This window comes from Phyllobates terribilis, unplaced genomic scaffold (genome assembly GCF_046119375.1).
Source record: "Phyllobates terribilis strain yellow unplaced genomic scaffold, ASM4611937v1 Scaffold_2__4_contigs__length_985480577, whole genome shotgun sequence".
NCBI lineage: Eukaryota > Metazoa > Chordata > Amphibia > Anura > Dendrobatidae > Phyllobates > Phyllobates terribilis.
Genome location: NW_027362762.1, coordinates 483,494,183 through 483,782,540, shown reverse-complemented (window position 1 = coordinate 483,782,540; position 288,358 = coordinate 483,494,183). Strand labels below are relative to the sequence as shown.

Below are 288,358 nucleotides of genomic sequence, written 5' to 3'. Positions count from 1 at the left end.
TCCTATCCTGTGTGATACTGCCTAAAGAGTTGTGTATCTAATCCTATCCTGTGTGATACTGCCTAACAAGCAGTGCAGGGGCAGTAAAGCCCACTCCAAAATCGGCTTTCACACCCTCCTGCTTATTGATGTTATCAGCTGAAGTTGTGTAGGGGCAGGAAAGCCGTCTGAAGTAGGCTTTCATTGCCGCCTACTTATTGATGTTATCAGCTGAAGTTGTGTAGGGGCAGGAAAGCCGTCTGAAGTCGGGTTTAATAGCCGCCTGCTCATTGATGTTATCAGCTGAAGTTGTGTGAGGGCAGGAAAGCTGGCTGAAGTCGGCTTTCATTGCAGCCTACTTATTGATGTTATCAGCTGAAGTTGTGTGGGGGCAGGAAAGCCGTCTGAAGTCGGCTTTAATAGCCGCCTGCAAATTGATGTTATCAGCTGAAGTTGTATGGGGGCAGGAAAGCCGTCTGAAGTCGGCTTTCATTGCCGCCTACTTATTGATATTATCAGCTGAAGTTGTGTGGGGGCAAGAAAGCCGTCTGAAGTCGGCTTTCACAGATGCCAGCTAATTCAAGAAGAAGAGAGAAGAGGAAAGAATAGGAACATAGTATGAAAACTATAAGGAAGACCTAACATGTTGATCCAGAGGAAGGCAAAAAAAAAACCATGCTCCGTTTTGGGGAAAAAAATTCCTTCCTGACTCCGCATACGGCAATCAGACTAGTTCCCTGGATCAACGCCCTATCAAGAATCTAGTATATACAACCTATAATCTGAGTCAGACTCATGGTGCATGGTATGGCAGATCATTGCCATACCGTGCACCATGACTATGACCCCAAAGACTAAAAGAAGGGAAGTAGGAAGAGGAGGGGAAGAAGACCAGCTGTGAAGAAGACCAGAGGACACAGGGAGAAGACAGAAGACAGGTGATAAAGCCTGGAGCCGGAGGAGAAGGGGAAGGGGAGGAGGTGATCACCAGCGGAGAGCAGGGATGGGAATAGACGGTAGAGAATGGAGGGGAGGGAACGGAGATTGGGAAGGAATCGGAGGGCAGGGGTGAGGGGTCCCACCCTCGGGAAGAGGTAAAGCAGAAAATAAGGCAACAAAAAAACATTTTAATTTCAATCAGGGTGAGATCAGAGGGCAGGGGTAAAGTTAAAAAAGAGGACAATAAACCTTTTTTTATAAACAAACAAAAATGTGAACAATTTTAACAATTTAAATAAGTATTAAATTAACAATATTTACAAAATGATAAAAAAAAATTGAAATGAAACATCACTACAGTTCTTCATATCGATTACCTGTATTTGTGTATCCGTGCCTGGGGGAAACAAAAGAATCAGAACACATGGGATACTGGGGGGGTGGGGGGGGGGGGGGCAAGGCTTTGTGGATGCCGGATCCTCTGCACTGGTGTGCTGCGAAGTGGGTCCGGCATATGGGTCCAAGAATGTTGTTGAAAATGGCCAGGGTCAATCAGAGTATGTACAGTAGACGTTTCATTAAGTTCACCGGCTGCCGCTTTATTTAAAGTCTCAAACATGACCCTTTCTGCATGCGCCCTCTGTCAGTCATCCAGCCTCTGTAGTCTCTCGCCAGCATATGTTGCAAAGCTGTCCCGCTTGGCCTGGGTCTGCAGAAGTAGAATCTTGTTCGCCAGAGATACTAGATCTGGCGATGGCGGCAAGCTGGCCTTTCTTTTCCTTGATTTTCTTTGTCACCGAGGCACAAGGTCTTCACTTGTAGAGGCCATAGGGTCTTCATTCACCGATGCCATAGGTTCCTCATTCCTTGACATAACACTCGCCTCCTCCATACCACGTTCCGTAGCCGAGATGTCGTCATCTTGCCGATGGTGCTGTGGGAACACAAAATTAAAGTTAAGATTTGGTTACAACATCCAGCAGGTATGTTATGACCAGCATGGGTACACGTGCACTAAAAAAAAAAAATTAGAGGGGCGGCTAAACTATGGCATGTACATTGAAAGTATAAATGCTATTTACAGGGAAGCAAAGAAGGTACTTACATCTTCAACAGGGGAGTCAGTCCGTATGTCGGGGTCTTCTTCCGGGGTCGGCCGCATCGTACACGCCATTCGCCGAGGTAGCTCCTGGTCACGGGTGAAGGCAAGCAAGTCATAATACCATAATGTCGGCACATAAACCTCATCTGTGCCGGTACCTGACTTCTTTGATTTCTCCACCCGGTTGAGTTCTTTCTTATATACGGTGCGTAGACCCTGGATCTTTCTCTTCACCAGCTCTTCATCCACCTTCTCGTTGGGGCCATGCCTTTTAAAGAGGGAAATCAATTGCTGGTAGGCCTCCCTCTTTTTCTCTCTATTGCAGTAGTCTGTTGATTTTATTTGCCAAAGGCACGGCAGGGAGCGGTAGAGGTCAATCATTTCCCTCACAAACTCTTCACTTTTGAAAGCCATCTGAAAAGGATAGCAATACAGTGAGCATACATGAAACATTTTAAAACAAAGTAAAAAGTACTACACACCATTTGCTGACTAAAAATGGCCTCCAATGTATAAGCAAATGTATACTTGTTTGGTGTGACAAAAATCCACTAAAATAACTTACCGTGGAAACAAAGCGATACAGTGCCTGAAGAACCCAAAAGTCAATGTTCAGTCACAGCTGAAGAAAATCCACAAATAAATGGAATCACAGCAGTAGAGCGCAACTAGGATCCAAAAATCAGGACGCTGACAAGGCTTCAACAAATCCCAGATGGACGAAACTTGCCCGGAGAACACTGCTACGATCCGAAAGCAGAGCGCAGATAGGAACAAGGGAGCGGAATTGCCCCAACGTCGCCTTTTTTAAACCCGGCCGCCAATCAGAACGCAGTAGCGTCCACCAATCGGAGATGAGTGGGCGCGGAAAGGTAATTTTATGCACGTCTTTCTGTCACAGTACAGTCCCTCAAAGTGTGTATCGTTGAGTGTGGATCGTTGAAATAGCTGCTGTGTGACAGCGTCCCAGCGACCAACGAGATCGTTAGTTAGATCGCTGGGGCGGCAGAAATCGTTGGCAAGTTATACATGTTTGACGGCTCCCGAACGATCTCTCCAGCGATCTCAAAACTGTGACGTAGTAACGATCTCGCTAGCGATCTCGTTATGTGTGACAGGGCCTTTAGCTGTTTTGTCCTCCTTCAAGCCCATTGTGGATCTAATGGCTTTTATTAGCTTGGCTGTATTCTCTACTGGGAAGCACGGTCTGCCCCCCTCTGTCACTGTCCAATGAGGATGTGGACTCTCTATGATTTTGCCCTTCAGATAATGGAGAGAAGTCGGGGTCAGAAGAAATTTAATTTAAGATCCTCTTTCTTTTCTTTAATAGTGTTTTCAGGGAGCTCTCCACTTCAGATCTGATGACAGACCTGAGGCTTGCTGCAAAGTCAGGGGTACCCTCACTAATACAACCCCTGGCAAAAATTATGGCATCACCAGGCTCGGAGGATGTTCATTCAGTTTAATGTTGTTGAAAAAAATCATTTCACAGACATGGCGCAAAACTAAATTCATTTCAAATTGCAACTTTAGGGCTATAAGAAACACTAAAAGAAATAAAGATTAAAAATGTGGTACTCAGTAAGGGTAATTTTTTTCAGACCAAGCAGAGGGAAACAATTATGGAATCATCCTGTAAATTTTCATTTCCAAAACTAACACCTGCATCAAATTAGATCTGCTCATTAGTCTGCATCTAAAAAGGAGTGAAGGTGAGCTGTTACACCAAGTGAACTGACATGACTCATGGCTCCAACACAAGAGATGTCAATTGAAACAAAGGAGAGGATTATCAAACTCTTAAAAGAAGGTAAATCATCACGCAATGTTGCAAAAGATGTTGGTTGTTCACAGTCAGCTGAGTCTAAAATCTAGACCAAATACAAACAACATGGGAAAGTTGTTAAAGGCAAACATACTGATAGACCAAGGAAGACATCAAAGCGTCAAGACCGGAAACTTAAAGCAATATGCCTCCAAAACAGGAAATGCACAAAACAAATGTGGAACGAATGGGAGGAAACTGGAGTCAATGTCTGTGACCGAACTGTAAGAAACCGCCTACAGGAAATGGGATTTACATACAGAAAAGTTAAACATAAGCCATCATTAACACCTAAACAGAAAAAAACAAGGTTACAGTGGGCTAAGGAAAAGCAATCGTGGACTGTGGATGACTGGATGAAAGTCATATTCAGTGATGAATCGCGAATCTGCATTGGGCAAGGTGATGATGCTGGAACTTTTGTTTGTTGCCGTTCCAATGAGATTTATAAAGATGACTGCATGAAGAGAACATGCAAATTTCCACAGTCATTTATGATATGGGGCTGCATGTCAGGTAAAGGCACTGAGGAGATGGCTGTCATTACATCTTCAATAAATGCCCAAGTTTACATTTATATTTTGGACAGTTTTCTTATCCCATCAATTGAAAGGATGTTTGGCGATGATGACATCATTTTTCAGGATGATAATGCATCCTGCCATAGAGCAAAAACTGTGAAAACAATCCTTGAAAGAAGACACAAGGTCAATGTCATGGCCTGCAAACAGTCCGGACCTCAATCCAAATGAAAATCTTTGGTGGAAGTTGAAGACAATGGTCCATGACAAGGCTCCAACCAGCAAAACTGATCTGGCAACAGCAATCAGAGAAAGTTGGAGCCAGATTGATGAAGAGTACTGTTTGTCACTCATTAAGTCCATGCCTCAGAGACTGCAAGCTGTTATTAAAGCCAGAGGTGGTGCAACAAAATACTAGTGATGTATTGGAGTGTTGTTTTGTGTGTTTGTTTTCATGATTCCATAATTTTTTCCTCAGAATTGAGCGATTCCATAATTTTTTCCCTCTGCTTGGTCTGAAAAAAAAAATTACCCTTACTGAGTACCACATTTTAATCTTGATTTCTTTTAGTGTTTCTTAAAGCCCTAAAGTTGTCATTTGAAATTACTTTAGTTTTGTGCCATGTCTGTGATCTGCTTTTTTTCAACAACATTAAACAACTGAATGAACATCCTCTGAGCCCAGTGATTCCATAATTTTTGCCAGGGGTTGTAGTCCTGTGAATATAGTCTGAGAAGAAATAGTGGTTGTCAGATGAGAGAATCGATTAGTAGGACTCTGGTCCAGCAGCCATGTCAGTAATCCACGTAACCTTTCGACATGGACTTAGCTTTCATCAAAAATTGACCTATTGTTTAAAATCAGTTGTTTTTTTTGTCAAATGTATTCATGTTTTCATGTCACAATCTGTATTGATATACACTGCTCAAAAAAATAAAGGGAACACTCAAATAACACATCCTAGATCTGAATGAATGAAATATTCTCATTGAATACTTTGTTCTGTACAAAGTTGAATGTGCTGACAACAAAATCACACAAAAATCATCAATGGAAATCAAATTTATTAACCAATGGAGGCCTGGATTTGGAGTCACCCCCAAAATTAAAGTGGAAAAACACACTACATGCTGATCCAACTTTGATGTAATGTCCTTAAAACAAGTCAAAATGAGGCTCAGTATTGTGTGTGGCCTCCACGTGCCTGTATGACCTCCCTACAATGCCTGGGCATGCTCCTGATGAGGTTGCGTATGGTCTCCTGTGGGATCTCCTCCCAGAACTGGACTAAAGCATCCATCCAGTGACGCTAGTGGATGGAGCGAGACATGTTGTCCCAGATGTGCTCAATCGGATTCAGGTCTGGGGAACAGGCGGGCCAGTCCATAGCTTCAATGCAGGAACTGCTGACACACTCCAGCCACATGAGGTCTGGCATTGTCCTGCATTAGGAGGAACCCAGGGCCAACTGCACCAGCATATGGTCTCACAAGGGGTCTGAGGATCTCATCTCGGTACCTAATGGCAGTCAGGCTACCTCTGGCGAGCACATGGAGGGCTGTGCGGCCCTCCAAAGAAATGCCACCCCACACCATTACGGACCCACTGCCAAACCGGTCATGCTGAAGGATGTTGCAGGTAGCAGATCGCTCTCCACGGCGTCTCCAGACTCTGTCACGTCTGTCACATGTGCTCAGTGTGAACCGGCTTTCATCTGTGAGGAGAACATGGCGCCAGTGGCGACTTTGCCAATCCTGGTGTTCTGTGGCAAATACCAAGCGTCCTGCACGGTGTTGGGCTGTGAGCACAACCCCAATCTGTGGACGTCGGGCCCTCATACCACCCTCATGGAGTCGGTTTCTAACCGTTTGTGCAGACACATGCACATTTGTGGCCTGCTGGAGGTCATTTTGCAGGGCTCTGGCAGTGCTCCTCCTGTTCCTCCTTGCACAAAGGCGGAGGTAGCGGTCCAGCTGCTGGGTTGTTGCCCTCCTAAGGCCCCCTCCACGTCTCCTGGTGCACTGGCTTGTCTCCTGGTAGCGCCTCCAGCCTCTGGACACTACGCTGACAGACACAGCAAACCTTCTTGCCACAGATCGCATTGATGTGCCATCCTGGATGAGCTGCACTACCTGAGGAACTTCTGTGGATTGTAGAGTCTGTCTCATGCTACCACGAGTGTGAAAGCACAACCAACATTCAAAAGTGACCAAAACATCAGCCAGAAAGCATTGGTACTGAGATGTGGTCTGTGGTCCCCACCTGCAGAAAAACTCCTTTCTTGAGGGTGTCTTGATAATAGATGGAAATTATTGGCAATTGTCTATTCCATTTGAACAACAGCATGTGAAATTGATTGTCAATCAGTGTTGCTTCCTGAGTGGACAGTTTGATTTCACAGAAGTTTGATTTTCTTGGAGTTAAACAACAGAATATAAGTGTTCCCTTTAGTTTTTTGAGCAGTATATGTTTGTATATATAAATATATATTTTTGTAGACGCATGTACATAGCTACAATGGTCAAACCAGGAACTTATATTTTGTATTGAAGCATTGAATGAGCCTGTGCAAAGGTCATTGTGAAAGGAAAGGGGGGGGGGGGGGGGGGAAGCAGGGTCAGCAGTGACATTACCTATTATGATTGTGGATTCTGTGTTATCAGTTGTTTACTGCAAGATTATTAAAACAAAATTCGTTAAGCATGATCGGGATATAAAAAAAAAAAAAAAAAAAAAAATCTAAAACCTGAATTAAATAGGTCATTTTCTGAGGACACATTCCCTTTAATAAGCACCTGTCCTACACAATGAGGGGGGAAGGGTTGTTTCACATTGTTCCTCTCCACAGGGTGGGGGGCTTTATTGAATGCACAACTCTGGCAAACTGGCCAGAGAAAAGGACAGCTGGAGGAGGGCCAGATGGACCTCTCCATCCTTTATCACAGGACACTCCATGAGATGCAAGGAAGATATCAGAAGGGTGGTGAGAAGGTTAACTATGCACATCCACTGTCCACACATGGGCTAATTACCCACACAAAACATTTAGGTTAAGTTCCCACAATGAGTTTTTGATGCTGTGCATTTCCGCCCATCCAGAAATGCAGCATGTTACAGTTACAGCAAAGTAAAAAGGGATTTATAGAAATCTCATGCCCACTTTTTTTTTTTCTTTCAGACACCGTATAAGGCTGCGTGCCCACTATGCATTTTTCCGCAGCGGATTTTCCTTGCAAAAAAATCCGCAGCATGTCCATTATTTGTGCGTTTCCGCATGCGGATTTGAGGTCACAATGCATTTGAAAAACGCAAGTCAAATCCGCATGTAAATCGCTGCAAAAACGCTTAAAAAAGCGTGTAAAATCCGCAGGCGTTTTTACTGCCAAGAACATGCAGAAACGCTGCAGATATTTTCTGCTTCAATTCTGCATCGTGGGCACATAGCCTCAAACTGACCTGCTTCCAATCTACAACATGTCAATTTCTCTAGCGGGTACATGGAGTTTTTTTACTCCCATTTTCCCCAGAGAATTGTATTAGAAAATCCGATGGTAAAGAACACATGCGTCTTTTTAGTGCATTTTAGCTGCAAAAATTAAACTAAAAAAATAAGGTAAAGTGCACATGACTGTATCAAAGTTTTGTTAAAGCCAAATACCAGGAAGAATCAAAAAACAAAGCTTTATTTCAAACATGACATACCAAAAGACATACGCAGCGTTAAAAACACAAATCCCCCCCCCCCCCCCCCCCAAAAAAGTAACCTAGTTTATCTAATCGGTGCAGAGATGCTTTTCCTGCATCAAAAACTCAAGGGGGAAGTTTACATATACTATATAAAAAGACTATTACTATTTCATTCATGTATTGGCCATCTGAGCTATGGATATTCATTCTTTTTGGCTGGAGATGTCAACAGGATTCAGCACACTATCAATTTGAGATTAACAAATTAATTGTATATGGCATTTAATTAGAAAATATAAACCCAGGCATTAATTATAAGGCTAAATTAATGGCTAAGGATTCACCATAGTAATTTATTGATCAACTGTCTGGCCCTATCAGGAACCTAGTGGATCACGGTTACACAGGATCTAGAAACTAATACTAACAGTGACCCAATATACATCCTTAATTGGGTGTATGTTTTATTAAATCACTGATTATATTTAATACTAATTAATAAAGATTAATACATTTTACTCACATACTTTCCCTTTTGTGTATACCCTTAGGGTATTGTTCTCATGCAGTGGATTTTTTAGGTTTTTTATTTGCTGTTTTTTTTATGCAAATTAAAAGCTGCTATTTACAGGAACAGCAAAAGCATGAGCTCTTCAGAAATCTCATGCACATGGTTGTTCCTCTCCCATCCATTTTGTGGATTTCATACATGCACAGCAGGTCACTTTACACAGTGGGCCTGAGATTTCTATAAATCCCACCCACAACTGTAAGATCATGTTTACACATTGCATTTTTGCTGCAGACAAAACCTGCTTTCTTGGCAGAAAAAAAGCAAGTTATTGTCAGGGTACATTCGTCTCTTGTGCATGCTGATAAAATTTGGTGCATTAAAAAAAAAAAAAAAAATTACCCGATTACACTTCCTCAGCTTTAGGCACCAAAACCTGATACCTGTATTTTTTGCTGCGTTTTTCCACTTTCTTTTAAAGGGGTGTAAAATGCTGCAAAAACAAAGTGACATGCAGCATTTTGCAAAAACGCAGCTTTGACAAAACAGTCAAGAAAAAAAAAAAACAAGGCGTGTGCTTGAGATTTCTGAAATCTTAGTCTTTGCTGGTACTGTAAAATGCAGCTGAAAATTAGCATAAAAAAATGCAGCAAAAAAAAAAAAACGCTGCAAAAACACAATGTGTAAACATAGCTCAAGATGCTGCATTTCTGATGCAGCATCAAAAACTCATGTGAACATAGCCTTGGGGGAAATGAGGGAGAGGAGAGAAAGCTGGTGATTATTGTGCTTAATGTTGGATGACATCCTGGTCATGATTTCTTGAGGCCATCTCCAGATAAGATTTTTGTTATTTTGATTATTAATAAAAAAAATTGCATAGTCTTTAGTCACAGTTTGCATTCAACATTATATTTTTGTGTTTTTAGTTAGCAATTGTTGAGTTCGAAAATTTTAGTGGATATCCGCAAGCGGAAAGTATTCAATGTGAAAACAAAACCAAAAAAAGTTTGTAAGGCGGTTATGTTTAGTCCCTTAACGTATGCAACAGCGGTTTTATGGCAACATTTGTGGACACTTCTGATGCATAGCGGTGCTTCATAAGGCTTCGATCACATGCAGGTTTTTTTTGTTGTTGTTTTTTATTACACATATGCAGGAAAAATGACAAAAAAATGTATAATACATTAAATTATATATATGATATTACACACACCCCCCATGTCTGCATAGTTTTTTCAATTTACTGACATCAATCTGAGGTCTTGAGAATCATTATAAAAAAAGAATTACTGTTTCAAGTTGAGTAGCTCGTCCATTTTCATACAAGTGGGCCTATAGTTTGCTCTTACACTACATGACCTGAATTGTGATCCTGATCAACAAATTGCTGGTACTCAGCCGCTGCCCTGCATTAAAAATTCAGTAGCCAAGAAATAGAAACGATCTGATCATTTTCTCCAAACTAGATTATTGGGTGTCTATTTTCCAGTGGTACTCCCTGCGCTTATTTTTGTGCACAATACTATGTGTTAATCCGTTATCTTGCCTCCAGGTTTAGAAATGTCATGATAACAACAAGTGTGGGAAAAGTTTCAAATTCAGACCCCTTGCAGTTTACAAATGGAGCTGTGGTTCTATTTAGCACACCTGAATGTTTTTCTGTAAGGCTGTGTGCCCACAATGCGGATTTAATGTGTTTCAGCGGCGGCATTTCCACCGCGAAAAAGCATTAAAAATGCTTGTTAAGTTGTCTGCCATGGTCCCCAATGATAATCCGCATGTGCTGTGCACAAACTGCGGAAATTTCCGCTGCGGATTATCATTGCGGAAAAATCTGCAGCACAACCATTAATTGTGCGGAATCTTGGCAAAATTGCCACCATTGACTTGCATTGCACCACATAACATCCGCATGACTACATGTACACATGCGGTTATTATGCGATTCAATGCGCGGATGGTACCCGGGTCTGGAGAAGAGGAGACTCTCCTCCAGACCCAGGTACCATAGTACCTGTAGTTAAAAAAAGAATTAAAATTAAAAAAACATATACTCACCTTCTGATGGCCCCCTGTCTGCTCCCGGCGGCGTTGCTGGCTTTTCGGCTGCTCGCGGTGGTGTAAAAGGACCTTCCATGACGTCATTTAGTCATGTGACAGGTCACGCGATCGCGGACGTCGGCGGTCACGTGACCTGTCACATGACTAAATGACGCCATGGAAGGTCCTTTTTAAAGCATCGCGAGCCGCCGAAGACACCGGACGCACCGTAGAGGAGACCGGGGGCCATCGGAAGGCGAGTATAATGTTTTGGGGGTTTTTTTTGTTTGTTTTTTTACTGTTGCTGCATTTGCAGCATCGCTACTTGGTCACACTATATAAATACATGCCGTTTGCATGGATTTATAATGTGAACAAGTTTTCATGCACTTTTCCAAGTGATGCTAAAATCGCTTGGAAAAGCACTTGACAACCCGCATGCGAAATCACATGTTAAAAACACTTCACAAACACTTCTACCTGGCAGAAAAAACGCATGTAAAATCTGAATGCATTTTTTCTGCCAGGGAGATGCAGAAACGCTCAGGAAAAATCCGCAGCATTTCTGCATCGTGGGCACATAGCCTAAAAGGAATCTGTCAGCACTTTTTACATATGGAAGTAGGGGTATTGCTGTACAGCTGCCCTTCCCATAAAAAATGAGATTGGATCTCTACGAAATAATGTGCCATTCATAACCAATTTAGTAGGGAAGCCAAATGAAAATCAGGCTGGAAATGCACTGGAAGCATTTGGAAAAAGCAGACAAAGTGCACTTTGACTGATTTGCACATAGCTTCTGCACTAAACTTCTCATTGTTATGCCTTTGAACCGTCGCTACTGAGACTGGTATGTCACCTTAAGGCCACGTTCACATGTTCAGTATTTTACCTCAGTATTTGTAAGCTGGAACAATCAGAGGAAAAGTATAATAGAAACACGTCACCACTTCTGTATATCACACTCCTTTTTTTGGCTTACAAATCCTGACAGTGTCATACAATGCCCTTTTTATCCCCATCCACATGGATAAATGAATTTCCATACAGTACAAAGCTTTCAACCCATTTGTATTATGCAGGAGTCACCAACTGTTGCTATAGACAAGACGTTTATTTCTGACCAGAAGCAAACCATTGTCCATTTGTGCCCAAAATATATTAAGTGTCTAAGGTCATATATTATTTACATATCCACTGCATGAAATCAGAGCCATTCTTATTCCATTATTCCGGACGCTTTTCATCTGTTTGAGGTTCAAGCTGTGCAAGCTGCAGGAGTGAACAAACAAAAAGAAGAGTTACTGCAGATGGAGGTGAATATATGGAATGGCAGCCAAACAAGGGACACTTTTTCATCACCCTTTTCCACCATTTAAAGTTGGTGAAATGTCACATTTCTCAGTCAGCACAGATAAGCTGCAGAACCCACTGACTCATCTCATCTTCAGGTAAAGACAATCTCATCATACCCTCCCCCTGCTGACAGAAGAGACAGACCAAAAAAGGCAAGGCAACATACATTATGTGGTATATGGAAACAAATCTCTTGGCCCCGATTTAGATCGAATCCTGGTATTAAGAAGTTTGACATTTTGCAACATCTGGCTTATTTTATGCCAGAGTCATTAAGAGGAGAATGCATCTTAATGGCATAGTTCATCAAGGCTGGAGTCTTATCAATCGGGGGATGTGTATGGCCAGCTCTAGGCTCACTGAGCTGACATTCCTCCCAAAGCAGACAACCTTTTCCCTGACCTTTGGCATCGCTTATCCCATGTCAAAGCATTTTAACTGTCTGCATCAAAAACAGACCTAAGTACAGTCAGGCTTTAACCTCTGTTGACAGATGAAGCTAATCATAAATGTATTACAAGGCAATTTTGTTTCAGATTTGCTCCAGTATTGCAAAGGGTGCAGCAAGTGAGTGAGATCTGTAAACCATTCGTCTACTTTGCTGCTTCATATGCTATGAATTTTCCTAGCATAAATCTGAACAGATTATCCACCTATATATCCTAAGGCCAGGTTCACAAAGCAGTGGAAACTCACATCAGTGGCTCCATCAGAACTTACGTCTGAAGCACTGGAAAATGGGATTTGGGAGTATGCACTGGCAGAGCCATTGACCGTAAAGCTAAAGCATACGACAGTTGCAGTCTTCATCGCACATAGTTTTCATCCGTATCCGTTTGGAGGGCTTCAGCTGTAATACCCAAGGTAGCCACTGATGATGAAACCTGATGTGAACATTTCCACAGTAGACCTCCTGCAGCGGCATTTACCAAAACCTCATACACTATGCTGGCATTGTAGAATGTAGCATACCGTCTGCAACCTAATGCAAAGTAGAACATTTGCTGTGTTTTTTTGCACTAAGAGAACTTAGCCTCTGTCTCGGTTGCGAAACATTAACATGTTAAGTCTGAACATGTCAAAAATATTTAGATTTGCTGCAGGGAAAATAAAAACGAATAAGATAGTTTCTGCAGCCACAATTCACTTAAACATATGTGTCTATTTGTTGAGTTGTGATTTGTGCCTTTTTTCTTGTTTGCGCCACATTAATGGTTTTCCTTTCTTAGCTCGCCACTGTCTGCAGAGTTAAAGATTTCCTTATGTTTTCGCCTGATTTATCCCATTTGCACTAAATTTTGAGCCTTTGAAATGTTCTTCATTCCCACCAGAGTGATTTTATGTACATCTGAAACTTGTCCAATTTTTACAACATTTTAGCGGGACACGCAACCCTGCACTAAGAAGTCACTGGACAGGATAAAGATGGAAATGAAGGGCATTTTTAATTTTTTTTTAATTTTGTGCAAAATTCAAGATTCAATACCTCATCTTAACACCTGTACCTTTTCAATGTACACATTTTGGAAATCAGATTACTGTATCTCAAACGCATCACTTATCAGCCAGTAAAGCGACAGTAATAACCGTTCCAATAATATGAATTAAAGAGGAATACACTACAATATGTGTATTTGGCCATGGTCCCCCTAGCGTGAGAGCATGGGATGCGATATGCTAATGACATTCGGCCCCTGCTCTGCTGCGAGCGGGAGCCGAATGTCAGTGCTCCAATCCTCTCGCTCAGAGGAGAGGAGAGGACTGAGAAATCAATCTCTCCATCTCCTCTGTTGCTGGCATCGGCAGGAATCGCACTGCACTCGGGTGATATCCTAGTGCAGTGCAATGTTTCACACACACCCACAGGCTTATATGGGTGTGCGCGATCCGAATCCAGCATGCTGCGATTTTTTTGCAGCCCGATCGCAATCCGTTCGGAGATGGAAAAAAAAAAACAAAAAAAAAAAAAACACGCCACTGAGCACACCATCATAGGATTAAATTGGTCCGAATGCAATCATTGTATTGGATTGCATTCGTCCAATTTACTCGCAAGTGAGAGCGAGCCCTTTAAAGCGCACCTGTCAGCAGAATTGTGCTTAGTAAACTACATACACTGTCAGGTGGGCGACATTATACTGAGTAAAATGATAGCTTTGATGAAATTCATCCAGCGTTTCTTTTATAATCTTTATTTTCAGTTCTGCCATAATGATATGCTTGTGCTCTGGTGCTCTCATTATGTATTCCTATCTCTGCCTTGTGACAGGTCACTGTGCTTTCAGTGACCTGCCTGCTGTTTTAAATAGTGCCTGTGTAATTTCTGTTCAAAAGTGAAAATTTACATCCCCCAATATGGCAGCCACAGGCCGCACATGCGCAGTGGCATCTTGTTTGCCGAGAGATGCTACTGTGCACGCCATCTTGCTTCAGAAAAAAGAATCACAAGCACCAGATCACGAGCATATCATTATGGCAGAACTGAAAATAAAGATTATAAAAGAATCGCTGGACAGATTTCATCAAAGGTATCATTTTACAGTGTGTATGTAGTATACTAAGCACAATCCTGCTGACAGGTGCGCTTTAAGTGAAAAAAAAATTCACATACTAATGGTTTGCCGTTTTGAAGTTGATCTGTCCCAAATACACGCTGTCCTACCTTTTAGCTCCAGTCACTCGGGTGTTGGTGCTGTGTGGAGGACATTGATGCTGTGCTCTGGTGTGGCCTTGAGCCATGCAGGCTCGGATTTGCAGCATGGATGCTGCGGGGCACTAGGTCGCTCGCCCTACTGATGCTCCATCGCTGCAGCATACCTTTAAGATTAGGGACCCACTGAGATGTTTGCTTTGACATGGCAGTGGGCTTCATACAGTCTAAGAATGTTAAACTAAGAACCTCATGTACAGTTTGGTAATATATTGCATCTAAGCAAAAATTACGTTTTGGACATTTGACACGTCATTTCTTTACAGCCATGATACCTAGAGCTTCCTTCTAGCTCATTAATGATCAATTTTAGAAAAAAAAAATATAAAAATAAATATATGGAATGAAAAACAAAAACAGGAGAGAAATTAACCTTTGCTTTTAGTTCTTTATTCTCTTCTAGAACAGCTTCGTATTTTTGTTTTAGTTCAGCGATTTCCAAGCGTAAAGCTTCTACATCTGGCGTTTCTGGGCCGGCAGCTCCCATGTGCTGTTTTAGAAAGCTAGATATACCATTAAGGATAACTACATTCTAATCAAATATATACGCGGCCTTGTGTGGGAAGTGTATATTCAGGGATGTTCCGCTTACACAAAAATATATACAAAGCAAATTCATATGTAGTATACTTATACTAGAGTCTTGTCAGGTTTTGCTGGCTCAAATCATGTAAATCATGTTTCTTGCCCACAAACAGAGAATGAAACAATAAATTGACTAATATGTATTGTCAGGGAACAGCCGGGGGATCACGCAGATATCTCACAGCTGCCACCAATAGTCAGGACAATCACACAATTGACTGACGATTGATGGACAAGATAATGGGTACTTTCATTAAGAGGTCAGCAGGGGCGTACATAGGAATCATGGGGCCCCATAGCAGAAGTTCTAATTGGGCGCCCGGTGTTTGATTGCCGGCACTTAGGGCCTCCCTTCATCGGAGACCTCTTCCATTGGGGCCTCCCTTAAACAGGACCCCCCTCCATCGGGGCCCCCCTCCTGCACCCACCGCCCCGCTCTTTGATTGCCGCCGCCCGCTGACACTGTTTTCAAACATGGCCACGCGCAGTGAGCTGTGCGGCTGTGTCTGCTAGTAATGACGTGGCAGGGGCGACACAAGCACAATTAAAGGCGCAGTGTCGCCTCTGCCGTCATTACTACAAGACACAGCCGCACAGCGCATGGCCATGTCTGAACACAGTGGCGGCAATCAAACAGCGGAGCGGGGGTTGCAGAAGGTGGGCGACTGCTACCGGGCCCCCCCGGCTCACGGTCCCCATAGCAGTCGCGTGGCCTGCCGCCATTGGCAGTACGCCACTGGAGGTCAGTTATTGTGTGCCTCCCACACGGGCCTATTCTATACACTTCAAATGTAAAAAAAAACTGACTGTCACATCCAAAACAGAAAATAGGTGTTTACAGGTGCTTACCAAGAGTAGCCATTTCTATATATAACAAATAAAGTAGCACTCTGCAATGGTAAACATAAAATTTGAATTTCATTACTGTTCTAGAAAATAGAAATAACTTAGAAATCTTAGCGCATAAATTGACCAATTCATGTGTACAGTCAGCTTTTTGACATTTGTATACATAGGTTTTCTGACTGAGCACTACATCCCTAAACCTCAGGTAGTATTAATTACAGAAGGATTCAACCTTCCCATACACATGCAGACTTCAGTCTAAGAGAGGATTCACACTAGGTATGGTTCCTGGTAACGAGAAACGTGTTATGGTGGCTACCAGGCACACATGAATTGGTCAATTTATGCGCTAAGACCTCTCAGTTATTTCTTAAGGATATCTGGCACCCCCCCACGGAAGTCCTAGGCAGGAGATATTAATACCATATTTCCAAGCATGATTTTAGCCGTTAATACATATGAAACATGGGATATATAATGTTATCCATCTGGCTGATATTCAGGGCTGATCGGCAGGCCGCAATGCAAGTTAACGCATTGCGTTCGTGCCAGGGCCACAATGCCGAAAATGTCTCCCATAACTATAGGACCTACACCTGTCACAAAAACAAAACAATATTCATAATATTCGTATCTGGTGTGGTCTGATATAATCGCCCTGTGTTGCTTTTGAAGACAAGAAGAGTTATCCACACAGGGGAGAAAAGTCTCACCTCCCAGCATCTTGTACATAGTTTATGTCTGCTCTCCGTCAGATAACCCACTTCAATTACTTGTCCACAGCAGGTGGGGAGGGGGGGGTTCATAGAATGAAAAAGGGTCACAGCTCCCCTCCCACCCACCCCCGCCACCATTTACAATGCCATGCTTCCATGCTCAATTCCATTTAAGCATACATACACTTGGTATGGCTGGCATAGATTCACATCCATTTATGTTTTATAAGCATGTAATTCTGTTTTTATTTTTTTTTTGTCCAGATGCATCAATATTGTGCAAATATATGCAATTCTGACTGCAGTGACTCTTCATGTATATTGATGCACATAGGATTCACACTGCTACTCTATTGAAAGTCTATGGGACAGAGGTCCATTAATGGGGCACCCATTTATCGCTCGTGCTGTGGATAGGCGATTAGTATCCTTTCAGGACAAATCTCACTAACTTCAGCTCTTCCAGTCACTCAGTGTTGGCAAATATGTCAGCTGGGCTTACTAGTTTAATACATCTGTCTGGTTTGGAGACCGCAAATTCAAGATCTTACTGTGGAGTTTATAATAAGACTGCGATAAAATGCTTTGTTTAGCCATTTAGTTATCAAAACTGTATACCAAGAAAGGATACTCCAATGCATTATTTGGCTTTTCTGGCTCTTCGTACAATTCAACTAATACTGAAAGAGAGAATGAACATTAATTAGCCATTTGGTGGCCTTTCTGGACAATATTCATAAATATTATAGGAACAAAAGTCAGTTTTGCTTAAACCCTTTACGACATGATCAGTACTAGTACATAGCTGCGCCCTGGGCCTTATGGGCCAGCTATGTACTACTACGCGTGCTACAATCGCGCCCGCACACAAGCGGTGTGGGGAGATCGCTGCCTGGTGTCAGCTGATTGTCACAGCTGACATCCGATGCTATGTGCCAGGAGCAGTCAAGCACTGCTGCTGGTACATTAACCCCTGAAATGCTGTGATCAAAGTCGATCGCAGCATTCCAGGGGCAAGGGGAGGTAAGCACCGATACTTACCTCCTCTCCGGTGTCCTGCGCTGTCTGTGCCAGGTCCGGGATGTTGTCATGGTGACCCGATGTCAACATGACGATATCCGGGTCACCAGGAAGTTACTTTGGTCATGGGCAGTGTGCGACCAAAGTAACTTCTGCATGCAGCGCTGACAGCCTGCATATAGCATAGAGATGCTGCTGCATCTCTATGCTATATAAGCGATCAGGCTGCAAAAAGTGAAAGTCCCATAGTGGGATATGGTGTACAAGTGAAAAAAACATATACAAAAGAATCCCCCCCCCAAAAAATATATATACTGTACCCATAAGTAAATATTTTGAAAAAAAATAAATAAACCAATAAAAGTACACATATTTAGCATCGCCGTGTACAGAACGACCTGACCTATAAAACTATCCCACTAGTTAACCCCTTTAGTGAACGCGAAAAAAACAAAGCAAAAAACGATGCTTTATCATCATACCGCCAAACAAAAAAAATGGAATAAAACGCAATCAAAAAGACGAATGTAAATAAAAATGGTACCGCTGAAAATGTCATCTTGTCCCGCAAAAAACACAAGCCGCCATACAGCTCCATCAGCTGAAAAATAAAAAAGTTATAGGTCTCAGAATAAAGCGATAATAAAAACTATTTTATAGAAGAAAAGTGTGTGTAAAACCGCCAAAACACAAAAAAAAAGATAAATGTGGTATCGCTGTAATCGTACTGATCGGAAGAGTAAAGCTGCCTTATCAATTTTACCACACACGGAACGGCATGCAAAAATAAAATACCATACGGCGACCAGTGTTGAGCGCAAGTGCTCGCTACTTGAGTTTGCATCGGGTGCTCAGGTATGCACTGAGTATCGCGGGTGCTTGAGTGACATGCTCGAGTCTCTGCCCCATATGGTTCGTGGCCAAAAGAACGTTGCATGGATTGCCTGCCATGCACGGGCGATCCCCGCATGTTTTTTTGGGTGTCTAACAGTGAAACATGCGGGGTGGGGCCTCGAGCAGCCGCGATACTTGGTGCATACCCAAGTACCCGATGCAAACTCAAGTAGCGAGCACTTGCGCTCAAGACTAATGACAACTTATTCAATATGATGACCTAATGTTATCAAATTCTGTGTCGTACCTTTGGGTTCAAAATGTTCACTATACCCCTTGATAAAATCCTTGAGGGGTCTAGTTTCCAAAATGGGGTCACTTGTGGGGGGGGGGGGGGGTTTTCCACTGTTTAGGTACATCAGGGGCTCTCCAAACGCAACATGGCATCCGCTCTTGATTCCAGCCAATTTTGCATTCAAAAAGTCACACAGTGCTCCTTCCCTTCAGAACCCCGCCGTGCGCCTATACAGTATTTTCCCCACATATGGGGTATCAGCGTACTCAGGAGAAATTTCACAAAAGTTTTTGGGGTCCATTTTCTCCTTTTACCATTGTGAAAATAAAAAATTTGGGGCTAAAACATTTTTGTGGAAAAAGATTTTTTTTTATTTTCACGGCTCCATGTTATAAACTTCTGTGAAGCACCTGGGGTTCAAGGTGCTCACCACACATCTAGATAAGTTTCCTGAGGGGTCTAGTTTCAAAAATGGTGTCACTTGTGTTTAGGCACATCAGGGGATCTCCAAAACGCAACATGGAGTCCGCTAATTATTCAAGCAATTTTACATTCAGTGGTTTCCCCCACATATGGGGTATCAGCATGCTCAGGAGAAATTGCACAACAAATTTTGGGATCCATTTTTTTCTGTTACCCTTGCGAAAATAAGAAAAATTTGGGTCTAAAGTAACATTTTTGTGAAAAAAAAAAAAAAATAAGTGTTCATTTATTTCTTCCACATTCCAAAAATTCTGATGAAGTTAATAAACTTCTTGAATGTGGTTTTCAGCACCTTGAGGGGTGCAGTTTCTAGAACGGTGTCACTTTTGGGTATTTTCTGTCATAAAGGCCCATCAAAGTGACTTCAAATGTAATGTGGTTCCTAAAAAAATGTTTTTGTAAATTTTGTTGGAAAAATGAGAAACTGCTAGTCAACTTTTAACCCTTATAACTTCCTAACAAAAAAAAAAAAAAATTGGGGTTCCAAAATTGTGCTGATGTAAAGTAGATATGTGGGAAATGTTATTTATTAACTATTTTGTGTGACATACAGTATCTCTCTGATTTAAGGGCATGAAAATTCAAAGTTTGAAAATTGCAAACTTTTCGCCAAATTTCCGTTTTTTTCACAAATAAACGCAAGTCATATTGAAGAAATTTTACCACTATCAAGAAGTACAATATGTCACGTAAAAAAAATCTCAGAATCAGGGGAATCCGTTGAAGCGTTCCAGAGTAATTACCTCATAAAGTGACAGTGGTCAGAATTGTAAAAATTGGCCCGGTCATTAACGTGCAAACCACCCTCGGGGGTTAAAGGGGTTGTACTAAGTTTGCAAATTAATCCCAATTCATAAGATTGAGATAACTTCCCAACTGTTTGGGGGAAGATCGCTAGAACCCTACTGATCCCAAGCATTTGTGAGTGGATCGGTGGCCAATCATGCGCACCTCTACTCCATTTATTCTTAATGGAACCGCCGAAGATAGAGGAATGTTTGACTGGTTTTCAGCGCACTCAGCTCCTTAAGAGAAAAAAAAAGATACAATGTTTTGATTGCTTTTTATTGTATGCATTTCAAAATGATACTAGTGAAATAAAGTCAGCTTGGCAGGAAAAAAAACAAACAGCTGTCAGCCTGAGGAGCAGCATCCTGCACTAGTGTTTACTTACTTACTCCTCAAACCGACAGGTTTACAACGCGAGAGTCTCCCCGCTCTTCTGTACATCAATGCTCTACAGCCGCGCATTAGATTTTACAGAGCAGGTCAGCTTTGTACCGCCTCCATGTAAACCTATCTTTCCTGTGTTATCCAGTTGATGGAAAAATATTACAATTCAAGAGTCCTCAGTGGATGTTAATTGCTGTTAAAAAGGTATTGTAATATTTTCCTTGTAAACCTGTATAATTGAGTGAGCAGATTAGTTGATGCTGGTGTATAATGCTGTTCCTCAGATTGATAAGAACTATATAGCAATACAGAATGAGCAGCGTTTCTTCCAGCTACAACCTGTTCTCATGTTCTCTAAGAAAAAGTTTGATTACTTTTCAGAGAATCCTTTTAAGTGGCTCAAAAAAAAAGAAGAAGAAAAAAAAAAAGACTGCAGTGGGATGGGTTCCTTTTGGGCAGAGGCTAGTTTTAGTTTTTGACAGTACTTTCATTGTATAGAAGTTTCCACAGTAACTATGATAATAGACCCTAGAAGTGTATGCTGCCCACCTTTAGTAAGTGTGTCAAGGACACCAGCCTTCTCCAAGTATCTTCTGAACTGTTCTCTTTTGGAATCTGCTGCCTAGGAGAAAGAAAATAAGCCAAAATATTCTTTGTTTTCATGAGAACTAAATCAGAGGCATGTTCATGCAGTCTTAGTAACTTTTCCCTTGGTTACAGATATTAAAAAAAAAAAAAGCTGTAAAGAAAAAAATAAAATAAATACACAGAAGACCATCATTACAGAGGCCCACACCAGCTCACATTTAATGCAGGGTTTAAAGGGGTTGTCCACCTTTGAGGGATTTTTTTTGTTTGTTTTTTATAGGCATGTGTCATTTTGCAATAGGGTGTCATTAAATATTTTGCCTTCTATAGCCACTGTGCTGCAGAATTAGTTTTAAAGGGTTGTCCGGGATTTTTATATTGATAGCCTTTCCTAAGAATAGGCATCAATATCTGATCGGTGGGGATGCAACACATTGCACCCCCACTAATCAGCTGTTCCAGGCGGCTTGATGCACTCCACTGCGAAGCACGGCTCCATCCGAGGTATAGTGGCCACGGTCAGGTACTGCATCTGTCCCCTATTCGGATCAAGTGGGGGCATGTGGGTAATATCCAACCAAGCCCACAATAAAGTTGACAGAGCAGTAAAGTTTCGCTCCGCAACCAATCACATTTGTAATCCAGTGACAGCTGATTAGTGGCAGGGGTTGTCGGACTCCCATTAGATATTAATGACCTATACTAAGGATAGGCCATCAATATAAAAATCCTTGACACCACCTTTAATGGAGAATCAGTCAGCCTGTTGTGACGATCTGATGGAATTTATAACATTTATCTATCTTTCTCTGAGCTCCACTCAGCTGATTTATGACCACATCAAAGTTAAATGGGCATTGAAACAAAGAGCCTGTAATAGCCAAACATTGCAACATTTGTCCCTAAGAGATGGACAATCCCTTTAAGGCTTAATATATGAGCACGTATACCGTAACTGCTGCATATACCAGACCAGGCCTACGATGTACCTTCAAAAACCTCAAATTCTTTAGGAAGCATATTGTTAGAAGAAAATGGTCACACCAATGGTAAAATCAGATAAACGGACCAAATATGGATGAAAATTGGATCCAGCAACTAATGAAATGCAGTCTTGTTTTTTCTTGTATGTAAGGAAAAAAACAAGAACACAGATGTCTGAATGAGGCCCAACATACTGCTTTATGCCACTTGGCCTTCCGAACTCCATAGTGGCAGAGTACTGATGATAATCACCGGCCTGCAGTAGGCGCTGCTAATATCTGGGAGCAGCAGGTGGAGGGCACCGCGGTTACATCAGTCTGGATATATTCACCCTACAGGCAGAGTTAGTCAAGGCTGGAAAGTGCAGGGGTGACCGGCTCCGTGTGCTCTTCCACATGTCATATAGGTGCAGGAGCTACCCACTATTTACATGCACTAGTCTGGCCCGGAAATTGGGCTAAAGTAGTGCATGCTGGAATGTTTTCCACACATACTAATGGACCATGTGGAAAGTCAGCCATGTGCACTGGCACAATGCAATAACGAGTGTGTGTGCTCATGGCCGTATCATACACTCGTCCACAGCCTGAGCACTTAATTCCCACCCCAGGTGCTTCTGATTGAGGTGGGGTGAACTGCGGCGAGGTCAGGGTATAGCCCTGGGATGCACTGACAATTACTAGCCACCACAGGGGCCCCCGATATGTCTGCAGCAGGTGGAGGGCACTGCGCTGGGCTACAATTACTAGCCACCACAGGGGCCCCTGATACATCTGCAGCAGGTGGAGGGCACTGCAGTGAGGTCAGGGTACAGCCCTGGGCTGCACTGACAATTACTAGCCACCACAGGGACACCTGATACATCTGCAGCAGGTGGAGGGCACTGCGGTGAGATCAGGGTACAGCCCTGGGCTGCACTGACAATTACTAGCCACCACAGGGGCCCCTGATACATCTGCTGCAGGTGGAGGGCACTGCGGTGAGGTCAGGGTATAGCCCTGGGCTTCACTGACAATTACTAGTCACCACAGGGGCCCCCGATATGTCTGCAGCAGGTGGAGGGCACTGCGGTGAGGTCAGGGTATAGCCCTGGGCTACACTGACAATTACTAGCCACCACAGGGGCCCCTGATATGTCTGCAGCAGGTGGAGGGCACTGCGGTGAGGTCAGGGTATAGCCCTGGGCTACACTGACAATTACTAGCCACCACAGGGGCCCCTGATATGTCTGCAGCAGGTGGAGGGCACTGCGGTGAGGTCAGGGTATAGCCCTGGGCTGCACTGACAATTACTAGCCACCACAGGGGCCCCCGATATGTCTGCAGCAGGTGGAGGGCACTGCGGTGAGGTCAGGGTATAGCCCTGGGCTACACTGACAATTACTAGCCACCACAGGGGCCCCTGATATGTCTGCAGCAGGTGGAGGGCACTGCGGTGAGGTCAGGGTATAGCCCTGGGCTACACTGACAATTACTAGCCACCACAGGGGCCCCCGATATGTCTGCAGCAGGTGGAGGGCACTGCGGTGAGGTCAGGGTATAGCCCTGGGCTACACTGACAATTAGTAGCCACCACAGGGGCCCCTGATATGTCTGCAGCAGGTGGAGTCACTAGCATAAAGCTGCCCCCTAGTATGTGAAGAGGGTCTCCGCACTGTGGTTTTGGCACAATGCTATGGGGGTCTCCTATCACCCCCCCTCGTGCTGGGCTTACAGCTGCCACACTATGTAAAAGGTACCAGAGACTGACGGAATGCAATGTCGCTGAGGTGCCAGTGCATCCCCTAGACTCGGGGTCTCCAGCAGAGCAGACATAAGGCAGTCCCCCTGGCCCGGCAGCCTCCTCCCGCCTCACCTTGTAGTTCGCCATCGCGCTCAGCTGTCGCTTCAGTTTTGTTAATCAAGAATCACCCCAGTAACCACGCATGCGCAGTAACTAGCGTCCGGGTACGGCGAGAGGGCGTGTTGCTGACGCATGCGCAATTAGGTTATCGAAGAGTTTGTGATTACCAGGTTTCCTTAGAGTCGCGTTGTGAGGCAGGACTGGTCTGTCGTATGGTAGAGCACGGGTGAAGAGGGATAAAAAGTAACAGATATTGTACATAGGGTCTGCACTCTGCAGTATAGGGCTAACTGGTGCAGAGGCAGGTCACATGACCCGGGGTGACTGCAGACCACCTAATGTGCAGGAGCCTTTCTAGCAGAGGTAGATCACATAATCACCAGTCCTGCCTCTTCTCTGTACACAGTGTTCATGTGATGTGAGGCCTGTGTACCGTGACGTCAGGAGGGATAGAGCTGACCTCCCCGGGCACTAGGCAAGAAACCCCCAAAATGTTTAACCAGTTAAGGACTAGGCCACGTACTCCCCCATTCCTGACCGTGGCCCTTTATCCCCCCTCATTCCTGACCGTGGCCACCCACCTCCCCTCATTTGCTGACCATGGCCACTTATTGCCCCCATTCCTGACCGTGGCCACTTACTGCCCCCATTCCTGACCGTGGCCACTTATTGCCCCCATTCCTGACCGTGGCCACTTATTGCCCCCATTCCTGACCGTGGCCACTTATTGCCCCCATTCCTGACCGTGGCCACTTATCCTCCATTCCTGATCGTGGCCACTTATCCCCCATTCCTGATCGTGGCCACTTATCCCCCATTCGTGATCGTGGCCACTTATCCCCCATTCCTGACCGTGGCCACTCAAAAATGTTTTCTCGTTCGGATATTCAAATACTGCTTGCGCCTTTCTTTTGTTATATGCAGGGCCTAATTTTTATTTAAGGAAATGCACGTCTGTTTTTCACAAAAAAATGACAACCACAAGCAGCAGCTTTTCATGAGTTATTTTTTTCTGATTTTTATTTATTTCAGACATTGTGTCCCCTATAAGATCACAAAGTCCATTTCTACATTTAAATCCTTTTTTTTTTTTTTTTTTATCTGAGTGTTCCTGTACATGGGGCTGGTAAATGAAGCCCAGTTATTGTATGTGTGCACAATGTCTTAGGCTATGCAGTGGTTTTGTAGCATTTTTTCTTCTGCAGCCAAACCCTGCACTCTTGGCAGGTTTTGCAGTATTTTTTGCAATATGTTTTTGGGGTGCAGATTACTTATGTGATCTGTCTACGGTTCACGTTTAATAAAGTTAGTTTTATTCACCAAAAACACAGCAAAACCTGTTTTTTGCTGCGTTTTTAGCACTTTTATATTGCTTACTATGGGGGAAAAATGCTCAAAGAATTGACATACTGCAGATTTCAAAAACGCTGCAGTACTCAAGTTCAGTGTGCTATCTGTGTTGGCATAAGAAGTAACATAGAAATCCCAATCAGTAGCTTTACCAGCTCAATGCAACTTTATAGTGAAGATCCAAAATTCGACCTAGCATATCGCCAATCAGGCATGATACTCGGCATGATATAGTGTGTCTATTATCTTTTACATGTAACTTCCTTAACCACTTTCCAACATTTGACATATATGTACTGTTTCCCCCAAAATAATACCTACTCTGAAAATAAACCCTAGCATGATTTTACAGGACTTTTGGAGTATTCTTGAAATATAAGCCCAAGCTACAGTCGGGGCTGGCATTAGGGGAAGAAACGGTGCAATTGACCAGGGCCCCCACTCTCTTGAGGGCCCACAGCGTCCCTATTCCGAGGATAAGACTGCTTAAAGGGGTTGTCTGGTCTAAAATGATTAGTCTGCAGTCACTCTGAGTGACTGCAGATTCATGAATCCCCCCCAGCGCAGGCACTGTGAGGATTTGCCGGTTTGGGAAACGGGATCGGCAGATCCGTATGCATTATGTATACTCCCAGCCAGAACCCGACTATACACCAGAAGGGCACGCATTTGAAGACGGGACGCGGCCTCGCTCTATACACTTGTCGTGCCCACTAGATGGGCTCTGGCCGGGAGTATGTATAACACATATGTACCTGCCGGTCCCGGCTCAGAAACCGGCAAATCCTTGCAGCGCACAGTGTCTGCGCTGGGGGGATTCCTAAGTCTGCAGTCACACTGAGTGACTGCAGACTTATCATTTTATACCGGACAACCTCTTTAAGCATCTTTGGTGAACGTGACATGGTCATGTGAGAATTATTAGGAACTGAAGAGGAGACAGGCTGGTATGCAGGGCTGGCGTTAAAGGAAGGGGGGGGGGCTAACTGGGCAATTTATCAGGGGCCTTACTCTTTTAGGAGCCCCCTGTGTTTCTATTCTGAGGTTAAGACTGCTTAAGGACCTCTGATGACATCACAGTCATGTGCCTATGATGTCACCAAGGGTCCTTTAACTTCAGGAGTCTAGAGGAACTGAAGAAGAGATAGGCTGGTACAACCCCTGGCAAAAATCATGGAATCACCAGGCTCAGAGGATGTTCATTCAGTTGTTTAATGTTGTTGGAAAAAAGCAGATCACAGACATGGCACAAAACTAAAGTCATTTCAAATGTCAACTTTAGGGCTTTAAGAAACAGCAAAAGAAATCAAGATTAAAAATGTGGTACTCGGTAAAGGTATTTTTTTTCAGACCAAGCAGAGGGAAAAAAATATGGAATCACTAAATTCTGCGAAAAAAATTATGGAATCATGAAAAACAAACACACAAAAGAACACTCCAATACATCACTAGTATTTTGTTGCATCACCTCTAGCTTTAATAACAGCTTGCAGTCTCTGAGGCATGGACTTAATGAGTGACAAACAGTACTCTTCATCAATCTGGCTCCAACTTTCTCTGATTGCTGTTGCCAGATCAGTTTTGCAGGTTGGAGCCACTTGGTTGGAACTACCTCACTTTATGAGGTAATACCTCTGGAACGCTTCAACGGATCTCGCTGATTCTGAGATTGTTTTTTCATGATATATTGTACTTCATGATAGTGGTAAAATTTCTTCGATATCACTTGCGTTTATTTGTGAAAAATTTGGATGAAATCTTTGAAAATTTCGCAATTTTCAAAATTTGAATTTTTATGCCCTTAAATCAGAGATTTATATCACACAAAATAGTTAATGAATAACATTTTCCACATGACTACTTTGCATCAGTACAATTTTGGAATCAACATTTTTTTTTATTAGGGAGCTATGAGGGTTAAAAGTTGACCAGCGATTTCTCATTTTTACAACAAAATTTGCAAAACCATTTTTTTAGGGACCACATCACATTTGAAGTGACTTTGAGGGGCCTTTATTACACAAAATACCCCAAAGTGACACCATTCTAAAAATTGTACCCCTCAAGGTGCTCAAAACCACATTCAAGAAGTTTATTAACCCCAGGTGCTCCACAGGAATTTTTGGAATTGGGAAGAAAAAAGTGAACATTTAACTTTTTTCACAAAAATGTTACTTTAGACCCAATTTTTTTTTATTTTTGCAGGGGTAACAGGAAAAAATGGACACCAAAATTTGTTGTGCAATTTCCCCTGAGCACGCAGATACCCCATACATGGGGAAAAAACACTGTTTGGACGCACGACAGGGCTCAGAAGGGAAGGAGCGCCATTTGACTTTTTGAATGTAAAATTTGCTTGAATAATTAGTGGATGCCATGTTGCGTTTAGAGAGCCCCTGATGTGCCTAAACAGTGGAAACCCCCCATAAGTTTACTTTTGAAAAACTCCCAACCCTAACCCCAGCCCTAATACAACTCCAACCCTAGCCCAACCTTAGCCCCAACCCTAATACAATCCTAACCCTGACCCTAGCACAACCTTAACCCTAGAGTTTATTTTTTTACACCGTTCCTCATGTGGTATAAGTGATTAGACGACTTTATTCTTTGGGTCGGTGCGATTACAGCAATACCAGATTTATATCGGGTTTTTATGATTGACAGCTGTCACACACTTTTATAAGACGCCTTTTTTTGCAAAGACTAGTTTTTGCATCGCCATATTTTGAGAGCTATAATTTTTCCATATTTTGGCCGACAGAGTCATATGACGGCTTGTTTTTTGCGGGACAAGCTGAAGTTTTTATTGGTACCATTTTCGGGCATGTGACATTTTTTGATCGCTTTCTATTCCGATTTTTGGGAGGCATAATAAACAAAAAACAGCAATTCCGGAATTGTTTTTATGCCGCTCCGTGTGTGGTAAAATTGATAAGGCAGCTTTATTCTTTGGGTCAGTACATTTACAGCGATACCGCATTTATATCTTTGTTTATATTTTGGCGCTTTTACACAATAAAAGCAATTTTCTAGAAAAAAATATTTTTTTGTATCACTTTATTCTGAGAGCTATAACTTTTTTATTTTTCGGATGATGGAGCTGTATGGTGGCTTGTTTTTTGCGAGACAAGATGACGTTTTCAGCGGTACCATTTTTATTTACATTCGTCTTTTTGATCGCGTGTTATTCCATTTTTTGTTTGGCGTTATGATGATAAAGCATTGTTTTTTGCTTAGTTTTTTTTTTTTTTTTTTTTACCGTGTTCACTAAAGGGGTTAACTAGTGGGACAGTTTTATAGGTCAGGTCGTTCTGGATGCGGCGATACAAAATATGTGTACTTTTATTGGCTTATTTTATTTTTTTTCATAATAAATAAATACTATGGGTTCAATATATTTTTATTTTGGGGGGATTATTTTTTTTCTTTTTTTTTATATTTTTTACAATTTTTTTTCTATTTTTTTTTTTACTTTACTACACATTTTTTTAATTTTACACATTGTCCCACTATGGGACTTTCACTTTTTGCAGCTTGATCGGCTGCATAGCATAGAGAGCAGCAGCTCCCTATGCCTTGCAGCCTGTCAGCGCTGCACACAGGGTAGACATTGCTTTGGTCATGCACTGCGCATGACCTAAGTAACGTCCTGCCTCCTGGTGACCCAGATGTTGTCATGACGACATCGGGTCGTCATGATAACATCCAGATGTTGCCGCAGACATCACTGGACGCTGGCAGGAGAGGTGAGTATAGCGATCACCTCCTGCCTTGCGATTTTGATCGCAGCATTGTGGGGGTTAATGTGCAGGGAGCGGTGCGGGACCACTCCCTGCACATAGCACCGGGTGTCAGCTGTGACAATCAGCTGACACCCGGCGGCGATCAACCCACACCGCTTGTGTGTGGGCGCGATCTCATTATGTGTTATAGTACGTAGCTGGTCCATAAGTCCCAGGGTGCAGCTACGTACTATTACTGACCTCGTCGGAAAGGGGTTAAAATTCCACCGTTCAAATACTTAAAAACTACTGTCAGGAAATTTTTTAACCCTTCAGGTGCTACACAGGAATTAATGCAAAGTCAAATGAATAAAACAATATATATTTTTACTGAAAAATGTTACATTAGCTCCAATTTTTCCACTTTTCAAGGAATACCACACAAAATGGACCCCACAATTTGTTACTTAGTTTATTATGAGTGAGCTGATACCCCACATGTGGCCAGAAACCTCTGTTTGGACAAATGACAGGGCTCTGAGTCGGAAGTAGCGCTATTTGAATTTTGGAACACAAATTTGTCTGAAATAGATTGCGGGTACCATGTCGTATTTGTAGGGCCCCTAAGGTGCCCAAATAGCAGAAAACCCACACAAGTGACCCCATTTTGAAAACTACACCCCTCAAGGATTTTATCCAGTGTCACGACAGCAACTATTTTAGGGTGCTCCACCGACTATTCCTTACTCGAATGTGGTTTCTGCTCCATCAGTCTATGTGCATGCAACCTCCTGTATCAAGCTTCCCATTTAAGACTTGGCATGTTTATCTGTCCTGCCTGACCTCTGCTCCTGACCTTGGTTATGTTTTCTGATCCTGTGCTGCCTACCCTAACCTTAGACCATCTGACTTCGCCTCTGTTTTGCCAGCTTACCCGTGCCTCTGACCCTTTGGTCAGCTGTCGCAGCCCCAAGGGCTACTCTGAAGTGGCATCTGGCGACTACCTGCAGCCAAGCCTAACCTCACCACCAGAGGCTCTAGTGAACACCAGGTGGTCACTTAGTCACGCCTCTCGAGGGTGAGCCCGTATCGTGGCGCAGTGGGTCCACACCCAACAGCGTTACAGTACTTTTGTGCCATGGACTGTACTGACACATCTGGACCCGGGGACCCCGAGACCCCGGTACAAGTGCTATTCGATGAGGTCCGCTCTCAGCGCGAGTGTCAGGACCAGTTGATGCAGGCCATCAGTGTACTGGTAACCCAACCATAGGGTCTGTTTATCGCTATGTCCACTGCTAATTTGTCTGACCAGCCCGCTTCTGGACTGTCAACCTCTACAAGGGATCCTCCTGTTGCTCTAGTTTCTGGTTGCACAGCTGAGCTCCAGTTTCCACTCCTGTCCCGGTTTGATGGAGATCCTGAAGAGAACCGCAGTTTCGTTAACCAGTGCAGACCAGCCTATGATAGCGTTTTTGGTCTCTTTGCTATCTGGTCAAGCCCTGGCCCGGGCAAATCCCATTTGGGAGCGTGGTGGTCGTGTATTTGGACGATATCCTGATACCCTCCCCTGACCTTCCTTCCCACAGGCATTAAGTCCGTCAAATTTTGCAGCTTCTCCAAGAGAACAATTGGTTTGCCTAAACTGTCGAAATATGTCTTTGAAAAATCCTCCTTGCCTTTCTTTGGCTACATTGTCTTCATTCAAGGTCTTGAAATGGATCCAGAGAATGTCTCTTCAGTTTTATCTTGGTCCCGACCTCAGGGTCTGCGTGCCTTCCAGTGCTTCATGGGTTTTGCCAACTTCTACAGCCAATTTATCCTGCACTTTTTGTCACTGATGGCACCTATCTCTGCCTTAAAAGAGGGACCAATACCAGAGATTGGCCTGACGCTGCAGTTGCGGCCTACCAGAAGTTGAAAGAGGCCTTCGTGAGTGCTCCGGTGCTGCATCACCCCGTTCCCGACAAGCAGTTTGTCTTGGAGGTAGATGCCTCATCTGTACAGACCAAAAGTTTGGACACACCTTATTTAAAGATTTTTCTGTATTTTCATGACTTTGAAAATTGTACATTCACACTGAAGGCATCAAAACTATGAATTAACACATGTGGAATTATATACTTAACAAAAAAGTGTGAAACAACTGAAAATATGTCTTATATTCTAGGTTCTTCAAAGTAGCCACCTTTTTTGCTTTGATGACTGCTTTGCACACTCTTGGCATTCTCTTGATGAGCTTCAAGAGGTAGTCACCGGAAATGGTTTTCACTTCACAGGTGTGCCCTGTCAGGTTTAATAAGTGGGATTTCTTGCCTTATAAATGGGGTTGGGACCATCAGTTGTGTTGTGCAGAAGTCAGGTGGATACACGGCTGATAGTCCTACTGAATAGACTGTTAGAATTTGTATTATGACAAGATAAAAGCAGCTAAGTAAAGAAAAACGAGTGGCCATCATTACTTTAAGAAATGAAGGTCAGTCAGTCCGAAAAATTGGGCAAACTTTGAATGTGTCCCCAAGTGCAGTTGCAAAAACCATCAAGTGCTACAAAGAAACTGGCTCACATGAGGACCGCCCCAGAAAAGGAAGACCTCTGCTTCTGAGGATAAGTTTATCCAAGTCACCAGCCTCAGAAATCGCAGGTTAACAGCAGCTCAGATTAGAGACCAGTTCAATGCCACACAGAGTTCTAGCAGCAGACACATCTCTTCAACAACTGTTAAGAGGAGACTTTGTGCAGCAGGCCTTCATGGTCCTTCACCTCATCTGATGGCTACCGTGAGTTTCAGATCCGCAGCTACATCTCATGTGGCTCGACACATGTAATTTACTACGCCACATGTGCGTGCCAATTAATTTATATAGGCCTGACTACTAGGGAGCTGCGAGTGAGGGTGCAGGAGCACGTGCGTGACATTTGTGCGGCCATGTCAGTGACCGACCCCCGGGAACTTAGGACTCTCCCACGTCATTTTCAACGTAATCACAATTGTGACCCTAAATCCTTGAGGATACTTGGGATAGACATTCTTCATTTAGGATCCCGTGGAGGTGATTGGGGTAAAATCCTGGCCCAGAAGTAAGCTAAATGGATTATTAAAGTCGGTACCATGGCTCCGCCAGGTCTGAATGAGGCATTAGGTTTCGCTTCCTTTCTATGAACTTTTCCATTTCCGGTCAAATTTTCTTATTTGTCCCATTAATTAAATCCCAGCATTTTTAGTTTTTATTCTACCTATTTTTATTTATTTATTTTATTACTTATTGGTTGTTTTTCTTTACTAGTATTGGAGTGGGACGTGTTTCTATTCTCTGAATCATCCTTACTACAGAGAGATTTCGATGGATCATGTCATCTATCTGCTTTTAAGAAATTGTGTGTCATCTGTATGCCAATGTTATTTCCCTAGCACCGGAAATGATGTCTGTTTTTGATATGTACCAACATGAACTTTGCTATTCGTATTGATTTATTATATTGGTTGTGTGGGAATATCACTGGCTCCTTTTATATGTATCCCTTATTTACTTCTCCGTTTTGTTTAATATCTAGTTACCCTGCAGCAACAGTGCGGTGCGCATGCTCCGTGGTTCCCTGGTTACCTGGCCCGCGCTCGGCTGTCTCCTCCCTCGGCCGTGTTCTTCCGGTATGTGCGGTTCCCTGTTTCCAGATGTGCGCCGCCGGGTGACGGCTGATGCTCGTGCCGGGGGATCCCGGGACCTGATGCATGCGCCATTGAGCACCTGCTGCTAGGAAACCTCCCAATCACATGACCGCAACCGCGTCATGTGATTCTTTGGGGAGGTACATATAAGGTCCTGCTGCTCAATCACACATATGCCTCTTGAGAAAGCCAGCAGCTTCAGCGGCGAAACACGCGTCGGGGCTCTTTTTCTGCCGGAAAACTACCTATTGCGGTCCCCTTTTTGTTCCCCCATTACATATAGTGGTAAGTAAGACTGATTTTGATTTATAGAATGTAGCATTGGTGCACACTACTTTATGCTGTATACTTCAGCTTTGGACTTGACTGATGAATGCCACTAGGGAACCTATACTAGGGTGATGCAATGGCCTCTTAACACTTTTGCACTTTTTTCTACTTTGACTGAAATTTGGTGACTAAATATGTTATGATTGTTGAAATATATATTTTACTGAATTACAAATAAAAATCTATTTTAATGCCATATATACTCATTATTTCTCTGGTTTTGTCATGGTAAAATAGCTGCTAGGAAACCACTGCTAAGGACAGGCAACAAGCAGAAGAGACTTGTTTGGGCTAAAGAACACAAGGAATGGACATTAGACCAGTGGAAATCTGAACTTTGGTCTGATGAGTCCAAATTTGAGGTCTTTGGTTCCAACCACCGAGTCTTTGTGCGACGCAGAAAAGGTGAACGGATGGACTCTACATGCCTGGTTCCCACCGTGAAGCATGGAGGAGGAGGTGTGATGGTGTGGGGGTGCTTTGCTGGTGACACTGTTGGGGATTTATTCAAAATTGAAGGCATACTGAACCAGCATGGCTACCACAGCATCTTGTAGCGGCATGCTATTCCATCTGGTTTGCGTTTAGTTGGACCATCATTTATTTTTCAAAAGAACAATGACCCCAAACACACCTCCAGGCTGTGTAAGGGCTATTTGACCAAGAAGGAGAGTGATGGGGTGCTACGCCAGATGACCTGGCCTCCACAGTCACCAGACCTGAACCCAATCGAGATGGTTTGGGGTGAGCTGGACCGCAGAGTGAAGCCAAAAGGGCCAACAAGTGCTAAGCATCTCTGGGAACTCCTTCAAGATTGTTGGAAGACCATTTCCGGTGACTACCTCTTGAAGCTCATCAAGAGAATGCCAAGAGTGTGCAAAGCAGTCATCAAAGCAAAAGGTGGCTACTTTGAAGAACCTAGAATATAAGACATATTTTCAGTTGTTTCACACTTTTTTGTTAAGTATATAATTCCACATGTGTTAATTCATAGTTTTGATGCCTTCAGTGTGAATATATAATTTTCAAAGTCATGAAAATACAGAAAAATCTTTAAATGAGAAGGTGTGTCCAAACTTTTGGTCTGGACTGTATATCCAGCTTCCTGTTTATGACCCAGCCTGTTTACCCCGCTTGCCTGACCTCTCTGCCACTGACCTTGGTTACTTTTTCTGATCCTGTAGTGCCTGCCCCGACCTCAGACCGTCTGACTTTGTCTTGCCCCCCATACCGCATGCCTGTGCCCCTGACTTTTCGGTCAGCTGTCGCAGCCCAAGGACTGCCCTGGAGTAGTAGCTGGTGACTACCCGCGGCCAAGCCTAACCTCACCACCAGAGGCCCTAGTGAACACCAGGTAGTCGCATAGTCACACCCCTCCAAAGTAAGCCCGGCCCATGCACAGGGATTCCACACCTACCAGCGTTACAACCAGGGGTATAATGAGCATTTTTAACTGTCATGTAGTACACAGAATTTGATAACATTTTTTTCACGGAAATGTTGCGTTTGCCCTACATTTTTCACTTTTGCAAGCGGTAACATGAAAAATTGGACCTCAAAGTTTGTTACCCACTTTCTTCTGAGCGTATAGTCAAAAAGTTCTGTTTGAATGCTGGGTTCGGAAGGAAAGGAACGCCATTTGAATTTTGGAGCATAAATTTGGCTGAAATAGATTTTGGGCACCATGTTGTATTTGCAAGGCCCCTAAGGCACCAAAATAGCAGAAAATTCCCACTAGATAGATAGAATAGATTGATGTCCTGTAAATATATAATTTCACAAGCATCCTACATATAATAAATATGCACCTTTTAGCATTGGCAGACACTGACTGCTTGGGGCCCCTGTGCAAGAAATGTGTCTGAGCCATGTATGAGGGAGTCGGAGTTGGAATCGGTGTCATGGAAATTGAGGAGTCGGAGTTGGAGTCAGAGGTTTAGCTTACCGACTCCACAGCCCTGATAATAAAGGAGGGTGTTATACATAATAAAAGATGAAACTGTATAACTTAGGATGGCTCTATACATAATAAGTGAGTATACTATAAACTAAAGGACTGTGCTATACATAATAAGGCTACATTCCTGCATCTGTGTGCAGTGTCGGTGTGCTGCCCGCTTTTACAGATGCATTGAGCATGTCCTATTCTGATCCTCAAAATCGTATCACAACAGCACATTCTCTGACCCTTACAGATCTCATTCTCAGATCCGTTATTTTCACGGATGTGTGAATGGATCTATAAAACTCTATGAGTCCGTGAACCGTCCGATAAAAAAGTCTGGCAGCACACGGACATTTCACACAAATGTGAGAATGCAGCCCAAGGGATTTTACATACAACATTATCACTCCAAGACACACAGTGCAGATATAGAATAATATTTACATCCAGGCACTTACCGCTGTCGTCTCATCTGATCAGAGTCGGTTTCTGCTGCTTCTCCATCTGTTCAGACCTTCATGTCGACATCTCCCAGCCACGACTCATCTTGTCACGATGATCACCGCAGCCCTAAAAATAACAAGGTCACATATATTGTATATATACATGTGTCTCCCCCACACTGCGTCCCTGACTACAGATATGTATCCCCCCATTAATAAACTATTAGCCACTTAGTAATCAAAATCTAAAGTGATAAGCAGCACTGTGTCCCCCATTAACTATAATCTCCACTGGCCAATAATATAAATTATTCAGTCTGTGTGACTCTCCCCAATTAACTGTAAGGCTCTGTACACACGGAAAATATACAAGGCTTTACAGTACAAGCAAAGTGAAACCCCCATCATTGCTCTCTCCCAGCACCTCCATCATTGCTCTGTCCCAGCACCCCCGTCATTGCTCTCTCCCAGCACCCCGGTCATTGCTCTCTCCCAGCACCCCAGTCATTGCTCTCTCCCAGCACCCCCGTCATTGCTGTCTCCCAGCACCCCCATCATTTCTCTCTCCCAGCACCCTGTCATTGCTCTCTCCCAGCACACCCATCATTGCTCTCACCCAGTAACCCCCTTCATTGCTCTCCCCAGCCCCATCATTGCTTTCCCCATCCCCACCGGCCTCATCATTGCTCTCCCCATCATTGCTCTGCACATCCCCATCATTGCTGTCCCTCATCCCCATCATTGCTCTCCCCATACCCATCATTGCTCTCCCCAACCCCACCGTCATCATTGCTCTCCCCATCCTCATCATTGCTCTCCCCATCCCCACAAGCCCCATCATTGCTCTCCCCATCATTGCTCTTCTAAAAACAATTGTTTTATTAGGTCATGAAAAAATATATTTTAAAAAGTCCACCTTGGGAAGAGAACAGCAAACGCGTTTCGAACTATATGTTCTTAATCATTGCATGATGAAAAACCGCAAGGAAGTGGAATTATATGTCATATCCTGCTGATCACATGTTCAAGGTAAACCAGTCAAGGTTAGACAAACATAACAGATTAAAAACGTATAGCATGATAAAATAATTAAGACAATATGATATACCAGCAAGGAGAAAAAAACAGTAGATAGATATCAAGTAAATTATTATACAAACTGATACGTGCTCCGGAGATCTCATTCATAATGATACATCAGTTCATGCCTGATGTTGATACCGGCCGGTACACGTGTGTTCAGTGTGTAAATCCACCAGCTTTCTCTATTAAGGACCTTTCTCCTATGATCGCCCCCCCTATATGGTTTTATAACTTTCTCTATACCGGTTACTCTGAAGGTTGTAGTATCCCCGTTATGGCACATAGAAAAATGTCTTCATGCCGCAGAGCATTTAGTAGTCTGTTTATTGTGAGCATCTGACAAATGTCGTCTGATGCATTTTTTAGGGGAGTATAGATGCATCCTACATATTGGAGGCAGCACGTGTTGCATGAAATAATATATATAATGTAGGTAGAATTACAATTAATGAAGTTTTTTATATTATATTTTAGATTAGTAGAGAAAGATGTAAAAGTGTTGGTATTCATTACATGGGTGCAGCACGTACAAATAGAATGTCCACACTTGTAGAAACCGGTTGTGTGTAACCAGGTGGTAAAATTAGATCAATCTTCTTTCAAAGAAAGACTAGGGGACAAGAGATCACCCAAAGTGGGTGCTCTACGGGCTGTGAATCTAATTGGTGTTGAAAGCACTTCCCTCAGTTTTGGATCTACATATAGCATAGGTAAATATTTATTAATTATATTTTTGATTGTGGGAAATTGAGCACTATACTGGGAGACAAATGTAATGTGTTTAGACATATTAGTAGTATTTTTACTTTTAGTTCCAATCATATCACGCCTAACTTTTTTATTGACAATACTATGTGCTCTATTTAATATCCAATTAGGATATAGTCTTGCTGATAATCTATTTGTAACCTTTTTTTGTCTCTATCTTATATTGTTGTGCGTTGCTCGTATTCCTTTTCGTGCGTATTAATTCCCCCATCGGTATATTAATTATAGTTTTTTTATTGTGGCAGGAAGAGGCCATTAAGGTGGAATTAGTTGATAAACTTTTCCTATAGGGTGTGATAACCACTGTATTGTCAACTAAGCTCAATGTAACATCCAAAAAATCAATGGATTTATGTTGTAAATTATGAGTGAAAGTAAGATTCATGGAGTTTTCCGCGATGTGTTTGAGAAAATCGTCCGCTTCTGTCCTTGTCCCATCCCATATCAGGAGCAGGTCGTCTATATAGCGGCCATACCACACCTGATATGGGAGGAGAAAGGACTAGAATCGGAAAAAATGAATTGTTTTTCCCAAAAAGCCATAAATATATTGGCTATGGATGGCAAAAAGCCCACCCCCATCGATGCTCCACATTTCTGCAGAAAGAATTTATCATTGAAGGAAAAATAATTATGGCTGAGTAGGACTTCTACTGAAAGTATTAAAAATTGTTGCAAGTCTCCATTGTAAGCGCTATATGTATTCAAATGATATGATAAGATAGAAATCATTAAAGTATGAGGTATACACGGATAAAGTCCCACCACGTCACATGAGAGCCAAAGGGAGGACTCCCCCCACTTGGTATCATCAAGGGATGCTATGAGATGTTTTGTATCCCGAATGTAGCCAGGTAGTTGTTTAACTAGGGGTTGTAAAAATATATCAACCCACATACTCAGTTTTTCTTTTAAGCTACCGATACCTGCTACTATTGGGCGTAGGGGAGGAGGAAAAATATCCTTATGTATTTTAGGGAGGGAATAGTATATTGGAGTAATGGGACTGTAACGGGTCTGGGAGGCGGAACCTCTGAGCTACTATACAAGGGGGCGGCCCTTGTAAGGGAGCGGGTGGCAGTCTCTGGATGAACGGACAGGGAGATACGGCAAGTGATCAGGGCAGTCTCTGGGTAAAGGGTAGGTACGACCTGTGATGGCAGAGCCTCCGGGTAGGCTAGCAGGCAGATGGTAGATGTGTGCTCCCAGGTGAGCAAGCGAGAGTCTCTGGAATAGCAGGTGGTCACGGCACGTGACGGCGGAACCTCCGGGCTGGCAAGCAGGCAGGTAACGGAGAAGCGCTCCCAGGTGAGCGGACAAGAGTCTGAAGTAGCTGATGGTCACAGCACGTGACAACGGAGCCTCCGGGCAGGCAAGCAGGCAGGTAACGGAGAAGCGCTCCCAGGTGAGCGGGCAAGAGTCTGGAATAGCTGGTGGTCACAGCACGTGACAACGGAGCCTCCGGGCTGGCAAGCAGGCAGGTAACGGAGAAGCGCTCCCAGGTGAGCGGGCAAGCTGGTCCATAGACAGACTGACCGGAGTTGTAAGGCAGACCGTCGGACCTCAGGAAAGCAGGCAGGTAGCTGATGTGCGCTCCCAGGTGAGCGGGCAGGCTGGTCCTTTAGACAGACTGACAGGAGTAGTAAGGCAGACCGTCGGACCTCAGACTGGCAGACAGGTAACAAGTATTCAGGCAGGAATCAGGCAGGTAACTGGCAGGAAACTGGCAGGTAACTGGCAGCGGGACCTGAGGGCTGAAGCACAGGTGAGACACAGGTGCAAACAACATTGCTCGGGCACCTCCATTTTGGAGGAGGTGCCTTATATATGATGAAGTCCTCCGGCCATTGGCCGGGGACTCCTTAGGACGGCGCGCGCGGCCCCTTTAAGAGGAGGGGAGCGCGCGCGCGCGCGCCCTAAGCACAGGGGCCGGGAAGGAGCGCGCGCTGAGAGCAGAGCGGGAGGAGGACGCCGGGAAGGAGCGCGCGCTGACAGCAGAGCGGGGAGAGGACGTCGGGCACGGAGCAGAGCGGTGAGGGGAGCAGCGTCCCTGCCTAGCAGAGGGCAGGGACGCCAGCGCTACAGTACCCCCCCCTTTAGGCCCCCCCTTTTTTAGGCCAGACAGAAATTTAGCTAGGATGAGAGGGGCATGCATGTTCTCCCGGGGCTCCCACGTTCTCTCCTCAGGACCAAACCCCTTCCAATCTACCAGAAAAAAGGTCTTTCCTCTTACCCTTTTGGTGGCAAGAATGTTCTCTACCTCAAACTCGTCCTCAGCAGAAACCGGAGCAGGAGGCGTACCTGTAGACTTGGAAAAAGAGTTAAGTACCACAGGTTTGAGGAGAGATACATGGAAGGAGTTAGGGATCCGTAAGTTGGCCGGGAGTTTCAATTTATAGGCCACCGGGTTGATCTGACTGATGACCTCCAGTGGGCCGATGAACCGAGGCCCTAACTTATAGGAAGGGATCTTGAGCCGGACATATTTGGACGAGAGCCAGACTTTATCCCCAGGACGGAATTGAGGAGGGTCCAGACGTTTTTTGTCAGCGTGTCTTTTCATACGCTCGGAAGACTGAAGGAGTGCGGATCGGGTACTCTCCCAAATGGAGGAAAATTTGCTAACGAGAGATTCCGCAGCCGGGTTGTCCACCGAGGTGGAGACAGGAAAAGGAATCCGAGGATGCTGACCAAAGACTACAAAAAACGGGGATTTGGAGGAGGATTCGCTCTCGTGATTATTGTAAGAGAACTCGGCCCATGGTAGGAGATCCACCCAGTCAGAATGGTGGGCATTAACGAAGTGCCGGAGGTAACTGGTCAGGTTCTGATTGATCCGCTCCACTTGACCATTGGACTGTGGGTGGTAAGCGGAAGAGAAGTCCAGGGTGACGTCTAGTAGTTTACAAGTGGCTCTCCAGAAGCGTGAGGTGAACTGTACCCCACGATCCGACACGATGTGGAGGGGCAGGCCATGAAGACGGAAGATGTGACGAATAAAGTCTCTAGCTAGCTCGGGTGCAGACGGGAGGCCTGGCAGGGGAACGAAATGAGCCATCTTGGAGAAGCGGTCAGCGACCACCCAAATGACCGTACAACCGGCAGAGAGTGGGAGGTCAGTTATGAAGTCCATTGCAATATGCTGCCAGGGGGCAGCAGGTACTGGGAGCGGAAGGAGGCGACCGGCTGGCAGATGTCTCGGAACCTTGTTGCGGGCGCAGGACACACAGGCAGAAACAAAGTCTATTACATCCTTGTGCAGGGTAGGCCACCAGTAGTGCCGGGAAATAAGCTGGAGGGTCTTCTTCTGACCAGCGTGGCCAGCCAGTTTAGACGAGTGACCCCAGTGAAGGATCTTCTCCCGATCAGGTACTGATACGAACGTCTTTCCGGGAGGGAGACGATTTAGACTCACGGGAGCCACCTGCATTACTCTGGCGGGATCGATGATGTGTTTCGGATCTTCCTCGAGATCAGATACCAGAAAGGATCGAGACAAGGCGTCCGCCTTGACGTTTTTGTCAGCCGGGCGAAAATGAAGGACAAAATCAAAACGAGCAAAAAACAAGGACCACCGGGCTTGGCGCGGGTTAAGTCTCTGGGCATGCTGGAGGTAAGCCAAGTTCTTGTGGTCAGTGTAAATTATTACCGGGTGAAGAGCCCCCTCAAGCAGGTAACGCCACTCCTCCAATGCCAGTTTGATGGCCAATAACTCTCGATCTCCTATAGAATAATTGCGCTCTGAGGAGGAGAAGAGTTTAGAGAAGAAGCCGCAAGTTACCATCCTCCCGGAAGAAGATTTTTGAGTAAGTACCGCTCCAGCTCCAGAGGAGGAGGCGTCCACTTCCAGGAAGAACTGCTTGTTGCCGTCCGGGCGATGCAGCACCGGGGCGGAAGAGAAGGCCTGTTTTAAGGAAAGAAAGGCTTCTTCTGCTTCGGGCGGCCACTCTTTGGGATTAGTACCCTTACGGGTGAGCGCGGAAATTGGGGCAGTCCGGGAAGAGAAGTGTGGTATGAAGAGGCGGTAGTAGTTGGCGAAGCCCAGGAACCGCTGAATGGCCTTCAACCCCTCCGGTCGGGGCCATTTCTCGATGGCAGACAGTTTCTCTGGATCCATTCGTAGGCCGGTCTGAGAAATAATGTAGCCCAAAAACGGAAGCGAGGTCTGCTCAAAGAGGCACTTCTCGTATTTAGCGAAGAGGTGATTCTGCCTGAGCCTGAGCAGGACCTGACGAACGTCCCTCCGGTGAGTCTGGAGATCCGGAGAGAAGACCAAGATGTCGTCCAGGTACACCACTACGCAGGAGTAGAGAAGGTCCCGGAAGATGTCATTGACCAACTCTTGAAAGACGGCAGGAGCGTTACAGAGACCAAAGGGCATTACCAGGTATTCATAGTGGCCATCCCGGGTGTTGAATGCCGTCTTCCATTCATCCCCTTGACGGATACGAACCAGGTTGTACGCCCCACGGAGGTCTAGTTTGGTGAAGATTCTAGCCCCCCTCAGACGATCAAATAATTCTGGAATGAGCGGAAGGGGATACTTATTCTTCACCGTGATCTGGTTTAGGCCTCTATAGTCTATACAGGGACGGAGAGAGCCGTCCTTCTTTTTGACGAAAAAGAAGCCTGCTCCCGCCGGGGAGGTAGATTTCCGGATGAATCCCCTGGCCAGATTCTCCTCAATATATTCGGACATCGACCGGGTCTCAGCAGCGGATAAAGGATAAATACGCCCACGGGGAGGAGTAGTACCGGGTAACAGGTCGATGGGACAGTCGTATGGTCTATGAGGGGGTAATGTCTCTGCCTCCTTTTTATTAAAGACATCAGCATAAGACCAATAAGGAATTGGAAGTCCAGGTAGATTAGCTGGGGTAGGAGAGGGACGGACGGGATGGACGGGAACCAGGCAGGTCTTATGACAGTCTTGTCCCCAGCGAAGGACTTCTCCGGTTTGCCAGTCAAGCACGGGTGCATGTTTCTGGAGCCAAGGCAGACCTAGCAAGAGGGCGTGAGAGAGTCCAGGCAGAACATGAAAGGAGATACTCTCAGAATGCAGCATTCCCACCTGCAGAGTAATGGATTCGGTGATGAGTTGGATGGGGCGTGGTAAGAGACCCCCATCCACGGCAGCCACAGACAAGGGTACAGCCAGAGGTTTGGTGGGGATGCGGTATTTCTCTACCAGGGACTGTGAAATAAGATTCCCGGCTGCTCCAGAGTCCAGTTGGGCTAGTTCGAAATAACGGTTCTCCCCGTAGACGATTGAAACTGACAACAGCAGGGATGGAGAGGATTTATTCTTGTCTAGGTGGACCTCTCTGAGCGAACCTAGACACAGGCGTTTCCCGACCTCTCCGGGCAGGCACGGATCCGGTGCTCCTTACTGCCACAGTAGAAGCAGGTCCCCTCGGCACGGCGTAAGTCCTGACGGGTCTTGACCATCTTGGTCTGGTCGACCTGCATAGGCTCAGGAGGGTGTACCTGGTTAGAGACAGAAGGAGTGACGGGTTTCTGAAAAGTAGGAGCTAGACGTGGTAACCTCCTCTCACGGGTGACCTCTCTGGCACGCTCCTGGAACCGTAGGTCAATCCGGGTGGCAAGAGTTATTAAGTCATCGAGAGTGGTAGGAATGTCCCGACCGGCAAGTTCATCTTTAATACGGCCGGACAGACCCTCCCAGAAGACGGAAACCAGAGCGTCGTTATCCCAGGCCAGCTCCGAGGCAAGGGTACGGAACCGTATGGCATATTGGCCCACGGTGAGACTCCCCTGACGGAGGCGTAACAACGATGATGCAGATGAGGTCTTCCGTCCGGGTTCGTCGAAGACTTTCCGGAAAGCCGTGAGAAAAGCAGGCAAGTTGGACACCAGGGGGTCTCCTCTCTCCCATAGAGGATTTAGCCAGGCCAGGGCCTCCCCGGTGAGATGGGACATGATGAAGGCAATTTTGGCCCGGTCGGAGTTAAACTGGTAGGACAAAAGTTCGAAATGCAGGGTGCACTGATTTAAGAAGCCCCGAGCCTGGACGGAGTCGCCTCCGAAGCGAGGAGGTGCAGAAAGCCGGGGTCCGGGGTAGGATACCATGGTATTAGTGGGCAGCGGAGCTGCCGGATTGCAAGATATGGCACTGGCGGAGGTTGTTGGTGGATCAGACAGAGTGTTCAGGCGAGTATTAACATTCCGCAGGTGACCCAGGATGGACTCCTGTTGGGACCTCTGACGGGACAGTTCAAGACAGAGGTCCGAGAGCGAGGGAGCTTGGGTGCCACCGGGTTCCATGGCCCGAGCAAACTGTAACGGGTCTGGGAGGCGGAACCTCTGAGCTACTATACAAGGGGGCGGCCCTTGTAAGGGAGCGGGTGGCAGTCTCTGGATGAACGGACAGGGAGATACGGCAAGTGATCAGGGCAGTCTCTGGGTAAAGGGTAGGTACGACCTGTGATGCCAGAGCCTCCGGGTAGGCTAGCAGGCAGATGGTAGATGTGTGCTCCCAGGTGAGCAAGCGAGAGTCTCTGGAATAGCAGGTGGTCACGGCACGTGACGGCGGAACCTCCGGGCTGGCAAGCAGGCAGGTAACGGAGAAGCGCTCCCAGGTGAGCGGACAAGAGTCTGAAGTAGCTGATGGTCACAGCACGTGACAACGGAGCCTCCGGGCAGGCAAGCAGGCAGGTAACGGAGAAGCGCTCCCAGGTGAGCGGGCAAGAGTCTGGAATAGCTGGTGGTCACAGCACGTGACAACGGAGCCTCCGGGCTGGCAAGCAGGCAGGTAACGGAGAAGCGCTCCCAGGTGAGCGGGCAAGCTGGTCCATAGACAGACTGACCGGAGTTGTAAGGCAGACCGTCGGACCTCAGGAAAGCAGGCAGGTAGCTGATGTGCGCTCCCAGACCGTCGGACCTCAGACTGGCAGACAGGTAACAAGTATTCAGGCAGGAATCAGGCAGGTAACTGGCAGGAAACTGGCAGGTAACTGGCAGCGGGACCTGAGGGCTGAAGCACAGGTGAGACACAGGTGCAAACAACATTGCTCGGGCACCTCCATTTTGGAGGAGGTGCCTTATATATGATGAAGTCCTCCGGCCATTGGCCGGGGACTCCTTAGGACGGCGCGCGCGGCCCCTTTAAGAGGAGGGGAGCGCGCGCGCGCGCGTCCTAAGCACAGGGGCCGGGAAGGAGCGCGCGCTGAGAGCAGAGCGGGAGGAGGACGCCGGGAAGGAGCGCGCGCTGACAGCAGAGCGGGGAGAGGACGTCGGGCACGGAGCAGAGCGGTGAGGGGAGCAGCGTCCCTGCCTAGCAGAGGGCAGGGACGCCAGCGCTACAGGGACATTTAACTAATAGATCATCTGCTAATTTATGTGTGATCACTCCCAACCGTACACCATAGGCTAATAGATTTTCTAATTATTTTCCAAACTTAGTTGTGGGGTCGCTTATTAATTCTTCATTAGTGTTTCTATCTTGTAACATATTTAGATTCATTTTTTCATACAGACCACCATCTAAAAGGACAACAGCCCACCCTTTGTCCGCTGGTCTCACTAAGAGGTCCTTATTATTTTTAATTTCCCTGATAGCATCCCTCTCCACTTTGGTAAGATTAGGCTCCAGTCTCCTATTGTGACTATGTTCTTTCAGTGTCTTTTTCAAGGAATGTAAGTCTTTCTCTATGGCTTCCTGAAAATCATCCAAGATAGATGGTCTCGATTGGAGTGGATAGTAATATGGATTTTTGATTGTATACTCATGGTTCAATTTAATAAAATCCTGTGTATTTTCAGTCTCCAAAAGTTGAAGATCAAAAATGATTTTTTGTTCTTCAAAGGTGCCGATGCTGGGAATCTCCGGAGTTGATATTCTAGGTTGGTTTTCATTGTCCTCCGTTTCCGTTCTATTTGACGATTCATCAAAGAAATGACAACATAAAGTCAATGCCCTAGCAAATTTACTGACATCCATCATAGTTTTATATATGTCAAATTCATTAGAAGGTGAAAAAGACAATCCTTTGGACAAAACCGAAATTTGTGGTTCAGTAAGTATGTAACTAGACAAGTTAATTAACAGGCATTGGTTTTCTTCCTGTATTTCTGCGGATAAGGTTGTTGATCTCTTATGCTTTCTCCCCCCTCGTTTCCGCCTCTTCCGTTTTTTGATCCCAAAGTGGTGTTGGACGTATTCAGACCCATGGGTCCTTTATTATATACTGTGTTGCGTCTTGTTGCGCTAACGTTGGAAAAATCTGTCGAGGAGTCTGAAAGTTCATCTGAGGTGGTAGCTTCTGAGTTATCCCAAGATGAATCTGTTTCAGAAAAACTAACTTTTTTGCCAAAGTGTCTGAAAGTGCTTTTTTTATTGTAAAACGTGCCTCCTTGTCTTAGTATGGGTCTTTGAATAGGTTGCCTGGATTTCCGTTTCCACAGATAAACTTCCTTATTTGCATAGTCCTGTGTGTCTCTGTCAAACTTACTTTTTTTCATAGTAACAATGTCATTCTCCAGCCAAATAATTTTCTGTTTCATGGAAGCATTCCAATCATCATATATACTATCCATCGGGAGTGTATTAATGAGTGACTTGATTTTCAAAATTTCTAGTTTGGTGGAAGATAATTGTTGTTCCTCATAAGATATTAACAATTTCATCAATTGAAAGGAACAATTATCTAAAATACTAAACCACTTAGTGTTGAACTCATCATTAAACACATGGGTAGCCAGTTTTCTTATGCATAGTCCTCGTGGTATCATGTCTTTTTTCACATATGATTGTAATGTAGTGCTGTCCCACCATAGCTTTGTCTCTTTAATGAGAAGATTTTCTAGTGCTTTCAGGTGCGGTGATAAAGACTAGGATGATCTCTTGTCCCCTAATCTTTCTTTGTCGATCTAATTTTACCACCTGGTTACACACAACCGGTTTCTACAAGTGTGGACATTCTATTTGTACGTGTTGCACCCATGTAATGAATACCAACACTTTTACATCTTTCTCTACTAATCTAAAATATAATATAAAAAACTTCATTAATTGTAATTCTACCTACATTATATATATTATTTCATGCAACACATGCTGCCTCCAATATGTAGGATGCACCTGTACTCCCCTAAAAAAATGCATCAGACGACATTTGTCAGATGCTCACAATAAACTGACTACTAAATGCTCTGTGGCATCAAGACATTTTTCTATGTGCCATAACGGGGATACTACAACCTTCAGAGTAACCGGTATAGAGAAAGTTATAAAACCATACAGGGGGGGCGATCATAGGAGAAAGGTCCTTAATAGAGAAAGCTGGTGGATTTACACACTGAACACACGTGTACCGGCCGGTATCAACATCAGGCATGAACTGATGTATCATTATGAATGAGATCTCCGGAGCACGTATCAGTTTGTATAATAATTTACTTGATATCTATCTACTGTTTTTTTTCTCCTTGCTGGTATATCATATTGTCTTAATTATTTTATCATGCTATACGTTTTTAATTTGTTATGTTTGTCTAACCTTGATTGGTTCACCTTGAACATGTGATCAGCAGGATATGACATATAATTCCACTTCCTTGCGGTTTTTCATCATGCAATGATTAAGAACATATAGTTCGAAAAGCGTTTGCTGTTCTCTTCCCAAGGTGGACTTTTTAAAATATATTTTTTCATGACCTAATAAAACAATTGTTTTTAGAAGATTCGTTCAGCTGGATTTTCCTGGTTCCTCTGTCAGAGGTATCACATATAACTGCGGTTCAAATCCAGCCATTTGTAGTGAACATGGAAAATATTGTCCTCCATTTATAGATTGTAGCAGTGTGTCAGTGTACAGCATTTTACAGCTCCATTTGCTTGTTCGCAGAATACAGCCAGATTTTTTTAGTTTTATTCATATTACTGTATTGTGGAAACACAGGAACTTTTTTCAATGATCAGACGCACGTGATCCATATGACTGCCGTAATAATACAGAAATTTTGTGGAGCGTGCCAAATATTCCACTCCTTTTAAAGTCAGCCTCCTGTGTTTTGTTGAACCAATTGACCTTTGGTCGCTGACAAATACCATACTATAATGCGACTGCCTGAAACCGTGGCCATCAGACGTTATCCCATATGACTGCCCTAATAATCCAGCAATTATTGTGAGCATGTCAAATATTACACTCCATTTAAAGTATTGCAGTTGAGGGTTCAAATCTATTCTCAGTTGGCCGCTGACAAATAGCATATCTGTGAACAATCTTGTCAGAGTATTTTTCCACAATTTTCTGGCACCTGCACTTGTGGAAGGCGGAGACGATATCGGGAGAAATAGTGGTGGCTGGGGACCGAGTATGAACACCCAGCCACTGCCGACATGAGGTTGTGAAAAGCTTTTGCCTCCACGAGCCTAAAAGGCAACATTTCAAGTGCAAGCAAGCAGTCCACAAATGTGGCAGTTTAGTATTGCGGCCTGTGGGTGGTTGGGTGGTTGGCTGCATACTTACACTTGCATTTCAAGTAACACCAAGCTAAGGAGATGGATGATCCAACCATCATGAATAATTTGGTAGTTCTCTAGGAGACCGAGCACAATATTAACCCAGTGACATGAGTCAGTGAAATGTACCATCCCTGGCCACATTCACGTGTTTGTGGTTAGGCGGTCCTTCCCACTTAAGTGCACTGGGAAGGGCACGGGTAATGTTCTGGGACTCGCGCTTGTGGAAAGCGAAGACGATACCGGGATCAATAGTGGCGGCTGGGGACCTTATATGGACACTCGGCCTCCATGAAGTTGTGGAAAGCTTCCGCCCCCACGAGCCTAAAAGGCAACATTTCAAGTGCAAACAGTCCAGAAATTTGTCAGTTTAGTATTGCAGCCTGTGGGTGGGTGGCTGGCTGCATACTTGCGCTTGCATTCCAAGGACTGTGGTTGGGACAACTGAATGCTGCAAAGGGACAAAGACGTGGACGGTGATGGTTGCAAGTCTGCAATGACAGATGCAGGGCGAGAGGTATCTTCGCATGCACCATGGACAGGGGATTGGCGTGCACGCACAACAGTGGAAGAGGCAGTGGTGTCACCTACAGGCACGGTTTCTGGACCTTGGTGTTCAGCCCAGCTAGTCAGGTGCTTTGCTGTCCTGTTCCTAAGTATGCTGGTGGTGGTCAGGCTGGTAGTTTTGGTGTTCTTGCCGATGCTGGCCTGGCAGATGTTGCAAATGGCCTTTTTGGGGTTATCTAAACAGTCTTTAAAACCAAACTCGGGAAGACCTAACAGTTGTACTGGCAACTTCCGTCGTGTTGGGGAGCAGTTGCCTGCCTTGTGTCTGTGGCCACCACACTGCTTGTTCCTGCCTGTTGTGGTGCTACGCCTCCCTCCCCCTGTGTGCTGCTGTCCTCTCTCTACATGTCCCCTTGCCAGGTTGGGTTAGTGACTTCATCGTCTACCGCTTCGTTTTCCACTTCCGCACCCTGGTCCTCCTCCTGACTTTCTATTCATTGTGTCTCATCATTGTGTATCATCATTATCTTGCGACAGTATTTGCACTTTCCCACCATCACCTTCTGGTGACTATGGCTCCTCAAATCGCTACATGTGATTTTCTGTTGACCTGCTCGAAGCTGGCCGGTCAAGAGGGCCAAATTTATTGATGGAAAAGTGAACAGCTCTTGGGGTAACCCTGGACTGTAATCTCTCCTTCAAACCACATATCCAAGCTCTTTCCACTTCCGAGCAGACTGAGCGAGAGGCCAGAATCTATAAATGGAAAGATGAACGAAACAGCTCTTCGAAGTGTTCAAGTGTGGGATCAGTTGTCTCAGGGCACTTGAAATGTGAACATAGCTCAAGGTGTGGAGGAGCATTTTTGTTTTTGTATATTTATTTTGCCTTATATACAAGTCATTACCCTGGAAAGGATGTTCCTTAACATATTTCCCAGGAAAATCCATTTTGGTTTCGTTTTTGAATGTTTTATTGTGAGTCCATAAAAGTGGCGTAATACCTCTGACAACATTGTTGACAGCCGTGACCTGGGAGTCAGAAATGCTTCCAGGGGTCTTCCCCATACTATTCCCATGTCATTTGAACACTGTTTCCATCGATTTGGGCAATTTTTAGGCCCTCTGCAGACCGCTGGGGGGAGCCACTGGAAAAATGCTCGAGTTTCCCATAGATTTAGTACTCGGTACTCGGACCGAGCACTCGAGCATTCCAATTTGCTCGACCCGAGCAACGAGCACCCGAGCATTTTAGTGCTCGGTCATCACTAATTGCTAATGTTAAATTAATTTTCTATTCTTTTGCATGTCCAACTCTTTGGTAATGTGTTAGTGTCATGAACTGTTCACTTCTGCTGAGAGTGAATTTAATTTTTTCTTTAAGCTGCAGTGTGATCTCTGGATCAGTGACATTTTTTCCTTCATCTTCTACTGTTTCACTTACCAGTTCTTGGGTCGTTTTTTTTTTTTTGCTGCATTTTCTAATTTTCTTTTGCAATAGCCTGGAAAATGCATTCTTTTTTTTGCAATAGGTGATTCTTCGATGTTTGAAGGTGATTTATTCAAATACTCTATTGTTAAATCAGGATTTATAAACTCCTCATCCTTGTTTGAAGTTCCAAGTTCTTGCAAATTTTCTGCCTGTATAGTATTTTTCTCTTTTGCAAGTTGCTCTCCACAACGGTCACAAATTTTCATGCCTGCTTTAATTGATGGATTTGCATCAAACATCCAGTCTTGTACTGGCCTAAGATTTATTATTGTTTTGTGTTTATTTTTTTTTAAAGGATTGCAACACTATAAACTAAAAGCCATTCCAAGTTTAGAAGTAACAGCCATTGCTGTGTGAGAAAGAAACCAAACAGTTAATGTTAGATAATAAAAATGGAGATTTTCACTACTGTACGCTCTATAGAGGAGGTCCCCAACATGAGGTTCACAGGCCCATGATGTGTGGCTTGCGCCTGTCTACCAGCTTGGTGCATTAGCACCAGGTCTAGCAAACAGCTATGGAGAGTAGGTCTCCAGATGGTAACTTTTGTGAGTAGCCCTTCATAGAAGTGCAGATCGGAAAGGGAGTAAGGTAGGAACCCCCTTGGTATACTGCCTCAGTGTGATTTCTGTGGGCAAGCTTTGGCTCTCATACCGGTAATGGGGGCTCTGGGTGTCACTACTGTGAGGGTGACGAGAGCTGGATATGGCTCGCGAGCCTCGCTCAGAGCTGAATGTGGCTCTCAAGGTCAAAAAGGTTGGGGACCACTGATCTATAGTAACACAGTAATAAATATGGAGATTTTCAGTACTCTTCACTGTGTGGTAACAGTTACAGTTTTAACTAAAGTCAGTATTAATACTAAAAGAAAAACATTATTAATACAAATGCACTGAAACTGAACACACCAACCAAAATTGTAGTACACAGACTCACTTGATGCCTGTGTAGAGACTACTGTTTGTTTATCTCAGCAAGAGGGCACAGATCCAGGCATGTCAAGACATGGGTTCTCCTTTGCTTCTCCCACTTTTAAAATAATACTTCACTTCTGTCAGTATTAACCCCTTAACTTTCCCCTTCAGGTATTTATTCATTTGTTCCTTTGTTATTGTAATTATTCCTATATTCCACAGCCCCTCAGGGGTGTGCTTGGGGTACTCACCTTTCCAGAATCTGCTCAGGTTGTCCGTTACTGGGCAGATCTGGGAGGTGTGACTGGATAGCCCATCTCACGGTCCAGTCAGCTGTTCGTCATATGAAGGAGCAGCCGAAGCATCCCTCCCAATATCTAAAAAAAAGACCCTACACTTTTAGACCACAAGCTGAACAGATCTGAATTCAAGATTTTCGAATTGACACTGTTTATATAGGGTTTTTTTGTTGTTATTTTATTGAAGTATGATCCCATTGAGAGACCAACTTGAATTTTGGTACAGATGTGGCTAGGAGCATAGGAGGCACATGTGAATTTTTTGCAAATTTAATATCATATTGATTTTTAGGAAATGCATTTTGAAATTTTGCGTTTGATTCCACATGTGCTAAATATTAACAAAGATACCGTATTTTTCGGACTATAAGACAAACCGGACGATAAGACGCACCAGTGGAAAATAGGAAAAAAATATTTTTTATAAGATGGGGGTCCGTCTTATAGTCTGAATAGGTATACCTGGGAGGTGATGGAGCGAGGGTCAGAGGAGGCAGAGTCCTTCAGGAATCTGGCAGAAGTAGAGGAATGCGGACCCTGTGTGTGAGAAGGCGGTGCTCCAGCAGCAGGGACTTCCTCAGGAACCTGGCGGCTGCAGCAGAAGAGGTGATATGCTGCGGGGCAGGGCCTGTGGTCTGGCTGGGGACGGCATCGGGCTGAGAGTGCCGTGCGCTGCTGTCTAGTGGCCGCGGCCATCTTCTTGAAGCTGTGATCTACAGAAAAATAGCCGCCCGAGCTCCCAGACGGCGCATGCACCGGCTCGGGTGGCCATTTTCCTGCAGATCACGGCTTCAGAAAGATGGCCGCGGTCACCAGAAAGCCGCTCTGCTGCACCGCCGCTCTGCCTCACCACTGCGCCGCCGCTCTGCATCACCGCACTGCCAACAGCATCTCACCCCCTCCTCTGCTGCTGCCGCCACATTCCTGAAGGAGGGAGGGCCCTGCGATCCCGCTACACCACCACCGGAAGTATCCGGTAAGCTAAGGTTCGGACCATAAGACGCACTCCCCATTTTCCTCCCAAACTTGGGGGAGGGAGTGCGTCTTATGGTCCGAACAATACGGTACTCTTGTGACATATCTGTTGAAAGCCTGTACTGTTCTGAGTTGAATGGTGTTTTTCCCATTTCTCTATCTTGTTTCTTGCCTGAGTTATGAGGAGAAATGTAAAGGCAACACAGAAATGTGCATTTTTTCACAACTTTGAAAATGAATTTAAAAAAAACTAAAATTTATCTAATTTTTTTCTTCACATTTTGCATCATCTAACACAGTATTACCAAAGAACAAATTCTCAAAAGAATTAAAAGTATTGTGGTAATATTCATTTGTTCACTTGACATGGAATGACCCACCCGCAATTATGATCGTGGGCTGTCGATTTTTTAACAGCCCCTGAACGGACACATTAAAAGGCATATCGTCGGTCATTAACTGGCAGCTTAGCTCCTGCAGTAAGAACCAGTGACAACACCATCCCTGGCTGTCTAACCCTCTAAATGTCGCAGTCATTTGCAATCACAGCATTTGGAACTTTGTGAGAAGGAAGGGGTTCCCTCTTTCACCACATCACTCCTCTCAGGAAGTGATCTCAGGTTGACAATGATAGTCCTGTCTCCTGGGGTGGCATCTTAGAGCATTCCATAAGCATGGTTTCACGTGCATTCTGTCTGTGTGATATATAGATTTTGCAGGATATTAGACCAATGATCAGATAAATGAAAGTTGAAGTCCTGTAGGGTTAGATGGAGTAAGTAAAAAGGTAAAAAATGTATTGATATGAAAAATCACAAAATAAAGAATGTAAAAAGCAATAATTATTTTTGTCAATAAATATGCATTTCTTTTATGTAAAAATAAAAAAAGTACACATTTCATATTATTGAGTCTAGAACAACTCAGTCTATAAAACTGTCATTATTTGACATCTACATGGAACACTGCAAAAAAAAATTACGCCAAAAGGCAGTTTTTTAAATCTTTGCACAGCTCAGAAGTGGGATAAAGCACAATCAAAAAGTCGTATGTGGTATCACTAAAAACATCATCTCATCCTGCAAAAAATAACACGCTCCATTTGAGCTCTGTCAGCAGAAATATAAAAAAGTTATAACTCTCAAAATATTGCCATGTATAAACAATTTTTTTCCTACCAAAATTTTTTTTAGTAGAAAATAATTAAAAATCTAAATCAGTATGCTGTAATCATCTTGACCTGAAGAATAAAGATGTTTTATAACTTTTACTGCATGGTGAAATGTGTAAAAAAAAATAAAAAATCCTGAATTGCTATTTTTTGTTCATTCTGCCTCCCAAAAATCAGAATAGAAAGCAATAAAAAAATATAATGTATCTCAAAATGACACCAATAAAAGCTTAAAAAATAGCAAAAATATAGCTCGCAAAATTAGGTAAATCAAAACATTTTCTTTTGTAAAAAAAAAAAGCATTTTTAGTGTGTAAAAGTAGCTAAACATAAAAAACTATATAAATCTGTTATCGCTGTTATTGTTCTGACCCGAAGAATAAAGCCATCTAATCAATTATACCGCACGGTGAATGGCAAAAAAAAAGAATAACAGTTCTTGAACTGCTATTAATATGTTCATTCTGCCTTCCAAAAATTGCAATAAGACAAGGTGCACATTTACTCCATGCTTTATGCTAAACACATACATTGGAGTCTCAGTCTAAAGATCCGGAAAACAGGATTCTCCAAAAACCCCACAGAACTATTCACTATAATGAGGCAGACAGGGTAATTTTTCTCTCGATCTGGCCTCTTTCCCAGTAGTGTCCAATTTTTTTTGGCATGTGTAAAATCAGGGTCAACCACCCTTTTGTGCACATATAAAAAGATGTCACCACCAAAACAGAGGTCATAAGGAGTCCAAAGTGACTCTGAACCTGATGATAGTGAATGGTTCTGACGGATTCTGTCTGCATCTTGTATTGCGAAGATTTAGACAGAAATGCCGAAGTAAGTGATCAGTGTAAAGCATAAGATAAATGTGAACCGAGCCTTAAAAGTAATGGTACTGATAAAAACTTCAGCTCTCCCACCAAAAGCAAGTCCCCACTGAGGTCCATTATCTGTTAACGGAAATATAAAAGTTTCCACGTTATTGATAGCACAAAACCTCTGGAAAAGCGATATGGCTCCCCTCCCCATAATGAAATCCATATGTTTGGCACTACAGTAGAGAGCAGAGCCCAATTAACAAGTTACCACCAGATGCATGTCCTAAGTAGCACAAGCTGGGCACAATGTATTGGGCATCACAATGGCATATTTGTAATTTTCACTCTGCAACAGCTTGTGCTTATTTCTGCAAAACACCTGTGGGGTCAAAAAAGTAACTGCATCCATGGAGGAATTCCTGGAGGGGTATAATTTTCAATGTGGGGTCACATGAGGGGGGTTTCTGCTGTTCTGGCACATTATAGGGATCTACAAATGGCATCTGCATACTATTCTACTAAGATCTGCATTGCAAACCTATATTCTTCACGGCCCAATGGTATAAAATTCTATGAAACACTTGTGGTCTCAACATGCTCATTTGATTAATTTATTGAAATTGTAGTTTGTAAAATGTGGTTACTTTTGGGGGTTTTGCCAATGTGTCATGACATCATCAGTTGATTATGACATCATGAAATAATTATGACATCATCAAAAAATTATGACATCAGTTGATTATGACATCATCAGTTGATTATGACCATCTAATAATTATGCCATCATCAGTTGATTATGACATCATTGAATAATTATGACATCATCAGTTCATTACTACGTCATCAGTTGTATATTATATTGAATAATTATGACATCATCGAATGTTCATGACATCATCAGTTCATTATGACATCATCACATAATTATGACCTCATCAAATAATAATTATGAAATCATGAAATAATTGACACTGTCCAATAATTATGACATCATCAGTTAATTATAACATCATTGAATAATTATGACATCATCAGTTAATTATGACATCATCGAATAATTATGACATCATCAGTTGATTATGACATCATCACATAATTATGACCTCATCGAATAATTATGACCTTATCTAATAAATATGAAATCATCAATTATGACATCAAATAATTATGACATCATCAGTTAATTATAACATCGTTGAATAATTATGACATCATCAGTAGATTATGAAATCATTGATTATGGCATTATCAGTTGATTATGACATTGAATAATCTGGACACTTGCCATCCAAATGGTTTAAACTTGCGTAAGGAACTTATGTTCCATTACTAACTTATTTCTATGTCGGAGAAATATAGATTTGCTTTTGCTTTATTGTTTTATATGAATTGGTTGTATGTTTATCATGTGACTGCACATTGCATGTTCATTGGTGCATTGTGATTTAAAAGGTCCTGCAGTCAGTCTGTCTGTAGCTCTAAGAACGTCAGTTGCGTCCGAAATGTGTTGCTCTGTACACAATACCATGTTTTTTATCTGATTTTTCCAGTAAATTTAGCAAATTTTTATGAATTTGGATGTTTTTCTACATTTCCTGCATCTCAAGTGGTCTATTGGAATCCGTGCTTCTCACACGCCGGGAACCTGTGTCAGCTTGTCTACTTCTGTATCTTTCTATCAGTTGATTATGACATCATCAAATCATTATGACATCAACAAATAATTATTCCATCATCAAATAATTATGACAATCTAATAATTATGACATCATCAATTGATTATGATATCATCAGTTGATTATGACATAATCAAATACTTATGACATCATCGAATATATATGACATCATCAATTGATTATGACATCATCAAAATAATTATGACATCAGTTGATTATGACATCATCGAATAATGATGACATTAACAGTTGATTATGATATCATTGAATAATTATGACATCATCAGTTGATAATGACAATAATTATTCGATGATGTAATAAACAACTAATGATGTCACAATCACTTGATGTCAATTATTCAATGATGTCATGATCGACTGATGATGTCATAATCATTCAATGATGTTATAATTATCCGATAATGTCATTATCAACTGATGTCATAATTATTCGATGATGTCATAATTATCTGATGATGTCATAATTATTTGATGTCATAATCAACTGATAATGTTGTTATTCGATGATGTCATAATTATTTGATGATGTCATAATCAACTGATGATGTCATAAATATTTTATGATGCCATAATTATTTGATAATAATGTCATAATCAGCTGTTGATTTCATAATTATTTGCTGATGTCATAATTATTTAATGTCATAATCATCTGATGATGTCATAATTATTAGATTGTCATAATTATTCAATGATGTAAATTATTTAATGATGAAATTCTGAACTGATGATGTCATAAATTTTTGATTATGTCATAAATATTCAATGATGTCGTAATTTTTCAATGCTGTCATAATCAGCTGATGATATCATAAATATTTGATGATGTCATAATTATTCAATGATGTCATAATTAACTGATGATGTCATAATAATTTGGTGATGTCATAATCAACTGATGTCATAATTATTTGACAATGTCATAATTATTATATGAAGTCATAGTCATCTCTTGATGTCATAATTATTTGATGATGTCATAATTAGCTGATGTCATAATCATTCAATTATGTTATATCTAAAAAATTTACACTGCAAAATGGCACTCTTTCCCTTTTGCACTGGGCCCAAACAGCAATTTCTGACCACATATTGGGGATTTGCATACATTTGCAATATTTTAAATTTCTTGGTTTCACATTTTAAAGTTACATAATCTTGTGAAATACAGGGGCATGTTTTGGTGAAAGACTGTAGCTCACCGGTTTCTGTTTTGGCATCTCTGGGGTTCTTCAAATGTGATATGGCATATCAAGCTATTCCAACCAAAATTGAGCTCCAAATGTCAAATCGTGCTTCTTTCCTTCTGAGCCCGGATGTGTTCCTATACAGTAGTTTCTGACAACATATGTGGTATGGACGTACTCAGGAGAAATAGTGCAATAAATTGAGGGGTCCATTGTTTCCTATTACCTTGTGAAAATTACAAATTTGAGGCTAACATAAAATAGACATAGGATACATTTTATTTATTAACTATTTTGTGCTGTATGTTTTAAGCGCATAAATATTCTAAGTTTGAAAACTTCCAACAAATTTGATATTTTTATTAATACAAATTTTATTAACCTAAACTTACCACTAATATAAAGTTCAATGTGTAATGAAGAAAAAAACATTCTCAGAATCACTGGGACATGCTGAAGCATTCCAGAGTTATTACCAAATAAAGTGGCATATGTTAAATTTTAAACATTTGGCTTGGTCAGTAAGGTGAAAGGTCTACTATGCGTTTTTCAAGCGTTTTTGCCGCAGAATTTCCGCAGCGAAAACGCTTAAAAAACGCTTGGTAATACGTGCCCCATGGTCCCCAATGATAATCCGCCTGTGCTGTGCACATGCTGCGGAAATTTCCGCTGCGGATTATCATTGCGGAAAAAAACGCAGCATGTCCATTAATTTTGCGGACACGCAGCGTAATCGCCGCCATTGACTTGCATTGGACCACGTGACATCCGCATCACTGCATCTGCACATGCGGATATCATACTGTTCAATGTGCGGATGGTACCAAGATCTGGAGAACAGGAGACTCTCCTCCAAACCCAGTTACCATAGAACCGGTTAAAAAAAGAATAAAAAATTAAGATTATACTTACCTTCTGATGGGCCCCAGTCTCCTCAGCGATGTGTCCAGTCTGTTGTATGGGTCGCGGTGGTGTGAAAGGACCTGACATGGTGTCATTTAGTCATGTGACAGGTCACACGACCGCTGACGTCGGCGGTCGCGTGACCTGTCACATGTCTAAATGACGTCATGGCACGTCCTTTCACACCACCACGACCGATACAACACACCGGACGCAGCGAAGAAAAGACCGGGGGCCATCAGAAGGTGAGTATAATCTTTATTTTTTACCATTCTTATTCTTTTTTTTTAGCTATTACTTGGTCACACTATATAAATCCATGTCGGTTGCATGGATTTATATAGTGTGATCAAGTTGTCAAGCACTTTTCCAAGTGATGCGAAAATCGCTTGGAAAGCGCTTGATAACCCGCATGCAGAAATACATGCAAAAACGCTTGACAAACGCTTCTACCTGGCAGGAAAAACGCATGTAAAATCCGCATGCATTTTTCCAGGGAGAAGTGGAAAAAATATGCAGCATTTCTGCATTGTGGGCACTTAGCCTAAAAGGGTTTAAATTCACAAGACACAGAAATGGAGATGAGCATGAGGCTAAGTGCCCACGATGCAGAAATGCTGCATATTTTTTCCCCTTCTCCCTGGCAGGAAAAACGCATGCGGATTTTACATGCGTTTTTTCTTGCCAGGTAGAAGCGTTTGTCAAACGTTTTTGCATGCATTTCTGCATGCGGGTTATCAAGCGCTTTTCCAAGCGATTTTAGCATCACTTGGAAAAGTGCTTGACAACTTGTTCACACTATATAAATCCATGCAACCGACATGGATTTATATAGTGTGACCAAGTAATAGTTGAAAAAAGAATAACAATGGTAAAAAAAACATTATACTCACCTTCTGATGGCCCGTGGTCTTCTCTCCGGTACGTCCGGTCTCTTGTACGGCTCGCGGTGGTGTAAAAGGACCTTCCATGACGTCATTTAGTTATGTGACACGTCACGCGACCACCGACGTCAGCGGTCTCGTGACCTGTCACATGACTAAATGACGTCATGGAAGGTCCTTTTACACCATTGCGAGCCACCAGGGAGCCAGGACGCACCATAGAGGAGACCGGGGGACATCGGAAGGTGAGTATAATGTATATTTTTTTATTTTAAATTCTTTTTTTAACAGGTACTATGGTACCTGGGTCTGGAGGAAAGTCTCCTCTTCTCCAGACCCGGGTACCATCCGCACATTGAATCGCTTAATATCCGCATGTGCACATGTAGTCATGCGGATATTAAGCGATTCAATGCAAGTTAATGTCGGCAATTACGCTGCGTGTCCACATAATATGGACGTGCTGCGGATTTTTCTGCAATGTTATTCCGCATTGGAAATTTCCGCAGCATGTGCATAGCACATGCGGATTATCATTGGGGACCATGGGGCACGTATTGCCAAACGTTTTTTAAGCGTTTTCGCTGCGGAAATTCTGCGGCAAAAATGCTTGAAAAACGCATAGTGGGCACGCAGCCTGACAAATACCAAGGAATAGCCTGATGTGTAAGCTATATGAACAGCAGGTAGAGGAGTCTATTGGCTGGACAGGCATCAGACAGAGAGTTTTATGGACTGAAAAAAAGATGGGCAAAGGCACGTATTGGCTGAATGAGCAACATTGGTCAGGGTTTGAATGAGTGGCACACTGGGTGTGTATTGGTTGCATAAGCAGCAGGTGTATGGTGAATGGTTGAATGAGGATCAAGAAGTGGAATGTATGGGTTGGGGGAGCAACGGTCAGAATAATCTATGCAATAAATAATGGTTGGGAAGTTTTGTGTATGAGCTTGAGGAACGATGGTCAGAATAGTCTATGCACTGAATTATGGTTAGGAAGTTTGGTGTAAGAACTGGAGAAGCGACGGTCAGAGTAGTCTATGCACTAGATGATGGATGGGAAGTCTATGAGATTTTGGTGGAGTACTCTATTATAAGGGATCTTTGCGACCTGTTTTTCAGTTCACAGTATTTTTGTGTCTGAACGGAGAACCTTTTCTTGGTTTTAAACCCCTTAGTGACCAAGCCAATTTTGAGCATAATGACAAAGTCCATTTTTCAAATCTGACCAGTGTCACTTTATGTGGTACTAACTCTGGAATTCTTCTATATATCCCAGTGGTTCTGAGACTGTTTTTTCATGACACATTGCACTTTTTGTTAGCAATAAATTTAGGTTGATAAGTTTATAGTTTTTTTGTAAAAATATCTGAAATTTGATGAACATTTAGAAAAAATTGAGATTTTCAAACTTTAAATGCTTATATCCTTAAACCAGATAGCAATAGCACACAAAATAGTTACCACTACTTGGACAACCCCTTCTCATTCCTCATTCTTGGCTCTGTTAAAATAAAAACACCTATACTCACCATTGTAACGGGTTTGGCACTCACGTTCCCAGGGCTCACGTGAGGTTATTATGTCACGTGAGCCCTGCATCTGTTCAGCTCCGGTTTCACTGTCCCCTCCTTCGGAGGTATTGAACATCAACAGAAAGTCAGGGCTGCGGTTCCTCTCTGACTTCTTTTTGATGTTCGATTTGTCCAAAGGAAATGACTGTGACGCCAGTGGCTCAGTGACGCAGGGCTCACATGACATAACAACAACCTCACGTGAGCCCCAGGAACACAAGTGTCAACACCGCTGGAACGGCACTGGCATCGGAGGTAAGTTTAGGTGTTTTTATTTTAATGGAGCCAAACATGAGGTATGAGAAGGGGTTGTCGAAGTTGTGGAAAAGCCAATAATAAATATAATTTCCCTTATGTCTACTTCATGTCAGCATCGTTTTTCAAATGTCCTTTCATTCAACAATTTTTCTATTTTTTTCAACGAAATGTACACATCCAACCCCTTCACCCCGAAGCTTGTTTTAACCTTCCTCACCATGCTAAATGTTTCAATTCTGATCAGTGTCACTTTATGTGGTAATTAGTGATGAGCGAGCGTGCTCGCGAGTACTTCCAGGATGCTCGGGCGGGAGCTCGGGTCCCCGCCCAGCATTCTTTGCGCTGTTTTAACAGCAAATAAACATGCAGGGATTGCCTGCTACTCACTGTAATGCAGTAGCCATGTTGGTTGTGGCATTACAGTGATTGGCTGGCCGCATAGCGTCATCGGGTCTGTATAAGACCCGGTGACTCTATGCTCGTCACATTCTACCCTTCAGACAGGCAGAGTAGGGAGAGCTGCTGCTGAATGAGTTAGAGAATTGGCGGTTTATTAGTTAGGTAGAGGCATTCCACAGCAAGATATACAGTTGTGCTCAAAAGTTTACATACCCAAGCAGAATTTTTCCTTTCTTGGCATTGTTTCATAAAATATGAATGATAACAAAAAAACTTTTTCTCCACTCATGGTTATTGTTTGGGTGAAGCCATTTATTGTCAAACTACTGTGTTTTCTCTTTTCAAATATGTTAATGACAACCAAAAACATCCAAATGACCCTGATCAAAAGTTCACATACCCCAGTTCTTAATACCGTGTATTGCCACCTCTAACATCAATGACAACTTGAAGTCTTTTGTGGTAGTTGTGGATGAGGTTCTTTATTTTCTCAGATGGCAAAGCTGCTAATTCTTCTTGGCAAAAAGCCTCCAGTTCCTGTAAATTCCTGGGCTGCCTAGCTTGAACTGCGCGCTTGAAATCTCGCCAGAGTGGCTCAATGATATTGAGGTCAGGAGACTGAGATGGCCAATCCAGAACCTTCACTTTGTTCTGCTGTAGCCAATGACAAGTCGACTTGGCCTTATGATTTGGAACGTTGTCATGTTGGAATGTCCAAGTACATCCCGCGCGCAGCTTCCGGGCTGATGAGTGCAAATTTGCCTTCAGTATTTCCTGATAACATGCTGCATTCATCTTTCCTTCAACTTTTACCAAGTTTCCTGTGCCTTTGTACCTCACACATCCCCAAAACAACAGCGATCCACCTCCATGTTTTACTGTAGGAATGGTGTTCCTTTCATCATAGGCCTTGTTGACCTCTCCCCAAATTACCTTGTTCAATTTTAGTCTCATCACTCCAAATTACCTTGTTCCAGAAGTTTTGAGGCTTGTCTCTGTTCTGTTTGGCATATTGTAGGCGAGATACTTTGTGGCATTTGCACAGTAATGGCTTTCTTCTGGCGACTCGACCATGCAGCCCATTTTTCTTCACATGCCTCCTTATTGTGCATCTTGAAACAGCCACATCGCTAGTTTTCAGAGAGTCCTGAATTTCAGCTGATGTTATTTGTGGGTTTTTCTTTGCATCCCGAACAATTTTCCTGGCAGTTGTGGCCGAAATTTTTGTTGGTCTACCTGACCGTGGTTTGGTTTTTACAGAGCCCCTGATTTTCCATTTGCTAATCACAGTATGAACGCTGCGGACTGGCATTATCAATTCCATGGATATATTTTGTATCCCTTTCCTGTGTTATACAGTTCAACTACCTTTTCCCGCAGATCCGTTGACAACTCTTTTGCTATCCCCATGACTTACAATCCATAAACGTCAGTGGCTGGATGAAAGATGCAAGAGTCTGTCTGGGTCCCAGAAACTCACTCAGATTTTATGCACACACACTGATTACAAGCAAACAGGTCACAGGTGAGGATGTTACCTTTAGTAGCCATTCAAACCCATTTGTGTCAAATTCTGTGCATGTTATCAGGCCAAAATCACCAGGGTATGTGAACTTTTGATCAGGGTCATTTGGATGTTTTTGGTTGTCATTAAGATTTAAAAAGAGAAAACACAGTAATTTGACAATAAATGGCTTCACCCAACCATATTACTGCGGTAATATTCATGAAATTTTTTGGAGCGTGACAAATATTACACTCCAGTTAAAGTCTGCCAGTTTGCCAGTTATGTGTTGTTCAACCTATTCACACTTGGTCGCTGACCAATATCATATCTCTAACTCGACTGCCTAAAACTGTGGTCATCAGACGTGATCCCATATTACTGCGATAATAATCGTCACATTTTTTGGAGGGTGCCAGATATTACACTTTTTAAAGTCTGACAGTTATGTGTTGTTCAAACCTATTCACACTTGGTCGCTGACCATTGCCAATATCATACTAATAGGCCACTGCCTAAAACCGTGGTGATCAGATGGGATCGGATATTACTGCACTAACAGTCCAGAATTTTTTGGGAGCGTGCCAGATATTACACTCCATTTAAAGTCTGCCAGTTGTGTGTTGTTCAAACCTATTCACACTTTGTCGCTGACCAATATCATACTAATAGGCCACTGCCTAAAACCGTGTTCATCAGACGTGATCCAATATTACTGCCGTAATAATCGTGACATTTTGGGGAGTGTGCCAGATATTGCACTCCATTTAAAGTCTGCCAGTTGTGTGTTGTTCAAACCTATTTACACTTGGTCGCTGACCAATAACATATCTGTGAATGATGTTGTCAGAGTATTACGCCATTTTTATGGACTGACAATAAAACATACAAAAACGAAGCTAAAATGGATTTTCCTGGAACAAATGTTAAGAAACATTCTTTGCAGAGTCATGACTTGTATATAAGGCCAAATAAATAGAAAACTCATGGTCTTGCTTGCTGTGCTTTAGCTGAACCTATTTCCATCTTTGCCATTGACTCGGCGCCACTTGCACAGAAAGCATTTACTCAGATTGTACGTAAAACAGGGTTGTTTCGGTGGTAGTAGATAGGTTCAGTAAAATGGTTCACTTCGTTGCATTGCCTGCACTTCCAAATACCAAGACATTTGCTCAGGTGTTCATAAATGAGATTGTGAAGCTTCACAGGGTTCCCTCCAATGTGGTGTCAGATCGGGGGACCCAGTTTGTTTCCAAGTTCTGGAAGGCATTCTGTTCTCGACTGGGGGTGCAGCTGTCCTTTTCCTCTGCCTTCCACCCTCAGTCGAATGGTCAGACCGAGCGTGTCAATCAGAACTTGGAGACCTACCTCAGGTGTTTCGTCTCCAAAAATCAGGAGGATTGGGCATCCTAGTTACTGCTGGCAGAATTTGCCATTAATAATCATCGGCAAGAATCCAATGGCAGGTCACCGTTCTTCGGTGCATACGGTTATCACGCACAGTTTGGTACCTTTAGTGGTGGAGGAGCTTCAGGAATTCCTGAGGAGGAATGGTTTGCTTCATCGCTCTCCTCGGTATGGCAGGGTGTGTTCTGAGTAATTTAAAGATCATGGCAGACAGGTATAAACGTATGGCTGACAGAAAACGCTTGCCAGGTCCGGACCTGAATGTGAATGACTTTGTGTGGATGTCTACCAGGAATATAAGATTGAAAGTTCCTTCTTGGAATATACCTGGTGTGTCTGAGAGGGAGGTGCCGTCTATATTCATTTCTGCTTGTGAAGGATTAGCGAGAGCAGTACTTTGTCCTCTCTGGAGCTTGAGGCCGAGTTCGCATTTGTCTGGAGTCGTCTAAAGCTAAGCATGCTCCCCCTGTTTGTCTATCCTTGTTATCTCTAGAGTTTAGTGGAGATTGGCTATTGCTCATCTCCTCCCATCCCTAACCTTAGCCATACGCCAGGGAAAGACAGGGCGAGGCACGCGTGCAGCGATTGCTGAAGAGGCAATATAGGGACGGTAGTTGAGACAGGGTGACACTAGACCAATCTAGGAGGTCTCCACTTCCCACTTTCCCTAGTGTCTGGGCTCCCTTTCCATCTTCCCTCTGTGTTGCACTAAGTCTTTCCTACACCTGGCGTGACAAGCACCAGCAGTACACAGTATAAGGCAATAATACCTGGCTGGATCTGTGTAATACGCTATCTATACTGCGATAGCTCACCTGTAAACAAATTTCTAGAATATAGAATCTATTTGAATTGTCCTTCCCATTATTAAGGAGTGGGTCTCCCTTACTGTTATTGCATATGCAGCAATTTCAAGGGCTGCCAAAAATTAAGACCCAGTCCAATACACATTTGAAGACTCACCAATGTAACCTCAATGTAATCACATTCTACAGCTCCTGCACCTCCTCCTCCTCTTTGGCCTCCATCTCTGAAATGACAACATCAGTCGCAAGCTGGAAGCACTGCCTCGGCCAAGCGGCAACAGGCTGTGCTGAAGATAATATGCTTAGGTGACAAACCGCACACCACTGCAGAGTTGTTAAAAGCTGTAACAGAACAGGCAGATCTGTGGCTGTCACCGCTGAACATACAGCCAGGCATGGTCATGTGTCAAAATGGCCAGAACCTGGTGGCGTAGAAATGACAGCCGGAGTAGATACAGTTTCCCTCTATGCCAATCCTTTCCCCGACCTAAAGAATATGGCTGTGGTGAAATACAACTCTCACCGAGAAGCAGCCCTGGCTAAGAAAAGTCTGTGTGAAGATTGTCTGACACTATGGCTGCTTTTTTACTGTGGACTGGCTGCAGCAATCTATAAGACTTAAGAGCAATCTGGCACCTTGGCAAAGATCAATTCTGTTCTCCCTCTGATATCTAACAAACAAGGCATGCTGGAGAAATTTGTACCTACTTCCACTCAGTGTATTCAGCTCCTTTGTGAGAAACTAATGTTTGGGCAGCCAGTCTACCAAATAAAATTCCTGACATATGGAAATTGTGGATGGCTACGCTTCTGGTACTGGGTGCTAATACCAAACCATGGCGTGCCATTCACTGGATATTCCTGGCTGGTTGGAGACAAGCTCATTCCCACAGAAAATTTCCAGTGTCACGGAAAAACAAGGGGATGTCCGGCGGGATGTAGGCGGGCCCTAGAGGTAGGGAACAAGGGAAGAGAAACCTCCTGTCACGAACCTGTGTCTGTCCCTAAGCTCCCCTATCATCCCTAGATAGGTCCCTCCCCCCATGCACGATCACATGCCTAAGCCCTCGCTGACCCTGGACTTAACCTGGCTAGTGCGCAGGCCAGCGAGATACTAGTCTCACCACTACAATAGGACAAAACAAGGAAGGTAAGACAAACAAAGGGAAGTAAACAACATAAAATACACTTATCTCTCCAACAGAAAAGTTCACCGCTGCAATAGCAACGAACACTACAGCTTTTCCAGAGATTGGCTCATTCAATAAGGTCAGCATAGAATGAACAAAGAATATAACCGGCGGTCAGCTGATGGATCATGTGGCTATTTAAAGGGAGGTGGGAGTGGCACCAACCAACATCAGCTGACCGTTAACAAAAGGCTGCCAGCAAGAGACTAACATTTACCCTTGCTGGACCAAAAGGAAAAAACTACATTTAAATTATAGCATATTCAGAGCTGCCACAAATCTCCAAATTATTCGTGACAACCAGCAAGCTTAAGAGATGGTGGACTCTTTCATCATGAAGGAGTTTGCTTGTTGTCTAGGAGACTGACCACCGCTGCTGTCTATCTTGTGAAAATTGTGTTGATGCTTGATTGACCCAGGGCCCGCAATCCTATGCATCGGTAGGACGTCTTCCGTCCCAGGGTCCGACTGGGTCCCGGTTTCCACAATATTAACCCAGTGTGCCGTCAGTGAGATGTACCATCACTGACCACAAGCAATTGTCCACGTGTCTGTGGTTAGGTGGTCCTTCCCAGTAACTGCATTGGTGAGGGTACGGGTAATGTTCTGGGAAGCATGCTTGTATAAGGCGGATATGGCACACCAGGAGAAATAGTGGTGTCTGGGGACCGAGTTCCGAGGGACAGCCGCCACCATAAGGTTGCGTAAATCTTCCGCCTCCACGAGCCTAAAAGGCAACATTTTGTAGTACAAGCAGTCAAGAAATGTGTCAGTTTAGTATTGTGGCCTGTAGATGGGTGGCTGCATATTTGCACTTGCGTTCCATGGACTGGGGTAGGGACAACTGAATTCTGAGAAACAACTGAGGAATATGCCGACTCCAAGTAAAATAAATCTCCCGGATCCGCACATTTCTCAAACAAGAATCTCCAAAAACAATTTTGCATGCCCTCATCATTTCCCGCCTAGACTACTGCAACCTTATGCTCTGTGACCTCCCTTCTCGCACCCCTCCAATCTATCCTAAATTCAGCTCTGCTCGACTAATCCACCTGTCCCCCCACTATTCCCTGGCCTCTCCTCTCTGTCAATCCCTTCACTGGCTCCCTATTTCCCTGAGACTTCAGTTCAAAACCCTAACCTTGGCATGCAAAGCCATCCACAATCTGTCTCCTCCATACATCTGTGACCTAGTCTTCCGGTACATACCTACACGCAATCTCCGATCCTCACAAGATCTCCTTCTCTACTCCCCTCTTGTCTCTTCTTCCCATAATTGCATACAAGATTTCTCCCGTGCATCCCCCCTACTCTTGAATTCTCTACCCCAACATATCAGGCTCTTGCGTACCATGGAAACCTTCATAAGGAACCGAAAGACCTCCCTCTTCCGACAAGCCTACAACCTGAAGAAACCACCGCTCCACCATACCGCTGCACGACCAGCTCTACCCTCATCTACTGTATCCTCACTCATCCCTTGTAGACGGTGAGCAGGGTCCTCTCTCCTCCTTTACCAGTCGCCATCATGTTTTTGTTCAAGATTATTGTAATTGTTTTTGCTATGTGTACCCCTTTTTCACATGTAAAGCGCCATGGAATAAATGGCGCTATAATAAATATTATTACTATGTCTTCCAGACTCATGGCTACTGAGACTGGACCGTGTGGAAGACAGGATGGTGGTGGTGACAAACTGACTGGAAGCATATGATATCCAACCAACAACCTTTTCACACTGCTCTGGCTTCAATAGTGGTGTTCCATGGTCCCCTACAAAGTGGGACAGGAAGGTAGGGCGACATGATGTGGGTGCTTGTTGTGCTCCCTCAGCAGGCACAATTTCAGATTGCCCACGGCCTCTGCCTCTGTGTGCAGCATCACCATTACGTCCACTTCCCCGTCCCTTGCCACACGCCTTACCCATTTTAAATGAAGTTTAATATTTGTCATGTTGCCAAAAATGTCTATTATTACCGCAGTAATATAGGATCATGTCTGATGACCGCAGTTTTAGGCAGTGACCTGGGATGTAGAGATGCTTACAGGGGTCTTCCCCATTCTGTTCCCATGTCATTTCAGCACTGTATGAATTTGTCTGATCATGTCTCAAACACCACATGACCAGATAAGGTAATAAAATGTTAAAATTACATTTACCATTGAATGTATTTTTCAGCATTGAAAGCAATGCAAAGGTGCAAAGTGGCTTTGTTTTTGTATGTTTTATTGTCAGTCCGTAAAAGTGGAGTAATACTCTGACAACATTGTTCACAGCAGTGACCTGGGAGTCAGAGATGCTTCCAGAGGTCCACCCCATGCTGTTCCCATATCATTTGAACACTGTTCCCATCGATTTGGCCAATTTTTATGCTCCTTCCAGACCTCCGGGGCGGCCGCTGGAAAAATGCTTGAGTTTCCCATTGACTTACATTGTGCTCTTTACTCTGGTTTAGCACCGGAGCTCCCAATGCTTGGGTGCTTGTTGCGCTGGTCGAGCAAATCGTAATGCTCAGGTGCTCGACCCGAGTAACGAGCCCAATGTAAGTCAATGGGACACTCGAGCATTTTTCCGGGCCCCAACCCCCCCCCCCCCCCCCCCGGAGGTCTGCAGAGGACCAAAAAATTGGCCATATCGATGGGAACAGTGCTCAAATGACATATGACATGGGAACCGCATGGGGAAGACCCCTGGAAGCATCTCTGACTCCCAGGTCACTGCTGTGAACAATGTTGTCAGAGTATTACGCTACTTTTACGGACTCACAATAAAACATACAAAAATAAAACCAAAATGGATTTTCCTGGAAAAAACATTAAGGAGCATCCTTTACAGGGTAATGACTTGCATATAAGGCAAAATAAATGACCCCCAAAAAAACCACTCCTCCACACCTTGGGCTATTCCACGCATAGCGTTTTTGATGTGATTTTTGCACCTTACCTGCGGTAATAATACAGACATTTTTGTCAACATGACAAATATTAAACTCCATTTAAAGTGGGCAAGATGCGTGGCAAGGGACGGGGATGTGAACATAATGGTGATGGTGCATGCAGAGGCCGTGGGCAAGATGAAACTGTGCCTGCTGAGGGAGCACAACAAGCACCCACATCATGTCGACCTAGCTTCCTGTACCACTTTCTAGGGGGCCACGGAATACCACTCTTGAAGCCAGACCAGTGTGAGAAGGTTATTGGTTGGATAGCAGATAAATAAATAATGCTTCCAGTCAGTTTGCAACCACTACCACCACCCTGTCTTCCACACGGTCCAGTCTCAGTAGCCGTGAGTCTGGACCACATTATTATTATAGAGCCATTTATTCCATGGTGCTTTACATGTGATAATGGGGTATACACAGCAAAAACAATTATCATAATCTTGACCAAAACGTGACAGCGACTGGTACAGGAGCAGAGGGCTCATAGTCTACAAGGGATGGGTGAGGATACAGTAGGTGATGGTAGAGCTGGTCATGGAGCGGTGGTTACTGCAGGTTGTAGGCTTGTCGGAAGAGATAGGTCTTCAGGTTCTTTTTGAAGGTTCCGCGGTAGGCGAGACCCGGATATGTTGGTGTAAAGAGTTCCAGATTAGGGGGGATGCACGGGAGAAATCTTGTATGCGATTGTGAGAAGAGGAAATAAGAGGGGAGTAGAGGAGATCTTGTGAGGATCTGAGGATGCATGCAGGTAAGTACCGTTAGACTAGGTCACAGATGTATGGAGGAGACAGGTTTTGGATGGATTTGCATGCTAAGGTTAGGGTTTTGAACTGGAGTCTCTGGGCAATGGGGAGCCAGTGAAGGGATTGATAGAGAGGAGAGGCCGGGGAATAGCTGGGTGACAGATGGATTAGTCGGACAGCAAACTTTAGGGGTGCGAGAGTGTTAGAAGGGAGGCCACGAAGCAGGAGGTTGCAGTAATCGATGCGGGAAGTGTTGAGGGCTTGCAGTAGTGTTTTTGCAGATTATGGTTTGAGGAATGTGCGGATCTGGGAGATTTTTTTTACTTAGAGTCCTCAAACTGATCCTCCTTCCTCCCACCATGCCGAGTGCCTGGAGACAGCTCATCCAACACTTGAACACTCCGAAGAGCTGTTCTGTTCATCTTTACATTTATAGATTCTGGCCTCTGGCTCGGCCCGCTTCAAGCGGAGCAACAGAAGATCGCATATAGCGATGCTCAAATATTTGAGCAGCCATGGTCACCTGAAGGTGACGGAGGGAAATTGCAATTACTGTCACAACAGGTGGATTATGATGAGACACAATAGACAGAAAGTCAGGAGGGGGACCAGGGTGCGGAAGTGTAAGACGAGGTGGTGGACGATGAAGTCGATGGGCCAAATGCCAGGGTCCAGAAACAGTGTCTGCGGGTGACACCACTGCCTCTTCCCCTGTTGCATGTGCATGTCAAGCCTCTGTCCATGATGTAGTCGAAGATGCCTCCCACCCTGCACCTGTCGTTGCACACTTGCAACCATCACAGTCAGCAACCATGTCCTTGCCCCAGCGCAGCGTTCAGTTGTCCCTACCCCAGTCCTTGGAATGCAAGTGCAAATACGCAGCCGCCCACCCACAGGCCAAAAATACTAAACTGCAACATTCCTTGACTGCTTGCACTGGAAATGTTGCCTTTTAGGCTTTCCGCATCCTCATGGCGGCGGCTATCCCTCGTTACTCGGTCCCCAGCCGCCACTATTTCTCCCGATGTACCGTCCTGGGAAGAACCACCATTACTGAGAAGAACCACCTAACGACAGACACGTGGACAAGTGCTTGTGGCCATGGACGGTACATCTCACTGACGGCACACTGGGTTAATATTGTGGAAGCCGGGACCCAGTCGGACCCTGGGACGCAACACGCCCTCCCGACGAGGATTGCGGGCCCTGGGTCAATAAAGCTTCAATACAATGTTCATAAGGTAGACAACAGCGGTGGTCGGTATCAAAGACATCGTGCAAATTCTTCATGATGATAGAGGCCAACATCTCCTTAGCTTGCTGGTACATTTCTGTGGGAATGAGCTAGGCTCCAACCAGCCAGGAATATTTCCAGTGGTTTAGTATTAGCACCCAGTACCACACGTGAAGCCATCCACAATTTCCTTCACATGAATTTTATTTGGTAGTCCGAGTGGCTGCTTAAACATTAGTTTCCAACAAAGGAGCTGAAGACACTGAGTGGCAGTAGGTGCAAGTTTCTCCAGCATGACCTCTTTCTTAGATATCAGAGGGAGAACAGAATTTGGCTTTGTCAATGTGCCAGATTGCATCTTCCTAAGTCTTATAGATTGCTGGAGCCAGTCCGCAGTAAAAAAAAAGCAGCCATAGAGTGTCAGGGAAAAATAATGTTCAACTTTATAAATGTCTGGAAACTAATACATTAGCACCTCTCATCGAACAAGCCCAGTCAGGATTTCCTGAATTAGGTATTTTTTTTAGATACGTAAAACTGGCTCAATGTTATGGAACAGAATCAAAAACTAAAAGAAAATCCTACAACGGCTAAAAATAGAAACCTTTTTTCATCCAAAAAAGAGAATTCTCAGAATCAAAGCACACACGTAGCATTTAATATATCTTCTTTTCTAGCATTTTTTTTTTCCCATAAATGATTGTGCATTTGGCTCTACATAGTTATTCGAAAGGTGTTATGTAGTTTATAACTTAACCCTTCATTTTCATACTAGATTTACTTCCATAAATTATAGTTTTTGTTGTTTTTTTTTAAAAAAGCATTTAAAAGTATTGATTTTATGTCAAATATATAACAAAATAAAAAAAGCTTCTAAAGACACAATATTTCACCCCTTTGGAATTTTCTGCAATTTACTGAAGGAAAATTAGAATTGCCTCTATGGCATGAGTGCAGGAAATGAACTGCACTATGAGCCCAGATAATCCAGACTTAGATGCAAAATAACAGACATTTTGAAAATAAATTACTTTATTTTTACAAAATTAATGATCATAAAATTGTTGTCAGCAATATTATACAGTGCAGAACACACGATAATTCTATCTAAACACATTAAACTGTAGACAAAGCACTAAATGTGGCATCTTCTACAAGTACAGCATTTGTATAAGGGAAGCCGCTAACGTCACTCATTCAGGTTCTCAGAACTAGAATGTAAATGAGAATATGTAGTGATCATGAGAGCACAGATGGTATGTACTACTTGTCAGTCTTTTAATGGAAGAATAATGGCTGATAACAGAACAATACATTTCCTTTAGCAGCACAGTAAATAACAGTGTGACTAGGATTGCTGTCCCTTTAAATAAAATAAGCACGAATAATAAACATAACTTACCATCTGTACAAGTATATACATATTTTAATGTGTATTCAACCTTTACCTCATTAAAAAAAATAATCAGCAAATAGAAAAACTGTAGTGTTCTTTTTTGACGCCGGGTGAATGCCTCAGTGTAAGACTGAAATGCGTAGCATCAATTTAATATGCAAATTGCCTCTTCAGAGAGAAAGAGGACTTGAACTCTATAGCGCCACCTATTGGAAGCAGCAATCCTACGAGTCACAATCGACCCTTTAACGAGTCTTGCAATATGATTTAAGATAAAAGCCTAAAGCGTTTATCCTAAGTCATGCACTGAAGCTGGATGGATTGCTGGATCAAGCCAACTGCAGAGCACCTGCGCTACTCCAAAGCTGTCTCTGCTCGCAGCACTGAATAGCGCACAGTTTGGGCCTGCGGCTCAGCCATGATGCAGGTTCGAAATGATGATCTCTAGGAGCACACCGCACCCGGCAAGCAATAAGTTGGGAGGTAAAGGCGCGCTCCTGACGTCCAAATTTGAGACAACACCTTTAACATTATCAAAAAATAGTAGCATTTTTATTGCTACGTGCTGAATTAAAAAAAACTGTGCCACAGTCCAGGAAGACACAAGAAGAGCATGTTCAAAGTCTGTAAGGAAATTCGGTAATTGTTCCTGTAGTTGTTCAGTTATGTGCAGCATTTTTTCATTTCTTTTAAGACCATTGGCCTATAAACTTGCTCAAGGCTTTCCATAAATTCCAAGTAGTCGGTAACTCTAAATCCATGTATTGCTTCTTCCTGTATGGAAATAAGACATAATACAAAGTATTATCATGGCTTCTAAAAAATCATTGCTATTAATACAATATTCATCCTATCTAATGGAGTACTCTGGGGCTTATCCTAAAGGTGGCTGTACACATTAGATATTAGTAGGTAGACTGAATACGCGATTGTCTGGTAACCGATCATTGTGCCACTGCAGCCATGTACACCAGTTCATAATGGTAATTACAGTCATTCAAACTGGTAATACAGTCATGGCCGAAAGTGTTGGCACCCTAGAAATTGTTACAGAAAATTAAGTATTTCTCACAGAAAATGATTGCAAATACACATGTTTTGTTATACATATGTTTATTTCCTTAGTGTATATTGGAAAAAACACAAAAAAACAGAGAGAAAATGGCAAATTCACATAATTTCACACAAAACCCCAAAAATGGGCCGGACAAAATTGTTGGAACCTTTCCAAAATTCTGAGTAAACAGCCCCAATGAAGTTCCAAAGAAATTCAAGCTGTCCTGCATGCTCAGGGTGAATCAGTGTCAGCGCAAACTATGCATCACATTTGAATGAAATGAAACACTATGGCAGAAGACCCAGGTGGACCCCACTGCTGACACAGAGACATAAAAAAGCTAGACTGCAGTTTGCCAAAATGCACATGAGTAAGCCAAAATCCTTCTGGGAAAGTGTCTTGTGGACAGATGAGACCAAGATAGAGCTGTTTGGTAAAGCACATCATTATACTGTTTACCGAAAATGGAATGAGGCCTACAAAGAAAAGAACACAGTACCTACAGTCAAATATGGTGGAGTTTCAAAGATGTTTTGGGATTGTTTTGCTGCCTATGGGTGCCTTGACTGTGTGCAAGGCATTATGAAATCTGAAGATTACCAAAGGATTTTGGGTCACAATGTAGTGCTCAGTGTCAGAAAGCTGGGTTTGGTCCTGGGTCATCCAGCAGGACAATGAACCCAAACATACTTCAAGAAGCACCCAGAAATGGATGGAAACAAAGCACTGGAGAGTTGTGAAGTGGCCAGCCATTCAAATATGAGAGGCCGGGATCAGTTTGCAAAAGAAAAGTGGTCCAAAATTCCAGGTGGGAGTTTTAAGAAGCTTGTTGAGGGTTATAGGAAGTGATTTATTTCAGTTATTTATGCCAACAGCTGTGCAACCAAATATTGAGTTGAGGGTGCCAACAATTTTATCTGGCCCATTTGTGGGGTTTTGTGTGAAATTATGTCCAATTTGCTTCTTTTTCTCTGTTTTTTTTCTGTTGTTCCCATACAAACAAAGCACGTGTGATTGCAATAATTTTCTGGGAGAAATACTTCATTTTCTGGAACAATTTCAAGGGTGCCAACGCTTTAGGCCATGACTGTACCTATTCCATGACACTAGTCGTAGGCTGAGTAATCTTCCTTTCCAGGTGATGAGCATGTGTCATCGATCAGCTAGAATGCTTTTTTCTCTTAAATTTCACCTGATTGGAGAGATTTGATCATATTTAGACTTGTGTGAATTGTCATCTTCAGGCCATCAGTGTTTCATTGGTGGTGGTCCAACCTTTTAAACCACTTGTACATACCAGACACTTGTGTTTTTGTAAAAAATAAAAAGGGTTGTGGGTAGTGATGAGCGAGCGTGTTCTGTTAACCCTTTCGGCGGGAACTCGCGGAGTATCTTCGCCGTGCTCTGGTATTATGCTTGAGTCACTCCGTGTGCATGACTTGTGACTGTTTGACAGCTTTAATACATGTGAGGAATATCTGTTTCTTAGGCATTCTTCACATGTATTAAAGCTATCAAACAGTCGCAAATCATGCACACGGAGTGACTCAAACATAACACCCGAGCACGCTGAAGATACTCGGAAAATACCCAAGCATGCTCGTAAATCACGAGTAACAAGTATGCTCGCTCATCACTAGTCGTGGGACTTCCATCCTTAAAATACACCGTTGGCCTATATGAAAGGTAAGTGAGGAGAGTGCATTTAATCTTACTTTCCTGAATGACTCAAATATGTTATACAAAACATTTAGGAATGTACTTCTGTCAAATGCTTCCAGCATTTAATCATTTATTGAGATAGCATAAGTACTGTATACTGCCTAACAACTTCCATTAATATGCTTTATTGTATGAATATGGCTCTAAGATAACATGACTTCTAGGTTTCCTTTTGAGTAAAGCTCCTATTCTTACTTCCAAATCAATTATTTCAACAGCTAAATTAGTAATTTCACATACAAATGAAATGTAATATGGTAGTTAGCGGTCATCCTGGTCAATTGTTTGATCTAGAAATAAGATCTCTTCATTTTAAAGGGTTTAAACTTCCACACGAAAAGCTGATCTGAGATTAACAAAATAACGCCAAACTAAAGATGGTTGAAAACATAATTATTGATAGTAACAATCAGATATTAATGATTGTTAGCAAAGTTACGTCCATGTCCTACAAAACTGAAACCCAATCATTTTTGTGTGGAGAACCACAAAGAGAAAGAGATTCTAAACAAAAAAAATGGATTCCAAAATTGCAGTTATCACAGCTTTGTAGTATCCAGCTTGAAGTTCCCTGACCAAAATGCAAAGTCTACAGTCATGGCCAAAAGTATTGAGAATGAGACAAATAGTAATTTTTCCAAAGTTTACTGCTTCATTTTCTGTAATGGCAATTTGCATATACTCCTGAATGTCAAAGAGTGATCAGCTTAACAACAATTACTGTACTTGCAAAGTCAATATTTGCCCAGAAAATGAACTTTAACCCCCAAAACACATTTCAACATCATTGCAGTCCTGCCTTAAAAGGAGCAGCTAACATCGTTTTAGTGATTGATCCATTAACACAGGTGTGGGTGTTGATGAGGACAGGGCTGGCGATCAATCAGTCATGATTAAGTAAGAATGACATCACTGGACACTTTAAAAGGAGGCTGGTTCTTGGTATCATTGTTTCTCTTCAGTTAACCATGGTTATCTCTAAAGAAACACGTGCAGCCATCATTGCACTGCACAAAAATGGCCTAACAGGGAAGAGTATCGCAGCTACAAAGATTGCACCTCAGTCAACAATCTATCGCATCATCAAAAACTTCAAGGAGAGAGCTTCCATTGTTGTCAAAAAGGCTCCAGGGCACCCAAGAAAGACCAGCAAGCGCCAGGACCGTATCTTAAAACTGTTTCAGCTGCGGGATCGGACTACCAGCAGTGCCGAGCTTGCTCAGGAATGGCAGCAGGCTGGTGTGAGTGCTTCTGCACGCACTGTGAGGCAGAGACTCTTTGAGCAAGGGCTGGTTTCAAGGAGGGCAGCAAAGAAGCCACTTCTCTCCAGAAAATACATCAGGGACCGACTGATATTCTGCAAAAGGTACAGGGAGTGGACTGCTGAGGACTGGGGCAAAGTCATTTTCTTTGATGAATCCCCTTTTCGATTGTTTGGGACATCAGGAAAACAGCTTATTCGGAGAAGAAGAGGCGAGCGCTACCACCAGTCTTGTCTCATGCCAACTGTAAAGCATCCTGAAACCATTCATGTGTGGGGTTGCTTCTCAGCCAAGGGAATCGGCTCACTCACAGTCTTGCCTAAAAACACAGCCATGAATAAAGAATGGTACCAGAATGTCCTCCAAGAGCAACTTCTCCCAACCGTCCAAGAGCAGTTTGGCGCCCAACAATGCCTTTTCCAGCATGATGGAGCACCTTGCCATAAAGCAAAGGTGATAACTAAATGGCTCATGGAACAAAACATAGAGATTTTGGGTCCATGGCCTGGAAACTCCCCAGATCTTAATCCCATTGAGAACTTGTGGTCAATCATCAAGAGACAGGTGGACAAACAAAAACCAACAAATTCTGGCAAAATGCAAGCATTGATTATGCAAAAATGGACTGCTATCAGTCAGGATTTGGTCCAAAAGTTGATTGAGAGCATGCCAGGGAGAATTACAGAGGTCTAGAAGAAGAAGGGGCAACACTGCAAATATTGACTTGCTGCATTAACTCATTCTAACTGTCAATATAACCTATTGGTACTCATAATATGATTGCAATTATATTTCTGTATGTGATATAAACATCAGACAAACACTAATAAAAACCAGAGGCCAGCAGGTCATGTGAAAATATAATTTTGGTGTCATTCTCAAAACTTTTGGCCATGACTGTAGAATGGCCCCCAGATACCATATGATATTTATTATACTGATAGCAGAGGGGTCTTTGTGTTCCCCCAGGCACTAGGAACTGGGTGTGACTGCTACCTCTGCAACCTTTAATACCTAATCATGTTAAGAATATAAATCTTTTGCATTGCGACACTCCATCTTTTGGCCACTCTCCGACAGTTTGTTAATGTTTATACTTAAAGGGGTTGTCTCCTTTTTACAGAACAAACAGAGTATTAGTTACTTTCCCCATGTCCAGCACCAGCTCTCCGCCACTGTCACAGTCTATGTTGTTTGTTGGCAGCGCTGATGTCAGCTCGACAGAGCAGCAGCCAATCATTGAGTTCAACAGTTCTGGCCACGTAAATGGCAGAAGCCTCTAAGCTCACTGATTGGTTGCAGTGCTGTCAAAGTGATATCACAACAGACACTGGGACAGCAGCAGGGAGCTTGCGCTGGACACCGGGAGGGTAAGGAATACTCCATTTGGGTTTATTTTTAATTACTGCAGCTTATAGCAGAAAGTTTTCTGAAAGGAGATCACTCCTTTAAAATAATGTATTACCTACATTTTTACCTTAAAACCAGATACTAATATACTATTTTCTCATGTATTTTTCTAAATACATTTCTTGTGTTTTATAGGGGAAGCCATCTTGCCTGTGAGATGATTAACAGCATTCAGAGATATGCTTTACAGCAGACCATGTGAAAAAATAAAGAAGAGATATTCATTGACTTCTGTGGGAGAGTTTTCAAGGCAAGCTCTGTGATTTCTGCAGAGGTTTTCACCTGAGAAAACTACATAAACTGAAGTGAAAATTGAAGTTTTCCAATTACGATCTTTCATTATGTAGTCCTACAGATTTAATAAATAATCTCTGCACGTGCCATTTAATCTAAATTACACTTACTTTAAGGAAGACTTGTAAATCTTGGGTTTGGGTGTGATGTAGGATTTCTTGCTGAAGGTGTCTGAATATTGAGATGCACATGTAGACCTGGTAATCTGCTCCAAGGACAATACATACTCCCAGGTAATGACAAATCTCACCCCAGTCCAAGTAGTTCCAGAAGCATTGACTTAGCCAGTGCTGACAGATCTAAACCAAAGGACACTACATTAAAGACATGTGAAACTGGCTCACTGTGTGAGGGTTAAAGAGTTTGTCTACTACTTTATCATTGATGACCTATCCAATGTCAGATCAGTCGGGGTCCGACACCCTGGCACCCCCGCAGATCAGCTGTTCCCGTTGTCGGCAGTGGCCGTTGGACTGGAACTTCTCAATTGCTGAGCTGCTCCATCTTCTGATAGTGGCAGCAGCCGGGTACTGCACATCCGCTTCTTATTGATTTCAATATGAGGCAGATGTGCAGTGCCCACTATCAGAAGACGGAGCAGCTCTGTAATTGAGCATTGGCGGCCGCCACCACAGATACCAAGAACAGCTGATCGGCGGCGGGGGTGCTGGGTGTCGGACCCTGACCAATCAGACATTGATGACCTATCTTAGATATAGGTCATCAATGATAATTTAAAAAGGTTGTCCACTACTTTATCTACAAGTTTACACTGTAAAAGGATAATCAATGCATAATGTGGAAAAAAAATGGACATACTCATACAATACCACCAAGCGCTGCAGAAAAGCATCGCTGTACACTCACCTACAGGTGTAAAAGGACTCCACCCTAAGTGGCCACATGTCATATGCTACAAGTTGCAGCTCTGATTCCAACAGATTCACAGACTAGCACCCGATGTTCTTATCCTACTGCAGAGGTGCTGTACCATTCATTTTTTATCTTCCTTTCATAGGTCACCCAGCTATGAGCGACAACAGATTTGTCTAACTATACAATTAGTGAGTAATACATTTTGGTTTCTTGTTTGTCAATTCAATCCACTCTCTACTTTCCCATCTATCATAATTAGTTTTTTTCCCTTTATTTGTTTCCAAATTCCCCAGAAATCCATTGTTTTTTGAGCCTCCGAGATTAGTAGTTGCATGTGAAAAAAACTGAAAGGACGACTTGCTCGGCCAATTCCGGAAGTAGACTCAGGAACCCGGGTGTTCTCTGCAGGCTTTATTATATGGCATAAAGCTCTGCACTCCAGCAAAATAAACACAGCCTTACTGGCAAAACAACAAAACAAAAGAAACTGTAGCACAGTCCATATATGTGTGTGCGGGTCGACCATACAGGTTATGTCCAGCCTTCAGCTCCTTCCTGAGCTATGGCTGTCCAGTCTGGAGACCTTCCCTCTCCAAACACAACACAGAGAAAAAAAACAGGACTGAACATTTAAACGTTGCTCAGCCACACCCGGAGGTGGAGGTATGGGGAATGACGTTCCTCCCATCACTATGTCATTCCCCTAAAGCCACGCACTTTAAGTGAGTTAACCCTCCAGCATATAACATCCTGGCAGACAGTTTATTGGTTTCAGTTTACACAGGCTAGCAACCTGTGTGACACATACCTCCCCTCATAAATCATACCAGTGACTCTGTCACATACAGTATAATCTATATGGTATAAAAAGCATGAAAGAATCATTCATTATATGGCAAACTTAAAAAGGCAAAAATGAATATCAAACATTAATACCTGGGAGGGAGTGAAGCCAGACATCCGAAATGCTGAAAACACTAGTGGTACCTCAGTCTTCATCAGCATCTCTACATAATAAGCAGTGCAAAAATATATGGGATGGATTCCAGCTGCTCTTATATCCACAGGAAAGTGTTTCTAATACAGACGGGATAGTAAGATTATTCCAATGTAAAAGGAAATTAAATTTCATCATGCGAGTTCACTAAAAAGACTTATAAGTAATTAAGTTAAATGAGGAAAAAATCTAGCTGCTTGATGCAGTTTTCATGAAATCACACTTTTATCACCAGGAGATAATCACTAGGTGACTAGTAAACCTACTGCCATGTAGTCCTCCATATTCATGAGCTCTGTGCAATCCAGTCCCACCACAGATTGGCAGCTTTGTACTTATGCACAGTATACACAGAAAGCTGTCAATCAAAGATGTGGATGGGGTTATACAAGGCTCAGTATTCAGAGAACTGCTAGATCTGCAGCAGATAAAACTGTGATTTTATCCAAACAGCAGCAAGCAGCCCAGTAAGTGATAAATCACTGAAATCAGTGCTTCGTCCCTACATCATTCTATTCTCAGATGGGATAGCAAAATCCTTTGCTGGCCAATGCGAAAAAAGACTAGAGGAAAAGTAAAGAAAAGGTTTTTCCAAAAAGTTAAATTTAGATGAGCTCATGAATGTTCTTATTTATGCTCTTGCACAGTATTTCACTGCCTAGACTAAGTGTTCAACACTTTAGCATGCTGAGCTATATTCTGCATGTTCTTTTTGATGTTTTTGTTTTATCTTTTTTTTTCTATCATTGTGACAATATATTATTAACACACTTCTCTATGAACGTGAACTGCTTTGCGCTTTTTTTTTTAAATAGTTCAAGTCCATTATACAGTTCATCAGATTTACTCATCTGTGAGTCTGGGAAGGTCTTCTTCCCGGAAGAGGAAAGCACAGGCAGACTGGTGGTCAATGTGCAGAATTACTTACAGAAATATGAAGACGTGGAAGCCACAAATATGCTGAGGTGAGGAGACTGGAGAATTTCTGTAGAAATGTGAATGTTTTTTCGGAGTCTCCTGACATAATCAAGAACATAGAAGATGCAAACCAATCATGACCAGGATATCCTCCTTGTAAATATTCTACAGCAAGAACTGCTAAGGAACATGTAAACCGGGCATGATGCATAACTTCTTCTTTGCAAAATTAAAGTTATAGTACCAGGACAATCCACAAGTATTACTAGATAGATAGATAGATAGATAGTGTAATAAAAAAATGTAAACTGGAAAAAATTATCAGTACCATATGTCACAGACGTTTGGTTTCTATGCTCACACAAAAATATTTTTCTTATTCGGACACAAAAGGTAGTCATCATTCATTTGTACATAAGCAATAGAAGAAATACAAATATATGCAAGATCAAACACAACAACCATGCTCTAGCTTAGTAAAAAGATTGGGCCTGCAAGTTGAGAACATGGGTTTCTTGGAAAATTCCTCTCCTCTCTTTTAAAAAAGACAAACTGTTCTTTACTCATCCTCCCCAGGTCCAGCACAGAGTCTTTGCCACTGCTCCCAATATCTGTTATTGACGGCGCTGCAGCCAATCACTGAACTCAGCAATTCTGTCTGAGAGGATGACATAATCTCCTCAGAGCCAATGAGCTCAATGATTGTCTGTTATGTGCTTCGCAGTGGGACCCAGCAAGACCGACACCAAACCAGCAAAGGCGCAGCCACAGATGCACTTGGCACAAGCTGCCCAGCTAGGCGAGCCCTTGAGGGCCAGGAATACTCTTCATCCAACTCCAGGTAAATGGAAGGGGGACTTTGGCAGAACCCTTTCCAAGTCCACTGTCGCTGGACAGCTGGCGTCTGGTGATGCGGCTGTTGCCTAGTCAAGAACGAAGTAAGAACCTGTGGGTGAGCCCCAGGAAGTGTAACCATAAGAGAAAAATAGAAAACCCCTAAAAAGATAGCAATACTGCTAGCACCACTCACCACCAAGCACATACAAACTGCAATAAACAGCAGGGAACAGGATTAAATAGCCCACCTAATGATCTAGTGTTGAATACCTCCCAATCATCCCCAGACAGCTACTCCCTGCTAGCTTGCACAGCAGACTGGACACAATCCCACCACTGCCTAGTGCCAGACACAGCAGCATCCTGCGTTGCCTGGCAACCAGGGAAGACAGCATCCCATTTTCCCTGGGCAGAGAAATCAGTGAGACACATGGCATTCCGCATCCTCCCACATTCTACAACACCAGAACGTGATGCTCCATAAGATTGGGACAGTTTCCCTGCATGCATAGTAGCTCCGCCTCTATGGTCAGGACATTGGCAGTGCCTGCGACCGGAGTACAGTAGCACCAGACCTGCTCCATTCCAGGTGGGATCATAGAACCACGATTCCTGACAGTCTGCAGTGCGGACGTCACCTCAACAGTGCTATAGCCAATGTGAGCAGCGATAGAGACCCAGCACAGCACCAGAGTAGGGTTATTAAAGAACATTTTGTTGTCATAAAACCCCTTTAATGAAGAATGACAGTGCTAGGAAAAAAGCCACTTTATCTGCGACCATGTACATTATGTTAAGATGACGTGTACCTATTATCAATATGGGGCGGCCCCTTTTATTTAATAAAACAGTGGCAGCCTCAGGATTGGTGCTTTTTCTACATCTATTCCAGTATGAAAACTTCACATAAGTAGCCCTAATATCCCCCTAGGAAAATCAAGTCCAAAATTCCATGTTGTGAGATCATGGCATACAGAGTGGGATCCCACATCCCTCCACAGCCACCCTCACAGCCCACTGAAACAGCAAGATTTTGCTCTTTCCAGTACGTTCTTAAGTTGTTACAGAACAGTAATCACTCTAATGATGTTACCGAGCATAATAAAGTACATGGCAGAACTGGATTATTGGAAAGTGTGAGAACTGCGAGAGCGGCTGCACAGGGTTGTGGGATTCTGCTTTGGATGCTAGGATCCCAAAACCCAAAAGTTTGGACCCGACTTTACTAGAATGTTGAGCCCTTTCAGGGGTACATCAAAGGGGTTGTCCCAAGAACAAAATACGTTCTACAATTGGATATGTTAAAAAAATGTTCCTGTGCTGAGATAATCTTATAAATGTGCCCCTGCTGTGTACTGTGTAATGGCTGTGTCTGACCGTATAGGGACATGGTCTGATCATACCACATCTCCTGGGCAGGGGAGAAGGCAAAATAGAGTATAAAGACAGGACTGCACGATAACACAGAACATATATAAGATTATCTCAGCACAGGAACATTTTTTTAAACATTCAATTGTGGAACTTATTATTATAAGCTCTATTGATTAAAATTAACTTTGTTCATGGGAAAACCCCTTTAAGGACAATTCTGTGAGGTTTTGAAAATGTATTATATTTAGATAAATAACAAATCTGGGGGTGTCCATTGTTTTTTTTTACTTTAGCCCCAATTTTTTTACTTTCACAAGGGTAACAGGAGAAAATGTACCCCATAATTTGTTGTGCAATTTCTCATGAGTACGCCGATACCACATATGTGGGGGGAAACTACTATTTTGACACACAGCAGCGCACGGAAGGGAAGCAGCACCGTTTGACTTTTTCAACGCAAAAATAGCTGGAATCTAAAGTGGACGCCATGTCGCGTTTGGAGAGCCCCTGATGTGGGGCAGTGAAACAGTGAAAACTCCCCACAACTGACCTCATTTTGGAAGCTACACCCCGCAAGGATTTTATCCAGGGATATAGTGAAAATTTTGACCCCACAGGTACGACACAGAATTTGATAACATTATGTCATCATATTGAATATGTGGTCATTAGTGTTGAGCGCAAGTGCTCGCTACTCAAGTTTGTATCAGGTGCTCGGGTATGCACCATGTATCGTGGGGGCTCGAGTGACATAGTTGGGTCCCCACACTGCATGTTTTGCAACCCTCGGTAGCTGAGACCCCGGAGATTTTCAGACTGCAGGGGCGATATAGGCTTAAATGGCAATAAAGAGAATAAGGCCCCTTAAAGGCCGTTCTTTTAATGCGTATCGGCGGTCGTTAAGGGGTTAAAGGCGATCTGTCAGCAGGTTTTTGCTATGGAGTCTGAAAACTGCATGGTGTAGAGGCAAATAGCCTGATTTCAGCAATGTATCATTGACTCATCTGCTTGGTACAGTTTTGATAAAATTCCTGTTTCTCTGCTATAGATGTTGTAGTGGTCAGAATGCTGAGCTGTGTATAACCCTGCCCCATACCGCAGATTGGCAGCTTCCTGTGTACCCTGTACATAGTCAGCGAGCTGCCAATCAGTGGCAGGGGCAGGGTTACAGATTATCTGGACTGACAAATGACACCTAGTCCTGTAGTGATAATGTCCTGCTGATAAAACACTGATTGTATTGAAACTAAAGCAAGGTGCTGAGTAAGTGACATATCCATGGAATCAGGCTCTCTGCCCCTACATTATGTTGCTCTTGATTAAATAGCAAAAACCTGCTGACATCTTCCCTTCAGGCCTAGTGGATGATTAGATAGGATATGCACCAGGCCCTAGAAACTTGTTCACATTATGGCCCCGATTCATTATTGGCTTTGTGCTTTTTTTTTTGTCTATTTTTGTGTTTTGTGCCTCTCTTTTCTTCTTTGCATCCAGCGCCTTTTTTGAAGTCTGTTATATTTGCCGCAACACCACTCCCGTATACCCGTTTTTTTTTTTCACCATTTTGTGCAATGTGCGATTTTTGGAGCCAAAAGTCGCACACACAGTTCAAGATAAGAAAAAAAGAAAATTTTTGACTTTGCGCCAAATTCATGAATCGTGTGAGCAATTTTAAATAATTTGGAGCCAAAAACGGCATTGGGCACTGAGAAACACTGAATGTCTGGATAGCTGCTAGACACCTGACGGTTGCAGCAACGGTCTGGCCTGGCGTGAAGCAGAGACGCTTAATGCCCATGTTGGATACAAGAGATGCCGCACAACCCTTTCTTCACCATGGTCTTCACTATTTCTTCTTTCTAGTAAGATCCTTCTCAGCCCTAATTTCTGTGCCAAATCTGCTTTGGGTTGAAGACATAAATAATCTTAAACATGGTGGTTGTTAAGGATGCAAGGTCTGAAAACTTTATTGAAAGATTATGGTTATTAGGCGTATCACCAGCAACCAGACTGTCAGCTTTTTATCTACACCTTGCAGAAAGCAGAGAAGAACATCCCCCATCTCAGGCCAAAGAAGTGCTTAGATTTTTATTTTTACGGTAAACATTTAGGTGAGGAAATTCTTTAAGATATTTCGGAATTTAAGGATACGTAATGGAGAGCTGATAGTTGTTTGCTGCTGTTGAAGGAAACTTTCACACTGTTGAAGAAGCCGAGTAAGATCTTGCTCTTTGTTACCAGTCAGAACACCAAGATGTCTACCATACCTGGGCAAACAAAACGAAGAAGAAAAAAGATATTTATAAAACTACAAGGCTCTTCTTAGTCTCAAGAACGGTCATAGAAAACTACCCAAGACTCCTCAACATCACCACCAATAGGATAGTCATGTAAAAAGGTTTTTAGCCTCTGTTTCCCACTTACACTGCCCTCAGTTTCCATGTGACTGCAGAGCATTCGCGAGGCTGGGAACCTATCACCTCTTAGTCTCTGGGCTGCACTCCTCAAAGTCCACATCATGTTCAATACTGCACATAGCATTTGAATAAAGAGCGGTGTCTCAGCTGACTCCATCATGAATCTTGGGAAAAACCTCATTGTGTGAACATAGCCTATGCAAGATAAATTGGAAATATCATGGCTTGATTTCTGCCAAGTTGCTTTTTCCTTTCTTTGCTGTCAGAGGGTACTTAGAAAGAAAGGTTGCTTAGGACACACTTTCTAAAGGTCCAGTTACAATGCCCTAGTGGAGGCACTAAGCAACTGATGATCAGCTATTTGTTTGCTGATTGGTGGTCACTTAAAGGGGTTGTGCCACCATAAAGAATACTTTTAACCAAGCAAAAAATGTGGAAATAAATGTTTTTGTATTTTATATTTATTAAAAATTATGCTCCGTTCAATAAATACCAAGCTTTTATCTTCTGAAGTATGCTCCCTGGCGTTATTCCATTCCATCCTCATAGTGGGCGATCAGCTGGTCAAGTTTGCACAGTTCCTGTCATCAAAAGAGGCCCCCCCAACTCCCCACCCCCAGTGTGCACAAGGTAATCTCCCTCATACAAGTCTGACAGCACAGTGAAGCAGAACAATCTTACCCAGAGGGGGGTTGGGAGACTCACTCACAAGCTTCTGTGCTTTCAGGAATCTGCTCTCTGAAGGAGATTACATTGTACACACTGGGGGTGGGGAGTTGGGGGGGCCTCTTATGATAACAGGAATTGCGCAAACTCGACCAGCTGATTGCCCACTACGAGGACGGAATGGAATAACGCCAGGGAGCATACTTCAGAAAATAAAGGCTTGGTATTTATTGAACGGAGCATCATTTTTAATAAATATACATTACAAAACCATTTATTTCCACATTTTCTGCTTGGTTAAAAGTATTCTTTATGGTGGCACAACCCCTTTAATAGCCTGTTTATATAGGGAGATTGCACCTTAGATGTGCACTGGATAATCTGAAATAGACCGTTCAAGCGCGCATAGGCTGCCATTGTTTTCAGAACAGCAGGTCCAGTTTACACAGAATGGTGCGCTACGGAGAAGGATGATTTTTTTGGTGCAAACCAAAAGATCATTTCACCTTATGAATGAGTGTTTTGTTTGTTTGTTGGATGATTGGCAGCCTGTTTACAAAGCAACATTACTGTGAAAAGAGCGTTCCTAGGAGCGTTTGTTCACAATAATCTTGCAGTTTAATTGGACCTTAACAAATACTTACTATAATAATAATGGGTTGTCAGACAGCACATTGGTAGTCACAGAGTGGGCGATGTATGGGCTCAAAGAAAGTCATCTCCCTCTGTTCTCCGAAACAGGATGATCAGAAACAAAATGTCCCACTGCTCAAATAGTCTCTTCTGCAACTTTAAGGTAGAGATAAGTGGTGGAATCAGCAGTGGGACCCCCCACTAAGATGTCACTGTGTTATGTCAAAAGTTTTACAAAACAACACAGGCAGCAGATTCTATAAAAAAATGCTATTTAGATTTTACCTGATAACAATTTTTATGCCCAGTTGCTGAAATGGAGTAAGGCTTTCATTTGGTATATGTGAATCTAGATAAAATAGAATCAAAATTATATTACAAATCCTATTTTACAAATCTAGTTCAAACATTACAGTTTCTAACCAAGATTTTTGGGTGATGACGCAGTTAATGTGAACAATCAGTCATGTTCTGCAGTGTTCAACAGAGAGCGCACTCATCAACAAACCATAAACCAACAAGAGGAATATGAATAGCCTGGAGGGATGCTTACGCAATATTTACCAGATGGGGAAACCCCATATAAAGCCCCTCGCTATGGGCTATAAAATTTATACTAGCACATATCCCCCCAATATGTTTCACCGCTTCAGCGGCGTCATCAGGGGATGGGCCCTGGCTTGATTTAAGCCAGTGTCCCATCCCCTGATGACACCGCTGAAGCAGTGAAACATGTTAGGGGACATAAGCTAGTATAAACTGTTGTCCTATTCTACCACAAATGGTGGCTTCCCCTGAGGCCATCAGAACAAAATACATGAGTGATTATATTAGAAAATGTAGGTAGATTAGGGACGATTAAAACTCTATGCAGCAAGCTGAGGGGAATGGAGATTCACCACAACCCACTATTAAAGATGTATTTGCGGTGGTATCCTTTTGCAAATCCGCATTAAGTACCCTGACTCGCAAATAGGTGGCATTAGAGGACATTTCTAATATCAAAGCAGATCTTAAAACAGTAGCAAGAAGGACAAGTGCAGTGGAAGAGAGAGTGGGTACAAATGAGGATGACATTATCAACGTTAAGAGGATCCAGGAGAGGTCAGTCCAGCGTATTTCTGAACTGATTGCTAAAATAGACGACCTTGAAAATCGCCTGAGAAGGAATAATTTGAGAATAATAGGGATTCCTGAAAAAACAGAAGGGAATGCCCCCACTGAATTCACAGAAAACTGGTTTAAAAACAAATTCAGCGCAAAAGTCCAGTCTGCACTGTTTGCTGTGGAGAGAGCCCACTGGATCCTTTCCAGACCCCTGCCACTGGGTCACCCTCCTAGACCATTGCTGGCAAAACTTCTGCACTATAGGGATCGAGACACCATACTGAGGAAGGCCAGGGATATGACTGATCTGTCGATTAATGGATCTCCATCTTTCCAGATTATTCCACTGAGGTGCAAAAATAAAGGATGAAATTCTCGGAGCTTAAAAGACGCCTAAGGAACCTAGGACTGTCATATTCCATGATGTATCCGGCTCGTCTGCGATTGGTTCCTCTGAAAGAAACCCATTTTATTCCAGGTCCAGAAGAGGCCATGAAGTGGCTAGATCAACATAAAAGACAAATACGTCATAAGGCCACCTGAAGCTGCTGAGTAGTTAAGAGATTGGTGGAAGAAGATGTAGCAGTGCTGCGGGTTCATGCTTATGATTTTCTATAGTAGATACTCCTGATGAAGGTGGTTATCTGACTTGAAGTTATTATAATGGTTTTTCTTTTCCCTCCCTACTACTTGATTTAGGTTGGTGTGGTACAATATAATGAAACATATGCAGGGATAGATTTAATGGCAGGAAGTTTACCTGAGTTCTAAGGTGTTAATGTTTGCTGTCCTGCTAATTGCACTAGGAGTATTTTCCCTACTCTCTGGGCAAGAGAGGAAAACAATACTCCACTGTTTGGGGAGGGTGGAGGGATGGAGGGGAAGGGAAGGTTATTTGGTATGTATGGGGGGCATTCACAGGATGCGTCCTTGAGGTACTGGCATGTTAAAAAGACACAATGTAATGGCTTTCACAACAAGATCCTAAGTACAATATATGATCCTAGCAATAATGTCTGGAACAATTGAGATTATAAGCTGGAACGTCAGGGGCCTTTCAGATGGGACAAAACGAGCAGCGATCTTTCAATATATTCAGTCACAAAATCCCTCCATAGTACGTTTGCAAGAAACACACCTCACAAAAGGGAAGCTTTAGGGTATGTGCTCAAAATGCAGATTTTAAGCAGAAATTTCCTGAGCGTTGTTTCCTCTCCCTGGCAGAAAAAAGCGCATGCTGATTTTACATGTGTTTTTTCTGCTAGGGAGAAGCATTTTTTTAGCGTTTTTACATGCATTTATGCATGCGTTTTTCCAAGCGATTTTAGCATCACCTGGAAAAGGACTTGACAAGTTGGTCACACTATATAAATCCATGCAATTGGCATGGATTTATATTGTGTGACCGAGATTTCTGCTTGAAATACTGCACCTATAGTAAAAAAAAAAGAATTAAAAAGTAAAAAAAAATATTCATACGTATCTCTGCAGTGTCCCCCGGTGGCGTCCTCTCTCCTCGGCAGCCCGCGGTCTTCTGCCAGGACCTGCAGTGACGTCATTTAGTCAGCTGATGGTCACGCGTCCATCACCTGACCGCTGACCATCAACTGACTAAATGACGTCACCGCAGGTCCTGGCAGAACAGCGCGAGCCGTCGAGGAGAGAGGACGCCGCCGGGAGCAGACCGGGGGCCACCGGAGAGGTACATATGAATATTTTTTACTTTATAACTCTTTTTTAACTTGCAGGTACCGGGTTGGAGGAGAGTCTCCTCTTCTCCAGACCCGGGTACCATCCATGCATTGCAAGTCAATGGCGGCGATTTCGCCGTGAAATCGCACAATACATGTTTGTGCTGCGTATTTTTCCGCAATGATAATCCGCAGCGGAAATCTCGGCAGCATGTGCACAGCACATGCGGATTATCATTGGGAAACATGGCAGACATCTTGACAAGCAATTTTAATGCGTTTCCGCGGCAGAAATACCGTGGCGGAAACGCATTAAATCCGCATCGTGGGCACACAGCCTTATACTATGAAGAAGACATGGATGCAGGCAAGTTACCACTCCATCTTTTTGTCATACTCCAGGGAAGTCTCTACAATGATTCACGCTTCTTTACCGTTTAATCTAATTAAAGTAGATATAGATGCAGAAGGACGATTTGTATATTTAACTGGTAAGATATCTGATATGATATAGTGATCTCCATAGTTTCCGTCTACGTCGGTCTGATAAGGTTATGCAAAAAATATTAGCTTTATCTGCGTCTAATCAGGGGACTCCGCTCTTGATTATTGGAGATGTTAACAACATTATAGACTCCCATTGGGATAAAGGGAAACATGACCCCATTAGAAAAGAAGGGAATATAACACCTTTTGGGTCCTTCATTAAAGAGGTTGCACTAGTAGATTTATGGAGAAATAGATTTCCTGATACCTATCAATACTCGTGTTATTCAACAACACATAATTCCTTATCACGCATAGATTTGGCGCTGGGGAATATGGCTATGGATCGCCCGGTGGGAGATGTTCAATACTTACCTACAATTATCTTGGATCACAGTCCTCTTCGGGTTTCACTTAAATTGGGCCTAAACTCCCCTAGGCTCTGGAAATTAAATCAGTTCTGGCTACAGAAAAAGTGGCCATAGACCTCAAAGAGTTTTTCCAAATTAGTAATGGAACAGCAACAAAATAGAACAATCCCTCCCAAGAGCAATTGACCTTATTAACTATTTTGGGGAATTATCGGGCCTTAAAATCAATTGGAGCAAATCTGTGGTTATGCCACTTATAGATAACATAACAGAACCTGTATTTTTTGGATTACAGGTAGTACAAAAATTTAAATATCTAGGCATTATAATTAATCAAAACCCAATTATGGACCTCAAAGACAATGTGTACCCCATAAAGGATATGATGAAGAAAAAATTTGAAACCTGGTCCCAACTCCCGTTGTCTGTGGCGGGAAGAATTAACCTAATCAAAATGATTATCCTTCCAAAATGTTTATATGTATTGGAACATTCATCCATTAAAATCCCCAAAGAATTTTTTCAGAAACTGCACGGCATGATGGCGACATTTATATGGGGCTCAGCAAGGCCCAAACTAAGTATTGATTCTCTGCAGAGACCCAAGGATCAAGGGCGTAGCGCGGTGTCTGACCTATTTCTCTACTATTTAGCTGGACAGATACGATATTTGAAGTGTTGGATAAGTAGCGATAAATTCACTAATGCAGAAGCGCATCTTATACACTTCTTAAATGGGAATACACCATGGGCTATGTTTGAAGGCTCCTACAGGCCACCACAGGACTTATTATTTGCACATAGCCTAGCGATGCAGGTGTGGCGTGAGAGTAGGTGTATCGTGGGGTTTACTGATCAAATGGGAGAAACCCAAATACGGGATAATCCTGAATTTCCACAGCTTAAAAGCCTACAGGACGTAATCTTCTGGATGCAATACAGAATAACAACACTTAATCAGATTTTTGAATATGAAATTTTATTGTCATTTGATCAAATCCATATATAGTTTGGGATCCCTCATAGGGATTTCTACAGATATTTACAAATGAGGCATGCCATAACACACCAATTCCCACATCCTAGGATGCTAATATCCAAATACCCATTAATAGGAGTACTAAAAACTCAAGGACCCACAGGCTTGGTATCCTCTCTATATACCTTTCTATTGAACTCTAAAATCGCTTCTACCCAACTTGTTGTAGAGAATAAATGGTGGCAATTAATCCCTTCTATAACTGATGATTAGTTGAATGATGCGCTGTAAGCGCATATGGTGGTGTCACCAGCCGTCAATAATAAATTAATTCAATTATATATACTCCATCAATCTTACCTGACCCCAATAAGACTGCATAGATTTGGTAGAATGGCGTCTGATGAATGTCACAGATGTAGGGAATCAGAAGCGGATTTCTGGCATCTTATTTGGAATTGTGGGATAATATGAAGATATTGGGGTGAAGTGATAACTACATTGGAATGGATAGTTGGCATGCCAATTGAATGTAGTCCAGAGTTTTGTATCTTAGGTATTGTGGACGAGGAAATGTGGACACACTATGATCGGATATTCCTTCGGGAGGTTATATTTATGGCCAGGAAAGCGATAGCACTAAGATAGATGGGAGGGAAATCTTCTACTATCAACCAATGGGAAAGCTAGTGAATGATACAATACCATACGAGAATATAGTATATAGAAATAGGGGATGTCCCCAGAAATTCCAAAGGATATGGGAAAGATGGTGTGATTTGCCCTTAACACACCTATCCCCTAGTGCCATGACCTCGCTAATCTTACGCTATGAGTCCTGATATATGCCCTTTTGAACACATGGAAATGATATATGATATATATGGACTGTAAGAGTGTACCTCTGCTACAACCATAATTGATATATGTACTGAATTCTGATAAGGAATTGGCCGGTTTAGTAAAGACAGCAGTGCTCCATAAGGAAACTTATGTTTCAAATTGTTTGTTTTTTCTTTAACTGTTTACTCTGATTATGGAGAATGTGATGTAAACTGTATTGAACTGAGACTGGTTAATGTTTGGATTACCCTGACCTTATAATATGACAGTATTTGTTTGTAACCATTATCCTGTGGAATTTTTCAATAAAAAGAGTTAAAAAAAAAAAATAATGGAATAGCATCTGCTCCGATGCTCTGGGAGTCTATGAAGGCCTACCTGAGAGGGATATTTATTAGAGAAATAACTAGGAACAAAATGAAAACTAAAAAAAACAGATCAGGCAATATTTCAGGAACTCAGGCAGGCTGAAATTAACGTGATAGATAATCCTACACCTGATGCTCAAAGAAGGCTTAAAGCAGCCCAGTCCCTGGCTACACGGATGGTATTGCAAAAAGCTGAGAGGAAAAAAGTCTTTCAGGGAATCACCTTTTTTGAAGAAGGTGAAAGAGTAGGGCATTTACTATCTCTTCTTACTGCAGTGCAAAGGGATTCGTCCCATATTTACAAGCTTCCTTCTCAAAATGGGGGTTAGGCAGAGTCTACGGGGGAAATTCTGGAGGTTCTGCTTTCATTTTACGAGACATTATACTCTTCAAAGTTTAGAAATTTCAAATTTCTTAGAAATGGCAAGGTTGCCCACATTGCCTGAAGATGAGCGGAGGGCTCTGGATGGTCCCCTGTCACTGGAGGAACTAGAAAAGGCTCTAACTTCTATGCCAGGTGGTAAAGCTCCAGGAGTAGATGGCCTCCCTGCGGAGGTGTATAAACGGTTTAACAAGATATTACTCCCAAATTTGCTACAACTATACAACCACTCCCTTGCAATGAGGTCACTACCACTTTCCATGAGAGAGGCAATTCTTACTATTATCTCTAAAAAAGGGAAAGATCCTCAGGTCCCTAAGTCATATAGACCTATTTCTCTATTGACGGTGGATATCAAAATATTGGCTAAAATATTAGCTAATAGGCTGTCAGGAATTATGTCTAATGTGATACATCCAGACCAGACGGGCTTTATGGCCAACAAATCCACAGCAATTAATTTGCGCCGCCTCTTTTTGAATATGCAGCTCCCAGCAGATAACATTGGGCATAAAGCGGTGCTGTCGTTGGATGCAGCAAAGGCATTCGATAGCATAGAGTGGAACTTCCTCTGGGAGGTGTTGAAAAAAATGGGGTTCGGACCCACGTTTATATCATGGGTAAAGTTGCTATAATCTTCCCCTACAGCTAAAATCAAAGCAAACAGTGAGCTGTCTCAAAGATTCAGATTATATAGAGGCACAAGACAGGGATGACCTCTGTCCCCATTATTGTTTGCCATTGCAATAGAACCTTTAGCGGCAGTAGTGAGGAATTCTTCTGAAGTTAGAGGATTTCAATACGGGAACATAGAAGAGAAGATTGCACCTTCTGCTATTTCTGGGAGACTATGGTACATCCCTGAATAGTGTAATGGATATACTTAAAGAGTTTGGGCGGTTGTCAGGTCTGACTATTAACTGGGGTAAATCTATACTATTCCCCTTAGATGGCCGGTAGACCGTTCAGACATTCAGCATACCCAGATAGAGGTGGTTTCCCAGTTCAAGTACTTGGGGTTGGTAATATCGTCCCCTCTTAGAGATTATGAAAAACAGAATCTACTGCCTGTTCTAGACAAAATTATGTGCAAAATAACGTCATGGTGTAAACTCCAACTCTCTGTGGTGGGCAGGTTAAATCTTATTAAGATGGTATTAATGCCTCAGATTTGATATATTCTACATAACGCTCCCATTTGGCTCCTGCTATCTAGATTCCATAAGATAAACACGCTTTTCAGAGATTTGATCTGGCGTAAAGGGCAATCCAGAATAAGATTAGAAACTTTGCAGAGACCAAAAGACGACGGTGGTCTGGCACTGCCCAATGCATAGTTATATTTCCTAGAGGCTCAATGCCAACATATGAAGGGATGGAAATAAAATGACACGGGCAGTTCAGTCTGCAAAATTATTCAAAACACTGTGGGACAGGGGCCCCTTGTGGAAAGTTTGGAGGCAGGGAAGTTTGGAGGTCTCTCAGTATACCCTACATTGGACTTAATTTTCAAGGTTTGGTGTAAAGTCAAACAAATAAGAGAGGTCATATACTTATCAATGTACACACCTATTTGGAATAATGACTTACATTCAGAATTTGCCAAATTAACTGAGTTCGGGAACTGGAAGAATATGGGTATACAGTACGTTCACCAGGTGATCGGCAATGATGGGCTTAAATCCTTTGACTATCTGCAAAAAGAGTTCCATCTACCTGATAGTTGCTTCTACCAATCCTGTCAACTCAAACATGCCTATAGAGCCCAATGTAAAGTGAAAGATGTTATAACTCAGAGAGATGCTCAGATGGAGCCACGAAGGGGGTAATATCCAGTGTCTACAATGACTTTCTCTTTGTCTTCCTTAAGAACTTCCCTCTGTTGGTTAAACGGAAATGGGAGATGGATATTGGTGTTATCACAGATCATGAGTGGGCTTCGGTGCTGTAATACATACCCAATCTTTCGCTTAGTGAGCCCAAACGACTCTCGCAGCTCTATGTCATTCACAGAGTATGCAGATCACCTAAAATGATGTTTAAAATAGGTCTTAGAACTGATTCTGGATGCCTGAGGTGCGCCCAACAGGAAGCAGGGATATTGCACATGTTATGGTCATGCCCGCGTTTACACACCTATTGGAGAGAAGTTTTGGGCTATATAGAGTCAGCCTATGGGTGCATGGTGACTAGTAACCCTCTGACCTGCATACTGGGATATGTAGACGAGCGGAGTACTGTTGAGACTGGGAAACTTGCCATAGCGCGATTACTATACATGGCTAGAAAACTGATTGCTAAAAACTGGATTTCTGCAGCTCCCCCAACAGGCAGAGTTTATTAAACAAGGTGAGTCCCTTATATCATTGGAAAAAGGGGTATACCTCAAAAGGGATAGAAGTAAATATTTGGATAAACTATGGGGTCCCTGGCTTGGAGATAACCAGTTCTCAGCCTCGATAGGGTCTTGTTAGATGTGTACCAGTTGTTATGGAATCACTATGCATTGTGTTTACAAATGGCAATCGGCTCTGTGCCTTTCGACTTGGCTGCTCTTGACCGGCCTGATTTATTCTGTTTTGTGTGGACATATACCTATGATATGATATTCTGAATAACATATGTTGGGGGGGTTCAGGGTATAGGTGAGGGGGTTAAATACATTGGTTGAGAATGTTATTTGTATATGTACAACTGTTATAAAATTAATAAAAATTTACTTGATTAAAAAAAAAAAAGATTAGGGACAACTTTTAATACCCAGTGTGCATTTTAATTGAATATCAAATAAAAGTTAAATTTTATAGCCCATAGCGAGGGGTTTTATATGGGGTTTCCCCATCTGGTAAATACATCAACAAACCAAACTGTACTATTCAGACTTCTGCAGTCAAGTACAGCTATGAAGATTTAATTTCAGGAAATGTACTAATAAAATCAACTTACCTTTATATTCAGAATGTTGAAAAGCACAGTTGGAAGGAATGTCATAAATGTAGGATAGAAATTTCTCTAATAATTCTCCATACACTATAGGAAGCAAAATAAATACAAGTGTAAGGTTATTTAATAGTAGGACATACAAAATCACTTATAAAGGCCAGATCTCCCCTTAGTATCTTTCTCTTATGTAACATAATAGTCCACCTAATTGACAGCTCTGGCTTCATAGAGCCAAAGAAGGACAGAGAGATAGAGGGAAACCAAGCAGTGGGAAGGTGTATATAAATGTTTGGCCCCACCATGACGCACTGAGTGCCTGTTACTTGGCTTGAACAATCATTCTGTGCTGTACCTTAAAGAGTATAGGAGATGTTCTACAGTATCCAGCAATAGCTTTTACATATTAATTTTGCTTTGCTTTACAGCTGCATTCAAAGTATTTAAATCATACTGTAGGAGCAAATCGGTGGTGGTTTTTGGACCTCCAATGATCTGTTATTGCTTACTTATCATACAGATAGCTCATCAATATTAATTGACCAGACAACCCCTTTAAACATATTATGGATACATGTTAAATAAGATGTTAAGAAAAGTAAATACAAAGATATTCAAGATTTTTTTTCAGCAGCTATTAATGTACAAGACCATTTACACTTTCATACGTTACATAATGGCAATGTATTCATAAAAATCGGATACTATATGCTGGCTCTGTATGGCATTAATTGTTTTACACACCCATCGACTTGAATAGACAAACAGAAGAAAACGTATGCTGCAATCTTTTTCACACAAAAAACACCTACAAGAAGCAAAAATGAACAAAAACCCTGCTGTAAAAAAATAAAAAGCAAAAGTGCATTTAAATAACATAGGGTTCTTAGTAACACTGTTTTTGATCAAAAATAGTATAAAAGCCAACCCACCACGGCACGGTGACCCCATATTCGGGATGGTCCTACTCGGTCTAATATTTTAAACCTTGACATGTGTCAAAGTTGTTTCACATGCATATTCGGTCATGGGAAAAAACGCTCATCTACACTGCTCCATGGAATAACATTGGTCCATGAGAGGTCCGTTTTTTCACAGACAGCATTCAGACCGAAAATACAATTCTGTGAACCTACCCTTAAAGAACTAGTTTTTATCAATAAATTAGACAGGACATTTTATTTTCCTTAATAAAAGGGAATAGGGGCCAGCTTGTTTTCCTTAATATAAATTGTAATCTAAACATTGTCAAAATTGTAAAATACATTTAGAGATGACATATTTGGTGTCACACCGGCAACTAGCACGGGCAGTAAGAGCCACCTTACTCACTGCAGTCACCGCTTTGTTTCTCCCAGTCTCGGGTCATCTAGCTGAGCGGCCTCTGACAGTATTTCCAGTTCTGCTCATTCTCCTGCTGGTGAGTCTTCACAAGGTTATAGGAAGGTGCAGCCAGACTTTGCAGGAATTTAACCACTTGTGTCCCGCAGATTTTTTTTCCCTAAGCCAATCCCTAGGCAGCAGGGGGTTTATGGTGCAGCTCCTCCCACCAGTCCTTTCCTGAATGTAGGTTCCTAGTAGCTTATCTCTAGTTCCTGTAAGTGCATGTTCGTTCTGTCTCTCCTGTTATTGACCCGGCTTGTTTACGGTTTATCCTGATTTCTCTGCTCCTAACCTCAGCTACATATATTGAATCTTTGCTGCTTGCCCTGACCTCGGATTGACCACGCCTTTGCCTTCGTCCTCCTGTACCTCGTATCAATGCCTCTGACCTCCAGTCAGCTGCTGTAGACCCAGGGACTGCCCTGGAGTGGTACCAGGTGACTACCTGCAGCCAAGCCTATCCTCACCATCAGAGGCTCTAGTGAACACCAGGTAGTCACTTATTAACGCCCCTTCAGGTTAAGCCCGGCCCGTTGGGCAGTAGGTCCACACCCACCAACATTACATTTGATAATCTTTTATTTAATTTTCTATATTACAATAGTTATGATCTCCTTCATTCTCAATCAACTTTTCCTTTTCTCGCATTCCTTTTTCCCTTCTTTTCAAGAGTCGTAACTTTTATATTTTTCGTATGGCGGTGTTATACCCTTTCCCGGCAGAGTTGGTGGCATGCTGGCCAGCTACGCTGGTGATAGATACTGCTGTAACTCGCCTATTCCGAAAAAAATTTCTGCCTTTTGCAGAGGTAGCAGCTCTTAAAGGGGTTGTCCGGTCAAAAGTGATAAGTCTTCAGTCAATCTGTGTGACTGCAGACTTATGAATCCCCCCAGCGCAGGCACTATGCGGTGCTGGGATTCACTGGTATGAGACCCGGGACCGGAGGCTATGTATACATTATACATACCCCCGGCCATTCAGCGCTGCCTCTCTCCAATACAAGTGTATGGAGAGCAAGGCTACGCCCACTGGCCGGGGGTATGTATATCCAGACTTATCACTTTTGACCGGACAACCCCTTTAAAGACCAAATGGACAGATGTTTTAAGTCTGTAGCTAAGTCTACATTTGAAGCAGCGGACTTTGCCCTCTGCCCTGCTTTTCCTGCTACTTGGGTATCCAAGGCAGTCACTGCTTGGGCGAAGCACTTACGGCAGACTATTCTGGCTGGGTCCCTGGAGGTTGAACCAGCGGAGGTTGCAAATCAGATTGCACAGGCATGGCCATTCGTTGCATTTTACGGCTTAAAGGAGTATTCCTATCTCCAAGATCCTATCCCAATATGTAGTAGGTGTAATAATAATAATATTAGCAAATACCTCCGATTAGAAATGTAGTACTGTATAGTATTTTTGTTTCGCTTAGTCTCTTTCCTCATGTGCAGGTATCACAGGACCTTAGGTATCCATGGTTACGTCCACTGATAAAGTGACAGTTAGTTAGCTAGCTCCTAGTGGTAGTAACCATGAATACCTAAGTTCTGTATTGCCTGCACATGAGGTAAGTGGCATAGCAAATCAAAAATACTATACTACATTTCTAATTGGAGGTAATTGCTAATATTATTATTATTATTACTACACCTACTACATATTGGGATAGGATCTTGGAGATGGGAATACCCCTTTAAAGGAAATCTGTCACCACTTTGGAGTTATCAAACCTCTACTATGGCCATACAGGGTATAGAGAAGTAAATCTATACCTACCTGTATGTCCCATAATAGAGGTCTGATTGCAGAGAAATGTAGTTTTATCTTCTTGGTTTTTCATAGGCCAGGCGTCCCCGGACGCCAAGCTATCCTTGCCCATCTGCTTATTATTCCACCAATTCCCTACCTATGTCCACGTTTACCAGATTTCCCCCCTTCCCCGCATGCCACAGGGCCCTGTGACGTGCACTTTTTTCCGTCAACCCCCGGCGCATGCGCAAAGTGCGGCTCACAGGGAGCGCGATGTTTCCTCCCGTGCCCATTTGGCTGAGTACAGTGCCACAGTGCTCTATCGCGCAGGCACTGGGAAGTCACTGTGAACTCTGAACGCGTGCATGCCCTGTTCAGAGTTCCACTGCTGCTCTCAGGTAATTTATCTCCATGCTGTTTTGTATCCTAAAGTGATAAGAGTACTGTATTTTATTTAATCATGGGTCCAGGTTCCACTGGTTGAATTAATTCCCTGTGCTTTAGAGAAATGCTGGAATTCCAACCTATGAATTGATTGTACTGTGCACTTTGTTCTATTCATCTTTTGGATCTCTCAGTATTGTAGATGCTTACCTCATTAATTGGAAGATCATTATTGGTGATTTACATGTTATTCTGGGCTTTTATCTAGCTATTGGATATATATCCTGTTTATTGATGCCACGTGAGCTGTTATTTATCAATGTATGAATTTTTTGCCTATTTGTAACTGCCAGATCTGTATCCATGATATTTAGAGCCTTTATTTGATCTCTGTGGGTCACTACATTAAAGGGTATTGCAGTAGGTTGTCCCTCACAACTGAGGTACCTTGTTTTTTTTTTATATTTTGTTATAATTATAATTTAATAATAAAAATGTATTTTTAATATTAGTTGAAGTGGTCAAGTTTCTGATTATCCCACCAGGTTTTTTGGTTTAGGGATGTCATTTTTTGATTTGATGGTTTGGTTATGACACTATACTTATTATGGACTTATATTGATTTATTTGTATCCAGGTCATGGGCTACAAGTGTCGCATTCCTTGTGTCAAGCCACTCATGACCAATAGACAACTCTAGAAGTGTCTTACCTGGGCCAAGGAGAAAAAGACCTGGACTGTTGCTCAGTAGTCCAAGGTGTTGTTTTCAGATGAAAGTAAATTTTGCATTTCATTTGGAAATCAAGGTCCCAGAGTCTGAAAGAAGAGTGGCAAGGCACACAATCCAAGCTGCTGGAGGTCTAGTGTGAAGTTTCCACAATCAGTGATGGTTTGGGGAGCCATGTCATCTGTTGGTGTAGATCCACTGTGTTTTATCAAGACCAAAGTCACCGCAGCCGTCTACCAGGAAATTTTAGAGCACTTCATGCTTCCCTCTGCTGACAAGCTTTTTGGAGATGGAAATTTCATTCTCCAGCAGGACTTGGCACCTGTCCACACTTCGAAAAGTACCAATACCTGGTTTACAAACAACAGTATAACTGTGCTTGATTGGCCAGCAAACTCACCTGACCTTAACCCCATAGAGAATCTATGGGGTATTGTCAAGAGGAAGACGAGAGACACCAGACCCAACAATGCAGACGAGCTGAAGGCTGCTATCAAAGCAACCTGGGCTTCCATAACACCTCAGCAGTGTCACAGGCTGATCGCCTCCATGCCACGCCGCATTGATGATGTAATTGATGCAAAAGGAGCCCCGACCAAGTATTGAGTGCATTTACTGAATATACATTTCAGTAGGACAACATTTCAGATTTTAAAAACATTTTTCAAGCTGTTATAAAGTATTCTAATTTACTGAGATAATGACTTTTGTGTTTTCATTGGCTGTAAGCCATAATCATCAACATTCACAGAAATAAACACTTGAAATAGATCACTCTGTTTGCAATGACTCTGTATAATATGAATTTTTGTATTAAAGAACTGAAATAAATTAACTTTTTGATGATATTCTAATTTAGTGAGAAGCACTTGTAAATAATTAAACAACAGCAAGCAGAGCAAGCTTTGTACACTGTTGTTAGAGACATATGCGAGCTGTGTATCTGTAGTTTGTGAAGCAGGCTCAGCACCTGAGCTTTTTCCACGTTTGCAGACACTAGTGTAGATACAGTTATATGAAAAAGTTTGGGCACCCCTATTAATCTTAAGTTTAATGTTTTATAAAAATTGGTGTTTTTGCAACAGCTATTTCAGTTTGATATATGTAATAACTGTTGGACACAGTAATGTTTCTGCCTTGAAATGAGGTTTATTGTACTAACAGAAAATGTGCAATCTGCATTCAAACAAAATTTGACAGGTGCATAAATATGGGCACCCTTATCATTTTCTTGTTTTAAATACTCCTACCTACTTTTTACTGACTTACTAAAGCACTTTTTTGGTTTTGTAACCTCATTGAGCTTTGAACTTCATAGCCAGGTGTATGCAATCATGAGAAAAGCTACTTAAGTGGCCACTTGCAAGTTGTTCTCCTGTTTGATTCTCCTCTGAAGAGTGGCATCATGGGCTCCTCAAAACAACTGTCAAATGATCTGAAAACAAAGATTATTCAACATAGTTGTTCAGGGGAAGGATACAAAAAGCTGTCTCAGAGATTTAACCTGTCAGTTTCCACTGTGAGGAACATAGTAAGGAAATGGAAGAACAAAGGGACAGTTCTTGTTAAGGCCAGAAGTAGCAGGCCAAGAAAAACATCAGAAAGGCAGTGAAGAAGAATGGTGAGATTGGTCAAGGACAATCCTCAGACCACCTCCAGAGAGCTGCAGCATCAACTTGCTGCAGATGGTGTCACTGTGCATCGGTCAACTATACAACGCACTTTGCACAAGGAGAAGCTGTATGGGAGAGTGATGCAAAAGAAGCCGTTTCGGCAAGCACGCCACAAACAGAGTCGGCTGAGGTATGCAAAAGCACATTTGGAGAAGCCAATTTCTTTTTGGAAGAAGGTCCTGTGGACTGATGAAACCAAGATTGAGTTGTTTGGTCATACAAAAAGGCGTTATGCATGGCGGCAAAAAAAAACACAGCATTCCAAGAAAAACACTTGCTACCCACAGTAAAATTTGATGGAGGTTCCATCATGCTTTGGGACTGTGTGGCCAATGCCGGCACCGGGAATCTTGTTAAAGTTGAGGGACGCATGGATTCCACTCAGTATCAGCAGATTCTTGACAATAATGTTCAAGAATCAGTGATAAAGTTGAAGTTACGCAGGGGATGGATCTTTCAGCAAGACAATGATCCAAAACACCGCTCCAAATCTACTCAGGCATTCATGCAGAGGAACAATTACAATGTTCTGGAATGGCCATCCCAGTCCCCAGACCTGAATATCATTGAACATCTGTGGGATCATTTGAAGAGGGCTGTCCATGCTCGGCGACCATCAAACTTAACTGAACTGGAATTGTTTTGTAAAGAGGAATGGTCAAAAATACCTTCATCCAGGATCCAGGAACTCATTAAAAGCTACAGGAAGTGACTAGATGCTGTTATTTTTGCAAAAGGAGGATCTACTAAATATTAATGTCACTTTTCTGGTGAGGTGCCCATACTTATGCACCTGTCAAATTTTGTTTGAATGCAGATTGCACATTTTCTGTTAGTACAATAAACCTCATTTCAAGGCAGAAACATTACTGTGTCCAACAGTTACTACATATATCAAACTGAAATAGCTGTTGCAAAAACACCAATTTTTATAAAACAATAAGCTTAAGATTAATAGGGGTGCCCAAACTTTTTCATATAACTGTATACAGTTACGTTCATTTGTGCTAAGTGGTTAAAGAGTTATTACCAAAAATACAAGTTATCCCCTATCAATCGGACAACAGTTAAACTACCGGTTGCTGGGTGTCTGACCAATAGACAAAGATCAGGGCTCTGCAGCTTACACTGTGTTCAGAATTATTAGGCAAATGAGTATTTTGATCACATGATACTTTTTCTACATGTTGTCCTACTCCAAGCTGCATAGGCTTGAGAGCCAACTACCAATTAAGTAAATCTGGTGATGTGCATCTCTGTAATGAGGAGGGGTGTTGACTAATGACATCAACACCCTATATAAGGTGTGCTTAATTATTAGGCAACTTCCTTTCCTTTGGCAAAATGGGTCAGAAGAGAGTTTTGACGGGCTCTGAAAAGTCCAAAATTGTGAGATGTCTTGCAGAGGGATGCAGCAGTCTTGAAATTTCCAAACTTTTGAAGCATGATCACCGAACAATCAAGCATTTCATGGAAAATAGCCAACAAGGTCGCAAGAAGCGTGTTGGCCAAAAAAGGCACAAAATAACTGCCCATGAATTGAGGAAAATCAAGCGTGAAGCTGCCAAGATGCCATTCGCCACGAGTTTTGTCATATTTCAGAGCTGCAACGTTACTGGAGTATCAAAAAGCACAAGGTGTGCGATACTCAGGGACATGGCCAAGGTAAGGAAGGCTGAAAAACGACCACCTTTGAACAAGAAACATAAGATAAAACTTCAAGAATGGTTCAAGAAATATCTTAAGACTGATTTTTCAAAGGTTTTATGGACTGATGAAATGAGAGTGACTCGTGATGGGCCAGAGGCTGGATCAGTAAAGGGCAGAGAGCTCCACTCCGACTCAGAAGCCAGCAAGGTGGAGGTGGGGTACTGGTATAAGCTGGTATCATCAAAGATGAACTTGTGGGACCTTTTCGGGTTGAGGATGGAGTGAAGCTCAACTCCCAGACCTACTGCCAGTTTCTGGAAGACAACTTCTTCAAGCAGTGATACAGGAAGAAGTCAGTATTGTTCAAGAAAAACATGATTTTCATGCAGGACAATGCGCCATCACATGCATCCAACTACTCCACAGCGTGGCTGGCCAGTAAAGGTCTAAAAGAAGAAAAAATAATGACATGGGCCCCTTGTTCATCTGATCTGAACCCCATAGAGAACCTATGGTCCATCATAAAATGTGAGATCTACAGGGAGGGAAAACAGTACACCTCTCGGAACAGTGTCTGGGAGGCTGTGGTGGCTGCTGCACGCAATGTTGATCGAAAACAGATCAAGCAACTGACAGAATCTATGGATGGAAGGCTGTTGAGTGTCATCATAAAGAAAGGTGGCTATATTGATCACTAATTATTTTTGTTTTTGCATGTCAGAAATGTTTATTTCTAAATTCTGTGCACTGATATTGGTTTACCTGGTGAAAATAAACAAGTGAGATGGGATTATATTTGTTTTTTATTAAGTTGCCTAATAATTCTGCACAGTAATAGTTACCTGCACAAACAGATATCCTCCTAAGATAGCCAAATCTAAAAAAAAAACACTCCAACTTCCAAAAATATTAAGCTTGGATATTTATGAGTCTTTTGGGTTGATTGAGAACATAGTTGCTGATCAATAATAAAAATAATCCTCTAAAATACAACTTGCCTAATAATTCGGCACACAGTGTAGTTATTCAGAGATCGGTGCTCATTTTGTATGGAGCAGAGGTGCGCATGCTCAGCGTTCATTCCATTAATTGCCAATGGCACTGGCAGAAATGGCAGAGTACAACACTCCGCCTTTTTCTTGTTGTTTGGGGGTGGGAAAAACCCTTTCAATCTAATTAAAAAGTCTTGCAATTTTCACATTGGTACTAAACTAATATTTGACTGATTTTCTTGTTCTGGAAAGATCACTTTTCAGTAGTCATTATCATTACAGGCAAGATCATAAAGATAGATAACACATAATCCAACATACAAATTAGGTGATGGGCACAGTCCATCTCCTCTACCTCCCTTTTCTTAGATCACAGTGTGCCTAGGAAGCTGTCCTATAAAATTCAGTTAGACAGAACCAGCTGTCTATGTACATATGGCTGCTGTAAGGCTGTGTTTACAAGCAGCATTTTTTTTCTGCAGCCAAAATGTTATCTTTTGGTAGTAAAAATGCTGCGTATAAAAAATGCAATTATCCTTGCCAGATTACATGTAGGATTTGTCTACAGTACATGTTTAATAAAGTTACTGTATTTTCGGACTATAAGACGCACCTCAAATTTTGGGGTGGAAAATAGGAAAAAAATTATTTTCTATAAGATGGGGGTCCGTCTTGTAGTCCAAATAGGTATCTTACCTGGGAGACAGTAGAGCGGGGGTCGCAGGAGGCATGGTCCCTCAGGAAGCCAGCGGCGGTAGAAGTGGAGCAATGCTGCGGGCCCTGGGTGGGAGAAGGGGGTGACCCAGCGTTGGTGGCGGCGTTGGTGGAGCGAGATCGCAAGAAGCACGTTCCCTCCATCAGGAACCCGGCGGCCGCAGAAGCGGTGAGATGCTGTGGGTCCGGTGTCGCCGGTGAGGCAGAGCGGAGTGCATTGCTTTTCTGGCGGCCATCTTCCTGAAGCCATGGTCTCAAGGGAAATGGCCGCCGAGCCGGCGCATGCGCAGACTGGGATCTCAGTGGCCATTTCCATGAGGCCCACGGCTTTAAGAAGATGGCCGCCGGAGTCGGTTCATGCGCAGTTGAGATCTCGGCTGGACAGAGATCCCAGTCTGCGCATGCAACCCTGGGACCTTGCTTCCTGTTATCCTGCTCCACCACCACCGCAACTCCCCGATAAGTTATATTCTGACCATAAGGCGCCCCACTTTCCTCCCAAATTTGGGGGGGGGGGTGAGTGCGTCGTTTAAAAAACACTGCAGCACTCAAGTTTAGTCAGGAAAAAAAAACAAGAACATGCATGAGATTTCTGAAATCTCATACCTTTGGCTGGTACTGTAAAACAAAGAAAAAAAAACTGATGTGTGTAAACATAGTCTAAAGCTCATCTCCAAATGTTTTTTTACAGTATAAAGGAGGTGGCAGCCCCCATTAAAAAGGTACAGAAAATATCTACAATAAAAAATAAATTTGAAAAAAGGATATGCATCATCACTATTTAGTATTATTAAAAATATTATAAATGAGACAATCCTTTAACCGCTTCCAGACCGCCCACTGTACATAAACGTCGGCGCTGCCTGGGCCCTGTGCAGCGCAGACGTTTATGAATGGTCGGTGGTTCCGCAGCCCTCAGGACCCCAAGGGCCCTGCAAGCGCTGCGGGTGCGGTGCAGAGCGACAGCTCTGACAGGGGACATCATAGGGAACTGATTGGATCAGGTCCCAATGATGTTAACCCTTTGCTATCTTCTATATGCCGCGATCTATAGTGAACGACCTGCTAACCGCCAAATCTAAGCGACACTACTCTGTCCTCCTCCTCCTAGACCTGTCATCTGCCTTCGACACAGTGGACCATTCCCTCTTACTACAAACTCTCTCATCTCTCGGCATCACAGACTTGGCCCTATCCTGGATCTCCTCATACCTAACAGACAGGACATTCAGTGTCTCTCACTCACAGACCAACTCCTCATCTCTCCCCCTATCTGTCGGTGTCCCCCAAGGTTCAGTTCTAGGGCCCATGCTCTTCTCCATCTACACCTTAGGCTTGGGACAGCTCATAGAGTCTCATGGCTTTCCTTATCACCTCTATGCTGACGACACACAGATCTACCTCTCTGGACCCGATATCACCTCCTTACTAACCAAAATCCCACAATGTCTGTCGGCTATTTCATCCTTCTTCTCTGCTAGATTTCTAAAACTTAACATGGACAAAACAGAATTCATCATCTTTCTGCCATCTCATTCAACCCCCCCAACTGACCTATCCATCATAGCCAATGGCTGCCCACTCTCCCCAGTCCCTCAGGCTCGCTGCCTTGGGGTAACCCTGGACTCTGAACTCTCCTTCAAACCACATATCCAAGCCCTTTCCACTTCCTGCCGACTCCAACTCAAAAATATCTCCCGGATCCGCACATTCCTCAACCATGAATCTGCAAAAACACTAGTGCACGCCCTCATCATCTCTCGCCTTGACTACTGCAACCTCCTGCTCTGTGTCCTCCCTTCCAACACTCTCGCACCCCTCCAATCCATCCTAAACTCTGCTGCCCGACTAATCCACCTGTCCCCCCGCTATTCCCCGGCCTCTCCTCTCTGTCAATCTCTTCACTGGCTCCCCATTGCTCAGAGACTCCAGTTCAAAACCCTAACCATAACATACAAAGCCATTCACAACCTGTCTCCTCCATATATCTCTGACCTAATCTCCCGTTACATACCCGCACACAACCTCCGATCCTCACAAGATCTCCTTCTCTACTCCCCTCTTATCTCCTCCTCCCACATTCGCATACAAGATTTCTCCCGTGCTTCCCCCTACTCTGGAACTCTCTACCCCAACACATCAGACTCTCGTCGACCGTGGAAACCTTCAAAAAGAGCCTGAAGACCCACCTCTTCCGACAAGCCTACAACCTGCAGTAACCACCACTCCACCAATACCGCTGCATGACCAGCTCTACCCTCACCTACTGTATCCTCACCCATCCCTTGTAGACTGTGAGCCCTCACGGGCAGGGTCCTCGCACCTCCTGTACCAGTCGCCGTCACATTGTGTTCAAGATTATTGTAATTGTTCTTGTATGTATACCCCTTCTTCACATGTAAAGTGCCATGGAATAAATGGCGCTATAATAATAAATAATAATAATAATAAATAATCATTTAGAAGATAGTGAGAGAGGGGGTCGTCCACTTACCTCTCCGACGGCCCCCTGATGTCTGACAGGACCTGCCATTGTCATGGCAGCCGGAGGTCTAATGACCGCCTCCGGATCTGCCATATATGGTGTCCTGCTAGACTCAGCCTGCAGCTGAAGTCTAGCAGGAGACACTGACTGTGAAACTGTCAGCAAAGTTGTCATGCAATGTAATACAGGTCTATTGCATTGCATGAGAACAGTGATTAGAAAAATAAAAATTAATGTCCCATACAGGGACTAAGTAAAAATGTAAAAAAAAAGTCTAAAAAATGTTTTCAAACTGTTAAAAAAAAAATCACAAAACAAAGAAAAATAAATAAATAAAATATTAAACCAATAAATCCGTATATTTATGCAAAAACAAAAAAAGTACACATATTTGGCATCGCCGCATCCGAAACAACCCGATCTATAAAACTGTCACACTAATTAACTCCTTCTGTGCACACCGTAATAAAAATAAATAAAAAAACGGAGCAAAAAACTATGCTTTTTCATCATATCGCCAAACAAAAAAAATGCGATCAAAAAGCAAAATGGAAATAAAAATGGTACCGCTGAAAATGTCATCTTGTTCAGCAAAAAAAAAGCCGCCATACAGCTCCATCAGCCGAAAAATAAAAAAGTTATAACTCTCAGAATAAAGCGATGCAAAAAAAATATTTTTTCTATAAAATTGTTTTATTGTGTAAAAGCGCCAAAACATAGAAAAAATATACGGTAGGTGTAGTATCGCTGTAAACATACTGACCCGAAGAATAATGCTGCCTTATCACTTTTACCACACGCAGAACGGCATAAAAAAAAACTCAAAAAACAATTCCTGAATTGTTGGTTTTTGTTAATTTTACCTCCCAAAAAACGGAATAGAAAGCGATCAAAAAATGTCACGTACCCAAAAATGGTACCAATAAAAATGTCAACTCGTCCCGCAAAAAACAAGCCATCACATGACTCTGTCGGCCGAAATATGAAAAAATTATAGCTCTCAAAATATGGCGATGCAAAAACTAGATTTTGCAAAAAAAGCGTCTTTTAGTGTGTGACAGCTGTCAGTCATAAAAACCCAATATAAATCTGGTATCTCTGTAATCGCACCGACCCGAAGAATAAAGTAATCTAATCAGTTATACCACACGAGGAACGGCGTAAAAAATAAATAAAACCAATTCTTCAACTGCTACTGATTTGTTTATTATATCTCCCAAAGATCGCAGTAAGGCTCTGCTCACATTTATCCTGCGCTCTGCGCTGAGCACTTACACCAGAGTTTCCGTGTAAATCTCTGAAATATGTGATTCAGACGGAACCCATGACGGAAGATTCCCTGTAATGAGGCAGATATAGGCCACTGCGTAAAGAATTGGCATGTCAATTCTTTACGCAGCTGCGTCCCGCGCTTTCTCTCTATTGTGCCCATTATAAGCGATGGAATTACGCAGCGGTGTTCACACACTGCGTAATTCCATCGCTTTTTTACGGGGGTGCAGGATGGATACTCACCTACCCGATGTCAGGGGAGAGGCGTCCGGTCCGGTCCGCTCCAATCCCGAGCTTCCAGCATCTGCCGGTGAGCCGATCAGCTGTTAGCTAACCGGCTTGTAACCGTCTTCCGGTCAGCTGATTACAAGCCGGTCAGCTGACAGTCTGCTGATCGCTTCACGGCAGATGCTGCAAGCGCGGGTCGGAGCAGACGCGTCTCTCATGCATCGGGTAGGTGAGTATCCATAGTCTGTACATACACTGCTAGGGACACACACACGACACATAGACACACAGGACACACAGACACAGACATTACACATGTCACCCTTCATTTTCACACTGCGTTTTTTGCTGCGCTTTTTTACGCAGTGGTGTGAATGGAGGTGCTTTTTTTACCTGCTTAAAAAAACGCAGGTAAAAAAAGCAGGAAAATACGCAGCGTAAAAAAACGCAGGGAAATACGCAATGTGTGAACGCAGCCTTACAGCAGAACTTGTGCTGAGCTTTATGGCTCTACTAATGCTACAGTATTACTATTCACCATAGTGCTCAAGAAAGAGAGCCCGCCCTGCTAGAAACCAGGAAGTAAGGAGACAGTAAGGAGACTACAAGGAGATTACATTGCTCTAAACCACTCAAGAGGTAACTTGAGAATACTTCTTTATGTGTATGAACATTAAGGAGTATTCTATTTTATAGAAAACATGTGAAAAACACTTTGAATATGTGGCAATGAAGAGGCACCAAGTAAACATTAAAGAGGTTCTCCAAGAAATGTAAAAAAATAAATAATACACATTTACATATTAAACATTTTTTCTAAATAACTTTGTTTAGTAAAAAGGTATGCTTTCTTTACTGCACTCTTTCAGGATTTTAAACATGTCAATGAAGCACAAGACAGATGCACTAAAACTATCAGGCTGACTGAGATGAATGTTCATTCTCAGTCAGCTATAGAAAGAGGTTTATCTTTCCTTTACTCCGGCTCCAGTGTCCTATCAGGTTGACTGAACAGAGGAATGTGTGTTCACGATGCCTGACAGTACATTTTCTCAGAGAATCTCTTTAAGTACAATCACACTGAAAGCAAAACTCGTTTTAATTCAACTTAACGGTGTGTAAATTTAAAGGGCCCCATCTAGCTTTCTATGGATTATGGCTGGTTGGCATAAGTAGGCAGCAGATGACAGCTTTGCCAGCAGTGTATGTGATGACTACTCTGAACCTCTACATTTTCTAACTGGGTACAAACACTAAAGCATCAGATCTGGCATATATTAACAAGCTCAATCTCTTTGGGTCAGAGTTGTCAATCAGGCGCTCATATCCCACCCCCCATACAACAGGCAAGTTACTGTAGAGGCACTGTGGAGAGCAACTTTCCAAGGGCTGTGGCATTCTATCAACACTACTGACTATATATAATTTAACACACATCACTTACCTGATCCTGTTAATACACCAGGCTTGGATTTAATAGTTTTACAGAACAGTCTTTTACAATTGTCTAACCAAGTTATGTTTTGGTCTGTGCCTCCAGATGAGAGAAATCTCAAAAGTTCATGGTCTAAGAAAATAAAAAAAAGTCCACTGTTAACATGTTGCTTTTCATTCATGTAGGTTCAGTACATTAAAGGGGTTTTGCCACCATAAAGAATATTTTTAACCAAGCAGAGAATGTGGAAATAAATGGTTTTGTAATTTACATTTATTAAAAATTATGCACCGTTCAATAAATACAAAGCTTTTATCTTCTGAAGTATGCTCCCTGGCGTTATTCCATTCTGTCCTCATAGTGGGCAATCAGCTGGCCATGCTTATGCAGCTCCTGTCATCATAAGAAGCCCCCCAACTCCCCACCCCCAGTGTGCACAATGCAATCTCCCTCATACAAATCTGTCAGCACAGGGGGCAGATTCCTGAAAGCACAGAAGCGTGCGAGTCCCCTCCTCCCTTCTGGGTGAGATCGTTCTGATTCACAGAGCTGTGAGTGTGGTAGCAGAGATACGCTTCCCATGCTCCACAGGTCTGTGGAGCAGAACGATCTCACCCAGAGGGGCAGTCCCGGCGTCAGCACCCGGGCAAGTGCCGGGGCCCTGAGCAGGTGGGGGCGTCCACTCGCCGTCGGGCACCCCGGCGCGCTATGGGGCCCGTGAGCGGAGGAGTCTGATGCCAGAGCCCGCGACTGGGCCCCAGCACAATACTTACCTCTCCCCATTCCTCCGCAGGCCCTGTATCTTCCGCGTCTCCTGACTGTGACGTCTCAGGTCAGAGGGCGCAAAGACGTCTTTCCAGTGCACCCTTTGCTGAGCAGTCACAGCGCATAGAGCGGGAAGACGGAGATGCTGAGGAGTTCGAAGCAGAGCAGCGGCAGCGAAGATAGGTATTTGATTTTTTTTAATGTATGGAGGCATGGAGCATTATATGGGGCCCAGCCTGCATGGAGCATTATATGGGTCCCAGTATTCTGTATGGAGCATTATATGGGGGCCCATATAGCATTATATGGGGCACATCCTGCATGGAGCATTATATGAGGGCCAGTATTCTGTATGGAGCATTATATGGGGGCCAGTATTCTGTATGGAGCATTTTATGGGGACCAGTATCATGTATGGAGCATTATATGTGGGCCAGTATCCTGTATGGAGCATTATATGGGGGCGAGTATCCTGTATAGAGCATTATATGGGGCCAGTATTCCGTATGGAGCATTATATGGGGTCCAGCCTGCATGGAGCATTATATGGGGCCCATCCTGCATGGAGCATTGTATGGGGGCTAGTATCCTGTATGGAGCATTATATGGAGGCCAATATCCTGTATGGAGCATTATATAAGGTCCATCATTCTGTATGGAGCATAATATGGGGCCCATAAGACTGTATGGAGCATTATATGGGGTCTATTATTCTATATGGAGCATTATATGGGGCCCATAAGACTGTATGGAGGAATTTGTGGTGCCCATAATACTGTATGGAGGACTATACTGTCCGGTCTGCACTGTGTGCTGCGAGGATTCGCCAGTTTCTGAGCTATTGTAGAATTTACTATAGATATCACTCATGTAATGTAAGAAGTAAGTGAAATCTTTGGCATTGTACTATATCTATATTCCTCTACCTTATCTTAGCATCATGAATCGTGGTGTATGTTAAAGGGGCCCACTGAGACTCTTTTGCCCAGGGCCCACAAAAACATGGAGCCGGCCCTGCAGTGGGGGGGTTGGGAAACTCACTGACACGCATCTGTGCAGCATTCAGGAATCTGCTCCCTGCGCTGTCCGGTTTGTGTGAGGCAGGTTTCGTTGTGTACACTGGGGGTGGGGAGTTGGTGGGCCTCTTATGATGACAGGAACTGCGCAAACTCGACAAGCTGATCGCCCACTATTATTATTATTATTTATTATTATAGCGCCATTTATTCCATGGCACTTTACATGTGAAAAAGGGATATATATACAAGAACAATTACAATAATTTTGAACACAATGTGACAGCGACTGGTACAGGAGGAGCGAGGACCCTGGCCGCGAGGGCTCACAGTCTACAAGGGATGGGTGAGGATACAGTAGGTGAGGGTAGAGCTGGTCGTGCAGCGGTGGTTACTGCAGGTTGTATGCTTGTCAGAAGAGGTGGGACTTCAGGCTCCTTTTGAAGGTTTCCACGGTCGACGAGAGTCTGATGTTGGGGTAGAGAGTTCCAGAGTAGGGGGGAAGCACGGGAGAAATCTTGTAAGCGATTGTGGGCGGAGAAGATAAGAGGGGAGTAGAGAAGGAGATCTTGTGAGGATCGGAGGTTGTGTGTGGGTATGTAATGGGAGACTAGGTCAGAGATATATGGAGGAGATAGGTTGTGAATGGCTTTGTATGTCATGGTTAGGGTTTTGAACTGGAGTCTCTGAGCAATGGGGAGCCAGTGAAGAGATTGACAGAGAGGAGAGGCCGGGAAATAGCGGGGGGACAGGTGGATTAGTCGGGCAGCAGAGTTTAGGATGGATTGGAGGGGTGCGAGAGTGTTGGAAGGGAGGCCACAGAGCAGGAGGTTGCAGTAGTCAAGGCGGGAGATGATGAGGGCGTGTACTAGTGTTTTTGCAGATTCATGGTTGAGGAATGTGTGGATCCGGGAGATATTTTTGAGTTGGAGTCGGCAGGAAGTGGAAAGGGCTTGGATATGTGGTTTGAAGGAGAGTTCAGAGTCCAGGGTTACCCCAAGGCAGTGAGCTTGAGGGACTGGGGAGAGTGGACAGCCACTGACATTGATAGATAGGTCAGTTGGGGGGGGGGTGAATGAGATGGCGGAAAGATGATGAATTCTGTTTTGTCCATGTTAAGTTTTAGAAATCTAGCAGAGAAGAAGGATGAAATAGCAGACAGACATTGTGGGATTTTGGTTAGTAAGGAGGTGATATCGGGTCCAGAGAGGTAGATCTGTGTGTTATCAGCATAGAGGTGATAATGAAAGCCATGAGACTCTATGAGCTGTCCCAGGCCTAAGGTGTAGATGGAGAAGAGCAGGGGTCCTAGAACTGAAACTTGGGGGACACCGACAGATAGGGGGCGAGATGAGGAGGTGGTGTGTGAGTGGGAGACACTGAATGTCCTGTCTGTTAGGTATGAGGAGATCCAGGATAGGGCCAAGTCTGTGATGCCAAGAGATGAGAGAGTTTGTAGTAAGAGGGAATGGTCCACTGTGTCGAAAAAAGATGACAGGTCTAGGAGGAGGAGGACAGAGTAGTGTCGCTTAGATTTGGCGGTTAGTAGGTCGTTCGTGACTTTAGTCAGTGCAGTTTCAGTAGAAAGGTGCGGTCGGAAACCAGATTGTAGGCGTTCGAAGAGGGTGCAGGAGGAGAGGTGGGAGGACAGCTCAGAACGGACATGTTGTTCCAGTAGTTTTGAGGCATAGGGGAGAAGTGATATGGGGCGATAGATAGTCAGAAAGGATGAGTCAAGGGAGGGCTTTTTGAGGATGGGTGTGATTGAGGCATGTTTGAAGCATGAGAGGAAGACACCAGTTGTTAGTGACAGGTTGAAGAGGTGGGCTAGGGCTGGGATGAAGATAGTGGTAAGGTTTGGGATGAGGTGGGACGGGATTGAGTCAAGTTTACAGATGGTGAGGTGTGATTTGGAGAGTAAAGAGGAAAGTTGATCTTCCGTAATGGTGGAGAAGGTGGTTTTGGAGGAGGAGGGTTGAGTAGGTGTGGGGAGGGGCTGTGGGGGCTTTAGGCAAAAGCTTTGTCTGATGATGTCAATCTTCTGCTTGAAGAATGAGGCAAAGTCTTCGGCTGAAATAAGAGGAGAGGGAGGAGGCACTGGGGGACGGAGGAGAGAATTGAAGGTGTTGAATAGTTGTTTGGGGTTGTGAGACAGGGAGGATATGAGAGATGCAAAGTATGTTTGTTTTGCTGTAGTAAGTGTGGACGTGAAGGTAGTGAGGGACTGTTTGAATGCGATGAAGTGCTCATTGGAGTGGGACCTTTTCCATATACGCTCAGCAACCCTGGACCCCCGTCGCAGTTCTTTAGTTAGGCTGGTGTGCCAGGGTTGTCTGTTGATTGTGCGAGCTTTGGTATGTGTGAGGGGGGTGACCGAATCGAGAGCTGCAGCTGTTGTGGTGTTGTATAAAGTGGCAGCAACATCTGCATCATGTAAGGAACTAATGTCTGTAAGAGGGAGAAGGGATTCGGAGAGTGAGTGTAGGTCAAGGTGTTTGAGATTTATGCGAGGGTATGCAAGTTTGTGGAGTGGGGATTGTTGCCCTGGAGAGGAGAGGGAAGAGAATGTAAGTAGGTTGTAGTCAGAGAGAGGGAGAGGTGAGTTAGAGAGGTTAGATAGGGAACAGAGGCGGGTGAAGATGAGGTCCAGTGTGTGGCCGTCTTTGTGGGTGGGTGTGGAAGACTACTGAGTAAGACCGAAGGAGGAAGTGAGGGATAGAAGCTTAGAGGCAGCTGAGAGGGAAGTGTCAATGGGGATGTTAAAGTCGCCCATGAGGATAGTGGGGATGTCAACGGAGAGGAAATGAAGTAGCCAAGTGGTGAAGTGGTCAAAGAAAGTGGTGGTTGATCCTGGGGGGCGGTAAATGACAGCCAGTTGGAAGTTGGAGGGGGAGTAGGGCAGCAGTGGAATATGGGTGAAGGAGCAGTTATCTGAGAGGAGGAAACCTATTCCTCCACCGTGCTTGCCGGTGGGGCGGAGAGTATGGGAGAGGTCCACTATGAGGACGGAATGGAATAACACCAGGGGGGGCGCTAGGGAGCATACTTCAGCTTATTATTTATTGAATGGAGCATAATTTGTAATAAATGTAAATTACAAAAACATTTATTTCCAAATTTTCTGCTTGGTTAAAAGTATTCTTTATAGTGGCACAACCCCTTTAAATGGCTTATCCGGTTCTTTGAGTTGGATGATCAATCCTTAGGATAGGTAACAATATTAGTCCAATGGGCTCTGACTGGCTGTTTTTGTAGAGCTCCATGACACTCCACAATTTTCATTGAGTTTCATGGAAACATGCTTGTCTTTGTAGAGCTTGCACAGATAAGCCATCATCACCATTCCCTCCTACCGCCATAATTTAGTGACAAAGTTGTAAAGCAAACTGCATCACAAAGCATAAAAGACTAAGTTTATATAATTTTATGTCTTTGCAGAATCACTTTAAATTCAGTGATTTATTTTTTTGGAAGTGATATTCTACCAATTAGGGATATAAAAAACCCCACCTTGTTTGGGATCCTCAGTTCCAGTTACTTCTGGTATGTAGCATTTTGGTAAAGGATAGGATGAAAACATTGGCCAAGGATATGGATCGTTACTCTACACAAACAAATTACAGATAGGGTTAGTTAAGAAAAATAATTCCCAATTATTACTTTGAAAATTAATGTAGTAATAATGATATCTATTTTCTGCAGCAACAATGGAAGTGCCGCATCTCTCTATTGAATATTATGACAGCCGATACTCAGAATACAGTGTTTTTATATATTTAAAGGGAATCAGGTTTTCTCAATATAAACTAAGGCCATGTGCGGGAGCATGATTGTGGGACACTGTGTAGATGACAAAAGGACACGTCATCCAAGAGGACAGCGATTGCGGGGATAGACGAGGCGCCGAAGCAAAAACAGCGATGCCCAACAGACCAGACCGCGCCGTATGGGGCGATTATAAAGGGTATTATTTAGGACCTGCAGAGAGGATTGGGCACTTATATACAGTTTGACAGTATCCTGTAAAAGAAGCCTTAAAGGTGGTGGCTTTAGTTTATATTGGGAAAACTTTGTGACAGTGTCCTTTTAAAGAGAAACTATGAAAAATACTATAAAAAGAGACAGAACTTCAGTGTACAAAATGTGCTTGAAGCTTGCATTCCCATTAGTGCCCGTTACACCATTTCCTGCTCCAATTCCGCCATTGTGGATTCAAATCACAATCCACATTAATACATCAACATATGTTACTGCCACAGTCAATACGGATTTGTACATTGATATGGACGACGATCCATACAGTTTCCTAAAACTACACCACCAGAACAGGAGGTCTTATCAATATATGAGCAAAACAGCTTTCATGGAAATTTTGTAAATTCTAATCTGCTTGTTCTTTTAAAATAATCTACAATACTGTAACCTTTTATTTCGCAGCTCATGGACTGAATATCCATTTACAAGACCAATAATCGGTCAATGAATACTCGTTCCTGATTATCAACCCTTCTAAACAGGCTGGCAAACACCAGGTGAATGAGTAAATGCTCGTTCATCGGGTGCAACTATTTTTAAGCAGTCTTAAAAATCATTGTTATCGGCAGCACATTGTCCTGTGTAAACAGGATATGTGCTGCCGATAGAATGACATTGTATGCTCACAGAACAATCGTACTAACTATCGTTCTGTGCGTACAGAATTTTGGTTGGCCTTTCTAAACAGGCCAATAAAAGATCTCTGATTGGCTTGTATGGAGCTGGTCAGAGGTTCTCCAACAGCTGTGGTCCTTCTGTGTAAATCTGGCAACTGTGCATGGAACAGCAATATAAACCATTAGCATCATTCCTAAGGAATAGCCATTCACAAAGCTGCAATATTTAGAATTGATGTCACTATGAACAATGGTGGCTCAGTGGTTATCACTTAGTGGTTAGCACTGTTGCTTTGCAGCGCTGGGGTCCTGAGTTCAAATCCCACCAAGGACAAAATCAGCAAGGAGTTTGTATGTTCTCCCCGTGTTTGTGTGGGTTTCCTCTGGGTTCTCCGGTTTCTTCCCACACTCCAAAGACATACTGATAGGGAATGTAGATTGTGAGCCCCAATGGAGACAGTGATAATAAGGTCTGTAAAGCGCTGTGGAATTAATGGCGCTATGTAAGTGAGTAAAATACATTAAGATTTACCACTTGAGCTATTGATAAATGTTATTTTTATAGAAGGGTGACCCTTAAAGCTGTAAATGATCCCTTACGCAGCCCATACACATAAGATAGCTGTTCATTACTGTGAAAATGTGCACAGTCTAAGTAGCAGTAATGTAATTCATATATTCAATGTTTGCATATACCTTAGTCAACTCAAAGTTGTATTTCTTTGTATGTGTATGGTATAGCAATGCAGTCAGAGCAACCTACATCTGTACGCTTATGTCACTTGGCTAGGACATGCTTGTCAGTTTCGCACATAGCAGTAAATAGTTGGGGGTAAGTGGCTGCCTCCATGTTGGCTGATCCATCTGTCAAAGACTGTTTTTAATTGGAGCTTGATCCTGCCTGCCTTTTAAATTTGTAGGCATAAGCCCAGAAGACGCAAGTCTGTTAGTGTAGGTTCCCATACAAACAGACCTCTGTCATTGGCAGATGGGATCAAACAATTTAATCAAGAAGCACTCCAAGAATCAATGTATAAGTACTTTCTACATAGCAGTAATGCAGTTCAAACTTCATATATTCAATGTTTGCATAAGCCACACTTTTGCGCAAGAACAGCATGCCCCAATATTTGCAACATTTTGATGACAAAAAACTGGCATAAAACCCTTCATAAACTCCCCTCATAAACTTTGAGAATCCATGTGAATCAAGCTCCTTAAAGAGAATCTGTCAGCAGGTTTTTGCTATCTCGTCTGAGAGCAGCATAATGTAGGCAAAGGGAAGCTGAATCCATTGATGTATCACTTAGATTACTGGGCGCAGTCGTTGTGATACAATCAGAGCTTTTAGATTTAAAATGAAGCAGAGCTGAGAAAGCTAACCCCACCCACACAAGGCTCTCCATGTACAAAGTACATAGACAGTGAGCTGCTTATCACAGGGGGAGTGATAAATCCTTCAGTTAGTAAACAAACAACAGCAAGTACTTTGGCAAGTGACACATCCCTGAATTCAGTGTCTCAGCCTCTATCTCCTGCTGTCTTCATATTACATAGTAAAAACCTGCTGACAGATTCCCTTTAAGGCTGAGATAAAAAATCGGAGCTAAAGAGATATTTCCAGGTATGATTAAAAAAAAAATCATATTTCTTTTCAGATTACCCCAGATCTCCTTAATACATGTCATATTTGCTAATTTGTCAGGTCTAAAAGAGTAATTAGATATTGGTAAGCAGAAGTATAATTTACAACTTGTTCTAACAATCGGTGATCCAGAAATGTATGACGGCATTAATCACCTGAAGCAACATTCTAGATGGTAAAACACGCTCACGTGGTCCTCCGATGACATTCATCCTCACCAGAATATGGTTTCTCTCCACAGACAGTCCATCTATAATAATATTACTGCAAGTGAATGTAAATGATACCAGTAAATGCAATGAGCACATTTAGGTACAGTAATGGGTAAGTATCACTAAAGACATGACGACTATGACTACACTAACAATATCCCAATAAAGGGAGAGTTTACAGTCTCCAGCACAATCAGCATCCCTATCCTGAAATACTTTGTATTAAATGTCCTGCTGCTTCCAAAATCCCCCTACTTCCATGATGACACTATCATACAGTTCATTGCCTCAGCACAATACTGACACAAAATATTATGTACTGCTTTGTCAAGAAAATGTGCATGGGAAAAGAAATGACAATTAATATTTTTAAAGTGTTGCCGGAAATAATAAAACAGACCATTACAAATGTGTAAATCCCCCACTGCTCTGACTATACAGTAACTATGACATGGCAGTATGGCACTCTATTACTACTGCAATGGGACCGCCAACTGGGTTTCACTTCTGGAGCATCAGTGATGAAGCAGTGGGGATAGAAACGGTGGGGGTTATCCGCTTTGCTATTTCAACACAATTCAGCAACGAGCTGTTTTGTTTTAATTATGAACAGGCAACCCCCCTCTATTAGTTTTATGTCAGCACTGGTAGGAGTATCTAGTTTGGGATTCCTAACCAGAAAGAAGAGGCACCAACAGAGAAGGCTCTCATGTGGTGGACTTGACCCTGATCAGGCTGGTAACCATGATAAACAGCGGGTTACTAGGGGCACACGCGCACTTAGTAACCCGCTGTTTATCATGGTTACCACTCTGCTACGGTGAGCAGGAGGTTAACGCTCACTGTAGCAGAGTGGTAACCATGATAAACAGCGGGTTACTAAGTGCGCGTGTGCCCCTAGTAACCCGCTGTTTATCATGGTTACCACTCTGCTACGGTGAGCGGGAGGTTACCGCTCACTGTAGCAGAGTGGTAATCATGATAAACAGCGGGTTACTAAGTGCGCGTGTGTCCCTAGTAACCCGCTGTTTATCATAGATACCAGCCTGATCGCTGGTCCCCCTGGTCACACACAGCGATGTGTGCTGACCAGCGGGAGGGCAAAGACCAAAAATGGTCCAGGTCATTCTGCAGCGATCAGCGACCTGACAGCAGGGGCCTGATCGCTGCAAAGTGTCACACATAGCTATATCGCTGGTGAGGTCGCTGTTGCGTCACCAAAACCTTGACTCAGCAGCGATCTCGCTATATGAGACAGGGGCTTTATACTAGACAATGTGCAGTTTTATACGACATGCTTGCCCACCCCAGCTTCAGATGCGCACTGAATGATCTGAAATAGACTGCTCTGTTCACACAGGCTGCCATTGTTCCCAGTGGCGCAAGTCCTGTTGTGCTGCCAACAATGGTCTGTTGTGTAGCATAAAAAATTATTTCACCTGAAGAACAAGTGATCAGCAGCCTGTTTACATGGCAAGATAATCATGAAAGTGGAACACTCATTCACGATAATCGTGCAGTGTAAATAGACCTTTCATTTCAGAAGCCAGACTCTGGCAATCAGAAACAGGTTGGCTTGATGAGACAACTCCTTTCATTTACCACAGTTGTATTCATATATTATTCAATATGGGTATTTTTCTGCCACTTACTGTGAACCCGTGGTTGAGTCTGTAATGTTTTCCCTTTGGGCATTAAAAAGCATTTCACATACTTTGTACTGGGACTCCAGTAGTAACAGAGTATCGAGACTACAGCACATGACATTTAATAATCTGAAAAAGAAAGAAAATGCGTATCCTATGCATCATCACTTTATTTTAATACATTAATACTTCTCTATACAAGCTTCAAAAAACACGCTAGTACAGATCACCTACATCCGTGCATTTTGGCGTGGAACAAGCTTTAGAAATAAGATAAAAATGGAACAATTTCTAACAGTCACTGGTACAATAGTCATTTGCTAATTAGTTGATGTAATCTACAATTACTATTGAACCAACATCTGAGCGGTATACTATGAATCACATATATGGCCATGTCCTGTGTATAGTGGGAGCAATAGTAGCTGCAATCTTATGTTGCAAGAATATCGAACATTTGTCCTAAATTAAAGAAATCCGTCTGATTATGAATCATCTTAAAAACACAATAATCTGCAATAAACAAAACCGCTGTATGATATTCTATAATTGCTACAAGATTCATAGAAAAGCAGGCACATAATGTTTCCTTACCTTAAGCCGAATATGTGTGACTGATCATAGTTAAACAAAGAATTAATTTTAGCGACTGAATTTACAATGACAAGACGATCAAATACATCCTGGAAGAAGAAAAAAAGACAATTAGTATAATTTATTTATTCTGTTGTATGAGAAATTATAATCAAGATTAAAAATACAGAAATACATTTATATATTGGTGGAAAAGATCTGTGGCAATTCCCTGGTTTCAGAGTTGATAGTGATAAGCAAACATTTCTACAACCTTCTCTTAAGCCCCCGTCTCACATAGTGAGATCGCTGCTGTGTCACGGTTTTGGTGACGCAACAGCGACCTCACCAGCGATGTCGCTATGTGTGACACTTTGCAGCGATCAGGCCCCTGCTGTGAGGTCGCTGATCGCTGCAAAGTGTCCTGGACCATTTTTTGGTCGTTGCCCTCCCGCTGGTCAGCACACATCGCTGTGTGACCAGCGGGAGCAGCGATCAGGCTGGTAACCATGATAAACATCGGGTTACTAGGGGCACGCGCGCACCTAGTAACCCGTTGTTTATCATGGTTACGAGCCTGCTAAAGTGAGCGGTAACCTCCCGCTCACCGTAGCAGACTGGTAACCATGATAAACAACGGGTTACTAGGTGCGCGTGTGCCCCTAGTAACCCGATGTTTATCATGGTTACCAGCCTGCTCCTGCTTCAGCAGCAGGCTGGTAACCGAGCAGGACATCGTGGAAAGATTCTTTCCACGATGTCGCTGCTCCCCTGATCACTGGTGAGCCTGCCTGTTTGACAGCTCACCAGCGACCACATAGCGACGCAGCAGCGATCCCTGACAGGTCGTATCGTTGTCAGGATCGTTGCAGCGTCGCTAAGTGTGACGGGGCCTTTACTCACAACAAAAGATGTAGGGACTTCACGGAGAGAGTATTCTTCTTTTGATGGCAAGTGTTGCTTTCCAAGTAGCTCATAAACAGCATGGTAGGATGACAGCAGGTTCATCAAGGCTACAAAAGACTAGAATTAGAAGAAAAATCAGAAATCTATAAACTTTGATATATATGTTACATGGTTAAATATATAAAAAACATATTTAGAATATATATATATATATATATATATATATATATATATATATATATATATTTATATATTTATTTATTTTTTTTTAAATCAAATGTTTTTTATTCATTTTTATAAAGATTTTCACAAAGGTAAACATAAAAAAATAAAACAGACAAACATTGGAGAAACACAGCTCTCCATCCCCCAACCTTGAGAAGCATTAAACAGGAGTTATTTATACATCTTGGCTCGGCAAAACCAGCATAATTAGATGAACAAATATTTGAACATAGTAACAATTATCAATCCAATGACATATAACTTGTGTAACTACTAATAACATTTTTATTCATTTTCAAAGAAGTTTAATTTGAGGCATCATATAAATGTAACTCAAAGCAAGCCGAGGCAAAATCTCCCCAGTTCCCTAGATGTCAAACCAGAACCATCAATCCATAGACCCCATATCTTGTTAAATTTAGAGATAGCATCTCTTTTTAGGTACAGTATTTTTCGGACTATAAGAATCACCGGACCATACGACGTACCCCAAATTTTGGGGTGGAAAATAGGAAAAAAAATATTTTTTATAATATGGGGGTCCGTCTTATAGTCTGAATAGGTATCTTACCTGGGGGGCGTTGGAGCGAGGGTCACAGGAGTCAGGGTCCTTCAGGAAGCCGGCGGAAGTGGAGCCTTGGCCTGTGGTGGGGCCTGGGGCGGGGCCTGTGTTGGGGCCTGTGGTGGGGCTGGGGTGGGGCCTGGGCATGTGCTGGGGCCTGGGGCCTAAGCCTGTGCTGGGGCTGGAGCCTGGCTGGGGCCTGTGGTCCAGATGGGGCCAGGTCCTGGGCCTGTGAGCAGTGTGCGCTGCTGTCCGGTTGCTGCGGCTGTGCAGCGGTGCGGCAGAGCGGTGGTGGGTGCTGCGGTGTGGCTTTCCGGTGGCCGCGGCCATCTTCATGAAGCTGTGATCCACAGAAAAATGGCCGCCCGAGCTCCCAGACGGCACATGCGCCGGCTTGGGCGGCCGTTTTCCTGTAGATCACTGTGCACCCACAGCCGCTCTGCCTCGCCGCCGCAGCGCTGCACATCCACTCAGCCTCGCCGCCGCACCCACCGCCGCTCTGCTGCATCGGCCCTGCCGCCGCACCCACCACCGCAAGTACGTGGTAAGGTTCGGACCATAAGACGCACCCCCCATTTTACTCCTAAATTTGGGGGGAAAAAGTGCGTCTTATGGTCCGAAAAATACGGTATATGCCTTTTTCCAAATTTACTAGCCAGTTAACGTTATCAATAAATTCTGATATCATAGGCTGCTGATCTGCTATCCATTTTTGGGCTATCAATTTTCTTGCTGTGTATAACATACGTGCCGAAGCAATTTTGCTGTACTCATCAATAGTCAGATCTTCAACATATCCGAGTATACATACTAATGGCTAAAGCTCTACGTCAACTGAATAAACCCTGTTAATCATTGGAGAGTTCCACATATGAAGCATATCTGCTATGTTAGTTTTGCATCTAGGACAGTGGGGACTTGAACGAAATCCTATGTTAAATAAGAATTGAGGTGTCCTGTATACCTGGTGTATCACATATATATGGGACAGTCTATGGGATTCACTTAAAGACAGCTGTGGAACTCTTTCTAGTATATCTGACCAGTGATTTTCCTTTATGGGTCCCATTACACTCTCCCATTTCTCTTTTGATCGCATCGGCTGGTTTGTCAATATAATGTCTAAGAGAATGTTATAAAGTAATGAGATCAGTCCACGAGAACTGTGTAGATTAGCTATTCTCTGTATTATTGAGTTACGGGGTACCCTCCTTCCAGAACAATGCCTTCCGCCTGATATGCGTGCCTAAATTGTAAGTATTTATAGAATTCAGAGTGAGGTAACCCATATTTGTTTTGCAGTTGTGAGAATTCCTTAATCACATCACCTATCAGCCCTTGATTAAGTCTGTTTAAACCCTTGGCGCTCCAGGAGCCAAATCCCACCAGTTGGTATAGATTTGGAAGCCATGGAGTGTTCCATAATGAAGAAAATTGCAAAACACCTTCTATTCCTTGTAATTTTTTCATCATCCTCCAAAGTTTGTGACATAACAGCACAGTCGGTATTTTGCCTCCAAGTGTCCCAAACCCATGCGCCTCCAGTACCTCATAGAGTTTATCTGATTGGAAATAATGCTGTAGCAACATAAGCTGAGCTCCTCCTCCCCCCAGGGTCGTCCCATCACCGGATATGTTGAAGCTGAGACGCCACATAATATACCCATGGGTTAGGAACCGCAAGCCCTCTGTTTTGCCAGGTATTTAAAGGGCTCAGATACGGCTTTAAAGAAGGCGATTAACTTTTATTATAATTAAATGATTACAGAAAATAGGAAATAGTGTGATATTGCGTGCACTTTTGCATAATACAAATCACAAAGGTAAAGTACTTACAGCACACACTATACAGGAAAAACTTCACCAGGAGCAACATACATCATCTGTCCGGGAGACATCAGCCGTGAGAAGCAAACAGCGAAGACAGAGAAAAGTCCTGGGATGAATCCACACTGCGACGTCAGGGCGTCCCCTTTTAGTCCACAGGTCAAGAGGCTTCTGTCTTAGCTGAAAACTTCACTAGCTTATATCTTGTTTGAAAACAAGTGCTTGGGAAACCAAATGTTACACAAATTCTGACAGGTTCTATTTGTTCAATATACACTGTGTTCCAAATTATTATGCAAAAAGTGTTTAGGAGTGATAAGGTAAGAATTTTTTTGTTTGTCAGTTAAACTCATTGATGGTGATGTGTGTCAGGGCTCTTTATATCACTGTAAGCAATTGCAGACACCTGTGCTAATTAGTTTGGCAGGTGTGTCCAATGAAAGGCAAGACTACTTAAGAAGGCTGTCCCACATTATTAAGCAGCCTACATTTTCTGCCAAAATGGGAAAGAAAAAGGATGTGTCGGCTGCTGAGAAGCAACAAATTGTGGAGTGTTTAGGGCAAGGCATGACTACAATCAACATTGCCAAGACACTTCATCGTGATCATCGCACAATCAAGAAGTATGTAGCTGATTCACAGTACACACGTGTGCGTGCTGATAAGGGGAAAATTGAGGACTCTTTCCTACAGGCAATTACGTCAGGTTAAAAGAGCAGTGGCAAAAAAGCCTTGTCATAGCAGCAGACAAGTTTTTGAAGCTGCTGGTGCCTCCAACGTCCCCCGAACAACAAAATGCAGGGTCCTTCAGAGGTTTGCAGCTGTGCGTAAGCCATCTTGTCGACCTCCTCTATCCACTGCACACAAGCAGAAACGGCTCCAGTGGGCCAAACAATACATGAAGACTGACTTCAAAACTGTTTTGTTCACCGATGAGTGCCGTGCAACGCTCGATGGTCCAGATGGATGGAGTGGAGGATGGCTGGTTGATGGACACCCCATGCAAACACGGCTACGGCGCCAACAAGGAGGAGGTGGAGTAATGTTTTGGGCTGGAATCATGGGGAGAGAGATTGTCGGCCCCTTTAGGATCCCTGAAGGCGCTAAAGATGAACTCCATAATGTATGTTGAGTTTCTCAAACAGCACTTCCTGCCATGGTTCAAGAAGAAGAACCGTGCATTCCGCAGCAAGATCATTTTCATGCATGATAATGCCCTGTCTCATGCTGCACATAACACATCTGCATCTCTGGCTGCTATGGGCATAAAAGGGAACAAACTTATGGTGTGGCACCCATGCTCCCCTGACCTCAACCCCATTGAGAACCTCTGGAGCATCATCAAAAGGAGTGTCTATGATGGCGGGAGGCAGTTCACATCTAAGCAACAGCTCTGGGAGGGTATTTGGTCCTCATGCAAAACAATTGAAGCAGAAACCATCCAAAACCTGACAAATTCAATAGACAAGAGAGTTCAGAAGCTCCTTTCGAACAAGGGGTCCTATGTGCAAATGTTACATCACCTAGAATAAAGTTTTGAGTTGAAAACTGTTTGATTTCAGTTTGTAATAACCTGCTAATGCTTATAATTTCAAAAATGACCATTTTTTTGTTCTTTATTAAAATGAAAAGGTTGAAAACTCTGCTGTGCATAATAATTTGGAACATGCATTTTGAGTGCAGATTGAGTGTTTTATTTTTTAAAAAATATACTGTTATCATAGGCAGTTTGTACAAAAACCTTTCAATTGTACTCTAATAGTTATTTGACTGGAAAATTACAATGACTGCAATTCATATAGGTAATTTGGGAAAATCTGAGAAAATATTATTTGCATAATAATTTGGAACACAGTGTAGTATCTTTCTTCTGTGTGGCCAGCTCTTCAGATCTCAATTAACACCAAACAAATATATCACTGGAGATGAAACATGCCAAAGGCTCCTGGTACCAGATGTTTTACCATTCTATAAACACAGCATATTCTCACCAAATATTGCTAACGAATATAAACATGCATCGTTCTCACTAAACATTGATAAAAAAGCTATGTGGTACTGGGTGACACTATAGACTAAACATTGATAATAAAGCTATGCGGTCCAGGTGTTGGGAAAATTACAGAAAGTACAAGGCTAACATAAGCTAAACTGTTACTGTGCTTAAAGGGTTCTTTAAAGACAAGCTACCAATATGGATTCCTGATGGCCATTAACATCTTAGCACTACAGCCCTCCCATTGTTTTGTTTCTTTGCAATGTTTCCAGTTTAATTCTCGGAGTCTGTTTGCCCCATATTAATTTTCTAAAACTCCTGACTGACTTTAAATAAAAACCTCTGATTTATCCATATTGGGGAGTTGTGTAGAATATACAGCAATTGTGGCATCCAGATCATTTTGACCAGGTTAGCACAGCCCAAAACCGACAACGGTAACTTAGACCAGGCGCCTAGTTTACCTCTAAATTTAATTAAGACTGGATCAAGATTCAACTTCTCATAATCATTTATTTTTGCCGATATATTGATGCCTAAATATTTAAACTCCGATATCACTTGTAAACCCGAATTAATGTAGTGGGAAGCATTCTCATCTGTATTATCCAATGGAAGTATGACTGATTTGCTCCAATTTATCTTCAGAACAGAGTATTTTCCAAATGTTTCTATCGTTTCCATTGCTATAGGAAGGGACTCAGAAGTTTTAGCCAGAAATAATAAAGTGTCATCAGATTATAACGCAACCTTCTCTTCACTATTCCCTCTACGAAACCCAACTATTCTTGGATGCTCCCGGATAACCGATGCCAGAGGTTCAATGGCCAGTGCAAAGAGCTGGGGGGACAATGGGCATCCCTGCCTCGTACCTCTACTCAGGCCAAAAGCCGGGGAGAGGTGTCCATTTATCCGTATTCTAGCCATCGGCCTACCATACAGCAATTTAACCCATGAAATAAAACTAGGTCCTATACCAAACTTTTCCAACACCGCCCATAAATATTCCCACTCAACAGAATTGAATGCCTTAGCGGCGTCCAGAGAACATACAGCCCTGTCCCCATCACCATCCACCGGCAATTGAAGATTAAGAAACAATCTCCAGATATTAACAGCTGTGGATCTAGCAGGCATGAAGCCTGACTGGTCAGTATGGATTACTGTAGAAATTAGTGTATTCAATCTAGATGCCAGAACCTTAGCAATAATTTTAACATCAGTTGACAATAAAGATATGGGCCTGTATGAGTCAGATATTAAAGGGTCTTTACCTGGCTTAGGTATGACTACTATCACCGCCTCTTGCATTGAATGGGGTAGGGTTCCCCCCCTCAGCTCCTCCTCGAAGGTAGCCAGTAAGTGGGGAAGTAGAATATTTCCAAATTTCTTATATACTTCTGTGGGAAGCCCGTCTAGTCCTGGCGATTTGTTATTAGCCATAGAGGCTACTGCCATTGGTAACTCCTCCAGCTGTAGTGGTCTATTTAGTTTGATTTCCTTCAAGTAGGATAAGATTTGTTCTCTATTAAATTGCAGTTTGGATGTATACAGATCTTTATGATATAGGGAAAATATATATTCTTGTACCGTGTTAGCCAGTAGATAGAAAAATATTTAGATTTGAGAGTCCTCAGTGGTTTATACCTTTTAATGGCTAACTGGAAGTTAGCCATTAAAAGGTATCAACCACTGAGGACTCTCAAATCTAAATATTTTTTTATAGATCTTTATAAAATTCTAGCAGAGTGTTTGAGATCTGGTCAGTCTGGTTTACTACCATGCCTTCCCTGTCCTTCAAAGCACCAATAAAAGAACTCCCCATCTGGGCTCTTGCTATCACGGCCAATAAGTGTCCTGCCTTCTCCTCCTCCTCAAAGAAGTGTGTCTGGGCAATGTTATGATCTGCAACATGTACTAAGGAAAGATAGGGGAAAGCTGTCCCTACAGTAAGACTAAGCTGAATCCCTACGATGTAGCGGGCTGCCTGTTCCTAGTGAACAGACCCACCTTAGTCCTCGGCTAGTCTGAACGAAGACCTATAGAATTAAGGGAGGGGTCCCTAAAAGAACTAAGGACTGGAACAAAAATGGGACACCTCCTAAACAGAAGTTGTTGTAGAACACAAAGACAAACTGACAAAAATGTACTAGAGGTCCCAGAGGACCAAGCGAACAGACAGAGAAAGGCACAGAAGCACCTGGCTAGAGAAACAGTCAACAACACTGAAGTCCAGCACAGCCAAAAGGGCGGAGCTGGAATGTATAGGCAGCTGGTCACGTGACCGCAAAACACAAGATAGCAAAAACTAACAGGAGGGTTCTAACAGGCAAACATGCATTTATTTTTAGCTTTTTCTTTGATATGTGTGGTGTATGCTTCTTGAGCCTCTCCCCACTCCATCAGGTCCTGTTTTACACCGGTTAGTACAAATTTCTCTTCTGTAGATCTAACTTTATCCTGTAAAAACTCCCCAAACTGTTTTGTCTTAGTTTTGGATCTGTTAATGGCCTGTATGAAGACTCCTCGTAATAACGCTTTCATGGCATCTCATAATGTGTTTTGCGACACTCGTTTGTCATTTTCCTTAAAATCAGTGTAATATCTATAATTTGAAGCCAGAAGGGATTCGTGGCCCACATAGTCAGAGAATCCAGCGGCCTGGGTGAAAAACAAAGAGTAATCAGCAAGAGTGAATGATCAGATAGCGCTCTGGGCAAATATTCCACTGTTCTTACCAAGGGGGAAATATGTTCTGTGCCCAATACCATATCAATACGCGATAATGTTTTATGTGTCTTAGAATAGCAAGAAAATTGTCTAGTGTTAGGATTTTTGAGACGCCATATGTCCACTAATGATAGTTCTGATAGTATTTCTCCAAACTTCGTTATGGGGCAGTTTTTGTAGCAGTGTCTGATTTATATCTATCCCAATAAGCATGAACAACATTATTGAAATCTCCCATGCAAAGGACTGGAACTCCCGGTATCTTATTCATTAGTGAAGCAATATTTTTCAAAGTAATGTTGTTATATGGAGGAGGAACATAGACTGCCACAAGTAGAATTTCTTATGTGAATATTTTACAGTGGATGCCCACAAATCTGCCTTCTCCATCTATCTTGGAATCAATTAATTCAAAAGGGATAGTCCTATGTACTAGGATGCTAACCCCCCTAGAATATGTGGAGAAGGTAGAGTGGAAGCTGTGGCCTATCCATGAATATTTCATGCCCACAACACTGGTTTTCCCAAAGTGCGTTTCCTGGAGACACACCACTGCAGGCAGGTGATCCCGGATATGCTCCATGACCGCCGCTCTCTTTAAAGAGTCCCTCAGACCTCTGACATTCCATGAAAGGAATTTTACTTTATCAGCCATTATATCTAGTTATATAGGGCTTGAAAAATACAGGTGACTTGTAAGGTATCCCACCTTTCCCTTTTATAACCATTTTTACAGTATTTCCACTTAGTCGCCTTGACCACTAGTATTTGCAGAACCAGACAACAAGTTATAGAAACAAAAACCCCACAAACACATTTAAACAAATAAACATTAATCCATCCATTCAATCTGGATGAAGAAAGGCACCAGTCCATCCTGTAGCCGTATACAAGGCAAGCGAACAATCAACCTAAAACGAAAAAGGTTAAACACTTCCTGGGGGCCTGCAATATTCGGATATAGCTCAGGATAGTTGCGTCCACTGGGCCATAGGCAAGGCAGTAAAGGATATGACCCCAATATTCAATCGGGAAACTCCGATGGTATATATTTTTAATTATGCAGGTTCAAAGTTACTGGTTTTGACGGATCCTGTGCTCATTCCGATCAATCCAACAGAGCGCGTCTTTCGGATGTTCAAAAAAGAAAGTCTCTCCCAGAGCCGCCACTCTAAGTTTCGCAGGGTAAATCATGGAGTATTACTGCACAGCTTTCGTTTTACATCAAGAAACTGCGCCCTACGTTTTGAAACTTCAATGGAGTAATCCGGAAAAAAGGAAATTCTTTGACCGTTAATAGAAATGTCCCCTTTATCACAGGCAGCCTTAAGGATGGCATCTGTGTCTTTGTAGTTCAGCAGCTTTATTAATAATGGACGTGGAGAAGCCCCTGGTGGCAATGGCCGGGTTGGCACCCTGTGCACCCTTTCCACAGCAAAGAGGGCAGACAGGCAATCAGTCCCAAACAAAGAACGTAACCATGTCTCAAAGTACTCATTCGGATTATTGCTCTCAGTTTTGTCAGGGACACCAATCACTGTTATATTATTTTGCCTGAGTCTGTTCTCCAAATCATCTGTTTTAGCTAATAGGGCCATTATTTGTTTGTCATGTCTCTGGCAGTCCTGTATTATTTGTAGCTGTTTATCCTCCAGATCACTGATTCTGCCCTCTGCTGCTGTAGTGCCGTCGTTAACCTTTTGTAGCCCTTGCCTCATAAAAGAAAGTTCCTCTTTTATTTCTCCCATCTGACTGCTAAGTGAAGCTAAAGCAGATCCATACTGTGTTACAGTCATAAACATATTTTTTATCGTGGGCTCATTATGCTGAGCAGTATTATGGTGGGAAGCAGTGATTTCTTGCTGAGGCTGCAAGGCACAGGAATTTGCAGAGACCTGATCAGCAGTATTACTGAATTCCTCTGAGAGCACAGAGAAACGATTAGACACCTCAATGATTTGTGTCTGTGCCTCATTGCCAGTGCAGGCTCCTGTATCTGGATTTCTAGCGAAGCCAGCCAGCCTCAGTGCTGTGCCTGCAGCCACTGACTTCCCTGTTCTAGTACCTGCTGCAGAGGAGCCTGCTCCATCTTGGATGCCTCCAGTCCCTCCTGCTGCTGCTCCCGTCGTCTTGCTGCTGCTCCTCCGGCCATGATCGCTCCTCCTATGCACACCGGTAAGTGCTAGGATGAGTATAGCAGGAGTAACACCGCTTTTTATGAAGTTAGGGGCCCAGTGGATCCTCCGGCAGGCTAGTTATCCCAGGAGCTCTTCTAGCACAGCTCCACTCACATGTCCAGCCAGGCCACACCCTCACATTTAAAAATATATTACTTGTCCCCACATATTTTATACCATTCTATATTTATACATACATGCAGTTTTAAATGAAGGTCTTTATTATTAAGGGAATAAGAAATCCAAACCTATAGGGCCCTGTGTGAAAAAGTGATTGCCCACTAAACATAATAACTTGTTGGGCCACCCTTAGCAGCAACAACTGCAATCAAGCGTTTGCGATAACTGGCAATGAGTCTTTTACAACGCTCTGGAGGAATTTTGGCCCACTCATCTTTGCAAAAATTGCTGTAATTCAGCTACATAGAAGGGCTTCCGAGCATGAACCGCCTTTTTAAAGTTATGCCACAGCATCTCAATGGGATTTAGGTCAGGACTTTGACTAGGCCACTCCAAAGTCTTAATTTTGTTTTTCTTAAGCCATTCAGAGGTGGACTTGCTAGTGTATTTTGGATCATTGTCCTGCTGCATAACCCAAGTGCACTTCAGTTTGAGGTCACAAACAGATGGCCGGACATTCTCCTTCAGGATTTTTTGGCAGACACCAGAATTTATGGTTCCATTTACCACAGCATGTCTTCCAGGTCCTGAAGCAGCAAAACAGCCCCAGACCATCACACTACCACCACCATATTTTATTGTTGGTATGATGTTCTTTTTCTGAATTGCTGTGTTCCTTCTACATCCAAAGAACTGCAGGCCTCACTTGCCTCAGTTAATGTCAGTGTTCATGAGTTCCACCATAAGAAAGAGACTAGGCAAAAATGGCATGCATGGCAGAGTTCCAAGACCAAAATCACTGCTGAGCAAAAAAACAAAAAGGCTCGTCTCAGTTTTGCCAGAAAACATCTTGATGATTGACAAGACTTTTAGGAGAATACTCTGTCAACTGACGAGACAAAAGTTCAACATTTTGGATGATACACCTTCCAAAATGTTGAACTTTTGTCTCGTCAGTTGACAGAGTATTCTCCTAAAAGTCTTGTCAATAATCAAGATGTTTTCTGGCAAAACTGAGACGAGTCTTTATGTTTTTTTTGCTCAGCAGTGATTTTTGTCTTGGAACTCTGCCAAGCATGCCATTTTTCCCCAGTCTCTTTCTTATGGTGGACTCATGAACAATGACATTAACTGAGGCAAGTGAGGCCTGCAGTTCTTTGGATGTTCTTGTGGGGTCTTTTTGACCTCTTGGATGAGTCGTCGCTGCACTCTTGGGAGTAATTTTGGTCAGCCGGCCAGCCACTCCTGGGAAGGGTCACCATTGTTCCATGTTTTCACCAATTGTGGATAATGGCTTTCACGGTGGTTTGCTGGAGTCTCAAAACTTTAGAAATGGCTTTATAACCTTTTCCAGTCTGATAGATCTCAATTACGTTGTTTCTCATTTGTTCCTGAATTCATTTGGATTGCAGCAGGACATGATGTCTAGCTTTTGAGGATCTTTTGGTCTACTTCAGTTTGTGAGGCAGGTCCTATTCAAGTGATTTCTTGATTGAGAACAGGTGTGGCTAGGGAAATTGAACTCAGTATTACAAAGATGTGATAAACCACAGTTAATTTATGTTTCAAGGTGGGGGCAATCACTTTTTTCACACAGGGCCCTGTAGGTTTGGATTTTTTTTCCCTTAAAAATAAAGGCCTTCATTTAAAACTGCACTTTTTGTTTACTTGTTTTATCTTTGTCTAATATATACATTTGTTTTGTGATCTGAAACATTTAAGTGTGACAAACATGCAAAAGAATATATATATATATATATATATATATATATATATATATATATATACACAGTACAGACCAAAAGTTTGGACACACCTTCTCGTTTAAAGATTTTTCTGTATTTTCATGACTATGAAAATTGTACATTCACACTGAAGGCATCAAAACTATGAATTAACACATGTGGAATTATATACTTAACAAAAAAAGTGTGAAACAGCTGAAAATATGTCTTATATTCTAGGTTCTTCAAAGTAGCCACCTTTTGCTTTGATCACTGCTTTGCACACTCTTGGCATTCTCTTGATGAGCTGCAAGAGGTAGTCACATGACATATATATATATACACACACACATGCATACATGTATATATATATATATATATACATACACACATATTATATATATATATATATATATATATATATATATACACACACACACAGTGGGCGAAAGAAGTATTGAACACGTCACCAATTTTCTAAATAAATACATTTCTAAAGGTGCTATTGACATGAAATTCTCATCAGATATCGTTAAGAACCCTTTCAAACCACACAGGCAAAGGAATCAACCCATAGATGTCCATAAACTAAGTTATGAGTAATGAGAAATGACAAAATGAAAAAGTATTGAACACATGAAGAAAGAGAGGAGCAAAAAGCCATGGAAAATCATGACACCAGCTGAAATCTATCGGTAATAAGAAAGCAATCCTGCCACTTCATGAAAAATAATATCAAGTGATGACCTATAAAAAGGTGTCTCACCGAGGTACCACACAAGAAACATCTCATGATGGATAAAACCAGTGAGCTGTCTCAATACCTTTGCAACCTTATTGTTGCAAAACACACTGATGGCATTGGTTACAGAAGAATTTCTAAACAACTGAAGATTTCAGTGAGCACTGTTGGAGCTATAATCTGGAAGTGGGAAGAACATAATTTCACCATAAATCGGCCATGAACAGGTGCTCCCTGCAAGATTTCAGACAGAGGAGTGAAAAGAATTATCGGAAGAGTTGTTCAAGAGCCAAGGACCAACTACGGAGAGCTACAGAAAGACCTTGAATCAGCAGATACACTATGCAAGACTCCATTGCTGAATAAAAAGCATGTGCAAGCACGTTTAACGTTTGCTCAACAACATTTAGACAAGCCTGTTGTTATGCACACGCCCGGACTGACTGGCGTGTGCGGGTGTTGTGGTTCCACTGGACCATGGACCGGAGAGTGCCTGGAGGGGCGTGACTAAGTATCTGGCCGATCCGACCAAGGTGGCACGACGGCATACGACGCCAGTGCACCAGGGAGAAACCGGGCAGAGGGACCAGGTGCTACTCCAGGTCAAACTCCGGACACGGGGGTTGACCCACACTGGGATTACTGGAACCGGCAGGTTAGGCTGGCACAGACTGGTGGATGTAAGCAAACACGGCAGGTATGCAGATGGGTGGATACAGGTGAGTATGCAGGCAGGGAGGTACTGGCCGAAAGGACGGGCTGGAGCACAGAGAGGTTAAGACCCAGTACAGACTGGGTCACAGAACCGCAGATGCGGTAGACAACCACAGCAGAGAGGGAACGCCCGAAGCGGTGGGCAAGAACAGAGCAGGACGGGGCTGCAGGAGCAGCGAGCACAAGCAGGGCAGGACAGGACTGCCGGAGCAGCGGGCAGAAGCAGGGCAGGGCGGAAACCGCAGAAGCAGTAAGCAAGATAAGAGCAGAGCAGAAACCGCAGGAGCGGCAAACAAGGCAAGAGCAGAGTGAAAACCGCAAGAGCGGCAAGCTAAGCAGGAGCAGAGCGGACACCGCAGAGCGGTAAACAAGGCAGGAGCAGAGCAGAAACCGCAAGAGCGGCAAGCTAAGCAGGAGCAGAGCGGACACCGCAGAGCGGTAAACAAGGCAGGAGCAGAGCAGAAACCGCAAGAGCGGCAAGCTAAGCAGGAGCAGAGCGGACACCGCAGAGCGGTAAACAAGGCAGGAGCAGAGCAGAAACCGCAAGAGCGGCAAGCTAAGCAAGAGCAGAGCGGACACCGCAGAGCGGTAAACAAGGCAGGAGCAGAGCAGAAACCGCAAGAGCGGCAAGCTAAGCAGGAGCAGAGCGGACACCGCAGAGCGGTAAACAAGGCAGGAGCAGAGCAGAAACCGCAAGAGCGGCAAGCTAAGCAGGAGCAGAGCGGACACCGCAGAGCGGTAAACAAGGCAAGGGGATAGGACTCTGTTCACAAAGAACAGACGGAGAAGGAAAGGCAGAACCAGAAGCACGCAGAGTACTTACATAGAAGTAGCGAGCGTACACTAAATTCACAACAGAGGTACAGAGACGACGAGAAGGAATTTAGGAGCGGGTTCAGACTCTGCAGAAAGACGCAGAAAACAGACAGAGGGAAAAGGGAGACAAGGTTAAAGTAGAAACGAGGCACAGACAACAGGGAACAGAGGAACGGGAACAGAGACAGCAAGGCAGGAACACAAACAGGACTCTGTTCAGACGGGAACAGATACCGCCAGGCAGGGACACAAACAGGACTCTGTTCAGACGGGAACAGATACCGCAAGGCAGAGACACAAACAGGACTCTGTTCAGATGGGAACAGATACCGCAAGGCAGGGACACAAACAGGACTCTGTTCAGACGGGAACAGATACCGCAAGGCAGGAACACAAACAGGACTCTGTTCAGACGGGAACAGATACCGCAAGGCAGGGACACAAACAGGACTCTGTTCAGACGGGAACAGATACCGCAAGGCAGAGACACAAACAGGACTCTGTTCAGACGGGAACAGATACCGCAAGGCAGGGACACAAACAGGACTCTGTTCAGACGGGAACAGATACCGCAAGGCAGAGACACAAACAGGACTCTGTTCAGACGGGAACAGATACCGCAAGGCACAGACAGGCAGATCTAGGAATACGGCCCCTAGAAGGCGAAAGAACAGGCAAGAAGCGTGTTCACAAGAACAGACCACAGTTCAGACACAGAACTGGAAAACAGGCAGGAAAACAGGATAGGACCTGGCATGTCAGAGACAAAAAGCCAACTGACAAGAAACAATGCTCAGGCGCCATCTTGAGGAAGAAGGTGGTATAAATACCCAAAGATGGACAGCAATAGGCTGAAGGTGCAACAGGGGCGTGTCCGCAGCAGGTACAAGAAACAGGAAGTTCAGCGGGCGTCGCCCTATGCAGCCAAAGTGGAGCAGAGCAGAGCACAAGGAAAGAAGCCAGACCAGGAAGCTGGGCGGGAGATGAAGTTTGCGATCTTGCATGATGAGAGATGGAACACCATGCAAGAACGCCGCCAGGTATGCTACACCTGTGAAATACAGGGAGACTATAGTCTGGTCAGATGGCATCAAAAGAGTTACATTTTGGTCTCATTATATACAAAATGTTTGGAGGCCAAAAGGCACTGCATATCATCCCAAAAACACCATACCAACAGTGAAGTTTGGAGGTGTGGGGATGTTTTACAGCGTACGGCACTGGCAAACTTCATATAATTGAAGGAAGGATGAATGGACAAATGTACCGAGACATTTTTGATAAAAAATCTGCTGCCATCTACAAGAATGATGAAGATGAAATGAGGGTGGACATTTCAGCAAGCCATTGATCACAAACACACAGCCAATAAAACTCTCAACTGATTTCAGAGAAAGAAAATAAAACTGCTAGAATGGCCCACCCAGTCATCTTACCTGAATCCTATAGAAAATTTATGGAATAGCTCATAGAAGGAGTCCACGTTTGAAGAGCGTTTGTATGGCAGAATGGGCCAAAATTACACCTGAGCAATGTATGCGACTAGTTTCTCCATACAGGAGGTGTCTTAAAGCTTTCACCACCAACAAAGGCTTTTGCATGAAGTAGTAAATAAATTTCAGTAAGTGTGTTCAATACTTTTTCCCTGTGACATTTCTCACTATTACTCAGAACTTAGTTTATGGACATCTACAGTTTGATTTCTTTGCCTACGTGGATTGGATGGGTGTTAAAATTGGTGTTCAATACTAATTTCACCCGCTGTGTGTGTGTATTCTTTTTTTGGTTTGTTTTGCAAGCGTGATCGCACCAAAAAATAGGAATACAGTATATGGGGGACTTGAAATATTCTAATAACTTTTTAGAAAGTGGGTAACATAAACAAGACATCCTTAAATTGGGATGTAGATATGTCCCTCTACACAAGAATACAAGTAAAATATAGGTGACTCCTTAAGAGTTCTTCACAGTATCGGAAAATGCATCACATAACTTATGTTGTTAGTTCTGAAAAAAAAGACCGCTTTATGATTTTCAGTTGTCAATGTATTACAACCTTCACATTTACCTTCTGGCAGCTCCTGTCTATAGGGTCCACAGGGGTGGGTTTGGGATGAATAACCCTGACATCATCCCTTCCACATTCAAGAGCAGCCCACAACTCAGATACAAAAGTCTGGATGAAGCCTGGAAGAAATGGTGACAAACATGTTCAGTGACCAATAACAATGCAGCTTAGGTTTAACCCTTCACTACGCAGCCAATTTCCGTTTTTGCGTTTTAGTTTTTTCCTCCACTTCTTCCCAGAGCCATAACTTTATTTTTCTGTCCACATAGACATATGAGGGCTTGTTTTTTGTTGATTTTACCACATATTGTACTGGAAAACAATTCCAACTGCGGTGAAATTGTGAAAAAAAATGCAATTCAGACATTATTTTTTGGGAATTGTTTTTACGGTGTACATTTTTTGGTAAAAAAAAAAAGACCTCGCAATAGGATTCTCCTCACCAATAAGATTACAGGGATACCAAACGTCCAGCTTTTTTTTATTATTTTAGTGGTGAAAAAAAAGAAGAAGTTGGAAAAAAAAAATTTGGAGGGTTGTGTTGCCATTTTCTGAGCCCCGTAATGCTTTAATTTTTCGGTCAATGGAGCTGTTTGACGGCTTATTTGTTGTAGGACGAAACAACGTTTTAAGTGAAATCACTTTGGGATAGATATGATGTTTGGTCGCTTGTTACAGCATTTTTGTTGTACTGTAGCGACCAAAAAAATGTAATTGTACACCACATACGTGTGTGTATAAGGGGGAGATTTGAACTTTTATGTATTTTTTATTTTTTTCCGGATTTTAAAACATTTTTTCTTTACTTTTCACTGTTCTTACTAGTCCCCTTAGGGAACTTGAAGCTGTGACTGTATAATCGCTTGTGCTATATACAGCAATACCACAGTATTGCTGTATATAGCAAAAATCACTGTCTCCTTTGAAGCCTGGCCATAATCAGGGTTTCCAGGACGCTCTCTAAAAATATACGCCGGGTGGTCTTCAGACCCCCGGCTGTCATAGCAACCCACGGCACCCCGTGATCATGTTTTACTGCGCAGTTTAACACTTGACAGTGGCATTTAACAATTGCAGGCGGTGCTTCGCGACACCCATGATTGTTAGAGGCAGGCCCTGGCGGTAGCACACAGCCATTACCTGCCGAGTAGCGGGCGGACTCACATACACCCGCTTCCGACTTGGATGTCGTGAAGATACGCTATGAAGATAACATAGAAAAGCAAAAGTCCGCTCCCCATGATCTTTTTTATCTCATTGTCTTAGGTCAGTGTACAGCCCCTTAAACAAAAGCTTGGGGTACCCTGTACACTAGATCTTCAGCCTTCTGAAAAGTGGAAGCATCATTCAGTTTTGTAACAGTTTATAGCCAACTTATATATGTGAGATTAATGCAAAAAGCTGTTCTCTTTAAGAAACCCCTTTAGCACGACTGGGACCAGAGACAAACACAGAAGGGTGGCTGCAGAGTTAAAAATCTCCCCTTTTGCTCTCACTACTTTGTGAATGTAATTTGGAGCCCTGTATCAGGAAAAGAAGCTCCAAGTGTCATAAAGATATCCTGTTAAATTAAATTGGTGCCGTGTAGCGGCCATTGTTGCTGTGCCTGTGGGGTTGGGAGATCTAGAGCCTTGGGGGCTTTGCCTTGCAGCATGGGTGCTAAGGGCCACCTCGGTTGCCCCCGTACTGGTGCGGTATTGCTTCAGCGCTGGTCACATCATGGCGCCGCACTTTTAAGTTTAGGGACCTACAAAGACATTCGCCGTGTCATGGCAGTGGGCTTGATACATTCTGATCATAATGTTAAACTAAGAATCTCGTGTTCAGTTTTGTAAACTTTAGCTTAGCCACAGTCGATTTATGCATACGTTTTGGATGTGCTGTCCAGGTCTTTTTTTTTTCTACAGTTATATTAAATAAAAATGGAAGGATTTTGTATCTATTCAGATGTAAAATAATTAACAACAAAAAAAACTTTTGATCACTTCACATTCATTTTTAAGATGTAAAAAATTAGAGACACTTGAGGGATGAGTGAATAGGGACGTTTTACAACAAAAATGATAACTGCAATTATTTCATACAAATATTACCTGATTTTTGGAGGGCTACTGCACCAGGCGCTGTCGCTGCTACCTGTGTTACCAAAACCCCATAGCCAAATTTTTCACTTCTGTTAACCTGCAAAAAATAGATCAATATAGGTATTTCAGAGACATGTAACTACTAAGCATGTGTTTGATATTGAAGCATCATGATTAAATAATGCAACATCCAGCAGTTTTTAAAACTGCTCCATAAAGGCACTAATATAATAATTGGTGTATGCTGCTTAGCTGCAGTGTGTGAGAAGAGCTTGAGGAGGGTGACCGCTATCAGCCGCAGAATCGCATTAGTCCAGGTGACCACACACCTTAGATAGCCGTCAGCAGAACGCTTGTTGGGGTGACAGCTGCTCCACTCCCTCCCCCACATATACATGCCCACTCATCATTATCTAGAAAAACAAAGCTAGGAAAAGGACAAAGTACAGCTGGGCTATCATTTTAAGCACTTCTAACACAGTAACGATAAATCTATTAATATTATAATCTTCTTCCCACATATTTTATTTAATCTAAAATTCCATTTTCAAAGTCTCCCTCTTAATTCTACAATCTTATGTCAACTTACCTGTAGTTTTTTAGTAAATCTGACAAACATATAATGTATACACTCATTGATGGTTCCAGTCTGCTGGAGAAGGAGAAGTCCTCTTGGAGTAGATGCAAAATTTAACAAGCTGTCCAGTAAGGATTCCTCCCAAACCAATCTATGGCACAAAAAGAAACATTACAACACTGAAACATTATATGTACTGTAGCAAGGCCAGGTAGGTGAGGGTTAAGTCCTAGCACTGCAGGTCTGGATTAGGAGTGCACCTGCAGTGTGTTGCTAAGAACCAGGAAATGGAAGTAACAGAGTGGAATGTGTGAAGGCTGGTGAGTGACCAGCCAAAATGTGAGCTTTAGCTAAGAGACAGACAAGCCAGGGTCTCTCTCTGAAATGGTCTCTCTCCCTCTATGTGACTGCAGACTTGTGAATCTTCACAGCGTGCACACTGCGTTCTGTCAGGCGTCTCCGATGCCGGCAGTGGACGGGCATATCACTGAAAGTATGCGATTGTATACAAGCGGTCATGTGATGACTAGACGTGCGCGCCCTTGCTTAATACAAGTGAATTGAGCAAGGCCAAACACGACTAGTCGGAATGTGACTGGAAGTATGCAAATTGTATACTTGTGGTCATATGACCGCTCGCTCCGGGGCGAATATTGGCTGCATGCGCACTGTGAGGATTCACAAGTCTGCAGTCACATAGAGTGATTGCCGACTTGAACCCCAAGCCTGGACAACTCCTGTAAGAGTCTTGAACCTGCAATTACTTGATTGCTATCCAATACACTGCAATTCTGTAGTTTTACAGTTAGTGGTAGAATTAACAATCCCCTATTAAGCCTAACCATATGCAATGTGCACCGGAAGCAATTTCCCCATTTCTAACCCTCCAAATGCATACAACACAGCAAGCACTCCGTGTGCACATCCTCCATACATATATGGCAGATGTCACCAAGTGTTTAAAGGGAATCTGTCAGCAGGTTTTTGTTATGTAATCTGAGGACAGCATGAGGTAGGGGCGGAGACACTGATTTCAGCAATTTGTCATTTATTAAGCTGTGTGTTGTGGATTCAACACAATAAGTATTTTATCAGTAGGAGATAAAGTGTTTTTATCTCTGTCAGGCTAAATGTTCCTCCTGGTCCAACCACACCCCTGGGAAACTGATTAGCAGGTTATTGTCAATATACCATGTACATAGAAATACTAAGTCTGCCATATGTACTGTCTAAAAATTCATCAGAAAGTTAATACAATTTTATATATGCATTCCCTATTCTCAGTCAGCACATTTGCAAGAGGAATATCCACTAACTTTATAAATAAATTACACAAAGAAAATCAGCAGCCCAAACCTGCACCGTTTCCACAATAAAATGTGTAGCCTTATTTAAGGGGTGTTGGAACATACCCTAATACTCTGAGTTTAGATCATGACAGTGTTAAAATGTGTACGGACACATCAACAGGAGAATGGCAAGATCGTCAATTTATCCATAAATATCCAGCAGTGACAACAGAGGAACAGCACCATACACAGTTTTATGAAAAGATGGCCCAGAATAGACGTTTTTGTAGGAAATAGAAACATATATCATAACAGGATTGTTAATAGATCTTCTTTATTAAATATTACATCACTTTTACTGTAGAATGTTTGCACATCTTTATACTACAAAGCATATATTGGCCGATCTGACAGGTTAGATGTCATTTTGTTAAATGTAATCTGTCAACAGGTCTTTGCTATATAATCTGATACCAGCAGGAGGTAGGGACAGAGACCTTGATTCCAGCAACGTATCACTTAGTTTACTAGGTGCATTAATTATGACAGAATCACAGTTTTCTCTGCTGCAGATCTAGCAGAGCCCAGTTGTACAGTGTGTATAACCGAACCCACACCACAGCTTTCTGTGTACATGGTATAGTGACAGAAAGCTGCTAATCAGTGCTGGGGGCTTGGTTGGCAGGGCTGTGGAGTCGGAGTCGATATAAAATGGACCGACTCTTAAAATATATAATAAATTGGGTACAGTAGTTCAGTGTAGTTTGTGGGGAATATTTTTTCAGAAGAGTTTGGGAAAGTTATGAAATGTCCTATAAATGTCTGTCTTATTCCTGATCTAAGGGTCTAGACTTTTAGATGAGATGAATCTGTGCTGCAGTTTATGTACATGATAAGTAGTGAAGCTCCTCCTCTACAGATAAGGGTAAAAAAAAAACACACAGGGAAGGAATGCCTGCACTCATCTCAGAACTGCTGGAGTGAACAGGATAGCAGGATTAAGAACAAAAAAGAACAGGTTCTTGCTATTATAACTGATAATGCTTCAAACATGATAAGTACAATTAAACTGATGAATGAGAATAATGAAAGTGAACAGCAGCTAGAAGAACATTTCAGATTCAGTATGTTGGAGATAAAAGGCCACAGTCCTATTCCCATAACGGAGGAACAAACAGATATTCCTACAGAAGCTGTGTTGTGCACACGTTGCAGCTGGCAATAGGAGATAGTCTGCAAGAGGGATATGCTGCAACTCTGATTAGCAAAGTGAGGAAATTAGCTATTGCTGCCAAAACCCTTAAAATGGATTCCTTCTTGAAGAGATGTGCTGGAAAGGGGGCAATTGTGGAATTACAATATTTTTCACTTGCTCTCAAAGATGTAGAAGAGTTCAATCGTTCATCATAACTGACTGTGCACGAGGCAATTCCTTTATACCCTGAAATTGTTATAGATGTTGCCCATGTGGTTACTTCTTTGCCACCAACCCAAGTTAGTATAGAGAGGTTGTTCTCTAGCCTTAAAATAATTAGGTCAGATTTGAGGTCATCTATGAAGGAGGATCTGATGGAGGCGATACTATTTCTCAGAACAAATTCATAGACTGCACAAATGTTATTCAGTACGTTTTTGTTGAAAACTGTTTTTTGCACCTACTGCATAGTGCATAATAAACTGTAAATATGCAAAAGTTTTTGTGTTCTAAAGTTGTATTGCAATAAATATATGTTATGTTCTATCTAAATAGCTTGATTATTGTATCATAATAATGATTAAAAGCCTGATGTTACCATTTTACTACAGTAAATTTATCACTTAAACATGAGCCATGTATGAGGGAGTCGGAGTCGCGGAGTTGGGGTCATGGAAATTGAGGCGTTGGAGTCGGAGGTTTGGCTTACCGACTCCACAGCCCTGGTGGTTGGACTAACCTGTACCTGCCAAGTTGTCCTGTAGTGATAATCTCCTGCTGATAAAACACTGATTGTACTGAAACAACAAAACACAACCTAGTAAGTGACACATTCCTGGAATCAGGGTCTCTTCTTCTACACTATGGTGCTCTTCGATTACATAGCAAAAACCTGCTGACAGATTCCCTTTAATTCTGCTCTTATGTGACGTATTTCTGGCATGTTATATAGAAAATAAAAACACCTACCAATCAATAAATTGAAGGCTCTAATCATGTGCTTTGCTCTGACAATGCTGTCTTCTGCCATGTTTTAATGGCATGTTAGTGGGGGACTAACAATAGAATATATACTTACACCCCTTGGGAATCCTGACTTCCGGATGATAGAGACATCGCTCCAGCGACAGGAGTTGGAGTCCTTTCAGAAATTAAAACGGTCTGTGAACAAATAAGAGTAGTACTGTAGCAACACGATGTAGATATTTTTATTTGCTAACTGAGGACATAGCATAGAAAATACACTTTACAAATATATGTAGACAGAATACTTGACATTTCCCCCATTTAAAAGATAATAAAAAATACACATATGGGGTATCGCCGAATTCAGAAAAGTCCGATCTATCAAAAATTCAAGAACGATAAAATTACGGGTTTTTTGGTCGCTGCAATATCACAAAAAATGCTGTAATAAGCAATCAAAACATCATATCTGTCCCAAAATGGTATCAGTAAAAACATTATTCTCTTTTTGTGTATATCACTTGTAATTATATTATGACCTGCTGGTGAGAAACTGGCATCTTGTATTTAATGGAAATAGATGTTACCTTTCTCCAGGCTCCTGCAATGCATACATGTAGTTGGTAAGGAGTCAAGACTTGGAGACCTTCACAAGTCTGGTACATTTGACGACACACAAATAGGAATGATCCTTTCAAGACAGGCAGTAGATCTGATTCCGTTAACATGGTAATATCGTCGTTGAGAAGCTTCTTGGAAAATTGAGCAATGACATGAGCCCCTATGGAACTGCAATGACATATGCAAGATTTAGGATTGGGTGATTACAAGGACATATCTGCAGAACTATGCCCATACATACAAGTTTATCAGCAGAGACACCATTCAATGAGTGAGATGACTGACAAAAAGAAGAAAAGAATGTTTTGTCTTATTTTTTCAGCTCATCTTACAGCTTCTTACTATGAGTAGGCAACATGAATTTATTCCATGGATGTTTCCGCAGTCTAATGGGTGAGCTATGTAGTCAATCACTAGATGCAGTACTTGTTCTTAAATGATAAAATATTGTGTGCTGCCTAAAATGGCATATAACAACAACGCTGTGGGGCAGCACATGTTTTTAAGGCATTGCAAAATGCTTTTTTTAGGCAAATAAGTGAAAAAGGTACAAAACGCTGAACCTGCCACATCTTGTAATTGTCAAGGTGGCTCTATGTGTGGTAGCCAGGTAGATCTAAAAAAGCTAATTCATTCTTATTGAATAAAGCATTTTGTTCTCCTGGAAGCCTCTTCATTAAGACTGGTTTGCCTGACGCCAATCTTTATGAATCAGCCCTATGTGGTTTATTTCATAACTTACTTTGCTTGAAGAAAGATACATAAGGATGAAATCTGCCTTGGACAACTTCTATGTATTGGTGATCAAGCTCAATACAGAGGACCATGAGTGGTGCAAGGGAGTCAGATCTGAGCCAAAGTGGTGTATTCATATACTAAGCATTATATCCCGCAGGTTAGGAGACCCAGCTGCCACTTTACATCAATGGTCTGACATGGAGAATCCCTGAGACTAATTTTCCAGCAGACCTTACCCATCTTTAGGAGAATCTGTCTTTTCTCCATAGAGAAGTAAGGAGAGCCCTGCTTCATTAGAGGCAATCCTGGCCAAAATATCAGCAAGAAATGTCAGTGTGCATTCATCACAGTTCTGGTGAACCTGAAAACACATAAAGAAATCATGAATGACATTATAAGAGCGCTAGTCACATACATCGCCTACAAAAATCTAAATATCCCCAGTAACTGTTCAGATTGTGGTAACACAATCCTGCTGTAATAGTGATGATGAAAGGTACACGGCAGCCCAGTGTTAGATGGTGTCTGGGTATAACCAATATGGTGGCCATTACAGCTGCCACATGAGTTGTCACATCACGGGAATGAGTGGCCTAGACATGCCATATTGGCGACCACCTAGACTTCTAAAAATGACATTAAGACATGTTAAATTAAATATTTTATATTTCATGCAAGAAAAGAAGGGAAGCAGCTACGTCATATATGCCAACCTATTAAAAGGTTTGGGCAATTTAAAAAAAAAAAATCTTCCTATATTCTTTTGGGGCATTTTGAGTTAAAGGGAACCTGTCACCAGTTTTTTTTGTATATGAACAAATACTAACACCTTCATCAGCGCCTGTGCTGCATGCCATAAAGTTGTATATTATCCCCTGACTCCCCTTGTATATACCCCAAAAAACATTTGAATTGCTCCAGCGCCGTGTACAAATCTGGACAGTCCGGTGTGATGGGCGTCATTGCTGCGGTGTCTGTTCCTTCTCTCTGTAAGTAGTCATCGTCCACCAGCTTTGATTGATGTGAATGACATATCCTACGTCATCCACATAGCCAAATGTTTTCTCGCACCTGCGCAGATGCACTTTGCTCTGCGCAGAGCAAAAAACATAACTGCGCAGGTGCCGGCATGGTCCACATGCCCAGTTATGTTTTATGTTCTGCCCACAGTAGGGCAAAGCAAAGTGCGCCTGCGCTAGTCGGCGATGTCCCTGCACAATCGCGAGATTTCTTTTGGCTATGTGGATGATGCAGGACACGTCGTCCACATCAATGAAAGCCGGAGGACGGAGACTTCCAGCAGAGACAGACGCCGCAGCAATGATATCCATAGGAATGGACCGTCCCAGATTTGCATACAGCGCGGGAGCAATTCAAAAGGTTTTTTGGAGGTATACAGGGGGAGTCAGAGGATAATGTACAACATTTTGGAATACAGCACAAGCGCTGATAAAGGTAGTGGAATTTGTTCATACACAAAAAAACGGGTGACAGGTTCCCTGTGAAGGAGTTGTCCACTAATCGGAGTAGCTCGCACTTCCTCCAGATGTATGTGATGTGTCCGAAGGTGAGAAACGTGAAGCCAGCACTGATTGGCTGCAGGGATTACGTGACATAATATTGTCATGCGATCCCCGGAAATGCGAGTGCTGACACCACTGGAACAGCGGTGAGTATTGGGGCTATTATTTTAAAGGGGGAAAAATAAGAATTGAGAAGGGTTGTCCAAGTAGTGGGGTATCCCTGGTTCAGACGAACAAAGCATTCCTTGCTCCAAAGCTTGTGTAATGCTTAGTTTCCCGTATGATTGCATTGCAGCGACCTTTCTAAAAAGTAGGGATTATCCAAAGTAAATTACCCATTCAAATAGCAGAAAATGAGAATGCTAGGATGATGGGGTGGCAGACCACAAACACAAAGACAAAGCTGAATTTTTCTATTTTGTTCCAAGTAACCCTCAGCGCTAGGATGTGTATATTGGATTAGAATGAGTCCCAGCACTGACCTTTTTTCCTTTCAGCAGCTTTTGGATAGGAGACAGGAGGCTGGATATAACAGCCCCGGTGTACAGACATTCACTGGCGCATTCTTTCCGATCACACAGAATTTGGAGAACTTCCATTGCTAGATGTGCTGGGGCAAAGCTGCCTGGGAGTACAACAATGCATTTACAAAAAAATTAGAATAGAAATCATTTTAAATGGCGTCAGTGTAAAGCATTTTTGATCTTGTGGCATCCTTACCTGTGCAGGTCCATAACAAAAGGGGAATTCTAGCTGAAACCATCTTTCATAAAGTCTAATATGGTATATGGAGGGCAAATTAACTTAGATCGATACAGATTCTCTAAAACACATGGCCACCAGTACTATGAAATGTCTGAATCCCACTTGAAATATAGGAGATATCTGCCACTACAACTCTCAGACAGCAGTAAAATGATGGACTTTTCCAGAGAGTAGCAGCCCATCATTGTAGGAAACCAGCCACCTTGACCACAAAAAAGTAGCAAATAATCAGTTCAGTGCCCTATGCCACTCCAGATCCTCTTGTGCGTAGAGGTTTCGACACTTGGTCAGACAGACAACATAGCAAAGAAAACTCCCAGCAGCAGAACAAAATCTCTTGCCAATATATCCACATTAATTTTCAAATTCCTAAAAATAAATCCAGAGCCCACCTCACCTTTCTACAGTACAGACCAAAAGTTTAGACACACCTTCTCATTTAAAGATTTTTCTGTATGTTCATGACTATGAAAATTGTACATTCACACTGAAGGCATCAAAACTATGAATTAACACATGTGGAATTATATACTTAACAAAAAAGTGTGAAACAACTGAAAATATGTCTTATATTCTAGGTTCTTCAATGTAGCCACCTTTTGCTTTGATGACTGCTTTGCACACTCTTGGCATTCTCTTGATGAGCTTCAAGAGGTAGTCACCGGAAATGGTCTTCCAACAATCTTGAAGGAGTTACCAGAGATGCTTAGCACTTGTTGGCCCTTTTGCCTTCACTCTGCGGTCCAGCTCACCCCAAACCATCTCGATTGGGTTCAGGTCTGGTGACTGTGGAGGCCAGGTCATCTGGCGTAGCCCCCCCATCACTCTCCTTGTTGGTCAAATAGCCCTTACACAGCCTGGAGGTGTGTTTGGGGGTCATTGTCCTGTTGAAAAATAAATGATGGTCCAACTAAACGCAAACCGGATGGAATAGCATGCCGCTGCAAGATGCTGTGGTAGCCATGCTTGTTCAGAATGCCTTCAATTTTGAATAAATCCCCAACAGTGTCACAAGCAAAGCACCCTCACACCATCACACCTCCTCCTCCATGCTTCACGGTGGGAACCAGGCATGTAGAGTCCATCCATTCACCTTTTCTGCGTCGCACAAAGACACGGTGGTTGGAACCAAAGATCTCAAATTTGGACTCATCAGACCAAAGCACAGATTTCCACTGGTCTAATGTCCATTCCTTGTGTTCTTTAGTCCAAACAAGTCTCTTCGGCTTGTTGCTTGTCCTTAGCAGGTGTTTCCTAGCAGCCATTTTACCATGAAGGCCTGCTGAAAAAAGTCTCCTCTTAACAGTTGTTGAAGAGATGTGTCTGCTGCTAGAACTCTGTGTGGCATTGACCTGGTCTCTAATCTGAGCTGCTGTTAACCTGCGATTTCTGAGGCTGGCGACTCAGATAAACTTATCCTCAGAAGCAGAGGTGACTCTTGGTCTTCCTTTCCTCGGACGGTCCTCATGTGAGCCAGTTTCTTTGTAGCGCTTGATGGTTTTTGCAACTGCACTTGGGGACACTTTCAAAGTTTTCCCAATTTTTCGGACTGACTGACCTTCATTTCTTAAAGTAATGATGGCCACTCGTTTTCCTTTACTTAGCTGCTTTTTTCTTGCCATAATACAAATTCTAACAGTCTATTCAGTAGGACTATCAGCTGTGTATCCACCAGACTTCCGCATAACATAACTGATGGTCCCAACCTCATTTATAAGGCAAGAAATCCCACTTATTAAACCTGACAGGGCACACCTGTGAAGTGAAAACCATTTCCGGTGACTACCTCTTGAAGCTCATCAAGAGAATGCCAAGAGTGTGCAAAGCAGTCATCAAAGCAAAAGGTGGCTACTTTGAAGAACCTAGAATATAAGACATATTTTCAGTTGTTTCACACTTTTTTGTTAAGTATATAATTCCACATGTGTTAATTCATAGTTTTGATGCCTTCAGTGTGAATGTACAATTTTCATAGTCATGAAAATACAGAAAAATCTTTAAATGAGGTGTGTCCAAACTTTTGGTCTGTACTGTATGTGTTCAGACTGGTGTGTCCTCATTCATGGCCCACATAAGGACACACTAGAACGAAACGCATAGGATGGCAAGACGGACTTTTCATAATTTTTCAATAATCATGAATGTTTTAATGAGAATTTTTTCCCTGCCGCTAGAACGTTTCCTTTGATCCATTGGGATATCCATGTTTATATGTAAAATTAATCTTTATACATACAGAATTCCCAAATGATTGAAACAATATCCACAAAACAGACCTCATAATCACGATATCACATTTGGGGCCCCATGCCATATACGAAAAAAGGAACCTGCATGAGTATGCTTAGGACACCCCTACTCTTAAAGTCAAACACGAAAAAATGGAGTCACTCGTCCAATAACAAAAAATATATAATAACGTTTATTCAGAACTTGTTCAAAAATGGCATACAATAGAATGCACAGAAATACAGACAAAGTCAAAGGCAAGATATATGTGTCAGAAAAATGTATAGGCCACTCATAATCATCAGGGTTGGGAAGAGGAAGTCATATATCTAGATTCAATAAAGTGCAAGTGCTCAAATACTGTAAGAATCTATTTATATATTAATAGAATCCAGATCATTTGTGGCAATATATATATTATATAATATATATCAGCCTACTAGTAAGAGTAAGGTACTTCATTATAACTCCATATATACATGTTACACTGGTAATGAATACATAGAGAAAAGGAAAGATGGTACTAAGTCCCCTTACCCATCTGTCACCCACGTGGAACCAATAGGCAGAGGTCTATGAATATGAATTTTGTGATTTTTTCATCTAACACTGAACTTAGACGAAGCTGGAAAAATATCCCAATGGGGACAGTGTCTGTCATGATGATGTCTGTAAAGCGCTGTAGAATTAATGGCTCTATAAAAGGTGAGACAAATAAATAAATGTGTTGCTTTTGGAGAGTAGTATGTGAAATCTATGCTTGCAGTCCAACTATGTGTTTTTTCAGAGTCTTCTCTGGAGGGCGTGTGCTTTTGCCTCTGCCTCCCAGACACTGCCAATCAGAGCTCGGCAACATTTGAGACTGCTAGGCAGCCAATGCCTGTGATTGGCAGTGTCTGGGAGGGAGGGGTGAAAGTGCAGACCGGCAGAAAAGACTCTGCTTGTAGTGCAACTGGGTGTTTCATCAGAGATTTCACATATTGGACTCCGAAAGCAACAAATATGAATATCTCTGCAATGGAATGACACAGTTTAAAACAGATAAGAGTGGAAGAAACAGGGGAGCTAAGAGATTTTTTCAATGTATTTAACTTAATTTTTTTTAGCATCAAGTCCCCCTTACGTTGTAATGCTCTTTAACTAGAAACACAAAATGTCAAACTTCTGTATAATAGAGAAATTAACAAAAATATAAGCATGTAAAAAAATGATTACCTGCATAGGCTGTTTTCTGTCCATTTGGGCAATATAACATAATATGGGTAATCAGCACGATCAGGTCACAGAGGGTCACTGATTCTGAAACATAAATTATAGCAATAAAGGCAAATAAAACAGTTACAATTATGCAAGAAACATCAACGCTATCATTTTATACTATTCAGAATCACTTTTTTTTTTTAAAACATGCATGAATGAGAGGTTATCAGCGGGTAGTCTCACATCTTTAACAAAACTAAATGACAATAGAATCTTCTTGCAAGGCCTCCTGAAATTGCCAGATAAGGGTTTAGTAAGGTAAATCATTGGTTATCCTGCTTGTGATAAAAAATTACATTGGGAGCTACATCATCTGGAAGGCATAAATCATTTTTAACAGCATCAGTATGGAGTTACACATTAAATTATTGGCCAAGATGTGGCCAGTCAATCACACGTCAGATTTAAAGATCTGAATGACTATACTGGCAAATCAAGCACATATTTAAAGGGGTTGTCACACGGACAAAGTACATTTTAATAAATAGATCTGAAATAATAAATTCCACATTTGGAGGTGTTAAAAAATATTCTTGTGCTGACAATTTTATAAATGTGCCCCTGATTTGTACTGTTATTTGCTCTGTCTGATAATGTAGAGCAGTTCCAGTTCATGGTTGGCACATACCCCAGTTCCTGGTTAAAGAAGGAAGCATAAGTCACTTATTATTAGTGGGCATTATTTGTGTGAGGGAACACATTTTCCTACCTGTCTGTTTTATCACATGCATAAGTGTCACGTCAGCAGTCTTGTGAGCTCATTATATATCAAGTCAGTGACATATAATCTTTGTGGCCGATGGAGCTGCTATGTCATTGACTTGATTTATGATGAGCTCAGAGAGCTGGAGATGCAGTAAAAACACTCACTCCTGTGATAAAACAGGCAGGGAAATGTGTTACCTGCGATAGCAGCAGCTGCGAGCCCCTGCTGTTTCATCTGTATACTAACTCATCGTAAAAGACTTATGCTTCCTGCCCTGGCCAGGAGCTGTGGTATATGCTGGCAATGAACTGAAGCAGCTCTGCATGGTTGGGCACAGCAAATAACAGTATATTGCAGGGGTACATTTAGAAGATTATCTCAGCACAGGAACATTTTTTTTTACACATCCAATTTTTAACTTAATATTATTCCAAGCACAAGATCTATTTATTGATTAAAATGTACTTTGTTTGTGGGACAACCCCTTTAAGTGTAAACCAAAGTGGGCTTTCGGAAAGTAGCAAATAATTGGCTGTACATATTTAACAGTTTAGGCCAATGATGGCCAAAGAATCCAACAGCATTGATCACACTTTTGTTTGGCTTGAAAGATAAGTGTATGGCCAGCTTTACTCAGACTGATGCACTATTCTATATCAAGGCAACATGCAAAAAAGCAAATTCCATTTTATGGTTGTAGGAAAACTTCTAAGAAATGATCCCAACGTATACCACGTACATAAGATGTGAACACACTGTGAATTGACTCTTGTACTACATGTACTGAAGAAACTGATGTATTTTTTACAATATCTTTCAGTATCATAATCTAATTCCTGGATACCTTTTCGGTTTTTCAGTTTTATGGGGAACAGTTTTCTGCCGTGTTTGTAGAGCAGCAGCCTTCCGAGAACATTAAGTGAATGAACAAAGTAGAAATACTGCAGCTCTTTCCTTGAATAGAAAGTCTTCTGTTTAATGCCTGGAAATAAACAGAACCATATTAAAAAAAAAAGATCTATAACCTTCAGAGAAACTTTACGAAATAAAACAAGACCAAAATAATACCCTTCTCGAATATTTATAGTTCGAAAAAGTAGAAAAGCTTGGCTATTTAAGACGTGGGTGAGCACTCTCAAGCTAATTATCAGATATATTTGATCTGATACAGCAATAAAATAGTTGAAAATTTCATACAGGACCGGTGAAACTCATCCTCTACTACAGGGGTGGGGAATCTTTTTTCTGCCCATGGCTACGTGGATATTTATATCATCCTTCGGGGGCTGTACAAAATACGTCCTGACGCCAACACTGGTGTCAGGACATAATCTTACATTGCCCGCGCCTCAACATTCAGTAGTGAACACTGCGAACTGCTCACAGAGCAAGAAGACAATAATGAGCCGGTGGCCCGCAAAATACAGCTACCGGCCCAAGCACTGCGGTCCCCGGGAATCTGCCTGGGGGCCAGATAAAAGGTCATAGAGGTCGCGGGCCTGAGGTTCCACACCCCTGTTCTACTAGATTGCTACACTTTGCAACCAATACTATGTCCAAAAATAAGGATTTTCAAGCCTAAAACCAATGGACAGGCATCTGGACATGTTGATACTGCAAAAGAAATGCACAACCTCAGTGCTGAAAAAAAGCAGAATGGCATAGTTGAAAAAATTCCGGGGGACTACCTCTAATATATCTTCTAAGGAGCCTATTCTGCTAGGTGTAAGGTTGGCTATCTCCAAGTGCAATGTTTCACTCAATATACTTACCAAGCAGGTGGGTAGTATGAGAGAAGTTCTCTCCATTATACAACATGACCTGCAAAAAGTCCTTGAGCGAACTGGGGCAGTGGAAAATAGTGTCCCTGTGGTGGAGGATGCATATAATAAAGTGGGAAAAGATGCTAGAAAATCTGTTCAATAAGTCGCAGCATTGTGGTCCAAAACAAATGATCTAGAAAATAGGCTTTGTTGCCAGGGCTGTGGAGTTGGTAAGCCAAACATCCGACTCCTCAATTTCCATGACACCCTCATACATGGCTCATGTTTAAGTGATAAATTTACTGTAGCACAGATTCATCTCAGCTAAAAGTCTAGACCCTTAGATCAGAAATAGGACAGACGTTTATAGGACATTTCATAACTTTCCCAAATTCTTATGAAAAAATATTCCCCACAAACTGCATTGAATTATTGTACCCAATTTTAGGAGTCGGAGTTGGTCCATTTTATACCGACTTCGACTCCACAGCTCTATTTGTCGCAATAATATTAGAATTGTGGGAATGCCCAAAAAGTCGTCAGGTAAACATTACAGAGTTTATTTATAACTGGTTGTTGGAAAAATTCGGGAATGAGTCCCTATCACCTCTGTATGTCTTGGAAAAAATGCACAGTCTCAGCAAGGCCATTACCACCAGGACGTGAACCCCACCCAATCCTTGCTAAGGTTGAAGAATCGTGATCTGACATTGCGTGCAGCAAGGGACCACCAAGATTTTCTCTTTAATGGATCCAAGATTTCTTTATTTCCAAGATATTCCGAGGATGTTCAGAAGCAACGGGCATGCTTGGGAGATATCAAGGAACATTTACGAGACTTGAAGGTTGTTTACTCCATGATTTATCCAACTAAGTTTTATGTAGCAGCTATGGGGGGCTACACAGCTTTTTGAAGACCCAGTAGAAGTGCTGCATTGGCTGGAATTAAACGAGAGGACGCTGGGTGGAAATACTACAATTCCTTGATAAATAACATTTATTGACAATGTGCGGATCTACATATGACTTACATCATTATGGTAAGTAAAATGCATACTTAGTGTTTCTAATAGTAATAACTGCCTATTCTAATGAATAAAGAATGTTAGCTGTCATTATTATATAGTATTCAGAATACGGGTCATATAATTAAGTTACTGCAAGGGAGTGCCTAGGAGTTTGGAGTGTGCTAAAGTTATTCTACATAGCAGCATCATGAATTGATGTGACAAGGCTAGATCAATAGTTATGTTTATTCAAGTGAACATACATGTTTCTGCCCATTCTCCAATTTGGAGAGCAAACAAAAGTTGTGTATGTTGCTTTTTCTGTTTCATGTATTTAATGTTTGGTATGCTTTGGGGCACAGTCCAGGTTTTAAGGAGTTGCCCAGGCTTTGGGTTCAAGTCTACAGTCACTCTAGGTGACTGAAGACTTGTGAATCCTCACAGTGCATACATTGTGTGCTGTCAGGATTCTCTGTTGTTGGCGGAAGCGTGACTTCAAGTCTGTGATTTGCATACATGTGGTCAGGTGCCGACTAGACGCGCATGACCTCACTCAATACAAATCAATTGAGCGAGTCCAGACACGTCTAGTCGGAAGTATGCAAATTGCATATTTGCGCTCACATGACTGCCTGTTCCCGGTGCCAGCACTGGAGGATCCTAATAGTGCGCGCTTCTTCGGATTCTCAAGTCTGCAGTCACAGTGACAAAGGTGGTTGCCGAAACGCGCGTCGTGGTGGCCACCACCATCGAGAGGGAGGTTACTGCCTTACTGTAAGTTCCCAGTATTACTGTACACATTGGTTGGCGAACATTACATGCATTATTCTACTATGTGGGTATGACAGTGTGCATGTCATGAGAACTGTGTGTATATTGTGGAATTGCCATGATGGTTGCTAATCATCGGTGGTTGTTCCTGTTTACACATACAATATAGTAATATAATAATATATATACAATATAATATTTGTTTGTATACCCTAACATGTGTACTACTTTTTTTTTACACTTTTGTATATCATGTGATGACCATTATTCTTGCACTTGCAAGCTATAATCCTAGTCTCATTCGCATGCATATATACCTCGTTTAAGTGCACACACACACCATTGTAGATATAGACCTCCCTCTCATACATCTATTTACTCCTCTGTGTGTGAGCCCCTTGTTTTTATACCATTTTATCTATTTTTGCCATAGTTTCGTTGTCCTATTGTTGTCACCTGTATCAATAAATATGATTAATTTCACACTAATAACTAATTTGTTGGGACTTTATGGTCTGATTGTTTTCCCTTCTCCCCGTCTAGCAATTTACTGACTGTCCTACTGATTCTAGTAGTCTGGTTCTCTGATAAATAGATAGATATACCTTTTGGTAATAAAATACGATAGAAATATCTTTTGTTCTATAAACCTTATGTAAATTTGCGGCACATGTATTTAAATATTTATGCCTTGTCCGAACCATATTAAAGTTGGATGGAGAGAGGGGTGGTTAGTGGGAAAGTTTTGGGGAAAAGTTTTTTTTGTTGTGCTATGTTTGTTTTAATTGAAAAAGCAAGTATTAAAACATAAAAAAACGTGCATCGTTCAATACTGAGGGAAATCTAATGACATGTATTTGAGAAAAGTCTTATAATTTCACCTTTTGTCATTTATTAGCTTTTTTCGCAAAAGTGATCGGTCCTCTTTAAAAAAAAATATAATTTTAAAATCTTCCTTCTGGCCACTGGGGCCTTTTTAGACTCTAAAGTCCTATTGGTTTAGGAAACAGCACATGTACATTAGCCACAGTGTTCAGATCCCTACACTATCTTTTGCACTGAAGTGTCTAATGAGAGTGTGCAAAGGTCATTATGAAAGGAGGGGGAGCAGGGTCAGGTGTGACATCACTTATTGTGAACGGTGCCTGTGATAATATGTAGCCTTGCTGAAAACTGTTATTGAAAGGACAGGAAATAGGAATCCAAAACAGCCCCAAGTAGTCAGTGTGACAACTGCAGAAGTTGTTACATCTACTCAATCATGAGTGAAAGAAACAAAAACATGTATACATATTATACTGACCTGGATACGGCTGGGAAGATGATGTTTTAGTGTTTTCATCAGCTCCAGACTGCGAGGACTCATAATAAGCAAAGCACTGCTCTATGGTTGCAATTATCTGGAAGATAGTATAACAATTGCAGGGTTAAAGAAGCCCTCCCATTAATGTTTTTATCCTCTTAATATATTGCAATCATCATATTATTAAGCACTGTGTACTTACAATTGCTCATTTTGCCTTTCTACCAAGTTAATTCTTCTCTTTTCCATTAGGTTTCTGACATCATGTGATTAAAAACGGACTGGCTGAATCCTTCTAAGCTCTATGTAGAAACAGAAAGTCTCTTTTTCCTGCATGAGTCATGAGTCACAGCAAAAGTCCCTGGCAGGAGGGAGGAACAGTTGGGTCAGGAGTTGAAGAGGGGAATAATTTATGCAGGGATAAGAAACTTCCTGTTTCTACAGAGAGTTTAGAAAAGAGAAGAATTATCTGGGTAGAAAGGCAAAATGAGCAATTGTAAGTACACAGTGCTGTATAATATGATTGCAATATATTAAAATAATTCAAACTTTGATAGGAGGAGGAGTGCACCCCTAGATAAGAAAGAGTTTTTCTTTTCCTGAAGCATTTTTGCAGCCGTTTGGAACAAATTCCATCAGGATTCACTTCAAAGAAGTGACATGCACTTTTTTTTAGCAGAATCTTTTCAGAACCAAAAAAATAGATACGCAATACGATACACTTTATTGATCCCGAAGGAAACTACAGTATCATAGCAGCAAAACATAAACATGAATTACCATATTTTTCGGACCATAAGACGCACTTTTTTCCTCCAAAATTTTGGAGGAAAATGGGGGGTGCCTCTTATGGTCCAAATGTTGGGGGGGGGGGGGTTGTATATTTATGTGTGGTGTGGGGGGAGCAGTATCGGTGGAGGAGCGGGGCACAGGAGGCAGCAGCCGTGGGGAGCACTGAATATTCATCCTCCTTAATAGCGGTATACAGTGTAGCCGCGCTGCGGCTGTTGCCGGCTATCTCCTGTGCCCGCTGTTAAAGGACTTGAATATTCAACCTCTCTCCACGCCCATGGATGTGGGGAGGGGGTGAATATTCATGCCCTTTAATGAGCAGGCACAGGAGATAGCCGGCAGCAGCCGCAGCGCGGCTCCGCTGTGTGCCGGCTATGAAGGAGAGTGAAGTCACTGCTCCCCGCGCACACAGTCCCGGGGTGGGGAGCAGTGACTTCCGGCAGCTGATCTCTCCATGTGAGCCGCGCATGGCAGTGACGTCATGCGCGGCTCACATGGAGAGATCAGTGCAGGCAGACAGGACGCAGCGCTGGAGGAGAGAAGAGAGGTGAGTATGAGTGTTTATTTTTTTTTAATGTGCAGCCTGATGGGGATTAGGGGGACCATGCATACTAGGACAGGGATTAGGGGTGCCATGCATACCAGGACAGGGATTAGGGGTGCCAAGCATACCAGGACAGGGATGAGGGGTGCCATGCATACCAGGACAGGGATGAGGGGTGCAATGCATACCAGGATAGGGATGATGGGTGCCATGCATACCAGGACAGGGATTAGGGGTGCCATGCATAACAGGATAGGGATGATGGGTGCCATGCATACCAGGATAGGGATGAATGGTGCCTGCATACCAGGACAGGGATGAGGGGTGCCATGCATACCAGGACAGGGATGAGGGGTGCCATGCATACCAGGATAGGGATGAGGGGTGCCATGCATACCAGGATAGGGATGATGGGTGCCATGCATACCAGGATAGGGATGAGGGGTGCCTGCATACCAGGACAGGGATGAGGGGTGCCATGCATACCAGGACAGGGATTAGGGGTGCCATGCATACCAGGACAGGGATGAGGGGTGCCATGCATACCAGGACAGTGATGAGGGGTGCCATGCATACCAGGACAGGGATGATGGGTGCCATGCATATCAGGATCGGTATGAGGGGTGCCATGCATACCAGGATAAGGATGAGGGGTGCCATGCATACCAGGATGGAGGGATGCCAGGCATACCAGGATGGGGATGGGGACCACATATAAAAGAAAGGGGGGTGGCATATATACCAGTGTCAGCAGAAGACCCCCTCCCCCTTAAAAGTGCATCATGACCACATTTTTTGCTTAAATTTTTATTTTTTTATTTTCCTCCTCTAAAACCTAGGTGCGTCTTATGGTCCGGTGCTTCTTATAGTCCGAAAAATACGGTACATAGATAGGAAGAGTTTTCTAAGCCTTTTTGGAACAGAAAAAAAACTAAATTTGAACATAGCCTAAGGGTATGTTCACATGAGTTTGTTTTTAGCATAACTGCAAAATAAAAATCTGTAAAATTCCTATAAATAAGTTCCATGTGAACATTCCCCAAGACTCCTAAGGGTATGTGCACACAGGATGTTTTAGACGTTGGCCTATCTGCATCGTTTTGTGCGTTCCCTGAAGCGTCTTTCTTGTTGTGTCGTCGAACATATTTAGTGGCTGTTTTTGTTTTTTTTTAAATAAATATATATATATATATATATAGATATAAATATATATATATATATATTATATATATAGTACAGACCACAAGTTTGGACACACCTCATTTAAAGATTTTTCTGTATTTTCATGACTATGAAAATTGTACATTCACACTGAAGGCATCAAAACTATGAATTAACACATGTGGAATTATATACTTAACAAAAAAGTGTGAAACAACTGAAAATATGTCTTATATTCTAGGTTCTTCAAAGTAGCCACCTTTTGCTTTGATGACTGCTTTGCACACTCTTGGCATTCTCTTGATGAGCTTCAAGAGGTAGTCACCGGAAATGGTCTTCCAACAATCTTGAAGGAGTTACCAGAGATGCTTAGCACTTGTTGGCCCTTTTGCCTTCACTCTTCGGTCCAACTCACCCCAAACCATCTCGATTGTGTTCAGGTCTGGTGACTGTGGAGGCCAGATCATCTGGCGTAGCACCCCATCGCTCTCCTTCTTGGTCAAAAATAACCCTTACACAGCCTAGAGGTGTGTTTGGGGTCATTGCCCTGTTGAAAAATAAATGATGGTCCAACTAAATGTAAATCGGATGGAATAGCATGCCACTGCAAGATGCTGTGGTAGCCATGCTGGTTCAGTATGCCTTCAATTATGAATAAATCCCCAACAGTGTCACCAGCAAAGCACCCCCACACCATCACACCTCCTCCTCCATGCTTCACGGTGGGAACCAGGCATGTAGAGTCCATCCGTTCACCTTTTCTGCGTCGCACAAAGACACGGTGGTTGGAACCAAAGATCTCAAATTTAGAATCATCAGACCAAAGCACAGATTTCCACTGGTCTAATGTCCATTCCTTGTGTTCTTTAGCCCAAACAAGTCTCTTCTGCTTGTTGCCTGTCATTAGCAGTGCTTTCCTAGCAGCTATTTTACCATGAAGGCCTGCTGCACAAAGTCTCCTCTTAACAGTTGTTGTAGAGATGTGTCTGCTGCTAGAACTCTGGGTGGCATTGACCTGGTCTCTAATCTGAGCTGCTGTTAACCTGCGATTTCTGAGGCTGGTGACTCGGATAAACTGATCCTCAGAAGCAGAGGTGACTCTTGGTCTTCCTTTCCTGGGGCGGTCCTCATGTGAGCCAGTTTCTTTGTAGCGCTTGATGGTTTTTGCAACTGCACTTGGGGACACTTTCAAAGTTTTCCCAATTTTTCGGACTGACTGACCTTCATATTCTTAAAGTAATGATGGCCACTCGTTTTTCTTTACTTAGAATTTGTATTATGGCAAGAAGAAAGCAGCTAACAGTCTATTCAGTAGGACTATCAGCTGTGTATCCACCAGACTTCTGCACAGCACAACTGATGGTCCCAACCCCATTTATAAGGCAAGAAAACCTGACAGGGCACACCTGTGAAGTGAAAACCATTTCCGGTGACTACTTCTTGAAGCTCAAGAGAATGCCAAGAGTGTGCAAAGCAGTCATCAAAGCAAAAGGTGGCTACTTTGAAGAACCTAGAATATAAGACATATTTTCAGTTGTTTCACACTTTTTTGTTAAGTATATAATTCCACATGTGTTAATTCATAGTTTTGATGCCTTCAGTGTGAATGTACAATTTTCATAGTCATAAAAATACAGAAAAATCTTTAAATGAGAAGGTGTGTCCAAACTTTTGGTCTGTACTGTATATGTAACATAGTGGAAGCCACTATAAGAATGGTCAGGTCACTTCTTTTAGCCACTTCATGTCACATCTAGTCACATTGCAATGCATATGTTTATTCTTTTTGGTGGTTTTAGCGCTTTCTCAGAAGGAATTCGGAAAAAAAATTGATTTTGTGTGCACATACTCTAACAGAATATTATCCAGTATAATAACTACAATAACTACAAGTGCTCTATTGCCCCTGGACAGCAGTCTGTAGTCTGCTATGTGAACACGGACTACAGAACACTGTCAGCTGGAGTGAGGAAACAACTGGGAGTTAGAGGTTTACGAGCAGTTACATGAAGACTCACCAAAGATTTATATCTTTTCTCAAGAAGACGCAACACCACAGTCCTGCTGTAATAGGCATGCTGGAGGGGAAACAGCAAAGATCACACAGTGTGAAAAACATATAGACAGGAGTGAACAGAAGTCTTGCAGTCATTCGTTTTCATCAGGTTGTTAAAAATGATATTCTGTCATAAGTAATACCTATTTCTTACAGGGCTTGTTACCTAGCTTTATAAGATTCCTAAAAGACAAATCTGACAAGCTATGTAATGATACGAACCCTTTGTATAACAAAACACATTTTGGGAGTGTTCACTATAGCTTCACCCACCCTAAACGGTACATATAACAATGTATTAATCTACTGCTCTTTCACTTTTATTACTAAATTAAATAAATTAAATCAATAAGATAAAAATATACATTAAAATTTTTCAATAATTATATTCATTTTATTCACTTATATAGCACCATATACAAACTCCTTGCAGATGTTGTCCTTGGTGGGATTTGAACCCAGGACCCCAGCGCTGCAAAGCAACAGTGCTAACCAGTAAGTGATAACCACTGAGCCACCATGGTGCCTGGTATGATATAATAATAAAATAACGAGGATTTCTGTTACTGAATACAGTTTTATGAAATATTTCTTTACAATGTGCTGGTTAGTTAGAGACAGAAAACAATGGGGGGCACATCTTTATAAATTACCATCCATTTCTTGAACCACACAGCCTTTGTATCGATCATCGACAAGTAGAAAACTGGATCTAGGAGCATTTGTGAGCTTGATTCCTGAGTGACTGATAACAGAGACAACGTGCTCTCTACAATTTCTTCCATGTACCTAATCGCAGGGAAAAATGACACTTAGTGTTTAGACATGGAAAGACATTAGTGATGAGCGCAAGTGCTCGTTACTCGAGTTTCCACCGAGTATCACGGGTGCCGCATGTTCAAGTCCCTGTGGGACAGCCCCAAAACATGCGGGGATTGCCTGTGTATGTCAAACATGTCACTCAAGCACCCGCCATACTCGCTGCATACCCGAGCACCCTACGCAAACTCGAGTAACGGGCACTTGCGCTCATCACTAAAAGACACAGCAGAGCAGGCGACATGGCAGAGTCGGCAAGCAGCAACTTCTGTTAAGGACCATCTGAGCCGTATACAACTGTAAATGGACAACTGAGATTTACATGTTTGGCACGGGAAAACACTGTACAGACAGTTCAGATTTACCACGTATTTTTTTTTACAATTATTATTATAAGATTAATTTTTATAGAATATTTTTAGTGTAGATTCAGATCAATTTGATCATCTGACAGCTGCATATGGTGACAGCCACTTTTAGGTCACAAAAAAATGCAAAAAGTGTATAAACAAGAGTGATCATAAGAATTCTGTAATGCAGAAACAGCGCCCTGTATAACAGCACATACTTTTCAGGATGTCTGATCCAAAAAGATGGCGCTTCCTTCTGGTAATCATTCAAAAGGCGAATCTAAAGAAACCAATTATAATTGTGAACTCACTTAAAAAGGCAAAGATAACTAAAAACATTGCAAAGAGCATATAATCTTACCTTTTTCAGTGTTCGCACAACTTCAGGACTATTAATATCAACACCAGTTAATAATATCGGTTTATGATTTAAAACAAAGGATGATTCTAAGTGTTTGGCTGAAAGAAACAAGAAAATCTATTATGTAAAATACACCTATGATTCATTATAAATACATTTGTGTTACGTTTTTGGTAGTGACTTTTTCTTTATGTAACTATCCATAAAAAAAAAAAAGAATAGAAATCTTACAAAGTTTCCACACCAGCCACTGGAGTCCACATGACCGATAAACCTATTCTATTTTTGTAGCTTAAATTTTAGTTTTACTGTGTAGACTAGGGTAGAATCAGAAGAGTCATCTCATGATCATCAAAGTGTGTGAAATTTAAAGGGGTGGTCAAAAAACAAAATTTATTTTAAACATAAATGACTTCCTCTTTGATGATGCTTTGTTTGAGAATCCCAGTGCATGCTGTGATAGTCAAACGAGTCATCATCAGGGAGCAGAGGATGACACAGGTTCTTCCTGGGTGCTAGATTATCTTCTTACAAAACGCACTGACAGTGCGCTCTCTTGTCGGCTTGTCACTTTTCATCAGAGCTGGCGAGAGAGTGCACTGTCATTCTGCGTATTGCATACTGCAGAGTGACTGAAGAGTACTGGAGAGTGACAAGACTCTACTGAGCATACAGTACAGACCAAAAGTTTGGACACACCTTCTCATTTAAAGATTTTTCTGTATTTTCAAGACTTTGAAAATTGTACATTCACACTGAAGGCATAAAAACTATGAATTAACACATGTGGAATTATATACTTAACAAAAAAGTGTGAAACAACTGAAAATATGTCTTATATTCTAGGTTCTTCAAAGTAGCCACCTTTTGCTTTGATGACTGCTTTGCACACTCTTGGCATTCTCTTGATGAGCTTCAAGAGGTAGTCACTGGAAATGGTTTTCACTTCACAGGTGTGCCCTGTCAGGTTTCATAAGTGGGATTTCTTGCCTTATAAATGGGGTTGGGACCATCAGTTGTGTTGTGCAGAAGTCAGGTGGATACACAGCTGATAGTCCTACTGAATAGACTCGTTAGAATTTGTATTATGGCAAGAAAGCAGCTAAGTAAAGAAAAACGAGTGGCCATCATTACTTTAAGAAATGAAGGTCAGTCAGTCCGAAAAAATTGGGCAAACTTTGAATGTGTCCCTAAGTGCAGTTGCAAAAACCATCAAGCGCTACAAAGAAACTGGCTCACATGAGGACCGCCCCAGGAAAGGAAGACCAAGAGTCACCTCTGCTTCTGAGGATAAGTTTATCCGAGTCACCAGCCTCAGAAATCACAGGTTAACAGCAGCTCAGATTAGAGACCAGGTCAATGCCACACAGAGTTCTAGCAGCAGACACATCTCTTCAACAACTGTTAAGAGGAGACTTTGTGCAGCAGGCCTTCATGGTAAAATAGCTGCTAGGAAACCACTGCTAAGGGCAGCCAACAAGCAGAAGAGACTTGTTTGGGCTAAAGAACACAAGGAATGGAAATTAGACCTGCGGAAATCTGTGCTTTGGTCTGATGAGTCCAAATTTGAGATCTTTGGTTCCAACCACCGTGTCTTTGTGCGATGCAGAAAAGGTGAACGGATGGACTCTACATGCCTGGTTCCCACCGAGAAGCATGGAGGAGGAGGTGTGATGGTGTGGGGGTGCTTTGCTGGTGACACTGTTGGGGATTTATTCAAAATTGAAGGCATACTGAACAAGCATGGCTACCACAGCATCTTGCAGCGGCATGCTATTCCATCCGGTTTGCGTTTAGTTGGACCATCATTTCTTTTTCAAGATGGTTTGGGGTGAGCTTGACCGCAGAGTGAAGGCAAAAGGGCCAACAAGTGCTAAGCATCTCTGGGAACTCCTTCAAGTTTGTTGGAAGACCATTTCCGGTGACTACCTCTTGAAGCTCATCAAGAGAATGCCAAGAGTGTGCAAAGCAGTCATCAAAGCCAAATGTGGCTACTTTGAAGAACCTAGAATATAAGACATATTTTAAGTTATTTCACACTTTTTTGTTAAGTATATAATTCCACATGTGTTAATTCATAGTTTTGATGCCTTCAGTGTGAATGTACAATTTTCAAAGTCTTGAAAATACAGAAAAATCTTTAAATGAGGTGTGTCCAAACTTTTGGTCTGTACTGTACATCGGAATTGACAACCAATGCATGAAACGGATGTCACTGACAATGCTTCCTTTCAGGGAAGGGGCAGAGGCTGCAGCAGTAACCTCTGCCCCCTGATGAAGACTCACTTGACTATCCCAGTATTCTCAAACAAAGTGTCATCAAAGAGGAAGTACGATAAAAAAAAAAAATCGGTAGTTAGATAGGGTAGTGAGAAAACGATAGGGACTTTTTAATTAAGGTATATTAGAAAAGAAATTAGATTATGACATTAATATAGATTGGCATTTAGAATTAAAATAAATTTTAGTTTCTAACCACCCCTCTTAAAGGGGTTGTCCACTACTACAACAACCCCTTCTCAATCTGAATGTGTGCCACCGTGAAAATAAAAACACCTTTTCTTACCTCCCATGTCGGCGCTGTTCAAGCAGTGTCGGCACCGTTCCAGTGGTGTTGGTACTCATGTTCCCAGGGCTCATATGAGGGTGTGCTACTTGTGTTCCCGGGGCTCAGTTGAGGTTGTTACGTCACACGAGCCCTGCGCCCAATGAGTGCTGGCGTCACTCTCCCCGGGTATTAGTAATCAAGAGGAAGTGAGTGGCCAGCCGCAACTCTCTCTTCTTCTCTTCTCAATTATGAACAAGTTTGAAGGTGAGGAGAGTGATGCCAAGTGACACCATTGCTGATTGAGTGTAGGGCTCGCGTGACGTAAGAACTTCATGTGGGCCCCGGAAATGCGAGTGCGGACACCGCTAGAACGGCACCATCATGGGAGGCGAGTATAAGTGTTTTCATTTTTACAGGGGCAAACATTCAGATCAAGAAGGGGTAGTCCAAGTAGTGGACAACCCCTTTAATGAAAGACGGCAGCTTAAGACCACCTTAAAGGGTTATTTTCTTCATCATAAATGGTTCAGCTAAGTGATAGCCTGCAAACTTTGCAATTTACTTGTTATTAAAAATCCTCTCCTGTCTCAAGTATGGTGGGATTTTAAATTTTGTTGTTTCCTGCTTGGTGCCTAGATTACCAGCCAACCCTGCTTACAAGCTCTATAGAACAGAGTTTGTAAGCAATGGTCTGAAGCATTCCAGAACACTGAATCTGGCCAGGCTTAGTGCCTGTGCGTTCCTCCGATGCTGTAAAGTCAAAATTGCTTTGGCTTGCGGAATCGGAGAGCACACAGTTTAGGCAAGTGGCACAAACTTTTACATTGTGAACATGTTTATTACTGATAGGCAATGATGAATACACAGTGTTATGGAGCATTCCACACTATGTATTAAAATCAAATATATATATATAAATATTCACACATATATATGTATTATATATATATATATATATATATATATATATATATATATATATATAAACTCATACATACCCAAGCTTGTGTAGACTTCTCGTGCCATATTCAAAGGAGATGAAGAGAATGTTTTAGCATAAAAGCGCAAAATTCTTTCCTGAAAACAATCAATTGAATATTTTAAGTGTACATTCATGTCAATTTGTTCATCTGACAGATGCAGATAGTGATGGCTACTTTTAGGCTAAAAAAAAATGCAAAAAATGTGTAAACAAAGCTGAACCTACAGTATTCTGGAATGTAGAAACATTGCCCTGTACAGCTCTCTTCTGGATAACGTATTTTTGTCTTATTTACTGAATCGTGAGAAGAGCAGCACATACAGGACTTCTCAGGATACCTGATCCAAAAAGATTCAGATTCATTATAGAGCAGGAACTTTAAATGATCAAACTCAAAGGTGACATACACTCTTAGAAACATACGAAGATGGTTTTGGTGTCAGTATTGATGAATAAACTACTAACAGTCCATAGAACAAAGACCATTAACGAAAAGCCTGATCTATCGCCTCGACTCCCCCATGCACAGGCATAATCGGCCCAGTCGAGTACCTAGCTGCTGCTAGAATCATCTGGCTTATGTCCCAGAGAACAAAAAGATAGGCAGTTGGATAGTCTGATATTCCTCTATGATAGGAGCCCATTCCCTTTAATTGCTTTTATACATTCTTACTGTGAACGTGGAATCCGGATCAGCCAGAGCCAAAGTGAGATTTTTATGAAGAATGTTCCAACACTCACAATTGAGGACATCTGACGGGGGAGCAGAACACAATGTCTGCATGGCCTCCTTCCGTACCTTTAGAGAGAAAGGGGAATTGAACAATTGAAATATCACTTTAGATATTATTGGAGAGAATGGTCAAATAATCACTAGGTTGACAAAGAGCCAAGGTCCATAAGAATTTGCTGCTGAACCTTACTTCTTGGCTTGTTTTCTTACTAGCTGGATACAAATTGAACTGGTGGAATAATTAGATTAAGGCAAACGTCCGCCATACTATTGGCCTAAACAAAGTTTGCCATCTGGTTAAGAACACCTAACAGAATACTGTCAATTCCAGGTTTCCAAAAAACTAAAACTCTCCACTACACAGCACAGATTTGCAGTTCAATAAATGGTTATTAAAACTGCGTTTTAGGCTGGAAAATGAAAGTCTTGGAGTTTTGCAACTCAAAAGAATCCCACTGGTCTATGTAGAAGTAGAAGGACATTGTCAATGTCAGTAAATGGCTTCTATAAAAGTGTGCCATAAGCAGAAATTAAGAGAGGGCGTCATTTTCTCACAAACACCCAGCCACCATTTGGCCTCCTTCCCACTATTTGTAGGGCAGGCATATAATAAAGGCATTACGCAAAGAAAAGCAGGTTAAGGACAAACTCACCTAAATCTTTAGGGTATGTGCACACGATGCAGAAATGAAGCAGAAAATTTCTGCATCATTTCTGCATCTCCCTGGCAGAAAAAACGCATGCAGATTGTGCATGCGTTTTTCCTGCAGAATACATGCGGATCCACATGCAGATTCACATGCGTTTCCGCATGCAGATTGACAAGCGCTTTCCAGGCGATGTTAGCATCACCTGGAAAGTGCTTGACAACTAGGTCACACTATATAAATCCATGCAAACAGCATGGATTTATACAGTGTGAACCGAGAGAGTGTATATACTTACCTCCGATGGCCCGCGCTGTCCTGCTCACTCCGTTCTCCCGGCTGCCGGCAACTTTGAATTGAAAGACCTGCCGACGTCAGCGTCACGTGACCCGTCACATGACTCTGACGTCACCGCAGGTCCTACAACTCACTGCAAGTGCCGGGAACCAAGCGGGAGCGCTGCGCGGGCCGACAGAAGGTAAGAATACATTTATTTTTTATTTTATTCTTCTTTTTACAGCTTTTTTAATGGTACCTGGGTGTGGATGAGACTCTCCTCTCCTCCACACCCGGGTACCATCCGCACATTAGAACGCACCAATTACGCAAGTACAAATGCTGTCTTGCGGAATTGGCGCGTTCTAATGCAAGTCAATGGCGGCGAAATCGCCGCGTTTCCGCAAAATTAATTGACATGCTGCGGATTTTTGACCGCAGCGTTAACGCTGCGGAAAAATCCGCATCATGGGCACAGCACATGCGGATTTCCATTGGGGAACATTGCTGCCCTTCTACCATGCGTTTTTCATGCGTTTCCGCGGCGTTTACGCAACTGCAAAAACGCCGCGGAAACGCATGAAATACGCATCGTGTGAACACAGCCTAACTTGAACTTATTGATGGCACAATGTTTTAAGAAAGTACAGAAGAAGACTTTAGAGTAAGACAGGCTTCTCTACATACAGTGTAAAGCATGCTATACTGGTAGATATCAGGTGTAAGACTTGGTTATCCCCAGTAATCAGTATCACGTATACCCTGTACCTCCTCGGGCTGACTTGGGTCCAGCTGCTCAGCAATTATCTGTAACTGTTCCTGATTCATGAATGTATAACTCTGAAAAATTGAAAATATTCAGACAGGTATACATTACAATCTTTAAACAGGGCTGCAAAATAGGCAATAAATACTTTTGTATTGTCCACACAACTCTTGCTGAAATACAGACTGATCCAACCTTGGTCCAGGCTGTAGTCTGATGATTTGTCGCCAGGTTGTTACTGTGTAACCTGATGTCGGGGCAGATACCCTGATTCCAGTGATGTGTGACTTACTAGGTGCTGCAGTTTTGATAAATCAGTGTTTTCTCTGCTGCAGATCTGGCAGTTCTCTGAATACTGAGCTCTGTATAACCCCAAGCACACTACTGATTGACAGCTTTCTGTATACACCGTGCATAGGCAGAAAGCTGCAAATCAATGGTGAGAGCAGGATTTCACAGAGCAGAAGGACTAGATGGCATGAGGCAACTAGTCCTCCACTGATAAAAGCTTGCTGATGAAACAGTGATTTTATTGAAACTACAACAAGCAGCCCAGTAAGTGACACATCACTGGAATCAGGGTCTCTGTCTCTACTTAACTGCTCTCAGATTACATAACATAAACCTGCTGACAGATTCTGATTAAAGACGTCTGTTCTACAGGGGAGTGCCCTTTAATCATTCTGAATATTTTACACTTACAGGTCTTTTTTTTACTAAAGTTATGGATGAGTTTTCACTATATAGGATCATTATTTTTCACCTTGACAGCATGTACTGTCTTCACTGGTCACATGAGATGATTATCAGTGGATATATAAGTGAATATATGAAAGAATAAAATAAAATGTACCTGATTGAAAGAAGAATCGCTGTCAGAGCAGTTATCCGTGAATCTACTGCTATGCTGCTCATGCAAAGCTTTCCTCTGCATTTCTCGGTTCTTGGCCTGATCCTCTTCAAACTTATTGAGAAGAGTCTCCACCACGGCCATCGTCAGATTTTTAAGTGACAGCATCATCTCCGTGTACCTAAGTAAAATCAGTATTTTTAAGACTTGGAGCTAATCAGTTCACACTAGCAAGCTATTCAGAATCATTTTTGCATTTGTGGCCAAATTTTGAGAGTCAATTTAATAGAGCAATTAGCAAGTACTATTAATACTGTTGATGAAACCTCAATCAGATGTCAAATGTGATCACCAGGTAACCTCTTTGATGTATGTTCATGTCACCTCTGCAGTAGAAAATGAAACATTACTGGGCACCGCATGAAAGGTTCAAATGGGGTCAGCAATCCTCCAAAATGATGACCTTTTTACTCCACCTTGACAAATTCGGAAAAGTATTGGAGTTCTCATTGGTGGAGAACTGTTAATAGAGTAGATCAAGAGTCACTATCTAAAGAGGACAACCTCTTTAAGGCTATGTGCGCACATTCAGGATTTGACTGCAGAAAGTTCTGCAGCGTTTCTGCATCTCTTGGCAGGAAAAACGCTGCAGAAAAAAACACGCATTTTTCCGTTTTTTTTATGCGTTTTTGTACATCAATGAATGCTTTTTGGAGCTAAATAAAGTTATTTGAAAAATGGGACATTGCTTTAACTCTTGGATTACCGTCAGACCTGGGGTGAGTATATTGGTTAATTTAAATGATTAAAGAATGTGTCTTTTGTATTTCAAATAAAGTCTTTACTCTGTGTGTGTGTGTGTGTGTGTGTGTTTATTGAACTCTTTACTTTAGTATTTTACCGCAATGACAATCCTGAGCGGAAGATTCCGCATCATGTGCACAGCACATCAGGATTGTTATCGCATTAGCTGGCAGACAGACTACATAGCGTTTTTTGGTGCATTTCTGCGTGGAAAAAATGCATCAAAAACGCACAGTGTGCACATAGCCTAAGGGGGATGTCCAGTGGATAAGAGATAGGTGTGTGACCGTTGTGGGCCATATTGTAAGGCCTTCATCTATGACTTAGAATGGTCCACGAGTCCTCCAGTAATCCTTCCTGCACAGAGGAGGAGTATGAATGGACCAGCGGTTGTGTATACGCCATTCAATGTCGTAAACCAGACAAGTACAGCTACAGTGGTGGCCAAAAGTATTGGCACCCCTGCAATTCTGTCAGGTAATACTCAGTTTCTTTCTGAAAATGATTGCAATCACAAATTCTTTGGTCTTATTATCTTCATTTAATTTGCTTGCAAGGAAAAAACACAAAAGAGAATGAAGCAAAAATCAAATCATTGATCATTTCACACAAAACTCCAAAAATGGGCCAGACAAAAGTATTGGCACCCTCAGCCTAATACTTGATTGCACAACCTTTAGCCAAAATAGCTGCGAACAACCGCTTCCTGTAACCATCAATGAGTTTCTTACAATGCTGTGCTGGAATTGTAGACCATTCTTCTTTGGCAAACTGCTCCAGGTCCCTGATATTTGAAGGGTGCCTTCTCCAAACTGCCATTTTGAGATCTCTCCACAGGTGTTCTATGGGATTAAGGTCTGGACTCATTGCTGGCCACCTTAGAAGTCTCCAGTGCTTTCTCTCAAACCATTTTATAGTGCTTTTGGAAGTGTGTTTTGGGTCATTGTCCTGCTGGAAAACCCATGACCTCTGAGGAAGACCCAGCTTTCTCACACTGGGCCCTACATTTTGCTGCAAAATTTGTTGGTAATCTTCAGACTTCATAATGCCATGCACACGGTCAAGCAGTCCAGTGCCAGAGGCAGCAAAGCAACCCCAAAACATCAGGGAACCTCCGCCATGTTTGACTGTAGGGACCGTGTTCTTTTCTTTGAATGCCTCTTTTTTTTTCCTGTACACTCTCTGTTGATGCTTTTTCCCCAAAAAGCTCTACTTTTGTCTCATCTGACCAGAGAACATTCTTCCAAAACGTTTTAGGCTTTCTCAGGTAAGTTTTGGCAAACTTCAGCCTGGCTTTTTTATGTCTCGGGGTAAGAAGTGGGGTCTTCCTGGGTATCCTACCATACAGTCCCTTTTCATTCAGACGCCGACGGATAGTACGGGTTGACACTGTTGTACCCTCGGACTGCAGGGCAGCTTGAACTTGTTTGGATGTTAGTCGAGGTTCTTTATCCACCATCCGCACAATCTTGCATTGAAATCTCTGGTCAATTTTTCTTTTCCGTCCACATCTAGGGAGGTTAGCCACAGTGCCATGAGCTTTAAACTTCTTGATGACACTGCGCACGGAAGACACAGGAACATTCAAGTCTTTGGAGATGGACTTGTAGCCTTGAGATTGCTCATGCTTCCTCACAATTTGGTTTCTCAAGTCCTCAGACAGTTCTTTGGTCTTCTTTCTTTTCTCCATGCTCAATGTGGTACACACAAGGACACAGGACAGAGGTTGAGTCAACTTTAATCCATGTTAACTGGCTGCAAGTGTGATTTAGTTATTGCCTACACCTGTTAGGTGCCACAGGTAAGTTACAGGTGCTGTTAATTACACGAATTAGAGAAGCATCACATGATTTTTCAAACAGTGCCAATACTTTTGTCCATCCCCTTTTTAGGTTTGGTGTGGAATTGTACCCAATTTGGCTTTAGGACAATTCTTTTTGTGTTTTTTTCATTGAAGACAAATTAAATGAAGATAATAATACCAAAGAATTTGTGATTGCAATCATTTTCAGGAAGAAACTGAGTATTATCTGACAGAATTGCAGGAGTGCCAATACTTTTGGCCACCACTGTATAACACGGTCGTGGAAATGTATGACTGTGCCAACGCTCACAGTTATAACTGTTTCTGCCATTTGGAATAGCACATGACTAAAGAGGTTTTGTGGGGTGAAATGAAAAGTCAGTAGTCACTCTATGTGACTGCCGAATTGTGACAACTAGACTACAGTTCTCTTCTATTGAGAGACCTGGATGAGACCAGTCGCAAATCACATAAATGGGTTCACATGACTGACCAGTCATATAGGGCATGATTCAGCATTCACAGTCAGGCTACTCTTCTTAGGCCATGGCCCCACTATCAGTATTTGGTCAGTATTTGGTCAGTATTTTTCTCAGGAGTGGGTGATAAATACAGAATTGGTGACTTGTTTCTATTATACCTTTTCTCTGATTGTTCCTCACCTGGTTTTGGCTCCCACTCCTGAGAAAAAATACTGACCGAATACTGATTGTGGGGCCGTGGTCTTAAACTGGAAAACCCCTTTAAGATTAAAGGAGTTTGCCACTTTCTCTTATCAGTGCAGGTTTCCTCACAAACTGACCTGCACTCCAATACATAAAATGGCTGCCTCATAAGGGAAAGCTGCTTTTCTATGGAAAAGGCAGGTGCACTGGTCTGGTCACATGCTTTTCCACCAGCAGCCATTTTATGGATAGAAATGGTGGTCAATTTGTGAGCAAAACTGCAAAATAAAAGTAGCCAACCCCTTTAAAGAAAACGTATTGGTTATAAAATATAAAAAAGCATACCAAGTGATAGTGATTGAAATGACAAGACTTTTCTGAAATATACGTCATTGATGAATTGAATGATTTCCCTTGGTAAAACAGGGATGCGGGTTTTACTTTCACTTAACCAGGAGGAGCACAAAACTGTCAAGACGCTTTTCTCTGAGAGACACTGACTGGGGAAGAGGGTGATCCTACACATAACCTAAAAAGTACAGTAGTGTTCAAAGTAATAACTCATGTTTGTGAACACACTGATAACAATGCACGTGGTTTTCATGAAGAGAAATGTATATAATTTTTAACTATTTTACAGAAAATAACAAAAAACGAACATTGGGTTGTTCTAAAAAATAGCAGTGTCTGCATTTGTCTTTACAAACTCACAATATGTACTCTTTTTTTTTGAGGATTTAAGCATTCCTCTGAATCACTAACCTAATATTTAGTTGTATACCCATAGTTTTTTAGAACTGCTTCACATCTATGTTGCATAGAGTCAACCAACTTCTGGCACCTGTCAACTGTTATTACATCCCACAATTTTTTGCCATTTGTTGGCTTTGCCTCAGAAACGGCATTTTTGATGTCACCCCACAAGTGTTCTATTGGATTAAGATCCTGGGATCGGGCTCCCACTCCATCAACTCAATTTTGTTGGACTGGAACAAAGATTTTGCTTGTTTAGTGATGTGTTTAGGGTCATTGTCTTGTTAAAACACCCATTTCAAGGGCATATCCTCTTCAGCGTAAGGCAACATGACCTCTTCAAGTATTTCATTATATGCAAACTGATCCGTGGTATGCGGTAAATAGGTCCGGCACCATAGTAAGAGAAACATGCCCTTATCATGATGCTTGCACCACCATGCTTCACTGTCTTCAGAGTGTACTGCAGCTTGAATGCAGAGTTTGGGGGTCATTTGACGAGCTGCCTGTGGCCCTTGGACCCAAAAAGAACAATTTTGCTTTCATCAGTCCATAAAATGTTTCTCCATTTCTCTTCAGGCCAATTGTATCCGCTTCAGTACATGTCTTTTTTTTAACAATGGGACTTTGCGGGGACTTCTTGCTAAGAGATTAGTTTCACACAGGTGTCTTCTAACTGTCACAATACTCACAGGTAACTTGAGACTGTCTTTGATCATCCTGGAGCTGATCATTGGCTGAGCCTTTGCAATTCTGGCTATTCTTCTATCCATTTGAATGGTAGTTTTCCGTTTTTTTATTCCATGTCTCTCTGGCTTTGAGTTTCATTTTAACGCATTGGAGATCATTTTAGCTGAACAGCCTATCATTGTCTGCACTTCTTTATAAGTTTTACCCTCTCCAATCAACTTTTTAATCAAAGTACACTGTTCTTCTGAACAATGTCTCAAACGACCCATAATTCTCAGGCTTTCATGAGAAATGAATGTACAACATGCTGACTTCACCCTTAAATAAAGGCTACCTAGTTCACACCTATTTCTTCACAGAATGATTGACTTCACTAATTGAACTCCACACTGCTATTATTTTGATCACACCCCCTTTCAATTAATTATTCAAATACACAGACTCAAAAACATGCAGATCATGAGTGATGTTAGTCTGTTGGTTTTCTTAGAATCTACTGCACCAACTGGTAAATTGTTTGACATGTGGTAATATCATTTATACCAAACACAGTGATTAATATGGTTAGTCATATTGGACTGCTATTATTTTGAACACTATTGTAAATGGAGCATCAGGCTCAGATTTGGTACTATTTGGCCTGTTTCACCATTTTATCATCTTGCTGGTAGATAGAAGATAACAGGAAAATTAATTCGCCTATTTGTCTCCTAAATTCATCAAAAGTAAATCCGCAAAATATAAAATCAGGCTGAATTTACACCTTTTAGGGTTGAAACTTTGTGAATAAAGTTCAATAAGATATCTATATATAATGTAGCAAAAGAAGAAATCATCGATCTGTAAGTGGTTAATCTGAGCCTCTTGCTACGTACTGTCCACAGAGATGGCCACAACACACTAAGGGCTCATTCAGATATCCATGCAAATTGGTCCGATGTCGGACTGACCGTGCCTCTCCTAACGTGACGTCATAGAAATGTACGAAGCAGCCATGCTCCGGTCAGGAGACCCGCAGCCGTGATCGGACAGGGATACACAGATATTTGCATATGCCCTATGGAGAAGCTCTTGCTGCTCCACAGTAATCCTTCTTTTATCCCCTCTTACGTAACTACATCTAGTATGGAGATAACAGCACCTCCCCCCTGTGTATGAAGGAAAGGAAACAGCACCTCCCCCCCGTGTATGAAGGAAACAGCACCCCCCCTGTGTATGAAGGAAAAAGCACCCCCCTGCGTAATAAGGAAACAGCACCTCCCCTCTGTGTAAGAAGGAAACAGCACCTCCCCCCTGTGTATGAAGGAAACAGCACCTCCCCCCTGTGTATGAAGGAAAGGAAACAGCACCTCCCCCCTGTGTATGAAGGAAAGGAAACAGCACCTCCCCCCGTGTATGAAGGTAACAGCACCCCCCCTGTGTATGAAGGAAACAGCACCTCCCCCCCGTGTATGAAGGAAACAGCACCCCCCCCTGTGTATGAAGGAAACAGCACCTCCCCCCTGTGTATGAAGGAAAGGAAACAGCACCTCCCCCCTGTGTATGAAGGAAAGGAAACAGCACCTCCCCCGTGTATGAAGGAAACAGCACTCCCCCCTGTGTATGAAGGAAACAGCACCTCCCCCCGTGTATGAAGGAAACAGCACCCCCCCTGTGTATGAAGGAAACAGCACCTCCCCCTGCGTAAGAAGGAAACAGCACCTCCCCTCTGTGTAAGAAAGAAACAGCACCTCCCCTCTGTGTAAGAAGGAAACAGCACCTCCCCCCTGTGTATGAAGGAAACAGCACCTCCCCCTGTGTATGATGGTAACAGCACCTCCCCCTGTGTATGAAGGAAACAGCACCTCCCCTTGTGTATGAAGGAAACAGCACCTCCCCCTGTGTAAGAAGGAAACAGCACCTCCCCCTGTGTATGAAGGAAACAGCACCCCCCCCCGTGTATGAAGGAAACAGCACCTCCCCCCGTGTAAGAAGGAAACAGCACCTCCCCCTGTGTAAGAAGGAAACAGCACCTCCCCCCGTGTAAGAAGGAAACAGCACCTCCCCCCGTGTATGAAGGAAACAGCACCTCCCCCTGTGTAAGAAGGAAACAGCACCTCCCCCATGTATGAAGGAAACAGCACCTCCCCCTGTGTAAGAAGGAAACAGCACCTCCCCCCTGTGTAAGAAGGAAACAGCACCTCCCCCCTGTGTATGAAGGAAACAGCACCCCCCCCCCCGTGTATGAAGGAAACAGCACCTCCCCCTGTGTAAGAAGGAAACAGCACCTCCCCCTGTGTAAGAAGGAAACAGCACCTCCCCCTGTGTATGAAGGAAACAGCACCCCCCCGTGTATGAAGGAAACAGCACCTCCCCCCATGTAAGAAGGAAACAGCACCTCCCCCTGTGTAAGAAGGAAACAGCACCTCCCCCTGTGTAAGAAGGAAACAGCACCTCCCCCCATGTATGAAGGAAACAGCACCTCCCCCCATGTATGAAGGAAACAGCACCTCCTCCTGTGTAAGAAGGAAACAGCACCTCCTCCCTGTGTAAGAAGGAAACAGCACCTCCCCCCTGTGTATGAAGGAAACAGCACCCCCCCCCCCGTGTATGAAGGAAACAGCACCTCCCCCTGTGTAAGAAGGAAACAGCACCTCCCCCTGTGTAAGAAGGAAACAGCACCTCCCCCCGTGTATGAAGGAAACAGCACCTCCCCCTGTGTAAGAAGGAAACAGCACCTCCCCCTGTGTATGAAGGAAACAGCACCCCCCCGTGTATGAAGGAAACAGCACCTCCCCCCGTGTATGAAGGAAACAGCACCTCCCCCTGTGTAAGAAGGAAACAGCACCTCGCCCTGTGTCAGAAGGAAACAGCACCTCCTTTTGGCAAAAAATTTCAAAAATATCCTTAAATCAGTTAGTCATACAAAATAATTACTAAATAACATTTCCCATATGTCTACTTTACATCAGCATCATTTTTCAAATGTCATTTTATTTTGTTAGGATGTTAGATGGGTTAAAAGTTTAGCAGCAATTTCTCCGTTTTTCAACAAATTTACAAAACCTGTTTCTTTAGGGACATATTCAGATTTCAATGGACTTTGAGAGGCCTATATATTGGAAACTCCCCAAAAGTGAAACCATTTTAAAAACCGCACCCCGCAAATACTTCAAAACTGCTGTCAGGAAAAAAAAATATAACCCTTCAGGTACCACACAGAAATTACTGCAAAGTGGAATGAAAAAAAAAACAAATGTATATTTTACCTCTACCTTGGAGCAGAAGGAGCACTATTTGAATTTTGGAACACAAATTTGGCTGAAATAGATTGTGGGCGCCATGTTGCATTTGCAGGGCCCCTAAGATGCCTAAACAGCAGAACCTTTTTCCCCCACAATTGACCCCATTTTGGAAATTACACCCTTCAAGGATTTTATCCAGGAGTACAGTGAGCATTTTGAACCCACGGGTACTATACAGAATTTGATAACATTAAGTCGTCATATTGAATATGTCGTCATATCGTCATCAAATTTTTTTGGGAACTTTAAAAAAAAAAAACCTAACGGCAAAGAATGAAACAAACAAAAATTTTAAAATAAAAAAATTAATCTGACTAGGGAAATGATCTAGGGGGTGCACAGCGAGGCACAGTCCAAGTAATACTGTAAGTATTTACTACTTATTGGGCTTTTGATCACTGTGATAGGGTCGATCACAGTGATCAAAAGTCAGGAACCAGTAGGAAAAATCCCTGCGGGCCCGTCATTTTGTTTCGGGAACAGGAGCAGGCGTGCCGGCAGATTGCGGTTCCAGTACTAAGGAACCGTGGGGGGCCTGAGGACACAATTTCTCATGTCAGAGGAGAGAGAAATGACTTTTAAACCAGATCTACCTTTTTTAATGTGATCGCCATTATTCGTTGAATAACGGCAATCACGTGATTGGGAACTGAAAAAAACTGCCCGGATCCGTGTCCCCCGGTAGCTGAATTCCCAGAGATTTTCAGGAACTGGGGCGCTAGTTTCTTATTCCTTATCACAGTTTTACAGCGGCGATGAGGGAATGAGACCCCGTAGAAGCTGCTGTTTTATGCATTTTGGTGGTTGTTAAGGGATCAACATTCAATTTTATTGACATTTTTAAGTTAGGTGATAGCTGCAAAACCATAGGAGAATGAATAAAGCAGCGTTGAGCCTATGTGCGGTGGAAGTGACAGAAACAGCCAAGTACAGCACATTTATCATCACTGTTTTAGAAAAATACAGTAATCAACTTGCAGATCACATCAACACATCAATGTACAAACTCACTCCTTGGATTCTCGAGTCCGTTTGGTAACGCGTTGTACGAGCGTGTCGTAGCCAGATCCCTCTCCTTGTGTAAGAGCAAAGGTGCACTTCTCTGTTTCATCATCAATCACTGATCCCAAGGAGCTCTTGATGTAATGTCTCAAGTACTTCACCAGCTCATAGCTGTGAAAATGGACAGAAAATAAATACATTAGATAACATTGCAAATTACGTGTGGACTCAGGCAAGTCACATTTCATTGCATTCTATGGAGACCTGTAAACAGAATGAAGCATTGAGTGGCCAATTCTCATGAAGGGTGTAATAACCATGGAGCAGAGGATTACCTGGACTTTACCCTAATCTAGAACACGTACTTGTGGAAATGTTCATCAGTCTCCTCCAGATGCAGCAGGATCTCCTCCGCACATTCTGCCGATGGTGCAACAGCCAGCTTCTCCTTCACGCTCTGCAGCAATAGTCTAACCATGGACTGGAGGGAGGCCTCATCCTCGGCTGAAAAGCTTGCCATCATACACGTCCGTCAGCGCCACTGATAAGCGCAGCTGTACACTAAATGGAGAAAGCGATAAGTTACCCTACAACGTTTTGGACCTTGTGCTGGAATTGATATAACTAGTGTAGAGCGGTGGAATACCAGTGCTGAGAGCCCAGAATTGAGTACTGAAGGGGTTGACAAGATTTTTTTTCTTGTCATGGGGGCCAGACTTGCCTTACTCTTATGTATTTTTTTAATATTTAACGCAATTATTCCACCTATAGAAGGAAAAAAAATACAGAACTCCTATTGTGCTCTATTCTACTAGACAAGAACAATATGGCCTGAGAATAAAGATCCATAACGCGATCAGCAGAACGTGCAAAATATATGTGTGGGTATATATATACACACACACAATATACACACACAGTCCTGGTCGAAAGTGTTGACACCCTTGAAATTAAGTTCCAAAGAAATTCAAGCTGCCCTGCATCAGTGTCAGAGCAAACTATCCGTCGACATGAATGACATGAAACGCTATATATACAGTATATACTGACATCTGCAGAACATACCGGATATATACAGTGTATACTGTGATCTGCAGTACATGACAGATATATACATCATCTACTGTGTGTATCAAACAAATGAATAGGAAAAAACCTACAGAGTATATAGACCCATAAAAAAGATTTGATTAATGAATTAATTAAAACATACATATATAGATAAAATAATAGACTGATATATACAGTATACTGTGCGATCTGGAGAACATGACAGATATATACAGCGATCTACAGAACATACCAGATATATATAGTGTGAAGAATATTGTAGATATAATCCCATGTTTATCATTGTGCCCTGTTTGGTGGGGGATTATACGGATCTACAGTTTACAGCTGTAACCACACACTTTTGCAGCAAGCAGAAGGGAGGGGACTGAGGAAAGTGAGTGGCAAAACCCCCACCCTCAGCTGTGGAGCTGCCACAGGAAGACCCTCTGTGGATCCCCGCCATGCGACTCCCTTTGTGTCAGACAATTATAATTCAATACCGAGTTATGGGAATACTATATGTCCCAATTATTCATAACCTAGATTTTCGAGATCCCCAGAGAATGGGGAATGTCACTCTGGCACTCTGTCCATTAAGAAAGTATAGCCCATTTTAATTTCTGGAGTTTTCAGCTGAGAAAGACCAGGAGTGGAGAGTTAGATTCAGCCAGAGGGCAGGAGGGGGAGTGACCCAGAGGGGTTAAGAGCTCCAGCAGCCCTAGCTCAGTGGTCTTTTTCCTAGGAGGTCACGACGATACATCGTGTGGGAGAAGTCCGGCAACAAAGGGGACCACAAGCCTCCCATGTGGAAGCCCCTCCCCCGCAAGCCAGGTCTTCCATCTGACTGGTAACTGACTCTCAATAACTGCTTGTATCTTTTGTACCCCTACTATTGTGTTTGTATCTCTGACCATTATGTATGTATAACCCTTATGTATATAGTGTATTGTCTACTGTGCCCTAAAGGTGATTAAATATATAATTTAACCTTAAGCTGCTCTTTTATCTCGATCCACGAACTCTGACGTCCGTTGTTCAGTCCAACGAACACACTACCAGGCTCGTTTCTGGCCCGATATAATCCCCCGGTCCTAGCGGGAATTATATCTAATAGAAACTGGTGGCAGCTCTACGAGGCCGACAAGGTTCTGCTTCACTGGGGCTAGAGAAGGGGCCTCTCAGCCTGTCAGGGGTGTGAGCAAGTGTGGTGCCACATCAGTGATTGAGTGGGCCACCACTTCTCACTCCCGATGCCTTCCTGTACCCATGTGGACCAGGGCTGTGAAGTTGGTAAGCAAAACCTCCGACTCCGACTCCTCAATTTCCATGACACCGACTCCAACTCCGACTCCCTCATACATGGCTCATGTTTAAGTGATAAATTTACTGTAGCACAGAGTCATCTCAGCTAAAAGTCTAGACCCTTAGATCAGGAATAGGACAGACATTTATAGGACATTTCATAACTTTTCCAAAATGAAAAAATATTCCCCACAAACTGCATTGAACTACTGTACCCAATTTATTATATATTTCATGAGTCGGAGTTGGTTCATTTTATACCGACTCCGACTCCACCAAAATGGGCTCCGACTCCACAGCCCTGGTGTGGACAGGGGGTGTCTGTGTAGAATTGTACCAATGTGAACTTACGTGTCCCCGAGGGGGGGCAGAACATCACGTTGGTGCGAAGGGCAGATCCGTATCACGTGTTCCGTCTGACGTAATTGTGGTGAGGTGCGGATTCTTCACAAGTGGTGGTAGCAGTGGGATTCTCCAGGATCTCTCTGCTGCCATTCTTCACAAGTGGTGGCAAGCGGTGTGGGATTGAGATAATAGTGTGTGTGAGTGTGGAACGCATACTCACAGAAACTAAGGACTGCCAGTAGTAGCTTTTGCTGCTGGGGTCTTAAGATCAGCTCAGCACTAGATAGTCCGAGTGCAAATATTGTAAGGTGTGTGGGTGCATCAGGTTGCAGTTCGGTATCAGTGACCAAAGAGTGCAAGGATGGCCAGTGGCAGAACCAAGGTGATGGCCAATGCTCCGGATGGTGGGGCGGAGATGGAAGACGATGTCGCTCCAGAAGAAGGGGAGTCCCGCCGGGGCTGCCCAGAGAGAGAGTCGCCAGCGGTCGGTCCCGCAGTGAGCCACCCACCACCAGCCCATCCCCCCAGCCAGGCAGGCTTGGATGACCTTGTGCAAACTGCACTGGTCAGTCTCAAGGCTGGAGACAAGGCCACCTATGAGACCCTCACAGCTGCAGTGGAACATCTCGAGGCAGCAGCAGCACGTCGCGAGGCAACAGCGCCAGCAGACCGTCAGCGGGAGCGCGAGCACCAGGAAAATATGCTTCGGCTCCAGCTCTGGCTGCAGGCCTCAGCCAATCCTGAGCCCCTCGAGATCCGAGTCCCGAAGCTACGGGCGGAGGACTTCCCCCTGCTGGACAAAGGAGGGGACTTGGACACCTTCTTGCTGGCATTTGAAAAGACCTGCAATCAGTATCATCTGCCTGATGACCAGTGGTTCCGATTCTTAACCCCTCGCCTTAGGGGTAAGGCCCTGGAAGTCTTTGGGTACCTGCCCAGTGAGACCACCTTGAGCTAGGAGGACATCAAGCAGGCTCTGGTCCGGCAGTACAACTTGACCCCTGAGACATACCGGAAGAAGCTCCGGAGTATACAGCGAGGTCCTGGAGACAGCTGGATCGATCACATGCGGGCCCTACTGAGGGCCATTGATCAATGGACCATGGGACTGGAGCTCACCACCGTCCAGCAGCTAAAGTAGCTCATTGCGACTGAGCAGTTTCTGTGGAACTGCCTGGAGGACCTCCAACAGTACCTCTGTGACCCGAAGCCAAAGGAGGCCTCTGCAACAGCGACACTTGCTGACAAGTACTCAAACAACAGAACTCTAGAGGCCAAGAACTTACCGGCTGGAGAGGGAGTAAGACGAACGCGGTGCCTGCTGTCCCTGCCCCAGGCCCAAGGGGGCACCTACCCATGCTTTCCTCTCCACGCCGGTAGGGGAACCCTGACTGAGTTACCATTGCAGACAGCCAGGCCACTTCAAAGTCATGTGTCCCCAGCGCCAGAACGGCCCGTCCCCGTCCCAGAAACCATCCACCGTTTTGTGTGTGAGTGGGGGTGGTGGGAGGACCCTTGACAACCTTCACACCATCACCATAGGCCACGCCAGGGCCATGGGACTGCGAGACACCAGCGCTGGGGAGAACTCTCGCCATCTCCGGGATTGGAGGCGTCGAGACGGTGCTGCTGTTATGATCTGCTACAAGAACTAAGGAAAGATAGGAAAACTGTCCCTACAATAGGACTAAGCTGATTCCCTACGATGCAGCGGGCAACCTGTTCCTTGTGAACAGACCCACCTTCGTCATCAGCTAGTCTGAACGCAGACCTATAGATATAAGGGAGGGGTCCCTAAAAGTACTAAGGACTGGGATAAAATTGGACACCTCCTAGCAGAAGTTGTAGCGGAGCAAAAAGACAAACAGACAAAAATACTTAGATGTCCAAGGACCAAGCAAACTATAGAGATAGGTACAAAGCACCTGGCTAGATTAAGAGTCAAAGTAACACTGAAGTCCAGCAAAGCCAGAAGGGCCGAGCTGGAATAAATAGGCAGCAGGTCACGTGACCACAAAATAGAAAAAAACTAACAGGAGGGTTCTAACAGTACCCCCTCTTCTATGAGGATCCTCCGGATCCTCCAGGCCCAGGCCTATCAGGAAACCTCCTGTGAAACGCTCTGATAAGTCTAGGAGCAGAGACATCATCTGCCCTTACCCAGGAGTTATCCTCAGGACCGAAACCTTTCCAAGCGACGAGATACTGCAATCTCCCTCTATACCTTCTGGAATTCAGGATACGAGAAATTTCATATTCACCGTCTTCCACCACCGGAGGAACTGTGACAGTGGCATCCCTATCCAATACATCAGCTTTTTTCAACAAGGAAACATGAAACACCGGATTAATCTTCCAGGAGGAGGGAACCTCCAACCTAACAGCAGACTGGTTAACCACCTGAAGCACCTTAAATGGTCCCACAAACTTCGGACCCAATTTCTTAGAAGGAATCCTCAACCGCAGATTCTTTGAGGACAACCAAACCATGTCACCAACAGCAAACAAAACCTCTTGACGTTTACTGTTAAAATACTTCTTAGACTTTTTGTTAGCCTCTTGAAGGTTACAACGTACATCAGTCCAAAGTCTCTCCAAATCACCGGAAAAATTCTCCTCCTCCGGCACAGCCGACACCAATTTGGAGAATGAACCAAACGACGGATGTCTCCCAGTACAACAAAAAAAAGGAGAACACCCAGCAGAGGAGGATGTATGATTGTTAAGAGCAAATTCTGCGAGTGGCAGAAACTCAGACCACCCCTCTTGATTGTCTGCCACAAAACAACGCAAAAACTGCTCAACATCCTGGTTCTTTCTTTCTGTCTGTCCATTAGACTCAGGATGATACCCAGATGAAAATGACAAATGGACTCCCAACCTGTCACAAAAGGCACGCCAAAAATGAGCAACAAACTGAGGTCCCCTATCAGAAACAATGTCGGTGGGAACGCCATGGAGTCTGACAATTTCCTTGACAAAAGCCTTAGCGAGTGTTTTGGCGCAGGGTAGTTTAATGAAAGGAACCAAGTGACACATCTTGCTAAAACGGTCCACGACCACCCAGATGGACAGTGAAACCCTCGGACACAGGAAGGTCAGTAATAAAATCCATTGCAAGATGCGTCCAAGGTGCACTAGGAACCTCCAGAGGGCAAAGCAACCCCGCAGCAGGAGCATGTAAAGCCGTTGATCTAGCACACACCGTACATTGACGCACCCATTTAATGATTTCCTTCTGCCACCCAGGCCACCAAAAACTGCGACCTACCAGTCTCTTAGTCTCAGAAATTCCTGGATGACCTGCCAACCGAGACTCATGATACTCCACAAACAACTCTCTCCTAAAGGTTCTAGGTACAAACAACCTCCCATGGGGAGTGTTAGATGGGGCATCCTCCTGGGCTTTCAGAATCCCATCTTCCAAAACGGAGTCCAATGCTGCTATCACAACTCCTTCCTGTAAAATGCTCTCCTCCTCCTCGGTACCAACCATGGGAGAAAAGCTGCGAGATAAAGCATCAGCTTTTACATTCTTGGTACCCGGGATGTAAGTAACAGAAAAATTAAACCGCGAAAAAAACAGTGCCCACCTAGCCTGATGGGCATTCAAGCGCTTGGCAGCATCTAGATAGATCAGATTCTTACGATCAGTGAAAACCTGAATGGGAAATTTAGCACCTTCCAAGAAATGACGCCAATGTTCAAATGCGAGTTTGATAGCCAGCAATTCCCGATTACCAACATCGTAATTAAGTTCAGTTTCAGAAAATGTTTTCGAAAAAAAAGCACAGGGATGAATCCCATCCTTGTTCTCCTGAGACAAAACCGCAGAGACCCCCACCGAAGAAGCATCAACCTCGACCAAAAAAGGCTTGGTCTCATCAGGCTGTATAAGGATGGGGGCAGAACTGAACCTCTCCTTGAGATACACAAAAGCTTCAATGGCCTCAGTAGTCCACTGGACCGTATTTGCACCTTTCCTGGTGAGATTGGTCAGTGGCTTAACAATTATAGAAAAATTCTTAATGAATTTTCTGTAATAATTGGCGAAACCCAAAAATCTCTGTATTGATTTTAAACCAATAGGCCAAGGCCATTCCTGTACAGCCTGAACCTTCACCGGGTCCATCTCAAAGCCCTCGCTGGAGATAATGTAGCCCAAAAAACTAATTCTCTGCACAGCGTACTCGCATTTCCCCAGCTTAGCAGAAAGTGAATTGTCACTTAAGAACTGCAATACCTCACGTACGCTCTGCCAATGAGACTCCAGATCTGGCGAATAAATCAAAATGTCATCCAAATACACCACCACATTCTTACCAATCAAAGGTCTCAGGATGTCATTAATAAGGTTCTGAAAAAACGCTGGTGCATTGGAAAGACCAAAAGGCATAACCAGATTCTCAAAATGACCAACCGGAGTGTTAAAAGCAGTCTTCCATTCATCACCCTCCTTCATTGGCAACAAATTGTATGCCCCCCGGAGATCAATTTTAGAGAACCACTTGGCCCCCACTAACTGGTTAAACAAGTCAGGAATTAACGGCAGTGGGTAGGAATTGCGTACGGTAATTTTATTAATTTCGCGAAAGTCCAGACATGGATGTAAACCGCAGTCTTTTTTTCTTACAAAAAAAAATCCAACAGCCACAGGTGACTTAAAAGGTCTAATGTGACCAGCAGCCAAGCTCGTCTGTATGTATTCTTCCAAGGCTTTTCTTTCAGGGATAGTAAGATTAAATTAGCGACTCTTGGGAAGAGTAGCTCCAGGAACAAACTCAATGGTGCAATCATAGTCCCTATGAGGAGGTAGAATTTGCGACTCCTCCTCTGAAAAAAACTTCCAAAAATCCTGAATAGGTACAGGTAATTCTCCTCTTTCCACAGCAGCAATGCGACCGTTACAACATTTATCATAACACTTAGGACTCCAAGATTTAATCTCATTAGTAGACCAGTCCAGTAAAGGATTGTGCAGTTTTAACCAAGGTAAACCTAACACTACTGGAGAAGGTAAATTATTTAATACCACTAAATCTAAATTCTGTTGGTGAATACCATTGATAGTGAGGGGAAATTCAGCAACCTTGTGAGTAACACATTTCAAAGGAGTGTTATCAACAGCAACCACAGAAATAGGAGATGACAAAGGTTTAGGTTCCAATTTAAGTTTTTCCAAAAATCCCTTATCAATCACATTCAGTGTAAAACCACAATCCACAAAAACCTGAAATTCAATCAGCTCCTCCTGCAATGAGGTACTCCCTGAAATAAATACTCCCTTAGAGTATAAACAAGCAATACGGGCATAACTGACCTTTTTTTTTTCTTTGTTTAACAGAAGCTCACAGTTCTTAACAAAATGGTCAGATTTACCACAGTAAAAACACAATCCCTTGGAAAACCTGCGGTCTTTTTCTTGAGAGCGGAGTGGCATCGCCCCAATCTCCATCGGTTCTCCATCGTCCGAGCAGACCCTCTGATGACTAGGAGCTGCCATAGTAGGAGTTTTCTCCTCATTAACCCTGGCACGCAGTCTCCTGTCCACCCGTATAGCTAATTGCATGGCTTCTTGCAAGTTTCCAGGTGCAGGGAAAGCAATCGGCAGATCCTTAACCCTTCCACATAGACCAGCAAGAAACAAACATTTTAACGCCGAATCATTCCATCTCACTTCAGAAGACCACCTTCTGAAGTGTGTACAATAATTTTCAACCTCACCTGACCCCTGCTTTAAACGTCTCAGTTGTGTCTCAGCAGAAGAGACTCGATCAGGATCGTCATACAACAACCCCATAGCAGAAAAAAAATCCTCCACTGATTTAAAACACGGATCATTAGGTTGGAGAGAAAAGGCCCATCCCTGTGGTTCCTTGCGCAAAAGTGACATGATAAACCCAATTCGCTGTGATTCATTCCCAGAGGACCAGGGTCTCAAACGAAAATATAATAAACAAGCATTTTTAAAGGAAAAAAAATCTTGCTGCTTACCATAAAAAAATCAGGCAGTCCTACCTTCGGTTCAACAAAATGCGCTCCAGGACAGCTACTCACGTGTTGCTGGAGCTCGGCCACCTCAAGAGACAATCCCTGTAGGCGTTGAGCCAATTCCTGAACAGACACCATGCTGATCTCCGGATCTCGTTCCTTAGGATTTTTTTTCTTTTGATTTTGGGCTGGACTTACTGTTATGATCTGCTACAAGAACTAAGGAAAGATAGGAAAACTGTCCCTACAATAGGACTAAGCTGATTCCCTACGATGCAGCCGGCAACCTGTTCCTTGTGAACAGACCCACCTTCGTCCTCAGCTAGTCTGAACGCAGACCTATAGATATAAGGGAGGGGTCCCTAAAAGTACTAAGGACTGGGACAAAATTGGACACCTCCTAGCAGAAGTTGTAGCGGAGCAAAAAGACAAACAGACAAAAATACTTAGAGGTCCAAGGACCAAGCAAACTATAGAGATAGGTACAAAGCACCTGGCTAGATTAAGAGTCAAAGTAACACTGAAGTCCAGCAAAGCCAGAAGGGTGGAGCTGGAATAAATAGGCAGCAGGTCACGTGACCACAAAATAGAAAAAAACTAACAGGAGGGTTCTAACAGCTGCCTGTCGCAAAAAATATATTTGGACTGGGGCACCGGGAGGGGAGTGTGGAAGGTGGGGGTAACTCCGAATATTCCTGCGAATGTTTTACTTGGGAGAGACTTGGGGCGGCTAGTGTCCCACTATGTGGCCACTGAAACCCCAAGGCCTGACCCTCCAGATAACGTCATGTCTACCCCTGTTGATGCCAATGTTATTAACATGCCTACTGATGGGGATGTGGGGGTGGGTGATGTACTGTGTCCCTCTTCCCACAAGGGGGAGGAGATCAATCGAGTCAGCTGTGATAAGACCTCAGAGTGTGGCCAGCCTGCAGGCTGGAACAGTTTGTCATGTGAGGTTGTCACAGAGGGGACAGACAGGGGGCAGACAGCTGTGGAGGGGGAGCTTGCCATGGATGGAGGGACAGTCCCAGGAGAGGTAGGGCTCCTAGGTAAGGCTGCATGGCAGGGTTCCTCCACAACTGGGGTGTCAGAGGGCCAGGGTAGTCCATGTAGACCGAAGACTTGGTCAGAAGCAGAGGATAAGAGGGCGCTACCCGCGGTCACAGCGGCCGTGGCCGTTGTCACGCGCAGTGGTGGCACTCGGGCCCCAATGGCCCCTTGGGAGTCCGACGGCTTCTCCCCTTCCCACCAAGTGGCTGCCGGGTCAGACGAAGGCCAGGAGACAGGTCCCGGGGAACTGACAGAAGACGTGGCAGTTTCATCTATTCTGGCACGTCCAGTCAGGTGTTTCAGGCGGCGTTGGAGACTGACGACAGCCTGAAACCTCTTAAGGAGCAGGCGGCCTCAGACTCAGACCTCGAGCGGGTGGTCTGGGACCAAGGACAGCTGTAACGGGTAACAGTCCAGCGAAGTTCATGGGGAGGTGTGGCCCAGGGACCGACAGTCAGTGGTACCCTATCCATTCAGGGTGGAGTTGTTGCGGATGGTGCACGAGATTCCGATGCCTGGACATCTAAGGATCACTAAGACCAAGGCCAGGCTAGCTCAGAATTGCTACTGGCCAACGATGGGGGCCAAGGTGACTGCCTACTGCCTGTCGTGTGACACCTGTCAGAAGGTGGGGAAAACGGGGCGGCGCCTCAAAGCCCCACTGGTAATTCTGCCCATCATTGAAAAGCCTTTCAGGACGGTGGCTGTGGATTTGGTAGGCCTGATGGCCACTCCCAGCAGCTCTGGGAAACGCTTCATACTAACGATAGTAGACTATGCCACCCGGTACCCAGAAGCGGTAGCCTTGTTGTCCATTCGGGCCGACAAGGTGGCCACCGCCTTACTGGAGATTTTCTCCACAGTGGGCTTTCCCCAGGAAATGCTCACCGACCAGGAGACCCAGTTCATGTCGCAGCTGTTGGAAGTCCCTCTGTAAGCAAATACAGGTGCAACATCTGGTGACCAGCCCGTAACACCCACAGACCGACGGCCTGTGCGAATGGTTCAATGGCACCCTGAAGCAGATGCTTAAGATGTTGGTCGACTCCCACGGGGGCGACTGGGAGCGGTACCTCCCACACCCGCTATTTGCCTACCGGAGGTTCCACAGGCCTTAACGGGGTTCTCCCCCTTTGAGCTCCTGTGCGGCAGGCGTGCGCGGGCCCCCTGGCTCTGGTGAAGGAGGTCTGGGAAGGGGACTAAGCCACCCCTGCAGTGTCGGTCATCGAATATGTCGTGCGCTTCCATGACAAAATGCAGGCCTGGCGCAGTTGATGCACAATAATATGACGCAAGCCCAAGCCGACCAGAAGCGATGGTAAGACCAGAATGCTTATGAGAGGACCTAGTAGGAGGGTCAAAAGGTGTGGGTACTGGTCCCTGTACCCCAGGACAAGCTTCAGGTGGCCTGGGGAGGACCATACCTCGTGCACCAGCAGCTCAATGCCATGACATACCTGGTCACCCCGGACCAAGCCCGGGGAAGGTAGAAGGCCTTCCACGTTAACATGATGAAGGCCCATCACGTGCAAGAGACCTGTGCCCTCCCCGTGTGCAACCTGCCAGAGGAGGGAGAGGCGGAAAACCTTCCGGACATGCTCACCCAGGCAAGGGCGGGTGGGACCATGGAGGACATGGAGGTTTGCCACCAGCTGCTGTCGGACCAACAGTCCCAGTTGTGGACAACCCTAAACCCCTTCTGGGATGTGTTCAGCAACAAGCACGGAAGGACGTCAATCACGTGGACACCGGGGATCACCCCCCCAATCCGGCATTCAGCATATCAGGTCTCCCTGGAGGTACAGTAGCACATGCGGCATGAGACTGATAAGATGCTGAAGCTGGGGGTCATCCAACCAACCAGCAGCGCCTGTGGTCCTCGTCCCAAAGAAGGACCGGACAACCCGGTTCTGCGTGGACTATAGGGGGCTGTCACGGTCAGTGATGCGTACAATGTGTGCCAAAGCCGAGCATCGATGACCTGCTCGATCGGCTGGCCGAGGCCAACTACCTGACCATCATGGATCTAAGCCGGGGTTATTGGCAGATTTCCTGAGTACACAGTATATACTGGGCAGATCATATACCGAGTGCACAGTATATATTGGGCAAAGCATATACCCTGAGTGTACAGTATATACTGGGCAGAGCATATACCCTGAGTGCACAGTATATACTGGGCAGACCATATACCCTGAGTGCACAGTATATACTGGGAAGACCATATACCCTGAGTGTACAGTATATACTGGGCAGAGCATATACCCTGAGTGTACAGTATATACTGGGCAGAGCATATACCCTGAGTGTACAGTATATACTGGGCAGAGCATATACCCTGAGTGTACAGTATATACTGGGCAGAGCATATACCCTGAGTGTACAGTATATACTGGGCAGACCATATACCCTGAGTGCACAGTATATACTGGGCAGACCATATATCCTGAGTGCACAGTATATACTGGGCACACCATATACCCTGAGTGCACAGTATATACTGGGCACACCATATACCCTGAGTGCACAGTATATACTGGGCAGACCATATACCCTGAGTGCACAGTATATACTGGGCAGACCATATACCCTGAGTGCACAGTATATACTGGGCACACCATATACCCTGAGTGCACAGTATATACTGGGCACACCATATACCCTGAGTGCACAGTATATACTGGGCAGACCATATACCCTGAGTGCACAGTATATACTGGGCAGACCATATACCCTGAGTGCACAGTATATACTGGGCAGACCATATACCCTGAGTGCACAGTATATACTGGGCAGAGCATATACCCTGAGTGCACAGTATATACTGGGCAGACCATATACCCTGAGTGCACAGTATATACTGGGCAGACCATATACCCTGAGTGCACAGTATATACTGGGCAGACCATATACCCTGAGTGCACAGTATATACTGGGCAGACCATATACCCTGAGTGCACAGTATATACTGGGCAGACCATATACCCTGAGTGTACAGTATATACTGGGCAGACCATATACCCTGAGTGTACAGTATATACTGGGCACACCATATACCCTGAGTGCACAGTATATACTGGGCAGACCATATACCCTGAGTGTACAGTATATACTGGGCAGACCATATACCCTGAGTGCACAGTATATACTGGGCAGACCATATACCCTGAGTGCACAGTATATACTGGGCACACCATATACCTTGAGTGTACAGTATATACTGGGCACACCATATACCCTGAGTGCACAGTATATACTGGGTACACCATATACCCTGAGTGCACAGTATATACTGGGCACACCATATACCCTGAGTGCACAGTATATACTGGGCAGACCATATACCCTGAGTGTACAGTATATACTGGGCAGACCATATACCCTGAGTGTACAGTATATACTGGGCAGACCATATACCCTGAGTGTACAGTATATACTGGGCAGCCCATATACCCTGAGTGTACAGTATATACTGGGCAGCCCATATACCCTGAGTGCACAGTATATACTGGGCAGACCATATACCCTGAGTGTACAGTATATACTGGGCAGCCCATATACCCTGAGTGTACAGTATATACTGGGCAGACCATATACCCTGAGTGCACAGTATATACTGGGAACACCATATACCCTGAGTGTACAGTATATACTGGGCACACCATATACCCTGAGTGTACAGTATATACTGGGCACACCATATACCCTGAGTGTACAGTATATACTGGGCACACCATATACCCTGAGTGCACAGTATATACTGGGAAGACCATATACCCTGAGTGCACAGTATATAGTGGGCAGACCATATACCCTGAGTGTACAGTATATATTGGGCAGACCATATACCCTGAGTGTACAGTATATAGTTTCAGACCATATACCCTGAGTGTACAGTATATACTGGGCACACCATATACCCTGAGTGTACAGTATATACTGGGCACACCATATACCCTGAGTGTACAGTATATACTGGGCACACCATATACCCTGAGTGCACAGTATATACTGGGAAGACCATATACCCTGAGTGCACAGTATATACTGGGCAGAGTATATACTGGGCAGACCATATACCCTGAGTGTACAGTATATACTGGGCAGAGCATATACCCTGAGTGCACAGTATATACTGGGCAGAGCATATACCCTGAGTGTACAGTATATACTGGGCAGCCCATATACCCTGAGTGCACAGTATATACTGGGCAGCCCATATACCCTGAGTGTACAGTATATACTGGGCAGCCCATATACCCTGAGTGTACAGTATATACTGGGCACACCATATACCCTGAGCGTACAGTATATACTGGGCAGAGCATATACCCTGAGTGTACAGTATATACTGGGCAGAGCATATACCCTGAGTGTACAGTATATACTGGGCACACCATATACCCTGAGTGTACAGTATATACTGGGCACGCCATATACCCTGAGTGTACAGTATATACTGGGCACGCCATATACCCTGAGTGCACAGTATATACTGGGCAGACCATATACCCTGAGTGCACAGTATATACTGGGCAGACCATATACCCTGAGTGCACAGTATATACTGGGCAGACCATATACCCTGAGTGCACAGTACATACTGGGCAGACCATATACCCTGAGTGCACAGTACATACTGGGCAGACCATATACCCTGAGTGTACAGTATATACTGGGCAGACCATATACCCTGAGTGTACAGTATATACTGGGCAGACCATATACCCTGAGTGTACAGTATATACTGGGCAGACCATATACCCTGAGTGTACAGTATATAGTGGGCAGACCATATACCCTGAGTGTACAGTATATACTGGGCAGAGCATATACCCTGAGTGCACAGTATATAGTGGGCAGACCATTTACCCTGAGTGTACAGTATATACTGGGCAGACCATATACCCTGAGTGCACAGTATATAGTGGGCAGACCATATACCCTGAGTGTACAGTATATACTGGGCAGAGCATATACCCTGAGTGTACAGTATATATTGGGCAGACCATATACCCTGAGTGTACAGTATATAGTTTCAGACCATATACCCTGAGTGCACAGTATATACTGGGAAGACCATATACCCTGAGTGCACAGTATATAGTGGGCAGACCATATACCCTGAGTGTACAGTATATATTGGGCAGACCATATACCCTGAGTGTACAGTATATAGTTTCAGACCATATACCCTGAGTGTACAGTATATACTGGGCAGAGCATATACCCTGAGTGCACAGTATATACTGGGCAGAGTATATACTGGGCAGACCATATACCCTGAGTGTACAGTATATACTGGGCAGACTATATACCCTGAGTGTACAGTATATACTGGGCACACCATATACCCTGAGTGTACAGTATATACTGGGCAGAGCATATACCCTGAGTGTACAGTATATACTGGGCAGACCATATACCCTGAGTGTACAGTATATACTGGGCAGAGCATATACCCTGAGTGTATAGTATATACTGGGCAGAGCATATACCCTGAGTGTACAGTATATACTGGGCAGAGCATATACCCTGAGTGTACAGTATATACTGGGCAGAGCATATACCCTGAGTGTACAGTATATACTGGGCAGACCATATACCCAGAGTGTACAGTATATACTGGGCAGAGCATATACCCTGAGTGCACAGTATATACTGGGCACAGCATATACCCTGAGTGCACAGTATATACTGGGCAGAGCATATACCCTGAGTGCACAGTATATACTGGGCAGAGCATATACCCTGAGTGCACAGTATATACTGGGCAGAGCATATACCCTGAGTGCACAGTATATACTGGGCAGACCATATACCCTGAGTGTACAGTATATACTGGGCAGAGCATATACCCTGAGTGCACAGTATATAGTGGGCAGACCATTTACCCTGAGTGTACAGTATATACTGGGCAGACCATATACCCTGAGTGCACAGTATATAGTGGGCAGACCATATACCCTGAGTGTACAGTATATACTGGGCAGAGCATATACCCTGAGTGTACAGTATATATTGGGCAGACCATATACCCTGAGTGTACAGTATATAGTTTCAGACCATATACCCTGAGTGCACAGTATATACTGGGAAGACCATATACCCTGAGTGCACAGTATATAGTGGGCAGACCATATACCCTGAGTGTACAGTATATATTGGGCAGACCATATACCCTGAGTGTACAGTATATAGTTTCAGACCATATACCCTGAGTGTACAGTATATACTGGGCAGAGCATATACCCTGAGTGCACAGTATATACTGGGCAGAGTATATACTGGGCAGACCATATACCCTGAGTGTACAGTATATACTGGGCAGACTATATACCCTGAGTGTACAGTATATACTGGGCACACCATATACCCTGAGTGTACAGTATATACTGGGCAGAGCATATACCCTGAGTGTACAGTATATACTGGGCAGACCATATACCCTGAGTGTACAGTATATACTGGGCAGAGCATATACCCTGAGTGTATAGTATATACTGGGCAGAGCATATACCCTGAGTGTACAGTATATACTGGGCAGAGCATATACCCTGAGTGTACAGTATATACTGGGCAGAGCATATACCCTGAGTGTACAGTATATACTGGGCAGACCATATACCCTGAGTGTACAGTATATACTGGGCAGACCATATACCCAGAGTGTACAGTATATACTGGGCAGAGCATATACCCTGAGTGCACAGTATATACTGGGCACAGCATATACCCTGAGTGCACAGTATATACTGGGCAGAGCATATACCCTGAGTGCACAGTATATACTGGGCAGAGCATATACCCTGAGTGCACAGTATATACTGGGCAGAGCATATACCCTGAGTGCACAGTATATACTGGGCAGAGCATATACCCTGAGTGCACAGTATATACTGGGCAGAGCATATACCCTGAGTGCACAGTATATACTGGGCAGAGCATATACCCTGAGTGCACAGTATATACTGGGCAGAGCATATACCCTGAGTGTACAGTATATACTGGGCAGACCATATACCCAGAGTGTACAGTATATACTGGGCAGAGCATATACCCTGAGTGCACAGTATATACTGGGCAGAGCATATACCCTGAGTGCAAAGTATATACTGGGCAGACCATATACCCTGAGTGTACAGTATATACTGGGCAGACCATATACCCTGAGTGCCCGGTCTCATGCCTTCTGGGTGAGCGCTGCAGTACATATAGTGCCTCCGGTTTCCCTGTCACACATCTGCCGTGTAACCTGCACTAGACACGCAGTGTATCTGACAGGAGGCTTCTGGGTCACAGCACAGGGCAGAGCCTGGCGGCCAGGGGGTTGCTATGGGAACACTGCAGCGTCAGTGCCACGGTATTCCGCCGGCCGCTAATCACATCCTTATGGGCAGCTCGGCTCCGCTCATCACTACGTGCAGATCACCGGCTGTTAGCCACGCCCATTAACCCAAACTGCCATTTACACCCGTCCAAACTGTCCTTCTTACACGTGACGCAGAATGGAGCACGCGCTACGACATCGGTAACATGGACGCACTCACTGCGATCACTGGCCCCGGCTGCTCAGCTGCAGATCACTGGATCCGGATCACATGACACTCAACCAGAACCAAAGCTATGGAGACTTAGAAAGCCAAACAATCCGTATCTTAGCTACAGCCTGACGTCTGCAGACTCCCGGCAGCTCCGTGCCTCAGTGCTACGGAAGCCTGTCTGAGCCAAACTTGTGTTGCTTGATTTGCTTTTCCCACCAGACACATGTAGTGATTTCGAGACTGTTAATCATTAACGGAGTTCAAAAATTACATTATGAAAGGGATTTTCTAATTATTTCTATTTCACCCCTTGCTCTTTGAAGCCGGTTTTGACCCTTAGACAAGATAATCTTTTTTTTATAGTTGATTTTAGAGCATTATTTTTTTTATTTTTCTGTAAATATTAACCAGTTCAAGACCAGGCCACCCCCCCCCCCCCACTCCTGACCAGGCACATTTGTGGGGAGGGGGTTTCGTACATGCGGTTTAAAGAGCTACAACATTTTTTCCTGTTCGGACATTCGAGTAATATATTATTTTGAGGATACTGTTTTCAGTGGGGAGGAGGTCCTGTTACTGTGCAGGGTGGCACTATGTCGCCTTTTTTTTCATCTGTTGTAGTGTAGAAGTTGGGGAAAAATTGGGGAATGTGCTCTGGAAACTGCTCTAGCTAACTGTTATTTTCTGCAGAGACGAGTCCTGGCTGGAAGAAGTGATGGCGGTCTGTGCTGGAAGAAGAAGAGCGAAGATGAAGGACTTCAACTAAAGATGTCACCGGTGAGTCAGTGTATTACCTGTACACTGACACTATACACTGTATACTATGTACAGCGCACCTGTGTATAATGGCACTTATGGTAATATTAGTATTGGGTTAATGATGAGTATTGTAGTATTCGGTCACTACGTGGTCATAATATGTGGTCCGGTCATGGTGTGACTGTATTTGTCCCTTGTATGTAATATTATTGGTCATTATTGGTGAAACATTCCCTTAAATAAAAATATACCTAAAAAGAGTATTGGGAATTCTAAGAAATGTTTAATAGGTTAGAGTAGAGTAGGCTCCGGCCAGAAGAGTCTACCTTGTCATGGTGGCGGCCAAAACAAAAGCTGCTGGCTATGTACAGTACAGACCAAAAGTTTGGACACACCTTCATGACTATGAAAATTGTACATTCACACTGAAGGCATCAAAACTATGAATTAACATATGTGGAATTATATACTTAACAAAAAAGTGTGAAACAACTGAAAATATGTCTTATATTCTAGGCTCTTCAAAGTAGCCACCTTTTCCTTTGATGACTGCTTTGCACACTCTTGGCATTCTCTTGATGAGCTTCAAGAGGTAGTCACCGGAAATGGTCTTCCAACAATCTTGAAGGAGTTCCCAGAGATGCTTAGCACTTGTTGGCCCTTTTGCCTTCACTCTGCGGTCCAGCTCACCCCAAACCATCTCGATTGGGTTCAGGTTTGGTGACTGTGGAGGCCAGGTCATCTGACGTAGCACCCCATCACTCTTCTTCTTGGTCAAATAGCCCTTACACAGCCTGGAGGTGTGTTTGGGGTCATTGTCCTGTTGAAAAATAAATGATGGTCCAACTAAACGCAAACCGGATGGAATAGCATGCCACTTCAAGATGCTGTGGTAGCCATGCTGGTTCAGTATGCCTTCAATTTTGAATAAATCCCCAACAGTGTCACCAGCAAAGCACGCCCACACCATCACACCTCCTCCTCCATGCTTCACGGTGGGAACCAGGCATGTAGAGTCCATCCGTTCACCTTTTCTGCGTCGCACAATGACACGGTGGTTGGAACCAAAGATCTCAAATTTGGACTCATCAGACCAAAGCACAGATTTCCACTGGTCTAATGTCCATTCCTTGTGTTCTTTAGCCCAAACAAGTCTCTTCTGCTTGTTGCCTGTCCTTAGCACTGGTTTCCTAGCAGCTATTTTACCATGAAGGCCTGCTGCACAAAGTCTCCTCTTAACAGTTGTTGAATAGATGTGTCTGTTGCTAGAACTCTGTGTGGTATTGACCTGGTCTCTAATCTGAGCTGCTGTTAACCTGCGATTTCTGAGGCTGGTGACTTGGATAAACTTATCCTCAGAAGCAGAGGTGACTCTTGGTCTTCCTTTCCTGGGGCGGTCCTTATGTGAGCCAGTTTCTTTGTAGCGCTTGATGGTTTTTGCAACAGCACTTGGGTACACTTTTTCAAAGTTTTCCCAATTTTTCGCACTGACAGAGCATAATTTCTTAAAGTAATGATGGCCACTCGTTTTTCTTTACTTAGCTGCTTTCTTCTTGCTATAATACAAATTCTAACAGTCTATTCAGTAGGACTATCAGCTGTGTATCCACCAGACTTCTGCACAACACAACTGATGGTCCCAACCCCATTTATAAGGCAAGAAATCCCACTTATTAAACCTGACAGGGCACACCTGTGAAGTGAAAACCATTTCCGGTGACTACCTCTTGAAGCTCATCAAGAGAATGCCAAGAGTGTGCAAAGCAGTCATCAAAGCAAAAGGTGGCTACTTTGAAGAACCTAGAATATAAGACATATTTTCAGTTGTTTCACACTTTTTTGTTAAGTATATAATTCCACATATGTTAATTCATAGTTTTGATGCTTTCAGTGTGAATGTACAATTTTCATAGTCATGAAAATTGTTTGGGCTAAAGAACACAAGGAATGGACATTAGACCAGTGGAAATCTGCGCTTTGGTCTGATGAGTCCAAATTTGAGATCTTTGGTTCCAACCACCGTGTCTTTGTGCGACTCAGAAAAGGTGAACGGATGGACTCTACATGCCTGGTTCCCACCGTGAAACATGGAGGAGGTGTTATGGTGTGGGGGTGCTTTGCTGGTGACACTGTTGGGGATTTATTCAAAATTGAAGGCATACTGAACCAGCATGGCTACCACAGCATCTTGCAGCGGCATGCTATTCCATCCGGTTTGCGTTTAGTTGGACCATCATTTATTTTTCAACAGGACAATGACCCCAAACACACCTCCAGGCTGTGTAAGGGCTATTTGACCAAGAAGGAGAGTGATGGGGTGCTACGCCAGATGACCTGGCCTCCACAGTCACCAGACCTGAACCCAATCGAGATGGTTTGGGGTGAGCTGGACCGCAGAGTGAAGGCAAAAGGGCCAACAAGTGCTAAGCATCTCTGGGAACTCCTTCAAGATTGTTGGAAGACCATTTCCGGTGACTACCTCTTGAAGCTCATCAAGAGAATGCCAAGAGTGTGCAAAGCAGTCATCAAAGGAAAAGGTGGCTACTTTGAAGAACCTAGAATATAAGACATATTTTCAGTTGTTTCACACTTTTTTGTTAAGTATGTAATTCCACATGTGTTAATTCATAGTTTTGATGCCTTCAGTGTGAATGTACAATTTTCATAGTCATGAAAATACAGAAAAATCTTTAAGTGAGAAGGTGTGTCCAACCTTTGGTCTGTATTGTATATGGTGGGGTTTCACGCTCTTTGGTAGCGCTGATATCTGAGTTTCCTTGTCAAACAGGGTAACGTTTATTTTCTTGCATAAACTTTCAACCTAATGTAAGCTGCTTTTCTTCAGCCAAAATATTCAATAACAAAAACACAGTCCTTTCTCTGGGTAGGTACAATAAAGTAGCATGATCTCACCTACAGAGCAGTACAGGCAATGCTTATCCTCAGGCCACGGCCCCACTATCAGTATTTTTTCTCAGGAGTGGGAGCCAAATCCAGGAGAGGAACAATCAGAGAAAAGTATAATAGAAACACGTCACCAATTCTGCATTTATCACCCACTCCTGGTTTTGGCTCCCACTCCTGAGAACAAATACTGACCGATTACTGACCAAATACTGATAGTGGGGCCGTAACATTAGGCCACGCTCGCGCATTCAGTATTTAGTGAGTTTTTTAAATCAGTATTTGTAATCTAAAACAAGGAGTGTGTGAAGAATGCACATTGTTATGTTCATGTTTCTATTATTCTTTTCCTCTGATTGTTCCCTCCTGGTTTTGGCTTACAAATACTGATGCAAAATACTGACCAAATACTTTAGGTGGGAACGTGGCCTTAAGCACAGTCTGTTCATCATTAGTGATCTTTTCCTCTCCAACACTACAGACCACACCTGAGCCAACACAGCTGCCTTATATAGGACCTGCAAGTACCGGACTGAAATGTACGGGAGCAAGCAACCTTTCCCACCCAAGCTCTTTTGGTCACTACTAAATCCCGTTCCCAAAATCTGGTCCACTAAAATTCCTCTCAGTAACCCACGGCCCCACTATCCGTATTTGGTCAGTATTTGCAGAGCTCCCAACCATCCCGTATACAGCGGGACAGTCCCGATTTTGAGACTCTGCCCGCTGTCACGGCCGGGATCTACTTGTCCCGACACTGCAATGAGAAGCAGGAACCACGCCCCCTCTAGCTTCTGGTGACGCCCCTCTAGCTTCTGGCCATGCCCCTCTAGCTTCTGGCCACGCCCCTATCTCTCTTCTTCCTACCTATGAACCTCACGTGAGCCGTGCAGAGCGCCCCACATCCAGCGTTTGTGTCCTCCTGCTCCTGTGAGTGAGGTAATTAGAGTCAGCAGCTGTGTGCCTGCATGAGGAGATGACTGGCGATGCAGTCCTGTGTCTGCTCCTTAGGGTCCCCATGTGCCTGCAGCAGACACAGCAGTGAAGAAGCAGATACATGGGGACTCAGAGGGAGCACACAGGAGTTGCTGCTGCTGGGGGTCATGGCGGACATATCATTGGTGCAACCTGTGCGGCCGCACAGGGGCCCAAGAGGTAAGGGGGCCCATCTCTACCTCCAAATCAGGTGCAATTTTGCATTTTTAGGAGCTAGTGGGCTGCAAGGTGCCCATATATTGTTCTTACAGGGGCCCTTTTCTGTCTGTGTCCGCCAGTGCTGGGGGGTGATTGTTTTCACTTGGTTTGGTTAGTTATATGGAGAGACTAGAGGATGACATGGTCTTTTGCCTGGCAGAGCGGAGCTGCTGGGTCCTAGCTCACCCAGTTCAGCTCTGCTAGTGACTTCTCTCTCTGTAACTGCAGCTCCTATGGAGACTCGGGTACAGGGTGCAGTGGGAAAGATGCAAAACCACAAAAGATACTTTTGTGACGTTTCTGGTGACAAAACCAGTGAAAAATGTATGTACACACATATATATATTTATATACATAAATTCCCCCCCTCCCCCACATAATTTTAATGCAGTTTATTAAAGGGGATGTCAAGGCTTGAGGTTAATATCAGACTTTTCAATCCTCACAGCACCAGCACTGCGCACTGTGAGGATTTTCCAGTGTTGGGAGCGATTTGCGTACCCCCGGCCACACTCCAACTAGGCGTGTCCAACCTCGCTGAATACCCTTGTAATGAGTGAAGACTCATCTAGGCAGCACATGACCACTTGTATGCAAATCTCATACTGCCGCCTGCATTGGAGAATCCTCGCAGGGCGCAGTGCAGGCACTGCGAGGATTCAAAAGTCTGATATTAACCTCAAGCCTGGACATCCCCTTCTTGATCTAAATGTTTGACCCCGATAAAATAAAAACACTTATACTAACATCCTGTGCCGGCACTGCTACCAGCTGTCTTGGGGCTCTCGTGCAGTTGTTGTGACATGTGACCCCGGCGCCCACTGTCCCCACCTTTATGCGGATTGAACATGAAGAAAAAGTCAGATCAGCCGCAGCCTCTTCATGTTCATTTTGTAACTGCTGCACTCTCACTACTTCGATTTATCCAAGGTTCGGACAAAGGAAGTGAGAGTGCAGCGGTCTAATAGCAGCCACTGATTGGTTGCAGGGCTCATATGGCTTAACATCACATGAGACCTGACGGCAACAATGCTGGAACAATGCCAGCACCGGAGGTGAGTACGGACTGTTTTTATTTTACAAGGTGGAATATAGTAATTAAGAAGGGTTTGTCTGAGCAGTGGACAATTCCTTTAAGGCCGGGGTCACACTACCGTACAACACAGTCGAACGCTATGCGAAAAAACATTGCTTAGCACTCGGCCGTGTTATTCTATGGACCAGCTCAGATCAGCGATTATTTTCTCATGCCGATTCAGCATGATTCTGCAAATCGCAGCATGCTGCGATTGTTCTGAGACTTGTTTCACTCATGCAAGTCCATGGGTGCTTGTGAAACATCGGACTGCATTCGGATAGCATCGCAGAGTCAGACCATGGAGGAGATGGAGAAATTACATTTTCCGTCTCCTCCGCAGCTTTGCTGCAATTCTCTTATGCGAGAGGATCGGAGCACAAAGCACTGACACACTAATTAAAAAATCCTGAAGATATAATTTTGGTACATTTCCATTTATTTCTGTAGATATTATACAGTCTATGAAAAAAATGAAGGGGTGTCAATAATGGTGAGCAGCACTGTATGTATGTGTGTGTGTGTATATATTGCGGTAGATTGACTGTCTTGGCTCTCACAGAGGTAGTCACGGGAAGTCTTTTCGGGTTAAGCTCCTGCTGGTTTATTAGGACACGGTATAAACCACTGCAAGGTTCCACAAAATAAACACGGCCTTTCCGGAATAACGAGAAGCAAAAAAAAAAATAAAAGTATAGCACAGTTCATAAGTGAGCGGGGCTTTGCCCGCTCCGGGTAGTACAACAAAGTTCAACAACATTCCTTCTGTGGAGCTCTCTGGTTTCCACACACACAGCCTGGAGACTTCCTTCTCCAAACAACACCCAAAGAAAAAAACTCAATGCTTTGAGATTTAACTTCTCCAGTCACACCCTTGAGGTGGAGATATGGTGAGTAGGATTCCCGCCCATCTCACACCTACTCACGAAGAACCCAACCCAAAATGGCTGATTAACCTCTTCAGCACCTAACATGCTGGAGAAAACTTCTAGGTTCAGTTCACTGAAGCTAAGAGCCGCAGTGAAACATTTCTCCCCTCAAATACATCACCAGTGACCAGGGTCGGACTGGGTGTCTGAGGCCCACGGGAGGAATTGACCCTATGGGCCCACCCTACATCTATATGCAAATACCTGTTATCCGTTACCCCTGTTATAGTGGAGCGTTGATTGTAAATCACAGGAGGCTCCTACACATCTACTGTGCACCACTATAACTGGGATGTACAACTACGGAAGTTTACATTACAGGGGTTCTTTGATGAAAACAAGTTATCACCGATTCACTGGTTAGGTAGGAGATATCTTATTGATCAGTGTAATCCGACCATTGAAAACCGCACCGATCAGAAGAATGGGGAACTTTTATACCTGACAAGGCACTTTTATCCCCATTTTAAAATGCAGCGGCAGGTGGGACGTCTTACTGCAGCTCCATTCATTCTCTTTGAGGCTTCCAGAAAAAAACAGGAACAGCCACTGAGGGAATGAATGGATCAGTGGTCAAGTCACACATGAGCTCCAGTCTAATGGGCAGAAAAGCTCCACAGTCTGCATATAGGTGCAGGTCCCAGCAGTCAGACCCCCACTAATCAATAACTTATTCTTAGGTCACGTTCACACGTTCAGTATTTTACATCACTTATTTGTAAGCCAAAAGCAGGAGTGAAACAATCAGAGGAATAGTATAATAGAAACACGTCACCACTTCTGTATTTATCACCCACTCCTGATTTTGGCTTACAAATACTGATGTAAAGTACTGACCAAATACTGAATGTGTGAACGTGGCCTTAGGATAGGTGATTACTTGTTTTCACTGGAGAACCTCTCTAAGTGCATATTTGCTACTGTGTAATAGACACAGGACAGGGAGGGGTGAAACATCAAAGCAATTAATCTCTATTGGAAATAAAGAATCTTCCTCTTATTGATGTCAGAGAGAACAAATGGCCACCATACACAACACAATCCACTATACCAAGACCAATAACACAACATACAAGGGACACATACCGTTACACCATGACCAGTTCACATATTACCACCACATAGTAACCGAATAATACCACAAACAAGGGACAAATACCACCACACCGTGACCAGACCACATATTAGCATCACATAGTGACCAAATAATACCACATACAAGGAACAAATACCGCCATACCATGACCAGACCACATGTTATCATTACATAGTGAACGAATAATACTACAATAAGGATCATGAATAAAAAACACAATACTAATAACACAAATATTACCACTGGTGATATTATACCCATTAGCGTTGTATATAGTGTCAGTGTACAGGTAATACAGGGATCACCAGTGACATTATATAGAGGAGCTCTGTATACATTGTATAGTGTGCATTTACATGTAATACATGACTCACCAGTGACTTCTCTAGCTGAAGTCCTTCATCTTCGCTTTTCTTTGTCATCTGGCACAGACCGCCATCACTTTTTCCATCCAGGACTTGTCGCTGCAGAAAATAACACACAGTTATCAATAGCTGATCACTTCTAGAGCACATTCCCCACTTATTCCCTGATTTCTACACTACACCAGATGAAGAAAAAAAGCGACATAGTGCCGCCCTGCATAGTAACAGGATCTCCCTTTTGTTACTCCCCCATTGAGAACAGTATCCTCAAAAGTAAATTATATTACAGCAGTAATGTTCCCTACAGTAATTATGTCCCCACTTGCCACAATAAACTAATAATACATCATCCTGACCTCCATACTGTAATTGTCACCCATCTTGGCCCCCTTTATTTAATAATGTCCCCCATCTAAGGCTCCCATATATCCGCCCCCCCCTCCATCCTGGCCCTGTATGTATCACCCCCCATCATGGGACCCCCATGTATCATCCTCCCCCCCCCCCCCCCATCATGGGCCCCTATGTGTCATATCCCCCCCTCCATCATGGGCCCCTCCTGTCATCCCCCCTCCATCATAAGCCCCTGCGTGTCATGCCCCATCCTCCTTCATGGGCTCCTATGTGTCATTTACCCCCCTCATAATGGGCTCCTATGTGTCATTCCTCCCCCTCCATCATGGGCCCCTGTGTGTCATATCCCCCCCTCCATCATAAGCCCCTACGTGTCATCCCCCCCCCCCTCATTCATGGGCCCCTATGTGTCATATCTCCCTCCATCATGGGCCCCTATGTGTCATTCCCCCCCTCCATCATGGGCCCCTGTGTGTCATATCACCCTCCCTCCATCACGGGCCCCTGTGTGTCATATCCCCCCCTCCATCATGGGCCCCTGTGTGTCATATCCCCCCTCCATCATAGGCCCCTGTGTGTCATATCATATCCCCCCCTCCATCATTGGCCCCCGTGTGCCATATCTTCCCCTCCATCATGGGCCCCCGTGTGCCATATTCCACCCTCCATCATGGGCCCCCGTGTGCCATATTCCACCCTCCATCATGGGCCCCTGTGTGTCATATCCCCCCCTCCATCATGGGCCCCTGTGTGTCATATCCCCCCCTCCATCATAAGCCCCTACGTGTCACCCCCCCCCCTCATTCATGGGCCCCTATGTGTCATATCTCCCTCCATCATGGGCCCCTATGTGTCATTCCCCCCCTCCATCATGGGCCCCTGTGTGTCATATCACCCCCCCTCCATCACGGGCCCCTGTGTGTCATATCCCCCCCTCCATCATGGGCCCCTGTGTGTCATATCCCCCCTCCATCATAGGCCCCTGTGTGTCATATCATATCCGCCCCTCCATCATTGGCCCCTGTGTGCCATATCTCCCCCTCCATCATGGGCCCCCGTGTGCCATATTCCACCCTCCATCATGGGCCCCCGTGTGCCATATTCCACCCTTCATCATGGGCCCCTGTGTGCCATATCTCCCCCTCCATCATGGGCCCCCGTGTGCCATATTCCACCCTCCATCATGGGCCCCTGTGTGTCATATCCCCCCCTCCATCATGGGCCCCCGTGTGCCATATTCCACCCTCCATCATGGGCCCCTATGTGTCATATCCCCCCCCCTCCATCATGGGCCCCTGTGTGTCATATCACCCCCCTCCATCATGGGCCCCTGTGTGTCATATCCCGCCCCCTCCATCATGGGCCTCTATGTGCCACTCGCCCCCCTATTCATATAGGAAAAAAAAAACTTCTTACCTTCCTTCGCTCCCCCGGCAACGTCCTCTGCAGCTTCATAACGGTGTGGACGCGTGGTCTGCAACAGGGCCGCCGATCCATCAGAGGCCGCGCTCTGTCAGCAGCCCGCCTTCTGGAGGGCATCTCCGCATCGCTGCTATGTGCTGCACACTGACGTCAGCGCCTTTGAACGTCACTGCTATTCGCCGTCTGTGCGCAGCGCATAGCTGAGAGCAGATGTTCCCGGCGGCGGGCGGGTCCCACTATATCCATCACAGGGGCCCACCGAGGACCCCGGGCCCAGGGGGATCTCCCGGTGTCCCGGTGGGCCAGTCTGACGCTGCAAGTGACTCTGTCACAATATATATATTTATATATACAGTCATGGCCAAAAATGTTGGCATCCTTGAAATTGTCCCAGAAAATGAAGTATTTTACACATGTTTTGTTATGCACATATTTAGTTCCTTTGTGTGTATTGGAACAACAGAGAAAAAAAGGCAAATTGGACATAATTTCACACAAAACCCAAAAATGGCCTGGACAAAATTGTTGGCACCCTCAACTTAATATTTGGTTGCACACCCTTTGGAATAAATAACTGCAATCAATCACTTCCTATAATCATCAACAAGCTTCTTACAGTGCTCAACTGGAATTTTGGACCACTCTTCTTTTGCAAACTGCTCCAAGTCTCTCATATTTGAAGGGTGCCTTCTCCCAACAGCAATTTTAAGATCTCTCCACAGATGTTCAATGGGATTTAGATCTGGACTCATTGCTCGCCACTTCAGAACTCTCCAGTGCTTTGTTTCCACCCATTTCTGGGTGCTTCTTGAAGTATGTTTGGGGTCATTGTCCTGCAGGAAGACTCAAGACCTAGGATGCAAACCCAGCTTTCTGATACTGGGCACTACATTGCGACACAAAATCCATTGGTAATCTTCAGATTTCATGATGCCTTGCACACAGTCAAGGCTTCCAGTGCCAGAGGCAGCAAAACAACCCCAAAACATCTTTGAACCTCCACCATATTTGACTGTAGGTACTGTGTTCTTTTCTTTGTAGGCCTCATTCCATATTCGGTAGATAGTAGAATGATGTGCTCTACCAGAAAGCTCTATCTTAGTCTCATTGTCCACAAGATGCTTTCCCTTAAGGATTTCGGCTTACTCATGTACATTTTGGCAAACTGCAGTTTACCTTTTTTATGTCTCTGTGTCAGCAGTGGGATCCTCCTTGATCTCCTGTCATAGCGTTTCATTTCATTCAAATGTCAATGGATAGTTCGTGCTGACACTGATACACCCTGTCTGAAGGACAGCTTGAATTTCTTTGGAACTTCATTGGGGCTGCTTATCCAACATCTAGACTATCCTGCGTATCAATCTTTCATAAATTTTTCTCTGCCGTCCACTTCCAGGGAGATTAGCTGCAGTGCCATGGGTTGTAAACTTCTTGATTATGTTGGACAAAGGAACATCAGTATCTCTGTAGATGCACTTGTAAACTTGAGATTGTTGATATTTTTCAACAATTTTGGTTCTCTAGTCCTCAGTTCTCTTCTCCTCTTTCTGGTCTCCATGCAAAGTGTGTGTTACGCTCGCGCCCGGACTGACTGGCGTGAGCGTGATTAGTGATCCCACTGTACCATGAACCGAGGAGTGCCTGGAGGGGCATAACTAAGTATCAACCCGATCCGACCAAGGTCGCACGGCGGCTCAGTCGACTCCGTGAACCAGGGAGGAACCGAGCAGAGGGACCAGGTGCTACTCCAGGTCAGACCCCGGTCACAGCTGTTGACCCACACCGGGGAATGCAGGAACAGGCAGGTTAGACTGGCATGTAGACAGGTGGGTACTGGCAAGCACGGCTGGTATGCAGACAGGTGGATACTGGCAGGCACAGCTGGTATGCAGACAGGTGGGCACTGGCAGGCACGGCTGGCGTGCAGACAGGTGGGCACAGGCAGGCACGGCTGACATGCAGAGAGGCGGGTACTGGCAGGTAGGAACGCAGGCAGGATAGGGACCAGTACAGACTGGGATACAGGAACAGAGCCGCAGGTGCGGTAGACAAGCAGAGCGGAGCAAAACCGCAGATGCGGTGAACAAGCAAAGCAGAGGAAAACTCGCAGATGCGGTGAACAAGCAAAGCAGAGCAAAACCGCAGATGCGGTGAACAAGCAAAGCAGAGCAAAACCCGCAGATGCGGTGAACAAGCAAAGCAGAGCAAAACCGCAGATGCGGTGAACAAGCAAAGCAGAGCAAAACCGCAGATGCGGTGAACAAGCAAAGCAGAGCAAAACCCCCAGATGCGGTGAACAAGCAAAGCAGAGCAAAACCCCCAGATGCGGTGAACAAGCAAAGCAGAGCAAAACCGCAGATGCGGTGAACAAGCAAAGCAGAGCCAAACCCGCAGATGCGGCAGACAAGCAAAGCAGAGCAAAAGCCACAGATGCGGTAGACAAGCAAAGCATAGCAAAACCCGCAGATGCGGTAGACAAGCAAAGCAGAGCAAAACCCGCAGATGCGGTAGACGAGCAGAGCAAAACCCCTCTGATGCGGTGAACAAGCAGAGCAGAGCAAAACCGCAGGTGCGGTGAGCAAGCAGAGCAAAGCAAAACCCGCAGATGCGGTAGACAGGACAGGGCTCTGTTCACATGGAACAGACTGAGAACACAAGAAGATAGCTGGAACACAGGAGTTAGATACAGAGGCAGGGAAACAGAACGAGCAGAACCAGATACACACAAGGTACTTGCAATGAAGTAGCGAGTGGACACAAAACTCACAAACAGAAGTACAGAGACAACGAGTTGGAGTTAGGTGCAGGTTCAGATACTGCAGGAAAAAGGGAAGATACAGACATAGAGACAAACAAGTAACGGACTAGGACACTGTTCAGACAGGGCCTGAACCAGGAACAAGATACAGGAACGAGCCTGGGAACTCAGCCCCCAGGGTGGCAGAAAATGACTAAAAGTCACAGGTACAGGTAGCGGCCCTGGGTACTCAGCCCCCAGGGTGGCAGAACAGACTAGATGCAGGGCAGGACCTGGCAACTCAGTTGCAAAGACAAACTGAGTGAAGTTGTTGCTCAGGCTCCTCCTACTGGGTGGAGGGGGTTTAAGTATCCAGTGACTCACAGCAATAGACTGGGGACGCATTAGGACTGTGCACACAGTAGCTATAAGAAACAAGCAGAAAGCCGCGCCGACACCCTAAGCAATCAGACAAGAGACATGGACACAGCAGGAACTGAAACAAAGAGTGCCGCATGGACTGACAGGTAAGATAGCGGTCTTGCATGGTGGGAGGTGGTGCACCATGCAAGCACGCCGCCAGGAATGTTACAGTACCCCGATCTTTACGCCCCCTCTTCCTCCAGCAAGCAAGGCCGATCCTTCTCCTCAAGAAGATTTCCTCTTCTGTCCAATAGAGGGAACAAAGCTGGTCTCATCATCTTGGTAACTAGGATGTTTCCTTCCATTGGGCCATCCTCAGCAACAGATGAAGTGGGCGAGGTAACAGGAACAGGACACAGGAAAGTCTCTCTCCACTTATTAATAGCGGGTAGCACCCCAAAGGATTCACGGGACAACTGGAAATCCTCCACCGGGTTGGAGGGGTGCAGAGACTCGGGGGAAACCACCGCCTTGACGTGCACTTTGCCAAGCTTACTGGATGAAGTGGACGAAGTACCAGGTACAGAGTGCAGAAAAGTCTCTTTCCATTTGTTATCGGGAAGTACCCCAAAGGATTCACGGGACAACTGGAGGTCCTCCAACAGGTTGGAGGGATACAGAGACTCTGGGTTAACCACCGCTTTGACGTACACTTTGCCAAGCTTATTGAATGAAGTGGGTGAAGTACCAGGTACAGGGTGCAGAAAAGTCTCTCTCCATTTGTTATCAGATAGCACCCCGAAGGATTCAGGAGGCAACTGGAGGTCCTCCGCCTGGTTGGAGGGGTGCAGAGACTTGGAGGTAGCCACCGCCTTGATGGACTTATTGCCAGATTTGTTAGAGATGGAGGATCCTTGATTAGGGACCAACTTCAGTCTGGTTTCTGAGATGACACGTCTGCGAGGTGGGGCGGTGCCTAAAGCCAGATCATTGGTACAATCATCGAGACTGTGTGGGGACAATGCCGCCGCTTCCCTTCCTTCAGAGACTTCAGCGCACAGCGAGTCAGCGACTAGCAGATCTGGTGAAGAAGAAGAAGAAACTGCTGACTGTCCTGAAGATATGGGGACTGGACTCCTCTTGCACCTCAGCAGTCCCCCGGGAAACACCATGCAGGATCTCCAGACCTGAGCGGGCACTAAATCTCTCGGCTCTGGACGACCTGTGGGTAAACCAGACAGCACCTGGAATGTGAACTTCTTCATGTGTAATGCTCCAATCTAGAGCTTAATTTGTACAGACATATTTTGACTGTTTCTGAGTAGGGCTCGTCCTTCTGCTGACAATGCCCAAACCGGCTTCTGGAGTTGTCGGACAGGAATCAGACACCGACTCTTCAAGGCTTTAAGCCCGAAACTTCCGATTAATCCGAGGCCTTCACTTGCCACGGAGACAGTCATGGTCATCTGTGGAGAGGAAACACTAACTCTAAGGGCAGCCTCTTCTACAGGCCTAATGTCTTGGGATTCTCCAACCTTCGCTGGACATAGACCGTCAGGGGGTCCCAAACAACCGCAGCGGGACCGCAATCCGATTTTGTGACTGAGTTCTGGCTTCTGCTTTGCCTGACGAACATAGTCATCCTTCAGGATTCTGTACGGAAAGCTGCCTCTACAGGCTGGGGAACAGGAGGTCTTTGAGAGGACAGAACCTGGCCTGACGGTTTACCTCTACGCCTTGCACGTCTGGACTGCCTCTTAAGGTTGGGAAGGAAAGTATTCTGTGGAGCATTGTCATCCTGTGTGGATTCTGTGTGGGCTGCAGTCTCTTCAGGCTGGAGAACTGGTAGGCTACCTACACACATTACCCATCGGGGCTGCTCCAGGATACTGGGAAGGGAAGCTTTAGCAGAAGTCTCAGGGTTAGGGTCATCGAAGATCATTAGAAAGGCCACCAGGAAGGCCTGCAGGTTAGAGACGATAGGATCCCATGCTTCCCATAGGGGGGTGATTCATTTCAAGGCATCACCCGCTAGTTAGGAAATCATGAATGCTACTTTAACCCGATCGGTAGGAAAATAGTAAGCATAGAATTTGAAATGCAGCATGCATTGCTCCACAAATGCATGGCTTCATTTTGGATCCCCATAGTACCGTGGTGGATCCGCAGGAACGAGTGCTGATAGATCCATTTGGGCTGGTGCGTAAATCGCCTGGGCCACAGCTTGAGAAAAAAAATTTTCTGGGTGCACATATTCGCCAGACAAGGATTCAAAATGTCTCTGAGAGCGAAGGGCCGTGGGGCTCAACGGGAACCATGGCCTGAGAAAACTGTTATGCTCGCGCCCGGACTGACTGGCGTGAGCGTGATTAGTGATCCCACTGTACCATGAACCGAGGAGTGCCTGGAGGGGCATAACTAAGTATCAACCCGATCCGACCAAGGTCACACGGCGGCTCAGTCGACTCCGTGAACCAGGGAGGAACCGAGCAGAGGGACCAGGTGCTACTCCAGGTCAGACCCCGGTCACAGCTGTTGACCCACACCGGGGAATGCAGGAACAGGCAGGTTAGACTGGCATGTAGACAGGTGGGTACTGGCAAGCACGGCTGGTATGCAGACTGGTAGATACTGACAGGCACAGCTGGTATGCAGATAGGTGGGCACGGCTGGCGTGCAGACAGGTGGGCACAGGCAGGCACGGCTGACATGCAGAGAGGCGGGTACTGGCAGGTAGGAACGCAGGCAGGATAGGGACCAGTACAGACTGGGATGCTGGAACGGAGCCGCAGGTGAGGTAGACAAGCAGAGCAGAGCAAAACCTGAAGATGCGGTAGACAAGCAGAGCAGAGCAAAACCCGCAGATGCGGTGAACAAGCAGAGCAGAGCAAAACCGCAGGTGCGGTGAGCAAGCAGAGCAAAGCAAAACCCGCAGATGCGGTAGACGGGACAGGGCTCTGTTCACATGGAACAGACTGAGAACACAAGAAGATAGCTGAAACACAGGAGTTAGATACAGAGGCAGGGAAACAGAACGAGCAGAACCAGATACACACAAGGTACTTGCAATGAAGTAGCGAGTGGACACAAAACTCACAAACAGAAGTACAGAGACAACGAGTTGGAGTTAGGTGCAGGTTCAGATACTGCAGGAAAAAGGGAAGATACAGACATAGAGACAAACAAGTAACGGACTAGGACACTGTTCAGACAGGGCCTGAACCAGGAACAAGATACAGGAACGAGCCTGGGAACTCAGCCCCCAGGGTGGCAGAAAATGACTAAAAGTCACAGGTACAGGTAGCGGCCCTGGGTACTCAGCCCCCAGGGTGGCAGAACAGACTAGATACAGGGCAGGACCTGGCAACTCAGTTGCAAAGACAAACTGAGTGAAGTTGTTGCTCAGGCTCCTCCTACTGGGTGGAGGGGGTTTAAGTATCCAGTGACTCACAGCAATAGACTGGGGACACATTAGGACTGTGCACACAGTAGCTATAAGAAACAAGCAGAAAGCCGCTCCGATGCCCTAAGCAATCAGACAACAGACATGGACACAGCAGGAACTGAAACAAAGAGTGCAGCATGTACTGACAGGTAAGATTGCGGTCTTGCATGGTGGGAGATGGTGCAACATGCAAGCACGCCGCCAGGAATGTTACATTGTGGCACATACAGACACACAATACAAAGATTGAGTCAACTCCCCTTTTTATATGGTTTCAGGTGTGATTTTCATATTGCGCACACCTGTTACTTGCCACAGTTGAGTTTGAACGAGCATCACATACTTGAAACAAAATTATTTACTCACAATTTTCGAAAGGTGCCAACAATTTTTTTGTTTTGTGTAAAATTATGTCCAATTTGCCTTTATTTTCTCTGTTTTTTTGTGTTGTTCCAATAAACACAAAGGAAATTAACATGTATATAACAAAACCTGTGTAATTGAAATAATTTTCTGGGAGAAATAATGTATTTTCTGGAACATTCTCAAAGGTGTCAACACTTTCAACCATTACAAATACAAAGAAATAGTCGGCACTCCGTAGTCCTCGTTAATAATAGTGGTGCACTTGGAGAGATTACAAGTAAAATGAAGAAATCCCGGCACTCACGTGTATTCGATCAGTTCATTTATTCCACATGTAGGAAAACTACAAGAAGACGTTTCAGCCCCTCACAGGCTTTTTTCAATTGTGGATAACAAAAAAACTTTCACACATATATAAAGGAATTCAAAGGAAATGACATCATAAAAATTTTTTAACAAAAAAATACAAAAGAATATACAGAAACCACAACAGAATATAACACAAAATACAACATGTACAAAATAATGAAATATCATAAAAAACAAATAATATCTCCATATTAATACAAAAACAAAAATCAAAATATCCCATTTTAAATAATCCAATCCACCCAATCAAAATGTATGAGTGAACAATCCACAAATTACTATAAATGGTATAATTTCATAGATATTTTATTACATCACTAATTATAGTTTATATAAAAAAACTATCTTTCCATTTTTCCATATTTTTTTATTTTTATTAATTTTATAATTTTTATTATTAATTTTATAATGCTCACTCTATATAATTAGTAGCCCCAACATATTGACTCCAATCGTTAAAATACTACCAATATTTAAATCATGTCATATATAATGTAATATCCCAACTGCAACATCGCAAAATGCAATTACTACATGGCAAATTCCTTATATAAACATCATATCTAACTGAAGAATTTTTTATTTTTTATTATTATTATTATTATTATTCATCTTGTAATGCTCTCTGGATTGAAAAGAGACTATTCTCTAGTGTATATACTAAATAACGAAATCTTTCTATATAGAATCAAATCACAATTGTGACATCACAAATCATTCCAATAGTCATCCAACTACTAGTCTAATTATAAGAATAGATAAATTCCAGGTGGTACAGAGTCTCAAAAACATATAGTTTCATGTCTCAAATAATATACTACAATACTGCAAAATATAACCATGTCTACAGATCACCTCTTCATAATATCAATAATCAAATAATATCATGCATAATCAAATCATGATAGTTCCATGGAGAATTTTTTGTAGATATATACCCCTAGTTGTAAAGGTTTTTATTTTCTATTTATTTATTAACCCTATGATGTTATCTAAATTCAATATATGAAAAGACTGATCTTGTAAAATGTCACCAATAACAAATCCTATGATAGAAATAAATTAACTCAAGATAATACAAAATAATAAATAATGAAAAGTCTCTGAAACACATAGTTTCATACCCCAAATAAAATGTAACACTACTGTGGAATATAGCCATATCCGCAGGTTGTTTTTTCATTGACCTCATCCAATATTGTAATATCCAGAAAAAATGTTCATTGATTTTGAATAGTTTAAAAAGGAGGAAAAAAGAGTAGAGATTTTAGAACATTTGACTTACATTATAGTCCCTATTCAGACCATTAGGAAATAAACTATTAAGTGTAAAAATCCAATACGCCTCTCTCTTCAAAAGAAGTTTTTTGAGGCTTCCCCCTCTTCTAGGTGTACAAACTTCCTCAATTACTTGGTATTTTAATTGTGCCACAGAATGTTTTTTTTCTTTGAAATGTAATGGCAACAGGAGTGTGACATCGCAGCATCTAATAGTAGATTTATGCTTATTAATACGTACACCGACAGCCTGTGTAGTCTCACCTATATAAATAGAACCACAGGGGCACTTAAATAAATAAACGACATTGGTAGATTTACAAGTAAAAAAAACCTTTTATATTAAATCTCTTCCCAGTGTGGGGATGGCAGAAATATTCCCCTCTAATAACATTATTACATTGTGCACATCCCAAACAGGGATGCGCGCCTCTGTTTTTTGTGCAAAGGAATGTCTGTCTAGGGATCAATAAATCACTGCCTACATCAGCACGTACTAATTTATCCCTAATATTGGGAACCTTTTTGTTACAAATTCTGGGAAGTGTTTGAAACTCATTCACATTTGGAAAAGCTTCCTTCAAAATATGACAATGTTTTTTAATGATTTTATCAACTTGAGCATTAATCGGGTGATATTGTCTAACAAAAGATATCCGGTACATATTGTCATCACTTTTAACCCTGTCCAATTCTACATCTCTCTCTGCCTGATCAAGAACATGTTTGGGGTAACCACGGTGTTGAAAATTATTCCTCATTTCTTTCATGCGTTGTTCACAAATTATAGGATCTGTAACAATCCTTTTTACTCTTAAAAGTTGTGATTTAGGAATTGCTTGTTTCATAGAATACGGATGGGCACTTTTAAAATGTAAAAAACTGTTTCTATCTGTGTTTTTTTTAAATAGATCAATGTCTACACGTCCAGTACCAGTTTTAATAATCATTGTATCTAGAAAATTCATGCGTTGACCATCGCATGACAAAGTAAAGTTTAATTCTAGCCATATACCATTTAAATAGTTCTGGAACTCTATGAATTCCTAAATCACAACTTTTAAGAGTAAAAAGGATTGTTACAGATCCTATAATTTGTGAACAACGCATGAAAGAAATGAGGAATAATTTTCAACACCGTGGTTACCCCAAACATGTTCTTGATCAGGCAGAGAGAGATGTGGAATTGGACAGGGTTAAAAGTGATGACAATATGTCCCAGATATCTTTCGTTAGACAATATCACCCGATTAATGCTAAAGTTGATAAAATCATTAAAAAACATTGGCATATTTTGAAGGAAGCTTTTCCAAATGTGAATGAGTTTCAAACACCTCCCAGAATTTGTAACAAAAAGGTTCCCAATATTAGGGATAAATTAGTACGTGCTGATGTAGGCAGTGATTTATTGATCCCTAGACAGACATTCCTTAGCACAAAAAACAGACGCACGCATCCCTATTTGGGATGTGCACAATGTAATAATGTTATTAGAGGGGAATATTTCTGCCATCCCCATACTGGGAAGAGATTTAATATAAAAGGTTTTTTTACTTGTAAATCTACCAATGTCGTTTATTTATTTAAGTGCCCTTGTGGTTCTATTTATATAGGTGAGACTACAAAGGCTGTCGGTGTACGTATTAATAAGCATAAATCTACAATTAGATGCTGCGATGTCACACTCCCGTTGCCATTACATTTCAAAGAAAAAAACATTCTGTGGCACAATTAAAATACCAAGTAATTGAGGAAGTTTGTACACCTAGAAGAGGGGGAAGCCTCAAAAAACTTCTTTTGAAGAGAGAGGCGTATTGGATTTTTACACTTAATAGTTTATTTCCTAATGGTCTGAATAGGGACTATAATGTAAGTCAAATGTTCTAAAATCTCTACTCTTTTTTTCCTCCTTTTTAGACTATTCAAAATCAATGAACATTTTTTCTGGATATTACAATATTGGATGAGGTCAATGAAAAAACAACCTGCGGATATGGCTATATTCCACAGTAGTGTTACATTTTATTTGGGGTATGAAATTATGTGTTTTAGAGACTTTTCATTATTTATTATTTTGTATTATCTTGAGTTAATTTATTTCTATCATAGGATTTGTTATTGGTGACATTTTACAAGATCAGTCTTTTCATATATTGAATTTAGATAACATCATAGGGTTAATAAATAAATAGAAAATAAAAACCTTTACAACTAGGGGTATATATCTACAAAAAATTCTCCATGGAACTATCATGATTTGATTATGCATGATATTATTTGATTATTGATATTATGAAGAGGTGATCTGTAGACATGGTTATATTTTGCAGTATTGTAGTATATTATTTGAGACATGAAACTATATGTTTTTGAGACTCTGTACCACCTGGAATTTATCTATTCTTATAATTAGACTAGTAGTTGGATGACTATTGGAATGATTTGTGATGTCACAATTGTGATTTGATTCTATATAGAAAGATTTTGTTATTTAGTATATACACTAGAGAATAGTCTCTTTTCAATCCAGAGAGCATTACAAGATGAATAATAATAATAATAATAAAAAATAAAAAATTCTTCAGTTAGATATGATGTTTATATAAGGAATTTTCCATGTAGTAATTGCATTTTGCGATGTTGCAGTTGGGATATTACATTATATATGACATGATTTAAATATTGGTAGTATTTTAACGATTGGAGTCAATATGTTGGGGCTACTAATTATATAGAGTGAGCATTATAAAATTAATAAAAATAAAAATAAAAAAATATGGAAAAATGGAAAGATAGTTTTTTTATATAAACTATAATTAGTGATGTAATAAAATATCTATGAAATTATACCATTTATAGTAATTTGTGGATTGTTCACTCATACATTTTGATTGGGTGGATTGGATTATTTAAAATGGGATATCTTGATTTTTGTTTTTGTATTAGTATGGAGATATTATTTGTTTTTTTATGATATTTCATTATTTTGTACGTTGTATTTTGTGTTATATTCTGTTGTGGTTTCTGTATATTCTTTTGTATTTTTTTGTTAAAAATTTTTTATGATGTCATTTCCTTTGAATTCCTTTATATATGTGTGAAAGTTTTTTTGTTATCCACAATTGAAAAAAGCCTGTGAGGGGCTGAAACGTCTTGTTGTAGTTTTCCTACATGTGGAATAAATGAACTGATCGAATACACGTGAGTGCTGGGATTTCTTCATTTTAACACTTTCAACCATGACTGTATATGTTCACATTTCAAGTATTGCAATCTCAGCAAACTAGCTACTGACAATATAAATTAGTTAGTTAAAAGATGATTTTCTGGGTCTACTCCTGGTGCATTTGCTAACCATTGTAAATCAAACAAAGGCTAAACTTCTGTCCCCATTACTGTCTCTGGCTCCAAGGCATATGAGAGCTTTGAGAGGCTTCTATTATACAACAGAGGGCAAATTCAAAAATATTACATTTATTCTTTTCAGGCCTATATAGTGTTCATTGAATGTTTGAAACAAGCATTACAAAAATTTCTGTCTACAAGATGCCATATTTAGAGCCATAAAAAGAGTAAAAAGAAAGAATTTCACTGTAGAAAGTCCAAGTAGGTTTTTCATGTTTATTAGTGTATAATATACCAGACATACAGCATTTCACAAATGTTCTCCCTGAAAATAATGTCTTTGTTTTATTATCTTTGCTGGTGCTTATTGGTTTGAAATGCCCTTTACAAATAATTTTGCCATAATGCTTTGCTTTTACTAATTTTCTTAACACTAGTGAGTACAACTGGAAGACAGCAACTTTTGGGATAAAAATATACAGAAAAAAATCTAAGTAAAATTGTAACAGGCACACTACACTTATTGCATCCAATACTTTCAAGTAGAGATGAGCGAACCCAAACTTAAAAGTTCGGGGTTCGTACTGGACAGTTAGTCTGGGAGGAGAGGTGAAGGAAGACAGAGAGAGAATTTTTCAGCTCAAAAGTTCGGGTCGTCATTGTTTTCAATGGGGTTCAGGTTCAAGTTCGGGTAAAGTTCTGGTACCCGAACTGAACTTTAGAATAAAGTTTGGGTAAGGTAAGAGAACCGAACTTCCACTGGTCCGCTCATCCCTTCTCGTAAGCAACCCTTACCTTATCTGTAAAATGACTATAGTCTGCTTTGAAAATAGTCAGAAAATATGCATATATTTCTGTTATTGGTTATGTAACACCCAGTTCCACTGTAGTCAATTAAAAAGGGCAACGAATGTGAAATCATTGCTTATATATGATAAACAAGAAGAACTTGAGACAAGCTGTGTGAGAATGGAACAGAATAAAGATAAGTTAAACATAGGGTAATTGTTTTCCAATTGGAGGCCTATCCCAGGCATAGACCCTCAATGTGTGAGTCCTGGGGTCTGACTCTCAATAAGCAGATTAAGGTGCCCCCATCAGTGTTTATTATTGCACATCGATGCGTCTATACATACGGCTGTTCCTGGTACTGTGGCTTATACCATTGCCGATAAATGGAGCTGACCTGCAGTATTAGACAGCAAATTTCAAAGAGGATAACATTGTCCAACGAGTCAGACCCCCATCAATAACATATCGATGGCTTATGTCATCAATGGGCAATCAATGTATATTTCTAGAAAAAAAAGTTTTAAGACTAAATTCGCAACTATATTTTTGGTCTCAATACCTCTAAATTGAACAAATGAATCACTTTCCAAAAGGCCTTATTTAAAAAAAATGTTAAAATGCTTTGCTTCTACGTCTCCTATGCAGATAATGGGTCTAAATGGTAACAGACACAAACATATTGTATATACAGTATGTTTTTCTATTTGCCTACTTAATGCTAAAGGCCCATTTAGACGGACCCTCATTCCCAACTATAACATGTCTGAACAGGCTGCAAATACCCAATGAACGAGCAAAACACCCTTACATCAAGTGCGATTATTTTTAAGGAAGCTTAAAAATCATTGATATTGGCAGCACATCATCGTGTGTATTTTACAGAACAGAATAAATGCATTGTTGATCTTTCGGTGAGCAAAGTATTGTAGTCAGGCTGTCTAAAAAGGCCATTAAACGACCGCAAATCAGTTTGCAAGTATCCAATTGTCAGTCGTTTAATTGTCGCAATTGTGTATCCTCCTAAGATACGTTATGTAGGTTAAAAGGGTATTCCCATCTCCAATATCCTATCCCAATATGTAGTAAGTGTAATAATAAAAGTAATATTAGCAAATACCTCCAATTAGAAACGTAGTATAGTTTTTCTGATTCTCTATGTCTCTTTCCTCATGTGCATTGCAGGATCTGAGGTATCCATAGTTACGACCACTAGCAACTAGCTAACTAACTGTCACTATATCAGTGGTCGTAACCATGGATACCTAAGGTCCTGCAATGCCTGCACATGAGGAAAGAGACATAGCGAATCAGAAAAACGGTTCTACATTTCTAATTGGAGGTATGTGCTAATATTATTATTATTACACCTACTAGATATTGGGATAGGATCTTGGAAATGGGAATACTCCCTTAACAAGTAAAGAACATGAAGGAGAGAGTATGATTAAAAGATCAGACTATTCAGGGTTTGTTACCAATGAAACAAATGGGTCTATAGGATACAACAGTAGGAATTGTTTAGTAATGACTTACTACAGGGTTGCTAAGTTTTTATTTTAGATGTGGCCTTTAAAATTGGAAAACAAAACTAATTTCAATATGCTTATCATAACTATTTTACTCTATCCACACCATTTGTCCCTAATACTTCTTGTTTAGAAATTGTAAGCAACTACATTAGTTCACATGATGGCGAAGGCCAATCTAGGCCAATCCATGCTGACCATCAATATGCATCGGTAATTGGGTGTCGAAGTCACTCAATTGTGACATTATATGGACATTACATTGCATGTAATTGGTGGCAAAGAAGGACTGGAAACTGGCTTAGGCACATTAATCATAAAAGGACAATAGTCCTGTAATTTCTCACTTCTAAAGGTGGTTTTACATGGGCAGATTTATCTCCATAACAGTATAACACGTTGATCAGCGATTGTTTAAGGCCTTTTCATATGGGCTGATGCAAGCTGTATGAAGACAGAAGGATCTTTAATAAGATTGTTCAGTTCCCATACAGGTTCCATACTGTTGGCAGCAGATCCCGTTTACTCAGGAAGATGTGCTTCTGACAACAATGATAATAGGGCTGACGTCCAGCCAACGACTGAATGGTAGCATGTTTAGGACTGTGGCCGCAATCCAGGACTGTTTTATTGAATACTTTGGTGGCATAAAGTTGGCCTAGTCCTGGATGATAGTTGTTAGTGAGCCATATAGAATTAAGGACTTTAAGAAGCCTATAACTTTATGGAGAGAAAATAGAGAAAGACTACAAGGCAACCAAACTGACTTGACTTTGTGTAGCATGCAGTATAGAACCATGGGCAGCCCATTCTACCATGGTGCTGTTTGCAAAGCCCAAGCTTTTCTGTCATGTGTGTCTGCAGAACTAGCATGAAGGGAACACTGTAGTCACTACTGAAATAGTTGTTCAAGTTTTCAAAAGTTGTCCACTTTATCTTTATTTTAACAAATGTATTTTAGACATGATTCTGTGGGAGTTACTAATATATAAGTATGACGGGTTCTTCTGCAGATATTGGTGCAGTTTTCCTCACAGATTGCACAGTGCTTCTGTGATCAAAATGGTTAATTATGGAGGAGTATGTGACCAGAATAGTCCATCAAACCTCCTCTAATTAAAAAACAGCTTTCTTATGTGCAATGTTTTTCAATGGGATCAGGTTGATGGACAGGTCTGGTAACTCACTCCTCCATCCATAGCCATTTTCAGACAGAAGAACTGTGCAGTGTGTGAGAGTAAGGCTGTGCTGACAAGTGAGGAGGAGAACCTGTTGTTCCTATATAATAGTAAGTGCCACAGAATCATGTCCTCAACACATCTGTTAAAATAGTTAAAATACAGAAAAAGTCGACAACCCCTTTAAAGCTATGAATTCTTCTTTAACTACTATTTTGTTAGAAAATCGAGTTTGATGGTGACCAAAGTATTTCCTCCATGTTAGTTCAGAAGGTATAGGGACACCTAGGTCACTCAGTTAGTGCAAGAATTAAGAATTAGACAACTCAATTCAAACTCAGTAACTAGAGGCTTAAACCAAACCATTGAAAATACTTCTGATAGAAAAAAGTAAAGGAAGACGTTCATATGCAACTGTAGATTTAAAACTTTAGACTATGGTATGTGTCACCATTATTTCTCTCAGTGTAAAGTGTAGGTTAAGTGACTGCTAAATTTGCAGATCAGTGGGAACACGTCTGCTGCTGGCATTACTTGCCAGTGACATCCTTCGATCTGGAGAGAAAGTTATAGGGCCATCACACTCTTTATACTGCTGGTGCTCTGGACTTTGTTCTCCGATAGTATCTGGCGTGCTCGGCCGGCTGCTTTGCTTCAGGTCAGACCATGGTCTACCAGAAATAAAGCTGTAACGTCCTCTGGTACTGCATATTGAGTCCTGTGTGAATGAACTCCTCTCACCCGCTCTAGAACAGTGCCATGGAGCACTGATTCTTCTACTTTTCCGGATTGCATTGCTGGTTGAAGAATACATAAAATTTGCATTGGAGCAATCCTCATTATCTTCAGAAGGTATCTCCGTCATTGTTCCCATTGGTATACTTGATGCACTTTCAGCACTTGGATGAGTGCATCTTATGAAACCACTTTTTCGCTGTGGGTGTTTTTTTGCTGGCTTGTTGTCAGAAGCAAGCGGTTTACTTATCTTTTCATTATTGTTAGAGCTACTGTTGTTAAGATGGCTTTCTGCTGTATTTGTAGAGTTTAGCTCATTAGCTGATTTGGTTTCCTTCTCATCAAGAATACAAGTATTACTATTAGACGTGTGTAAATCTACAATGGGTTGAAATCCACAAGGAGGATTTAATATTGGATACACAGTTGGGTCACTTTGTTTTTCCATCATCAATGTGTAGTTGCTGGGAGCTGAAGGAAGGGTCTTTTGTGGGCTAGCAGATGTACCAACACATGTATGAGTAGCTGTGGAGTGTTTCTTAGATTTATTTATGTAAAATTCATCAAATTCGTCTTTTAGTTTATATCTTACTAAATATCCTTTCCTGATTTTTTTCACCCCAAGGTGTCCTATTTCCAAAATGTTGAGAAATAAAGAAACGCCTGCTATGCTCTGCATAAACAGCATGAATACTGTCTTCTCAGTTGGTCTTGGGACAAAGCAGTCAACCACATTGGGACAAGGGTCTCTTTGGCATTTGTAGAGAGGATTTAATTTAACTCCATAAAGTAAATGCTGACCAACCATAAAACCAACCTCCACAGCAGATCTGGTTAATATATGTATGATATACGTGAAGAGGAGGGAACCACGGAGTGGAGCCTTATTGAGTTTTCTTTGGTCAAGTTGTCTTAGTTCACGCTCCAATCTCTTGCGATCCTCCGTCAACTCATAGTCTATACCCTCAAGTTCACTTTTCAACTGAGCTTTCTTTTTATGTCTTTCCTTCTCAAGAACTCTTAGTCTATAAATGGCATGGCCCATATATACCAATGATGGTGAAGACACAAATAAAACTTGAAGAACCCAATATCTAATCAAAGATATAGGAAATGCTTGGTCATAACAAACAGTTCTACATCCAGGCTGGTCTGTGTTGCATACGAACTGTGATTGTTCATCATTCCAAACTTCTTCAGCTGCTACACCCAAAACCAGCATACGGAATATAAAAAGAATGGTAAGCCATATTTTTCCAACTATTGTCGAGTGAATATGAACTTCCTCCAGGATGACCCCAAGGAAATTCCAGTCTCCCATCTTTAGTCCACCATCTCAACACTGTTGGACAATGAAAACAATTCTAGATTATAAATGGGTATAAAAACATGAACTAAAATAGTACAGTGATACTGTCCTCATGTTAGATGTGTGTTTATCTCTGTACTTTTTTTGTTATTTTTGTATGTTTTACTCATTTTAATATGTTTATCTAATCTGACTTATAGATTGGCTTTATATGAATATATATGTATTTTCTTCAATCAGTTCTAACTAGAGGTAGACCAGTAGATCCAATAGTCCTAATTCAGTAATTGCCAATTGCACAATTAATGTAGAATTTGTAATTGTATATTGATACGTACAAATTTCAGCCCGGCGATGCATCTTAACGAGCACCTATTGACTATATAACAAGTTGTACAGCATTCTTTTACCAGCCTGTTTACACGAGCTAACGAACAATGATGGGGACAGAACCGTCGCTAATACAATAGTTCTGTCCACATGCAGTATTATGTTCTCATCAGCACATCTCCTCTTTCTAGAAGGTGATATTCTGCTGAGAATAATTATTTTTTTGCTGGCATAAACAATATGATCACCCAACGAATGAACTTTTCACTAGTTTGATTTCCGTCAGGTATATATGGAGCGGAAAATCGGAAAAGAGAGTTCCCACAAATGCTCATTCAATGATTATCCAGTAGTCTAATCGCACCAGAAAGAATCATTATTAGTAATAGTTACGGTACATTCATGTAAAAATCTGTCTAGTTTAATGTGGAGATTTATTGTAATTGTATAAAATTGTTTCTCTGGTAATATATGCTTGGTCACTGTTACTATTTCTAAAATTGCTGACATATCTCTATGAAGCTAGTCAATGGAACATGGTGAACTATCAGACCACAGATGAATACATTTCTACATTGCTTTTTGATTGCATTTGCAATTTGAAGCATGCAAATAACAAGAATCGACCGAATATTCTCCAGCCAATCCAATCCTGAATATCCTAATGTTTATCATGATGATAAGTTTATTTCTAAATTAATAGAAACTACGTCCTATCAGATAACATATGATATCTGTTATGTAAGCCTAGAGCATATCGGTACCAGTTCTTGATATTACAAAGAGGTCACTGGATATATAGGTCTTATCCAGCAGCTAAATACAGTTTCTTCATAGCTGGAACATAACGTTTTGCAAATCACACCACATGGGCTTTACTGATAAAAGATATGCCCGAAACCTCTCCATGTTCTACACCTTGCTTATCCCATCTAATAACTTTAGTAGCTTTCTCTATGAAGGTAATCACTGAATTTCTTCAAATCTCTATAACTTACTAACGGTATTGACTAGAACATATTGTCCAGATTACTATGTGTTACTGAAGAGGGGTATGAATGGGTTTTGCCGTTATTAATAACAGAGCAGTATATAAGTTATTAACCAGTTTCCTATATAGTAAGGTTTATACCATACCTTTTAGTTTTGCTCAGCCTCAGGTAGGATTCCATGGAGCAAAGCTTGCTCGGTCCTGTAACGCTATCATTGTGATGGGAACAGGAGGGAAGGATAGTACTGTGTTAATCTTATACTCTGCATATAAAAATCAATGTGTGTGCAGCCTGACATTGCTTCCAGCAACATGTAAATGGTTTAGGTAACCCACTCCATTCCAGAGGCTTGGCCATTGCTCATAGAAGCACAGTGACTTGAACTTCGAATCTTATTATCCTGGTAAACTACAAATGTAAAATGCAAATCTGAAAGTATTTCCCTATTTGTCTAATTTAGTGTTAATTTACATTGATATTAGAAAATGTTATTAACAGCATTTCCCTATGTATTAGAAAAAGAATCCGTATTTTCCATATTTATAGATCCATTCTCCAAATCTAGAGTATTGCTTATTAAACATTTCTGCTATCGCCCTACTAAGTTAATAACTATAACCAAGCCGGTGCCTGTACATATAAATGATGTGCCTTTAAAGGGGCTGTCTCATGACAGCCCATTTTATCATAATGGCATAGTAACATAGCAAGGTTGAATAGTTCAAGCTATTCTGGTACAATGTTGATACGGAGGAATGCTGGGGCAGACGTCAATTAAATTAAAATGAATGACTGACTACGTAACATGCGGATTGCATGGGTTATGATGTTATTACTTATTATGGCTAAAAAGGACATATAAGGTGAAAATATATCCCCCACTCTGTGAATGGACTAAACTCTTCACATTTATTTCAGGAATATAAATTTAGACAAGACTGCTCAGTCAACAAAACCAACGCGTTTCGACCAGAAGCTCTTAATCATGATCTTTTCAGCATTTACGTCTGACAAGCTCATGTGACCGTGAACCTGTAATAGGATTATACTGCAAGACTGATGAGCTGGAATCCCCATTCTCTTCAAAAAGGACAAATGTTATAACAGATATGGTGAACAACTCACTTATGGTGATGTTTAGTGATGAGCGAGCATACTCGCAAATACTCGGTACTCGCCCGAGCATCTCAGTACTCGAGATGCTCGGCGCTCGCCGAGTACTTGCGAGATGCTCAGACGGATGCTCGGGTCCCCTCCCTGCATGTTTAGCGCTCTTTAGAGCGCCAATCAACATGCAGGGATTGCCTGCCACTCATTGTAATGTTGCAGCCATGGTGGTTGTGGCATTACAGTGATTGGCTGGCCGCACAGCGTCATCATGTCTATATCAGACCTGGCGCCGCTGTGCTCGTCAGTCTACTCCGCAATCAGGCAGTGTAGGGAGAGGTGCTGCTGAGCTAGGGAGAGATTTGCTTGTGTATTAGGTATTGTAGGGAGAAAACACGTACATTACACATATCCATCTCAACAAACAGTCCTTCTGAGGACTAATCCATCTGCAGAGATAGCAGGCTGTGTATATAGCTGACTGCAGTGCATATAGCACAAGAGGCTCCATTCCAATTCTGCCTTCTGCTGCTGTTAGATATTTCTAGACAAAGGCCCAGGTCTCAGGGGCCAGGAATACTTTTTTTTGGATCTTAATCCTCATTATTTGCTTAAAAAGCAATCCAGAGAACACCTTTTTTCTGCACCATTTGATTGCTGGCACTGCAGAATACAGCCAGGTCCTTTCCATATTAGAGCGCTAGAAATCCAGCCATTTAAAACTGTGTTTTCTCCATCACACGGATCACACATACGTTTTCAGAAAATACTGCTATTTCTGGCCTCCATTAAAAAAAATTTCAGTGTGACAGTGAAGCAATTGACACCAGTTTGCTGTTCAAACTAGTTACCTACAGGCCAGGTATTTAAAACTGTGTTTTCTCCGTCACACGGATCACATATAAATTCTCTCCAAATTCAGCCATTTGTAGTGAGCGTGGAAGATATTGTCCTCCATTTAAAATGGCCAAGGCACGTGGCAAGGGACGGGGAACTGGACGTGATGGTAATGGTGCATGCAGAGGCCGAGGACAAGGCCGTGGGCAAGCTGAAATTGTGCCAAAACAAACACCCACATCTTCTCGCCCGACCTTCCTGTCCCAATTCCTAGGGGGCCGCAGCACACCACAATTGAACCCAGAGCAGTGTCAAAAGGTTGTTGGTTGGATAGTGGCTAATGCTTCCAGTCACTTAGCCACCACCACCACCCTGTCTTCCACACGGTCAAGTCTCAGTAGCCATGAGTCTGGACCGCATATTCCTCACCCTGATCCTCCTTCCTCCCACCATGCCGAGTGCCCGGAAACAACTGATCCCACACTTTGACACTCTGAAGAGCTGTTCACTTGTCCATTTATAGATTCTGGCCTCTCGCCCGGTCCACTTGAAGCAGGGCAAGAGGAGATCGCATGTAGCGATGCCCAAATATTTGAGCAGCCACGGTAACACGAAGGCAACGGTTGGAAAGTGTCACAAGAGGTGGACGATTATGAGACACAATTGCTAGAAAGTCAGGAGGAGGACCAGGGTGCGGAAGTGGAAGACGAGGTGGTGGATGATATAGTAACTGACCCAACATGGCAGGAGGACATGCAGAGCGAGGACAGCAGCACACAGGGGGAGGGAGGCAGAGCACCCCAACAGGAAGAAGCAGTGTGGTGGTCGCAGACAGAAGGCAGGCAACCGTTCCCCGTAACACCAACATGAAGGAAGTTGCCAGTACAACTGTTAGGTCTTCCCGAGTCTGGTTGTTTTTTAAAGACTCTGCCGATAACCCCAAAAAGGCCATTTGCACCACCTGCCAGGCCAGCATCAGCAGGGGTGGCAAAACGACCAGCCTAACCACCACCAGCATGATCAGGCACATGGCAGCAAAGCACCCGAATTTGTGGGCCAAACCCCAGGGTCCAGGAACAGTGTCTGCGGGTGGCACCATTGCTTCCACTGTTGTGCATGCTAGCCAATCCCCTGTCCATGGTGCATGTGAAGATGCCTCCTGCCCTGCACCTGTCGTTGCACACTCTCAAGTAGCAGCATCAGGAAGCACGTCCTTGTCCCAGCACAGCGTTCAGTTGTCCATACTCCAGTCCTAGGAACGCAAGCGCAAATATGCAGCCAACGCCTCACAGGCCACACTACTAAATTCTTACATTTCACGCTGCTTGTGCTCGAAATGTTGCCTTTTAGGCTCGTGGAGACGGAAGCATTGCCTAAAAGTGTGCCCATCATAAGTGATCCTTGGCGCATGCGAAGATGCCTCCCGCCATGCACCTGTCATTGCAAACTTGCAACAATCACCGTCCATGTCTTTGTCCCACTGCAGCGTTCAGTTGTCCCTACCCCATTCCTTGGAATGCAAGCGCAAGTATGCAGGTAGCCACCCACCCACAGGCTGCAATACTATACTGCCAAATTTTTGACAGCTGCTTGCACTTGAAATGTGGCCTTTTAGGCTTGTGGAGACGGAAGCTTTTCACAAGCTCATGCTGGCGGAGGCCGGGTGTCCATACTCGGTCCCCAGCCGCCACTATATTTCCTGGTATCGCCTCCACCTTCCACAAGCACGGGTCCCACAACATTACCCGTGCATCCCCAGTGCACTTACTGGGAAGGACCGCCTAACCACAAACACGTGGACAGGTGAATGTGGCCAGGGACGGTACGGCGCCAGCCCACAACTTTTTTTGCTGAGAGTTGTATTTAGCTCGGTGAAAGGACCGGCATAGAGGGAAACCGTATGTACCCTGCGTGTCATTTCTCCCAGGAAGTCCTGTGATTGAGCTTGTTGCAGAAGCAATGGCAGCCCGTCCAACATCAACTCGCACTTGTCGGTGGTGCTTTGACACACACACACATCTTTCTTTGCGCAATTAATCTCTTGAATACAGACTTGGGCAATGGCCTGATCTGTAATGCGTTTTGAGAAATAACATGCATAAGCATGGCCGATCCACATTAAAAAAGCAGCCATAGAGTGTCCGGGAACCTTCCACCACACTTTTCTTAGCCAGGGCTGCTTTTCGGCAGGGTTGGACGGGCCCACCAGAGAACCGGAGACTCCTCTGGCGGGCCCTGGCTTCTCCTTCAGGAGAGTTCATAGTGCCGAGGTCAGGCCATGATGATGATAGAGGCCACCATCTGCTTAGTTTTCTGTTACTTGGAATGCAAGTGCAAGTATGCAGCCAGCCACCCACCCACAGGATGAAACACTAAACTGCCAGATTTCTGGGCAGCTCTTTGCACTTGAAATATGGCCTTTTAAGCTCGTGGAGGCGGAAGCTTTTCAAAACCTCATGCCGGCGGCGGCCGGGTGTCCATACTCAGTCCCCAGCCACCACTATATTTCCCGTTATCGCCTCCGCCTTCAACAAGCACGGGTCCCACAACATTACCCGTGCCCTCCCCAGTGCACTTACTGGAAAGGACCGCCTAACCACAAACACGTGGACAGGTGAATGTGGCCAGAGACGGTACGGAGCCAGTGAACAACTTTTTTTGCTGAGAGTTGTATTTAGCTCGGTGAAAGGACTGGCGTAGAGGGAAACCGTATGTACCCTGCGTATCATTTCTCCCAGGAAGTCCTCTAAAGCTGCTTGCACTTGAAATGTGGCCTGGACATTACTTCTGGTACTTTTCTGTGGGAATTTGCTTGCCTCCTACCAGCCTGGAATATTTCCAGCAAACTATGGTACGACGCCATGGTATTAGCGCTGCCCCCAGTACCAGTAGCGAAGCCATCCGCAATTTCCTTCTCAGGAATTTTATTTGGTAGATTGAGTGGCTGCCCAAATACATTTTCTAACAAAGGAGCTGAAGATAGAGTGGCAGTAGGTGCAAGTTTCTCCAGCCTGTTAGATATTAGAGGGTGAACGGCAGCACATTGGATCAGTGGTTAGCACTGAAGCCTTGCAGCGCTGGGATCCTGGGTTCAAATCCCAGCAAGGACAACATCTGCAAGGACATTGTATGTTCTCCTCGTGTTTGCATGTGTTTCCTCCTCAGTAAAAAAGCGGCCATAGAGTGTCCGGGAACCTTCCCACACACTTTTCTTAGCTAGGACTGCTTCTCGGCAGGGTTGGACGGTCCTACCAGAGAATCCTCTGGTGTGCCTTGGCTTCTACCTCAGGAGAGTTCATGATAGCGCTAACTTTGCAGCTGCTATGGGGCTCTTGAGCGGGTGAGAAAGGTTAGCCCTCTGAATCAAATCCTCTGGTGGGCACAATGTTTTTCAATCTGAAAAAGCTTCTCAGTGGGAGTTGTATTTCACCACAGCCATATTCTTTAGCTCGGTGAAAGGACTAGCATAGAGGGAAACCGTATCTACCCCGGATGTCATTTCTCTGTCACTATGTTCCGCCCATTGTCACACACGACCATGCCTGGCTGTACGTTCAGCAGTGAGAGCCACAGATCAGGCTGCTGTGTTACAGCTTTCAACAACTCTGCAGCGCTTGGCGGTTTGTCATTTAAGCATTAAGCATGTTATCTTCAGCACAGCCTGTTGCCGCTTGGCCAAGGCAGTGCTGCAGTGCTGTCAGCTTGTGACTGATGTGGTCATTTCAGAGTTGGAGGAGGAGGTGCAAGACAAATGCATTCACCGGGAAATGTAATTTTAACATTTTACAACCTTATCTGGCAATGTGGTGTGTGACACATCATCAGACACATCCTTTTTTATTTATGATGGAGGGACTCTGAAAGTCATAAAGCCTATTTTTATAGGGACATCAGACGGCCCTTACTATTCTTAAAAGGCCAGCAGTCGGCCCTAACTATTGTTAGAGAGCCATCAGCGGGCTATGCTTTGTTGTTCCCATTATTAACAAGTGGGTCTCCTATACTGTTATTGCGTACCAGTGACTGCAAGGGTTGCCAAAATTTTGGACGCAACCCAATACCCCTTTGAAGAGACATAGAGGAGAGTCTCAGTAAAAAAAATGTTCCCAATATAAAGGAGCGGGTCTCCTATAGTGGTAATGCCCATGCTGTGACTGCAAGGGCTGCCAAAATTTGGGAAAAACCCCACTAAGAATTTAAAGACACACAGAGCAGGGCCACAGTGACAAGTATGACATGTTCCCATTAGAAAGGAGAGGGTCTGCTATACAGTTATAGGGTATGCAGTGAGTCCAATGGCTGACCAATTTTAGGAAAAACCCCACTAAGAATTTAAAGACACACAGAGCAGGGCTACAGTAACAACAAATTCCCATTAGAAAGGAGAGAGTCTCCCATAGTGTTGGCCTATGCAGTGAATGCAAGGGCTGCCAAAAATATGGAGGCACTTCAATGCCCCTTGGAAGAGACGTGGAGGAGGGCCTCATAAAAAAATGTTCCCATTAGAAAGGAGCGGGCCTCCTATACTTGTAATGCCCATGCACTAAGTGTATGGGCTGACAAACATTTACCCCTGGGGGTATACATGAACATACTGTATACGGGCATCATAAATACCCTTTAAAAAAATTATGTGGGTGTTGCATCATGGACCACGGTCACCCTGGTGATATGGTGGTGGAGGATGAGGAGAAGGAGGAGGACAAGAACAAATAGACAAAATCAGGAAGCATATACCCATGTGTGGGTGTGAAAAGGTGCATGGGAATACACCTCCTAAGAAAAGACACTGGATTTGAGTTTGTTACGAATATGCTTAGGTGAAAAACCACACAATGCTGAAGAGTTGTGGACAGCTCTGAAAGAGCAGGCAGATCTGTGGCTCAGACCGCTGAACCTAAAGCCAGGCATGGTCGCGTGTGATAATGGCCAGAACCTGGTAGTGGCTCTGAGGCAAGGCGTACGTACCACGTACCATGCCTGGCCCATGTGCTTAACCTCGTGGTTCAGCGGTTTCTCAAATCCTACCCGGAGCTGCCGGATCTGCTTGCTAAAGTATGCCGCCTGTGTGCCCATTTTAGAAACTCAGCTACAGCTTCTGCCGCCCTTGCAGTGTTTCAGCAACGTTTGCAGCTTCCGGCTCACAGACTGGTGTGTGATGTCCCCACGCGTTGGAACTCTACACTGCAGATGTTGGCAAGGATTTGTGAGCAGAAGAGGGCAGTTGTTGAGTACCAGCATCAACAAGTCCGTCGGTATTCAGTTCAGACTCCACACATAAGACCTCAGGAGTGGACATGGATGTCAGACATATGTACCATCCTCCAAAACTTTGAGGATGCCACCAAGATGGTGAGCGGTGATGACGCCATAATTAGTCACCATCCCGCTTCTCTGTCTTCTGAAATGCTCTCTGCTCACAATCAAAGAGGATGCATTGCAGGTGGAGCACGATGAGATGGAGCAAGGAACCATACAGTGTGATTACACACAGCCAAGCCTCATCTCATCCCAACGTGGATAGGGTGACAATGAGGAAGAGGAGGAGGAAGGAGCTAGTTTCATGCGCTATAGATGGTACTACCTGCACAGCTGTCATACCGTCTGTTCAGCGTGGATGGCCAGAGGACAGAGAGGAGGAGAGCATGGTCAGTCATCCTCTTGGTGAGGACATGGATGTTTTGCCTGTTAGTAGTCTGGCACGCATGGCTGAGTTTGTTACGCCATGACCCTCGCGTTATCAAAACTTTGGGTGACAGTCATTACTGGTTCGTGACACTTCTAGACCCACGCTACAAGGAGAACTTTATATCTCTTATTCCTGAGGCGGACAGGTCTACAAAAATGGCGCTGTACCAGAAGGCCCTTGTTGCGGAACTATTAAAAACATTCCCATCTGAAAATGCTGGCGGCAGAGGGCACACTTCGTTGGACAACCAAGGAGTACAGGCGAGAGAGACACAACTTCAATCCAGCAGAGGCAGGGGAACACTGTTAAAGTTCTAGGAGAATTTTCTCAGCCCCTCCCATCGCACAAGCCCTGAGGCGCGGGGTACTCTCACAAAGAGTGCAAAGTTTGGGAAGATGCTGAGGGAGTACCTTGCCGACCGTACCAACGTCCTCCGTCATTCCTCTGTGCCTTATAATTATTGGGCATCCAAGCTGGATACATGGAATGAACTGGCTCTCTATGCCTTGGAGGTCCTGGCCTGCCCTGCCACCAGCGTTTTATTAGAGCGGGTTTTTAGTGCCGCTGGTGGAATTATAACTGATAAGCGCATCCGCCTGTCAACTGAAAATGCTAACAGGCTGACTCTTATAAAAATGAACAAGGGCTGGATTGGGCCAGACTTCTCAACACCACCGAATGATAGCAGCGTAACATCAACTCAAATCCAGTGTCTTTTTTTGGGAGGTGTATTCCCATGAACCTTTTCACTCCCAGACATGGGTATACGCTTCCTGATTTTGGCTATTTGTTCTTGTCCTTCTCCTTCTCCTCATCCTCCACCACCATATCACCAGGGTGACCATGGTCCATGATGCAACACCCATATAATTTTTTTAAAGGGTGTTTTTGATGCCCGTAAAAAAAAAATGTATACAGTATGTTCATGTATACCCCCCAGGGGTAAATGTTTGTCAGCCCATACACTTAGTGCATGGGCATTGCAAGCATAGGAGGCCCGCTCCTTTCTAATGGGAACATTTTTTTTATGAGGCCCTCCTCCACGTCTCTTCCAAGGGGCATTGGAGTGCCTCCAAATTTTTGGCAACCCTTGCATTCACTGCATAGGCCAGCACTATGGAAGACCCACTTCCTAATAATGGGAACATTGTTTTGAGGAGGCCCTCTGACCTCCATGTCTCTTCCAAGGGGCATGGAAGTGCCTCCAAATTTTTGGCAACCCTTGCATTCACTGCATAGGTCAACACTATGGGAGACCCACTTCCTAATAATGAGAACCTTTTTTTCATGAGGCCCTCTACGTCTTTTCCAAGGGGCATTGGAGTGCCTCCAAATTTTTGGCAACCCTTGCTTTCACTGCATAGGCCAGCACTATGGGAGAACCACTTCCTAATAATGGGAACATTTTTTCATGAGGCCCTCCTCTAAGTCTCTTCAAAGGGGTATTGGGATGCATCCAAATTTTCAAAGAGGTATTGAGGTGCGTCCAAATTTTGGGCTGCCCTGGCACTCACTGAATACGCAATAACAATATAGGAGACCCACTATTTAGTAATGGGAACAATAAAACATAGCCGGCTGATGGCTCTCTAAGAATAGTGAGGGCTAACTGCTGGTCCTTTAAGAATAGTAAAGGCCGCCTGATGGCCCTATAAAAATAGGATTTGTGACTTTCAGAGTCCCTCCTTCATAAATGAAACATGATGTGTCTGATGATATCTCACACACCACATGGCCAGATAAGGTTGTAAAATGTTAAAATGACATTTCCTGGTGAATGCATTTGTCACGGTTGAAAGCAATGCAAAAGTGAAAAAACGCATCAAAAACGCTATGTGTGAACATAGCCCAAGGTGTGGAGGAGCATTTTTGTTTTTGGTTATTTATTTTGCGTTATATACAAGTCATTACAGATGTTCCTTAACATATTTCCCAGGAAAATCCATTTTGGTTTCGTTTTGGTATGTTTTATTGTGAGTCTGTAAAAGTGGTGTAATACCTCTGACAACGTTGTTGACAGAAGTGACGTGGGAGTCAGAAAGGCTTCCAGGGGTCTTCCCCATGCTGTCCCCATGTCATTTGAGCACTGTTCCCATCGATTTGGGCAATTTTTAGGCCCTCTGCAGACCGCCGGGGGAGCCGCATGAAAAATGCTCGAGTTTTCCATAGACTTACATTGGGCTCGTTGCTCGGGTCGAGCACCCGAGTATTCCAATGTGCTTGACCCGAGCATCAAGCACCCGAGCATTTTAGTGCTCGCTCATCACTACTGATGTTCAATAGAGTAAAAAACTTGAAGGTTCCGGTTGTTTGATCAGAACATTTTGTTTGTTGTTTGAATGCATACAATGAGTTTTAGCTCCGGCACTCGAGCCTTCTTCAGGTACATTAGTAAAACGCAACAGAGAGGTTCACATTCGCTGGTGACTAGGTGGCATTCTCCATTTAAAAATGATCATCTGCTGGTACTGGAGTATGTAGAGAGTGTCAGATTATATATGTACAGCTCAGAAAATATATGGAAAGATATCTATATCAGACTTACATATTCATTTTCATGGAGAATTATTTAGATACCTTCGGACTGACTATTTCAGATGAAATGGCGTAGTACTGCTTTAGAACTAACAGATAAGACTGGAGATGTATCTTTCTTACACTGCACGATCAGCAATAAAAAATGTTATTGCAGCAAGCAAACTGAGAATGAAATCTGACATCCAGAGGAATTAAGAGAGCAGCTGTAGCTCCCACCTCCTCTGGATGTCAGTTACATCCGAAGGAAGGCAGAGTAAAGCGGCCACTGATTGGCTGCAAGGACGCTGTTATGTCACGCGAGAGTCAGGACAGCCAGTGCCTGCACCTGAGGTACAGTACAGACCAAAAGTTTGGACACACCTTCCCATTTAAAGATTTTTATGTATTTTCATGACTATGAAAACTGTACATTCACACTGAAGGCATCAAAACTATGAATTAACACATGTGGAATTATATACTTAACAAAAAAGTGTGAAACAACTGAAAATATGTCTTATATTCTAGGTTCTTCAAAGTAGCCACCTTTTGCTTTGATGACTGCTTTGCACACTCTTGGCATTGTGTTGATGAGCTTCAAGAGGTAGTCACCGGAAATGGTTTTCACTTCACAGGTGTGCCCTGTCAGGTTTAATCAGTGGAATTTCTTGCCTTATAAATGGGATTGGGACCATCAGTTGTGTTGTGCAGAAGTCTGGTGGATACACAGCTGATAGTCCTACTGAATAGACGGTTAGAATTAGTATTATGGCAAGAAAAATGCAGCTAAGTAAAGAAAAATGAGTGGCCATCATTACTTTAAGAAATAAAGGTCAGTCAGTGCGAAAAATTGGGAAAACTTTGAAAGTGTCCCCAAGTGCAGTTGCAAAAACCATCAAGCGCTACAAAGAAACTGGCTCACATGAGGACCGCCCCAGGAAAGGAAGACCAAGAGTCACCTCTGCTTCTGAGGATAAGTTTATCCGAGTCACCAGCCTCAGAAATCGCAGGTTAACAGCAGCTCAGATTAGAGACCAGGTCAATGCCACACAGAGTTCTAGCAGCAGACACATCTCTTCAGCAACTGTTAAGAGGAGACTTTGTGCAGCAGGCCTTCATGGTAAAATAGCTGCTAGGAAACCACTGCTAAGGACAGGCAACAAGCAGAAGAGACTTGTTTGGGCTAAAGAACACAAGGAATGGACATTAGACCAGTGGAAATCTGTGCTTTGGTCTGATGAGTCTAAATTTGAGATCTTTGGTTCCAACCACCGTGTCTTTGTGCGATGCAGAAAAGGTGAACGGATGGACTCTACATGCCTGGTTCCCACCGTGAAGCTTGGAGGAGGAGGTGTGATGGTGTGGGGGTGCTTTGCTGGTGACACTGTTGGGGATTTATTCAAAATTGAAGGCATACTGAACCAGCATGGCTACCACAGCATCTTGCAGCGGCATGCTATTCCATCCGGTTTGCGTTTAGTTGGACCATCATTTATTTTTCAACAGGACAATGACCTCAAACACACCTCCAGGCTGTGCAAGGGCCATTTGACCAAGGAGGAGAGTTATGCGGTGCTACGCCAGATGACCTGGCCTCCACAGTCACCAGACCTGAACCCAATCGAGATGGTTTGGGGTGAGCTGGACCGCAGAGTGAATGCAAAAGGGCCAACAAGTGCTAAGCATCTCTGGGAACTCCTTCAAGATTGTTGAAAGACCATTTCCGGTGACTACCTCTTGAAGCTCATCAAGAGAATGCCAAGAGTGTGCAAAGCAGTCATCAAAGCAAAAGGTGGCTACTTTGAAGAACCTAGAATATAAGACATATTTCAGTTGTTTCACACTTTTTTGTTAAGTATATAATTCCACGTGTTAATTCATAGTTTTGATGCCTTCAGTGTGAATGTACAATTTTCATAGTCATGAAAATACAGAAAAATCTTTAAATGAGAAGGTGTGTCCAAACTTTTGGTCTGTACTGTAAGTATACAGTAAGTGTTAATTATTTTATGAAGGGTAACATAGTGATTGAGAAGAGGTTGGCCAAGAAGTAGACAACTCCTTTAATCATTTTAGGGCCCCATCGAAAATAAAAGCAATCTATACTCGCTTCTCATTGCGGCACCGTTCCTCCGATGTTGATGGTGCTATTCCCGGCAGGTCACGTGATATTGTTGTGTCATGTAACTACTGAAGACAATCAAGATATGATGGCTTAAACATCTGGCATGGTCCACCAAACCACCGCAGCCTTTTCAATAAAAGATTGAAGATTTAAATTAAATATACTGTACCTAAGCCTATATCCGATGTGATGAATTATCACTAAATAGAGACCAACCACAAAACGTTCTAAATCAAGATGCTTTAAAGAAGAATCTCCAATTGAAAACATACATTTGGAAACAGTTCTGTTTATCCCTTTTCCTAATTTTACCTAGATATTTAAACTTCTGAAAAAGACCACTATAGTCTAGGAATGATTTTGGAAAATACTAATCTAGCATTACTAAAAACTATTTTGAAATAATGGATATAAATTCAGCAAGACAATCAAAACTTTTTATTTCCCAATATCGTTTCCTCCAGCATAAATTTATAATGTATAATTATTATCAGATCCAAGCAAATAAATGCTCTAAAACAATTGTGTTTGAACATCTCTCTATATAAGGATATGTTCACTTTGTTTTCTAGTGTTTTTTTAAGCAGGTTTGCTCTATAAAATGCTGGAAAACCACTCTCAAAATGCTCAAAAGAATCTTCTCATTCATTTCTATGGGAAAAATACTTGCTATTCATCTGTACTGGCTTTACAGCATATTTTAAATGCTTCAGGCTTTCAAAATGACCAAGAGTTTAACCCCCTTACACCATAGCCTGTTTTCACATTCCTGACCGGACCAAATTTTAATATTCTGATCAGTCTCGCTTTATGTGGTAATAACTGTGGAATGCATCTATATATTCCAGTGTCTATATTTTTGTAACACGTACTTCATGATAGTAGTACATTTTGGTTGATATGATTTGGGTTTTTTTTAATAAAAATATTGAAAATGTGACGAAAAATTTAGAAAAATTCACTATTTTTGAACTTTGAAGTTTTATGCCCTCAAAATAAATAGTCATACGTCCAAAAATAATGAATAAATAACATTTACCACATGTCTACTTTATGTCAGCATCATTTTTTAAACATTTTTTTTATAGGAAGTTAAAAGGATTAAAAAATTTGTAGTAATTTTTCATTATTCTAACAAAATTTACAAATCCTATTCTTTTAAGGACCACTTCACTTTTGAAGTGACTTTGAGGGTCCTATATGTCAGAAAACCTCCAAACAAGACCACATTGTAAAAACTGTACCCCTAACAGTATTCAAAACCGCATTCTAGAAGGTTGTTAACCCTTAAAATGCTTCACAGGAATAATATAGCAGAGTGGAAGAAAATTGTGCAAAATTACATGTTTTTCAGTAAAATGTTGCTTTAGCTCCAAATTTTTCATTTTCACAAGGGTAACAGGAAATACTAGGCCACCCAATTTGTTTGCAATTTCTCCTGAGTATACTGATGCCCCATAAGTCATGGAAAACTACAGTTTGTGCACATGAGAGGGCTAGGAAGAGAAAGAGCGCTGTTTGACTTTTCAAGCGCATATTTGGCCAGAATAGAATAGGCCATGTCGCACTTGAAGAGCCGCTATGAAGCCAACACAGCAGAAAACCTCCAAAAGTGATCCCATTTTGGAAACTACACCCCTCAGGAATTTATCTATATTGTGTGTTGACCATCTTGAACCCATATGGGCTTCCTAGAATTTTAAAATATTGGACTGTAAAAATGAAAAAAAATTTTTTTGCACAAAATTGTTGCTTTAGCTACAGTAACAGGAGAAATTGAACAATAAATTGGGTGGTCCATTTTCTCCTGAGTATGCCGATGCCCCATATGTGGGGGAAAATTACTGTTTGAGTACATGGCTGGGCTCGGAAGGGAAGGAGCGCTATTTGACTTTTTGAGCGCAGATTTGGCTGGAATACACTTGTCATGTCGCACTTGAAGATCCGCTATCGTGCTAAAACAGAAGGAAGCCACCACAATTGACCCCATTTTGAATACTTCACCTCTCAAGGAATTTATCTAGATGTGTGGTGACCATCTTCAACCCACAGGGGCTTCCCAGAATTTTAAAACATTGCACTGTAAAAATGAAAAATTATGGGTTTTTTTTTTACAAAAATATTGCTTTGGACCAAAATGTTAAATTTTCATAAGGCTGAAAATAGGATAAAATGGACTGCACAAAATGAACTGGTCCAATTTTGCACATGGCAGGGCTCAGAAGGAGGGAGCATAATTTGACGTTTTGAGCGCAGATTTGGCCAGAATTGACTGTGGATGCCATGTCACATTTGAAGAGCCCTCAAGTTGCCAAAGCAGCAGAAAATTCCCACAAGTGACTCCATTTTGGAAACCACACACCTCAAGGAATATATCTAGGAGTTTGGTGAACATTTTGAAACCACAGATGCTTCACAGAATTTTAAAACATTGAAACATAAAAATTATGTTTTTTTTCAACAAAAATGTTGCTTTAACCCCACATTTTTCAGCTTCATAAGGGTAACAGGAGAATAAGGAGACATTGCACAACAAATTGTGTGGTCCAGAGTATGCCAATGCCCCATATGTGGGGGAAAACAACTGTTTGGGCACATGGCAGGGCTTGGAAGGGAAGCGTCGCTTTTTGAGTGCAGATTTTGCATTGGAATAGTCTGCAGGTACCATGTCGCATTTGAGAGCCACTATGGTGCCAAAACAGCAGAAACCCGCAACACATGACCCTATTTTGGAAACTACACCTCTTGAGGAATTGGTCTAGGGGCGTAGTGAACATTTTAAACTTACAATTTATTCACAGAATTGTGTAACATTGGGCTGTGGAAAATAAAAAAAAATTTTTTTAGACTAAAATGATGTTTTAGCCCAAAGTTTTTAATTTTCAAAAGGGCTGTTAGAAGAAAATGGACCACATAATTTGTTAAGCAATATCTCCTGAGTACGTCAATATTCTATATGTGGACTGAAACTACTTTTTAGGCACAGTGCAAAGCTCAGAAGAGAAGGAGCACCATATTAGAGTGCAGATCTTGCTGGAATGATTTGCGGGAGCAATGTCACATTGCCAGAGCCCCTACGCTGCCTGAACATCAGAAAAGCCCATGAGAGACCCCATTTTACAAACTAAACACTTCAAATTATTCATCTAGGTGTGCAGTGAGCATATTGACACTACAGGTGTGTCACTAAATGTTATACTATTGGGCGGTGAAAATATAATAATTACATTTTTGCCACTAAAATGTTGTTTGAGCCTCAAGTTTTTAATTTATTTTTAAAAGGGGAAATAGGAGAAAATGGATGACATACACTACCGTTCAAAAGTTTGGGGTCATTTAGAAATGTCATTATTTTTGAAAGAAAAGCACATTTTTTTCAATGAAGCCAACATTAAATGAATCAGAAATACCCTCTATACATTGTTAATGTGGTAGATGACTATTCTAGCTGCAAACGTCTTGTTTTTATTGCAATATCTACATAGGTGTATAGAGGCCCATTTCCAACAACCACCACTCCAGTGTTTTAATGATACATTGTGTTTGCTAACTGTGTAGGAAGGCTAATTGATGTTTAGAAAATGCTAGAAAACCCTTGCACAAGTATGTTAGCCCAGCTGAAAATGGTTTGGCTGCTTTGAGAAGCTATAAAATTGACCTTCCTTTGAGCTAGTTGAGAATCTGGAGCATTACAATTGTTTGTTCTATGAAACTCTCAAAATGTCCAGAAAAACAGAACTTTCATGTGAAACTCGACAGTCTATTCTTGTTCTTAGAAATGAAGGCTATTCCATGTGAGAACTTGCCAAGAAACTGAAGATTTCCTACAATGGTGTGTTGTAGGAGAGCAGAAACAGGCTCTAACCAGAGAAGAAAGAGAAGTGGGAGGCCCCGCTGCACAACTGAGCAACAAGACAAGTACATCAGAGTCTCTAGTTTGAGAAATCGACGCATCACAGCTCCTAAACTGGCAGCTTCATTAAATAGTACAGGCAAAACGCCAGTGTCAACGTCTACAGTGAAGAGGCGACTCCGGGATGCTGGCCGTCAGGACAAAGTGGCAAAGAAAAAGCCATATCTGAGACTGGCTAATAAAAGGAAAAGATTAATATGGGCAAAAGAACACAGACATTGGACAGAGGAAGATTGGAAAAAAGTTTTATGGACAGACGGAATCAAAGTTTGAGGTGTTTGAATCACACAGAAGAACATTTGTGAGATGCAGAACAACTGAAAAGATGCTGGAAGAGTTCCTGACACCATCTGTCAAGCATGATGGAGGTAATGTGATGGTCTGGGGTTGCTATGGTGCTGGTAAAGTGGGAGATTTGTACAAGGTAAATGGGATTTTGAATAAGGAATGCTATCACTCCATTTTGCAGCGCCATGCCATACCCTGTGGACAGCGGTTGACTGGAGCCAATTTCATCCTACAACAGGACAATGACCCAAAGCACACCTCCAAATGAACTATTTAGGGAAGAAGCAGGCAGCTGGTATTCTATCTGTAATGGAGTGGCCAGCGCAGTCACCAGATCTCAACCCCATTGAGCTGTTGTGGGAGCAGCTTGACCGTATGGTACGCAAAAAGTGCCCATCAAGCCAATCCAACTTGTGGGAGGGGCTTCAGGAAGCATCGGGGGAAAGTTCTCAAGATTACCTCAGCAAATTAACAGCTAGAAAGCCAAAGGTCTGCAATGCTGTAATTGCTGCAAAGGGAGCATTCTTTAACGAAAGCAAAGTTTGAAGAAGAAAATTATTCTTTCAAATAAAAATCATTATTTCTAACCTTGTCAATGTCTGGACTATATTTTTTATTCATTTTGCAACTCATTTGATAAATAAAAGTATGAGTTTTCATGGAAAACACAAAATTGTCTGGGTGACCCCAAACTTTTGAACGGTAGTGTAATTTGTTACATAATTTTTCCTGAGTGCACCAATACCCCATATGTTGTCAGAAAATTATTTTCAGGCACAGTGCAAAGCTATGACGGTAAGGAGTGCCATATTGAATTACAGATATTGCTGGAATGTTTTGCTGGTGTCATATCACATTGGAAGAGCCCCTGAGGTGCCAGAACAGCAGAACACTCTGTAAGTGACCTCATTTTACGAACTGCACCCCTTAGTGAATACATCTAGTGATGCAGTGAGGATATTGACACCACAAGTGTCTGTGTCAGAATTTTTACAACTGGGTGGTGAAGAAATAACAATTAAATTGTTATCACTAAAATACTGTTTTAGCTGCAGATTTTTCATTTTCATAAGGGGAAATGGATAGTAAAGGCCTCTTAATTTGTTACATAATTTCTCCTGAACGTGGCACTACTCTATATGTTGCTGTACGTTATTGTTTGGTCACAGGGCAGGACTCATGAGGAAAGGAAGGCTATTTGAGTCTTGGAGAACAAATTTTCGTAGAATAGTTTGCAGACTCCATTTGCAGAGCCAGAACAACATAAACCCTCCTCAAATTACCCTTTATTGGAATTTCCCCCCCTCTGGGAATTCATTTACAGGTGTAGTGACTCTATAGGTGTTTTTCAGAAACAAACACGCAGTGGAAGTTGTAGAGTTAAAATTGCAAATATGCCATTGTAGTGCCCAATACCTTGTGCCCAACTTGTGCTTCTGGAGCCACATACCCATAAATTAAGTGGGCTTTCCTCATTACATTAATGGCAAACGTGGATGCTATCTGTGGTTCAGACACATTGTGGGGCTGAAAAGGGAGGGGGGACATTTGGATTTAGGAGCAAAGATTTTGCAAGATTTCTTTTGGTGGGAGTGTCTCTTTTCCAGAGCCTTTGTGCTACCAGTAACATAGACACCCCCTATATTTATGTTAACAGCTGGGAACTTGTTTTTTGTGGGTTGAGTTGAACCTTTTATTGCAAGCATTTTGGGGATCAGAACATTTTATATCAGTTCACATTTGTCCTGTGCTCTACGTTGAGCACTTACATCAGGGTTTCCATCTAAATCTCTGAAATACATAATTCAGATTAAACCCCCGACTGATGGATTCACTAATGAGGCAGCAAAGTTACTCTGGGCTCCGTTTAGCCTCTGTTCAGTGACTTTTCAGAGGTGCACAAAACTGTGGCTGACCGCGCTTTTGTGCACACCTAAAAAGTTGGACACTACAGGATCATAGGCCACATGGAGTTCAAAATGACTCCATCTGCCTCATTATAGGGAATGTCCTGTTGGGCATTTTGTGTAAATAATATATTTCAGAAATAAAGTTTTTATTGGTACCATATTTCGGCACATAACTTGTTTTATCACTTTGTATACCAATTTTTGGGAGGCAGGATTAGCAAAAAAAACAGAAATTTAGTCCCTCTATGAGACGTTCACTACTTTGATCACTGTTGTAATGCATTGCAATAAAAATGTATTGCAATGCATTAGACTTGTCAGTATGACACTGGCAGAACGCCTTTTAGACATTGCTCTTGGAATGGTCTAACAGGCCACCATAGCTGGCAGACCCTTAAGTCATTATTTGACCTCCGATTTCCATGACTACCATCAGCAGCCCGCGATTATGTCGCGGGGTGCCGATAGGGTTGGAGAGGGAGCACCCTCCCTCTCCTAGCCTTTTAAATGCTGCAATCGCTATTGATCATGGCATTTAGGGGGTTAAACATCCGGAGCAGTGTGGGCATTGCACCTGGATGTGACATTCGGCTCTCGGCTATCACTTAAACAAGTTGGCTACCACTTTTTATTATGCCCCCAATGTATCCTCCCGGGGCCTATAAGGGTTTTTGTAATTACCTTCTGTTGCCGTTACTGCCTGTGAGCGGCGCTATCGGTGGCCGCTCACAGGCATCACGTGACCCGCCACTGATGTCATGTTAAGTGAGGCGTGACATTAGTGATGCGGTCTCCGCAGTGGATGCTGGGTTGTGGGTGGGGTTACCCCGCGCGTCACCCGGGTGTGACGCGTGGGCTAATCCTGCCCACAACCCAGCATCCACTGTGGAACGCAGAAGACAGAGACCCCCGACTGCATCCGGAAACATAACATGACATCAGCGGAAGTCAGAGCCGGCTGCAGCCGGGGGTCACGTGATGCCTGTGAGTGGCCACCGATATCGCCGCTCACAGGCAGTAACTGCAACAGAAGATATTTACAAAAACCCTTATGGGCCCCGGGGGGATACATTGGGGGCATAATAAAAAGTAGTGGACAACCCCTTTAAGCTGAGCTTCCGGCGGCGATCGTGTGGGAACAGCTTATGTGCCCGCATGATTGCCAGGGCATAACTGTACAATTTGCGGAAACCCCTTCCCGAACATGACGTACAGTTATGTCATATGTCTTGAATGTGTCATATGTCATACGCTAAACACTAAAAAAAATCGTAAAAAAAAGCTCAAAAAGTTTAGGCCATGTTCACGCGATGCATTTGTGATGCTTTTTTGCCTAGGTTTTCAATTAATCTAGTAAAAAAAAAAATTATTAAAAATACGGTAAAATTTTACTGCATTTTTTAAAATATAGGAAAACATGCATCGTAAGCGCATTGTATGAACACGACCTTACAGAAAACATCAGCAAAAAAACTTTAAAACAACACTTTTTCATAAACATTAACAAAATGGTAACGAAAATGCTTCAGGATAAAAAAATGCCAGCGTTTCCTGAAGCAGTTCTTACTAGAGGCCATGTTCCCATGAAGTGTGAATACTGTATTTTTCCACGTCATTTTTTTTGTACAGAAAATCTACTGTGTTTAACTGTCTAAGCAAAGTGGATCCAATTTAGGGAAATGTAGCAAAAAAATGCAACAAAAATGCAGTAATCGGAGAAGATTGTTATTGCAAATTTTGGTGCGAACACCTGTGGAAAACGTGGATAAAAACAGCATTTACAACATGTGTGAACGCTGCCTGAAAATGTAATTTTTGACCATCGCAAAAAAAACCCGTAGTGTGAACATACCGTAAGACCTTCTAAACCTATTCAAAACACTTGAACAAAGTCTGGTTCCATGCATACATTTTTCTTGAGTAATTTCTAAAACTAGCTGTTTTCTCCGTCCCCCAAAAAACAAAATCTAAAGATAAAATAAAAATGACTGTTATATATGTATTTATTTTTTGAAACGTTTTAATCAACCCCACCTCACCCTTCAAAAATGAAGAAATCAAGCAATTTTAAAAAACAAACATATTTGGTACCATCATGTCTGAAAAAGTTCAGTCTATAAAAATATAAAATCATTTAAAGCATACCATAGAATCCAAAAAGAGAAAAAAAAATAGGAATGTCAGAATTGGCATCTTACAGTCGTCGCACTTCCCTAAAAAAATACAATAAAGTGCGTCACCCATAATGTCAACAAATCTGTCAATAAAAATGCAAGCACAGAGCACAAAAAGAAAAACCCTCCTTCATCTCCATTGATGGAAAAATAGAAAGTTGCAGGTCTCAAAAAATGACTTCACAAATATTTTTTTAAGATCTACAATAAAAAATTAAGGTGGTACCGAGTTAGCCAGAAAAATCTTTGTTATTACTTTTATGCCTGAAAAAAAGACAAAATTATTCTAGGAGTGATACCTTTGTAGCGCCCCGAGGGTTCGGTCGCTACAGAGGTATTGCACCTCAACCAGAGGTGTGATATCCCACTCCCGGGTAAGGATGGTGTGTGGACCGGGACTCAGTTAGCTGCATGCATCACACACACCCCATTTCCGGGGGACAGCTCAACGGTGCTCCCATTAGTACAGTAATGCAGGCACGACAGATCATGTCCCTGGCTGGAGGGGGGAGGAAAACCCAGTGATGTAGGAGCAGGAGGGGACGGTTTCTGGGCATAGGTAGGAGCCCATTGGTTGCAAGTCACCTGGGCTCATACACAGAGAGGGAGGTATAAGAGGTGGGCACCATCTTAGGACAACAGAGAGAGAGTTCAGTCGTGCAGAGAAGAAGTGCAGTCTGTGAGGAGAGCCTCTGCAGGAGCTCTGCTCCAGGGCCAGGCCTAGAGTAGAGGCCGGGGCCCGAGAGAAGAGAGGAGAACAGAAAGGAAAGTAAGAAGGAACAGAACACCAAGAGAGGCCCAGAGACACGAAGGCAGAAGGAACCCTAAGGACCCAGGAGATTATGGGTGACGGGTTGGCAGAACAGGGTACCGGATCCCAAGTTGGTGGAGGTGACTAATCCTTAACCAAGAACCGGAGGTCGTGATCATTTACTGGTGTGACCCTCACTACACCTACTAGGAAGGCACACCACATAGGGTCAGGGAAGTGGACACCCAGTCCTCCCAGGAGAAGACCCGAGGCAGCTGGACAGAAGTAGTGTCACTGGTGGGGCACGGCTGACGAAAGGATAGAAGGGAGTCCTGTGCCACACTCCGGAAATGCCTGGGGGTTGATCGAGCCCCCTGCCTGGTGGATGCAGCACGGCTCAGGCGGTCCTACCTGTGCACAAGTGACCTGGATGAGAACTGTGAGTAAAGAACCTGAACTGCAACACCTTGTCTCTGTGCTTTCTCACCGCGTCAGCACTACTAGTACTGGGACGCCCCGCACCACAACCACCATCATCACTCTACACTGCCCTGAGGCTATACTCCTCCCGTGGAGAGTTGTACTACACTCTGCTGCACCCACAACACCAGCCTCAGCGGTCGGCCCTGCAGCGGTGGTTCATCCTGACCGCAATCCACGGGTTGCGTAGTCGGACATTTAATCATAAAAACGACATAAATAGACTGCCACTGGTTTGACCACTCTGAGCCACGGGACCGGGTCGCCGCCACGGTGACTACAACCCCCAGCATCCAAAAAAAGGCCCGGTTCCGGGTTCCCCACGCGGCCCAGGGGGCGCGTCACCTTTATTGGATAACCAGAAAGATTATACAACCCCCTTGCAAAAATTATGGAATCACCGGGCTCGGAGGATGTTCATCTAGTTGTTTAATGTTGTTGAAAAAAAGCAGATCACAGACATGGCACAAAACTAAAGTCATTTCAAATGGCAACTTTAGGGCTTTAAGAAACACTAAAAGAAATCAAGATTAAAAATGTGGTACTCAGTAAAGGTAATTTTTTTCAGACCAAGCAGAGGAAAAAAATTATGGAATCACTCAATTCTGAGGAAAAAATTATGGAATCATGAAAAACAAACACACAAAAGAACACTCCAATACATCACTAGTATTTTGTTGCACCACCTCTGGCTTTAATAGCAGCTTGCAGTCTCTGAGGCATGGACTTAATGAGTGACAAACAGTACTCTTCATCAATCTGGCTCCAACTTTTTCTGATTGCTGTTGCCAGATCAGCTTCTCCTGACTAGGAGATTCCTTAAACAGGACTTTCACCAAATTTTTCATGTTGAACTGGACACACAATGTACCGTATTTTTCGGACCATAAGACGCACTTTTTTCCTCCATAATTTTGGAGGAAAATGGGGGGTGCGTCTTATAGTCCGAATGTTGGAGGGGGGGGGTATATTTATGTGTGGTGTGGGGAGAGCGGTATCGGTGGAGGAGCGGGGCACAGGAGGCAGCAGCCGCCCGCTGCAGCCTACACTGTCCCCGCTGCTAAAGAAAATGAATATTCACTGCTCCCCACGCCTATGGGGTGTGGGGAGCACTGAATATTCATGCTCCTTAATAGCGGTATACAGTGTAGCCGCGCTGCGGCTGCTGCTGCTGCCGGCTATCTCCTGTGCCCGCTGTTAAAGGGCATGAATATTCAACCTCTCTCCACGCCCATGGGCGTGGGGAGGGGGTGAATATTCATGCCCTTTAATGAGCGGGCATAGGAGATAGCCAGCAGCAGTAGCCGCAGCACGGCTCCGCTGTGTGCCGGCTATTAAGGAGAGTGAAGTCACTTCTCCCCGCGCACACAGTCCCGGCATGGAGAGCAGTGACTTCCGGCAGCTGACCTCTCCATGTGAGCCGCGCATGGCAGTGATGTTATGCGCGGCTCACATGGAGAGATCAGTGCAGGCAGACCGGACGCAGCGCTGGAGGAGAGAAGAGAGGTGAGTAGCAGTGTTTATTTTTTTTTAATGTGCAGCATGATGGGGATTAGGGGGACCATGCATACTAGGACAGGGATTAGGGGTGCCATGCATACCAGGACAGAGATTAGGGGTGCCATGCATACCAGGACAGGGATTAGGGGTGCCATGCATACCAGGACAGGGATTAGGGGTGCCAAGCATACCAGGACAGGGATTAGGGGTTCCAAGCATACCAGGACAGGGATTAGGGGTGCCATGCATACCAGGATAGGGAATAGGGGTGCCATGCATATCAGGACAGGGATGAGGGGTGCCATGCATACTAGGACAGGGATGAGGGGTGCCATGCATACTAGGACAGGGATGAGGGGTGCCATGCATACCAGGACAGGGATGGAGGGGTGCCATGCATACCAGGATAGGGATGAGGGGTGCCATGCATACCAGGACAGGGATGAGGGGTGCCATGCATACCAGGATAGGGATTAGGGGTGCCATGCATACCAGGACAGGGATGAGGGGTGCCATGCATACCAGGATAGGGATGAGGGGTGCCATGCATACCAGGACAGGGATGAGGGGTGCCATGCATACCAGGACAGGGATGAGGGGTGCCATGCATACCAGGATAGGGATTAGGCGTGCCATGCATACCAGGACAGGGATGAGGGGTACCATGCATACTAGAACAGGGATGAGGGGTGCCATGCATATCAGGATAGGGATGAGGGGTGCCATGCATACCAGGATGGAGGGATGCCAGGCATACCAGGATGGGGATGGGGACCACATATAAAAGGAAGGGGGGTGGCATATATACCAGGATAGGGTTATATTGTCAGAATTGGGGGACACTACCCCTATACCAGTGCCAGCAGAAGACCCCCTCCCCCTTAAAAGTGCATCATGACCACATTTTTTGCTTACATTTTTATTTTTTTATTTTCCTCCTCTAAAGCCTAGGTGCGTCTTATGGTCCGGTGCGTCCTATAGTCCGAAAAATAGGGTAATAGTGGCTGCAGAGCAGAATAAAGCTGAATATCATTTTTTTGCCTTTCCAGTGCAGAGATATTAGCAATCAAAATATTTGTCAGATAATGGCCACTTTTGTTAAATCCAAGTGGGTTACTAGACACTTTTTACTGGGGGCTTATTCTTCTCCCTGTATGAGTTGCTATCTGATAACACCCACTTGATTTAACAAAAGTTATTAGGTGCCAAATACTTTGAGGGCCGAGCAGGCCACATCAAATCACTGATATCTGAATGAGCCTGTAGGCCGGAATCACAGAGGCGTATACCACTATCTGCAATTGTCAGACCGCCCTAGGTCATCCGGCCCGAACTTACAGCCTCCTACACACATGAGGCTGTAAGTTCGGTCGGGAGACTCGCAGTCAGTCAGGGCATTGCGGTCAGTATACGGACTGTGAAAATACGGACTGTGAAATATGCCATAGACAGGTAATAAAAGGTAAGCCTTTTAACTTATTGCACCTCATCCATTTTCTATTAGACTTGCTACTGTATAGTTTGCAATTTTTTGTGTGTTTTTTTTTACATTTTGCTCCTCTGATAGCGAGGGAAATGTTCACACTTTTGGAATGTACAAATAAAATCGAAACTACAAAATGGCCATTTTGCTGCATGTAAATTTCTTCATTTGAACCACAGAATTATACATGCAGTATTTAAAATAGGAGGCGGGTCATTGAAGAAAGTGAATTCATAAGCAGAGCACCAGATAAAGCCCCTCCTCACAGGCCACCCCGAAGCACGAGAATATCATTATCTCAAAACTGAAAATAAAGATTAAAAAAAGAACCACAGGACGGATTTCATCATCCAAGGTATCATTTTAATCAGTGTAACGGCGCCCATCTGACAGTGTATGTGGTTTACTGAGCACAATCCTGTTGACAGGTGCACTTTAATGTCACCCATAATCTGTACAAATCCATTGAGAAACAAACTGAAACAATTTTGAAGCGGAAAATAAAAATAACAAAACTAAAACAATGCGCCTGCATAAGTATGCAAACACTTCTAATTGAAAGATGTGGTTGTGTTCAGAGTGATTGTGCCAATCACCTTTAAACTCATATTAAATAGTAGTCAGTACCCAGCTGCCATCATTTAAAGTGATTCTGATCAACTACATAAAAAGTTTAGCTGTAGGGTTTTCCTGACATTTTCTTAGTTGTATTTTATAGCAAAGGCCATTTGGGACTATTCATCAAAGCTTTTACATCAGAAAACTGGCATAAAAGCTTTGAAAAGGCGCAATTTTTTTCGCAACAGTGCGCAATTTTGTGCCTTTTGGTGTTTCTACAAAGTTTAAATCAGCTCTGCTGAAATGAGTGGAGCTTGTGAGCTGATGAGGTGGGAAGGGGCGTCACCATGCCCACCCATCAAATTCGTGGCACGGCCCATAAAGGCTCATGCAACTCAGAAGAGGTGCTAAATTCATTAAGTGGCATGTGCCTTTTAATCATTTTGGTGACAGTCTTGATGAATGGGGCCAATAGTCCGTAAACAGCTTACAACACAGCAAAGGGATCTCACTATTGAAAGTTGTCACTCAGGAGATGGGTGCAAGAAAATTTCCAAAGCATTAGATATACCATGGAACACTTTGAAGATGGTCATCTAGATTTGGGTTAATTTTGACCCAAAAGTGACATTACCTAGGAACCGGACATCCCTATAAAATCACTAAAATCAATGAAAAAAACAAAAATGAAAATTGGTCCTGGAGGTTGCCAAGAAGCATACAGCAACATTAAAGGAACTAAAAGAATTTCTTGCACGTAATGGTTGTGTACTGCATGTGACAACAATCTCCCATACTCTTGATATGTATGGCCTGTGGGATAGGGTGGCAAGATGGAAGCTTTTTCATACAAAGAAAAACATCCAAACCCCACTATGTTTTGCTTAAACCTACATCAAGTCTGCCAAAAGCATGTGGGAAAACGTGTTATGGTCTGATGAGACTGAGATTAAACTCTTTGGCCATAATTCCATAAGATATTTGGACACAAAGCCAACACTGCTTATCACCAAAAGAACACCATAACCACAGTGAAGCATTGTAGAGGCAGCATTATGCTTTGAGGCTGTTTTTTGGAAATTGGAATTGAGGCTTTAGTCAAGGTAGAGATAATTATGAACAGTTCAAATATCAGTCAATTTTGCATCTAAACTTTCTGGCCCCTGTAAAAAGCTGAAGGTAAGGGGGATTTTCACCATTTAGCATGACAACAATCCTGCACATACCTCCACATCAACAAAAGAATGGCTTCATCAGAAGAAGATCAAAGTTTTGGAATGGCCCAGCCAGAGCCTAGACCTGAATCCAATTGAAAATCTGTGGGTTGACCTATAGAGGGCTTTGTGAAACACAAAAATATTGTTGTGTCTCCAGATTCTGTTGATGGATTTATTTAAGGGCTTATTTTTTTGAAGAGCAAGTTGAAATTTTTATTGGTACAATTTTCGGGTTTATGTGATTTATTCTATATTTTGAGAGACAATATGACATAAAAACAATGATTCTGCACCTTTTTTATGGTATTTACTAGATGGGCTAAATAACATGCATTTTTATAACTTTGGTTGTTAGGGATACAAAGACATCAATTATATATTGTTTATTTATATTTTATCGCATTTACAATAAAATCCAATTTTTCCAGAACAATGTTTAATGAGTCTTTGGGCTTTTATTTTGCGTAATAAACTATAGTTTTTATTGGTTACATTTTGGTGTTAATTCTTGAGGAAAATTATCATAAAATAGCACCTCTGGCTTTGTTGCTTTTTAATGGTATTTACTTGGCAGGGTAAATAGCATGCTCATTTTAAAGCTTTGGTCATTATAGAGATGTTGATATCAAATATGTATTATTTTATTTAAACTTTATTTTTTATTTCTTTCTCACAATAAAATCTCCAAAAAATATTTTTTTTGTGTCGCCAAATTCTATGCACTATTACATTTATATTTTTGTCGACTATAGTTTTGTCATTTGGGTCGTTACAGATAGAACAATGCCAAATATGTGTATTTTTTTAATAATAAAGAACTTTCAAGTAAAAAATGGCAATTAATGTTTTTCACATTTTTTTTTCTAAACATTTTTTTTTAACTTTAACAATGTGATACATAAAACCTAGTATTACACAGGACAGGAAGATATCACACATTATCTCTCTCTTGTCCCTGCAGCCTGTCAGCTCCCCCGCATGGTCAAATTAAAAGTCTGGCGCTTTCTCTTTAACCCATGATATCTTGGGCTGTGTCGCGATCAACTTTAAACTAGCCGTGAATCACTGTTATGGCTGAGATCCAGGCTGTGATAATTTTTTTTAGTAGCCAGGACGTATCTCGCAGATTTTTTCATGTTATTTTTTATTCTATTTTAGTCTACATAATCATGCAGGCAGCCTTTTTTTTGCAGGCAGTTCCCCAGCAGCTACATAGAAATAAGAGAATAATAGTCTAGAGATGTTGATTGAATATTATGGGAAAGTTTTCTAGGCATATTCTGTGATCTATCCAAAGATTCTTGTGCAGGGAGGGATCTGTATCCATCACCTTGTGCATAATGGATCATTTAATATATGTGCATAGCTCCCAACCGTCCCGGTCCCCTGCGGCTCAGCTGTTCTCCCGGCTGTGGAGGGTGGTGGGGCAGGTTTCAGCGGTGGAGCAGCGGGCACTGGTAGTGCTGCAGCTACCACGTGTGCCCGCTGCTAAAGAAGAAAGAATATTCTCTCCTTTCCATGCCCATGGGAGTAGAGAGGAGTGAATATTCATTCTCCTTAATAGCGCACACTGTTAGCAGCAGCTTCTGGCTTCCTGCTGCAGCTCTGCGATCCTCTATTAGAGAGAATGAATATTCACTCTTCTCCGCTCCCATGGGCATGGAGAAGAGTGAATATTCATTCTCTTTAGTAGCAGGCACAGAGGATCGCGGAGCCGCAGCAAGAGGTCGGTCGTTGCTGTGTGCGCTATTAAGGAGAATGACTATTTACTCCTCTCCACGTCCATAGTCCCGGCATGGAGAGGAGTGATTATCCCTGCAGCTCACCTCGGCATCTGAGAGCGCATGGCAGTGACGTCATGCACTGCTCAGATGCTGACATGAGCAGCTGGCAGACAGGACACAGCGCTGGAGCAGAGGGAAGGAAGGTGAGTAGAATTGTATATTTTTTTCATGTGTGCAGTGATGGGGGGCCATGTATATCAAGACTGGGATGAGGGGGCCATGCATACCAGGATTTGGGATGAGGGGGCCATGCATACCAGGATTGGGCCTGAGGGGGCCATGCGTACCAGGATTGGGTCTGAGGGGGCCATGCATACCAGGATCGGGTCTGAGGAGGCCATGCATACGAGGATCGGGTCTGAGGGGGCCATGCATACCAGTATCGGGTCTGAAGGTGCCATGCATACCAGGATCAGGGAAAAGGAGGCCATGCATACCAGGAATGGGGATGATTGCGGTCTGCTGAATGCCCCTCATTACCAGCGCCCATGTGACTACTCCTCCTGCCAAGGGAGAAAGAAATGGTAAATGGGCATGGATTGGGGTGCGACCAGGGGCGTGGACAAAATTCGCCACAACGTGCTATGCGCTCCGCATGTTTTGTCCCTCTTTTTCTTCTTCAAAAGTTGGGAGGTATGTATGTGTAAGTGATACCTTTCATTGTAATCCTTCCTGGTGTGATAATGAGATGACTTCGGAAAAGGGATATTTACAGAACAGGAACAGAAAGTGGCCTGAGTAAAAAAATAAAACATTTCCATGCTTCTGGCGGTAATCTTTGTACTGTGACCTTGTGTCTTCATTATTGTGACATCAGTATATGCAGCAATTCGTTCCTTTGACTTCATAGTTTACTATGATATCAGTGAGTTTCTATTGTTTGGTTTAAGCTTATTTAATTAAATACATATTTTTATTTGTCGACAATCCTACACAAATATAAAATTTGAACAAAAAAAAGCAAAAAATGACAATGTATCAAGTTAAAATAATCATACTGTAGTTCCTAAACGTGAAAAAAAAAAGCTTTCACATAAGGTTGCATTGTGGCACTCAAATGTCAGCACTGCCCATGAATTCTAATCTATACAATATTGATCTTTATATATGAACATCCTGTCTTCTCATATCGTGTGTCTGAAGTTTAGTTTATTCTATATGTCTGGCTCTATAAATAGAAAGAAATCATTGTGCAATCATTACAGTAAATTGAGAACGTTGACATTTTGGCAGGCATTTTACCACAAACACAAATACCTAAAAACGCTTGTACAGTATATACATTCTTGAATAAGAAAATGTTTATTTACCGTATTTATTTTTTTGTAACATTTTTACAACTTATTATCCTTAAAGAAGTTATCCAATGGTGGCTCAGTGGTTAGCACTGTTGCTTTGCAGCACATGGATCCTTGGTTCAAATCCCACCAAGGACGACATCTGCAAGGAGTTTGTATGTTCTCCCCGTGTTTGTGTGGGTTTTCTCCAGGTTCTACACTTTCCTCCCACAATCCAAAGACATACTGATAGGGAATATATCATCAATATCATCCGAACTGAGAAGGTAGCACAAAAAAGAAATATGAAGGTCATAGGGCCACAATATAATCTGAGTTAAAAGAGGGAAAACTCCAATCTGATATATATCCTACAGAGAAAAACTTGCAAAAAAACTCTTTTTATATGTCCCTTTCAGACGTGAGGTGTAATAATACGTCCCTGTTCCCTGGGCCTTAATGACCAGGTACGTATTATTACGTCTCACCGATTGCGCCCACACATAGGCTGTGAGGGCGCAATCGCCGCCGGGTGTCAGCTGATTCTGACAGGAGCGGTGCCCTCAACACACCCGGCACTTTAACCCCCTAAAAGCTGTGATCGCAGCATTTAACGAGCAAGCAGAGGGACAAAAGCCACTCTGCTCTTGGAACGGAGACCCCGCGACGTCATCGTGGGGTCCCAATCGTTGCCATGGTGACCCTATGTTGTCATGATGACATCCGGGTCACCAGGCACTAGCAAGCTAGTTTGATCATGAACAGTGCATGATCAAACATGCTTGTTTGCAGTGCAGCGCTGACAGCCCACATAGCATAGGGATACAAGCATCAGCCTGCAAAAAATGAAAGACCCATAGTGGGACAAAGTAAAAAAGTGACAGAAAGTTAAAAAAAAAGTTAAAAGAATTTGTAAAAATATAAAAAAAATCAAAATCAAATAAAAAATATATATATATATATTGTACCCATAAATAAATATTATTATGAAAATAAAAACAATTAAAGTACACATATTTGGTATCACCGCGTCCGGAACGACCTGAGCTATAAAACAGTCCTATTAGTTAACCCCTTTATTAAACACGGTAAAAAATAAAAAACAAAGCAAAAAACAGTGCTTTATCATCATACCGCCGAACAAAAAGTGGAATAAAACGCGATCAAAAAGACAAATGAAAATAAAAATGGTACCGCTGAAAACGTTATTTTGTCCCGCAAAAAAACAAGCCACAATACAGCTCCATCATCAAAAATAAAAAAGTTATAGCTCTCAGCTTAAAGTGATAAAAATATATATTTTTTCTATAAAATTGTTTTTATTGTGTAAAAGCACCAAAACATAAAAAAAACAATGTAAATGTAGTATTGCTGTAAATGTACTGACCCAAAGAATAAAGCTACCTTATCAATTTTACAACATACGGAACGACATAAAAAAAAAAATAATAATAATTCTTGAATTGTTGTCTTTTGTTTATTCTGCTTCCCAAAAATCGGAATAGAAAGCGATAAAAAAAAGTCACGTGCCTGTAAATGGCACCAATTAAAAGCGCCAACTTGTCCCGCAAAAAACAAGCCCTTACATGACTCTGACGGCTGAAATATGGAAAAATTATACCTCTAAAAATATGGCAAAAACTAATCTTTGGAAAAAAAAAGTGTTTTTTAGTGTGTGACAGCTGCCAAACATAAAAACCCGATATAAATCTGGTATCGCTGTAATCGCACCAACCTGAGGAATAAAGTCGTCTAATCAATTATACCGCACGAGGAACGGTGTAAAAAATAAATAAAACCAATTCTTCATCTGCTACTGATTTGTTCATTCTGCCTCCCAAAGATCACACTAAGGCTCAGCTCACATTTATCCTGCGCTGAGTGCTTGCAATGGGGTTTCCGTGTAAATCTCTGAAATACGTGATTCAGACGGGACCCCGGTGGAAGATTCCTTGTAATGAGGCAGATGGAGGCATTGTGGACGCCGTCTGGCCTGTGATCCGGCGGTGTTCGTCTTATTATTAGGAGTGCATAAAATTGCCGTCAGCCACAGTTTTGGGAACCTCTGAAAAAAAGGACACCGCTAAACAGAGGCCAGGCAGGAAGTCCAGAGTAACTTTGCTGCCTCATTATAGTGAATGGATCCCTCGGGGGTTTCATCTGAATTACGTCACTCAGAGATTTAAATGGAAACCCCGATATCAGTGCTCAGCATAGAGCACAGGATAAATGGGAACATTTTATATAACATTTTGGATCACAATAAAAGCTTTGACTCAATCCACAAAAGAAGCAAGTCCTCACTCAGGTTCGTCATCTGTTAACGGAAATATAGGGGGCTTCCACGTTATTAGTAGCACAAAGATTCCAAAAGAAATTCAGCAAATTCTGTGCTCCCAAATACAAATGCCCACCTCCCTTTTCAGCCCCAGAGTGTGCCTAAACCGCAATTAGCATCCACATGTTTGCCATTTTTTTAGCGATGAGAGCCCGTCTAATTTATGGGTGCAGTACAACGGCAGTTTGCAATTTTAACTCCGCAACATCCACTGCTGCTTGTTTCTGGTAAACACCCATGTAGTTAAAATCCTCACCACACCTGTAGATAAATTCCCAAAGGAGTATAATTTCCAAAATGGGGGGATTCTGCTCTTCTAGCACTTAGGGTCTCTGTATATAGAGTCTGCATACTATTGTAGGAAAATCTGCGCTCTAGGAGGCAAATAGCGCTACGTTCCTCCCGAGTCTCGTTGTGTGGCTAACCAGTACTATACAGTACTATACAGCCACATATGGGGTATTTCTACATTCAGCAAAAATTTTGGTGCCATTTTTACCCATTTATCAGTGTGAAAATGTAAAATCTGGGGCTAAAACAAAACTTTGGTTCTAAAATGTAATTATTCTTTCTTCACTACCCAATGGTGTAATATTCTGTGAGGCACAAGTGGGGTCAACATGCTCACTGCACCCCTAGATGAATTAATTGAGAGGTGTAGTTTGTAAAATGAGGTCTCTTATGGGGGGTTTCTGCTGTTCTGGCACTTGAGGGGCTCCGCCAATGAGACATGGCACCGTCAAACCAGCCAGCCAAATATGAACTCCGATATGGCACTTCTTCCCTTCTGAGCTTTGCACTGTGCATCAAAAGTAGTTTTCGACCACTTATGGGCTATCGGTGTACTCAGGAGAAATTGCACAACAAGTTTTGTGGTCCATTTTCTCCTGCTATCCTTGTGAAAATGAAAATATTGGGGGCTAAATCAACATTTTTGTGGGAAAAATATTTTTTTTTCTTTTTTTTTCATCCATGTTGTAAAATTCTGTGAAGCACCTGTGGGTTCAAGGTGCCCACCACACATCTATATAAATTTCTTGAGGGGTCTAGTTTCCAAAATGGGGTCACTTGTGGGGGTTTTCACTGTTTAGGCACATCAGGGGCTCTCCAAACGTGATATGACACCCGCAGACCATTCCATCGAAGTCTGCGTTTCAATATGTCACTCCTTCCTTTCTGAGCCCTGATGTGCACCAAAAGAATAGTTTTCCCCTACATATGGAGTATCAGGAGAAATTGCACAACAAATTTAGCAGTCTACCTTCTCCTTTTACCCTTATGAAAATAATTTTTTTGGGCTAAAATAAAATTTTTGTGGAAAAAATGTGATTTTTTTATTTTCACAAGTAAATGTTATAATTTTCTGTGAAGCACCTGGGGATTCTAGGTGCTCACCACACAACTAGATAAATTCATTGGGGTGGTCTAGTTTCCAAAAATGGGGCACTTGTTGGGCATTTCCACTGTTTAGACACATCAGGGGCTCTGCAAACGCGACATGACGCCCACAGACCATTCCATTAAAGTCTGCATTCCAAAATGTCACTCCTTCCCTACCCATCCCTGACATGTGCCCAAACAGTAGTTTTCTCTCACAACTTTTGGGGTACAATTTCTCCTATTACCCTTGTGAAAATAAAGAAATTGGGGCTAAAAGATCATTTTTGTGGAAAAAAAGTAACATAGTTTTTTTTAAGGTTGAAGGAAGACTTCCATGGCTCTACGTTATAAACTTTTGTGAAACACTTGGGGGTTAAAAGTGCTCACCACACATCTAGATAAGTTCCTTAGGGGGTCTAGTTTCCAAAATGGGGTCACTTGTGAGGAGTTTCTACTGTTTAGGTACATCAGATGTTATCTGCGTGACAGCGTGGCAAATCAGGGATGTTCATGGGCGGAGCCGATTTTTTGGCGCGAACAAGCCGGAACCCCGAAATGAACCTGAATTTGTAATGCCTAACAAATTCGCTCAACACTAATCATAAGGTCATCAATATAGCAAAACCATCCCAGCACATGGGAAAACGGAATGTGCGTCATCGTGGAATATGCCCCTCACCCAGTGGCCCAGGAAGAGGTTAGCATAAGATGGCGTATGTGTCGCCCCATTGCAGTGCCCTGTTTCTGTAGAAAATATCTATCTTTGAAAATAAAAAAAAATTGGAGTCAGGATGAATCGCAACAATTCCAACACAAGGCTCTGCATGTCTGGATCAAAGTTGCTCACCCCACGGAAAAAAATAGAAGTTTCCAGGCCATCTCTATGCTCTATATTTGTATATAAGGATTCAACATCCGCAGTTGCAAGAAGTGTTTCTGTGTCTAGATGGAGTCCATTGAGACGTTTCAAGCCACCACTAGTGTCCCTGACATAGGAGGGCAAGGTCTCAACAAGTGGTAGTAAGTAATATTCATTGAATTTACATACTGGATCATACTGAACGCCCCGGGGGATTAAGAGGTGTGGGTTTCCTCCAGGTACTCCAGTTTCCTCCCACACTCCAAAGATATAGTGATAGAGAATGTACATTGTGAGCCCCATTGGGAACTGTGATGATAATGATAATGTCTGTAAAGTGCAGTAGTTCAGGGACCACCAGCAAATCAAAAAAATTGCGTACCCCAATGTTTAGTGCTGGTCTGCTATTATTCAATGAGTTTATTAATGATATAGAAGATGGAATTAATAAAGTTGTTTCTATTTTTCCAGAAATATGACGCACACTGAAAAGTTTACGTAAGCAATTGACCAGTCGTCGTTATAATATTAATTTAGGCTACCTAGTGTAACAAATCATTTTTTTAAATTCCCATAATAGAGATTCTTTGACTCTAAAAATTACTCCAATTTAAACAGTACATGGCCCTTCTAAATGCCTAAGGGAAGAGTATTGATTAGCCTTCATGTACTGTAACTTTGGGATCCCAGTTTAAAATTCCACTAAAGACAACATCTCCATGAAGTTTGTGCATTTTTTATCTGGTAAAGAATGACTTAATCTTTTATCACTTTCATTTAATTTTGAGCGCCTTTTTAATTGCAAGCATATTAGTTGGGGTGCAGATCCTGAGACCCCCACTGATTGCTTAAACAAAAAACCCTGAGAGATGCGCAGCTGAGGCGACAGGAGAGCATAGCTCCTACCTCAGTGCACAGCCTATGCTTTCAATTGAACCTGTTCTGTGTGTGTGCTCAGGCAGGAGCTGTGTGCTCGTGTCTGCTTAGCTGTACACTGTTTGTGGTCTACTGCCGCCGGTGATAGTTTTATGTACCTCTGTGCAGGTTTGGAGTACTAGAAGTTGCCTAGTCTCGTCTTTGGTGCCCATGGAGGACAGTTGGCGTTATCGCTCTAGTGTCTGCTTAAGCTAAGTGTATCCCCTTTGTTTGTTTACCTTGCTGTCTTTAGTTTGTAGTGGGGCCTGACTAGTGCTCACCCCGTCCCATCCCTATCTATGGCCTAGCTCTAGGGACATTCAGGGTTTAGGTTCCTGCTCGATGATAGGTGCAGAACTATATATGGATAATAGGGTAGGCAGGGGTCTCCACTCCCCCTTTCCCTAGTTGTTGGGCTCCCTTCCCCCTCTTCCCATCGTTGTATACTTATTCCTTCCCTCACCTTGCGTGACATCTATTGGGACCCTAACTGATTTGCAGGCAGGTTACGGGCCTGTCAAATATGACACATCATATTCAAAGTATACTTGCTCTATAATGCTTTAGGGCTGAACTAGATCACTAGGGTAAAAAAGAAATCACTGATGGGCTCTGGCTCTAATGCAGTAAGTACTCTAATAATCCTGCAGAAGACAACCCCATTTGGACCTGACTTTGGACACAACAGCTTGTTGCCAGGGTCTTTTTTTTCTCATTGTTTGATTTGTAAATTACCTAATAACCTTATTGAAGATTTAAGTCCTATGTGCACAACAGACCGCAAAAATAAGTGGACGTGTCATGTTCTGTGGAGGTGATTACATGGGCACTACTACTGAATTCTAGCATTCATAGGTTGGAAGATATCTGTATCAAAACAACAATCCAGACAGTCAACTAGTTCAGAAAGCACCACCATTCAAGGGAGAAACCTTCCCTTCCCCCCTTAATCATTGAGACTGGCATCAGTCAAGATATTTTGTCAAATGTCCTCTGGACTGTCTAATAGATACATACTGTAAGTTTGTCAGTATATGGAGTCCAGTCATTGTATGTAATAGTCTCATGCGCTGTAGCCGTGAGATCACTGCTAAAAGCCTGTCAACGAAGATGGAGGCACTAAGAAGCAGCCCTGGTACTTGCGTGGAATGAGTACAATTCATATTCTTATTTTTATTCTGGGCAAGCAGCAGAAAGAAAAATATTTATTTATGGAAAAACCCATTAAGTCCCTTTGGAAAAGAAATAAGTTTGTATAAAAATTATAAAAGTTATATATTATATTAAATTGAGCGTTCATACAGGAAAATAGCCATCACACATTTAGTATCCCCATTGGGGTAGGTTGACACGACCGTATAAAAAAATTGTCAGAATTGCATCTAGAAAAAGTGGGACATTTTTTTTCTCACTTGTCATCCGTGTGCTGTCCGCATGCGATCCCTTTATTTACTCGGCAGCTTTTAATCATTTACAGGACCATTTTCAGTTTCCTATGTTACAGAAATACAATGTATCCATAAAAATCAGATGCTATGTATATTGTGGCATCCAATTTTTTTTTGGAGGTAAATCGTGCATGCTGCAAATTTTTTCATACGCCAATAGTCATAATAGTGAAAACATAAAGTATCAATATAGACACTTATTTTAAGTCAGCACTGAATGATGTACAAGAAAACAAAGAAGTAAAAATGGTAAGTATCTGAATATAGGGGGAGTGCATAAAGAAGGCTTATGGGGAAAGCCAAGCTCATTTTTCAGACCATCAGCTATTTTTCTAGTGCTTACAAATCAGGACCCTGAGATTTGTTTCATGCTGTGAATGTGTCATTAATTGACTTATAAATTGCATGGTCATCACATCATAGCACAATCAGTACACTGAGAATCCGCAGTAATGAAGCCTGTACAGCAGTTCTACTTATCTCACAGCATTCACAATGTACAGGGCCGAGCAGAATCAATAGCTGCGTAGTCTGGCACTGAGCTGTAAAGAGCCAATCAATCGGTCATGTCCGATTTCATAGTTAAATGAAAACCCTGCCCCAGTTTAATCAAGCATCAGGCGGTAAACAAAGCTTCAGTCAGAACAAATAGCTGCTTCAGTTTTATTGTGTTAAGAACCAACATGTGTAATTTTGGCATTCTGAAAATGCCACTTTATGCAAAGAAATACAAAATATTCCAATCTATTTTGTGCTGTATACGTGAAATTTTCTATTAATTAGAAACCCACAGGCTTTAAATAGATCCTTGATCGCCCCTTTCACCTGATTGCCCTATACTACCTTGTTTAAAGGGAATCTGTCACCACTTTAGAGTGATCAGACCTCTACTATGGCCATACAGGGTATAGAAAAGTAAATCTCTACATACCTGTGTTAGGATCATTCAGCCATGGAGGGTCCTTGTTGGAGTCGGGGTATCCCCGTAACAAGAAATACACAGACACGTAGTGTATAATCAAGTACTGGGAAGCCCCTGAGCGCGCCTGCCTCTATAGGTGCTGTCCCTTTATTTATACTAATAATCATAGTTTTTTTGTCACACATGCGCAGTAAAATGCCTTTGTTTCACAAGCAGTGAAGTGATGATTCATAACAGTGGAATGTTGATAAGAAAGTTTCATAAACAGAAAAGTGATAATTCATAGCAGTAGAAGGTTGCTGAGACAGCTAAAAACAAGTTACAATCTAATTTCTGGGCGTCAGTCCAAATGTCCAGATAAGGGAAGAATAACTTCATCTGTGTCTTACATCGTAGTCTTGGGTGAAGTATAACTCCTATCATCCTCTCAGTCCCCCCTTTGATTCTTCCTTATGGACTTTTGGTAGAAGACCTGGTCCGGGAGTTCTTTTCTTTCATATTCTTGAGTCCGTGTTACAAAGCTTATTTATGCATATTAAAATAATTTTTAATCCTATTTTAAACACTACATATATGACTACTATAATTAGCACAATCTGTAATATACCTTGTAGAATTCCAGCCACCCAACCTCCAATACCCTTAAACCAGTTCTTTGGGTTGAGAAAGGAGAAGGTGTCTGACCACCAGCTATCTTTATTTTGGTCATTGTGTCTGTCATATTCATCCCGTAATCGTTGTATATCTGCCAGCTTGAACCTCATACTCATTGTACTGTTTGGATCTATGTAATGACAACAGGTTGGACCAATAATTTGACACATTCCTCCCTGGGCCGCAGTTAGGTAGTCTAACACTACAGTATGTTGATTAGTAACAATTATAAGTTGATTTTGGACAGCTATACTAGTATTAAGTATATCCATAATATCCCATATCTGATCATCTAGATAGTCGGTGGCCTGAACTAATTTATCCCACATCTGCATCAACATTGGATACACAAAGAAAGTGCTGAATATTTTATTAGGAATTCCCATTTGGACCACATGTGGCCTACCTGAAGGTCTAGACGAGTTGTCGGCTGCTCTTTTGTATAGTGTGTGTTTAGGTACTGCTTGCATATCTACCTGCTGATTCTGAACTATAAATGTGGCCGGTGTTAAGCGTCCTAGAGTACATGCACCTTTTATTCCTACTGGGAGCCATTTGTATGCTCCATTTCCACAAATCCAGAAGGTTCCTTCAGGCAGATCCCATATTGCAGAGTGTTGGAGCACCAACCTATGTACCAAATCTAAAAATTTAGATACATTCTGAAGTATACACCAAGGGGGTTTTTGACCTAATGGACTACAGTATCCTGCATCTGGATTTTCACAAGTCGGTGTACCTGGGTCATATGCACTTGACTCATTACATAATATATTACCTGGTATCTTTGAACATGTATCATTGTTTCCATCGGGGAATAATTGTGAATATTTCCAACCATTATTGTGTATGTATTTTTCTACTATATCAGGTTTAAAAGGTTGAGAAGAAGATACTGTGCTACTAAAACTGAGTTGTATATTTTCTGTAGGAATTAACCCTAAGTCTGTTAGTCCCGTCTTATTTCTAGGAACCCATACACCTCCTTTAAACGCTAAATATTGTAAGTTGTTTATTTTTCCGGTCATATTACCTTGCCACCAGGGAAATCCCACCCACCCCACAACTGGGATGGCAACAGTGGTGTTCCATAATCTAGAATTAACGGTTTGGTTATTTGCTAATTTGTCTGAGCAATTAGTCCATGTAAACACTTCCTCAGGGGTCATGGGTACGGCCAGGAAGGGTATGCTCGTGGCTGATATTGGAGAATGCGTACAAATCCAACAGTCTGCTATTTTCTGTCCGCCATCGAGCAGCCCGTTTACCAATGTCTCATGATGTTTTATAAATTTATTATCTGCAGGTTTTGGGGAACTTAGTTTATCCCACAGGTCTCCCTGATCTATCGTTATAGCTAACACAAGTACAATCACCACTATTTCTTTTTGCAATGGCTTGCATGTACCCATGCTGATTTTCCTTCCAATTTTACTGCAGTTGGAGTTGTCAATAACACCTGATATGGACCCTCAAATCTGGGTTCTAGCGTTCTTCTGTTATGTCTTTTTACGTAAACTTCGTCTCCTGGTTGCAGCTTGTGCGTTCCCTCAATGGAATCTGGATCTGGAATGGAAGAGAACACTAAAGAGTGTATTTTAGACACATGCTTACATAAATTTTGTACATAAGCAGTTAAGCTTTCAGTTTCTAACATTAAAGTCTGTGGGAAATACAATCCTGTATTGGCAACTCTACCAAACAATATTTCATGGGGGGTGAGTTTGCTCTTTCCCTGGGGGGTGTTTCTGACTGAATACAATGCTATTGGGAGACACTCAGTCCATGGTTTCTGTGTTTCTGCCATGGCTTTCTGTATTTTTAACTTAAGTGTTCCATTCATTCTCTCAACCTTACCGGAACTCTGTGGGTGGTAAGGGGTGTGTAGTTCACTTTTTATACACAACATTTTCATTACATTCTGAAAGATCTCTCCAGTAAAATGTGTACCTCTATCTGACTCGATCACTTCTGGGATACCATAACGGGGTACCAGTTCATGTGCTATTTTTACTGCAGTGACTTTAGCCGTGGCTGTATGAACTGGATAAGCCTCTGGCCACCCCGAAAACATGTCCACACATACCAGTACATACTCATAGTGTCCATGCTTAGGCATCTGGATGTAATCGATCTGAAGTCTCTGGAACGGATATAGTGGTCTTACATGGTGCTTCTGGGGGGTCTTAACAGTCTGTCCTGGATTGTGGGCTAAACAGATTTCACAAGAACCACATTTTGCTCGAGCTACCTGGCCGAACCCTGGGGCTAACCACTTCTGTCTGACCCTCTGTATCATACCGTTTGCAGACACATGTGTAGGTCCGTGGGCTTCACTGACCACAACAGGGTACCACGCTCGAGGGAGACAAAGCTCATCTCCTTTTCTCCATAGTCCTTCTTTTTCTTCTGCCCCCTGTTTCTGCCACTCTTCTTTTTCTTCTCTACTCACCTGCTGGTGGGCTTCTTTGAGCCGTGTAATTAAGTCAAATTCTGATACTGCACTAATAGTGTGGTCAGTTGTCAGAGGTTTTACTGCAGCTCGCTTAGCAGCCTTGTCGGCTCGGTCATTACCCCTAGCTATCTCGGTGTCGAGTCTTACATGTGCAGGTACTTTTATTACTGCTACTTGTTTGGTTGAGGCAGCTGATTCTAGGATTTGTCTAATCATTTGTCCATGTTTTACTGGTTGACCTGAAGCTGTCATGTAACCTCTAGCTCTCCATATACATCCAAAATCATGTACAATACCATATGCATATCTAGAATCAGTAAAAAATATTAGCGGTTTTTTCTTTTGCTAACTGTAATGCTCGTATTAGAGCTAATAGTTCAGCTTCCTGGGCTGAACAGCTGGCCTGCATTGGCTCAGCTTCAATAACATCATGATCTGATACAATGGCATAACCTGTGTGAAAGTTACCAGTTTCATCTGCATACCTACTATCATCTATATACATATGTAGGTCTGGATTGTCAAGAGGGGTGTCCTGTACATTAGGTAGCCCTTGTGTTTCTTGTTCTATACACTGTAAGCAATCATGTATTATATTGTCTTGTTCGTGGTATTGTAAAAAATTTTCATCTTCGTCTTCCTGACCTCCTTCCACTCCCCCCTTTGTCTCTAGTGGTAACAGAGTGGCTAAATTTAGAGACAATATGCGGCGAAAAGTGAGGTTTGGTGGCATTAGTAAGGAGCATTGTAATCTAAGATGTCTAGCCATTGAAATGTGTTTTGGCAATACCTGATTCAGTATGCCATGTACATCATGTGTAGTTTGTATTATTAAGGCATGGTCTAGTACTATTTCTGAGGCTTTTTCTACCAAAAGAGAGACAGCTGCTACTACTCTGACACATGATGGTGCAGCTTTGGTAACATTATCTAATTGAGCAGAATAGTATGCGACAGGTCTTTGTTTATTTTCATGTTTCTGTGTTAGTACTCCTGTAGCATGATTAGACATTTCCGCAGCCATTAATTGGAATGGTTTGGCGTAGTCTGGGATTCCCAAAGCCGGGGCTGACATGAGACCTTTCTTGAGGTCTTGAAAGGCTATGAGCGCTGATTCAGTTAACTGAAAAGGCTCGATTTTTAAACAATCATATAGAGGTTGCATAAGCTGACTAGCATGTATAACCCATTGTCTGCAGTGTGATACTATTCCCAAAAATGCTCTTAATGTTTTGTAGTTCTTGGGAGGAACAAGATCTCTAATGATTTTTAGTCTGTCGGCGGTGAGGTGCCGAATACCTTGTGAAATGCAGTGTCCTAGAAATACTACTGTAGTCATACAAAGTTGTACTTTTTTCTTGTTAACTTTACAGCCCATGTCTGCTAGAAATATTAACAATCTTATTGTGTTGCTGTTTGCGGACTCTTGAGCAGGGGCACATAATAATAGGTCATCAACATATTGAAGAATTACAACCTCATCCGTAGGTTTGAAATTTTGAAGAACTGATCTCATAGCTTCTGAGTACAAGGTAGGTGAATGTATCATACCCTGTGGTAATCTTGTCCATGCTAATTGTCTATTCTTAAATGTAAATGCAAACAGTTTGTAACAGTCTGGGTGTAATGGTACTGAAAAAAATGCATTTGATAAGTCTATGACAGAAAATACTCGTGCTGTTGCTGGGATCTGTGATAGCAACGTGTGTGGATTTGGCACAACAGGAGTAATAGGTTCCAAAATTTTATTTATCTCTCTTAAATCATGTACCATCCGGTATCTAGCAGCTGACCCCTCAGTAGATTTCTTTTTTACGGGGTACAACGGTGTATTGGCTGGTGACTTTACTTCTATCAGTACTCCAGTTTTTAGATAATCTTTTATCTGTTCTCCTATGGCGTGTTCTTGTTGGGCACTAATAGGATACTGTCTTAATTGGGGTAGTGTCACACCTGGAACAGGAGTGACTTTTACTGGAGCTATTGGCATTAGTCCTACATCGGTGTCATGTTGTGCCCATAATTTTTCTGGTACCTCAGAAAGATCTAAAATAATTTGGGTAGGGGCAGGGTCTTTCTCATCCTCTAAGGCTTGGACTTTTACAATGTTTTCTAGAGACTCTTGGTCATCAGGCACCAAAATTTGGACTCTACCATCCTCCAAAAATTGGATATTCATTTCTGTCTGCTTTAATAGGTCTGTACCTAGAAGACAAGTAGGTGCCCCTTTGACAAAAAGAAATTTAGATAAAAATATTTTAGATCCTATCTTTGTTTCAAGGGGAATACTATATGGGAGTGGCCTGATTCCTCCATCATACCCTTCGGTATAGGTTACATCATCTGATAAACAATCAGCATTTGGTAAGGCGTCTTCATTGAGGACGGAGGAAGTTGCTCCGGTATCTATTAGAAAAGGGCATTGTTTTCCTGCTACTTTTACCTGAATTATTGGGCGCCTTCCAGTCAAAGTGGTTTGCATCACGTCTAGTCACTCGCTTGCTGCAGGAGCAGAAGCCTGTACTGTCTTTTCTTGTGATTCTCTTGGGACATAGGTACCATCTTCTATATCCCTGGCTTTTTTCCTGCATTCTCTAATCCAATGTCCTCCCATAGTTTCCTGTTAAACCTGTCATGCCTTGCTACCTGAAAAGTTTTGCAAACTTTCCCTAAATTCTTAGTTGCTTCTACACCACACCTTTCTTTCACGATTGTATAGACATCTTGTTCATCATTTGTGGTCTTAGTCTGTTTGTTGCCCATTTTTCCTGACTATTCCTACCTTAGGAGGCTTTTTGGGTTAGATAAAATATATTCTATATTTTACCTTTCCTCGTTACCTATTCTGTCCTAAGGAGCCAGTATCTGAAACGGTTTCTCTGGACCGTTTTGTCTGAAGTGTAGAGTAATTCTAACACATATATATATGGCAACAAGGGCAAGACCAACAATACATAAAATGAACCATACAGTCTCCATTATATATCGTGTCCCTGGAGTATTATCATTACTTCCATGGGCTCATTCTGTCAATCTCTTATCCGTCAAAAAGGAGGACAAAGGTTCGGGAGTTAAGCGTGAGCGAAGGTTTCCCCGAAAGGACACAACCTTATGACTCAGTTAGGCAATCTCCGTAATACTTATGTCATCTACCTTAGTGCGGCTTATGAGGCTATTCCCGACATCCACATCTCTTTCATACCATCCGTTTCATAACCTTCTCTGACCTCTCCTTCGGCAGATCCTACAGTATATACATGAATGACCCAAGCTATAGGTATCCTTCTCTACTAGTTCCTCAATCCCAACACAAGATATGCATGAAATTTACGGACTATCGCAGAGCAGATGTAAGAGAACTAACAGTGTCTCTTACCTGGCCAGGTTTGTCATCTGCTGTTCCGATGTCCCAATCTCAGCGGTTACTCGTGCCGGTTGATGAACTTGAAGGAATACGCAGACCTCGGGTCCCTGTTCGGGCGCCAGGAATTGTTAGGATCATTCAGCCATGGAGGGTCCTTGTTGGAGTCGGGGTATCCCCGTAACAAGAAATACACAGACACGTAGTGTATAATCAAGTACTGGGAAGCCCCTGAGCGCGCCTGCCTCTATAGGTGCTGTCCCTTTATTTATACTAATAATCATAGTTTTTTTGTCACACATGCGCAGTAAAATGCCTTTGTTTCACAAGCAGTGAAGTGATGATTCATAACAGTGGAATGTTGATAAGAAAGTTTCATAAACAGAAAAGTGATAATTCATAGCAGTAGAAGGTTGCTGAGACAGCTAAAAACAAGTTACAATCTAATTTCTGGGCGTCAGTCCAAATGTCCAGATAAGGGAAGAATAACTTCATCTGTGTCTTACATCGTAGTCTTGGGTGAAGTATAACTCCTATCATCCTCTCACCTGTATGGCCCATAGCAGAGGTCTGATTGCAGAGAAAAGCACTTTAATCAATTATTTTTTCCACAGGCTTGACGCTAAGCAATCCTCGCCTATGTGCTTATTATTCCCCTAAATCCCCGCCTCTCTGCTTAATTATCATATTCCCCCCCCCCTTTCCCCTGTGACGTGCACTGTGCTCCCTGACTTCCCGGGAATGCGCATAGCACCGCTCACATAGAGCTCACATAGAGCGCGCTTTGCTTCATCCCGGCTCCGTCTGCCTGTGCTCTGCGCTGCAGGGTTCTATTGTGGAGGTACTGGGGAGTCACTGTCACTTCCCGACGCCTGCGCAATAGAAACCTGCGGCGCAGTGCACAGGCAGACGGAGCCGGGATGGAGCAAATCGCTCTCTATGTGAGCGCATGCCCGGGATGTCCAGGAGCCCAGTGCATATCACAATGCCCTGTGATGTGCAGGGGAGGGGGGCAATATGATAATTAAGCATATAGGCGGGGATTTGGGGGAATAATAAGCAGATAGGCGAGGATTGCTTAGCGTCCCCCGGACGCCACGCCTGTGGAAAAAAGAATTGATTGAAGCGCTTTTCTCTGCAATCAAACCTCTACTATGGGACATACAGGTATGTAGAGATTTACTTTTCTATAACCTGTATGCCCATAGTAGAGGTCTGACAGATTCCCTTTAAAAGGATGTGTGATCATTAAAGGGAACCTGTCTTCTGAGATTTCCTATGTAATTAATGCCATGGCAGTATAGTGTGTTATAATATGTTTTTAATCTTGTCCCTGGAAATCAGACAATTTACTAAAACGTAAAACCTAAACGATACGTAGGTTATACCACACGTAAACTTACGATAAATCGGTGCTACTATTTCACTCCCTGTGCAAAAAAAATGGTCCATGTCAGACGTTTCATAATATTTTCTTGAGAAACATCAGGGTGATACATCATCGCTAATTGCATATAGCATTAGAAGGGTTAATAGTCCCACAATAGGTGGAGACTGGATTATATTACTCCTAGACAATGAAGTGTATTGGATACAATGCCTTGATACCCAAACTCCTAAGAGTCTTAAATTAAAAAAAATGATCTTATGTATCTATATTGAACTACAGTTGAATAATAAAATACAGTTAAAGGGGTATTCCCATCTCCAAGATCCTATCCCAATATGTAGTATGTATAATAATGATAATATTAGCAAATACCTCCAATTAGAAATGTAGTATAGTTTTTCTGATTCGTCATGTCTCTTTCCTCGTGCAGGCATTGCAGGACCTGGGTATCCATGGTTACGACCACTATACCAGTGGTCGTAACCATGGATACCTAAGGTCTTGCAATGCCTGCACATGAGGAAAGAGACATAGCAAATAAAAAAAAAACTATACTACATTTCTAATTGGATGTATTTGCTAATATTATTATTATTACACCTACTACATATTGGGATAGGATATTAAAGATGGGAATACCCCTTTAAGTATTTTTCATTTTTACTACACTGTGTACAATAGGATTTGTCATTTGGGATTCCTTGTTGGGGATGGGTCGACATATTCCCACCCATATCAGAGATGTTTTTTCTTTATAATCTTCTTTTTCCACCAAGCACAGTCATGATTAAAAGTCCCCTTTTAGAGTTCGAAACACATAGTAGCATTATATTTTGATATATACTATCATGTTTTTTATGCACATCTCATAAAATTCTTGTGAAATTTTATTTTGGAGACATGGGTGCTGGATTACCTGTTTTCCTCATCACCTATGTTCAACCAGGAACCCGACTGGAGTTTATCCATGCACCACATATACTATATCATGTTATCCTACACCGGTAAGCTGATTAGATATAGTTTTTTCCTTTTAATTTATTTACTAAAACCAAGAAAATTAACTTGCACAAATTATGGCGGTTACATTCGATAATACAGGTCTACAAAAAAAACATTTTTCAGGTGCCAAGATTTTTTTGATTGGCATTAAGGTATTTTGAGGGTGCTGAATTAAAAAATCCCATGTCTTTTGCTGAATTGGTTCTACTTTTTGAGATAATTCATCCATGAAAATAATGCATTCCCCCAATGCGACTTGTGTGTGATAACAAATGCAATAGGTTTTGGCCTGTCTTTTGACTCTTTAACAGTGTCTTAGTGTGGCGCCCCTGCTGCGCATGAGTGTCACAGATCCTAGAGGGGTGCATGAACGGATTCCTCCACAAGAGGCCCCCACAGCACACACACACCTCCACCTTCCACCTCAGACCACCAGAGGGAGCCCGTTAGGGATATAAATAGGGAAGGTGGAGCTAGGCAGCTCAGTCTGGAGTCGACAGAGAGTCAAGTCTGTTGAGAGAGTTCCTGCAGTAGTTAAGCCTGAGAGAGGTCAGCCTGCAGTGGAGCCCAGCCCAGACTCAGTTGTAGCTCAGAATAGTGAGCTTAAGGTGTGCCGACGCCATAAGAGCGGTGAAGCGTGGCAAGCTGCCGCTAGTGTGTATAGCCTAGTGAGGGCCTCGAGTGAGGCCGAAGGCTAGAGGAGTGAGTAGCATTGGGGGCAGAGGAGCTGTACAAGCTCACCCCAGAAAACATATACCGGACACCGGGTCCGCGTCTACAGGGCCGTATATCCCCCTGTAGAAACAACCGAAGACCCCTGGAAGACTTCAGGTCCCAGGATCACCCAAGAACTGATATGTACCAGAGCCAGGAGTCACGGAGGCCCCGCAAGCTGGGAGCGCATACTCCAAGAGAAGGCCCTACCACAAAGTCAGCCGGTGCAGAACAGCGACAAAGTTAGGCCTAGCTCCAGGCAGGTCAGAAACTTACTACACAATGGCAAGAAACAGGAGGCCTTACACCCGCTCACTGGGGAGGATCCTGATATGCACCCTTCACCCTACAGTGCTCCAGGATGTGCCTGAATTTCCATCAGTAAAAGGTACTGAAGTGACCATCGTGTCTGTCCCTGTTCTTACTCTGGCCAGGCGGGGTCACCTCTGTCCTGCATCCCTTCTCCTACGCTGCCCTGAGGCCTAGCTCCACCTGTGGGGAGCTATACCACCCAAGCTGCCTTAACACCGGCCTCAGTGGGCTTCCGCAACGCTGGTGATCCTCACCAGACACCACAGGTGGCGTCACGAACTTTCACATAATTATCCACCCTTTTAAAAGAGAGGCCCAGGGTACGGGCCCGGGAGCCGACTACAACGACATCACCCAAGACTAACAACAAGGTCCGGGCGCCGAGTCCTACCCATCCCCTGGGTTCAACAGTTCTCTTTCCTGGCGTCACGAACAGGATTGCGTGCCCGCTGCAACGACGGACTGTTGTGCCCGTTGCCACCGGGTACTGTGCGCCTTTAATCAAAAACTGTTTATTAAACTGTGGCGAAGATTGCCGCCATTGTTGGGCCGCCGAGCGGGAAGAAGGGCGTAACCGCGGGAAACTGAGAGGCGTACCTGCGCCCCACGCCTCGATGTCAAACCAGGAAGCGCCAGGTCCTGGAAGGAGAGTCGCTGAACGCTCTGACGTAGGACGCAAGCGACGCAAGGTCCTGAAGAAGACCGTCACCTCTGGAGCTGTGGCCTACCGGAAGAAAAGAAAAGAAGGTAGGCCACGGTTCGCTAGGGGGGCGCCAGAATGTCCGAGGAGCAGCACAACGCCAGGATACCGGTTAACGGCTCTGATGTTCAACCCGCGCCCGACGCTGAGCAGGCCGAAGCAGCCGCTCCACCAGCAGGGCCTGTAACCCCTGTCATACCCATGGCCCTACCGTACATCCCTGGAGCGAAGTGGCTCCCCTAGTACAGCGGCAAACCAGATACCCTGTCTGGATTTAAGCAGAAAATATGCGGTATACTGGACATGTACTCTATGACAGGCAAACAGAGAGCCGCTGTTGTATTAGGACAATTGACTGGTGCTGCGTAACGAGAAGTAGAAACCTGGTCGGCCGCAGACCAGGAGTCAGTGTCCGCCATCTTTAAAAAATTACAGACTGTCTTTGAAAATCATACTGAGACAGACCTCCGGATGAGGTTCTACAACTGCTCTCAGCAACCGGAGGACAGTGTTCGGGACTATGCCTGGCGTTTACAAGGGACCCTGCGGGCTCTGAAACAGGTTAGTCCAACCAGCATCAATGATGAAAATAAAATGCTGAAGGAACAGTTTATCCGGGGACTGAGGTCCCAAGAGGAGAGCAGGACTGTGCGTTGGTGGTCCCTGGATCATCCAGATGCCACCTTTGACACCCTTAAGGACATGGCTATAAAAGGACTGCAGCCCCTGGAAACAACTGCTATCCAATGTTACCAGGGTGGGGCCACCCCAGTGCCTGCAGAGTCCACCTTTTCCCCGGTGGCTGCTGAAGCCAAGGTGCAAGCAACGTCCCCTAGTGAGCTGGACAGCCTGCGCTCTGAAGTGCGCCAGTTGAGCAAAACACTGACCACTGTGCTGAGTGCCCTGCAGCTGCGGACGGAGCCCAAGGAAGAAGGAAGGATCCTGCTAGCTGACAGCCCTGAGGATGTCCCCTGGATGAGAAGGAGGAAGAGGACAACGCCACCCCCTGGGAGGATCAGCGACCAACACCGTCCACCGAGGGACCCTGTCTGCCACCGCTGCCACAAGTCCGGCCACACCATCCAGAGCTGTCCTTTAAACGAGAAAACCCTGGGGCCGAGGGCCGACACCCAGGAGTAAATTCCTCAGGCCCCTCAGACTGGTACAGCAGGTTCGTGGGAGGAAGACCTTTCCTGTCCATTGTGCTGGATGGCATCCCGACACATGCTCTGCTAGACACAGGATCTCAGGTAACCATCATGCCTGACGTCCTCTACAGAAGGTTCTGGTCCATGGACGATCTACGCCCGCCAGCTCCAAATCTTTCCGTTTATGCCTCAAACGGCCTCCCCCTTAACCTAGTCGGGGTTAAGGATGTGGCAGTGAAGGTGGGGAGAGTGGAACTGAAGGACCAGGGACTAATTGTAGTAGAGACTAATCCTGATGATACCAATTTGTATATGGTACTTGGCACTAATATTGTTGGTAACTGTTTGGGAGAAGTTGTGTTCTTGCTCCAACAGATAGATGACACTGCCAGGCCAGGGCAGAGAAGGGCGCTGCAGTAGGAGATCCGAGCCCTGATGTACCAGCAGCAAGTAAAGCTATCCGGTGGTGAGATTGGTAATGTGCGGGTAACAGACCCCATACCTATTGTGATTCCCCCAATGAGTGAAATGCTTATCTGGTGTAGAGCTGCAATAGGTCTTAAAGGACAGAGCTATCAGGCGGTAGTAGAACCCCTTAGCTCAGAGCACAGACCTACACTCTTAACTGCCAGAGGGGTAGTGGATGTACGCAATGGGAGGGTGCCCATCCGTCTTCTCAACTATGGGGAAGACGAGGTTAGATTACCATGCTATGCCACTGTTGCCAAGTTACATGCTGTAAATAACAACTCCATTCACACGGCGGAGTCCTTAACCTCACCAGACGAAGTGGAGGATAATGACCCTGCAACCCAGGTGGAGGAATGGTGTCAACAGCTCCATGTTGGGACAGACACCACTCCTGCCCACCAGAAGCAGGGTGTACACCGGGTGGTTCAGGAATACGCGCAGGTATTCAGTAAGCACTCACTTGACTTTGGGAGGATTAAGGGGGTTCAACACCATATCACCACAGGTGATCATCCATAAATCAAGGAACGTTACAGGCTTATACCACCAGCACACTACCAGAAAGCCAAGGAGATGTTGCATGATATGAAGAAGGCAGGGGTAGTAAGGGATAGTTGTAGTCCCTGGGCAGCTCCCCTAGTGCTAGTCAGGAAAAAGGACGGAAGCATGAGAATGTGTGTAGATTACAGACAAGTAAATCGCATTACACATAAAGATGCATACCCTTTACCACGTATTGAGGAATCCCTGGCTGCCTTGAAGTCTGCAAATTACTTTTCCTCCCTTGACCTCACTAGTGGGTACTGGCAAGTAGCTGTGGCTGAGGAGGATCGGGAGAAGACGGCCTTTACCACTCCGATGGGACTCTGCGAGTTCAACAGTATGCCGTTTGGGCTCTGCAATGCCCCCGGAACGTTCCAGAGATTGATGGAGTGCTGCCTGGGACACCGCAACTTCGAGACTGTGTTACTATACCTGGATGACGTGATAGTGTACTCCAGGACATATAAGGACCACTTGAAGCACCTGGCGGAGGTATCTGAGTCACTGTCCCGATACGGGATGAAGCTGAAGCCCTCAAAGTGCCACCTGCTCAAGAGAAAGGTACAGTACCTGGGGCATATTGTTAGTCCAGAAGGGGTAGCACCAGACCCGGAGAAGGTCACTGCCATCCAGAAATGTCCGGAGCCGAAGAGCCTCAAGGAGGTGCGTCAGTTCCTGGGACTAGTAGGATACTACCGGAGGTTTGTAAAAGACTACACTAAGAAAGCAGCCCCTCTGCAAGACCTCCTGGTAGGACAGTCCCCCAAAGGCAGAAATCCCCCATTCCACTGGGGTAAGGAGCAAGCCGAGTCATTTCAGGAGATGGAGATCCTGACAGGCGACGAGATCCTAGCCTACCCTGACTACAGCCAACCGTTCCTGCTGTATACTGATGCCAGCTATGAAGGACTGGGAGCTGTCCTAAGTCAGAAGCAGAATGGCCAAGAGAAAGTGATCGCATACGCAAGCAGGAAGCTCCGCCCGACTGAGAGGAACCCAGCGAACTATAGCAGTTTTAAGTTAGAGTTCCTGGCCTTGGTCTGGGCCATCACTGAAAGGTTCAAGCACTACCTAGCCTCCAGCAAGTTCACTGCCTACACTGATAATAACCCCTTGACCCATCTTGAGACAGCCAAGTTAGGAGCCCTGGAGCAACGATGGATGGCTCGGCTGTCAAACTACCAATTCACTATTAAGTACTGGGCGGCCCGCAAGAGCGCCAACGCTGATGCCCTGTCCAGGATGCCTCACCAGTCAGACACAGAAGAAGAAGTGGATGACCTGGAGGAGATTGAGCTACCTGCCTTTCACCAGAATGGGATGATCCACGAGCAACGAGCCTCCAGGAGGCAGTGTGGGAAGACGTTAAACCCTTTGCCTCACCACAGCTGGAAAGAGACCCAGGACAGTGACCCGGTTGTCAGCCATATCAAGGAGCTGATAACCCAAGAAGGTTCCTCCCTGGAGAAGGAAGCGTCTCTGCAAGCAAAGCAGCTGTGGAACGAGAGAAGCCGGCTGTTTATCTACCGTGAGAAGCTGTGCCGGAGGTACGTCAATCCAAAAACCCATGAGATGGTATGGCAGATAGTGGTCCCCAAGACAGACATCCAAATGGTGTTGGAGGCCTACCACGATCAGGCGGGGCACTTTGGCTGGAAGAAGCTAGAGACTCTGCTGAATTGTCGATTCTACTGGGTAGGAATGTGCAGCTCCATTGAGCGGTGGTGCCGAAACTGTGGACCCTGTAGCCTCAGAAGAAAAGACTACAGCAGCCAGAAGGCACCCCTGCAGCCCATCAAGACGACTCGACCCCTGGAGATCGTGGCTCTGGACCATGTCAAGCTGTCACCCAGCAGGTCAGGGTACTCCTATGCCCTGACCATGGTGGATCACTACTCCAGGTTCCTGGTGGTCGCCCCCGTCAAAGACTTGACGGCAGAGACAGCAGCAAAAACGTTCCAGGCGTGTTTCTGCAGACCCCATGGATACCCTGAGCAGGTGCTGACGGACCAAGGCCCGGCCTTTGAGGCTGAGTTGTTCAAAGAGTTCCGCCATCTCTACGGGTGTAAGAAGATAAGAACTACACCGTACCATCCACAAACCAATGGTCTCTGTGAAAAGATGAACAACATCATCATCGACCTGCTGAAGACCATACCACTTGAGGAGAGAAACCAGTGACCAGACCTACTACCTGACCTGGTAGATCTGTACAATCACATACCTGTAAGTTCCACCAATTGCACTCCAGCATATCTCATGAAAGCAAGACCAGGAAAGTTGCCCATGGACCTGGAGCTCGGTGTTGTAGAACCAGAAGCAGATGTGACCACTGAGGACTGGGACATGACCAGACAGGGGCAGTACAGAAGAGTACAAGCCTGTGTCGAAGACAGCCTCACTCGGGTGAGAGACAAGCAGGAGGACCACTACAACAAAAGTGCCCCAGCGGAACCCTTCACACCTGGTGAAGTAGTGTTAAAAAGGAAGAGAAGAAACCACAAACTTGATGACGAGTGGGAGAGAGAACCCTACACTGTGTTGAATTCAAGATTTGATAATAAGTAAACCTGTTTGATTAGCAAAGACGGAGGAAGAACGACTGCAACAGTATCCCGGGACCATCTGAAGTTGTGTCCAGGTCTGCTAAAGCCCCAAGAAGAAGTGCCTCTCACCGTACCGGAGGAGCCTAAAGAAGCAGTAATACACAATGACTTAGGAGATTTCCCGGCTGATTGGCCTCAACTAGGAGGAGCAGTAATCATACCTGTAATCACCTTCTACCCACAGCAAGAAGAACCTGTAGGTGCCCCAGAAGAGCCTGCTCAAGAAGAGTCCCCGGAAGAAGGATCCCCAGCAAGAGCAGAGCAAGAAGGCCCAGCTAATGGTATACTTGCCAGTCCCGCAGAGAGGCCAAGGCAGTCTAGCAGCCCCTCCACACCTAGTACTGACAGAATGGGAGGTAGTGCAAATACTAGTGCCTCACGCATTCCAGTACCACGCAGGTCCATACGTAGTACCAAAGGTCAGATCCTTGTCAGATACACTGAATAAAATAGTTAAACTTCTGACAAGTGTAGATAGTTGCCCCTGGGGTACTGTATAATATTGCATAGTATTGTGTATTATATTGTGTATTTTCATGTATTCATTGCCTTTTATATGCATTTAACTTGTGTTTTGCCTTCTAATGGACAATCTAAGTGATACGGACACTTCCCTTGTTACATACAGAACTTTGTGGCTGAGGACTATGTGCAGCCCAAAAACAATTTCTTGTAAATAATTGCACTCCCTGGAGTGCCAATCTAGGTGAAACCTGTCTGGAGTGGCTCTCCTGGAGGTCCAGCTCGGGATCTTCGTGCCCTGCAGCCACCCCAGGGCCTACGTTGAGGGTTTGGAACAGATCCCTCAAGCTACCAAGTACTCTGCCCTGTGAGATGGACATCCTTTCGGGCAACCTCACCAAAAGAGACTTAAATTCTGAGGTTGCTTATGGTATATATGTATATATTTGTTATTTATAATGTTTTATATGCAACGTTTAAGAATGTGCCTCCCATAAAGGGAAGATTGTTATTGTTCATGTTTATTCAAAATGTACTTCAGCCCGGGAGTGCTGAGCTTTGCTAGGGGGGAATGTGGCGCCCCTGCTACGCATGAGTTCCACAGATCCTAGAGGGGTGCATGAATGGATTCCTCCACAAGAGGCCCCCACAGCACGCACACACCTCCACCTTCCACCTCAGACCACCAGAGGGAGCCCGTTAGGGATATAAATAGGGAAGGTGGAGCTAGGCAGCTCAGTCTGGAGTCGACAGAGAGTCAAGTCTGTTGAGAGAGTTCCTGCAGTAGTTAAGCCTGAGAGAGGTCAGCCTGCAGTGGAGCCCAGCCCAGACTCAGTTGTAGTTCAGAATAGTGAGCTTAAGGTGTGCCGACGCCATAAGAGCGGTGAAGCGTGGCAAGCTGCCGCTAGTGTGCATAGCCTAGTGAGGGCCTCGAGCGAGGCCGAAGGCTAGAGGAGTGAGTAGCATTGGGGGCAGAGGAGCTGTACAAGCTCACCACAGAAAACATATACCGGACACCGGGTCCGCGTCTACAGGGCAGTATATCCCCCTGTAGAAACAACCGGAGACCCTGGAAGACTTCAGGTCCCCGGATCACCCAAGAACTGATACGTACCAGAGCCAGGAGTCACAGAGGCCCCGCAAGCTGGGAGCGTGTACTCCAAGAGAAGGCCCTACCACAAAGTCAGCCAGTGCAGGACAGCGACAAAGTTAGGCCTAGCTCCAGGCTGGTCAGAAACTTACTACACAAAGGCAAGAAACCGGAGGCCATACACCCGCTCACTGGGGAGGATCCTGATATGCACCCTTCACCCTACAGTGCTCCGGGATGTGCCTGAATTTACATCAGTAAAAGGTACTGAAGTGACTATCGTGTCTGTCCCTGTTCTTACTCTGGCCCGGCGGGGTCACCTCTGTCCTGCATCCCTGCATCCCTTCTCCTACGCTGCCCTGAGGCCTAACTCCACCTGTGGGGAGCTATACCACCCAAGCTGCCTTAACACCGGCCTCAGTGGGCTGTCGCAGCGCTGGTGATCCTCACCAGACACAACAGGTGGCGTCACGAACTTTCACGTAATTATCCACCCTTTTAAAAGAGAGGCCCAGGGTACGGGCCCGGGAGCCGACTACCGCGACATCACCCAAGACTAACAACAAGGCCCGGGCGCCGAGTCCTCCCCATCCCCTGTACTCGACATTAGTTAATGAAATATCCCATATAATTATTTTGTATTTCAATTTGTAGGCTTACAATGCTGTAAAAGCGACTTTTTAAAACCAGAATTCTACTGTAATTAATTAAATATACACCAAACCGGGGTCTAAAAAGAACCCAAAAAGACCAGAGTTTTTAGGAAAATTCATAACATCTTTATTGAAAAAAGTTAAAAAAGAATTACAGCAACATGGTGCTACAAACCATAGGGAATACTATATATTGACAAATGCACTAGACACTTTATTTATGGTTGATAAGCCAGTGCTGTATTTGTGTAATTAATCAATTATTTAATTAATCAATTATTACCCTGCTCATGGTACAATGGTGGAGGATGGTGTCCTCGGTTTGTAGCACCATGTTGCTGTAATTCTGTAATTTTAACTTTTTTCAATAAAGATGTTATGAATTTTCCTAAAAACTCTGGTCTTTTTGGGTTCTTTTTAGACCCCGGTTTGGTGTAGATTATAATTTGGAGTTATGTGATGTGATATATATAAGGATACTAATGAGTTTTATATTATTAATATTATTCCTGTTTTATAACAGATTGACCCTTCCACTCATTATGGACCTTATGGCTAGGGAAAAAACCTGGCAAAACAAAATCTCTGATCTGTTTCAACCTGGTGCTACTGATGTTTTTAATGAGAGGCATATGGACAACAAGGAGTTGATGCTCAAATATAGGAATTTATTACAGAGAAAAACTAGACCTCGGTGGACTAGAGCCACTTTGGAAAATTATAGTAAACAAAGAATTGTACCCAGAGGACTCAGGGTTCAGCTATATCCAGCATTTGATCTAAATGACCCAGTGTTAATTAATAAATGGGAGATGGCGGCTTCCTCGTGTTCCCTTACATTTATTGAGGTTATTAATGAAAGAAACACGCAGGTACTTGATGAACTCGACAGGGAAATTAGTAGTATACAAGCTAAATTAACACAGGAAATCCCGGCCGAACGGTTGGAAAAATTCTATAAAGACTTAGGAGTAGAGATGGAGAAATGGGAGCAAGAAATTTGCACTACTAAACAAAAGAAATATAAGAGGGACATAAATGATTATGAACAAAAAAGAGTCTATAAATGGCAATACAAATTAGCTCACGGAGAAACAGTGGGTGCTCAGGACCCGTCACTCTCTTCCGCATCATCCATGACCAGTGTTTCATCCAATAACCTGGATCAGGAATCAGGGGGTCCTAATGTACCTAGAACCAGATATGGAGGAAAGAAAAATTTCTATGGCCCTGCTAAAAAGAATAACGGGAGGAGATGATATCAGCAACCTAAGGTAATAAATTTATCTGCACATACCCTAACCCAAGCACAAATTAGTATATGGGAAAAGGGTTTAACCTGTTCGCCTATTCAACTTATAGACACCTTTACAGCCATAAAGGATGTACATCTGTATGCCAGGAAATGCATCCTTAAGAAATTTCACGGAAAAAATAATTTGGGGTTTAATTTGGACACTGAGGAGGAGCAAGCAGCAGTGGCCATCCTAGAATCATTGGCTGAGGAATCGTGTCCCATATAGACTGTTTCTCCTTCGGTGAGTGTATTTCCTATGCATCTTTGTAGCAAACCAAAAAAATTTCCCAGTCTGACCTCCTGTCCGTCGGTAGATACCTTTGTTAGATTAGTTTCGGCTGATATTGAAAAATTTAATTTAAAGAAGCCTATTAAAAGAAACAAGCAGGATGAACAGGCACTTAAAGAGATGCAATCTTGGAATGATGTGATTTTTAAAATGGCTGACAAGGTTGGAAACCTGGTCATTTGGCCCTGTAAGTTATATGAGAAGCAGGCGTATAAGCTACTCTCAGACAAGAACTGCTATACCTGTTTGACCTGCAATTCTCTTTCAAGATTTCATCAAGATCTAGTAGAGATAGTGTATAGGGCATTTGAAAGTAATATCATTCCAAAAAGTTTTTTGGATAAAATTGTGGGGTTAAAACCTAAACTCCCGACACTTTACTTAATCCCCAAGCTCCATAAACACCTGACGGACCCCCCCGTAGCCCCATTGTGTCCGGGAATGGGGGTCTTTGTGAAATCATATGTCAGATGATTGACTATTTTTTGAAGCCTATTGTGTCTAGTTTGCCATCATATATCCAAGACACCACGGCAGCACTAAGAAGACTAGACCAGATTCAATTGGAGAATGGAATGGTCTTAGTAGTAGCTGACGTAGAAGCACTCTATACGTCAATAAAACATGTTGATGGATTAAATGCAGTGAGATGGTATTTAATCAACAGCAGTTTGGACACTCCTCTCACTGAAGTTATCATGGAGTTGCTTGAGTTTGTCTTAAAACACAATTGCTTCACATTTAATGATGAGATCTTCATTCAGACTAAAGAGACTGCAATGGGGGTGGCATGTGCCCACTCATATGCAAATCTCTTCATGGGAGCCCGGGAGAGGGAGGTGCTACAATATGCTCCAGTTGCGGGCTCTGACAAAGCCCACAACTGGATGCAATATATAGATGATGTACTTTTTGTGTGGGATGGCACAGGTGTGGAGCTGGCGCAGTTTATGACAAATTTAAATACTAATGATATTAATATCAAATTGACTTATTCCAGTGGTCTGCATGTAAACTTTCTTGATATTGATCTACAGGTGACCATGGATGGATTGATTACCACAGATATTTTCCGTACGCCTACTGCAACAAATTCCATCTTACATGCCAGCTCCTCACATCTGCCGTCCACTATACAGAGCATACCGATCAGTCAATACCTTCGTGCTAAAAGAATTTGCTCTACGGAAGAACAATTTCAGCACCAAGCGCAGGATTTATATATGAGATTTCGAGAAAGAGGATATGGTCACAGGAGTATTAAACGAGGATACAATAGGGCAAGGAGCGTTTCCAGGAATAAACTTCTATATGACAACAAATTGAAAAATGATAGGGAACCGGTCGGCCAGGCACGCCTTATTACCCCTTTTAATGGTCATTGGAAGAACTTCACCAACATTATCTATAAACATTGGGGTATTATACAAGCAGATCCAATCCTAGGACGCATAATTACTGAAAAAACACTAATTACAGCCAAAAGGTCAAAAAAGCTGAAGGATTTACTTGTTAGGAGCCTTTACTCCAATGAGAATAACAAGAAAGTGGATTCCTTTAGGAATCACATTGAAGACTTTTTTCCGTGCGGGCAATGCAAAGCCTGCTCAAACTTGGTTAAAGCCAAGAAATTTGCTAATTCGGATGGAACCAAGGAGTTCACGATTAATGGTTTTCTAACTTGTTCCTCTAAAGGGGTGGTATATTTGGCTGAGTGTCCGTGTGCAAAATTGTATGTGGGCATGACTACCCGGGAACTAAAAGTGCGGGTGCGTGAGCACATCAGAGATATCGAAAAATCAAAAGAAGTAGAAAATGAAAGTGACCTTAAAACATTACCAAGACATTTTAAGAGATTTCACGGCAGTGATGCACGATACTTGAAAATCAGAGGGATTGATCAGGTGGTGTTGGGCTCAAGAGGAGGAGACTTATTTAGAACCTTATCACAGGTGGAAAGTCGCTGGATTTATACACTTAAAACTGTAAGTCCCCTGGGATTAAATGAGAATTTTGGATTTAGTTATTTTCTGTGACTTATCAACCCTCTCCATACTCTCTTTTAAAATTAAGTAGGGTGGTTTTAAATGTTGTTTTTGTAGTCGGTGATTTTTATTTATGTTTTGTTTAGTTTTAGAATTGTGTAGTGTACCACATATTGATGATGTTGGTGCACTCCCACAAAAAAGATTTCAACAGATCTGATGGATAACGATCCGAGATATTCTTACCTGATGGATTCTGGGATGCTGGAGTGATGGATCCCTTGTGAAGTGAGAGGGGTTCATTTGCTGCATTATGACTTTGCCGGGAGAACTCCTGTTTATCTACAATGAAAGGACAAAAACATATGGCTATTTTGGCCCTTTGGACTTACCAGTATGATGATATCAAACAATGGGATAGTATATACGGCAAAATTATTTAATGTTTGAGCTGGGTCTGAAATAGAGGAATGAGTGGGGGTGGACTTATATATGACTCCTTGAGATACAGTTCCAGTAATGATATAGGGATCATATATAGTGTCATGGGTTTGGATTCAGTCTTATATATGACCTCCATGGGGGCTGAATTTCCCTGGGGGCGCGAGGACACACACCTGTTACAGGGCTGAGTAAGTAACATATCTTCTATTCCAAAAATTATATAATAACTCATGCATTGGTCTTTATGGCTTTGGGAAATCCCATAGGGAATATTATACATTGCCAAATGCACTAGACGCTTTATTTATGGTTGACAAGCCAATGTTGCATTTTTTAATTATTACTCTGCACATGGCACAATCGTGGAGGATGGTGTCCTCGGTTTGTACTTTTCAACATTTCTCTGTTAAAGTATATACAACAGTACTATTCCCTCCTACCCCATTAACATATACTTGCCCTCATTCAGACCTAAAACAACTCCAAGCAACCTCCCTGCTACATCTGGTGTGCATGCACGCTGCCGTCCCGTCTGACCTTCCCCTCTCCGGCACAGTGTGTGCCCACGTGCATACCATTGCTAGGCAGCGGTGGCACGCTTGCGTTCCACCGCCAGAGACCGGAAGTGTCTCACAGGATGTGACGTGCGGCAGTGCATGCGCCGCAAAGGATATATGCAGATATTGAAACCTATGAGCGACAGGTGGGTAGCGAGCACCCTTATTGGTGGTGGTACACTATATATTACGGCACATAACCATCCATGGACACGCCCTCTGAAGAAGCGAGGGCAAAACGCGCGTAGGGGCGCGAGGACACACACCTGTCACAGGGCTGGAGTAAGTAACATATCTTCTATTCTTAAACTATACAATAACTTATGCATTAGGCTTTATGGCTTCCGAAATCCCATAGGGAATACTATATATTGCCAAATGCACTAGACACTTTATTTATGGTTGATAAGCCAATGCTGTATTTGTGTAATTAATCAATTATTTAATTAATAAATTATTACCCTGCTCATGGTACAATGGTGGAGGATGGTGTCCTCGGTTTGTAGCACCATGTTGCTGTAATTCTTTTTTAACTTTTTTCAATAAAGATGTTATGAATTTTCCTAAAAACTCTGGTCTTTTTGGGTTCTTTTTAGACCCCGGTTTGGTGTAGATTATAATTTGGAGTTATGTGATGTGATATATATAAGGATACTAATGAGTTTTATATTATTAATTAATTAAATATCTCAGAAACTAGAGCCAATCTGACAAAACCAAAGTCATATTCTTAATTAGCACCATAAACTTATTATAAAAGTGTGGAGACATCGTTGGTACCAAAATCCCCGTATGCCAGTGTTAGATATAACCTTGGTGTTAACGATCAATGGTACAAAATGTGTTGGTTTCACAATGTCACAGTTGTTAAATATAAACTGAAAAGACAGCAAAACTTTGACCTATGTTTGGGGATCTGGATTACATCCAAAATTGGTCACTATATAGGATTGTGACAGCCCTATCCTAGTAATAGCACTACCTTCTCTATCTATCTCCATTGTTATGTAATAAATATAGCACTTATAAAGATATATAGAATCCTTACTGATTCTTAAATACTAAATTAAGACATAGTTAAATATAATAAAACGTATACTTTTTGGACACCTTGCTGGGCCTGGTCTAAAATAAGTAAACAATGGGCGACTTCTTTGACTTGCAATCTTTTGCGCCAGTTTTCACAATATGATGTTTGTCTACGTAGATTAAGCAACTGTGAAAAACTACAAGACAATAAAATTTACCTGATTAGGGCTACTTGGGAAGGAGACCTTACCAGTTTTATAGCCAATGTTGTTCACTGTCCATCCCTATTCTTGGTGTCGTCATTTGCTGTATTTCCCCAATTTCTAGAGAAAAATCAAGGCTTTCAGTGTGGTTAATTGACCATTAGTTCAGCAAGTAATCTGTATTATTTTGAGCTACTCCCACAATCACAAAACTGTTGAGCAAGTGTGATAAACTTACGTATTGTGCTCATGAGTTAGTCGCCACTGTCAGATGTAGTCATGGGAGTAATTATAGAGGGTGCAGGGGTTGCAGCCTTTCCTGGGCTTTGGAGCCAAAGGGGACCTCAAAAGTTTCTTTGGCCTAAATAAGAAGGCCAATACTATTAAAGAACCAAAATATTTGGAGGCCGTATTAAAGATTTTAATTGGGGTCCATGAGCTTCAAATAACGCCACAGGATGAAGTCACTCTGTTCCCAGCGATACTGACTACAATGGTTCCTGGTTTGATGTTGGGTGGCATGTGGATGCAAACCAGTGGCCCCTTCAATAAAGGGCATCTCCCTGTACAGAGGTGAAAAGGTGAGAACGTGGGAGTGCCTGGGAAATGCTAAATAGATTGGGTTGCACAAAGTCTATCCACGTACGTCTATTTTGACTTGACAGATATCAAAATATCCTAGTTTCAATTAAAATCATATAGCAAATCAAATAATAAAATAAATACATCAAATAAATGAAAAACATGTAGCTCATTTTGTTTGCACTGTGACAAAATTACAAGCTGTAATCCGCTATAATGGAAAATGAGTCAAAATAATATTTTGTAAATTGTCCTTTACAGAAACAACTCTTATCCTAATTTTAGATTTATTCATTCTTAGAAAATGCATAGATTATTTTTATGGAACTTTAGGTATTATCTGCTTAACTGAATAAAATATGGCTGAATGCAGGGCCAGCATCAGCACCCAGCCCAGCGCACCTGGGCAAGTGCCGGGGCCCTGAGCAGGTGGGGGGGCCCACTCGCGGTCGGGCACCCCGCCGGGCTATGGGCGGAGGAGAGCGGTTCCAGCACCTGCCCTTCTCCCCCACTTGCTCAGGGCCCCGGCAGCCGGATACTTACCTCTCCCCGTGCCTCCGCAGATCCACTGTCTTCCTGCTGTGCGCTCCCTGTGACGTCTCAGGTCAGAGGGTGCGGTGACGTCTTTTCACTGCGCCCTCCCCTGAGCCGTCACAGGCAGCGCAGAGTGGGACGATGCCGGTGACGCTGGAGTCCGGACCTGAGCAGCGGCAGCAGGTGAGGAGGAGTGAGGTGAGTATTTGATTTTTTTTTTTTTAATGTATGGAGGCATGGGGCATTATATGGCTGGGTGACATCCTGTATGGGGGGGTGACATCCTGCATGGGGCATTATATGGGGGGTGACATCCTGCATGGGGCATTATAAAGAGAGGGGGGTGATATCCAACATGGCGCATTAGAAAGAGGGGGGGTGACATCCTGCATGGGGCATTATATGGTGGAGGAAAGGGACATCCTGCATGGGGCATTATATGGGGGGAGAGGTGACATCCTGCATGGGGCATTATATGGAGGGGGGAAGTGACAACCTGCATGGGGCATTATATGGGGGGGAGAAGTGATATCCTGCATGGGGCATTATATGGGGGGGAAAGACCCATCCTGCATAGGGCATTATATTGGGGTGAGAAGTGATATCCTGCATGGGGCATTATATGGGGGGGAGTGACATCCTGCATGGGGCATTATATAGGGGGTGACGTCCTGCTTGGGGCATTATATAGGGGGTGACATCCTGCATGGAGCGTTATATGGGGGCCAGTATTCTGTATGGAGCGTTATATGGGGGCCAGTATTCCATATGGAGTGTTATATGGGGGCCAATATTCCGTATGGAGCATTTTATGGAGGCCAGTATTCTGTATTGAGCGATTCGCTGGTTTCTGAGCTATTGTGGAATTTACAATAGATATTCATCATGTAATGTAAGAAGTGAAATCTTTGGCATTGTACTATATATATATTTCTCTGTGCATCATGAATTGTGGTATGTGTTAAAGGGGCCCACTGAGACTCTTTCGCCCGGGGCCCAGAAAAACCTGGAGCCGGCCCTGGCTGAATGCATTCTACTTTTCTGACAATATGATACACATTAGTAAACATGACTTTAATACTATCAGCAACTTACTGACCTCATCCTATTGAAATATAGGGTATATGCACAATTGACTGAAATCCTGTTTTTGAGATAGTTGGGAGTAATAGCTGGTCAAATGCTACAACTATTTGAAGTGCACGAACACCCTAAAGGGAATGACCTGTTGTCTAAGTCAAGTTTTTATGTTCAAGATATTTTTTAATCATTGCTGTATAACTTTTGCCTCATTTTATAAGTCACTATCTATATCAGAGGGTTATTTCCACAAGCACATTATTTTTTTTACAAAGCAGAATAAATGCATATTTATTGTTAATATACAGATTAACCCCAACATAAAGTTTCTTTCTTATGTAAAGTGGCCTAGAGCGGTAGTCATGACCGAGTTGCTATCCGGTTACGCTCTGGCACTTTACAGGAAAACAGTGCCCCAGTCCCATTGTTCTATCTGGTGAGAGGTGCATCACACTCACTTGTAGGCCGCAGGCCTCCGCTGTTTCAAAGGCCTCCATCTTCAAGAGCCGCCATACACAATTCAGGGGACACCAAGTTCATTGCAGCAAGCAAACCTTTACTGGTCAGTTCAAGTTCATCAAGGTATAACAAGTGGGATATGGGACAGCATTTCATGTTTCTTAGTTCCTCAGTACAACGTATCTTTAACTCTACCACTCACTCATCCTGGACTATCCCTAAGCCCACTGACTCAGTCAGACTCAAGAATTTCCTGTCCACTTCAGTAGTGCACCCGAGACTGGCCACCTGCCCTTCACTCAATTCCACATCCATCGACCTCGAGATGTCAAAAGACCATGCCCTCTCCCTCGTACTTGGCCTGAGCCCTAGGTTCCAGATGTTGCTGGAATGTCCACAAAGGATATCAGTACGGCCTCCCACTGCCTCAAACGATTGGCCTATACTGGCCCTAGCAGCCCACTCCA

General features: G+C 43.1%; 3 protein-coding genes across 4 annotated transcripts; all 3 read right to left on the bottom strand.

The window, feature by feature from the left end:
- Window positions 1-8,930: 8,930 nt before the first annotated feature.
- MYCBP (MYC binding protein) lies at window positions 8,931-24,172 on the bottom strand. Its single transcript, XM_073665867.1, has 5 exons — window positions 24,053-24,172; window positions 21,176-21,248; window positions 17,453-17,501; window positions 15,048-15,177; window positions 8,931-11,880 (listed from the first exon to the last, which is right to left on the bottom strand). The coding sequence occupies exons 1-5, from the start codon at window positions 24,065-24,067 to the stop codon at window positions 11,836-11,838; spliced, it is 312 nt and encodes a 103-aa protein (XP_073521968.1). The 5' UTR covers window positions 24,068-24,172; the 3' UTR covers window positions 8,931-11,835.
- Window positions 24,173-71,810: 47,638 nt separating this feature from the next.
- On the bottom strand, window positions 71,811-195,721 carry TBC1D32 (TBC1 domain family member 32). Of its 2 annotated transcripts, XM_073665866.1 has the most exons (34): window positions 195,543-195,721; window positions 178,614-178,809; window positions 178,258-178,419; window positions 169,250-169,427; window positions 168,399-168,470; window positions 166,648-166,773; window positions 165,991-166,069; window positions 162,445-162,542; window positions 162,302-162,363; window positions 161,568-161,703; window positions 160,877-160,936; window positions 156,362-156,458; window positions 152,362-152,499; window positions 150,767-150,850; window positions 147,040-147,182; window positions 145,271-145,395; window positions 144,263-144,464; window positions 143,788-143,870; window positions 140,238-140,376; window positions 139,658-139,745; window positions 137,565-137,683; window positions 121,861-121,980; window positions 120,979-121,067; window positions 120,391-120,513; window positions 118,682-118,790; window positions 115,740-115,833; window positions 110,458-110,580; window positions 95,770-95,853; window positions 86,882-86,945; window positions 85,032-85,147; window positions 80,680-80,834; window positions 79,691-79,831; window positions 77,989-78,177; window positions 71,811-72,907 (listed from the first exon to the last, which is right to left on the bottom strand). In XM_073665866.1, the coding sequence occupies exons 2-34, from the start codon at window positions 178,769-178,771 to the stop codon at window positions 72,797-72,799; spliced, it is 3,867 nt and encodes a 1,288-aa protein (XP_073521967.1). In that variant the 5' UTR covers window positions 178,772-178,809; window positions 195,543-195,721; the 3' UTR covers window positions 71,811-72,796. The 2 variants fall into 2 exon arrangements, 1 of the variants encoding a protein (XP_073521967.1); XR_012286659.1 differs by lacking the exons at window positions 71,811-72,907; window positions 77,989-78,177; window positions 79,691-79,831; window positions 80,680-80,834 and adding an exon at window positions 86,608-86,752 and having other exon boundaries at window positions 85,039-85,147.
- A 25,802-nt stretch (window positions 195,722-221,523) lies between these two features.
- Window positions 221,524-223,089, bottom strand: GJA9 (gap junction protein alpha 9). The gene has a single exon (XM_073670592.1). The coding sequence runs from the start codon at window positions 223,087-223,089 to the stop codon at window positions 221,524-221,526; it is 1,566 nt and encodes a 521-aa protein (XP_073526693.1).
- Window positions 223,090-288,358: the final 65,269 nt, after the last annotated feature.

Excerpts from the sequence above, each read along its gene's own strand:
- TBC1D32 (XM_073665866.1), bottom strand. The coding sequence starts at position 178,771 with ATGATGGCAAGCTTTTCAGCCGAGGATGAGGCCTCCCTCCAGTCCATG. Across the intron at positions 161,704-162,301 it reads TGGATCAGACATCCTGAAAA|GTACATGGAAGAAATTGTAG; the intron begins GTATGTGCTGTT and ends CCCTGCGATTAG. Across the intron at positions 78,178-79,690 it reads CTGGCTTCACTCCCTCCCAG|ATCTGTCAGCACTGGCTAAG; the intron begins GTATTAATGTTT and ends CCTTTGGTTTAG.
- GJA9 (XM_073670592.1), bottom strand. The coding sequence starts at position 223,089 with ATGGGAGACTGGAATTTCCTTGGGGTCATCCTGGAGGAAGTTCATATT.
- MYCBP (XM_073665867.1), bottom strand. Across the intron at positions 15,178-17,452 it reads AAGCCAAATAATGCATTGGA|CTTTCTAAAACAGCACATGG; the intron begins GTATCCTTTCTT and ends TGGTATATCTAG. Across the intron at positions 11,881-15,047 it reads ATAAAGAACTAAAAGCAAAG|CTTGCACAGCTTGAACCTCA; the intron begins GTTAATTTCTCT and ends TCACTCCTGCAG.